The following is a 288,358-nucleotide window of genomic DNA, read 5'->3' as shown; positions in this document are numbered from 1 at the left end:
TTCCCAGTATATGTTCCAATATATATTTCTTGATGTACACTTTTAGTTGTGTTTATTCATAAATTTTTTTCACTACTATTTTTGGTGGGTTAATATTATCACTCATCTTCACACCACAGGCTAATCATGTGTGTGTGTGGTTTGTGTAGTTGTGGATTGTGTGTGTGTGTGTGTTAAATGCATGTGCATATGGTGAATGTGTATATTCATGAATATATATGTATGTTGTGTTCTGGGGAGAGTAAAATGGGTGTGATTACGGTATGTGTATGTGTGTGTATTTGAGGTTGTGTGTGTGTGTGTAGTGTGTATGTGATTGTGTCTGGTGGTACACGTGTGCATTGAAGTATGTGTATTTGTGCATGGGATATGTGTGGCTTATACCTGGAGGACTATGTGTGTATATGGAATGTGGATGGGTATACATAATGGGTGTGGGGTGTGGCATACATGGAATTCGCATGTGTTAGTGTGTATCTATGTATGTTGTGTTTGGGAGAGTGTAGGGTGTGTATGTGAAAATTGTGTGTATACGCACTTGTGGGTACACACTGAATTTCTAGACCATTTTCTGATCTAATAAAGAGATAGTTTAGGAATGTAAGAGGACACTGCTCTATTCCCTTTTTAAAAATCTGTGTTTGAAGTAGACATTGAATATTTGTTTTCATACACAAAGCAGTTATTCTAGTTTATAGCCAAAGGCAGCCATCTTGGACTTTTGGGAAAATGCCCAAAATAATACTTCCTAAAAGCAATTTAAAATTGGAATGGACATGCCATTTTTAGGTGTCCAAAGGGATGACAGAAGATAGTTGATGGTATGTTATTTGAGAGAGAAAAAAACTATTAAAATGTTTCTGACTGTAGCAACAATAAAATACTAATGAACCAGAGGAACAGATGGAAACTGAAAAGCATGTGCAGTGTCAGAACCCAAAATACAGCGATTTGTTAAATTACAGGGTTTGTTCCCCCATGAGAGGAGCTGCAGTTTGCTGATAACTTGACGACACCCAGGATTCTTACTGTAACACAACAACGCCATTTTCCGCCTGAAACCCGCAGAAACTAATTAATTACATAGATTTGGTTACCAGGTTAGAACCAAGCACTTCTGTCCAATTTCCAAAGACTGAACTTTCTAAATTATCAGAAGAACAGCATTTTCCTAATTGTCCGCTGACTATTGTAGATAGTTACAAAGACTGCTATTAATTGCCGTTAAGGAAAATGCCTCGCGATAAATTCTATTTGCTTTTTTGACCATTTGGAAAGACTTTTCCTACAGCTTTGAAAATTCTTGAGTCACCCAGACTTCTTCAGTGGACTGAAATTTGTCGTATTGAGTTGTACCTCGAGATGTAATGTGAGAAGCAGGAGGGTGAGTGGATCCTGAGAAGGGTTTTACAATAGTGCTGGCTGGGTGTAGGAGGCTAGGTAGGTGATGGGGAAAAAATATTGTTCTCCCTGCTCTAAACAAAAGACCCCACGCTACTTCTTTTTTTTTTTTTGCCGTACGTGGGCTTCTCACTGTTGTGGCCTCTCCCATTGCGGAGCACAGGCTCCGGACACGCAGGCTCAGTGGCCATGGCTCACGGGCCCAGCCGCTCTGCTGCATGTGGGATCTTCCCGGACTGGGGCACGAACCCGTGTCCCCTGCATCAGCAGGCGGACCCTCAACCACTGCGTCACCAGGGAAGCCTGCCCACGCTACTTCTTAATAAAGAAGTGAGATTTTAGAAGCTTCCTGAGCACAGACAAATGGGAAATAATGTTCTGTCCTTTTTTGGTTTGTTTGTAAGAAAAACAATTTCGTTGTATTACTTTTTCCCTAGAATTGGAAACCAAAACGCATGCTGGAGGCCCAATGGGAATTATAAAGGAACAGACACTTGCCTTGAGTCTCCGGTGGTTCTTGGGGCTTTTCCTCTCCCTTGTCACTTCCCCCAGCACTTGCTACATTCCTGCTGCCAGGGAAACAAGCCCTCTCATGGCCAGCGGGAACGTGAATGGATAGAGCCACACTGGAGAGCAGCTTGCCAGAATCTACTAAAGTTGTGACCGTACACACTCTGTACCCAGTAAGTGTACTTCTCAATATCTTGCCTAGAGAAACACTCATCCACAAACACCAGGAGGGTGGTACTAGGTTGGCCAATGCAGCATTGTTCGTAATAATGGAGAATTGGAAGGGAACTTCGTGTTTACCAATAGTGGAAGGGCTCGGTAATAGGCAGTGTACTTAGGTTATTGAATTATTGGCAACACTTTATATAAGATGGGTTTGTATTAGTTGACACCACAAGACTTCTAACATATAGCACTGAGCTAAATAAAAGCAAGCAGCGGAACAACAAAAAAAGAGCAGGTCCTCATTACTCATGAATACCATATATGCAAATTCACCTATTCACTAAAATGTATTTGTAATTCTAAAATCAATACTAATGGAAAATTCACAGACCTGCACAGAGTGGTGAAAAATTTAAGCTGCCTGACATGCACATTTCCAACTTAGGCTGAGCAAGGTAACTCTGCTTTCTTCTCTCAGTTCTCATCCTGTAAACAAATGTCTTGTCTACAGTCTATTTAGTGTCGTGGGTTTTTTTCACATTTTTGTGCTTTTTGTTGATCATTTTGCTGTTAAAATGCCCTCCAACATAGCGCTGAAGCACTGTCAAGTGTTCCTAAGTGCAAGATGCCTGTGATGAGCCCTGCAGGGAGAATACACGCTTTAGCTAAGCTTCATTCAGGTATGAATCATGGTGCTGTTGGCTGTGAGTTCAGTGTCAATCAATCAACAGCCTGGTCCATCCAGAAAAAAAGGAGAGGAAATTCACCAATCTGTACATGAGGCCACTCCAGAAGGTTTTAAAGCTAACATTTATGGTGCTATGGAAAAAGATGGAAAAGTAACTATATAGATTTGTGGATTCATGTGCTGATGACCGATAAAAAATGTCGAGTGGACAGCATTGTTGTGAGGCTGAGACCCAAAGGAATTAATGGTCCTGTCACCCAGGGTCAGGAAAATGTCAAGCCCTTCTCAGCTAGTGCTGGAGGCTTGTGCATTTCAAAAAGCAACGCCACATGAAAAGTGTTACATTTGCAGAGGCTGTGAAAGAATTTTTTTTTTTTTTTTTTTTTTTTTGCTAGGTGTTATACAGGGAAAGGGGTAAGTGGCAGAGTAGGTTTTCAATGATGATGAGACTGGCTTGTTTTACAAGGATACTGGCAAACGAACCTGTATAACACGAATGGCCGTCTGGTTGACTGTAATGTTGTGGCCAGAGGCATGAAGGAATGTCCCCCCAGCTTTCCTCTAGGAGCAAAGAGTTCAATATCTGCTAATTCAGTGTCCGTGGCACCATACAAAATACAACTACTGCAAATAATGAGAATACACTGTGAATCTTTGTCTGTGTGTGTATGTGTGGAAATACCTAGTAGCAACTGAAAATGATTCCCTAATCAGTGAGGTTCCATTTAATTTCCCCCAGTTTCTCCAATCACAAATTTAATATTTCCAGGTCAGTCAATACTTCCATTGCACATGTTAGCCATGTGATATTTTTATAAGTTTTTTGTTTGTTTAGTTTTAAATCTGTTAATCCTTTAACATTATTATTATTATTATTATTGGTTGTTTTTTTTTTTTTTGCGGTACGCGGGACTGTCACTGTTGTGGCCTCTCCCGCTGCAGAGCACAGGCTCTGGACGCGCAGGCTCAGCGGCCATGGCTCACGGGCCCAGCCACTCCGCGGCATGTGGGATCTTCCCGGACAAGGGCGCAAACCCGTGTCCCCTGCATCGGCAGGTGGACTCTCAACCACTGCGCCACCAGGGAAGCCCATCCTTTAACATTTTGAAATGAGTTTTGAACATCAGCTGACATGGGAATTGTGGCTGGTATTCTTTTTTCTAATTGCTTTAGCTATTTTTTGAGGTTTTGGAGGGTTTGTTTTTAGACGTTGGCTTTTTGATAAAAATGGAAGGTAATTTGGCACTGACTGTATCCCTCTATGAATTATCGTAATTGGGGGATATACACTCAAGTCTCACCGGATGGCTAAGAATTCGTTATTTCCTAAATGAGAAATTGGATTTTTCTTCCTTCAGCAAAAATCTCATAGGGCTCCTTGTCAAAGGGACCATTTACAAGCTTTGGGGGCACTGCAGTGTGTGTGTGTAATTAAGGCAAAATCTGAAAAATAAGAAGGTCTCTTCTTATCTACACAGATCCTATACTCTTCTAAGAATCTAAGAATTATTTTTTAAAATCACCTTGGAATATAAATTGAAAACTGAAGAGTAATAAGAAAATAAAAATTTCTACTTCACCTCCGCACAGATTCCCCGTCTCCAAGAAACTCTGACTGTGGTTTAGAGGATGGGGCAGAAATCTAATTGTTCTACTTGATTGCAAGTCATGGGATATGCAAGGAGAAGATGCATCTGCCTAGGCAAATGTATTATTAAAATCTTTTAAATATGCTTGCACAGGGTGATGGCAACGTTATTGCACATAATTTTAAGATAATTGAATTCTGCATCCATATGACTTCCTCTGTGTTCCTCTCTGTGGCTCTCTGGCCCATCAGCCTTGCTGTGCTTGTCCTGGACTCTATTCCCACCTCTGCAGATACATGCACAAGGGCCTTGAACCAGACACTGTGTTTACAGCATGGACGTGGTAGATGGATTTATCTTTCATTCTATCCTCACCATGACAATTTTCAGATGAGGTCAATGTGACTCAGAAGTTCAGTAACTTGGCCTAGATCGTACACTGAGAAGTGAGAGAAGTGAGGATATGTGACTCCAGTATAACGCTTCACTCACAGAGTGCCTGGGAGAAAAGAAGTGTGTGTGTGTGTGTGTGTGTGTGTGTGTGTGTGTGCGTGTTCTCCTCCCCACCTCCACTCCTACTCCCAAATCCAGGGACCAGCCCTCCATTTCCCTTACCCATCCCTGACCCCAGGCACCACTGCCTGATGCAATGAGACCAACCTCAAATCAGCGGTCCTGACTCTGTCCTTCTCGTCCATCAAAATGCCCTTCCTTGGGGTCCCAGCCTCTGGAGCCTATGACCTGCCACCAAAGGGACAATGGGTTCTCCCAATGTAACAATAGGGGGGCTTGTGTGATTAATGGCTGGACTTACCCTCAGAGGATGAGGCCTTACTGCAGAGAGGCAGCTGGGGTGGGAATTTCGGTCATTGAGAAGGCATAGGAGAATTGGGTTTCCTCTGGGGATTTGTGGTGTGAGTGATTTGCCCTAAGGAACCAAGACTGCTGGCCCACAATGAAGACCAGCATGCCCTCAGTGTGCTTGGGGACACATCTGGGGCCCCTGCCACGATGTTTGGGATTCAGTGTGCCCCCTCCCCTTTTAGTATCAATACAGTCACAGCCCCGCCTGTGGATTCCGCAGACAGACATGCTAACCAGACACTACAGGCCAGTTGTCTCCTTAGAGAATTTCCATCCTTCCTGGAAAGAAATGCAGAGTAGGACGATGGGAGCTATTTCCAGAAGAGGGTGCATGTTTTCAGGTTAAGAGCAAGGAGTTTGAGTCAGACTGCTGTGTGCTACAAATTAGGCCCTGTCCTGAACTACCGATGGGACAATGGGCTTGTGTGTCAAACTCTCTGACCATCAAGCCCCATGTGTATGTGAGAATAACTCTCACCACTTCACAGGCTGCCATGAGGATTAAGTGTTATGATACCTGCAGAGGTTTCTTGCACACCGTGCATGATCAGTCGAAGTCATTTTTCTTTTCTTGCTATCAAAGCAAGTCCCCACTATCACTCTAGTACAGAAAAAAATATTTTGAGATCAGGGTTCTCTCTCTCTCAATCTATCTTTCTGGCTTACATATTTTTCAAAAGTATTGTATGAGACAACTGTACAAACCTTCCTCGGCAGAGTCAGCTGGTAACAGCAATGTGTTTTATCAAGGACAGAGAATGCCCCCGTTCCCCACCTTGTCCACACATTGGTCTTAACCATTGCTCATTTTTGTGCTGTATCTACCCATTCGCGATCTGCCAGACTCCACTGCAAAATCTGCCTTTGTTCCTGCCCCAAGAGATAATTTTCTCTTTCCTTGCTCCCTACGGACTCTCCTTTTCTTCCCTGATGTCAATTGAAAACTTACCTTTTCCTCCCCAATCAATTCATCTTAAATTCCATCTCCCACTGCTATGATTTTCCTTCAGCATCTGAGTTGTTTAACTTACTGCATGCCACGGGGGATACAGATGCGCAGCAGATGCCAGGCTAAGTGGAAGGAGCACTGTGTCAAATGGAAAATGTATTCAGGTTGTCATGGGGATGGAGTATTATTTTCCTGAAGACCTCTGACCCTGAAACTTGGTTGAAAGTTAAGATTTTTTTTAACATCTTACTGAAGCATAACACCTGAGAAGAAGAAAAAAAAAAAATGGACACATCAGGATTGCATGGCTGGATGAATTTCACAAACTGAACACACCTGGGTAACCAGTACCCAGATCAAGTAAGAGAACATTGCCAGAACTCCACTTACCTGCCCATCGTCACGCTCACAAGGGTTACCGCTATCCTGACTTCTAGCAGCATAAATTAGTTTTTGAATTTTGTATGGATGAAACCACACATTGCTGTACTCTGTTCTGTCTGCCTTCATTCCTTAAATATTGTTTATGAGATTTTTTCATATCTGCTTTATGTCATAGTATTTCATGTTTTCTCATTGCTGGGTAGTGTTCCATTGTATAAATATGACACGATTCTTTATCTATTCTATTGTCAATGAGCATTTGGGGAAGTCTCCAAAGTAAGGCTCTTATGAGAAGTTACGCTATGAAGATTATGGTTCATGTCTTTTGGTGCACATATGTGTTCCTTTGGGTACACATCTAGCAGTGGAATTGCTGGGTCCTAGGTATCCATACATGCAACTGCAGCAGACTACCAGCAAAGTGGTTGGATCATTTTATGCTCTCATCATAACGGTATAAGGGTTCCAGTTACTGTACATACTCACTAACACTTGGTATCATCTGTGATGTTTTCTGTTTTCCTTTTGCTTGTTTTTTTGGCATTCTGGTGGATGTGTAGTTGTACCTCACTATGGCTTTAATTTGCTTTTTCCAAATGACAAATGAAGTCGAGCACCTTTTCACATATTTATTGGCCACTTGGGTATTCTCGTTTGTGAAATGTCTATTCAAATCTCTTACATATTTTAAAAATGTTGTTACTGTCTTTTTCTTACTGATTCAAATATTTAAGGTTTTACATGAGACTAAAGTTAGAGAGTTGGTCACACTTTTATGAGCTTTTCTAGCACTCATCTTGACTTTACAATAACTATAGATGTCTCCAGTCATCTCTAATGGTGTCTCTAATTGTCAGAAATTTCTCTAAGCAATATAATTTTATTCAAAAAAGGCACCCTATAGCACTCTGAGAAACAATGTATGGAGAATCAGAAACCTGGTTTGGTTATTTCACTGGATAGCTCTGTGACGATAGGCAAATCTTTGTATCCTCATCTGAAAAATAAAAATTTTGGATCTGAGATCTGCCAGTTCTAAGAATCTAATAAAATACCAATAAGGTTTATAGTTTGCAGGGGTGAAGAACAGAGAAAAAGGAGACTAGAAACTTACACAATTTCCACAAAATTCGTAAGTTCTGCTTTAAAATTAAAAGGACATCAAACATTCTAACCTTAATTTCATCATTTCTTCCATGCTCTTGCATGTTTTAAATTTTCCTGAATTGTGAGTTTTCCATGTTAAAGGAAGAGAAATTTTATATCAACAGGCTCTCTTCCTCCTTCTCCTCTTTTCTTTTATGGAAAATAGTACCTAGATCAGAATTGACTAAAAACAACAAAAAAGATAAAAAACCAAAATTTCTTGGTTTTTTTGAGTGTGTGTGTGTGTGTGTGTGTGTGTGAAATGGAGCTAAGAGAAAACACTTGTTATCTCCTGTGACCCAACCGTACGCCTTCTCTCAAGACCAGGCTGTTGAATCTGCCTTCCTTTCTCTGCAATTTTACTTCCATTAACAGACCCTCCTAAGCATCTAAGGTAAAGCAGGTACCACAAGCCTGAAACCTACATCTCATTCCTTCCCTTTCTCACTAGCAGCTTAGCTCCAGCTGCCAGATGATAAGCTCTGTTTTGGCCTCATTCTAACTTCCAGCATATAGAAACTAATATAAAAAATGCTTTCACAACCTCAGAGAAAAGAAAGATTTCACACAATAAGATGCAAAACCCCCTAAGCATAGAAGAAATTATTAATAAATTAGATGTTAAAATTTAGGTTCATCCAAAGACATGATTAAGAGAATGAAAATGCAAGGCACAGTGTGGGAAAAGATATCTGATACATGTATAACAAATGAAGTTCTTGTATCCAGATTATATTAAGAAGAAAACTTATAAATCAATGTCTTTTGACAGTTACCCAATGAAAAGTGGGCAATAGCTTTGAACAAACACTGACAAAAAGAGGATAAATTCATAAACAGATACAACTTCATTAGTAATCAGAAAAGTGCTTATTAACGTTTCAAAGAGATACGGCATGCACACCAGACTAGTGAGTATTTAAACATATCACAGTATTGAATGTTGATGAAGGTATAGAACAATATAAAAATCTCATACCTAGCTAGTGGAAGTGTAAATCAGAACATCCAGTAAAAAACAAACAAATAAAACAGCTTGGGAGTATCTACTATGGTTAAAGATCAAAGATACATAAAATCTGTGACTCAGAAATTGTACTCAAAAAAACAACCTACAGAAATGCATACATATGTGCACCAAAACCTGTGTACTTGTTAATAGGTGCATTATTCTCTGAAACAAAATGTTAGACACAACTTAAATGCCTGTGAATAGTACAAGATAAACTATTCAATATTATGTATTCATACAGAGAGTACTATACAGTAATGAAAATGAATGGCTAAAGTTATATGGAAGAAGATGGATGAATCTTTAAAATATGAGGCTGGCTAAAGAAACCAAATGTGAAAGAATACATGTTATTTGATTCCACTGACATAAAATCCAAAAACATGCAAAACTGGACTATTTTATTTACGGATTATTAAAATGTAAAGAAAAGCATAGAAGTGACAGCCTAAACACTAGAATAGTGGCGACCTCTAGCGGGAGGAAGAGGTATGCAATGCAGTTTCTGGATTTCTGGCAATGTTCTCATTCTTGACCTGGTGGTAACCTTCACAATGAATTCTCACGCTGTGTAACAGTGTTTTAGGGACTTTTCTATATATATTTTATTCCACAATATAAAAATTAAAATAACGTGTGTCGTGTTTGGCACTTAGTAACTGCTCAATAAATACCAATTATTATTATCATAAACACATGATAATGCTAACTTTATTTTTATCCTCCTTTGTACTTTACAAAGTGTTTTTCACAAAAATCACCGCATTTTAACCCAGGCATTGTTATTATTGCTATTTCACACATGAGAAAACTAAAGTTTAATCTTCACACACACACACACACACACACACACACACACACTCAACCAGGTTAGAACACAGCTGGAACCACAACTCTGGTCTTCTGGTTTCAAATCCCAATCCTGTTTTCTAGACTTTTATCTGCCATGTTGATTAATGGAAGGAAAATGAGCAGAAAGCTTGACAATCTAAAATTCCACCCATAGCTAGTACTGCTTGACTGTGTGACCTGAGTCAAACTCCCTGATGTTTGTATGCCTTGGTTTTCCCATCTGTTAAAGGGACATGAAGACTTCCTATTCTGCAAAGAACTTCATGAGGATGAAGACAGATGACAGAAATGCACTCATGTTGAAATGTGTGTGAAAATGCTACACAAATGTAATGGGTGCTATTTTGATGTACTTTGACCTATGCTTTGAGCCTGAGCTGAATTAACTGTCAATGCTAAATCAGCATTGATGTGAGTACCTCTCTCTCCTCCTCTCAAGGCTTCCACCCATCCACCCACCAAAATAAATAAATAATAGAGAGATTAATCTAATTGGAAAGCTTGCACATTGGAGCCAATTATAACCAAGCTGCCTATGCCCAACCCAGCCAAATGTAGCTGGAAGCAGCAGAAAGCATACATCTTTCCTTTACTGAAAGTTGATACAAAACATTTTCTCAATGCATCATCCTGAGAGAGGTTAAAGTACACAGTCTGGGAAATTAAGCTTATTCTCAGCCTGCTTTCATGGAAAACAATCTCTAGGACTTTCTCTTTTGTCTGCTGACAGAGGGGCATCAGTTGGGAAGATTACGTCTGTTATCAAGGAAAGCAATGAACTTTCCATTTACACTGGACTTTTATAATCTGATGAGAGAAAAGGTGCATTTATCTAGTCTTTTAACGTGGAAAAGGAAACCCTACAATTCGTCCATTATACCTGCCGAGAATCTAAAGTGAAGTCAAGACAAAAGCAGATTACTTTTGATAATAAGAGTTTATTGCAAGGCCTGCAAGCCAGATCTCCCTTTGTGGGTTTCTGGATGGCTCTGGGAGCTGGGCTATTCTTAGAGTAATGAGAAAGAGCCTTATCTCACACCATAGGAAATTCAAAGATTCCTATGGCTTCAAAAATCTTATTGATGCACTTTAGTAGACCTAAAAGCCAGAGTGGTTACTCATCACAAATACCTGTCCAATTATGGGAGGTAAAGGACAAATTTTAAGAAACACAGACATGCAGTTTCCAAGATGGCATATTAACACCATTGAAAAAGACCCTCATCTAACTGTTTCCATGACTAAATCATGTTCTAAGGCAGTACTAGCAGTATAAGTATTAGTGAGTTAGAGTTATTCATTACAGGTATCAGACACTGACTCTGACCTAAGTAACGGGGAATATATTTGAAAAATATTGGCGGCTCAAAGAATGAGTGAGTGGTTGGGTTTTGAAGGATGTAGGAGCCCAGCACAGGAAGCAGGAAGCAAGAGGCACACCAATAGTTTCCTGTCTGGAAAACCCTAGCCAAGATACCACCTTATCATGTACGATCTGCCATCACTGTGTTCTCGGGTCACTGCCTCAAGATTTACTCCCAGAAGAGACCACCTGGTTGCTTAAGTTTGAGTCATAGGTAATCTCCCTCCCTCCTAAATAAACTTACATAGGAGACAAAAGAATATGGCCCTACTCAGCTTAAAAAATAGACACTGTGTACTTGAACTTCCTCTCCCACCAAGACTATAAATGGGCTCTTAGGGAAAGAAATGGATGCTGTATGGGTCAGTTTTTTAATTCAGTTATGCCAAGTAACAAGCATTCCAAACTCCAGTGGCTTACAGCAACCATCACTTATGTTTCATGCTCATGGGTCTGTGAGTAGACTAGGATGGCTTTGCTTCAGGTGACAGATTGACTGGGGCTGCCTCCAAACCACAGAGCATATCCAGATCTGCTCCACACCTTTCCATGTCCTCCTTGGACCAATGGCTACTCCAAGCATGTTATTTTCTCAAGGAAAATCACAACAGCACAGGAGGGTAAATTGCTGCTTGCTTAATCTCTGCTCACATTCCTTTGGTCAAAGCCCATCACATGCTCAAACCCAAATTCAGTAAGGCAGCCAAGTCTACTCCATCCCAAGAGAGAGCAGGAGGAAAGTGAATAATATTGGTAACAATAATGCAATCTCACACGGATGCTAAGCAAGCATCCTCTACACATACACCTTAGTCACCTCACTGTTAACTCCCCAAATCCTCCATTTTGTGTCTGATCCAAATCCTTAGATAAAAATTCATGAAAAATATCTCGGTCACTGTTGCTGGAGGATACACACTAATTGTCCTTACATGTGTCCTACAGATCTCAGTCCCACTTTCTTGGCTAATTATAAATGTGCTTTATTTTCACTTTTAGATAATGAATGCCTTTAGGGCAAAGCATGTATTTTTGTGAGGATTCTTGCAGATGCTTGGCTTGTAGTTGTTTTCCTTGAATTGCTGGTGAATGAAACAGTGGGTCTTATGGGATTTTTGCCAGTCACTGCTCTCATAGGGCTCCCCAGCCTGAGAAGAAGGTGGGCGTCTATGGCCTAGGGCAAAATCAGTGGTTTGGGTCAAAGTTTGTTTAAACGTAACACCTAGTTTTCATGAAGCCCAGCATGAAGGAAAGACAAGTCATTTACCTCCTCAAATCTCATGTCTGGCCCCTTATCCCCCCAACTCCTGACTCCATCCACTGCCAGTCAAGGTCGAAGGCACTCCATAAATGAAGGGAATGTCTACACCATGTTTAAGAAGTTCCTTCAAGTTTCGTCTTCTTTGTACTTCTGTCTCAACATCATTGTTGTTTTCACTATATGGCTTTTTCCTTCTCGAAGGCACGTAGTATGCTCTCAATTAATGTTTGTCATAAATAATATTCTGTGCCACGTACTAATTTTAACACGAATTACCATATTTAGTCCTCACAACTTCTACATAAGGCAAGAACCATTACCATTTGTCACCACTTTGCTTGGCAGCTCAGCCTGGACTTTGCTTGTTCTGCACTATTTGCCTTGTTGGAGAGGTATAAAAGTGTGAGTGTTGAAAGTGCAAATTCAGGAACCAGACAGCTTGGGTTCAAGTCCTACTCTCAACCTGTACTATCTGTGTGACCTTAAACAAGATACTTAACTTCTGAGTGCCTCAGTTTCCTTTTCTACATGGATGTTGTAATATTACTTAACTTTAAGCAGTGTTGTCAGTATTGGGTGGGCAAAAGCACCCAGAACAATGCCTGAAACATTACAAGCATTTGATAAATGTTTGGAAAGGCCCTTGACCCTCCATCCATCTGCTTGGCTCGTTACCTCATGGCCCAGTCTCCCCACATCGAGGACTGACTCCCACGGCTGAGACTGAGACATAATTCTGGTCCATGGAGACTGGAACGGGTCTGTACAGACGGGTCTGTACCATCTCATCAAGAAGGTCCATACTCACTCCCACCTTGACAAAAAGAACAAAATCCCTCAGGCTCTTCTGTACATTTTTCTCTCTCACACTGGAGCATTTTTGTTCATTCTCCTTCATCAACACCTGTCTAGAGGATAGCTAGTTTTTGATTATGGATTTTGGTGGCTTAAGCCAATTTGTTTATTTTTTTTATTATGAATTTGACAGCTTAGAATTGTTGTTCTTAATTTTGGACATTTATATCTCATTTTCTGTATGAGAAAATCTAGGAGTTATAGTATTAACGTCATAGTAAGTAATATTAAAATAAATGGCAAGCTCTGAATTCAGGAATTAAAACACCTAATAATTGGATTGGAGAAATGTAAAAATGCTGGATTCAGTGAACCAGCACCAGTCTAATTTAAATGCCTAATTAAAAGTTATTTGAAGGCACCGCATACACAAACTGCATTGCAGTCTTCTAGGGCTGGGAAGGAAGCTTGGTAACCAGAAGAAAAATCAGAATTGCATGAGGAAATGGGAATGGACTGTAATCTTTAAGAAGAGTGCTCCATTTTAATCAAGGCATGTCCAACTCTACATCCCATTACCACTTCATTAAAACACGCTGTCCGTAGTGCTGAAACTGCTGTTTGTTGTTTAACAGCAGAGTAACCATGCTTCAAGCCAGGAAAGGAGGTAGCAATACCCAGCTGCAGGCAGGAGCTTTCGTTAGCTGAAGCACTATCTATCCAAAGTTGTCTGAGAGTTACAGAAGAAGAAAAAGAAGAAGGTTTGTGATTAGGCGAGTTTAGATGGGAACTGATTTGACAAGAACAAGCCCGCCAGTCTGCAAGCTGATTCACAAAGTGGTCTATTCATAGCAGAAGGCTATTTAGCACGTTGTCAAGTATGGCATTCTAAAAATGCAGCATGATCACTCGTACAAATAACTAATGAACAGTGACATATTTAGATTGCCTGGGTGGCAAAAGTGTCTGGGTGTGTGTGCAGTTAGGCAAAAAAAAGCTCCATCACCATATGGGGGGGGATAAAAAGGAAGGGAAAAAACCTGAAAATGTCCGAAGTAAAATTCTAAAATTGGATTTGTTTTCAGAGGTTACCAATTCTGGCACTGTCAATTTGTCATTGTCACCTTTGTCTCTCAGTTTTCTCATCTGTAATATATCATAGGATAATAGTTGCACCTAATTTGCCACCTTCTGAGAATTAAATTAAGATTAAAGAGTAAGCTCTCAATAGGTTGTTATCATTATTAATATTATTATTGACAGATTTTTTTCTCACCTAAGGAAGTGTGAGGTATAATCATTTGTATAGGTATCACTAAACTGAACCTAAATGCTAAGCTGACACCATTTACAGTGTTAGTTATATGGTCCTTCTGTTTCTGAAGGAGATAATTCCTTTCTCTAAAGACTTTTCCTGTGTTTAAGAGGTCAAAAAATAGGCTGCATTCTTTCAAACACCTCTTACTTTTCCCTTTCCCCCCATTTTCTTAATGTCATCAGTTCATTCATTCATGCATGCATTTTTAAAAGCTCTTTTAATGTATCAAGCTCCTTTAATGAACCAGGCATTGTGATAGACTAGGTTGCCTAGAGATGTCAATAAAGAACTTTAAAGATTTTCTGTCATGAATGAAAAGAACTACCATAAATACAACAATCTCCAGTATATCACACACTAATAAGCACACACACATGTTAAATAGTTTTTGTTATTATCTCCATGTTACATATGAGGAAACTGAGGCTGAGAGGAGGGAATACCTGCCTCAGGCACTCTGCCTTCAGGACTCAGGGAAGGTACTGTGATGTCCAATCTGTACTCACACCTCATTCAAGGGGTTGCTGACCTTCTCTTCCCTTTCTCAGGACTCTACAAAGGAAACAGTTCAGGGAAATGGGGTGACTTTGGGACTAATAGTTCCCAGTAAAGGATAAAGTCCCAGCTCCTCTCCCTTCCCTATGAGACACTGTCAACAAAAAGAAAAATCACTGTAGTCAAAATGGGGTGTACACAGCAGATGAATTATCCCTTATCTTTAGTTCCGCTTCTCTTCCTAATGAATAAATGAGTAAATCAATAGATCCTTAGGTCTTAGGCACCCCTTTTTACTCCAAGCAAGTGTTGTTTTTGTTTTTTGGGTTTTTTTTTTATTTTTAAGCTAAGCAACCTAAACAACCAGAGGCCATTTTCACAGTTTACCATCTAACAAAACACAGCAGTGGTAATTAAAACAATCTGGGGGTAGGGAAAGAAGGAAGGGAAATCTGTCACTGCTGAGACTATCAAGTAGAGAATACAGGGTGCTGGGAAATGAAGCAGAAACACCGACAATTTGTGAGATCTAACCGCAGGCTGACACACAATAAAAAGATGAGGCAGAGATTGTTGCTGGGAAATGTCAGCTTTACATGAGCTGCCTGTGGAAAAACTCTGAAAAGGCACCCATAATTTTCGTCTTCTGCCAAAGCCAGGAAGGAACTGAATTCCCTTTGCACAAATGGGAATTAGTACTCTGTAGTCATTGGCATAAATTAGTTTTGGAGAGAAATGACCATGTCCCTATGTCAGCTTAAAATCAAGGGTTAAAAAAAAAGTCAACCCATATCTTAACTTTAAAGTATTGCAAGTTTTACTAGATTTTAAGAGTACTGCAAGCCTTTCAGGGGCATAGTCTCCTTTTCCCTGTTCTAAGATATTTCACCAAGCCCCCATCCCATTGGCTGAATCCTTTTAGCCCTCTAACTGGGATGAAATTGCTCAGTAGCTTCCCACCCCCAACTTGAACCCCATCGGGTAAAACCAGCAAGAACTACCCTGCAAGACCCCCTACTGCTCTTGATCTATTGCAGGAAAGATTTTCCCAGTCAGATATAAACCATGAAATCCAATCAATAATTTTTTGTCTTCTGTATCTCACATAGTTGTAGTCTTTGGGAACAATATCATTAAAGATTTGAGAATTCTTACATGATAGGAGAAATAATCATTGAATTTGGAGCAATTCTGCTAACCTCATTTCTCTTGTCATGCTGGTTGGCTAAAGGACATAGATTGGACAAATAACAACAATAGCAACAAAAATAATGATAGCTACCACTGTGAGAAAAGCTCTGCTCTTTATTGTAAATGTTGTCATTATTTTACTTCAAAGCAATCCTGTGAAGTGGAGACATTTATTATCCCCACTTCACAAACCAGGAAATTCCCACATTGGTTTAAAATGGTGGGTGGCATTCAATGCTCAAAAAAACTAAAATTAAAACTTTGAATCATTTGGTTTACCATAACAAAAATATAAGAATAATATGGAATGTGGGCTACTTGCATAGCCAGAGAGAGTTTTCCAGTATTTAGAAATTCAATGGGTTTAAGTCAGATAAAAGTAGAACAGTTAATTACCTTTGTCTAGTTCCATTTTGAATTGTCTTTGAAGAACAACAATTCTAGTCACAAGAAAACCTTCTCAACAGCATCATTAGATGCAGAAGTTGGAGAACAGAAAATATTAAGGAATGGGGCTAGAAGAATATGCATCCAAGAGGTAAAAGTGGCAACCTTAGAGGAGTGGGAGGTGGAATTACATATGTTTCTTTGCCCACGCATTTTCTAAATTTTTGTTTAAATAAAAGACTAAAAAAAATGCAAGTGGCTATAAACTTTTCCAAAGAATTGTGTCTATTCCTGAATGAGCAGTCTATGCTTTTAAATTCAAGAGTCTAGAGTAAGTGCCTACCAAGATGCACTTCTTAGATCTCTGCTTTCTCTCCTCAACTGTTCCTGCTGGCAATTTAGAAATGACCTGTTGTTATTATTGGCACTACCCGACCTCCAGCCAACCAGTCCAGAGTCAAGATGGAGCGATATCTTGAGAGAACACAAGGCAGTTCTGGGCAGAACAACCCTGGATGTTCATTTCAGAGAGAGAGGCCCCAGCCTGAGAGAGTGAGAACAATCCAAGGAGGAAGAAATAAGTCATGACAAAGAGAGAAAGCAAGTCAAGACAAAGAGAGATAAGGTTCAAAGTAGGGCAGAGGCAAGGAGGCACAAAGCTGTGGAACAAAAGTAATTCAGAAGCAAATCTTGCAATTATCAGAGTCTAGTCACTAAGTCTGGTGTATACCCAGTTGGCCTTAGGTCTACTTGAACATATCATAGTCCTTGACCAGAGAGGCCAAGGGCTCTAACATCTTTACCATCACCCTCATTTCCCAAAGGGTATCATTTTGACCTCTTCATTGATTGCTATTTCAGTAAGCCATGTTCTGTACTGGAAGTCACTGAAGACATTTTGTGCTCAGAGAGAGAGTGACAAGGACAGTATTTGTAAGTATAAACAGTGCTGGTAATAATAATAATAGTTTCAAAAGCAGTAAAAGTAGTAATAGTAGTTGTAATAGTCATTTAATGAGAGCTTACTTTGTGCTTTCACTGTGTTGCATTTGCTTATCCTAGAATAACTCATTAAATCCTCACAACTCTGCTTCACCCATTTTGCAGAAGAGGAAAGTGAGTCACAGAGTTAAGTTACTGGTCTAAAGATCTACAATTAGCAAAGGCTGGAGCAAGATTAGAATCAAAGTCAGTCTGAATATGGGGCCTCTAAAACATAAATGAGGACTTTCACTTGCAGGAAGAAGGATTAGACATACTGTGGCTCATTTCTTCTGCTAGATACAACTAAAATCCCTAGATATTAAAATAATTTTAAAAAATAAGAGGACTCTGAAATGCAGAGAGAATAAGGCAGATAAACAAGGGAACAGTTCCCTGGATATTCTTTTTGCCTCATATATTCCAAACTTGGAGCTGAAGAAGGTGGCAAAATAGAAATCTCAATGGGCACAGACCGATAAAGTCCCCCAATAAAAGCCTGCTCTTCTAGTCAAAGGACCAGGAAAAGAGAAGCCTAGCAAGACAGTAACCACATTTCTGCAGCTACAAAACCCAGAAAAAAAAAAAAAAAAAACCCTGTAAACCCACCAATGGCAGTAAGTACATTAAATGTAAATAGTCCAACTACATTAATTATAAGACATAGACTGGCAGAGTGGATTAAAAGTATCATCCAACTATAGGCTGCTGCGTACAAAAAAAAAAAAGTCAAATACAGCACTATAGACAGGTTGAAAGTAAAAGGATGGAAAAACATATATCATGCAAATATTAATTAAAAGAGGACACAAATTACCAGTATCAGGAATGGCACAGGAGATATGAATACAACCCAATTCTTTGAAAAACATAAACTACAACAAATTACTAAATATTAAACAGGTAGTTGGAGTAGTCCTATAAATATTAAGTTCTTTCACTATATCATTTTAAAATTTCCAAAAAGAGAAATCTCTAGGCTCAGATGGTTTCACTGGAGAAATCTACCAAATGATTAAAGAAGAATTAATATCAAATTTATATAATGTCTTCTAGAAAAACTTATAAGTGAGTTCAGCAAGGTCACAGAATAAAAGATAAATATACAAAAATAATTATATTTCTATATGCTACTGTAAGGTATGTGTACACTGAAATTATATATGCAATACCATTTTCAAGTGCTCAAAAATGAAATATTTAGATATAAATCTAACAAAACATATATAGGACTCATTTGCTGAAAACTACAAAACACTGATGAAATAAAGAAGAGATTAAAAAGTGGAGATACCGGGCTTCCCTGGTGGCGCAGTTGTTGAGAGTCCACCTGCCGATGCAAGGGACACGGGTTCGTGCCCTGGTCTGGAAAGATCCCATATGCCGCGGAGCGGCTGGGCCCGTGAGCCATGGCCGCTGGGCCTGCGCGTCCGGAGCCTGTGCTCCGCAATGGGAGAGGCCACAACAGTGAGAGGCCCACGTATCGGGAAAAAAAAAAAAAAAGTGGAGATACCTACCATGTTCATGTATTGGAAGACTCATCATGGTAAAAATGTTAGTTCTCCTCAAACTGATATACAGCTTTAACACAATTACTGTCAAAATATAAACAACAACTTTTGTAGCTATAAAGATAATTCTAATATTCACACGGAAAGACAAAAGCGGAAATAGCTAAAAAAAAAAAATCCTGAAACATAATAATATAGTGTTAGGAATCTGTTTTCCTGATTACAAGACTTATTATACATCCACAGTAGTCGAGCCTGTGTAGTACTGACAGAGGGATAGACACATAAACCAATGAATGAAAACAGAGAACCCAGAAATAAAACCACACAAATATGTCCAAGTGATTTTTGACAAAGGTACAAAAACAATTCAATGGATAAAAAGCAGCCTTTTCAACAAATGGTAGTGGAATAAATGGCATTCATAAACCAAAAAAAAAACAAAAAACTAGACATAAGTCTCACACTTGGTACAAAATAATTAACTCAAAATGTGTCAAGGAGGACTTCCCTGGTAGTCCAGTGGTAAAGAATCTGCTTTACAATGCAGAGGATGTGGGTTCAATCCCTGGTCAGGGAACTAAGATCCTGCATGCTGCAGGGCAAGTAAGCCTGCGTGCCACAACTACTAAGATCACACGCCTCAACGAGAGAGCTCAGGTGCTGCAAACTACAGAGCCCACGCGCTCTGGAGCCCACACACCACAGCTACGGAGCCCACATGCCCTGGAGCCCACGAGCCACAACTGGAGAAGATAAAACCTGCACACCACAACTAGAGAGAAGCCGATGCACTGCAAAGAAAAATCCCATAGGCCTCAGCGAAGATCCTGCGTGCTGCAACTAAGACCCAAAGAAGCCAAAAATAAATAAATAATAAATAAATCTTTAAAAAAAAATGTGTCACAGACTTAAATATATAACATAAAGCTATAAAACTTTTAAAACAATAATAAAAAGATAAAATCTTCCAAGTTTAGGGATAGGCAAAGAGTTAAAATTGACAACAAAAGCATAATCAGTAAAAGAAAAAATTGATAAATTATACCACATCAAAATTAAAATTTTTCACTTTGTAAAGGACTGTCAAGAAGATAAAAAGACAAGCTATGGACCGACAAAATATTTGCAGGTCACATATCTGACAAAGGACTTTAGCTAGAATATATAAGGAGCTCATAAAAATCAACACAAAAAATCCAATTAGAAAATGCAAAAAAGACATATCTCTGAAGAAGATAAGTAGATGACAAATAAGCACATGTAAAAATGCTCAATATCATTAGCCTTTAGGGAAATGCAAATTAAATCCACAATGAGATACTACCACCCACTTAGCAGAATAGCTTAAAAAAAGTGACAATACATGCTGGTAAGAATGTTGATATATTGGATCTCTCATACACTGCTGGTGGGAATAGAAAATGATACAGCCACACTCAACAACAACTGTCCATTTCTTTAAAAAGTAAACATGCAACTACCACACAACTCAGAAATTGGTCTCCTGGGCATTTATCACACAGAGATGAAAACATGTTCACACAAACACCTGTACATGAATATTTATAGCAGTTTTATTCACACTAGCCAAAAAGTGAAGACAACTCAGGTATCCTTCAGTGGGTGAATGGTTAAACAAACTGTGGTACATCTATACAATAATTACAGCTTACTAATAAAGGGGAACAAACTATTGATACACTCAACAATCTAAATCAATGCCCAGAGAATTATGCTGATTGAAAAAAAACTGATCCCAAAAGCTTACATACTGTATGATTCCATTTATATGACCTCCTTGAAATGACAAAATTATAGAAATGGAGCACATGATAATGATTGTCAGGTCTTAAGGAATGGTTGGCGACTGGAGGGAAGTAGATGGGTCTATAAAAGGTAAAATGAGGCATCCTTTGGTGTTGGAAATATTCTGTATCTTGACTGTATCAAAATCAACATCTTGGTTGTGATATTTTACTATAGTTTTTCAAGACATTGCCATTAAGGAAAACTGAGTAAAGGGTATATTATTATACCCTTTATAATACCCTGTGTATTATTTCTGTGTATTATTATTATTATATGCACAAGTACACATGCATCTTATCTCAAAATTAAAAGTTTAATTTTAAAAAACTCAACATAGACTTGTTAGTCAGAGTCCTGCAGCTGGTCTTCAAAATGTACATGCTCAGTTCTACCATAAGCTGTCAGGGGAAGCTGCGCCTCCGCAAGTTCGATTGGCACGTGAAGCAGATCTTCTGCCCATCTGTACAGACACCATCCTCCAGGCTGCCCATACTCTGGTCTTCCTTCCAGACCCAGAAATTCCAAAAATCTCTGACTCACCACTTCATTTTGATCTTTCACTGATCCTAAATATACATACAAATTCTAAGTCATGTATATATACTTATAAATGCAAAGTCATCACAATTCCTATTTCCCACTCAAATAAAGTTTTAAATCATAATTATGGCACTGCCAAACATTGAGTAGCTACAGCAGCACATATGCCATAACAGATGGCTCACAAGTCATGGTTTTTGTTCCCAAAGTTCTGCCTAGTAAACCTAGCAGTAAGCATGTTGCACATAAGTATTGTGTGGAACGGGGAGGAAAAGACAGCAAGTTTGCTTGCGTAATGGAATCTCAGAAAATGGAGAAATTCCAAAAAGTTCCAACTGAGAGTTAGTTTTATAGCATCCATTATATGGATCAAGAAACTTTAGGGGGCTTCCCTGGTGGCACAGTGGTTGAGAGTCCGCCTGCCGATGCAGGGGACACGGGTTCGTGCCCAGGTCCGGGAAGATCCCACATGCCGCAGAATGGCTGGGCCCGTGAGCCATGGCCGCTGAGCCTGCGCATCTGGAGCCTGTGCTCTGCAATGGGAGAGGCCACAACAGTGAGAGGCCTGCGTATCAGAAAAAAAAAAAAAAAAAAAGAAACTTTAGGTTTTGTTTTATTGTGTTTGTTTGTTGTTCTTGTTCTTATTGTTTATGTGAAGGGAGTGAAAATGTCTCAAACACTATTAAGAATAGAATAAAAGTTTTGGGCCCTGTACCCCATCCAAATACACACATACAATTTTGTCAACTGATCAAAAAAGTAATTAATGCTGGAACCATTTTCTCTCACCTGACTGTTTTAGAGAATGCTCAAACATTTAATATATGATATTGTCCAGATGGCAAATGTGAAATGCATCTCTGAATTCCTTGACCCTGTGATTACCAGATTTAATGTCAGGATCTTTAGAGACACTTGTTAACTATAAACATCTCCACTTTACTGTATTGTTTTATTCCCATATTCAAACTGCTAATCTTCCTTACCTATTTAGGTTCATTTAATATGTAGCAGACTTAGTAAATGTCTTTTCCGTGAATCACATGTAAGTCAGCTACTGCCATTGCCACAATAATGATATATAACCAACTATCTCAAAACTGTATGGCTTATAATGACTAGCGTTTATTCTCATGCTCAGATGTCTACAGATTCACATCTGGGCTGACCTTGGCTGGGCTCAGCCAGGCAGTTCTGCTTTAGGTCGCACATCATCTGGGCTTGGCTTGGCTTAGCTTTGGGTCTGATCCAAGTGTTTCTTGCATCCTTGGACCAAAAGACTTTCAGGAATGGGTCTAATGGCAAATGACTGAAGAGTAAAAGGTAAGCCCAACCACCCAAGTCCAGTTAAAGCCCCTACTTGCATCACATCTGCTAACATTCCATTGGCCAATGCAAGTCACATGACTTATTCCAGCATCAATGATGTGGCCACAAATGCCCACATTGCTGGGGGTGGGGTGGCATACTACATATTTTCTGAGCACTAATCCAATATTTCATACACCACAAACTTCTTACTGATATTTCCTTAAGGCAACAAAAATGTTCTAGAGATATTTTATCATATTCAAATGCCTAAACCGACCAGTCAAAAATATTGTTACAACTGAGACCAATTTTTCTGACCTATGGCTTAGAGAATGATTTCTCAGCCTTGGCACTATTGATATTTTAGACTGGATAATTCTTTTGGGAAGTGGGCTGTTTTGTGCATTGTAGGGTAATTAGCCACAATCCTGGCCTCTACTCACTAGATGCCAATAGCACCTCCAAGTCATAAAAATCAAAAACGTCTCCAAACATTACCAAATGTTCCCTTGGGGTCAAAATTGCCAGCATTTAGAACCACTATTTTAGAGAAATAGTCAAACATTCAAAGCATGGTAAACACTATAATATGGCCAAATAGAAAACGTCAGTATTATAATATTTTCTATATAAACATAAATAAATTTGCACTCAAATAAACTTGCTTGCATCCTTTTATACAGTAGACATTAGCTAATCACCCTCTAATTCTTAGAACTACTCTGCCAGGTGGGTATCATAATTTCATGCAAAGTGATGTTGAAATTGTTCTGCAGTTAAGTGAATTGTTCAAAGGCTCAAAGATAAAAAGATACAAATTGATTTTTTTTAGTTAGCTGGATCTTTATTATAAGCATTCCACTGCATGGTGCTTTGAAAATAGCAGCTGAAAATCTCATTGCCTTGTGTTTTATTTTGTTTCGTTTTTTGTTTTGGGATACACCCTTGAAACCATCAAAACAATCTATGCCATATACATGTCCATCACCTCCAAGTTTCCTACTGCCCTTTTTATTTATTATTATTTTTCTTTCTAGCGATCTCCTGTACAGTATAGTGTCCATAGTAAACAACACTGTACTGTATACTTAAAATTTTGCTAAGAAGGCATATCTTATGTTAAAAGAGAGATTTGTACCAAGATTCTCCAACTTAAAGTCAACTTTGAGTAGTTATAGCATCTATAAGTATTCCTGCTTATTGCAATCATTCCCACTCTGCTTTTTAGGTGTTCATTTTACATATAAATTTGTGAAAACCAGACAAGATAGAAAATAAGCCAACATTTATGTAATATTTTAATTGAGGAGCCTTTATTATTCACATCACAAACACTAAAAATAAATTATTTAGAAAGTCTTCAACCACTAAGAAAAGTAGTAGGATTATATGTACATTTTTAAAAGTATTTTTTCTTTCTTTCTTTCTTCTTTCTTTCTTTCTTTCTTTCCTTTCTTTCTTTCTTTCTTCTTTAAATTTTAAATTTTTTTATTGAAGTATAGTTGGTTTACAATATTGTGTTAGTTTCAGGTGTACAGCAAAGTGACTCAGTTATACATACAAATATATCTATTTTTTTCAGATTATTTTCCATTATAGCTTATTACACAATATTAAGTATAGTTCCCTGTGCTATACAGTAGGTTCTTGTTGGTTATCTATTTCATATAAAAAGTACTTTTGATCTTGTAAACTACATCCTTAACCACCACCATCATCAAAAGCATAATTTTCAAGTGAAAATAGTGCCACTTTACCTTTTTCAGTTAATTTACAGAAACCATCTCAAATCAAAACTCCCACCTGAATGATTCGTATTGTTTGGAATATGGCCCTTGGAGAGCTGCAGAGCTTTGCTTGATTTCTCTACTGAGTCCTACTGAATCACCCATCCCAGAAGAGCCTTGGTCAGACAACTTCTTACTGCTTCCACCATCACGGTCTTGGGTCAGGATACAGTCTTCTGTCTCCTAGACAATGACAGTAGACCTAATGGATCTCCTTCTCCACCTTTGCTCCCTACAGACTATTCTCTACGTAGCAGCCAGAGTGAGCCTTTGAAAATGCTAATCAGTAAATATTCATCACACTCGTACTTAGAGCCTTCCAACAGATTCCCTCCACATTTAGGATAAAACGCAGAGTCCTTTCCGAGATTTACACTGGCTCGGAGCCACATCTCTGCTCTCACAGCTTCCCCCTCCCCTGACTCAGTGGCCAAGAGCCACCCTGGTCTGCCTGCTGTTCTTCAGACACATCAAGCAAACTCCCTACCCAGGACCTTAGTTCTGGCTATTTCACTGGCTATGCCCCTAGAACGTTCTCCCTCAGATCTTTTTTCAGGTTCTGCTCAAATGCTACTCCCTCTGAGGAGACTTTCCTGACCATCCTATGTGAAAAAGCATCTCCTAAGTCTTGACTTATTTCCCTTGCTTTATTATATGTAGCACCTCATAATAACTGACATCATATTGCATCTGTTTTCTGCTCTTTTGTTTATTAACTGCCTTTCCCACTAAGCTGTAAGCTCTACACAGGCAGGGACTATGGCATGTTCATTACTCTAGTTCCAGGATCTAAAAGAGTTTATTGTAGGTCTTCAATAAATATTTGGTGAGTAAATGAATGAAGGAAACCTAAGTATTAATGGGGGACTCAAAGTCTTTTGAGATTTAGGTAAGGTTTTCTTGAATACCCCTACTACCACAGCACAACCTACACATATTCTATAAATTGCAGAACTCTCCCCAAGACTTCTGAGAATTTCTAAAGCCTTTTGTTTTCAGGGCACTTCTAGTTTTGACTGCTTGCTTTCTCAGTTTGTGAATCATCTTGCCATCTTATGTGTGCCATGTTTGCCCCACGAAAAACCTTCTCACATAAGCCAACTTGGGTGTTTACTGAAGTTTTATGGACAGGAAAAGGCAAGGTTTTTACAGATACTTTGTAAGGAAAAACTTCCAAGTACACATTAAACATTCTTCTTAAAAAGCCTTCAGTCACTATCCCACAGGAGTTTTTGATAAACGCGCTACCTTATAAGTTTTCCTAACCCCACACTAACCTCCCTGTCCCCGCTCTACTCCATCGCTCCCTCATGCCACCCTCTCCAGAGTGAAAACAAACTCCTCTCTTCATTTCACATAGAACAATTCAGTCGTCTCCTTTCTTGCTTTTCATCTTTCTGGCTTCATGCTTTAGGGTCTCTCCTTCCATCCCCAAAAGCTCTTAAAGGCATTGTCCTAAACAAAGCTTCTTCTCTCTAAAAGAATGTCTGATGCCAGCTGTTAAGATGATACATCTATTGCTTCTAAAGCTATGAGAGGCTGTATTATTCCACATGGACACCAAATATTGCCACCTGAATAAATATATCTCATCCTTACATATGCTAACATTTTTCATACATATATACACATATATATACAAGCATACATATATACATATATGTACATATATATTATGTATATGTATATCACTGTGTTTCAGTGATATAATAAAGAAACATTATCAGAAAGAACTAAATTCACATGAACTCATAGAAACTATTTGTCATTGGGTATTTTGTCAATCCATCAGTTCTAAAAGATCAACTTTAATCAGGCAGATGTCTGTAAGCCTTTCTGATGTTTAAAGCAGTTTCCTCATACTTGAAAAGACTGAGAGTTTACTGCCTGTCCAATATCTATTTTTCATGTGGAAACTGAAAATTAAGAATGGGAAGGGGCAAAGGCAGCCATCCTTAGATTCCCTGCATGCTTGTCAAGTATTTTTATCAGAAATTGCCACAGGGATGGAGAAAACACAAGGACTGTTTATTCATCTAAATTACATGGACATATTGTTAAATGAAAAAAAAGCAAATTTGGTTTGTCATCTAAAAATAAGAATATGTTTGTATTATCATCTTATTGTGAGACACAATGTCTCACATACCTGAAAGAAAAAGCTCATTGCCCGGTAGGATGAGAATACCTGCAACCTCAGGTAGCTGTAGAGATGCTGGTGGTGAAAAGACTGGTGCCCCCCACTTGTTATACCTAAATCCCTCTGGCAGGATTGTCATCCAGACCACCCTGCATTCTTGATTGCATTTCCAACAGTTGGAGGCCTCTAATCTGTTATGCTGTCATAGCTGCCATACTGTGCTGGGCCTTTAGAAGAGCTGGTAGCCATTACTATGTCCCCTAAAATACTGCTTTCTGTACCCCCAGTATCCTGGCATATTCTACTGAATACCATCACCCAGTACTTACCAGTGAAGCTAATTGTCTAATATGAATCCTAGATCCTAAGGCCAAGCATGCTATGCTAGTAGAATCTTCCCCTATTCTAAGATAACATCATCTCCGTAGTTAGTACAAGAGGCTTGAGATCCATTCTGCAGGCCTGGATTAGATATTCTTGGCCCATGAACTGCAGCCACAGAGACCAATTTTGGCCAGTTCCACACACTGCTTATATCCACCAATGGGAAGAAGGGCTACTGACTGTTTGACCCCAATGACTGTATATGACACTTTCCTCACTGGGTAATTCACTCCCCTGGGCTGTTATTCCTGAGTGGATCAACAGACTTCCCCTTACTGCCTCAGTCGAACATAATCTGAGTCTAGTATGCAGGTGATCATCTAGCCTTCTGGCCCAAGTGTGAAGAAACAATATTCCCAGAGTATGTTTGTCAGTTCAGGACTACAAGGAAGCAGACACCAAGACAGAGTTAGAAGTACAAGAGATTTATTGAGGTTTACATCTGTAAAATGTGAAGGTGTGGAGAAAAGCCTTCAGACCATGATGCAGATCTGACACCAGTGAATGGAGAAAAGAAAGAAAGATTATGCAGGAAGTTGCAGAGACTATAGTGCAACTCTGAGAAAGCCTCAGCTATCCAAGGGGGAATTCCAGTGCAAACAATGGCCATTGCGGAGTCCAACATGGAGCAGAAAATCTCAGGCCCTAATAATACTCCCAAGATGATCAGGCACTGGCTGGGAGCAGCCCAGGAACTGTGTGGCTCAACTCAGATGCCACAGCAGATCTCAGCTGGCCACTGGTCGCAGATGATCTGCATTTCTCGCTGCAGCTTCTTTCTTGAAGAGAGATCTGAGCTGTACGGATCTATGGTTACCCCAAGAGGAGTCATAGCACACTCCAACCTTGATTGTTCCTGGGTAGGGGATAACTATGCTGATGACAAAAATATAGACAAAATTGATTACGATCATTTTGGGAATTTTTTGGAAGTATTTATTAAGGCCAAACACACACCTACTCTATAACCCCTAGACCGGTACCCAAAAGAAATGAGTGCTTATTTCCCCAAAAGACAGGAACAAAAATGTTCATAGCACCATTACTTACAATAACCCAAAACTGGAAATGACACAGATGCCTATCAAGAGTAAAATCAATATATGTGTACATAGTGGTCTGTTCATACAACAGTATATTACACTGTAACAATGACGAAATAACTCCATCAAACGTCTAGGTTACGTAAACAACAAGATTCCTCATGATTCAAAGACTCAGCAAATGAGCCTAAATTGTAATGTCATCTTAGGCCACAGAATCACTAAATTATTTGTTAGCCAGTTAGGGAGCATCTTAACCTGGACCAATACACCACCCCTATATGAACCAACATTAATGGGGAGTCAGTGTTCCATACATGGAAGAGAAAGAAGGGTTGTCTAGAGCTCTCAGCAACCTGAACGCTATCCTCTGGACTGGATCTGGGCTCCCTGAGCATCTGTGTTAGGGGAAAGCTTCAAATATTATTTATGGCTTTCCTTTTCCTATTCAAGTCATCATCATCCTCCAGTGTCTCCAACGGCAATACCAGAGACTAACCTCTTGAGTTTATAGATTGAAATGGTATGGTTTCCTGACTGAGTGTGTAATGACACACAGCATCCAACCCTTGGGATAATGTAAGGGGTGAGCTGAAAAGTGAAGTTTAGCTTTTTTGATTCCCTGTAGGCTGGTCCCTAGGAGAAGGTGACGGTCTCCTTTAAGGCAGCACAAAAACCGTTAGCTTAAGGCAACTGATTCTGGAGAAGACTGAGGTAGAATATTTGGTCCTGAGGCCACTGAAGGATTGTCACATAGCTGCAGCCAAAAAATTAAACCCCAGCCCTCTAATCATGCCAGGGAGGGGAGTCATGCAGCCTACACCCAAGGGCTGGAGACCTTTCCCCAAGTCTGACCACCAGCCTTTCCAGACCCCTGTCTGCCACCTCAGAGAGTGATAAGTAATGAAGGACCACACGTCTGTTAAATGCTATGTCTCTGTGAGTTTCTTTCCCAATAAATGCTTTTCTAGATGGCCTGCTTTGCATGCTCTCTGGTCATTAGCCCTTGTTTGCCAAGCAGCTTCCCTCGGTTTATAAATAAACCATGGAAATGTACATAAGAAATAAATAAAAGTGGTTAAACCAGAGAGATTAAGAATATTGGCTAGATATGGACAGGCATAGAAGAGAGACTTCTCAATGTACGTACTTGATGTTTGAACACAATAGATGTATTACCTATATTTTTTAAAAAAGCACAACTAAAAGGAGAAAAGGTTAAATCAATAATTGCTGGGAAATAAATAAGTATAGAAATACATACATTAAATTAATGCCACACAGTTTCCCTCTCTGCTCCAAATTTTTTTACATGGACTTGAAAGAGACGTCGTCAGCCACAAAAATGAAAGCACATTGTGTACAACAGAGAAAATATCCCAAAAGTAAAATAACATCATGATGGCAAACGAGTGGTGCATAGATTTTCTCAAAGAACACAATATGATTCAATTTTAGTTAAACCTAAAGAAATGTTTAAAATCCAGAGAGGAAAGCTAACTAAAAGTAAGAAAAATTTCTACTGTTTGAGAGTGGTAGATGCTAAACATGACACAGATGGTTCCCCCATTGAGGGTTAGGAAGGTGTAAATGACATCCTTTTTCTTAGCTCTTCACAGCCTCGCTGTGAAGAAAATTTTCTTAAACAGAGCCAAAAAACAGTGACCGTAGGGGGAAACAACTAATACATTGGATGACATTAAAAATTCCTTCCGTTCATCAGAAGACAAAATTAAAAGGTGAGAAGGTGAGTCACACGGTGGGGAAAGATACTTTTACCACGTGTAACTGACAAGCCACTTCTACAAATCAATAAGAATAAGAAAGACACTCAAATAAGTGAGCAAGAGACTTCAACTAACGTTCACAAAAGAGGACACCTACATGACAAATTAAACCTATGAAGTACCAAAAGAAAATTCTAACCACAATAAGATACCACTATACAACCATCAGAATAGCTAACCACTGACGGTGTCTATTCTGGGCAATGATGGGCAACCTACATACACTGAGAGAGAGGGAAAATTGGTCAAGATTATTTTCGAAATTTTTTGGAAGTATCTATTAAGGCCAAACATACACCTACTGTATAACTCCCAGTCCAGTACCCAAGAGAAATGAGTGATTATTTACCCGAAAGACAGGAACAGAAATGTTCATAGCAACATTACTTGCAATCACCAAAACCCGGAAACAACACAAATGCCTATCGGCAGTAAAATCAATATACGTATAAATAGTGGTCTATTCATACAACGGTATACTACACTGTAATGATGATAAAATCACGACAGCTGTACACAAAGGCACAGAAAAATATCACAGGCATATCATTGAGAAGAATACGAGACACAAGAAATCAGACATAAAATTCTATGTACTGCGATTCTATTTAAATAAGTTCTAGAATAGGCAAAACGAGGTGAAGCATGACGTTCCAAAGAATAACCATCAACTTTCACTCAGAGGTTCCCAAGCACAGAATGCAGTCCTGTATCACTATCTAGCTGGAAAAGACCCTAAATATTATTGAGGCTTGTCCCTTCGTTTTACAAAGAAAGCATCTGAGGATTGAGAGACTGAGAAACTGAGCCAGGGTCACGCAGCTGTTAAGGGACTGTGCTGCGAATAGACCTTGGGGCCTCTTGCATCCCTGTGTGTCCATGTTTCTTCCACCTTTGCCTCATGCCTTATATTCACTGACCCCATAAATATCTACTGTTATGTGTGATTAAGGTATCATTCTACCTTCCACGGGAATGAGTTAACAACATTCGTCCTCATTTTGATCAAATAAATCAACTAGTCTTTACCAAACACTTGGTTATCCACCAGGAATTTAAAATCCCTGAGAATTGTCTGCTTATTCATGTCCTTCCTCTTCAAAAATGACACTTCTGAGCATCTTTTCCATAACACACATCTGCATTTTCTGGTATAGCTGCTCTTGGCAAACTATCTCTACTGGCACCTCCCATACTCAAAAGCACACCAGGCCAGCTCCTTTTTCCTCTTTGGAAACAGTGATAGTTTCCAGCAGGCTGTATGAGGCCGTGATGTTTTAGATTGTATTATCACCAAAGTAATCTTTTGTCTTCAGCGCTCCTGGTTGCCCCCATTTATGCAGCCATGTTTCAGTTCTGGGGCCATCCTGCTGTGTCCTACCTATAAGGCAGACAAGAAGGAGGACACATGGTCACAAGGAAGACCCGAGGGGCCATGATAAGCTTGACCATCCCAATATGTCACAGTTACTGAATTCCATCATTAAATAGTCTATGAAATCTTGTGATTAGATCATTAAATACACCTTTATTTTTGTTAAGCGCTACCGTCTCCTTTTAAACACAAATACCTTTGAAAGGATTAGTACAACAAATTCCTAATTTAGAGGATCAGATTGTGTTTCTCCTCTACAGGAGGGAGAGATGAAGTAGGACTGAGCATCCAAGGCAGCAGGGAAGTAATCACCATGGGGACCTCAGATGAATCCAGTCCTGTGAAGGGGGATGAGAAGCTGGGCCGCAGCCATTCTGTGCAGGCAAAGTGGCTCTGTGCAGCCTTTGCTGGGATGATAGTAACCGTAACCGTCATCATAATCATTAAAGCAGCTGATATTTATTGCAGACTTATGTTCCAGACGTTTAGCTGAAGGCATGATACTGTGGGGGCCACAGACAGGTTCCTCTGAGAATCTTAAACCTTCACTCCTGACCCCTGCCAGGCTGCCGAAGTATCATGAACAGATCTTAGTATATATCTCTTGCTTTCACCTCCAGACAAATGACTGAATCTCCCGCTGTGGAATTGCCAAAATAAAATATATTACAGGTGACCCTTGAACAATGTGGGTTTGAACTGCACGGGTCCACTTACATAGAGATATTTTCAATAGTAAATACTACGGTGTTACACGGTCTGTGGAGAAATCACAGATACAGAGGACTGACAATAAATTTTATGCCGATTAACCCCTGAGTTGTTCAAGGGTCAACCTTAATTGCAATCATGGTTACTTATTTAGTTGGTATAAATTTACACCTGCAAACTCAGGTATCCATACAGGAAATATCACTTTCTTTGACAACCACAACTCAAGCATGGATCCTAGAGCTAAAGTGTCTAGGTTTGAATCCTGGTTGTGTGGCCTCAGTTTCCTCCTCTGTAAAATGGGTTGTAAATTGTCACCTCAAAGGGTTTTTGTGACGATTAAATGAGTTAATATTTGTAAAGTAATTAGAACTGTGGCTAGCACACAGTACCTGCAATCTAAGACTCTAAGAGCTAGCTTTATTTGATATATATATATCATATATATGATATATGTATAATGACATGGTTATCATTATTCCAAAAATATTGGCTGACTACATCTATGTCGAGCCCTGACATGGCGAAGGGTAGGGAAGAGATGGGGTCTTTGCGCTCAGGTTAATGCAGAGAAGGTCTTCCCCTTGGTCAATGAGGCTCTTCAGGTCAAGGGCCCACTGTCTACAAGCCGCACCAGGGATCCATGAACCCTGAGCCTGTCTCCTAAATGTATACGAGGTCACTTTCTCTCCAGGGCTTTGCCACCTTCCGAAAGTATCCTTGGAAGGCTATTGCAGACTCTACCCACTATTTTTCCTCTCTCTCACTCCAGAACCAAGGAAATTACTTTCTACTCTGAAGATGGGAACAAAGCTCTAGTCCTCTTTCTTTACGTTACCTGCAAATCTTCAACTTCCCTAAGAGGATAGGGTTTTAAAACACAAAACCTGGGAGATCTGTAGGTGATTTCTGGTTTCCTGGCCTCGCCTTAGACATCCCTCCTCTGAGGCAACAATCACTTGTTTGACCGGAGGGGAAGGGGGAAATCCAGTGAAAGAAGAAAAATTTTGTTAAAAAGGTGAATATCTCCATATATCAGCCTGCCCTACCTAAACAAGAGAGCTGTTCTTAACACGCAGTTGAGAATGTCAGGAGCTCAACAACAGAAGGCCAGGTTCCCACTGCTTGTTTGCTCCTGAGAACTGGAGACACCACCCTCCTGCCATACATAGCTGGGCTTTCTTCCTGCCCCCCAGCATTGGGCCCTGGGCGGGCCTCCAGGCAGGGTAAGCAGAGACTGGTGCTGAGGGGAGGAAAGCCCCTGGTTTCCAGCCCTGGCAGATGCCAATGCTGGGTTTCTGCAGAACTGGGGTCTAGCTTCCCAAAGTGGCCCGTGACACTCATTCCCTCCTGTCACCACCAGAAAACAAGAAGGGGCAGTGACACCAGCTATTGACTGGACGTCGGGCAGGTTGAGGTGCCTCTAACTTGGGTAGAAATACTACAAGTCAAGAGATCATTCCTTGCTTAGGTGATGAAATGGAGCTCAAGTGAACTGAAGGCCTTGCTCTTCATTTCCTGCTGAGATACCTCCCCTCTCGGGGAGGGTGTGTGTGTGTGTTTTACAGGTCTGAGTCTGACGCTGGAGGTTGAAGTGCATAGGACATCAGGCGCTGTGAAGGGAAGATGGCTATGAGCTGGGGAAGAGCAGGAACAAGACGGAGCCCACGGGCATGACCTGGAGGCCGTGAGCACTGACTGAAATCTTCTTGTTGCCTCTGACCTTGGAAGTCTGGTGTCCCACAGAAGCCAAAGCCCTTTGTCATGTTGCTAAACACACACGCCCAGCCCCTGAGTCAGGGGAGTAGCTGCAGGCCTGGCCGCCGCCTCTACCTGTGAGCTGAGTGAGCATCTCAGAGATGGGGGTGTGGACCACAGCATGTCTGCCACCTCCCTCCACAGCCCACTTCTCACCTGGGAGTCTCTGGTGTGGCTTATCCTCACCAGAACCACATGGGAAAAGGAATTCTGGGTTGTAGTTCAGCCTGGTCTACTACACTGCTAAACCACTGTAGTACCTGTCCCCTCAGTCTGCATTCCCTGGATACAAGAATGCTCTCACTGGGGCTAAAGCCAAGGTAGATTTGGAAAGAAAACACTAAGTCTGTGTGTGCATGTGTGTGTACATGAATGTGTGTGTGCTGTGTACACAGATAAGGCTACGGCAGGGAAATGGGTCTTGAAATGGTGTATTTTATAGCCATCACCTCTACTCTTCCCCAGAATCGTATATGCGTGGGGTAGGATTACACACATATGTCTATAAAGTAACAGTCTCCAAGGTGGCGAGCATCTATAACTAACAAAACTACACATCTCTCTCATTCTATAGTCAAGATTGTATCTATACTGCCACCTGCCCTTTGATATCTTCTTCCTGCCTCAATCCCAGTGAGAATCACCAATGGGTGATTTTAAAACAAAAGACTGTAAATCCAGACATGAGCGCCCCAGAGGTCCTGGCCTCTGGACTCTCCGTGTGAGGCCAGGACCTTCTACTGTTTTATAAGCCCTCAACCTGTTCTTAAGTTTACTGCCACTTGGAAGCCACAGTTCAGCCAATTTCCTGGTGGGTATGACGGCTACATCACCTGGCAGGACACAGGTGGATCCTTAAGGTAGGAACAGGGGAGGTTTAATAGAAGGACTACTTACAGAGGTGGCAGTAGGTTTCAGGAAGCCAGTCGTGATTGGTGAAACACCCAAAGATTAGAAGCTGAGACCATGTAAAGAGACCGCCATGAGAAGGAGCATGGCCAGAACACTGAGCAGAGCTGCAGCTGGGGAGAAAGGCCACCACATCCTCGCTGGAGTTGAGGTTCCAGGCTCTCCTTTCCCACCCAGTGATCTCCTGCCAGTGCCTCTCTCTAGTGGACCCAGCAGGAAACCAGAGAGTGAGGTTGTCCAGGGGAAGTAATCTGTGGAATTCAGCTTCCTGGAGCAAAGGGCAGGAGAGGGAAGGGATCTGGGGGGACAAAGCGAACCCACTGGCTTCCCAGTTGTTAGTTCTTTTTAAGAATCATCAGAATCCTCCGACTTCGATGACTGAGGGTACATGGTGGCTGAAGCAGCAGAACCACAGAGATACCTGAGGCAGTCAGGTCACAGCAGCACAGAGCAGGGTATGAGGACAGGGGACCATGTGACATAATACCCCTCCCAGCAGTTATGAAATACACCTTACAATGCTGAAAACAGAGGCCAGGCCATCTCTAAGGTTTAAACAGCAACTCAGGATCTGTGTCCCCTGCACACTCATATCAACTTGATTTTTCTTTTGCTCTAAGGCTATAGAAGCCCTCGGGGAAATTGCAGAATAAGAAAAGTTTTAGGCTCTTGAGTCGCTTGCCAATCTCCTGGCAGATACCTTTGCATTTCCAGGTTGCTGCAAAGAGGTAGCGTTATTTTTATCCTCATATAGATAGACAGGCATAAAAATACAGAAACATAAAAATAGTACTGTAGTCGACTAGCAATGCAGCTCATCTGCAGGGCTAGGCCACCCATACCTGCGTTGGTGGCCCTCAGCCAGAACATCTCAAAACAAGGCTGGGCAGGGCAGCCTGAGGTCTTTAGCCTTGACACAAGAGCTGGGACCTGCCCAGGGAATAAACCACTTCCTCCATGTAAATTATGTGCTGTGGGAGAGAAAATGATGCTTATAGACCTATGAAGGCAAATGGGGATAAGAGAGAAAAAAACAGAAAAGCACATAGATACTAATAAAATAATTATATATATTATTCTTTTATTTATCTATGAAGTAAGGAAAATATATATTATAAGGATATATACATAAAGAGAGAGATATATAAGGATATATATGATATATATTCTTATATGATATATTTTCCTTATTTCATATATATATATATATATATATATATATACATACATACATACAGAGAGAGAGAGAATTAACATGCAGCCCGATAAATGCTAAGAAGTGGGGGAGCACAGGGTCCTAGCGACCCCTAACTCCGCCTTGGAGACATATGTATATATAGGGGATGAAACATAACACACTATAAATGAATCATTTCTGACTTGTCCGTCGTTGTTGTCACATAAACTAAGTATAAAATAAATACTAAACTCAAAATGCTCAGGTGTCGGAGTCACTGAGGGGGAAGAGCCCATTGCCTGCGCTCGTTGGGCGGGGATCCAGATGGGAGTGACCTGGTAAGTATGGCCAGCACGTCCCCAGAGACAATCACAGAAACAAACGGGTGGCTTGTCCCTGACAACGTCGCCAGGTGAGAGGGCTGGACAGGTGCGTGGCCCATGTCACAAGATCAGGGCTCTGTCCTGCTAAAATGTCCCGTCTCTGTTCCCACAAGAATACTAAAGGGTTTACCAATTTGACTGCATCCTTGATACTGATCAATCTGAATTCTGGATGCTCAATGTTTCGTCAGAGCTGCATGTCACTTTCCTTACTCATTTATTTTTTTCTGTCTGCCGGGCAAACCCCTTTTTTTCTGTGAAAATCAGAACCGGATTGAGAGAATAAGGGAAGACTTGACTTTTCATTCTATACTTACTACTTTTCTTAAGGGATTGTTTTTTCCAGTTTTTCCTGTGTGTTTTATGACCTTTCAATTAAAAAGTAAGTTAAAAAGACCAAATATCTGCATGCTGCCTGCCACCATCTTCCTGCCATTATTAGCAGGCACTAGCTTTGCAGGAGCAAGACTGACAGCAGGAGAGGAAGATCCGCTCTGATCCCAGCCTTTGACTCCATCCCCTTTTTCTGCTGCAAGTAGGGCAGTGAGATACAGCAGCAAGATTGGTCTCCTTTGCTCGGTTTGTTCCAGTGCTGCAAAACTGTGAGCTCCTTGAACTGGAGAAGGACCAGTGTGCAGGACACAGCTCCGTGTGGCCTCCCTGCTGAGTGATTCTCTGACCCTCTGTCCGAGGTTGGCTATGAGGGACAGATGTGAAAAGCTAAACTTCATTTTGGCCTATGCTACTCGCACCTGTGTCATAAACCTCTTTCCCGAAATGTTGAGTAGAAAGAAGCCAAATGGTATCAGATAGTAAATTATGTAATGGTGACCCATTCTTTCATCTGATCCAGAAGTTTCATCTCTGCTAACAGTCACAGGACTTCACATTCTTCCACAATTCCTTCCCATGTGTTTGCTCACTGACTTGGCATCTGGCTACGTCCCCTCAGGTGTCTAAGTGCACCTTCCCTGTTCCTAGTTCACGATCTCTCTGCTCACTTTCCTCCCCCAAAGCAGTCACGAATCCAACTCCTTTCTCTCCCTGGATGTTCAACTGCAACCCCCGCATTAAGAACAAGCATGGAGTCAAAGGAAGCTCGTGGATGGTTCAGGATTGGTCACAAGAAGCCAGATGAGAAAATGGAGGAAAAGAAAAGCAGAGGGAAGTGAGGCAAATGCTCTCTCCAGTTGGCAAAGGTATTCTACGTTAGATGGTGTGAAGGCAGGTCTTGCCTTTTGCTATAAATACAAGTCCATCTTCTGAGAGTCATATCAGTTGAAGTTGGTCCCTCTTGAAATTAAGACCTTGTGCAAGCTCATTTTTATATAAATATATATATATATGTATATATATACATTTTTTTTTTTTTTTTTTTTTTGGTACGCGGGCCTCTCACTGTTGTGGCCTCTCCCGTTGTGGAGCACAGGCTCCGGACGCGCAGGCTCAGCGGCCATGGCTCATGGGCCCAGCCGCTCCGCGGCATGTGGGATCTTCCCAGACCGGGGCACGAATCCGTGTCCCCTGCATCGGCAGGCGGACTCTCAACCACTGCGCCACCAGGGAAGCCCTATATAAATATTTTTAATTAATCGCTGCTTCATCAAACAGGAGAAGAATTAAGCATTAACACTCACCAGAGACCCTGAAATTAGATTGATTATCTGCATCTTAATTTACTTTTTTGACACCACTAATTTATTTTTAATAGGTCTGTAATTTAGCTTTATCTATTTCTTATTCTGCTTGGCAGACTCAAATGCCTGCAGCTCACCAGTCAGCCTCTACAACCTTTAGGCACTGCTGTCTGCACAGTGTATTAAGTTTTAAGTTATCCAACCCAGTATGGGGAAGAACTTAAATTAATTTCCATATAGGAACCAAACTAACATCCCATCCTCCCCCAGAAATAGTGAAATTTGAATGAAAGAGAAGGCCAGTCATAGGGAGAATCTAGATAAAAACAGTAAATTCTCACTCTTATATTACAGAATCTGCTGCCCTTGAATATTTTCCATTTGAATTCCTGGCATTGATATCATTATTGCGGTGAAAATAAGTGCTCCTCTTTTGACACCTGTTATTAGCCAGATTGACTTATGAAATATTGGTGAACAGAGGGCTGGGACCTTTCAAAGGACCTCTTCAATTTCTCCCCATTTTTGATGATATGCACACTTTATTATTGTGAGAAATTCACCAGAATTTCTCTGAAGCAGGAAGCTGTCTTTGTTTTGGAAAACCCCTTGGTAACCTCACGGGGTCAGAAACAAGATCAAAAGTAGAAACCCAAGCAACAGAGAAAAATGGTTGTGTCTCTGCCTGCGAAAAAATAAAAAGTTTAAACACAGAGATATTTTGTTTTCTTTTTTGCCTGATATGGAAGTGGGGGGGGATGTAAGAAAAAGAGTGCCATTGGAGGGACTTGTGTAGGGTGAAAATAACACTGTGATATTTTCATGCTATTCACTGCTGGATGGGAGCAGGGAGGGCAGCTGCATTAATCCAGATGAAGGTCGTGACAAAAGGCATGCTGAGGGAGATGGCAAGAAATGGTCAGATTCAAGACATTTATTAAAAAAGTCCACTAGGATCACTGATGATCATATGCAGGGAGGGGACAATTCATGGGTGAACCCCTAGACTTCTGGCTTGAGCATCTGGGTGGCTGGTCGTTAGAACCAATACTGAAAACAAAAACAACAGGGGTGAGTTGGAGTAGAAATCCAACATTCCATTTTACACCAGTATGTCTCAGATGCCTGAGAGATATCCAAATGCAAGTAGCACATAGACAAAAGTGGAAAAGTAAGACTAAAGCCCAAAGGAAAGATCTGGCTTAGAGAGATGTTAACTGGGCACTGTCATTGTAAGATAGCATTTATATTATGAAAATGGATTGGATCATCTAGGGAAAGGGAGAGAAGAGAGAAAGCATGCCCAGTTCTTAGTCTCTAGGAATCTCAAAATTGGATTGAGTAAAAGAAAGGGACCCTCCAATGGGGAGGAAGGAAAGGCAGCCCTCAGAGGGAGGAGCGTTCGGGAGGGGAAATGTCACTGCTGCTAAGAGAACGGAGACTGTCGCTCCCAGGAAGAGTGCTAACTGTGTCCAGTGTTACTGAAGAACCGAATAACACAGGAACAAACAGTCAATTTTACCTCCATCAATCTGTTAAATATTTTTAATCCTTTTGAAGGCACGAGGAGATTGAATTTTGAACTTTGAGGATAGGACTGGGCCTTTCATAGCACAGCAATAAGAGGAATATATATACGCCAGATAGAGATTCCCGAGGGTCCGCAGAGAATAGCACCCCCGTGGGCAGCGGGTCTCTGAGCTGGGAAGCAGCTAATGATCTCACCTGCCCACACTTCAAACACCTGCAGTCCCCTTAGCTCTGAACCCCAGTGACACTACAGCAGCATGCTTCTCAGAGCAGCAATTTGTGGATTTGTCTAAAAGAACGTAAATTCCTTTGGGGGATAAACAATGCCTTATTCAGCTCTGCATTCTGTGCGGCGTCCAACACAGTATCTAGCTCAGAGTAAGTCCTCAATTTGTGCTTTTCAATTGTGGTCAAAGATTTAAAAAAAAAAACACTTCTGAAAAGTCCTTAGCATTATCAGTATATTATAAAATTTGGAAGAACCTGGCCCACAAATTAGTAACATCACAAATGAATTAATCTATAAACATATTACTTTTCTAATTTAAGGGAAGGTCCTCACACAGCCTAAAAAATAAAAGGGGTTAATTACACAAGAGACAGGGCTGTCTGATAATATATTAGTAGTTGGGTAAGAGAAAAGCTCAAAGCCAAGCTCAGTATTTCTTCCGAACTTAAGAGTGTAAGTGGAGCAGGCCATGAACCAGAACCCACAGTGTCTGCAGAAAATGTACTTTAAAATAATTTACCCCAGGGCTCTAACTGGTAATGCTTTCTCACGACACAAGGATCTGGAGATTGAGAGAGGGCTGTCTCTAGACGATGTTGCTTTTATGTCTCACACAGAGTAACTAACCAGGGCCTTTCATTCTGAGCATACCAGTTTATGCTTAAGAGTGGTAAAGTAGTCTTGAGATGTATACGAGAGGTTTATGTAAAATAAATGAGACCAGAGGTAAGAGGAAGTATTAGAGAGAAGGCTGGACAAGACTAAGAAAAGGTGGAGATGAGACAAGAAAGGCAAAGCTATCTTAAGTCTCCAATCAAGTAGAAGGATGTGGCACCCTGTGCAACTAGGAAAGGGAGTTAGGGACACCTGAGAAGTGACCAAGACGCAGCTTCAGCTGCTGACCACAAGTCCCACACCTCGTGTTTTCTGAGCAAAGTAACGTGCAGTCCCTTCACCCCTCGCTTTTCAAAAGCCCATAACCTGAGTCCTCACTTTCTCCGGGCATAACAAGACAAACTTCCTTTACTGTGGTTCCCCCAGCTCCTAACAGTGGAGGTTCCAGATGGCACTTTGGGCTCCCCCATGTGCTGGGGACCTTGTGGACTTGCTCTACCAGGTGGGTTGACAGACTCCGTGGAACTCTGAAAGTCATCTCACCTATTCTTCTGGGAAGAGACTACAAGAGAGAGAACACAAGAGAATCTACAGAAAATACTTGGAATATTAGAGTCCAGAGCCTTCCTCCCAGAATCCACAAGAACCCTAGTCCAACTCACTCACTGGACAAAGGAGAAAAATGAGCCAGAGATACCTGGTGAGTTGAAACAGGTCACACAGCTAGTTAGTTGCATAACCAAGACAACAACTGCAAACACAGCATGAGGTCATGGATGAAGTTTCTCACCTTTGTCTCAATTTGTTTATCTGTAAGTAAGGATGATCATGGTCACCTTGATGGGTGGACGTGGGCATAAAATCATGGATGTGTGTAAAATACCTGACACAGTGATTGGTATGATTGGCACAGGGCCCATATATGGTAAATTATCCTCTCCACATTCACCCTTTCTTGCTACCCACAACATGATGCTGTACCTAATGCTGTCGGAAACAATAGATTAAAGAAAACCCAAACCCTTTTCCACTTTTAAGGATACCTAGGAAAGGGAATTTTCACACACCCCCGCTTCCTATTTCAAATGAAGCATGTTTCTCTACGTTCCATTCACAGAGTGTTAAATAGCTTTATGTTGCTTCTTAATTACTGCTTTAAAAACTCACCTTTCCCTGCACTTTTGCTCATAGCTGTGATACCCTTAGCTTGGTTAGGAGGCCCTGGGCAAGAGCTTGTGGCTCTAAGGCTCTCAACAGCATCCTCAATACAACCCATTCTTCACAGACTAAGAGGGGAGAGATTGCTTCTCTCCAGATGAGAACTGAATTCACTTCTTTCTGCAGCTCCCCAGGGTCCAGAATAAAATGAATTTCAGAGATGCTTGGTAGCCATAGGGACCCCCTAGTTGTTTGGATATTTCTATGTGGTCAGTTGGAACAGCAACAACATGAGAAATATGCTTTATGTCTATAAATTTTGGCTGACAAAAATGAAGAAAAGAGGTGCAATGTGCAGAGACTGGGGAAAGTACAGATCCTGGAATCCACAAAAGGTGCAGAGAGTTGAGTTTCATCCCTCTTGACCTGATGATTACTTCTCTTATATCTTGAATATGTAATTCCCAAAATCTTGGTCATCACATTGGCTTCCCTCTAAATCCTGCTCATCACCTTTCTCTTTTTTCTTAATCCTGAAAAATATAAAGGCTAGTCAATATGCTAAAGAATGGAATATTAATAAATGCTTGTGGAGCGTAGTTCAATTCAAAAGTGTTTCCTATGAGGAATCCTAAAAGTTACATTGCAGGGATCCAAGCACAGAAAATCCCCCAAAGACAAAAGTTAAAATAACTTACTCTCAGCTTAGTTGTAAATCAAGAGAAGAAAAAGGAGAATGCTTTACCAAGGTTATTTAAGCTTCATGGAAGGCATGTTGGCTTCAGGTACGTCTGGTTTTCATCTAACTTGAAAAAGGCTTAGATTTCAAAAATGAGACTATGCAAATGATTGATCAGTCATTTTGTGTAAATGCTTTAGACCTTAGATGTTACTGTGGGAAATAAAGGAAAATAAAAGAGCTTTAGCACAGCCCCAGTAAGCTTAGTCCATGGACAGCACATTGAATCCTGAATTACATACTCCACCAAACACTTCCTAATGAGCCATCCAAGTCTCTGAGGTATATAATATGCCTTTTTAAAAATGCATGAATACGTATTCCATCCACAGATTTGGATGGTTCCTTTGCGTTATTTAAGTTTCAAAGAAGTTCATCAGTCTCCTAGGTATAACGTTCTGTGAATGCCTTAAAAATGAACATTCAGAAATTAGAAGCTCAAAATACCTTGAAGGGGAACAGTATATCAGCTCCCACACCAGGCTATTCAAAGGCAAGTTTGATGAGGCATTCGCCTCCCTGAGTTTCCCACCTTTTGTCAGTTTGGGTCACAACCCTTAAAACAGCTGTAACTCTGTTCCTTCCAACCTCATTATACAACTCCTGCTTGTTTTAGTTATAATTAGAATCCAATGACCTCCTCTGATTCCTGTCTGTGCTGCTGTTACATGGCTGTTCTTAGATGCTGGGATGTGACTGTCCTGAGCAGGCAGAGACAATGTGCAAAGCCCCAGGATGGGGTCCCCATGGGAGGCACTGCAAAGAATGTGAAGGTTGGGGCTTCCCAGCCTAAGGAAGTTGGTGAATCCAAAAAGGAAATACTTGTGGGTAGAAAAGAGAGAACAAATCACAAAAGGGGCTTACAGAGAAGAAGCTAATATAATCCTTTTTCTGGGGAAGCACAAGAAAAAACCAATGCACAACTTAGCAAGCAAAGGGAACCAGGTGAAAGGGGGGAGAGGGAATGGTAGAGAAATAAGGTGCAAGGCAGGGAAGAAAGCAGCTTTACTTGAGAAACTTCTTTGTGCCAGACATTCTCATTAATCCATTTAGCCCCCACTGCACCTTGACATGGAAATGGAATGACCTCCATTCTACAGAGAAAGGAACTGAAGTTCAGAGAGGTTCAGAAACATACCAGAAATCACACAGCTAAAAGTGGAGTCAGAATTCACACCCAGGACTGGATGACCCCAAAGTCTTTGATCCTCTGCTTGGCTAAAGAAGGATGCAGTGAAACTGAATTCCAGGCATTGTGGAGATGGGAGGGTGTGTCCGGAGGAACCCGGAGGCACGATCCAACGCAGCCTGACTGAGCATGTGCAGCATGTTTCCTCAACTGAAAAAGACGAAACTCACTCTACAGGGTCGTTGTGAGAAATAAAAGAGTTAATATATGTTCAGCACAGGGCACGTGTGCCTGGCATATTGAAAGCCTTACACGAGTGGAAGCTAATTGATGTTATGTTGCTTGGATAATGACTCATTTCCCTAATCTGCTTGTGGAGGTTAATATTATGGGCCCATAGCTATATATACATGAGAGCAAGTGTTTGATGGTGTCTCAAGTTTCTATACACATCACTCATATTTTTTCCAACAGTATAGAAATCATAAATTAAGATGCTCTGGGTATGATTTGAGCAAGACACGCTGGTTAGAAGATTTCAGATCATGACGCATGTTTGAAAAAGTAATACCCAGGAAGCCGGTTTATTCCAAAGGTTGAAGTCTAACACAGAAATGCATTTGTCCTCCCCACATAATTTAGATCTATAAAGAGCTGATGTAAAGTAAATCTCAACACTGATGAAGGAGCAAGGGGAGAATGAGCTCATCTAATCTCTGCCCTCATTTGACATGAGTGGCCTGGCAGCTCAGAAGAGTCCAGTGTGTCATAGCCAAGTCTGGACATCCCTTTCCAGGGTATGGACAGAGCTAGTTCCACCCCACCAGTGTCCCAGTGGTGCTAATGTCACCCTGAAGCACATTGCGGAATCACACACTGTCCTTGAAGTCAGCAGTCAGAAAGTACAAGTTTCATGGCATTAGGTGGTGGACCAGATGACATCAGTGAAAACAGACATCCTTGACCTCCAAGATCATCCTTTCCAAGATTACTCAGATACAGAGTGGCAAAGGAGCAGGCCACTTCTACCCCGGCCTGGCAGACCACAGGCACGGCCCCCAGGAGTACAGGAGGAAACCTGCAAGGGGGCGGTTCTGTCTCCACGTGCTGTGAGGTGACTCCCATCTGGGCATAACCCTGTCGGGAGGGGCCGGTAGAGAGCGTCCACGTGTCCTCTGTCAGCTGAAGTGCTGCTTCTCCAGTGGATGCAAACCCCTTCAGAGCACCTGTCAGTCTGTGAACTCTCCCCTTTACCCTCTCCTCAAGTTTTCCCCACTCTTTCCATGACTCTTCTCCTCTCCCTAACGCAGATTTCCCAATGAGATATAAAGATGAGAAGGAAAGCAAAATGGAAGAGCCTTCTTTTCATTTGTTTGTTTGTTTGTTTTTCCAAACCCTAAGTCCTGGACACAGGCTACGTACCATTTCTTCAAGTCGCCCTCACCATCTTGAATTTCGCCTTAGCCAAACTGGAAGCCACAAGCCATTCCCTGCATCCCAGCACTGTGTGATCATCAGGCCACCGTATGCCTTGCTTGCACCATCCTGGCTCTGCAGTGGGCATTATGGGTAACCAGAGAAGCCCAAGACATCGCCACAGCTGGGTCGGGAGACAAGGAAAAGCAGCTCTGAAGATTTTCCTTGTCAGGCTGATCTGATGTAACTGCAACATTCTGACATGTAGAAGCCCAGGCTATAAGTCTTATGCTTAAAAATGAGAAAAAGGGAAATGCTTTCCTTAAATTGACTTCACTAGTGTCAGTGAGACTAACTGAAATTCATGCTAACTGCAGATGTCAGTCTGCCCTCTTACAAGATGTACTCTTCTCTTGGACTCACATCACTGCTGGTCCTGCCTTGCCCTTCTGGGCTGTAAGACCCCTCAGGATCCTCTTGGTAACAGCCCACCCCTGGGATGATTTCCTGGGTTCTGAGAAGTTCACTGACATCTAGACAAAAACCTGTCCCTTCTGTTCCCTGGTGCTTGAAATCCTTCTATCAAAAAGATGGAGGAACTTTATGCACAAATGCCCCCAGGAGCAAAGTCCAATGGCTACAATTCATAAGGCAGGAATGACAGAAGAAAAGATCCCTGCAGACACAGAATTTCTAGGGGGATCAGAGAATGCGGTGGAGATGGGAAGTGAGGGAGAAGGAGAGGCCAGGACCATTCAGAGACACTTCATCTAATGGCTCATGTGACCTGACCATCAACTGGTCTCAGAGCACTGACTAGTTCTCCCCTCTGCTTGTCTACCCAGAGTCCTGCCCTGGGAGAGACTGCCTTAACCATTTCCTCAGATCCTATTATCCCAGCAGCACTCCTGGCACCAAGCCCACTTCCGCAATGGCAAGTTCTTGAGAAAAAAGGGAAAGAAACTGAGCTGTCAGTCAATCTTCTTGGCATCGTTTGTCTGTTTTTTGTTCTCAGCTTAGTTTGGAATGAGTTTTATTTTCTCTTTTCTTTTTGGGCATAAGTCTCTCTCTCACCCAAAATGAAATGTTCTGAAGCTCAGCCCAGCCTATTCTGAACTATAAAAGATTGATTAATTAACCTTTCATCCGCTGATTACTTTCAACCTTTTTGTTGGCACATTGGGGAAATGTATTAGTGGTTACTAATTAAAGGTATTGAATATACCTTTACACTTCTTCACATTCTTAGACTTCTGGAACTAAATTGATTAAGAAGAAAAGGGGGAAGTTTCTGTTGAATTTATCCTTGAAAATGGCTAAGAGAGACTATAAATAAAGCCAGAAAAAGGGAAGCTGTGACCTTATTCTATAACCTATATTTGTAATTGAGTTTTGGGAGTTGAGGTCATTTTGTAAGTACAAAAACAGCTAAGATTTACTGTGTGCTTTTCATGTGCAAGAAATTTAAAACAGCTTTACATGTACCATCCTATTTAACTCTCACAATTCTATGAGATAGGTTTGGATTCCAATCCCATATTAAAGACAAGAAAATTAAAGTTTAGAAGTCAGGCAAATTGCTCAGGATCACAAAGTTAGTACAAGCCAGAGGAGGGACTTAATGTGGAGGATCTGTCCCCAAAGACAACACATTTAACCCCAACAATGCTGACCTAACTGCATCACAGTGCAATCATCATTTTTGGAGTTGAAAGGACATAAAAAGTCCACTTGCAATTCTAGAATGCATCCTTTTTTTTCTCATGATTCTTTTCTGCACTGGTTGTTTATTGATGAATAACAAATTATCCCAAACATTCATTATCTCAACCCAGGAGCAGCTAAGCTGAGTGGTCTGGCTCTGGGTCCTCCACAAGGTTCTGGTCAAGCTGGTGGCTGGCTCTTGAGACAGGCTGGGACCTGGGACCTGGGACCCTTTGCTGCAGTGTTCGCACCTGGACAAAACACAAAGCAGCAAAACACAAAGAAACTATATGGGACTAAAAATAACGGCATGTAAGCGCAGCTGGGGCAAATTATGGACAACAAGGTACAAAAGGACCAAAAACCCAACTGCCACTTCTGAAGAGCCAGAAGCAAAGCAGGGTACTGCGCATGCCCCCTGCACACAGCACCACCTAAGGGGCGGGCAGACCACCTAAGCCACTCCTCCGGCCCAACCCCTGGACACACCCCTACCCTCACCACCACATAAGGAACAAGCTCACCCCCTCTTTGGGGAGTGAGCAAGCAAGGGAACCTGTTACTTATTTTCGCTCCCTCCTGATGCAGCAGGGGCCCCAGTAAAGCCTTGCCTGAATTTCTTCTCTGGCCTCTTATCAATTTCTGTTGATTGGGGAAGGCCAAGAACCTTGGTCAGTAATAGACTGAAGGCTGGCTAGGGCTAGGGAACTTGCTTCTAAGCTCATTCACGTGGTTGTTAAGAGCTCCTTGCTGACTGATGGCCAGAGACCTCAGTTCCTCACCACATGGCCCCTCCATGAGTAGCTTGAGCGTCCTCATGATATGGCAGCTGCACACGACCCACGATGGAAGCTCAAATCTTTTATAGCCAAATCTCAGGAGAAACATACCATCAACTCTGTCGTATCCTCTGGGTCACACCGATCAGTCCTGGTACAATGTGGGAGGAGGGACGACACAAAAGTGTGAGTACAAGGAAGTGGGGATCCCTAGGGGTCGTCTTGGAAGTTGTCTACCATCCTTGCCTTTCTCCACTGTTCTCTCAGCACAGAATGCCCTTATCCATCTTGTCGGCCTGCCTTACTTCTACTCATCCTTAAAGATTGATTAAAATGTAATTTTTTCTGTAAAGAATCCCCTGGTTTTCATCATCCTGATGATTATGAACACACTGACCACATTATACTGTGAATACTTGTTTACAGGGTATCTTTGGGATCTCCCAAAAAGCAGAGACCAGGCTTGCCCTCAGGGAATTTAATTTGGAAAGTGATCCCAAGGAACAAGAGTGGGAACTGGGAAGAATGAGAGGAGGCAAAGGCAATCCATGAGGTAATCTGTTGAGCTGATCAACACCGTAGACATCTGGGTTCCATCCACTAGGACTGTTACAGACCTGGGTTCTTGAACTCTTTCATCAATAGAAATTTACAAGAGGCCAAATGAGAAATTCAGGCAAGGCTTTACTGGGACTCAAGCTGCAGCACGAGGGAGCGAAAACAAATAACAGGTTCCCTTGCTCGCTCCCTGAGAGCTGGTACCTTAAATGGGTTGAGGGTGAGTTCGGGCCAGAGGGGTGGCTTAGGTGGAGTGCCCACCCCCTTGGGGGTGCTGTGTGCAGGGATCATGCGCGGTACCCTGCTTCTGCTCCTGACTCCTCAGAAGTGGCAGCTGGGTTTTTGATCTTTTTGTATCTTATTGTTCATAATTTACCCCAACTGTGCATGCATGCAGTTATTTTTAGTCCCTTATAGTTTCTTTGTATTCTGTCACTGGAGGAGACATTTGTCCAGGTGCAAGCTCTGCAGCAAAGGGTCCCAGGCACCGGGTCCCAGCCTGTGTCAGGAACCTCTGAGGGACTGTGTAAAGAATAGTCTGCGTAAAAAAAAAAAAGAGTAGTTACACTCCAAGTCCTGTCCCCACAATGATCAAGGGTGAATTCAGAGAGATTTGGCAATGATGCAAAAAGCAAGAGATATGGGGCATGGCAAGTGCCCTTGGGGAACACTGGTATGCAACAGGTGTCCACAGCAGTGGCCAAAACAAAATGATGGGATGGGAGGAGGTAGCTGTCCGACATACATTAATTGGATCCCAATTAAGGCCAGGGGCAGTGCATCATTTCTCTTTGAATCCTAGTGCATAGAACAGGGCCTAGCAGCTGGAAAACCTGTGCCAAATGATGCAATCATTCTGGAGACCCTTAATTTATTTAACAAATACGTACTGAGCATATACCAAGAGGTAGACAGCCTGCAAAATACTGATAATCCTGTTGAAGCGACTGACAAAATAATAACTAGTAATGCACAGGTACTGACCAGCCAAAATGAACCCTAACCCTTCACAAGCAGTTGAGTTATCCTAGAATTCACTTTCTTTCAAACTTGGAACCAATTGAATAATCAGGCATAAACCAAAAATATTTACACCCATATCCAAATGATGGGCCTTTTGGGATTTGGGGAGTGGAGTATGGAGGAAACAGATGTCTTAGGGTGCCTTCAAGAGGGGAAAAAGGAGATTGGTCATTGAATACACACATGGAAGGAAAAGGCATTTCCAGGTGAGAGGGAGGGTGGGAAGAAATAATGCATACGAAAGCACAGATCGACCATTTCAAAATGAATGGAGCATTCCTTTATGCAGCTGAGAATGGGTCAGAAATACAAACAATAAAAAGTCTCAAGAATTATCAAACATCAAGATAGAGAAGTGCAAAGTACAAATAGCATGTAAAAATGGGATGTCATATTAAAGATGTAAAACTTTATCCTAAGGAGTGAGTAAAAGGAAAGTTTTTTGCCGCTTTATCATTTGTGTGCCGAGCTTCTGGAAGGGCTGCTCAGAAAGGTTTATTGGTCAAATAAATGGATGGAGTTTAAACTTCTCATTTTTAAATGAACAAACTAATGTATAGCTGATTCACTTTGTTATACAGCAGAAACTAACACACCACTGTAAAGCAATTATACTCCAATAAAGATGTTAAAAAAAACATGTGAAAACAAAAAAAATAAAATAAAATAAATAAAATAAAATGAACAAACTAAATCTTGGACTTCTATTTCAGATTAAGAAAATTGCAAGACACTGTCGCTCCCACCCTATCTAAGAAGGCAAAAATAAAAAGCTCTAAAATCATTTTTGTCAAACTCATTGGAGAGTTGAGGACACAAAGAAGCCTAAATGAGCTAAGATGTCGAAAGTAACCATCTTCCTGGGAGAGGAGAGAGTCAAGGCTGTTCATCCCCAGCAGAGGGCGGAGGAGGAGGGGGCCTCTTTATTTAGCACAGAACTTGCACTGCAAGAAAAGCTCAGAACAGTTGTATAGACAAAGGAAAATATCAGATGGAAACTCAGATCACTGGTAAGCAAGGACGAATACCAGAAAGGTAAACATAAAACATTTTTTTAAATTATCATATTATAATAAATTTCTTTAGAAGTATATTGATTGGGCTTCCATGGTGGCACAGTGGTTGAGGGTCCGCCTGCCGATGCAGGGGACACGGGTTCGTGCCCCGGTCCGGGAGGATCCCACATGCCACGGAGCGGCTGGGCCCGTGAGCCATGGCTGCTGAGCCTGCGCAGCTGGAGCCTGTGCTCCGCAACGGGAGAGGCCACAACAGTGAGAGCCCCGTGTACCACAAAAAAAAAAAAAAAAAAGTATATTGATTAAGACAAAATAAAAGTATTCTGTAGGGCTTATAAGCATATCATGGTAAGAATAAATGACTAGAGCATAGAGGGCAGGAGGGGAGTAAATTTAACTCTAATTCTTACAAAGACAGATGGAAAGATGTGGCAACAGAAAATAAAAATATCAAACGATAGACATAAACCCACCACAACAATAATTATATTTAATTGAAATATGCAACAACAATGAAACAGGAATTGAAAGACAGTATCTGAGAGAACAAAAAGGAAGACCCAACTATTTACTGTCTAAAGAGATGCCTTTAAAAATAAAAACACAAATTGGTTGAAAGTAAGAGGAGGGAAAAGGATCTAACATACAAACAGTAAGCAAACAAAAGCTGGAGTGGCTGTATTAATATCAGACAAGGTAAACGTCAAGACAGAAACTATTCTAAGAGCTAAAGAAGGACATTTTATAATCATAAAAGGAGAAATTTATCTAGAACACAGAAACAATCCTAAATAAGGGAAACATTGAATCACAGAACTTCAAAACACGTGAAGCAAAAACTAACATAACATAAGGAAGAAACAGACAAAACGACAGTAATAGAGAGGTCAATGCTAGCTCAGTTATTGATAGAACCATCTAGGGGCAAATATTTGCAATGCACGTAACTGATAAAGGACTTGTATCCAGAAGATATAAAGAACTCTTACAACTCAATAAGACCAAAAAAAAAAAAAATTCAGTGTAAAAAAGGGTCAAAAGACTTAAGCAGACACATGAAAGAAGATACAGTAATGGGCAATGAGAACAAGAAAAGACAATCACTCCCATTACTCACCAGGGAAATGAAAATTAAAACCGTGGTGAGATGCCATTTCACATCCACTGGAAGACCCAAAACTAAAAAGATTGGAAATGCCATGTCACCAAGCGCATGAAGGCACTGCAACTGTAACACAATACATTGTTAACCAAATGTAAGAAGTTTTAACCAATTTGGAAAACAATTTGCCCTATAACCCAGGAATTCCACTGCCAACTATTTAATAGGAGAAATGAAAACCAATGTTCACACAAAGTAGCTTTATTCACAATAGCCCAAATCTGGAATCAACCCAAATGTCTATCACCAGACAAATGGAGAAACAACTTGTAGTACATTGCAGTATATTCATACAATGAGATACTAGTCAGTAGTCAAAAGAACAAACTACATATGCTTACAACATGGATGAATCTTTAAGACCTTATGTAGATCAAAAGAAGCCAGAGAGACTATACTATATGGAGCCCAAGAACAAACAAAACTAAACTGTAGGGCTAGAACTCAGAAAATGGTTGCCTCTTGACTGGGGAGGTGAATTTCTGGAAAGGGACATGAGGGGACTTGCTGGAGGGCTAGAAAATGCTCAGTAGCTTATTTGGGGTGGAAATGACATTAGTTCACCATGTCCCTGATACATGAGTGTCAGAGTTCATTAAATACAATAAGAATAGTAAGATCTGTTCATTATATTGTGCACAAATCATACCTCAGACACCTCCCCCCCGAAAAAACCCTAAATCCAAGCAAAATTAAGGTCTTTACATTAACCAGTTGTTGCTGCAATAATGCCCCGTACCAAACAACCCCAAGGCTCAGTGGCTTGCAACAGCAAACACTTGCTTCTTGCTCACAAACATGCAGGCTGGCTGGTCATCCTGTGGGACCTGTCTTATCTGGAGGTTCTAGCAGCCACCCAGAGCAAGTTCTTCTCATTGCTGACAAAAGCAGAAGGGCAGTGGGCAGTGAAAGCCCTTAGACCCTCAGCATATAACTAGCATCCTGTCATGTCCACCTTCCATTGGCCAAAGCCAGTCACCTGGCCAAGTCCAAAGCCAATAGGACAGGAAGGATACTCCACCTCCATGACCCATGACAAGGGTGGAGAGGGGAGGAGAGAAGGGTGGACACATAGTACAATCTTGCTGTCTTCAGGTATTATAAGAGGGGTGACAAAAGCCAGGTCTCCCGACAAGTAGCCCAGCACTTCTGCATCAGCCCACACTGTCTCCGCGTGGTCTGGAAGCCAAGAGACCACAGCTGTGTTCCAGAGGAAAGTTCCAGCACATCTTCACACTGACTGCCGGCGAAGAGGGATGAAACCGGAACCACAGTGCTGCATGCAGATCTGATAGAAGGCTCCAGTCTGGTTTCCCTGGTATTTGGAAATGTGCCTCCCCCCAGGGAGCCACAGAGCTCTCCATCTGCACCAGGAGAAGAAACCTCTGTTAATGGAAAGAAATGCAATACAGCCATCTAATGGATCCTGACTGTTACTGGCCGGCTTCTGCTTCCCTGGGACCATCTGAAGTGGATGACAGCACAAAGCTTGAGCAGAAGTGTCGGCAGGCAGATGGGCACCTGCAGAGGTGGAGGTGGCAGGGGGATAGGAGCTGTCACTGGTGTTTTGATTTGCATCAGCTGCTCTTTGACTCTTTGGGGAGCAGTATTAACTGACTTGAGCCCGCCCCAGCATAAAGACTCACAAAGGAGATTAGACAAAACTCTGTTTCGGGAAAAGGAAAGAAACTAGGCCAGTTTTCACCCACTTACATCTGGTGGAGATCAGGCCTGGGGTGGCCGTTTCTGCCGCATGTAGTTAGATAAAGCCAACTGGAAAGAAACTTCAGCCTCCTTGTTCTTTCCAGGCAAGTTAAACCATTTTCTCCCTGAGCACCCGTGGACACAGAGTCAGCACAGCAAGAGTCTCTGAGTTGAGTTCCTTTCCACAAAACGGTGGTCTGACCCAGGCCAGTGATCTGAGCTTCCCCACACCCTCCTGACTACAGCCATTTGTCCACACTCCAGTCAACTGAAGAAGTCATTCGATCCCGTCCACTCATCCAGCCAACGATGACTGCTCACCTGCTATGTGTTAGGAACTCTGCTCAGCCCTGGGGATAAAGCTGTGAATGAGAAAAACATGGTCCCTTCCTGCTCAGAGCTTATAAACAATAGACAAGATAGACATTGACGAAGCGGGTTAAGTGTGATGAGAGGTAAGAAGCAGAATTGCAAGGGGGTCTTTAGAGCCTCAAGAACTGCAGGAAGGACTCCCATGTTATTCTAAGTGTGGTCAGATCCATTAAGGGGGCAGTGTTGCAGGACCATGTGTTTTGGCTGCAGTGTTTCTCCTTTAGCTGCAGTGCTTTTCCTAAATGCTTCGAATTCCACATCCTTCTGCGAGCTCTCTCCTGCTCTGTAGGGTTTCAAGCTGAAGAGCATTTGAATGCACTTACATTTTTACAGACCTAAGTGGGAAAGTTTATCTCTGGCCACACCCCATGCAGAACAGAAACAGCTTTGGGGATCTTAGGGGCACGTGGCTGAGGCAACAATGACCCCAGAGACCACATGCAGGCCCCTCTTACACTCTCACTTCTTTCGAGACAGAGCAGGATGTTCAGCAAGTTTCCAGTTGGCCATCTGTATGTCTTCTTTGGAGAAATGTCTACTGAGGTCTTCTGCTCATTTTTTTTGTTGGGTTTTTTGTTTTTTTGATATTAAACTGCATGAGCTGTTTTTATATTTTGGAAATATATCCTTGTCCGCATGCTCAATATCGTTAATTATTAGAGAAATCAAGACTACAATGAGGGATCACCTCACACCAGTCAGAATGGCCATCATCAAAAAGTCTATAAATAATAAATGCTGGAGAGGATGTGGAGAAAAATGAACACTATAGGGGGAAATGTAAATTGGTGCAGCCACTATGGAGAACAGTATGGAAGTTCCTTTAAAAATTTAAAATAGAGTTACCATACAATCCTGCAATCCCACTCCTGGGCATATATATGGAGAAAACTCTAATTCTCTCATTTGAAAAGATACATGCACCCCAATGTTCACAGCAGCACTATTAACAATAGCCAGGACATGGAAGCAACCTAAGCGTCCATCAACAGATGAATGAATTAAGAAAATGTGGTAGATATACACAATGGAATACTACTCAGCCATAAAAACGAATGAAATAATGCCATTTGCAGCAACATGGTTGGACCTAGGGATTATCATACTAAGTGAAGTAAGCTGGACAGAGAAAGACAAATACCATATGATATCACTTATATGTTGAATCCTGAAAAATGATACAAATGAACTTATTGACAAAACAAAAATAGACTCACAGACAGAAAACAAACTTATGGTTACCAAAGAGGAAAGGGGGGGAGATAAATTAGGAGTTTGGGATTAACATACACACACTACTATATATAAAATACATAAATAACAAGGACCTACTGTATAGCACAGGGAACCATATTCAATATCTTGTAATAGCGTATAATAGAAAAGGATCTGAAAAATAATATATATGTGTGTGTGTGTATATACACATGTATAAATAACTGAATCATTTTGCTGTCCACCTGAAACTAACACAACATTATAAGCTAACTATATTTCAATTAAATAAAATAAGTTTATAAAAAAAGAAAGACTGGGGAGGGAATGTCCTTGCATTGTGATAAAGCACCTCTTCCGCACGGCCATTCATTAGCCATGCATTTCCAAGGCGTTTCTGAAAACCACCAGGGGAGATGGCGTGGGGACTCCTGGGTAACACTCAGGCTCTGCACCCAGCCGCTGCGTGGAGTTAGAAAAGGGACTCAAACCCTCATCTCCTTTTTCGTTTTACATCAGTCGAATGAATAGGGCAAACCTAAAAGTCCAGGTCTAGCTGACGTTCATAAGGTATCATGGGGGCCCAAGCAATGAGAAAAATAAAATTAAAATGTAATTCCTATAGAAAATGTAACTGGAAAAATACCTTCTAGTTTCAATCATTTATTCCTCAGAAGGCTTTTCCATGTAATAGCTTAGAGCCAGGACCTCAAAAAAGGTCAGCAGTGTTGTTTGTTATTATTTATTTTGGAGGGGGAGATGGGGTTTTTTTTCTCCCACCCAGAATGTTATATTTAGAAGAAACTGTCATTAGCAAAAATTTGGCATTTGGGCAGCACAGCTTTCTGTTGATAAACAAACACACAGCTTAGGTATGTTTTTAGTTCCCTAAATACAAATAAAATTGTCGCAACCAGGTCTGGAGAGTGGTATATGGTGCCGTGTGCAGAAGGAGAGGGATGGGACATGTGGTATGGGAGACTCGAAGGGGTTTAGGAGCCTGACACAGGAGCTAATGGAATGGATTTCCTTTCCTTTCATTTCATTCCTTCCATTCATCTCCTTTCATTTCTTCTGACTGTGTGGGAACTCCCGCAAGAGAGGGCATTCTTATAATTGGTTCCCAAAGTAGCCCAGAATGAGAGCATTGCCCTGCAGCTGAAACTCAGCCACTCTGGAAACACCAGGCCTTGGGGAGACCCATCATATCACCAAGACGGTGTCAGCATTTTCCTCGGGCCAGAGGCGGAAGCTGCACGAAAGTGCAGGACAGACAGATCAGGGGCTGGGGGTCCCCGGCTCCCCTGCCTGCCCTCAGCACTCTGCATGTCAGCAGCGTGGAAGAAGCATAAGAGGAGATGATGACTGCCAAGGGTTGACTCGAAACTAATCACAGTCCCCTTCGCTTGGACTTAGATTTCAGGCCAGCCTCACCTCTTGGTTTATATTAGGGTTCACTCTGATGTCAGAGAAGGTAAATGTGAGCACACACACAAGGCTATGCACACACACACACACACACACGTGAACACACACGAGTTTCCACCATTAACTACATTCTTCTCCTCCCCTCTTTTTTCCAGCAAATATTTGGGGAACTCCTGTTGTATGCCAGGCACTTGATCTGAGAGTCAAGTTGTTAATTTGGAGCTGGTGGTTGAAGTGGGCGCAGACAGGCTCTCAGCGGGAAGCGACTTGGACCCATGTGGGAACCAGTGGGAGAGTCCTATGAGCTCTTTACTAGGTCTCATCATTCCAAAGCTCTGGGATCAAAGGCTCAGAGCCTTTTATTTTCCCTCTTCTGACTTTATTTTTAAACCAAGTAGAGAGAGCAGGGAGGACAATTTATTCTATTTAAAAAGGAGAAAATGTTTTCTGTAGAAGATAGTTGTCCTTTCATGGCGGGTCATTGTCCACGTTCCCTTCCCTAAGAGTCCCTCCCTGCCCTCGGAAAAAGGCTGGCTGGTCTGAGATCTTATCCTGTGCAGTAAGATAATGGTCCCTCAAAGATGCCTGCATCCTAATCCCTTGAACCTGCGAATACGTTACCTTCCATAGGTGGATAGAGACTCTGCAGATGTGATGAAGGTAAAGACCTTGAGATGGAAGATTCTCCTGGATTATCCTGGTGGGACCAACGTGTTGACAAAAAAATGCACAGCGAGAGACTTGTGAGTTAAGTTTTATTGGGGGCAAAATGAGGACTGCAGCCCGGGAGACAGCGTTTCAGATAACTCTGAAAAGCTGCTCGGAAGAGGCGAGGGGAGGACCCAGGATACACAGGAGTTTTGCAACAAAGGGCAGGTAGTCGGGAACATCAAAAGATTATTGTTAATTAAAGAAAACCAGACATCTCCAGTTAAGGATTTAGCGCATGGGAAGATGCAAGAGTCTGGGCTCACTGAAATCATTCCTTTGATATGCACCTCAGCTATCTGGGGCCTGTATCCTGCATTTTCACATCCTGTGTTTCTTCAGGGCTCACAGCAGGGAGTGGCTGCAGTCTGACAGCTGCTAGATGGCAGGTATTCTTTTCAGCCCTGAGTTTGCTCAGCGCTCACCGGCTCCCGTTGGAGGGCTGCTGCGTCGTTGATGACTGTGACATCTTTTGTTTATTGATATGGCAGGAAATATTCCATTTATAAATATTCCATTTATCAAACGTAATCTCTAGGGTCCTTATATGAGGGAAGCAAGAGTGTCGGAGTCAGAATAACAGAAGACCATGTGACAAATGAAGTAGAGGGATGCAGAGTCAGAGGGAGATGATGTTACTCTGCAGGCTTTGAAGGTGGAGAAAGGGGCCTCGAGTCAAGGAATTTAAGCATCCTTTAGAAGCTGGAGAAGGCACGGACATAGATTCTTCCCTGAAGCCTCCAAAAGGAATGCAGCCCATCATCACCTTGATTTTAGACTTCTGATCTCCAGTATATAGATTTGTATTTTTGGCCACTAAGTTTGTGTTAATCTGGAAATTCATAGGAAATTAATACACCATGTTAGTGCAAGACTGCTTGGCTTGCAGCTGTCAAATTCTGCTTTCATTTCCCGAGAGCACTCCACCCGTCCCTGTGGCATTCCAGAAGTGCCTAGGGATGGACTCCCACCACCTCCCTCCACAGCTATCAAACAATCACTGAAGAGAGCCGGTGGACATCAATCCCAGCCCCCTTGCCCTTAGGTGGGATGCTCTGCGGTACCGGTTCCACATATGATCGAGAGTTCCCCTGTGGGATGAAGCCCCAAGTGCCCGGTATGTTAGCAGGCTTATTCAGGCACCTGGCTGCCTTCCCTTCCCTGTCCCACTTTCTTACTGCCCCCTAGGTGCCTCCTGGGATCACCTCCCAAATATACTACTTGCACTTGGATCCTTGCCTCATGGTCTGCTTTCCAAGGAATTCAAACCAAGATGAAGTGTGATGACAGCCCTGCTTTTCTGAGCTAGAATCCCTCCCTTGAGTCAGGTGACTCAAGCCAGATCTACCAGGCAGTTGCAGCCTGGAGCATGAACCTTAAACAGAGAGACAAAGGGCCTTAAACCAAGGAGTACTTGATTCTGAGCAGCCTGGTGACCCCACTGCTCCTGCCTTGGGTTCCGTGAGCCCCTGAGAGACTTCCAAAGAATCACTTCCTCTTAAATTAGCCAAAGTTGGTTACATCAAAGAAGCTTGACAGATAGAGAGTCAGAGAGGAGTGAAGGGAGTAGGTGCATTCTTTGAAACAGAGGAAGGAACGATGCCCTGAAAGTAAAACAGCAAAGAAGCAGACTTGACACCTGGGAGCCTTAGTTAAACATGGGCTTTCCATGATTTTCAAATAGAAGACTCCAGGGAATCCATTTTCTTCTTTCTCTTCCAGTTTCAGCCCCTCGCTCAGGACAGGCAGCTTCTATGTGTGGCCATAGGATTATGCTAAGAGGGTTAACTAAACTGGAATTTGGCCATTTTGAACCTGGGAGAATTCTTTCATGAGTAGAAAAGCAGGACACCAGGAGACCTGCACTTGGAGGTAATGCTTGGAGGTGCCAGGGACACCTCTGCTGTTGCTCTGGGTAGACACATGATGAGCTGAGTCCAGCATACAGAGAGCTTGATCCCTGACATCAGAAAAATAGTAAGAGAGAGAAGCACAGCCAAGAGGTTTGTAGTCAACTCGTTCAGTGGTTTAAGGACAATAGAATATGTTGATATAGTGAGAATGACACTTAGATTCCATAAATCGGTGACTAGTTCTAACTCTGCCACTAACTGTGCAACCGTGGGCAAGAAACTTCACTTCCTTGGGTCTGCATTTCCTTCAATTATTAAATGAGAGAATTGGACAATGTGATCACACTCTGGCCTCATAGCTATAAAGGAGCATCATTCTCGGATGATCTGGTACCAGCCAACTTATCATGGCCAGCTGTCATGGCCATGAAGTTGAGTAGATGTATTTCCCCCTGGCCCACATGGCTGTCTCATCATAGACAGCCTCCAGCAACCTAGGAGTTTGAACATGGGAATCCAGATTGTTTTCTTTTAACGTAAAATAGAGGCCAGAAGAATAAGGATACGGCTCTAAGCTTAATTTCACGTCCTAGTAACAGGTAGACCAGTGTTGCAGGTGACTGCATTGGCTTTAAAAGGGAAAAAAGTCAAAAGAACATCTAATTCCTCTTAAGGCACAAAATAAAAATATCTCTGTTCCCTTCAGAATGCAGGGGCATCTAATTCCTTAAAGCTGCTTTAAAAGAAATATGTTCATTTTGGGGATACTTAGGCTTACAGCTTTACATAAAACTGCTACTTCTAAGGACTCTAGCTAAAACCGCTAATCTGTTGAACCAATTCATTTAGCAAATATTTTGAGCACTTGTTATACACCAGACACAGTTCAGCAATGGAAGTACAAAGCCATATAACACGTATTCCCTTTTATGTAAAAACTCACCTTTATTCATTTAGTCCACAACTGTTCTGGGCACCTATTCTGTGCTAGAAACCATCACTGGAGAAACAAGAGTGAACCAGACAGTCTCAGCTTTCATGCAGCCCCCAGGCCAGTTGTGGAGAAGGTCAACAAAAATGGGCTACTCTGATACTGTGCAGAGATATATTTATATACGGAGGGAATTGACCATAAGGAGTGGCTGATGCCAGGAGGGGTCGGGAAAGACTCCAGAGGTGCTGAATCTTCAACAAAGGAACCCGGCAGATGGGGAGCTGGTTGGTGGAAGACTGGTGAGGAGAATTCTAGGTAAGGAATGTGAAAAGGAAATCTGTTTCCTTGTTAAGGTTTACAAAGACCAAACTTGTCAGAAACATGAAAAAAGGAAGACTCTGTCGGCCTAAAATGTCTCACTTTCCTTTCTCCCGTGGAGGTAAAAAACATTCAAACAGCCCCCAAGGGGATGAGAAAACTCAATTTACAAACATGAAATGTTGGGTGGTCAGCTCTCTTCTACACTAAGAAGGAGGCAAGAACTATACTCTGGGACTTTGGACTCTCTGGGGTCTGGGTTTAAACTCAGCTCAGCCACTCTCTAGTTCCAGGACTTTGGGCCAACTACTTAAACTCATCTGTAAAGTGAGGTAAATAAGAAAATTCTCGTGATGAATTGGGAGATTGGGATTGACATATATACACTAATATGTATAAAATGGATAACTAATAAGAAACTGCTGTATAAAAAAATAAATACAATAAAATTCAAAAATTAAAAAAGAAAATTCTCCCAATATTGCTGGGAAAATTAAATGAGAAAATGACTATAAAAACACTACTAATTAATCAATAAATACTACAATTCTTTAAAATTTTCTTTTGATCTCTCATAATGAATAACTCCTTGGCCCCAGAGACAAATCTTTGTAGTTATTAAATGTGTTGAGCAACAATGTATGTATTGCACTGGGTTGTTCTTTACACCAGCATGTTGAATATGGAGCCAGATTTATTTATTCAAAATATGTAAACATCCCTTTGTAAAACAGATGCTAGTCTAAGTTCTTGGGTAACTTTATTTTTATTTAAAGTGTCCCCAAATGAGGAATACTGATGTCAATTTCTCCTCTCCAAGTGGTAGTACTTGTAAGCAGACATTCTTGTTTACAAATCCCACTTTTCTTATGAAGTCTTGGCATGGTTCAAAAGATGATTCTGTATGACTGTGTGTGATTTTAGACTTGATGGAGTAATACATGTACTTGATTTTTTAACTCCTCATATATCACTTGCTAGCTGTGTGACATCAAGCAAGTTACCTCACCTCTCTGTGCTTCCTTTTACACGTATTTTAACATTGAGATTATAGGGTTGCTTTGACAATTAAATAAGATTATTCATGCAATGCATGAATTAAGACAGTGCCTGAAACATACCAAGTTCACGATAAAAGTTAGATAATATTATTATCACAAAAATTTTTATATACTCAATCAAAATGGGTTGTAAAATAATGGTAAAGACCATGTTTATTGACAGTGAAACTTTCTATATTGGGTATTGATTGTTACATAACTTGCTGCCCTAAATCAAAACAAAAATAATCATTGATTATTATTGCTATTAATCCTCCCTAATTTATGGCAAAGATCGCACACCCAAATTATTTGGGGAAAGCTCTTTTTTAGGATTTGTTTTCATGGACAAAATCACTTAGGGGTCGTCCAAAATGCTAGATTTGTTCAAGTAATAGATATTTGATTGGGGCACATTTTTGAATTGACAAATGAATATGAATATGTTGTATGCTGAGAATTCATACCTTGGAGGGAAAAATAATTGAAACTCAACTGTGAAAAGGTCATGAGGTGCAGGCTGCCCTACTCCCTTCAACTGATCCATGACTAGAAACAAATTGCTTTTTCTCAGCACTTCTCTACTTGAGTGGCTTCCAAACTCACACAAGCAGTGGAATCCTTTTTTCAAATAAAAGTTGACATGGAGCTCCAAATACCAAAAAGGCTCAAGCAGGGTGGCCCTTGGGAAGCAGGTAAGGACAGACGAGCCTGCAGGTACCTCCAACTCTTTCCCTGCTATGACGCCCCTGGGAGTCCCTCAGATGTGTCCTGAGTGTGTCATGGGACACAGTTTGAGTGTCTGCACAAACACACAAATGTAGGCTGTGTGGAGGGAAATATTTTAAGGAGTTTGCTTTACACTTCTTTTCTCAAACCTATTTTTGTAAAAATAACAATACATCTTTCCCAAGATAAAAAACATTAGTGGCTGATAGGAAGAAAAAGAGTCTTTGAATTTTAAAAGTAAATGTGAATTTTACAGGGAATCAGACTTTGCTAATATCCTCAAAAACCAACATCTTTGGTCAAAGCAAAACCCATGTTGATAAGTATATTTGCATATCCATAATGTCCTTTCAAGACAGATGTAGTAATCATCCTCTCTATTGTGGACACTAACCCGTGTTAAGCCTTTATGCCTTAGGCAAGTGAGTTGTTGGGCAAATCTGTAGTCATTGAAATTTGAAAGAGAAGTCTTAAAGCTGCAACTTCACTTTTGCATTAGGTTAAGAAGATGAAAGTGAAGGAGATCAGGGATGAGTCAAAGATAGACACTAGTTAGAGTTACTAGAAGACACTGATCAAATGAGACCCACAGAGTAACTAATTCAGACCCCTCTTGACTCTGAGCCCCCAACGTGGAGACTGAGCCATGCTCATTCTTGAATCCCTAGGAATTGGCACAGGGTGGATGACTTTCTTGTGAGATCAGCATTCCTAACTTTCTTCATTCAGGACTCACATGAGAATGACCCTGACACTAGGCAGCTGAAGCTTCCTCTCATGGTGTCACAGTGTGGCAATCACTTTGTTCATATTTTTAATGAATTATGTGAATGCAGAATGCTTCACTTTTGGTAGAAGAAAGAGGTATCAATATTGTCATCTGTAAATAATTCATCAACCTGGAGGACAATTCTTAGTCTACTGACCAACTATCATGTGTGAACTTAAAGGAAAGATTTAACATACTGGGCAAGGGGAGCGCTAGTGTCAGAGTCCTGGGGAGCGGGGCTCAAATTTCAGCTCTGTCACTCATCTGTGTCCCACCATAGACCCCAGCAAGACACCTAAATGGCTCTGAGTCTGTTTCCTCACCTGTAGAATTTAAGGCTGAGAAATTATCTATCTCATTGATTTATTAAGAACAAAATTAAACATACATAAACTCTTGCACAGAGCCCAGAACATATTAGGAGTTCAAAAAATTGTACCTATCATGACAAATAAGAACAACATTTTTTTCCTGTAACCAGCAGTGGGAAGAAATCGCTAAGAGTGAGAGACAGGACAAAGACAGGCCAAGTAAAACAGGGCAGAAGGCTGAGATCCTTTAGAGGAGATTCCTCCTTATCCAAGATATCCCTCAGAATATGGTCCTACATGATTCCATGGCCATGGTGGATGTAAGCCACGTGTGTGGCTACACAGAACATTTTGAGTAGACTTTCTGTGTTTAGAGAATTTCCCACACTATAAGTCTGCCTCCCTCAGGTAGAAGCCAGAACTCATGTATTTACTCTTCCAGACTCCCTTATAACTAAGACACAGACACGTGACCTCAACTCCACCAATCACATATTCCCAACTTGGATTTGGAAGAGAAAGTAGGTGCCATGTGGAATCCATTTTCTGTTGAGGGTGACTGAGTATAGCAGAGACAACTCCTCTTTCAGATGGAGCAGTGCCTGAGGTCATGGGAATAGCACCTGGCCCAGAGCACCTGTGGTGAAACCTACAGAGCTGGTGCCTGATGGTGGCAGCACCTGGGTCTCCCCTAGAGTGTTCAGTGGTACCATTTAGGCATCATTCCTGCTGCATAGTCTCCGTACCTAATTCTCTTGCCCTCTATCATTCTATGAGCTAGCTAATAAATTGGAAGAAGTTTATTACTTAACTAGGAGAGTGGATTCTGCTATTTGCAACCAAGAATACTGCCATGTTGTTTGCCCTCAAGACCAACATGGTATCACAGACTGAAAATGTGCACTCAGTAAATACTTGTGAGGTAAAAGAACGCTCATGAAAACAAATCAACAAAAGAAAAAGAGTTCCATGTGTTCAGAAAATTGGGGCTTAAAACTTATGACACATAAAAAGTTTTCCATTTTAGAAAATGGTTAATGCAAAATTTTAGGAAGGAAAAGAATAAATGCCAGTCGTGACAGACCTGCTGCTTTGCATTTAACCTACGTTATCTCATCAAACTGACTTCAGTACGTGGAATTTTATGAATCAGGTACCACCTAATCATTGATCTCAGTCATGGCACACACATTAGGTGCCACCTTCCTAAACTGGAAGGCATCAGCAACCATCTGGAGCCTCACTCTAATTCACAAGATAATTGTGGGGGGGCGTAGGGGGTGGAAAGACCTTTGCATTTTCCATAAGCACAAGAGAACAAAATAATTAATTGACTGTTTTCCATTAATTACTGTTGTTTAAAAACACCCATTCATTCACTTATCCACTATTTTTATTCAACAAATATTTATTTATTCAGGGACAACCATGTACCTGATACTATACTAAGTGCCAGAAATAATTGACAGTTAATAGTATATCATTTCCCGTTGGTTTGATTAAATATAACTATTCAAATGTTCTCTCTGAAACTGCTTAATGGACATCAACCTCGGTGTCAACTAAAACTTTCTAGCTCCTTAAGATCTCAATAACATTGACTCAAACAAGAGGCAGGGAGCCACCCCAACTCCCAGGGCAAGGGGGAGCCTGCTTGTGTCTGTCTCTTGTGGTTTTTTCCTCTTTTTTCTTTTCTTTCTTTTGCCACATTGGCAGAAATGTGTCCTACCCTGTCCTGTATGTTTGAGTTGTTTTACTAGCAGTTGAGGCTGGTTGGACAGCTTTGAGTCAAGTTGTACTTGGCTCCATTGTTAATTGAAAAGCTGTTTCAATAAAATATTCTTTTCTACAAAAAAAAAAAAGTATGGAGTTTTGTATGCTCTGGAAAGTTCCAAATCCCCTCCTCCTAAAAATTTGTAGACGTCTGAGGTTATGTTTTTCTAGTTCCTTCTGGCCATTACTTCTAGCCTCCCATGAATTAGATACCATCCGTTATACACCTTGTGACTTTTTTAAAAAAGCCAAGTATAAATTCATTTTCTTTCTCTGATCCCCAACTCTACTACCAAAGAATCCCATTTACACCAGACCTTTATGTGTATAGCAGACTTGGAGGGACAGATGTTAATATCACAGCAATGCAAACAACTTCAAAATGAGTATGTGCCATCTGAGCTCAGAAGTCCTTCTGCTCCCTTTAAGCGTGGCTCAGCCAACGCATCATCTCTACTTCTATACTTGTTCTTTTTGTCTCTGCATCCCCTAATTCATGTGTATTCCTTTGTATATATAACAAAATAGTTAAGAAATGCAGCTCTGGAGCCAGGCCTCTGGTGTGTGGACCCAACCCTACACTGTACAATCCATGTGATCTTGGCCAAGTTACGTCAACTCTGTGGACCACAATTTACTCATCCATAAAATGAGGATCACCCAGTTCTCGCAGCATTGTTGTAAGAGTTAATGAGTTAATATACATAGGTAGCCCCTAGCAATTACCCTTTCTATTTGTCCCATCACCTGGACTAACCCATGTCTCATATTCTGGCCTGAGGAATGTTTGAAACAAATTTTTCTTCCCTATGAGGAATTCTATTTCCATTTGTTAGGATAATATTTGTTACTGGCCTGAGAGTAAAGGTTGACTTAGCAATACAGCATGAGGGTTAATTAAGCACCTGGTTTTGAAGACAGATGGTCTGGATGGGAGCTGGTACCACTTCTTATAATCTTTTCTTTTAAGAGAAAATTTATTTATTTATTTATAATTAATTAATTTTTATTGGAGTATAATTGCTTTACAATGTTGTTAGTTTCTACTGTACAGCAAAGTGAATCAGCTTCACGTATACATATATCCTCTCTTTTTAGGATTTCCTTCTCATTTAGGTCACCACAGAGCACTGAGTAGAGTTCCCTGAGCTATACAGTAGCTTCTCATTAGTTATCTATTTTATACACAGTTATCAATAATGTATATATGTCAATCCCAATCTCCCAATTCATCCCACCCCCCACCCTGTTTCCCCCCTTGGTCGATACATTTGTTCTCTACATCTGTGTCTCTATTTCTGTTTTGCAAATAAGATCATCTTTACCACTTTTCTAGATCCACGTATATGTGTTAATATAAGATGCTCAACATCACTAATTATTAGAGAAATGCAAATCAAAACTACAATGAGGTATCACCTTACACTAGTCAGAATGGCCATCATTAAAAAATCTACAAACAATAAATGCTGGAAACAGTGTGGAGAAAACGGAACCCTCCTACACTGTTGGTGGGAATGTAAACTGATACAGCCACTATGGAGAACAGTATGGATGTTCCTTAAAATACTAAAAATAAAACTGGCATATGACCCAGCAATCCCACTATTGGGCGTATACCCAGAGAAAACCATAATTCAAAAAGACATATGCATCCCAGTATTCATTGCAGCACTATTTACCATAGCCAGGACATGGAAGCAACCTAAATGTCCATCAACAGAGGAATGGATAGAGAAGATGTGGTATATATATACAATAGGTTATTACTCAGCCATAAAAAGGAATGAAATTGGATCATTTGTAGAGATGTGGATGGACCTAGAGATTGTCATACAGAGTGAAGTAAGTCAGAAAGAGAAAAACATATATTGTATCTTATGATCTTTTTTCCTCCTCTTGTGCACCTTATCACTCCCAGGGCCTCAGTTCCTTCATCTATAAAATGGGCTAATAATACTACCTACTTCATAGGGATGTTGTGAGGATTAAATAAGTTAACATTTTGAGAAAGTAATAATTAGCTTGGACTAAGAAAGAAAAAAAATCTGCCTGGGCTTTCATCAGGCTTAAAAAACAGACAAGAGAAAACCAGCTGCAAAGTTCATAGCAAACAATATCCCTCCCAAGGACACACTACAGTAGTAAAGTGTCATAAAATACTCCTCGTTGGGTGACAACTGCTTTCTCACTTACTGAGAAACTTTGTTCTCTAAAATCATAGACTATTAGAAACACTGTTGTTTGAATCAGACGGTATGAATTAGACATCCTACTTTCTGTGTTTGTTTGGTTTGGTTTTTGTGCTTTTTAAAAAAAAAAAAAAACACATTTCTGAAGGTCAGAAGCCCAGATAGGCTCACCTGGTTCCTTTGCTAAGGGTCTTACAGCACTGAAATCAAAGTGTTGGCAGGGCTGAGCCCCCTACCAAGGCTCTGGGGAAGAGTGTCTCCAAGCTCATCCAGGTTACTAGCTGAATTTGGCTCCTTGAGGTTGCAGGACTAAGGTTTCCTTGCTGGCAGTCAGCCAGTCTGGTCTCTGCTCTGGAGGCTTCCCACAAAAGCATTCTACCTCTTACCTAGAGAATCTTCATCACTTTGATACAGGAAAACAGCCTGGAATTAGAGTTCATGTGTGAGCCTTCAAATAAAGGGGCTTCTGGCCATCACACCTGCCTTACCTTTACTGTTTCAAAGTGAAAGGACACTGGGTCTGTTTGGTGTGCAAACCTAATGCTGACCCCTCACGCATAGCCTGCTTTGCTTTAAGCCCATCAAGATGCTGCTTCAGTTATGTCTAAACTCCACTCTTCTCCAAAATCCTATAGTATCTGCACGTTTTCCTTCCTTTCACACCACACTTCCTCCAGCATGTGCTCCTTCTTGCTGCAATGAAATGATAACCTGACTTAATAGAACTAGAGGCTCATCCCGGGTGGTTTTCGACTGAATGGGCTAGAACAGCTTAAAGTGCTTAAAAGAGAGCCTGGCACATGACAACACTTGATTTAATCTTGTCTGTAATAATAAAAATAATAATCATGATAATTATTATATCATAAACTCTGTGGGTAAATGCAAATAAAAGGGCAATGATGCAGTGCCAAAGATAGAAGCTGTGAAGAAGCCGATTGGAAAACAAACAAACAAACCACCATGCACTGTGTCTGCAGAAGTCTCTGTGACTGCAGGGATTTTCCAAAGGCAAATTTCCACTTCAGAAACCTCACTTGCTGTCATGTGGCAGCACCCTTGGTGCTGGCAGAATCTGTTCAATCATCTGAAATACTTCTTCAACATTCAGCCTGGCCCCAAGTTTACTCCTCTGGGACTATGAGTTAGGACAATTAGGCCACAACATGTTAAGACTTTAAAATTGTTTTGAAATCAGCCCTATGACTGATGCTAAGTGGAAAAGTAAGTTGATCTTGGAAGTATTGCTCACTTTTTCCTACTAAAAATGTAAAATGCTTATATTTTTAATAATAATCATGGTAATCCTGGCATAATGTGAAAGGTTTGAGGGGATCTTTTCGAAACATGCCAGGCACCAATTTGAGGTTCAAGTAGGACCTACTGAGGATAAAGAATGTCAAGTATCAGAAAGAGATCCTGAGAGCATCTCCATCTTTTAGCTCACCTAGGCACCATCTCTCATTTGAGTAATTAATATTCATAAAAATAGATTCAAAAGACCTCCATCAAACACTCAATTTGAAAGAGTTGAGTCAGTATCTAGCAACGTTTGGCACGTAATAGACTCTCAACAGATATCTGTTGAATAAACACATGGGCTCTGATGTGAGCTTCAGACAGAATACAACCCTCTAGAAATGTAAACAGGAGAGAAAATGCTGACATGGGCATGATAAAGGGCATACAGACAGTAGCGTAAAAATAGTTCAGATATAAATAGACAAAGCCTGCCCTAGGGCCACAGGAACAAAAAAGTTTGTACAGTTCAGGATAGACAGAGCAATTCAGCTCACTGATTGGCAAAGTTCATCTGCCTTCTTTAAGTCTATGAGTGTTCACTCTGTCCTCTGGAGACAAGAACTTCCAGTGTATGGTTTCCTTCCAATCTCAGCAGAGACTCAAGCTCTATCCAGACTTCTTCGTATGAACACACCTGATATTCAATTCACAATGTCTTACTAGGTTAAGAAACAACTATTATTCACAGAAAATAGATAAATGCTTGGCTCATTAATTATATTATTTGTTCCTTTCTGTTGCTATTTGTTAATTTATTGGGGGAGGGGAGTAATATTTAGGATACATCAAAAGACATAAAGAACAATACAGGGAACACCCAGTGTAAGAAATAAAACAACCATCCAATCGAAATTTCATCTCTGATTACAGAGCCCTCTCTCCCCATCAGAGGAATCAACAATCCTGAATTTGGTGATTTTTATTGCCAAATCTTCCTTAAGCATTTTAAAGATTTGCAATTATCCCTGACAAAGGATATACAGTATTGCTTGCATATTGTAGCCTGAATATAACTGCTATCATACTTTATTTTTCTGCAGTTTTAAATAATCGATGATATTGTTGTGGCACAGTGCAGGCCACCCCTAAAGTTAGTTAAGAAATGGCCAATGCAAAAGGGGCGCTCTGAATCTCCTGTTTCCCTGAAAACAGGGAATAAATCTCCCATGTGAAAGGTGCCCTTTCTGTACCAGGAGGTAGAAAGACATCCTTACCCCCAGAGATGGGGAATTCAGGGCTGAGAAGCCTATAGGAACAAACTTTGTTACTTCTTTACTAATTTACCACCCAAGCCCAAACTTTTAAGTTCCTTACTAATTAAACACTCAAGTCTAAGTTTCTTTGTCCTGTCACTTTCTCTCAAATTTATTCTTTGTCTAAAATATATGAAAGCTGCCTGCTTTGGCCACTTCCTATGTCCAATTCATATGAGATCTCTGTGTGCAGGAATTAAACTTTTTTCTCCTGTTAATCTGTTTTGTATCAATTTTATTATTAGTCTACCTACAAGAACACAAGAGGAGTAGAGGGGGAAATTCCTCCTCTGACAATGTATTTCTGAGATTCATCCCTGTTGATCCAAGTACTGTCTATATAGTATCCCATTATGCGAATACACCACAATTAACGTATCCATTACTTTTTTGATGAATAGGCTGTTTCAAAAGTTGTTGCTATTGTAAACAATGATGTTCTGGGTCTCTTTGGGGATATGTACAAGTTTTCTATGAGGCAGAGTTAACTAGAATAATAGAGATACTATTATCATTACTATAACTATTACTATTAATGATATTAAGAGCTAAATTTTATTAGTTTGTTTTTATAGTTACTAATTCATTAACTGCTAAGAATTCTGTGAAGGAGATACGTTATTAACTCCATTCACCAATTAAGAAGACATTGGAGGGGAATCAATGAGTTATAGAATGCAAATTTTCTACCTTATAAAATATTACCAAATTGTAAAAAAAAATTTACCAAATTATAAAAATTTATATTGCTATTAGGCATATATAAAAGTTCCTGTTCCTCCACATTGTCATCAAAACTTGGCACTGTCAGATTTAAAATTTGTCTTCAAATATGTATATAAAGATTGGTAAGTAAAGACTATACTCATTGAAATATAGACTGTTTGAAATATAGATCAAGAAAGATTGAGAGATAGAGACAGAGAGAAATCAGAGTAAAGATGAATCTATTTAAGGAACCAGGGAAGGCAGTCAAATAAGTTAGAGGTTGAAAACTCAGTAAAAACACCCTAACTGAAGCATTAAGCCTAATTGATAGTCTTGCACACACCCTTCCAAGCAATAGAGTCATCATGTGCTAATTCTTCTTTTACCCAGTACTCATTTGGCTGTAAAAGACTATAGGGGGAGATCTGAATTAGAGATCAGAGAATGGAAAATTCCTTTATCTCTAACTCTCAAGTCTTCCCTACTTTTTTTTTTAATTAATTAATTAATTTGTTTGTTTGTTTATTTGTTTGTTTATTTGGGGCTGTGTTGGGTCTTTGTTTCTGTGTGAGGGCTTTCTCGAGTTGTGGCAAACGGGAGCCACTCTTCATCGCAGTGCGCGGGCCTCTCACTATCGCGGCCTCTCTTGTTGCGGAGCACAGGCTCCAGACGCGCAGGCTCAGTAGTTGTGGCTCAGGGGCCTAGTTGCTCCGCGGCATGTGGGATCTTCTCAGACCAGGGCTCGAACCCGTGTCCCCTGCATTGGCAGGCAGATTCTCAACCACTGCACCACCAGGGAAGCCCAAGTCTTCCTTACTTTTAGCATTATGACTTTTTAATAAATGTTGTATCCCTAAGCACCTCTGCTTTCTCCTTCTTGTTATGAATAATTTATACAGCACAGAGCAAATCAATAACATCCTTTTTAACGTAAAGTTATCACTTTTCAGCATTCATTCATTTTCTTTTGTCTCCTCTAGGAGGAAGAAATGTTTATTATGTATGCTTGATCGATGGGAAAACATACCCAAACTATGAACACAAGATTAAAAGTCTTTAGTGCAAATCAGACCTCCCTCTACCCACAAAGCCCTCCCCCCAAAAAAACCACAACTTTACTAGACCACAGGAGACACCAATTTTCACTAGTTCATTAGCATTAACCCTTTAAGTCCACAGAGACATGAAAGTGGTACCAACTGGAAAATTTCCATAGTGTGGAAAGTGGGCTTTTCACCACAGCTATTACAAATGTCTTCCTCATAAAAGCACCCTCTGTGTTGTGCATATTGCAGAAATTTGAGCATTTTTGCAAGAGAGCTATGAAAACATGCTTGACTGGATAAAAGGATTTGCCTTGTTTTACTAAAAAAAAATGCAGGCCATAAAACGTGAAGACAGGCTCTAACAACAAAATAAATTATAGTTTAGTTACACATCCTATGTCTTTATGGCAAACTCCTTTTTCCACAGAAAAACTTCAAGGCACGATCACTGCCATAAAACGACACACTCTAATTCTCAAAGGGAGAATTGCAGAACGCTGAAAATCCCAAATCCCTATTAAATTTGATTTAAGAATTTTTACTGGCTATGAACCATCTCCTCTGATCTTGCAGCTCCAGTAAACACATCAACAGTAACCGAAATATCTCCCCTTTTTGTCTCTCAGTCCCATCCATTTTGAAACAACCTGAGTTTTTAAAATACCAACCTGAATTACCTAATGGGAAATACTGAGAGAAATCATTACCTCTCCCTGGCATTTCAGTTTCAAAGAGAAGCCCAGGCTTGGTGTCACTGACAAAACCACTTAGGCTCGGTGATGGAAAGAATGCCTTATCCCTGCCCCCCTCTTTTTCCTGAAGCAAAGTACATATTTCACAGATTGTTGGTTATTGAAAAGATTTTCAAGCCATTTAACTGTTATAAGCTAGGCTTTATTCTTGCATGAAACCTCTTAAAGGTAGATGGCATCTGCCATGATTTATAAACAAACAAAAAAAAGAGTTCTTGTACATTTTCAAAGATATTTCTCTTCATCCGACTCTTGATCAAGTCCAGTTTTATCTATTCCCCGTTAGGAAATTTATGCCTGAAGCCACTTAAATTACTCAAGACTTACAGCTATAACTCATGACTCTAAGTACACCCAAGTTTCTAAATAATATTATAACTACCAATACTTGAACTCTTTTCTCCAAATAATTTAGCAAAAGGTAAAAATATAGGAGGTATGTTGTTATGTAGAAATGTGTTAGCCCTGAGGCAGTGTCTGGAGGTGTTATCTGAAGTTTGGCTTCCTTATTTATTTATTTATTTGGGTTTTTTTGGAGTGTAGTTAATTTACAATGTTGTGTTAGTTTCAAGTGTACAGCAAAGTTGTTCAGTTTTATATATATATAAATCTATTCTTTTTCAGATCCTTTTCCAGTATACGTTATTACAAGATATTGAGGATAGATCCCTGTGCTATACAGTAGGTCCTTCTTGGTTATCTATTTTATATATAGTAGTGTGAATCTGTTAATCCCAAACTCCTAATTTATCCCTCCCTGCAATGTTTCCTCTTTGGTAACCATAAGTTTGTTTGTGAGTCTCTTTCTGTTTTGTAAATACGTTCATTTGTATCTTTTTTTTTTAGATTCCACATGTAAGTGATATCATACGATATTTGTCTTTCTCTGTGTGACTTACTTCACTTAGTATTTTAAGGTGTCTGCAGGGGGTGGGAGAGGTCCAGAAAAGACCACCTGCAGGGAAGGAATGGAAAGTGATAAAGGAGGGGAAGGAACAATGGAGAGAGCTGAACAAACACTTGCTGTATTTCATCTCTTATAAAATCACAGTTCTCCCTGATAAATGAAGATGGTAAGAAGTCTGATCATTTTCCTTAAGGAACAGACAGTTTTTCTTTCTTTAACCTATTTTAGTTTTATGTCTTTGGGGCTACACTAAACTCCAGGCTATCAGTATGGATATATCAATATGCAGAATATCAGTAAGGAAAAAGCTGCCCCTCAAATGCTGAAGAAATATTTAATTTTGAAAAATAAACAGGCTGTGCATACACACACACACCAAAATAAACCAAGACCCCACTTCCTTCTCAGCTTTCTTGTGTGGCCGCTTGTGAAGACAGAGGCTAGATCTCAGGGACAATAGAAATGAGAGTCATTTATCAAGAGGACCTTATCTAGAGCCAGTAATGGAAACTAACATTATTTGTCATTGTTTTAGTGCAGGTTTCCCCAGAAACAGACCCTGAGTCAAGAATTTATGGGCATTTATTTGGGTGATAAACACCAGGAAGGAATGGGGACAGCAGACAGGGAGGAAGTTTATCACCAGTAAGGAATTTATTGTCAAGCCAGGTGTCACCAGGGTGACTCCAGGAAGTCTGGGACCAGTACCGAACATAGCACCTCTGAAATAACCCACCTGAGCAGGTGAGGGAGCTGGGTAATGTACACACCAAGTCTTGTAAGTCATTGGTTGAGGCTGCTGGGGTGAGGAGTGTGGTGTTAGTTCCCAGCACCTCCTGGGAGCAAAACAGGCTTCAGTGGCCACAGAAAGCCCTTAGACAAAGAAATGCGGGTACCAGCAGGTGAAGGCCAGTGAACTGAGGCTGTCAGGACAAGAAGATATGATGGGCACCAACACCATCTGCTTACCGTCAGGCAGGACCTCAACAGTGCTGAGTCTGAGAAAAGGATTATCTGGCCCTCGCATTCCACAGAGCAGCCCACTGAGACACAAAGATCCTCTCCTTCAAAGGCAGGCTATTGAGGGACCGCAGCTGGGGGACAATTCAGTTGTATGTGGCCAACTCGGCTTCCTTTTGACATTCTAGCAAGATGCCCAAACAGAATATGAGGAAGCTGCACTCAGGTTACAGAGCTGTGTCTTTTCGTTCCTCTAGATGGATCTATAATCAGGAAAAGGTGTTCTCTGTTTTGCAATTCCTCATCACATAGATATCCTCACATCAACACCATGGGGACAAACAGCTTGTTATTTGATCAAGAATTTGCCTGGTTTTTGCCCCTGGTTTCTGGGAAGGAGCCGCTAAACCCTTGGAAGTTCCCAAGTAATAGGAATGTCTTTGTTGTTTATGGTGGGGAGGCTTGGGCCATACCTGACTTTATGCTATTGAGGTAACTCACAGTAGAACCCTAGTTTCAGGATGGGGGTCCTCCATGCTGGAAAGACCAACCATGTTATTTGAAGGTCACATGATATCAGCATAACCTCTTTGGAGGGAGGGGAGCTTGATTGAATTCAATCATGTGGCCAATGATTCAATCAATCAGGCCAACATCATGAAATCCCTGTAAAAAATCTGGACACTCGAATCTCAAGCGAGCTTTGCTGGATGGTGATCATACGTCAATGTGTCAGGAAGGTGACCAGTCCTGAGGGCATTCAAGTTTCACATTTGGGATCCTCCCAGACATCACTTTGTGCATCTGTTCATTTAGTTGTTCCTCATGTGTAACCTTTTTGATAAAAACTAATTAATCATAAGTATAGCCCCTTCCTGAGTCCTGAGGGAATTCTAGCAAATTTTAGGACCTTAGGGGACACTGGGAACCCCTAAATTTGTATCCAGTTGGTTGGAAGTACAGATGGCCTAGGAACCCCTGAGCCTGTGTCTGGTATCTGAAATGAGGGCAGTCTTATAGGGGATTTTGCCCTTAACCTGCAAAATCTGACCTAACTTCAGGGACTTAGGGTCAGAATTACATAGCACATCCCAAGAAGTTATGCGATCCACCTAAGGTCCTTCGAACTCCAGTACAGACCCTGCTTGTTCTAATTACAGGGCTTTCCACTACACCCTCCTGAATTTTAGCCTATGTTGGGGAAGGTTCAGTTTAGGATTAAGGAAGATTCTAGTTAAAGCTGGCTTAAGACGTCTAAGAATATTATAAAGTATGTGATGCTTCCAAAGATATAGAAAAATAACAAAAAATATATATGAAATTTGTTTCAACAAGCAATCTATCTAAAAAGGCATCTAGGGCTTCCCTGGTGGTGCAGTGGTTGAGAGTCCGCCTGCCGATGCAGGGGACACGCGTTCGTGCCCCGGTCCGGGAAGATCCCACATGCCGCGGAGCGGCTGGGCCCGTGAGCCATGGCCGCTGAGCCTGCGCGTCCGGAGCCCGCGCTCCGCAATGGGAGAGGCCGCAGCAGTGAGAGGCCCGCGTACCGTAAAAAAAAAGGCATCTAGTTGCAACAATGCCTAAATCTGTCCTTAAACTGCTGTAGCCTGGAATTTAATCTAGAGAACTTTGGCTGATACTGCTCTAAAATTAAATATCCAGGCAGTTTGATTTTTTTCCATATGGTATCACAGCCACTGTATTTGGGGAGTTTTCCAAGTTCACTGATTTGTGTTCCTCTTTAGTAAAAGCACACTTTTGTTCACACTAATCTTAACTGTGCAGGAAAAAATAATGCATTTTAAAATTCCTCTGTGATGGACTTTATGCTTCTTACAACCTGATTGTGTGTGTGTGTGTGTGTTATTTCATTTTGTGGGATAGAGTGCAGATGATCTGTACAGATTTTTAAAGTCATTTTCTTCGGAAGTATAACGTACATACAGAAATATGTACAAATCATAAGTGCACAGCTGGGTGAACTTTCTCAAACTTCTCCATAACCTGAACCCAGATCCAGAGACAGAACATGCCCAGCACCCTGCAGTGACTCTTAACGTGATTCTGGATCATGTGGTCGCTTTGCAGCCCTCCAGGACAGAACCTCTTTGCTCCACCATAGTGGCATCCTCTGGTGGGGCCTTCTCCCATTCTGCCAACTATTTTTCTTTCCCCTCTTTGGGGAGGAGAGTAAGGGGGATGGGAACATTCAGGTCCCATCCATGCCATCCCCAACTCAAACTCTCCCTCTGTCTGCCTTAAAAGACTGCACCAGGAAAATGTCATAGATGGGACTGCGCCAGGCTGGGGTAAGGGCATGCTGAGAGCAGCTGCTAGTCTAAGAAGGAAGGTCTGATACATGTGTCTCTACCAACTCCCCCTTCTGCTCCTGCTGTCAGCACCATGGTGTAACGTCACATTGAAACAGAGCAGGACCCTATGGTCCTTGCCCCCGTGTCCTCTGCCTGCCTTTTGTCTGTGGAAAAACCTTAGCCAAAGAGTAGGTATAATCAGAGAAGTGAGAAAATGCAGAAACAAAGGAAAACAGTCCAACAAGACTAAATAATAATAGTTTAATCACTAAGCATAGTTAAGGACTTTTAGTTCCTCCTCAAGGGCTGTAGATAATATTCTGAGCCACATCCTGTGAGCTGTCCTGTACATACTGAAACCCCTGCCAGGTGGAAAAAGTTAACTACATGATGGCCAGATTGTAACCATGACATAAGCTGCCACAATTCCAAGAACTGGCCTCAAGAATATTGGAACAAACTGGCCCCGGAACTGAAGAGTAATTGCACTGAAAACAATCAAGATGACGCTGATCAGATTGCTGCATGACCAATTTCAAGACGACTGTCAGAGCTGACTGTGCTGTTTCTGCATGTAGCTCCCTCCCTCTGTCTATAAAAGCTCTTGCCCACTGGTTGTCAGTTGTGGGGAGTCAGCCTTTGGACAGGTGTCCACACTCCCCTCCCCCGGTTGCCGTTATCCAAAATAAAGCAAACTTTCCTTTCCAGCAAGCTTGCTCTATATTGGCTCTTGAGCGGCAAGTAGCTGGACCCCACTTTCAGTAACAACATTGGCAGTGGCCATATGCAGAAACAGGGGTTCCATGTAGTGTGCCCTCGCAGGCTTGCCCAGCCCTAGTGTTCCTGGGATGCTGCACACCCAGCTGAATGAGGTTAATGAAAACTTGTCCCACAAGTAGATCCAACTTCAGCTTAGGAAGCAATCTCCGGCACCTAACCTATTACTGCCCCTCCATCTCCCTTCAAATTTTCCTGTCTTCCTCATCATATCCTTCTCCTCTAGGGCATTAACTCTTCTAGATGATCTTTTCTTTCCTTCACTGTGGATTATCTACATCCTATCTCAGTGGTTATAACAGAAGGGGTATCTTCTCCACCATGGAAGAAAAGCAGAGTCCTTCAAAGTTAGAAAATACTTTCTGGCCTTCAAAATCCTGATTTTCAAGATTCTTGCCTTGTGGGAAGGGTGAGGGGGACCCTGTATTTCATGTCAGGAGCTGAAGATTTTTTTCTCTTTAAATACTGGCTATAATGACCTAATCCTATTCTGTTTTCCTTACTCCCTCTTCCCCGGACTCTATTCATTCCCCTGCTTTGAAGCAAAAAAAAAAAAAAAGCAAATCTCCTTTAGAGGAGGAAGAGGTCATACACACAGAAACATAGACTCAAAAAACATGCTCATATATTTCAAAATACTAACCTCAAGAGACACAAAGTGCATAAATACAAAATACACAAAAAGCAATTGCGGCACATTTTCCAATATGCCTGCATGTAAGAGAACCACACTTGGTAACTAATGAACTCTAATTCATCAACTTCAGATGCATTGGGTCAAGTAATTCTGAAGACAAAAAAGAGACATTAGTAGCTTGCATTTACTTAGTGTTTTATAGTTTGCAAGATGCTTTTGAATACTTACCTTATTTTAACCTTACAGCACCTTTGGGGGCTATGTTTTGCTGTCTTCACTTGGAGGCCGAGAGCAGTTCATCTATTTGCTACCAACCAATATAGAGCTAGAATTTGAAAACAAAACAAAACACATTTTAAGTGTGTCTTTCTTGTGGATTTAAAGGTAGAAATGAAATGCGTATTGGGGGCAAACGACTGCTTTTTGGAGAAGACATTTTAGGCAAGTCGTTTAGGTGGTAACCAAACACTCCAGCGCCCTGGAGAAACACTCAACAAGTGAAGAAATGGAAATGAGATGCGCTTCTGGGAAAGAAGTGCCCTGTTTAGAAACAAGAAGCCACCATCCTCCCAGAACAGAGCTCCCCTTAGACATTATTATGATATGAATTGATATGCTGTTTCCTGGGCAGGGATCAGAGGTGGAGGCTGTAGGTTTGCACTCTGGAGAATCCTGAAAACTTGAACTCTTGAAATGGGAAGCAGGGAGGGTCCCAGAGCAGAAGTAAATTGATGAATTCTAGGCAAGGGGTATATGGTATTGTAAGTTTCCCTTTTCTGCACTGTGACTTCCTTATATTATCTTCAAGCATCAGTAAGGTCTGTTGAACTTAAAAAGCACATGTGAATTGTTCTTTGAGGAATCATCCCTGTCCACATTCTTTGTCAAAATGGACCAGAGAGATGTCAACCCCAAATAATAACAATGATAATGATGCAGGAGGCTGCAAATAAGAAAAGAGTTTATTTGGGTGTCTTAAGAATTGCAATTTGGGAGACCAAGATTCAGGTAAAACCCAAAGAGTGCTGCAAGGAAGTGAGAGAGTCGAGGCTTATAAAGACTAAAAGAACAAGGTTGTAAAAGTTGCCTGATGAGGATCGTGATTGATTCTGATTCCAGTCAGAAAATGTTTGTCCTTAAGGAAGCATGAGTTACTTTAGGGAAAAGGTCTGATAAGTAGATAGGCTGTCAGATGTTCTGGATGATGTCTTCAGGTCAAACCCATCCAGGCTGAGACTTGCATCCTTCATGGTCTCAGGGCTCTATTTTAGAGCAATACTGACTCCATCTTAATTTCCCTTTCACAGAGGATAACTACATACAAAGAGGAAAAGGGGGCCACAGACCTGGAAGAGCAGAAAGCGGTGTGGGGATGAGCATTCGTATGGAATATGAGCTGCTGTGGGCACAAGTGGACCCATGAAACATTCCCTTGCTCTCCAGTATTCTCAGAAATACCTGCTCACATCCAAAGGGGGCTCCAACTTGGGACCACTGGATGATAAAAGAAAGAGGGCCTCCCATAGCACAGGACACCTGGGTACAAATGCTACCCAGATGTGCAGCAAACCCAAACACTGAGGTTTGCAGTGAAGAGAGAGTTTATTCGCAAGGCATCCAGAGAGAAGATGGGAGAACCAATCTCAGATCCGCCTCCCTGAAGGCAAGGGGCTCAGGTATTTATGGGATAAAGAATAAAGAAGCACAGTGGTCTGAGGCATGGGGAGCACAGGGAAAGTTGATTGGAAAAAGGTACAGTCATCATTGTGCCTAAGGATGGGGAATGGTTGACAGGAGGACCAATCATGATTAGAGGGTTGTAACTTTCAGTCCCACCCCCTGATTTCCAGGGAGGGGAGAAGGGCTAGAGATTGAGTTTAATCACCAATGGTCAATGATTTAATCAACAGTGCCTTTGGAATGAGATCTCCATAAAAATCCGAAAGACAGGGTTCAGAGAGCCTCCAGGTAAGTGAACATGTAATAATTTGTGGAGTGTCAGGCACAGAAGTTCTGTGACTTTCTCCCCATATTTTGCCCTAATGCATCTCTTTCTCTGGCTGTTGATTTATATCTTTTAATTTGTAATAAACTAGTAATCTAGTGAGTACATTGCTTGCCTGAGTTCTGTGAGCTGCTCTAGCAAATTAATTGAACCCAAGGAAGGGAGGGGGTTGTGGGACTCTGTTGATCAGAAGAGCAGGTGACAACCTGAACTTACAATTGGCATCTGAAGTGGGGGGGCAATCTTTTGGGACTGAGCCCTTCACCTTGGGAATCTGATGCTGTTTCCAGGTAGATATTGTCAGAACTGAGTTGTAAGACACCCAGGTGGTGTCAAAGAATTGCTTAGTGTGGAGGAAAACCCACCACATTGGAATTAGGTGCAGAATCTTACCAGCCCTTAATAGATGTGCCATGAATGTCATTCTATGCTGAAAACAAATATTGTATATATACCAGCTAACTGGCCACTGGTTTTCAAAGTTATTTTAGGAAAAATGGAAACTACAAGTTAATGGAAAATAAAATGTTCTGGTCCCTTGTATTTTGGCATTATAAAGACATTGTTTTTCAAAATGATAGGGAAAAAAAAAAAAAACCTTCTGCTTGCTTTAGGGTCAGCTTCCAGCTCCTCACAGGTGGCATTTGCGTTGGTCTGGTGGTAAATCTGTCCAGGATGCTGAGTAAACAAGAGATTGCCTCCAGCTGGATTTTCAATTATACCAGATATGTCATCTGATGTCTGGAAGCCCTACGCTGCCAAAGACAAAACTGTCTTTGCAAGGTTATTTTTAAAGGAGATCTTTGTTACATGCCCCCAAACGTCCTCACCTCGTATATTTCTTGCAGCCTGACATGCTCCTTTTAAATCCCAAAGGCTTGGGCTTCCCTGGTGGCGCAGTGGTTGAGAGTCTGCCTGCCGATGCAGGGGACACAGGTTCGTGCCCTGGTCCAGGAAGATCCCACATGCGGCGGAGCGGCTGGGCCTGCGCGTCCGTGAGCCTGTGCTCCGCAACGGGAGAGGCCACAACAGTGAGAGGCCCGCGTACCGCAAAAAAAAAAAACTCTTAAATTCCAAAGGCTTTCTGTGTTCAGAAGCTCCCTATCTATTATAATACAAACGTCCCTGGGAAAAAAGTAATTCTTTATCAACCCATATTTCAAGGAGGACCAGAGCATCAAAGGCTAAGAACAATTTCTTGCAGCCCAGAGATGGAGAGCTGTACAGAAGTTAAGGAGGAAGGCCTGAGGAGAAGGGCAACTGAGGATGGGTGATCTCTAAATGGGGAGGCCTGAGAAGGACAGGCTCTGGGAACAGATAGGACAAGGTTCAGATCCCCACAAAACCAGCGTCCATGGCCCTCAGTTTCTGCTTCCTCATTTGTAAAAGAGCGTGACAATGTGTATCTTACAGGGTGGTCTCAAACATTAAATGAGACAAGTGGGGTCCTTGCTTATCACCCTACCCATTAGAAGGAAGTCAAGCCATAGGCTCCACTCTGGGCTCTGGAGTCTGCGGGATCTGGGTTCAAGGTCTCCTCCGCCACTTGCTGGCCGTGTGACCTCAGGAATCGCTTGACGTCCATCAAGGTAAAATGTGGACACATCCTACCCATAAAGAAGATTATGTATGAGGCATATATATATTTTTAACTTCTCGTTAGAAAACAACACGAATCACTCAAGCTTATTTCACTGTGTTGACCATTTAAAGGAAAGAGTCATCAATTGATATTAGGTGAATGGTTTATTCATCTGAAGCAGAATTAGTCATAATAATTATTAGCCAGAAATAAGTTTGCCTGTAGTCGTTATAGTTTAAATAGTATCTTTCTTATAGCTATCCTGAAAAAGCCTCTTGAAGAACTATGACATCTAATAAAAAAGGGAAATGAAGAAAAAGTGTGGGTGAAATTTTAAAACTTCAAGCTTCTTGTTCTCAGACCTCACGCCTTCCCTCCTCCCCGCACAGATGCCCCAACTACTCCACTAATTTCTTAGTGAAACGCCTTTTTCCAGCGCAGCCACAAGGTGTCAGCCTAAGCTTAGCCATTGTCTGCATTTTTCGGAGACTGAACCGACTTCTTCCTTCTCTTCCTTTCCTCTTCGTTTTTCTCCTTGACTCAGAGCAGATGAAGCATCTCTGGATCACGGGCACCAAGTAAACCGCCGTCGTTCCCTTGAACTCTGCGCACTTCAAAGGGCCTCCGCTCTCCGCAGTTTGCAGCCTCCGGAGGAGCAGCCCTTCCTTCCCGCCCCCGGCGCCCCGAGCCCGGAGGCCACTGGGCTGGGCAAGCGCATCGGCCCCGCTTCCTGCGCAGGAACGGGACCCGCTGTCCTGACACGCGGGGAGGACGCCGCGCACCTGCCTCCCAACAGGTGCGCGGAGGCGACTCCCTGCCGGGCTCAGCATCTCCGCGATGCGCTCGCAGATGAAAAAGGCTTTCCCTCTTGTAGCCCATCTTCCCCAAAGTGTCAGCAGAACCTTCCCTGTGTGTGCAAGATGGCTGCGGGAGCTCCTAGAATCACGTTCTTGCCACACCACAGAGAAGGCAAAAACAAGCAAACAAAAAAGCAGCGTTTCTTTGCCCTGAGTATGAGGAGTGTCTACCTTCCTTGAACACAATGCTTGTGGCAGAGATCAATAATTTGGGCTGAATTCTAGGGCCTGGGGTGATGAATCTGAACTTAGGACACTGGCCTGTCTGCCAGGGGCTGGGTGAAAAAGCGGTCCCCTTGATACCAAAATCTACAGATGCTCAAGTCCCTTGTATAATATGGTGTAGTACTTGCATATAACCTTCATACATCCTCCTATATACTTTAAATTCTCTCTAGATTATTTATAATACCTAATACAATGTAAATGCTTGTACATTTGACCCCTGAAAAACGCAGAGGTTAGGAGCACCAATCCCCCCACACACAGTAGAAAATCTGAGTATAATTTTTACAGTTGGCTCTCCATATCTGTGAATCCCTGTAGGTATTTATCAAAACTGTGCTGTTCAAAGGTATTTAAATACAATGTAAATGCTATGTAAATAGCTGTCAGCATGCAGCAAATTCAAGTTTTGCTTTTTAAAATCTCCTGGAATTTTTTTTCAAATATCTTTAACCCATAGTTGGTTGAATCCACAGATACGAAACCCATGACTACAGAGGGCTGACTGTAAACTAAAATAAGCAGTTCAATCAGTGGGAGGTCACAACTTGACCTTGTGACTTGAAGTTATCTTCTTTGGTGGTAATTTCAATTTTTGTTTAAGCCACAGTCCTTGGAAGTGTGTCTCTAACCAGGTTTCCAGGGATGTACCCCTAGAAGGGCTCTTCGTTCTACATTGTCAGTGCTCTCCAGCCAGTGGGCACCAGGAACAGACCTGTGGTTGAACAAGTTGATTTATTGCTCATTAAAACAAGGGAAACGCCATGGAGAAGTTTAAGGTCTCTCATTAAAAGCAAGATAAGTTTTCAAGTTTCTATACTATAGGATCTGGGCTTGAGTTGGGTGGTCTAGGGAGAGGTTCAAGGAATTGAATCTTTGCTCTGCAGTGGATGCTGTCAGGAAGTAGAGTCGATTCTATGATTGCGTGGCTTGAAGAAATCTTATTTAAAATTTGGAAGGCTTTTCTTCCCCAGGCTCTACTGTTGAGTTGGTGCCAGGCAGGGAGGAGCCACAGAGACCTGCCAGCGGAAGCCGGCCCGGGCTCCCGCGCATTGAGTCCCCCATCACATGGAGAAGAGGAGCCGCAGCCATGGACAGATTTTGGAAGACTTCTGAGAAATTGTCAGCAGTGTCAAGTGTTGAAGAAACCTTTTCTGCCCCTTTGATAGAGTGAAGTGAGCAAATAGAGCCCAGCAGCAGGCTATTGAAGAGAGCAATCACAGGCTGTAAGAAGACACTCAATGAAATCTGTTGTGATTCACTGCTTATCACCTTGAGCTCTTGCCACTCAATGCCAGGAAGGCGTTGAATCTTGTACAGTGAGAGAATAAAATAAAAACCATGCAGCTCAAAACAGAAGCCTAAGAGGTAGCTAAGATGGTGGAGTAGGAAGACCTTGAGCCCACTTCCTCCCACGAGTGCACCAAAAATATAGCTACTTACAGAACACCTATCAATGAGAACAATCTGAAGACTAGCAGGAAATATCTTCTACAACTGAAGATATAACGAAGGAACCACAATGAGATGGGGAGGAGGGACAGAGATGCAGCCTAGTCACAGGCTATTTTACTTGCCTGGGGTATGTCGGTGCAGCAAGAAGTGTTTGCTATAGTGCTACTGAAGAGAAAATTCAGATATTGTGATTCTTCATGTCAACTCTGGCCAATAAATTTAAACTGGTTTGCTGGGCTTCCAAAGAAGAAATGGTGTCATCCACAACATCTGCTAGGGTCAGAAATGAGTCTTGAACTTAATGCAACTTTTCCAGTTGCATTATCCCTACCATGGGAGTCGCCATTCCCAATGTATGTGTGTTACCCCATTGTATGTGTCTGTTATCCCTCTTGGAGTTCTCCCAAATAGTCTCTGTTTGCCTCTTTCTGGAGGTTTCTGGATAATTTTTGTTCAGGAAAACATGGTCTCCTGGAGGGGTAGTAATTTTAAATGTCTGAAAGTCCCTTAACAATTATCCTGAATATGCAGGATGAGTATGAGACAGACAATACACACTAAGCTATACTCGTATTCAGGATCATCCTGATGGCCACGGAAGCAGCAGATACTAATGGGGCATGAACTGTATTGGGAGTATTGGGTATTAATTTGCAATAGTATTGACCCAATATTTTATCCCTCAAGGAATTAAGCAGTTCCTGTAGAGCAGACTGGAGTGTATCTGACTATTGAACCAGAGTCTAACATTAGTCCCCACTGGGGTAGGCTTTTTTGAGAGGGCTGTAATAGCTTTTAGCAGAAGCATTGTGTTGACATGGGTCAAGGTTCAATTCTTATAAGACTGAATTTGGGATCAGTTATGTGAGAGAAACATGTACCAGAAAGATCTGTAGAAGGAAATTTACCTTAACTCTTTACAAAACAGTTGTTAAATTTTTGTCCAGAAGAGAAAAATATACCACAGTGGTTTGTTTTTTCCTAAGTAGCAGAAGATCATGGCATGGGGAAGAGTGGTCAAAAGTGACAGGATGAATTGGGAGATTGGGATTGACATATATACACTACTGTATATAAAATAGATGACAAATAAGGACCTATGTATACACAGGGAACTCTACTCAATACTCCGTAATGACCTATATGGGAAAAGAATCTAAAAAGAGTGGACATATGTATATGTATAACTGATTCACTTTGCTGTACAGTAGAAATTAACACAACACTGTAAATCAACTATACTCCAATACAATTTTTTTTTAAGTGACAGGATGAAGATGAGGAAGATCATATTAAGATGTTGTCAGAGGACAACCCCAGGCGTGATTTGATTTGAAGGAGAGGAGAGAAAGGGAAAGGTTGCTGAAGGTCAGAAAATATATCCTATTCTGACACCTTGGGTGAAAGCTATCCACTTCTGCACTCGGCAACATCTGGAGAATTCCTAAGAACCCTCAGTTTCAGGTCTCCTGAGGGAGTGACATCCAGTAGAAAGGAGGAAGTGACATGTCTTTTAAGTTGGGAAACAAGCCTAGAGACCATTGCCTTGAACTCTGTCAGTAATTTACAGTACAGGACCCTCTTCTCCTCAAGGGTCAAGGGCCATTTTTCTCTGATGCTTTTTCAAAGGACCAGATATCCAGGTCTCAGATCACCCAGTGACTGCTTCAGTGGTTGAGAAATTGTTTGTACCTGCTGGTGATAAAGTCAGAGGTATTGTATGAGACTCCTGCAGTTATTACTCATGTCCACTTATAGTAGAGTAGAATCTAGAACTGGAAGTAATTCTCAAACTCATAAGGCAGCTTGTTATTAAAGCAGAAGGAGATAGCTCACACGACTGTTGAACACTAAAGGGAAAGTCTGAACTAAAAATCAGAGCGTAGAAAGTTTTGTCTCTAACTTTCAATTCTTTTTCAGCCTGGACATTACAACTTTATGATGAGTAATGAATCCTAAACACCTCAACCTTCTCTTTTTAGTTGTGAATGATTTGAATAACATGAAGAAAATCAGTACCTATTTTTAAACCAAAAATGTTTCCTTTTTTACAGAATTGATTCACTTTTCTTACATCCCCTACAAAAGAAAAGAATGTTTGTTATGTATGTTGGATTGATAGAGAGCTCTACTCAAATTATGAACACAAGGAGATTAAGGAGCTTTAAAACTGTGGTCAAAGTAGATAAAAATAAAACTTTCCAGTTCATGGAGGTTGTGGGAAATGCCGTCTTCAACAAACACACTTATATTAACACTTCAAGAACCCAGGGACCTTCAAGTCCCACCGAATGGAAAATTCCCACAGTGTGGGAAGTGGGCTTCTCACCACAGGGACTGCCAAGTCCCTCTTCAGCAAAAGGCCCCTCTGTGTTCAGCAGATTTTAGAAACCCTAGCATTTTTGTCAGGGACCTATGCAAACACACTCGACTGAGGAAAGTGTAAGACTTGTTTTGCAAAGGAACAAAATTCAGGCCACAAAAATTTAGGAGATGCTCACAGCAGCAAAACACACTATATTTTAGTCACATATCCTATGATTTTATGGTCAACTCCTTTCCCTACAGAAAAATTAGTGGTGCTACCACCTCTGTAAAACCTTAGCCCCTAATCCTCAGAGAGCATTTCAGAACTCTGAGAATTCTGATTCCCTATTGAATTGTACAGAAGAAGATTTATGGAGCCATGAACCACCCCTCCTCTTTCTGCTGTTCCAGAGAAAACATTTACAGTAACAACAGAAGCTTCTTCCTTTTGTTTCTCAGTTCCACCCTTTCAGAAAAGGTCTCTGAGTTCTTCAAACATCACCCTGGATTATCTAGAAGAAACAAATGAGAGAAAAAATTATCTTTCTGGCATTTCAGTTATAAAGAGAAGCCCAGGTTTAGTGTCACTGCTATTGACCAAATCCCTGGCCTCAGGGATAGAATGTCTTTTCCTCTTGCCTAGAACAAAGAAAAAACATTTCATGGTAGACTCTTGGTGATGGAGGGTTCAGTTTCCAGGTGATGTAGTGATTATAAGCCAGTCCTTATTCTCACATAAAACTACTTGATAGCAGACATTAAAATTCAAGATTAAAAGAAAAATGTTCATTTTTTTAAAATACTACTCTTCATCTCTGTCTTGATTAAACCATAGTGTGTCTGCTGTCCATAAGATCTGTGTCTGAGCTCTCTTAAGGTATCTGAGATGTCAAATTGTAACATGTGACTCCTGGAGAGCCCGTCCCACTAAAGAATATTCTAATTAGCAAGACTTCAGCTCATGATGCACTTAGAAACCAATGTTTTTGTTTTTTGTTTTTTAATTTAACTTAGTACTTAAAAAAATAGACTGCAAGACTTGTCATCCAAGAGTGAGTATGTTTGTTCTGTGACAGGTTTCAGAATGGAAGAGTCATCTGATCTTTGTTTTATTTTTTTAATTAATTTTTATTGGAGTATAGTTGATTTACAATGTTGTGTTAGTTTCTACTGTACGGCAAAGTGAATCAGTTATACATATATATATATATATATATATATCTCCACTCTTTTTTAGAGTCTATTCCCATGTAGGTCATTACAGCACATTGAGTAGAGTTCCCTATGCTATATAGTAGGTTCTTATTAGTTATCTATTTTATATATAGTAGTGTGTATATATCAATCCCAATCTCCCAATTTATCCCTCCCCCCCTTTTCCCCTGGTAACCATAAATTTGTTTTCTACATCTGTTACTCTATTTCTATTTTATAAATAAGTTCATTTGTACCAGTTTTTTAGATTCCACATATAAGCGATATCATATATTTGTCTTTCTCCGTCTGACTTACTTCACTCAGTATGACAATCTCTAGTCCATTCATGTCACTGCAAATGGCATTATTTCATTCTTTTCTATGACTGAGTAATATTCCATTGTATATATGTACCACATCTTCTTTATCCATTCCTCCCTCGATGGGCATTTAGGTTGTTTCCATGTCCTGGATATTGTAAATAGTGCAGCAATGAACATTGGGGTACATGTATATTTTTGAATTACGGTTTCCTCTGGGTATATGCCCAGTAGTGGGAATGCTGGACCATATGGTAGCTCTATTTTTGGTGTTTTTAAGGAACCTCCATACTGTTCTCCATAGTGGCTGTATCAATTTACATTCCCACCAACAGTGTAGGAGGGTTCCCTTTTCTCCACACCCTCTCCAGCATTTGTTGTTTGTAGAGTTTTTGATGATGGCCATTCTGACCAGTGTGAGGTGATACCTCACTGTAGTTTTGATTTGCATTTCTCTAATAATTAGTGATGTTGAGCATCTTTTCATGTGCCTCTTATCCATCTCTCTGATACTTTTTTTATAGTGGGGTGGGAAGTTGGGGTCCAAGGGAAAACAAAAGATTAGGGAAAGAATGTGGAGGAATAAAAGGAAGGGAAAGAAAGGGGGAAAGGTTGAATAGGAGAGACAGAAGAATTGCACAGTAGAATGAATCCCACTGTTAAGTGATCTCATCCTTCCCTGATAGATCAGCACATTCAGGAATCTATTTACCTCAACAAAAGGTGCATCTTTGTTACCTTTTACACATTCTAGTTGTTTCTTTGGGGTTATGGTGAGCTCCAAAAAAGTCATCATTTTGGGGAGGAGAAGCAATCTAAATAGTATTAAACAATAATGATGAATTTTAGAAAGTATGCTAGTGAATACATACATATATCTACAAAACTAAAGCAATACCTCATTCTCAGCTCAGTCACACAATCTTTGATCCTTGGTCTGGAGTCTGTACAGTAGGGGAAAAAAATGAGTCAATAATTCAAGAGACAAAAATTGGAGCCAACATTATTTGTCATTGTCTTGGTTTGGGATCTTCCAGAGGTGGACAATAAGACAGGAATTTGAAGCAATTAGTGCATCTGCGATGTGAAGGAAACATGGGTAGGACAGTAGGGAAGTGAGACAGAGAAGGGAAGTAACCCCATAATGATATCAGGCCAGTTATCGCTGGAGTAACTGCCGTTCAGTCCGGTTGCAGAGCTCTGGAAGGCAGTGTAGAACATATGCTTCAGCATTTTCTCTCTCCAAGGGCAAGGGAGCTGGGACACTGATGACTGAGTGCTGCTTCCAGCACCTTCCATGGGCAGGCAGAGCCAGCCTCAATGACTAGAGAAAGCCCCCTTGTACAGTGACACAAGAGCTGGGAGTTGGAATCTGTGGTGGGAGAGAGGGAATTGTATGGGCACCAACACTGTCAGGGCTGAATGGAAAGAAAGCATTGTCCATCGTACTCCCACTTTGTATCAGACCCAGCAGTTGACTTCCACATAACACAAGCTGTTTTACAGATACATCGCTTTGAGTGACAGATCATTAATCAGGGGCCAACTGAGTGTTAACGTTGCCAGTGCTGCTTCCTTTAGACCTTCTAGCGAGGTACCAAAGCACCAGAAATATGAGATTATCGTGGAGGTTCTGTCTTTCTTGTCTCGAGACAGATCTGTAATCACCCAGAGGTGTCCCGTGAGTGCAGTTTCCATGCCCTTTATTCTCATGAGGCTCTGAGAATAAGGATTATCTCACTGGTGAGGAAGCAGCCTTACGACTGCTGAGAGCTACGGACTCGACCCACTCTCTTCCTTCTCTTTTCTCTTTTCCACTAGACCTTGCTGTACTATAAGACTAATGCCAGTTGGGGGAAGATTTTAGTTAAAGTTCATTTAAGATCACCAAGGGCATTGGAAAGTATGTGATAGTTCCAAAAATATATCAAAATAACAATGAAATATAAGAAATGTGTTTCAACTACTAACACATATGATAGAACAGGCATCATATGTGGGCTTCACAGATACTGCATTTTATACAAATCGAAGGTTTACTGCAACCCTGCATCAAGCAAGTCTGTCAGCACCATTTTTCCAACAGCATTTGCTCATTTCATGTCTCTGGGTCACATTTAGGTTAATCTCGCAATATTTCAAACTCTTTTCATTATAATTATTATATTTGTTTCAGTGATCTATGATGAGTGATCTTTGATGTTACTATCGCAAAGAGATAAAGACTTGCTCAAGGGTCAGATAACGGTTAGCATTTTTTAGCATAAAGTACTTTTAATTAAGGTACGTACATTGTTTTTTAGGCATTATGCGATTTCACACTTACTAGATGACAGTATAGTGTAAACATAACTTTTATATGCGCGAGAAACCAAAAAACTGATGTGACTCACTTTCTTGCAGTGGTCTGGAATCGAACCTGCATTATCTCTGAGGTATATTTGTATGCAGATATAATGATGACTAAATCTCTTTTTCAATTTCTGTCACCTGAAATTGATCCTATTTAATTTACTACTCTGGAGAGTATTAAATGTAGAACTAGCCTGAGTTTTTCCTTACAGCCACTATTTGGGGAATCTTCCAGGTTCGTGTATTTTGACCCACTTTCATTAGCAAAAGGACATGAAATGAATTCACACATTTACTTGCAGTGTGTTCAAATGTATGGGGAAACATGGCATCTTTATTTCTCTAAAATTGACTTATTGTTTCTCACAAGTGCCACCTGCTGGGCTGTATGTGCACTTGTGATTGTGCATGGAAGTTCAGAGGCACTAGAATTTTCAAGCAAACTTCTTTGTTGAAGAATAACGTACATCAAAAAATATGCAACTATTTTAAGTGTACAGCTGCATAGATTTTCACAGAGTAAACACACTTATGGAGTGAACACCCAGATCAAGAAATAGAACGTTACCAGGACCCCAAAACCACCCGCCTCATGCCACCTCCCTGTTACTAAACCTGGGGGTGGGGGGTGGGGTAATTGATATAATTCAATCTGGTAACCCCAATCTGTTAAAATTCAATTAGGATTCAACTCAATCTCTTAAAATTCAATATTTTAAGCTGTGCATAAAATTGTCCATTATGTAAAATGCTCAATCTGTCACATTGCACCCCTTTCTCCCTTCTCTGTGCTCAGCAAGAGAGCGTCTAAAGGAGGCTGTGGGACAGAAGTGTCCTTGTGATTTGAAGGCAGGAGGGTCTCAGATCTGCATTCCACACTGGTTCTGGGACAAGAGTCAACACTCACCCTGCTGTCACCGGCTGCTGACATCTGTCACTCAGGTAATGCTTAGCTGAGCAGCACCTGGTTGCTGCCTCTGCTAACTGGGCCCCATCAGCACATCAGCTCTGGATGGCGCTGTGAACCCCTTCCGGTACATGGTCATGATCTTGGCCCAAATGGTTCCAACATCGTGCTTCTTTCTCCACCACAGTGACCTTCAGGCAAGAGCCTTGACCTTGCGCCCAGTTTTCTCTATTTCCCCTCTGAAGGGGGTTGTCGGAGCTTCTCAGCCCCATCTATACTGCATAGGAACTGAGGACAGCTTAGGGGTACCCAGTTTCAAGCCCTTTCCTAGTGCGTAAGTACATTTCACTGCCTTCAACACGGTGAAGTTATCTTCTCCAGGATCATAAATGGGAACTTGGTCTTGAAAGCTCTATCAAACTCACGTCTGATCCCCTGTCTCACCACCGTGTCAGTCTTTGGCCCCTGCAGGAGCACAATTGCCCACTGCCAGGTTGGAAGTGGCCACATGCAGTGCTTTTCTTAGAGGCCTGCAGATTCTACCCAGTGTGCCCAGGGAAGCAGGCCACAGCCGCAACATTCTTGGGCTACCCCAGACCTATCCATAGGCCTGAACTTTAAAAAAGCCAGCCACATTACTAGGAATGAGAACTTCAACATCTGATATGTTCCCTGCATCTCCTTTCCTCCCTCTCTTTAAAGCAAACTTTGAGTATTTAAAGCAACAATCTTTAGGCTTTTCTTTCTTCGATATTACATCCCACCCAGGGCAGTAACCTTCCCACTGGGCTTTTCTTTCCTCTACTGTCTACCCATTCACCCCTTCCTAGTGGTCACAGATGGAAGGGGTACAGAAGAAACTCTATGATCCAAGCCTCCAGGTCCAAATCTTGATCTGCTCAGTGGGACTTAGCAGGAGTTTTAGAAGATTCTTTCTCCATAATAAAGACTGATTCTCTAGACTCCTATTTAAAAACAACAGCAACAATCATTTTACGTATCAGATTATCTTCTGTTCTCTTTCAATTTCTGCTATAACAATTCTCATCTCTCCCCATCCTCCCAAACCCTCACTTTACCCATCTGCCCAAGGTGACAGGGTACTTCAGGTGACTACGGAGAAGGCCATATATACAGAATCATAAAATAGAAAAGCACATTCATATATTTCAAAACGTTTATTCTAACATACTGAAATGAATTAATGTAAAATACATGAAGAGTAATTTTAGCATTTCTTCCAGTAGCCTTGCACTAACACAGAATCATACACTGTAACTAAAGAACTCTAATTTATCAGCTTCAGAAGTATTGAGTTAACGAGATTTGAAAATAAAACGTAATGCATATCTGTGTTTATATAACCCTTTATTGTTCACAAGACGCTTTCACATAAATTATCTCATTTTATCCTTACTCAATGAAGGATGCATTACTGTCCTCATTTGGAGGCCTAGGGAAGTAAAACTCTGCCATCAGCATATAGTGAGATTAAAAGAAAAAAAACTTCTATATTAAAATACATGCAGCTCTGAAGGTAACAGTTTAAATTAGGGACCAGGATAGACTCACTTGGTTTTGAGAAGAACCATCTTTCTGAACCACTTTTGTCATGAAATGTGTAACAAACAGGGGCCCATTATTCTTTGGGAAACTGAACATTGGTAATGTAATCAAAGTGCTTCAAAATGAGATGGTAGGTGCCCTGTTTAAATATGTGATCAGCAGGGCTGTGGGCGGGTACATGACTGCAGAGCTCAGTGTGATGTGGTTTCCTGCTTTGCTTGGTCAGACGAGGACCAGAGGCAGTGCTTGGGCTCTTCCGTTCTGGAGGACACTAAACATTTGTGCTTTTCTTGGGACAAAGCACAAGGACATAGCATCAGGCCAGGAGATATGGCCAGTAGAGCAATCAAAGGGAACCTGCGGCTAATGAATTCTAGGAAAATATATAGAATTTTAAATTTTCCCTTTGGGCATGGTATTTCCTATATGTTATCCTGAAGTGTCAGGAGAGTCTGTCTCATTCACAGCCCTGTTTTTTGTGTTTTTTTTCGCGGTACGCGGGCCTCTTACTGCTGCGGCCTCTCCCACCGTGGAGCACAGGCTCCGGACGCGCAGGCCCAGCGGCCATGGCCCACGGGCTCAGCCGCTCCGTGGCATGTGGGATCCTCCCGGACCGGGGCACGAACCCATGTCCCCTGCATCGGCAGGCGGACTCCCAACCACTGCGCCACCAGGGAAGCCCCACAGCCCTTTTTAACTTATGATTGGAAGGATCATCCTTGTCCACATTCTTTGACAGAACAGACTTGAGAGAATAACTATATCATGGAAAGGGGATCAGAGACCCGCAGGAGGAGACGGAGGGAACTGAGCCTGGAGCCTGAGGTGTGAGGGGCACAGGTGGGCTTGAAGAACTTTCTAGCACTCCTCTGGGGTTCTCAGAAATACCTTCCAGCACTCACAGGGGGCTCAGGTCAGGGACCACTGAACAGTAAAGGAGGACCTCCCATGTACTGGAAATGAATTGGATGCAGAATTAGTCATATTTGGAGGTAACTTTAGCCTGTGCCATTTGGATTAGCCAAAAATCAATTATAGTTAAATATTATATTAGCTTTCTCCTGGATATCCTTTAAATCCTATTAAAGAATAGCGTCACACAATCCGAAAAAATTAAATGGCCTTTATTATTTTCCATTCTCAGGGCACCTCTGTTCCCACCCGTTCGCCAGTCTGCGGGAGGCTTTCTTAGTGACGCGCCTGTTTCCTGGTCAACCACCAGGTGTCAGTCCAAGCTCAGCCCTCTCGACATTTTCCTGGCCCACAGAATGAAGCTTCTTGTTTTTTCTTTCTGTCCAGGAGGAACTTAGAGATCCTCAAGACCCTCAGGGTAAGGTACAGCGACCACAGAGGCCACTGGACGCTCTTCCTGGGTGAGACCCATGGCCTTCGTGGCTCTGAGCAGATGAAGCATCTCTGGATCGGGGCACTAAGTAAACCACCACCGTTCCCTTGAACTCTGAGCACTTCAAAGGGCCTCCGCTCTCCGCAGTTTGCAGCCTCCGGAGGAGCCGCCCTTCCTTCCCGCCACCCCCAACCCCGGGTCCCGAGCCCTGAGGCCACTGGGCTGGGCGAGCGCATCCCCCCGCTTCCTGCGCAGGAACGGGACCCGCTGTTCTGACCCGCGGGGAGGACGCCGCGCACCTGCCTCCCAACAGGTGCGCGGAGGCGACTCAGCATCTCCGCGATGCGCGCGCAGATGAAAATGGCTTTCCCTCTTGTAGCACATCCTCCCACAGGTGTCCACAGGACTTTCCCTGTGGGTGCGAGATGCCTGCGGGAGCTCCTAGAATCAGGTTCTTGCCACATCACAGAGAAGGCAAAAAAGGGGGCGGGGGGCTGCTTTTTTTTGTTTTTTTCCCCCTTGTGGATTTTTGTGAGGGCGGAAATAACCTCTTCCTGACTTGTCCCAGCTAATATAGGCTTTCAACTAGCTCCTGGGTCAGCCTATCCCTGGAAAGGTCACCAGTCAGAGGAACTGGGACACCATGAAGGTTATAGATGGGTTAGACCCATTTCCCAGAGCAGGACACTGCCCCAGACTCCCAAACGGGGCTCTGTAACCAAGGCTGTTGTGGAGGCAGTTAGCAGAATCTGCTTCACCAGGTAAAAAACTGATCCAAAACAAACAAAAAGACCTACCGAAAATTCACAGGAGAATACAGTCTCTTCTCAGTAAATAATTTAAAAGTGTGTATACTGTGTGGGTAACTTACAGTGAAACATTTTAAAAATTCTGTGTACCTCTATTGACTACTCGCAAGGTTGATTTGTGAGAATTTCATTATTTGGAATGCATTTTTTGTCCAGTTCATTAAATCTCAACTTGGGGGGGGGTAAAAACAAGAAAAGGTGTTTTTCTATTTCCCACACTATTATTTTGCTTGGAACTCTGCTGGATCTCTTTGTCTAGTCCCTTAGGTACATCTTGGGCAGATCCCATGACTCTCTAGTCACTTTCAATTACCAAGATTATATTCATTTAAAATTTTAATCTAAATATCTAATTATGTTGTATGAATAATACCACAGTGGAATAATACCCAGCCATAAAAAGAGTGAAATCATGCCATTTGAAGCAACATGGATGGAACTAGAGATTACTGAGTGAAGTAAGTCAGAGAAAGACAAATATATTTTTTAGATTCCATGTATAAGTATCACTTATATGTGGATCTAAAAAATAATACAAATGAATTTATTTACAAAACAGAAACAGACTCAGACATAGAAAAAAAAAAAACGCATGTTTACCAAAAGTGAAAGGGGGGGAGGTATGAATTGGGAGTATGGGATTAATAGATACACACCACTATATATATAAAATAAACAACAAGGATTTACTATACAGTGCAGGGAACTATATTCAATATCCTGTAATAACCTATAATGGAAAAGAATCTGAAAAAAATATATATATATATATACTTTGCTGTACACCAGAAAATAACACAACATTGTAAGTCAACTATACTTCAATTAAAATATATAAATGTATACATAAAATATCTATATCTGTATCTATATCTATATCTATCCTCTCTCCCCTTCTCCAAGCAAAGACCCCAAATTCAGAATGAATGAGACCGTGGTCCTCTCTTTCCTTTCTTCTACTCCTGCACCTTGCAGTTGGTAATGGGAAGACACAGTTGACCTCTGGGGTCGCCCTTGGTCCTCTTCTAACCTCAAGCTACTCTGGTGTTGGGTGAGGAAGAAGGGATCAGGGAAAATAGTAAAAGCCTTTTTCCCGGGTACGTTTGTCATTGTTTCTCTGTGGTGGCTGCTGCGTGTGAGCTACCACTGACTGGCCACCAGACACTCCAAGAGAAAGGGGCTTTCAAACGCTGGCCCTCTCACAGATTTCATGCATGACATTTTTCAAAGGCCTTATTGGAGTCTCCTTACTACACTATTTGCTGATGTGTACCTCACTTCAACTCCTTTCCACTTTCCCTTATTTTGCTTTCCTGGTGGAAAATCCTGCACACTTGCTCCTGGTAGGCAGACTTTGCTTTATTTTATTTTATTTTATTTTATTTTATTGGAGTATAGTCGATTTACAATGTTGTGTTAGTTTCAGGTGTATAGCAAAGTGAATCAGTTATACATATATCCACCCTTTTTTAGATCTTTTTCCCATATAGGCCATTACAGAGTATTGAGTAGAGTTCCCTGGGATATACAGTAGGCCCTTATTAGTTAGCTATTTTATATATAGTACTGTGTATATGTCAATCCCAATCTCCCAATTTATCCCTCCCCTCTCCTTACTCCCTGGTAATCATAAGCTTGTTTTCTACATCTGTAACTCTACTTCTGTTTTGTAGGTAAGTTCATTTGTATCCCTTTTTTTTAGATTCCACAAATAAGCAATATCATATGAACAGCCACCTTCAGTGGAGAATTAATCAGATGACACAAAACTGGCTCTTCTCTGTGATGCCACCATAGGCAACTCTGCGTTCCAACTGTGGGTGTGCAAACATCTCCACCACCAGTCCTTGCTCTCTCTCCTGCCCCCTTGCCTCTTCTCTCCATCTTCAGTTAGGCTGGGACTGATGGGCAAGCCTGCTTGCCTGGGGAGATGTCCATCTGGGGAAGAGATCCAGCCTTTCCCCTCTGCAGGCATCCGCCCTCCTTATGAGCAATTTTCTTAGAAATCCCATCACTTGGCTTTGGAGATCAGAAAGCATCACTGTCATGAACAAGTGCTTCACCAGACTGACACCCACACTTCTTATGAATCCCCCACTTCTCCCAGTGCTTCTTTAGTGGGCTAGGAAGGGGTACTGGCTGACTTTGATTGATAGTAGGGATGATGCGTCTCCTCGTGGGAAACCTGGAGCAGGGCTTGGTCCCAGCGGTTTTTAAGAAGGTGGGTGTGTAATACCTCACTTAGTCCTTAGGTATGCTGTATTAAAGAAAAGACGATAACTCTAACATGTTTTGTGTACTTACTTCATTTCATCTAATTGTCACAAGAAGACAATAAAGTAATATGATTCTCACTTGATAAATGAGGAAAATTTAAGCTCTAAATATTCAGTGACTTTCTCACAGTCTTACAGCTGGTAAATGGGATAGAAACACAGGTCTGTCTGATCCCAAAGCCCATACTTTTGTCACTTCTGCTGTTTTTTATACAAATAGTATCTGATAAGTGGGTCTGATAACCTCTCTGAATAACTAGTTTTAAATAAGCTGACATCAAAATAAAATTAAATTAAAAGGGAATGTTCACCAGTGTTCATAAACAGCAGTCACCATTTTCATTACAACTCACTCAGCTTACTCATTCCTTCATTTAAGGTGAATGGATAAAGAAGATGTGGTATGTATATAAAAATAATGGAATACTGTTCAGCCATAAAAAATGATTGAAATTTTGCTATTTGCTGCAACAAGAATGGACTTGGAGGGCATTATGCTAAGTGAAATAAGTAAGACAGAGAAAGACAAATATGTATATCACTTATATGTGGAAATCTAAAAAGATACAATAAACTAGTGAATATAACAAAAAGAAGCCGACTCAAAGACATTACAGAACAAACTAATGGTAACCAGTGGGGAGAGAGAAGTAGGGATTGGCAATATAGGAGTGGGGGATTAAGAAGTACAAACTATTAGGTATGAAATAAGCTACAAGAATATATTGTAGAGCACAAGGAATGTAGTAAATATTTTATAATAACTATAAATGGAGTATAACCTTTAAAAACTAGAATCACTATATGGTACACCTGTAAATTATATAATATTATACATCAACTATATTTCAATTTAAATGTCAAAAATTTTTAAAAGAGTAATTGAGGGCTTACTGTGAGAAGAAATGGAATGTAGTATGTTCTCACCTTCAAACTAGCTTGCAACTAGTAAAGGACTTAAAGACATAGAGAAAATGACTTAATAAAAGTTGAAAGATCCTAGAACAAAAGTAAACATCAAATTCTAATGGGATTCTGAAGTTCAATTTCACGTTTGGGGGAGTGGATGTCTTAGAAAGTTACAATCTGAGTTGAGTCCTAGGGAATGGACAGACTGTGGAGATAAGAGATGTCAGGGAAAACTTGAGCATGGAGAACAGACAGCATGAAAAAAGCAGAGAGGCAAGATATCTTTCAGCAGGTTTAGAGACAGCTGGTTTGGCCAGAATGTAAGCTGTGTACAATTTATGTATTCGAGATTGGGAGATAAAATCAGAAACTTAAGTAAGGGTCAGATCACAGAGAACCTTCACTTGTCAGGCTGAGGTTGTGACTAGGATACTATTCAAAGAATTTGAGCTGAGTATTATTTCACTGGAGTTGAGCCTGAGGGGAGTGAGCCTTGGAGAAGCATGTGGGATCCATTAGAGTGAGAGAAACTGAAAAAGTAAAAATAAAAGGTAGAACAACCAGGAAACCATTACAATTATCATGGAATGCATTATAAGAGGAAGTATTGACAAGGATGTGCAGCACCTGGAATCTTCGTACACTGTTGGTTGGAGTATAAAGTGGAACAATCATTTTTCAGAGTTGTTTGTCAAATTTCTTATAAAGTTTAATTCTACCTTATGGCCCAGCAAGTTCACTCTTAGATACTTACCCAAGAGAAATGAAAACATATGTCCACTTATATAAGAATATTTCCAGCAGCCTTACTCAAAATATTGTCCATCAACAAAAAATTAGGTGAACAAATTGCAGTGTATTCATATAATGGAATGCTATTTAACAACTGAAAGGAATGAACTACTGACATACACAATAACATGGTTGAATCGCAGAAGTTTAATATTAAGGAAGCCAGATAAGAGTCTGGGCCATGTGATTCCATTTACGTGAAATCCAAAGTCAGGGAAAGTTAATCTATGGAAATAGAAATTAAAAAATAGTGGATGTTAAGGAAGGAAAAGAAAGGAAGGGATGGAGAATGGGATGGAAAGGTACATGAGGGAACTTCTCGGATGGTGTAAATGTTCTGCATCTTATTTTTGGTGGTGGTTACACATATTATACAACTGTCCAAAACTCATCATCTGAACATGTGACAATTCTGCACTTTATGTTAATTACATCTCGGTTAAAAACATTAGGGCATTGATAATGTAGCCTCCACTCAACCTCCCTGAGAAAAATACCTAACAAATCAAAACAATCAAATACTTTATCTGAGGAATGAATCAAAATAAAATGGCAGAAATAATGGTTGAAAAAGACCTAAGAGTGAGCAATGAAACTAATAAAAACCTACAGTAAAGATAAAATAATATGCTCATATTTTTAAAATTAATGTAATTATTTTTGTAAGAGATAGTGAATGTTATAAAATTAATACTTTAGCAATAGCCTATATATCAAATGCTAAATTGTGGCCCAAAACTCTGAAGTCAGTGGGAAAAGATAAAGCAGTGGTTTGTTTAAAGAAATCTCTAATTAAAAGGACTAGAGTCCTGCTGTAGAAAAAGCCAGTATTATGCTCAAATGTCATATTTTCAAAAGTATTCATTGTAAACTCTTTATAAAGAATTAAGTTCATGGTTCATAAAAGTTGCTTTAGGACAAAACTGATTTGTTCTCACACTGAGAAGTAATATAGTGTTTACAGAAATGTGTCCTTCTATCTGTAGGGCAGATAGAGCTCATGTAAAAAAAGATGTCATTATAGCTTTATGTAATTAGCTTAAGAAGCAAAATTAGATTACGATTCATTATCTTTCGCCCAGATAAGCTCTAAGAAGGGTATACTTAAGGTTACCTGTTTTGGAAGTCAAAAATTATATTTACTGTTCAAAAGCAAGATAGAAATCTGTAGAATCTGTTATTCTTGTGACTTGCTTAGGGAGTAAAAGTGAGTTAAGGGCAATACAAAATCCGTTTGAGAAGGAAAATATAGCCTTGTACTGTGTATAACTCATGTACCTCTTTTTAGGAGGAAAGCTAATCTGTTACCTGGAAGTGTATTTTCCAGTGGTAAGCAGATAATACTTCTGTATAGGAATACCAAAATTCTGTGCAGATACCATGTAGAAAGGTGAGAGTGTGTGAGAGTGAAACAGAATGCAAACTCTTGAAATATACCAGGATAATCTGGGTCTCCCCAGGTCCCCACTCTGAATACTTGTTAATTCTATTGGCTTCTGCTACTCTAAGAGACTAGCACATGGTTACTGGAAATAAATGGAATGACTCAATGGGAAAGTGGTTGAATAAATCGTGGTAAATATCTACAAGGAAATATTACCGCTAATAGGTGGAGTTAATTAGATCCGTTTTGACATTGTGTACTTTTTGTATGTTAAATGAGAAAAAGAAAATTTTAGAATAATGTGTATTGTGAGTATTCATATTGGTAAAAACAATTCAAAAGGGAAAAACTCCTTATATGGTATGAAAACATACCAGCAAATACCATACTAGAAGAGTTAATATTGTTCACGTTTAAGGGGGAAAACTTGACAGATCTGTTTAAAATGCATATGTCAACTGCTATAAGGAGATGGCTTAGGAAATATGTGGGCTGTAATGGAAAATTCAGGAAAGATGGGTTAACATGGATGGATGGATGAGTGGATGGACTGGTGGATGGAGAAAGGAGAGAAGAAAAGAAAAGAAAGGGAGGAAGGAAAATTATTTTTCTTCAGACATATGAAGGCCTTGTTCCATTATTGTTCTAGTATCTGATGTTTCCCATGATAATTCTATTGCCAAAATATATTTTGCTCTTTTTATCCTTATTCTGATATTTTGTAATCAGGATCTAAATGTGAGTCTTTTCTGTTTAAAGAATTTGGTTCCCTTTCAGCTCAGAAAAAATCCTCATGTTGCTTCTTAGACCATTTAGACCCCTCTATTCCCTCTGTTCTATCTTTCTGGCACTACAACTTGCTGGCCATTCGACCTCTTTTACTATTTCTCTAAAATATTCCATATTCTCTTCTTGTTGCTCCACATTTTGATATTTTTTTCATTTTTCCCCTTTTTTAAATTTAAAGGATTCTTTTATACACTTTTATCCTTTTTGCAGCATCCTGTTCTTGTTTTATAGATACATCTTCTTAAATTTGTATGTTTCTCAAAGTCCTCCTCTGTGCCGTAAATTATCTCTGTATCCTCCAGGGTCAATTTTTGTGTATGTGTGTGATTGTACTATCCTAAAACAATGAAAAGAAAAGGGAGTGAGATTATAAAGGGCAAGAGATATCCATAGATTCCTCAATGATAGAGAACATATTAAGGATTATTGATGACTGAGAAAGAGGTGAGGAGGGAAATACGCTTCTTAGAATTCATACTGAGGAATGGAGTGGAAGAAGAAGCCATTGACCTGGTGGAAATGGGTTGCAATTCTAGCACTGTCACTTATCTCCTAGATGATCCTAGGTATTTTACTTAATTCACAAATTTCACTATTATTTAATAGATCTTTACCAAATAGACCAGCATGTCCCAACAGAATGCTCTGTGATAATGGAAATATTCCATATCTCCACTGGTCAATATGGAAGCCACTTGCCACATGTGTTTTTTGGGCACATGAAATGCTATTCATGTGATTAAAGGAGTGAATTTTTATTTTCATTTCCTTTTAATTGTTTCAAATTTAAATAGCCACTTGTGGCTAGTGGCTACAAGAAGAGAAACAGAACAGAAGAGAAATAGACCTTTATTCATCCATACAAAAGTGCTTTTATGAGGTATAACTATTAGAATCATATATAAATCAGGAGATAGAATTCTTGGCTACATGATTCAGAATGCCATAGCCAAAGGAAAAGAAATAATATAAAAGAAGTTTAAAAGAGAGCCACTCTTCTTCTTCCTGAAAGTACTAAGCTTCTGACATCATTTTCTTTTCTTTTCTTTCTTTTTCTTTCTTTCTTTCTTTCTTTGTTTCTTTCTTTGTTTCTTTCTTTCTTTCTTTCTCTCTCTTTTCTTTTATTTTCTGGATGTGTGGTATCCACCTGTCTACATCACAGCAAAGGAAGTAGCATAGTTTGTAGGGTTGCACAAGTCAAAAAACATAAACAGTACAGTAAATGGCATGAGGCACTTCCCAGAAGGTTTCATTAGGATAAATTTTATCTCACCTGCAATGGCCTTGCCCACCAGCCCTAATGAGTGACTTTGACTCTCACTGGCTCTTGAATTCCTGCCAAAGCCAGCACATATTCACAGCTGAGTTCTCACAGAGCAGCCTCTTGTTTTTGTTATTTGTGGCACTGGACCTCTCTTTGAACATCAGGGAAGCATCCATTTAGCAGGAGACCCATCCACAGAGTGACTTCTCCCAAAGTTATTGTCACTAGATACACAAAATTTATATTTCCTTTTAAGAATATGGATGGCTATATAAACCATTCCTCTTTTAGATTTATATTCTGCATAGGATAGGCATAATCTTGTGAAAAGAGCTCTGGACTTAGGGTCAGAGGAAACGGGCTTTAACCCCAGTTCTGCCATTAGCCAGTTGTGTTCTTCCTGTGCAGGTCACTCAACTGTTCTAGGCCCCAGTTCCGCCAACTGCAAAAGGGGGGCAATTCTACGACATCAACATTAGCATCCCTCACTGCAGTCTAACTGGAAAGGTTGCCTCACCCAGAACTGACCCATGTAAATAGGTAGGAGATGGGACAGGTGGATGGTTCTGTTCCTATGCTGCTGGATGCTCATAATAGGTCATCCCAGTAAAAGGAAAACCAACCTGCTAACTCGTAACTTGATGATGTTAGGGACTTTGAGGATACAGTTCTGTGTCCAGATGATGCCATTTCTCACTGTCTATCAGGAGACTCCTCAATCACATGTGGATAAAGGCAGCACAAGCCTGGTAGCCCCATGGAGATTCCACAGGCAAAGAGCTCCATCCCTGCTACATCGGGAGCTTCTCAGCCTGGCCGTGGTCGATGGTAGTTTTGAGCTCTCAGTGTCACTATAAGCATCTTGCTTCCACACCCATCATTATTAACCATAATTACCTTTAGTCCTTTTCACTTTATCCTCAATAACCTGTTGTCTACTTTACGGAAGATTAAATGCTTGTAGTTCCTGAGAATGTTTCTGGGTCAATTTGGGGGGTTTGTGCCCTCTCTGTAAGGACAGTATTTTACTTCCCATTACTATGCATTTCACTTCCATAAACAGAAATCCCTTGCAACTATAGGATACTTAAAAAGGTAGAAACCATAGAATAAACATATTTAAAAAAGCATGCCAGTTTCTTTTTCAAATAATAAGCACTGCATTTAAAACAATGTGTCTAATAGTTAGTTGGAACAAATATAATAAATATACCACGGAGTGTCCAAAAGTCTGGAAGCATAGGAGAAATAGTATATTTATTGTACATTATACAGATGGGGAAATTGAGTCTCTGAATGGCTGAGAGCTCAGAGTTGGGTAAGGAGTAGATCAGATCCAGAATCGAAGCCCATATTGGTCTATGTATCTTGTCCCACATTAGGTATAAGCATTTCAAATTAGAACCAGCTTCCTAACACATCTGTATATTTTTTTCTCATCGAAAGCTTATAAATACCAAGACAGCAACCAACTCACCTTGAAAGTGATTCAAGACTTTTAAAAAACTGGGTCATTTGTAGAGACGTGGATGGATCTAGAGGCTGTCATACGGAGTGAAGTAAGTCAGAAAGAGAAAAACAAATATCATATATTAACGCATATATGTGGAACCTAGAAAAATGGTACAGATGAACCGGTTTGCAGGGCAGAAATTGAGATACAGATGTAGAGAACAAACATATGGACACCAAGGGTGGAAAATGGAGGGGGCAGATGGGGTGGTGGGATGAATTGGGAGATTGGGATTGACATGTATACACTAACATGTATAAAATGGATAACTAATGAGAACCCGCTGTATAAGAAAAAAAAAAGGACATATCAATATTAATGCCACATACTTGAATAAATCTCCATCAGTCTTCTCTACCACTTTTTGTTTTTAACCATATGGGAAAACATAGTAAATATTGAGTTAAAATAAAGAAACTGCTTTATTTTCTCTAAAAAAAAAGGGACTTTTAAAAAATTCATTATCTTTTCATTAATTTACTTAAAGAATGTTCTGAAAATATTTGTATACTTTTAAAAAGAAAACTTTTTATCCTGAAGCCCATTTTGTGTATAATGAATGTGTCTTCATTCTGTGACATTAACTATATGTGCGTATCAATGTTCCTGCTTAAAGTAGAAAGCTAATTGCAGGGTGTGTCATGTCTAACCTGTTTATACCACGTATGGCCCAGTATCCTAGGCAGCTACAATAATAACGACTTAAAGAATCTTCAAATGTTTGGGCTAAACAAGAGCCTATAAGAGGTCTACACCAACCTCCTCACTTCACAGATGAATAAACTGAGGCTCATTCATTCAGTGAGCACAATTTTGTTGGATATCTGTTGTGTGCCTTCCCTAGGTTTCAGTTCAGTAGGTCAGAAAAAAATGAATCAGCCCAGAGAAGTCAAATGATTGCCCAAGAACACTCACAGCTGCATGCCACACCTAGGATAAAGACAGTTGGGGCAATGGCAATCAGAACACCTAGGACTGAAATGAGCTGGCACGTGTCTGACATTATTTAGGAAGGTGCTAGTGGTAAGAGGCCCAATGGATACAAACTCAGTGAGTATGAAGGGAAGAAAGTGTGGGGAATGTTTTTAAATATTAAGATCTGAGAACTTCACAATACTCTGTAATGGCCTATATGGGAAAAGAAGCTAAAAAAAAAAGTGGATATATGTATAACTGATTTACTTTGCTGCACACCCGAAACTTACACAACATTGTAAATCAATTATACTCAAATAAAAATTTAAAAAAAAAGATTTGAGAACTTCAAAGAAATATTTCCAAGCTTATCTAGCAATGCCACTTGGGATAAGAGACAAAACCTGATGGAACAGTTGAGCATTTAACAGAGGACTCTTCAGAAAAAGCCAGGCTTTGGGGTGGTATGATATTCAAAAGGTACAAGGTGAACCCCATTAGGCTCTTCAGCCTCTAGACATCAAAAAGTCATTTCTGCCCCGGGTGGGAGCAGATGCTCCAGACTCACATCTTTCTCTCATCCACTTTACTCTGTAAGTGAAATCTAAGGGCATTCCTGCCAAAACAGATACCAAACTACAAATGAAATCAAGCCTCCTTGGGCAAACCAGGAGGTTAAGGGGAAAAAAATAAAAGCAAATCCATTTCTATATCACCTCCCTGCCAAGGCAGCAAATCTATAATAAGAACATAGGACACTGAAGGTTATGATGATAACCTCCCACGCTTGTTCTAGAAAGGACTAGAAGAGGCATTCCAGGCCACTGTGGACCCCAAGCCATCACTGATTCCTCCACCAGATGCTTGGCCTCTGGGCAGACCCAGTTTACCCTTCAATAAGAATGAGATCATGAAAAGACTAATTCACCATTGTTTATGCCTCCAAAGCCTACTCACTATTAATTTGGGGGGATAGGGCTTCCACCTGGGAAACTTTTCCTTTAGATTATTTATGGCCTCAAGAAGGTTGCCTTTGGAACTGGAATGCTTCCAATGACTCAGAATCTAGTTCATGTAGAAAAGGCCCAATCTGAGTTTAAACTACATATATTCTAAGGACTTCAGTGTATCTGGACACGTGCGGAGGGCTTTTTAGATGGGATCACAAAGATAAATTCTAATGGAAATCTGAGAAGGTCTAAACCACGTCTTTGGTTCAAGATTAATGGAGCAGTATCACAGTATCACACAGAAGCTGTATGGTGGTGGCATTTCAGTATAACCTCTGAGTATGCTGGAGGCCCAACGTAGATAGAGACTCTCAAGGAAGAATGAGTGAAAAGATAAAGTCAGTTCAGTGTTTTCTCCATGAGATTGAGAGAACAATTACCCAACAGTATCGGAGTCTATAGGACCAAGAACTGGCGCCCTCAGCATAAATGTTGGCATCCTTGATGGCACAGATCAGCTGCCTCTATAAGGACATAACCAGGCACTGGACAATGGCAATGCCCAGGACACGTGGGGATTGATTAGCATGAGGAGTCAGGGCATTGGGGGAGGAAATGGGGATCTCTGTCCTCACACACCTCCTTCTTCAAAACAAGAAGATTTATTAGCAGAATGCATGTGAGAAACCTGGAAGGATATTCAGAAAAGATTCAGGAGGAATTTGAAAGAAGTTGTTATTCTTGTAGGGACACTGGGAGGCGGAGCCAGAAAAATGCTGTTTAATGACTATTGTCATGAACACTACTTAGTCCTGTGCTGCTGCAGCCTCTAAAATGCAGGTTAAGCAAGAAAAATCTGTGCTCTTTCCTTCTTTAATAAACTGTATTTAAGGAATTCTCTAGTTTGATAAATTATAAAATATCATTTCCATGCTTCTAGTCTGCTTGTGGCTCCTCCTGCATCTTCTCTGTGTATTGCCATGTGAATTTCCTCAAAAACAGAGCCAGGGGCTTCCCTGGTGGCGCAGTGGTTGAGAGTCCACCTGCTGATGCAGGGGACGCAGGTTCGTGCCCCGGTCCAGGAAGGTCCCACATGCCGCGGAGCGGCTAGGCCCGTGAGCCATGGCCGCTGAGCCTGCGCGTCGGGAGCCTGTGCTCCGCAACGGGAGAGGCCACAACAGTGACAGTCCCGCGTACCGCAAAAAACAAAACAAAACAAAACAAAAAAACAAAAAACAGAGCCAGTATAAATGAGAACAATACTTTCTTTGAATAGAGCAATGTCAATGGGTTCCAGAAAGAAGGTACAGAATTTCTGCTGCATTGAGCCATCACCAAAAAACCTGCATAATTTATTCTCTCTGTGACTATCAAGACTGTCCTTTAAACATTCCACTTAAAAATTGCCTTCACAACTGCCCTATTAGTATCAGCTTTTATGTGACTGTAAGTGTATATATGTTTGAGTGAAGAAATGTCACATAGATATTCCCATTTATATTTTTTCCTTTGGTGAGTGTGTTTATTCTGGCAGTTTCCAACACAAACGACACTACAAACAACCAATACGTTTGAACATGAAATGGGGCAGGGCGGGGGGGGGGCGGGGGGAGGGTTGGTGTAGAATGACACACTTTCTTGCTCCAATTCAAGACACTGATGGAGTTACTAAACTGTGAGATTCTGGGTCTCAGGTAGAGAGAATTAACAACTGATTAGCGTTCAGAAGTGTCATACCTTTCCCCATATGCTATTGAATGGGGGAGACTTTCTCATATTTCAGATAAAACTGTGTGCATACATCATTCACACGGTGTGGTCTTGGGCAATTAGCTCAACCTCTCTGGATGAAATCTTGCAATTCATAAAACAAAAATAAAATAGCTGCCTTTAGCTCCCTCATAGGATTGTTGTAAGATATTATCACATAAAGTAGAAAATCATGATACAGATATATTTCTATTTCATTACAATGAGCCTCATTTAAAATAAAAGAAACTGTCATTTAAAAGTTCAATGGTCCCTGGAAACATCTACATGACTGACATCTGTAAGAAGGCAGAAGAGTCCCAGGCCTTGATTCCTCATAGACACAGATTTCACAATGTTATATGGACCAAAGTACCTTTATGAAAGGTCTAGATTACAGTAAGAGGCTACAGTACTCAACATGAGCACACGTCTTAGAATGGCCATCATCAAAAAAGGAATAATACTAAGTGTTGGCAAGGATATGGGTAAATTGAAATCTTTATACATAATCTCAATTCTTGGAATTTAACCAAAAGAACTAAAATCAGGATCTTGAAGAGGTTTATGCATCACCCTGTTTGTTGTGGCATTATTTACAAGATCTGAGATGTGAAAACAACCCAAATGTCCATCAATGGATGAATGGATAAAGAAAATGAGTAATATACATACAGTGGAGTATTATTCATCCAGAAAAAGGATACCCTGCCATAAGCAACAACACAGATGAATCTTGAGAACAGGATGCTAGGTGAAATAAGCCAATCTCAGAAGAACAAATACTGCATGATTCCACTTATATGAGGAATCTAAGGTGGTAAAGAAACAGAAAATGGAATGATGGTTGTCAAGGGTGGGGAGAGGTAGGAAATGGGGGAGATGCTGTTAAAAGGGTATAAAGTTTCAGTCATGCAAGGTGAGTAAGTTCTAGAGACCTGTTGTACAACATTGTGTTTATGGTTAACACCACTGTACTGTGCACTTAAAAATGTGTTAAAAGAGTAGATCTCGTGTTATCTGTTCTTACCATAATTTAAAAATAATAAGAATTAAGTAAGGTCCCTTTTAGGGTGACTCCATCTCACAGCCTAAAATACTGTAATGCTGAATTCCAAAGTAGTTGACAAAATTTGGGAACAAAGCCTGTATGGAATATTTGGTGGGACAGGAGGAAGAGGTTTAGGTCAAATGTTCCCTGAGATTCAAGGCAATCACTCCTCTTTTGCTGTAATTGGGGCATTTCATAACTCAGTGTAATGTACAACTGAGTTTGTACCCTATCGTTTGGAAGAGAAAGAGGCAGAAATCACATGTCAGTTTTTCACCTGAATAGTAAACATTGGAAAAGAAATGTAGGTTAAGAAAAAATTAACCAAGTTTGTGCCCATAGGTAACAATGTCTCTGGTGCCTCAACAATGCTCTGTCAGTGCCTTTGGCTAATGGCATGAGGCCCGTGGTCAGACAATCTTTCGGCAAGAGGAACATGTGACTCTTAGGACATTGCCTGTGATAGACCCTGGGAGCCAGACACCCAATTGTAATGCATCCAAGAAGTGTTTCCTCTGTTCTCTTTAGGGCTCCAACACTGTGCTTACTGAAGAATGAAGAGCTTTTATCCCACCTGTTACCATGAAGCAGGTGGTTGCTGGGGACAAAGCTGGTGGGAAGGAGTCCTGCCTCTCCAGTTAAGCCAGTTTGGAGAATGTAAACAGGGTTGGGAAGTGGAGAATGCCAGTGGCCACATCTGGATGCTGGTTCAAGTTTCTGCCCCATCCCATTCTAAGGAAACAAAGGAGGGAGGGACAGCATTTTCCAGCTGAAAGTGAGGCTCAGATATTGGGAGATGTCAGAAATCAAGAAAGGCTTCTCACTCTCCCTTTATCCCACGCTGTTGCTCTTGAACAATATTTAGGAAAATATTTAATGAAAATGTTAAGGATGCTATAAGTTCATTTAAAAAAATCAAACAAAACATAGTCCTTATAAGCACCAAAAATGAGCTTTGTATAAAATGAATATTCATAATTAGCTTTACATTTGCTCTAGAAGTGTTTGGATTCTTCATGAAACTGCACAAGAGGAATCATTTGTAGCTTCTTAGATGCCATTTGGTATTAGATGGAATAGCCTCATTAGTAATAATTGTATACTTAACAGTTTGTTATGTCAGAGAAATTCTTGATCAGTATTCAAGTATAAGTGCTTTGGGAAAATCATTGATTTAAAAATGTTTTCTAATAAATTTCTTTTCAGAAATTACCCAATAACACCTACTCAGTAACCTAGTTACTCATTGATGATACATTAAGAAAAAGTTAATATTCATCCCATTTTCCCAGGTAAACCAGAGAATAATTTTGTATATTTCTCTATGCCCCACAAGTGTGTATGGTATTTTGTAATGTTTTTACAAATCCAGTATTATTCATATTAGTCTTCAATCCCTTTTTCTCACTTAGCAATCATTCATGAGTGTTGCTCCAAGTTAGTCTTAGAGATCTAAGTCCTTCCTTATCATAGCTGCAAAATTGTTCATTCTATGGATGTATCACAATTTACCCAATCATTGCACAGCTAATGGGCATTCAGGTTGTGTCCTGGGTTTTTTTGTTTGTTTGTGGCTGTTTGGTTTTCTATTACAAACAATGCTGTGAACAACTTGATACATGTGATACATATGTCTTTGAGTCCTGGTACTTTTATTTACAAAGGATAGATTTCTACAAGCAAAATTTGGGATCAAATTGCACAAGCATTTTTATTTTGCCAGTTAACGCTGGTTTATTTTCCAAAGGTAGCAGCAATTTTACACTCAGCATCAATGTATGAAAGTACCTATTTGCTTGAATCATTGCCAACGTTGGAGGTCGCTGTACTTTAGCATTTTTGTCATTCTCACAGCTGTCAGTGGACTTTTAGACTTAAAAAGATAGATTTGTAACTTCTTGTTCCTTTATACTTTAAAAGTCCTGATGTATTATTATAAAATGTTCCTTTTAAATAGAAAAGCTTACATGTTCTTATTTACCCCATCAGACTTTTATTACAATAACAATTTTACAACATAACAGATATAGAAAGCAACCAACATCTCTCCATAAATGTTGTCCAGTTCTTGTCCATATGCATTTCAGTTTTACAAAGATATGGTTCTAGCATAGTGTAATTTTGCACTTTCAATTTTTTACTATACATTACAAGATAAATACTTTCCCTGTCTTCCCTTTTAACAGCTGCTTAATGTTTCATGGTTTGTATCTGTGAACTCATTAATGATTCACCCATTGTTGAATGTCTGAGCTACTTTTCTGGTTTCATAATTACAGATAACTGTGAAGTGAAAATATTCATAAATATGAAGTCATCCTTTTTTAAGCAGATTTTCCTTGGATAAATTTCCAAGAATGGAATAGAATAAATGTGTTAAGGGATCTTGAGACACTGTACCAAACTGTTTTCCAAAAGGGTAGTACCTATTCATCCAGGCACAAGCAAAGGATTAGATTTCTTTTAAAAAAATAAAAATCTTTATTGAAGTATAATTGCTTTACAATGGTGTGTTAGTTTCCGCTTTATAACAAAGTGAACCAGTTATACATATACATATGTCTAAATTTCTGAATGACATGTCAAGATCTCTAAATTAGGACCTGGCAATCTCTATTTTTCATCAGGGTTTTTTTTTTTTGACATTTTAAAACCGCTCTATGCCATTAGAAACAGTGGCTATCATTGGGCGAGGAAATGACTGGAATAGGAAGAAAGTAAGGTTCTGTGGCCCTGCTTATGTTCTATTTCTTGATTTGGAAACCAATTAGTCAGAAGTGTTCAGTTTGTGAAGACTAGGAGAGCAGGACCCTTCAGATTGCAGCACCTTTCTCTGTGCACATCATACATCAATAACTGTCCAAGAAACATGCTGCAGGAATTTCATGAGAACGTCTGTCACATTGCAGAAAGACACATGAACGCTCTAGAATATTTTACCAGGCACCTCTTTGGATTGGATTTGAATTATCTATATATGTCATATGTTTTGCTACATACCATCAAGGATGTTCCAAAGCACCAAGTCCTGCAGGTGTTAGGAAATTGCCCCAAGTCCCAGATGATCAAACATTCTTTGTTTCCTAAACTTTGGCAGCAGTCTGATGGAGGCACCATTAGGAAAACCAGATCTGTCAATCTGGAGCTTACTGTTTCTCAAATTAAACTTTGGGGAACTTACCTGGTGAGAAGGCCCAGGAAGGTTAGATAACTGTTCTGAGACCTGCAGCTAACTAATGGTAGAGCTAGAACTAAACCCAGGCCTCCAGTTTCCAAGAACGGGGTTTTTTCCCAACCTTCTCCCCAGCCTGAGGCCAGTGTCAGACAAAATTTGTTGATTGAAGTCCTTCAGTGAACTCCAGCGGGGCCTGGTTTAAGCTCTCCAGGTGTATTTTTAGTCCTTCCCCAAGATATTCTCAACCTTACTTCTTTGTTAATTTGGAACCTATACTCTCCTGCTGGGAGAACCATGGACTTTTATGCTTTGCACCTGTTGCCTCCTTCACCTAGAGGATCCTCCTGTGTTCAGTTCTTCGAATATCTTACCTTATTTAAAATACTCGAAACCAAGATGGCAGAGTAGAAGGACGTGTTCTCACTCCCTCTTGTGAGAACACCAGAATCACAACTAGCTGCTGGACTATCATCGAAGGAGGACACTGGAACTCACCAAAAAATATACCCCACATCCAAAGACAAACGAGAAGCCACAGTGAGATGGTAGGAGGGGTGCAATCACAGTAAAATCAAATCCCATAACTGCTGGGTGGATGACTCACAGACTGGAGAACACTTATACCACAGAAGTCCACCCACTGGAGTGACAGTTCTGAGCCCCACGTCAGGCTCCCCAACCTGGGGGTCGAGCAATGGGAGGAGGAATTCCTAGAGAATCAGACTTTGAAAGCTAGTGGGATTTGATTGCAGGACTTCGACAGGACTGGGGGAAACAGAGACTCCACTCTTGGAGGGCACACACAAAGTAGTGTGCACATCGGAACCCAGGGGAAGGAGCAGTGACCCCGTAGGAGACTGAAGCAGACCTACCTGCTAGTGTTGGAGGGTCTCCTGCAGAGGTGGGGGGTGGCTGTGGCTCACCGTGTGGACAAGGAAACTGACAGCAGAAGTTACAGGAAGTACTCCTTGGTGCGATCCCTCCCAGAGTCCGCCATTACCCCACCAAAGAGCCCAGGTAGGCTCCTGTGTTGGGTTGCATAGGGATAAACTAGCAGGGAAGGAACCCAGCCCCACCCATCAGCAGCCAAGTGTATTAAAGTTTTACTGAGCTCTGCCCACCAGAGCAACACTCAGCTCTACCCACCACCACCTATGATCAGAAAACTTGCACAAGCCTCTTAGATAGCTGCATCTACCAGAGGGCAAACAGCAGAAGCAAGAAGAACTACAATCCTGCAGCTTGTGGAACAAAAACCACATTCACAGAAAGATAGACAAGATGAAAAAGCAAAGGGCTAGAAAGGGACCTACAAAAACAAACCCAAAACAATTAAGAAAATGGTCATAAGAACATACATATCAATAATTACCTTAAACATGAATGGATTAAATGCTTCAACCAAAAGACACAGGCCTGCTGAATGGATACAAAAACAAGACCCATATATATGCTGTCTACAAAAGACCCACTTTAGACCTAGGGACTCATACAGACTGAAAGTGAGGGGATGGAAAAAGATATTCCATGCAAATGGAAACCAAAGCTGGAGTAGCAATTCTCATATCAGATAAAATAGACTTTAAAATAAAGAATGTTAAAAGAGACAAGGAAGGACACTACATAATGATCAAGGGATCAATCCAAGAAGAAGATATAACAATTATAAACATATATGCACCCAACATAGGAACACATCAATACATAAGGCAACTGCTAACAGCTATAAAAGAGGAAATTGACAGTAACACAATCCTAGTGGGGGACTTTAACGCCTCACTTACACCAATGGAAAGATCATCCAAAATGGAAATAAATAAGGGAACAGAAGTTTTAAATGACACAATAGACCTGAGAGATTTAATTGATATTTATAAGACATTCCACCCCAAAACAGCAGATTACACTTTCTCCTCAAGTGCACATGGAACATTCTCCAGGATAGATCACATATTTGGTCACAAATCAAGCCTCAGTAAATTTAAGAAAATTGAAATGATATCAAGTATCTTTTCTGACCACAACGCTATGAGATTAGAAATGAGTTACAGGGAAAAAAAATGTAAAAATCACAAACACATAGAGGCTAAACAATATGTTACTAAATAACCAAGAGATCACTGAAGAAATCAAAGAGGAAATCAAAAATTACCTAGAGGAAAATGACAAGGAAAACACAATGATCCAAAACCTATGAGATGCAGCAAAAGCAGTTCTAAGAGGGAAGTTTATAGCTATACAAGCCCACCTAAAGAAACAAGAAAAATCTCAAATAAAAAATCTAACCTTACACCTAAAGGAACTACAGAAAGAAGAACAAACAAAACTCAAAGTTAGCAGAAGGAAATAAATCAAAGAGAGCAGAGCAAAAATAAATGAAATAGAAACAAAGAAAACAATAGCAACGTTCAATAAAACTAAAAGCTGGTTCTTTGAGAAGATAAACAAAATTGAAAATTCATTAGCCAGACTCATCAAGAAAAAGAGGGAGAGAACTCAAATCAATAAAATTAGAAATGAAAAAGAAGTTACAACAGACAATGCAGAAATACAAAGCATCCTAAGAGACTACTACAAGCAACTCTATGCCAATAAAATGGACAATCTGGAAGAAATGAACAAATTCTTAGAGAGGTATAACCTTCCAAGACAAAACCAGGAAGAAACAGAAAATATGAACAGACCAATCACAAGTAATGAAATTGAAGCTGTGATTAAAAATCTTCCAACAAACAAAAGTCCAGGACCAGATGGCTTCACAGGTGAATTCTATCAAACATTTAGAGAAGAGCTAACACCCAACCTTCCCAAACTCTTCCAAAAATTTGTGGAGAAAGGAACACTCCCAAACTCATTCTATGAGGCCACCATCACGCTGATAACAAAACTAGACAAAGATACTACAAAAAAAGTAAAAAAACTAGACAAAGATACTACAAAATATCATTGATGAATATAGATGCAAAAATCCTAAACAAAATACTAGCAAACAGAATCCAACAACACATTAAAAGGATCATGCACCATGACCAAACGGGATTTATCCCAGGGATGCAAGGATTCTTCAATATACGCAAGTCAATCAATGTGATACACCATATTAACAAATTGAAGATGAAAAAATATATGACCATCTCAATAGGTGCAGAAAAAGCTTTTGACAAAATTCAACACCCTTTTATGATAAAAACTCTCCAGAAAGTGGGCATAGAGAGAACCTACCTCAACATAATAAACGCCATATACGACAAACCCACAGCAAACATAATTCTCAATGGTGAAAAACTGAAAGCATTTCCTCTAAGATCAGGAACAAGACAAGGATTCCACTGTCGCCACTATTATTCAACATAGTTTTGGAAGTCCTAGCCACGGCAGTCAGAGAAGAAAAAGAAATAAAAGACATACAAATTGGAAAAGAAGAAGTAAAGCTGTCCCTGTTTGCAGATGACATGATACTATAGATAGAGAATCCTAAAGATGCCACCAGAAAACTACTAAGGCTAAGCAATGAATTTGGTAGTTGCAGGATACAAAATTAATGCACAGAAATCTCTTGCATTCCTATACACTAATGATGAAAAATCTGAAAGAGAAATTAAGGAAACACTACCATTTACCATTGCAACAAAAAGAATAAAATACCTAGGAATAAACTTACCTAGGGAGACAAAAGACCCATATGCAGAAAACTATAAGACACTGATGAAACAAATTAAAGATGATACAAACAGATGGAGAAATGTACCATGTTCTTGGATTGGAAGAATCAATAGTGTGAAAATGACTATACTACCCAAAGCAATTTACAGATTCAATGCAATCCCTATCAAATTACCAATGGTATTTTTTACAGATCTAGAACAAAAAAATCTTAAAATTTGTATGGAGACACAAAAGACCCCGAATAGCCAAAGCAGTCTTGTGGGAAAAAAACGGAGCTGGAGGAATCAGACTCCCTGACTTCAGACTATACTAAAAAGCTACAGTAATCAAGACAATATGGTACTGGCACAAAAACAGTAGATCAATGGAACAAGATAGAAAGCCCAGAGTTAAACCCACACACCTATGGTCAACTAATCTCTGATAAAAGAGTCAAGGGTATACAATGGAGAAAAGACAATCTCTTCAATAAGTGGTGCTGGGAAAACTGGACAGCTACATGTAAAACAATGAAATTAGAACAATGCCTAATACCATACACAAAAATAAACTCAAAATGGATTAGAGACCTAAATGTATGACCAGACACTATAAAACTCTTAGAGAAAAATATAGGAAGAACACTCTTTGACATAAATCACAGCAAGATCTTTTTTGATCCACCTCCTAGAGTAATGGAAATAAAAACAAAAATAAACAAATGGGACCTAATGAACCTTCAAGGCTTTTGCACAGAAAAGGAAACCATAAACAAGACAAAAAGACAACCCTCAGAATGGGAGAAAATATTTGCAAATGAATCAATGGACAAAGGATTAATCTCCAAAATATATAAAGAGTTCATGCAGCTAAATATTAAAAAAAACAAACAACCCAATCCTACAATGGGTCGAAGACCTAAATAGACATTTCTCCACAGAAGACACACAGATGGCCAAGAAGCACATGAAAAGCTGCTCAGCATCACTAATTATTAGCGAAATGCAAATCAAAACTACAATGAGGTACCACCTCACACCAGTTAGAATGGGCATCATCAGAAAATCTATAAACAACAAATGCTGGAGAGGGTGTAGAGAAAAGGGAACCCTCTTGCACTGTTGGTGGGAATGTAAACTGATGCAGCCGCTATGCAGAAGAGTATGGAGGTTCTTTAAAAAACTAAAAATAAAATTACCATATGGGGCTTCCCTGGTGGCACAGTGGATGAGAGTCCGCCTGCCGATGCAGGGGACACGGGTTCGTGCCCTGGTCCGGGAAGATCCCACATGCTGCGGAGCAGCTGCTGGGCCCATGAGCCATGGCTGCTGAGCCTGCGCGCCCGGAACCTGTGCTCCACAATGGGAGAGGCCACAACAGTGAGAGGCCCGCGTACCGAAAAAAAAAAAAAAAAAAAAAATTACCATATGATCCAGCAATTCCACTACTGGGCATATACCCAGAGAAAACCATAATTCAAAAAGATACATACACCCCAATGTGCATTGCAGCACTATTTACAATAGCCACGTCATGAAAGCAACCTAAATGCCCATCGACAGACGAATGGATAAAGAAGATGTGGTATATATATACAATGGAATATTACTCAGCCATAAAAAGGAACGAAATTGGGTCATTTGTTGAGACATGGATGGATCTAGAGACTGTCATACAGAGTGAATTATGTCAGAAAGAGAAAAACAAATATCGTATATTAACGCATATATGTGGAAACTAGAAAAATGGTACAGATGATCCGGTTTGCAGGGTAGAAATTGAGACACAGATGTAGAGAACAAACGTATGGACACCAAGAGGGGAAAGCAGTGGGGGAGTGGGGGTGGTGGTGTGATGAATTGGGCGATTGGGATTGAAATGTATACACTGATGTGTATAAAATTGATGACTAATAAGAACGTGCTGTATAAAAAAAATAAAATTCAAAAAAAGAAACAAAAACTCCACACAGCAATCTAATAAAGTAATTTTTACAAATAACAACTTGTCCCACTGCACACAGATACTAAATTTTCACCCAATTCTGTTTAATTCCAGACCCCATGTCTGAACCCCTCCCCCTGCTGCCTCTGTTCCCACTCTGTTCCCATAGCGACTATGGGTCTTGTTAATTACATGCACACTTGCATGGGCAAAGTCTCCTTTGCCCTTCCTTACAACCCTCTGAACTAAGCATTATTATTGTCCCCACTCATAGATGAATAAACTGAAGCTCAGAAAGGTGAACGGGCTTGCCCAAGGTCACACTATGATTACAATCCATACGACATAATTTAGTCTCTGATTCTATAACATCTTTTAGTTCATTGTCTACACATTTACTTAGTACTTATTCAAAGTGCATTAAACTGGATACTCTGGGAATTAGAAAGATTGTTTCTAAATTTCTTCCTGCGTGTTAGATTAAGTCTTTTCCACTTACTTTGTAAGATACTAAGTAGAACAGAGCTCATCCTGTTTGTCATCCTCCCCCAGTGCTTAGCCCAGCCTGGGGCCCAGAATAAGTAAATACATAATACCAGGATCTTCTCATCTTGGCCACCAAGAAAACCAGATGCCAATAGGCAACCAAACATTCTTTTCCTGAGTTTGATTCCAGGGTCATTCATTTCCTGGTGATTCTTATTTTTCTTATTAGAAAAAAAAAATTCCATTGCATTTTTAAAACAATTTTTTAATTCAAACCAGCCCTAAGCAAAAGTGGGAATTCCAAACTCCCAAAAACATATAGAAAATCACTGATTGGTTTGCCATTAGAAATTCTTCCCTGAAATTATAGTAAACATATCAAGTTTCAGGAAAAAAATACAATGAATTTTTAAGTATTATCAATTCAAAAATGCTTTGAAATCTTAAGAATAAAGTTCAATGGCACCAAAATCACAAGTGAAAAAGAAAAACGGGTAAATTTGACTTCATCAAAATTTAAAACTTTTGTGCTTCAAAGAATACCCTCAAGAAAGTAAAAAAGACAACCTACAGAATGGGAGGAAATATTTGCAAATCAAATATATGACAGAACACTTGTAACTAAAATACATAAAGAATTCTTACAAATTAATAAAAAGACAAATAACCCAATTTAAAGGTAGACAGAGGATTTGAATAGACTCCTTCCTCCAAAGAAGTTATGCACATAATCAATAAGCTCATGAAGAGATTCTCAATATCATTATCAATCAGGGAAATGACTAGTGAGATACCACTTCATACCTACTAGAATATCTGTAATAAAAAAAAAACCAGATAATTACAACTGTTAGTGTGGATGTGGAGAAATTAGAACCCTCATCCACTGCTGGGTGCAATGTAAAACGGTGCAGCCACATTGGAAAGCAGTCTGGCAGTTCCTCAAATGTTAAACATAGAGTTAACATATGGCCCAGAAATTCCACTCCTACGTGTATACTCAAGAGAAATAAAAACTTGTACACAAATGTTCATAGCAGCATTATTCATAATAACCAAAAGGTGGAAACAATCCAAATATCCATCAACTGGTGAGTGGATAAACAAAATGTGGTATATCTATACAGTGGAATATTATTAAACCTTAAAAAGGAATAAAGTAATGAAAGAAGCCATTCCCAGAAGAACACACGTGTGATTCCATTGATATGAAATGTCCAGAAAAGGTAAAACTACAGAGACAAAAAGTAGATGAATGGTTGTCTAGCTAGGGGGAAATGGTGGGGAGGTAGGTGGAGGGAGAAACTGAGGAGAAATGAAGAGTGACTGCTAATGGGTGTGGAGTTTCCTTTTAGAGTAATGAAGATGTTCTAACATTGATTTGGTGATGATTGCACAACTCTGAGTGGAGTGAAAACCATTGAATTGTATCTTTTAAATGAGTGAATTGTGTGATATTCAATTTCAAAACATTAGAAGAAAATATCTGATGACCTACCTCTGCATTCAAAAGAAGCTGAGGTATAATTGATGCCCATGTTACTTGTGGTATGTTTCTGCGAATTTTTTCACATTTCATTATGTACGCGTGATTTCTTCATACTCATCATCATGCTGATATGGCAAGCACTAGACATTAACTAGCTGGGAATGGAGTGAGGGAAAGTTGTCAGGTTCCCAGACCTGGAAAAACAGATTGAGTATAGTTTTGGTATGTTGCCAGCTTAAGTTTCCTGCACTAGCTCACTCACAGGAGAAAAAAAAAAAAAAAGTAACCATTTGGAAGAGAAGATGATGTGATTAAATGTGTCAACCAATATCTTCTGGATATTTAACCAATCATGGTTACTGGGCAACTAACACCCTATTCAAAGGTCAAAACCCAGTTAATATACAACCCTACCTTCCCCATTTCTGTTCAGAGTAGAGTGAATTCATCACAATGTGTCTGTGTATGTGCATACATGACAGAGGACAAATCTTGCGGAAAAGGAAACTTACTGTGATAATAGCGGTAACAATTTTAAGATTCTATAAAATGAATGTTATCCAGCAATAAGAATGAATAAATTACCATTACACACAACTATATGGAAAAATCTCACAATCATAATGTTGAGTTAAAGAAAGGAGACAGACACAAAAGAGTACATTTTGCATGGCTGCATTAATATGAAGTCAAAAAGAAGGCAAGATAATCTGTGCTGGTACAAGTCAGGATAAAGACTACCCTTAGGAAAGTTATGACTGGATGGGGCACAGGGCTGAATGATTGTCCTTAGGTCTAGTCATTCCACATATTTTCTCTATCTGGAAGTTCAAGAAGAAGTGCAGCTCTGCAAAATGTCATGAACCAAGAGATCAGGGCAGGAAAAAAAGCAATGAACACAAGCCAGTCTGAAGAAAGCAAAAATTCTTATATATATTATAGGAAGTACATCATTACTGGTACCATTCGACTTTGAATTACACCTTCCTTGTGGTTTGGAGTAGTGAGAAAAAGGCAAATAATCAGGATTCACTGACCGATTTTGAATCTGAACAGCAAGCTGATATAAAGCGTTATCTTTTGCACTTTTCTCTTTCCACCAAGGAGAAGAATTCATTCGATCACCAATTACTAATTAACTGTGAAGTCATCTATTCCTTTTCTGAAAAATGTTGCTTAGGTCTTTTCATCTAAAGGGATATATTCTATTGGTATTTTACATGTACATTCCTTGCCTTCACAGCTGGATTCTTGATTGCTAGCCACTTAAATATTATATATTTCTTGATGCAACTGACATACATTACCCAGCGTCCTACAGGTCACTCTCTATAAAGTAGAGATGCAAAAATTATTGGCTTATCAGTCTTGATTTCTTACCAAATGTCGCTTTGAATTTAAACCTCCAAAGTTAACAGTTTGCTTTTTCTTGAAAAGGCTTAAAATGAGGACCATAAGGTCTTCCATTACTTTTAACTTTACAGGAGGATTGCATAATCCTGAGTATTTTTGACTTTAAAATGGTTCAGTGTAAGAAGGGTAAAGAAGTTTGAAGCATGCTCGATAATTAGTGAAAACACAGTTGTCTTACAGAGGACTTTTTAACTACCTGAGACCTACAATTAAACAAATCATGCTCTGAGCCTCAGTTTTTAATGTGTAAAATGGAAATTTTATTGCCTATTATTGCAAAGATTATTTTGAAGACTAAATGAAATGTGGAAGAACCCTGAGAAACTGTTTGGAATATTGCTGATGGAGCAAAGAGAGGATGAGAATGTCCATTTAGATACCAAAGAAACAACTTATATGACAAATAGCTACTGTATAATTTTCAAAAGTAAAAACTTAACTTTCAAACAAATATAAAATGAACACATCAAGGATTTTATTCAACTTATTCATTAATAATCAACAGTATTATGTTAACTGGATCAAAGAAGAATTTGAAGAACAAATATTGGTATAGATAGGTACATACAGAAATGAATTTTCTAATAAATATAAAACTGAATAGTGTCCTCTAAGGCAATGCAATATAATGTTTGGGGTTATCTTTTCAAATTTGCAGAAATTGATGTATCTCTACCAGTCAATGTTCATTTGCAGTGCTAGCCACAAGAATCATCATTACCATTGCTATCAGTTTTCTACACGTTAACTTCCATCCCTACAGAATTGTAAAATAGGCAACAGAAAATCAATCAAAAGACTTACAGAATCAGATGATCTCCTCAGAGTTCTCTAGACTGTATCTTACACTCCACTGAAAGGACACTGCATAATTTTTCTCGCTCATTTCCAAGTCATGATCATTTTTTCTTACAAATATATTTACAGTATACCTCAGTGTATGTATGTATGTAGCTGAATGGAAACAATGTGAAATGCCTAAGCTCACACATATCTATTTCAGATACTATAGTGGCAAATTATGTTCACCTGCATTCTTTGTATGTATGTGTTTCTATGTGGTAAGGTAGGTAGGTGAATTATTGTTGTAGAGTATTATTCTACTATATATTATTCTAATATATATGGGTTATTATTAGAATAATGTATTGACTAATGGTCATCATCACTGTCCTTCTCATCCTAGCTGTTAAGATGCTTTATTCTCATTGAAGTAGGAGAGAGAGCTTACAGAACAGAATGCAGAGGAATGAAAAAATAATAATAATAACCTGTTTTGGAATTCTGTGTTCCAAAAGTGAAGTCTTTGGGGGAACACAAAAGACTCATATGAATGACAGTAGCAGGTTTGAGGAGAGAGGGATGTTCTGAGGGACTAGAAGAAAGATGCTTCCAGGTTGGGAAGAAGGTGATAAGAAGGGAAGTAAGGAGAGAGGAAGCACAGGTGGGTGGTCATGAGAGGCGCTTGCCCTGCCCCCCAGGCAGTGCCCCTTAAAGGAAGAGACTCCCTTGAGAGAGAACAACTGAAGAGGATGGGGCCCTGGGCAAACTTGTAAGGATCCTTGATCCCCAGCCTGGCAGAGAAGGAGCAGAATAACTCCTTTGCCTTCCCATGTGGCACAGGGAAAGCAGAGATAAATCTGCCAGAGCTGAAAGGGGCAGAGGGCAGAATGAGAAGATACTCAGGTGCGTATGTCAAGGACCAAGGACACTGACATTCTCCAAGCCTGCTGTCTCCATAGCAACCTGATTTCATGAAAGCTCCTCATAACTAGATCAATGGACTGAGATTATCTCAACCACCTGATGGAATGGGGGAAGGTCCTCAAAATTAACATTAAGTTGTAAGAAAAATTTATATTTTGGGCACAACTGAGTCATGCGCTGTGAGTTACGTGTGCTATCTATACGATAGCTGTGCCTAGAGACATTTAGCCACCCAACAGTCCCAATGCATGTCATCTCCGAGGATCCACGATCCTGAACCTATTACCAGCATGAGAAAGGCTCAGCCACAAGCCCCTTGGAAGCTTAGAAAATGTCTCCATCCCAAGGCACAGAATCACCTTGGGATATACCTCCAGGGTCAGGCCACCTGAGGATGGATTTATCCTTCAAGTGTCTGGAACCAGGTGGGGTTTTTAGACCAGATCATGCCCAGTAGGGGTGTAAACTGATCCAGTCACACTTAGGAGTCCAAATACACTGCCTAGCAAAGTGAGAGACTGGCGACGTAAATGTCTCCCACTGAGTCTTTGCATTCAAGGGATCTAGAAATAGGTTTTAAGCAACAAGATAAACATTTCTGAGAGCTTCTCATCTTTACCTGCTTTTGCTGCCACAGCAATGTGGCAAAGACTATATTGCCATGATGGTGAGAAAGGTTACCCTGGGTCAGGCTATGGACCATCTGTGGTGAGATGGCTAAATGGTCATCAAAATCTACATTCTCCTCTTCTTCCCAGACACACAGCTAGATGGCATTTTCCAGCCTCCCTTGCCATTACATGTGGCCAGGTGACCGAGTTGCAGCTAGTGGAATTAGGAAAACATGATATGTGCCAATTCCAGGCCTGGCCTATAAAACGCTCCCAGGGACACTCTTCTACGCCTTTTCTTCTTTGGCCAAGGAAAGGGAGCTGACCACGGTCAGCCTTGGAGGTCACGGTGTGACATGGCCTGGGTCACTTCAGTATGGACCTCACACTTGAACTGGGTAATGTGGTCCCTGTCAATGCCCGACCCCTTCCTGGTTTCTTGGGTAGAAGTGATGAGAGGATGAGGATTATTTGGAGTCACAGTCACTCTGTGGAGCCTTCTTGATGGATGACTTTATATCATCAGTCAAACTTAGCTTGTGGTCTTTGAACCTCTTTTTCTTAACTCTATGAATGTCATTATATCATCGCTAACAGTATCCGTGGGTAAAGGAGGAAGAGAGACTCAAAACTTTTGTACCTTATGCTTTCCAATGTTCTCTCACATAATCCTTATAACAGCCCTCGAGGTTGTTATCATCTTTTATAGATGGAAACAAACAAGATTCAGAGAAATCAATTTGTCCAACTCCAGCAAAGCCAGTTACCTACACCACCCAGTCTCCACAAGACGCACATTACTGAAATAAAAATTGAGGCTGTTTCATTGGACAGAGAACATCCAGGTTACTGTCTATTCACAAGCCAACTACTTTTTCTACCTTCTTTACTTGCAGGCAAATTAAAGATACATGGCACATTTGCTGTAGTGTGAATCATCAAGAATTTTTGTGCCAGGGGCAGGGAGGAGAACGTATTTTAACAATGACATAAATACCTGGTGGTATGTGACTCATACAGGAATGCAACAAGAGCCAAAAAAAGAAAGAAAGAGACTATTTTGAAGTCTGAATGCTCTTGAGTTCATTCTTATCACATACTTGTGGTTTGGCATCATCAACAAGAGCTTGGACCCAAATAGGCAAACTTTCATGATGCCAGGCTGCTATGTAATGTTTCTGAGGCTCTGCCTTTCCTTTCCTTGGACATGTTCCCTCAGGTCAGTAGGTAAATGACCTATGAAATGAGTAACCTGTACTGACTCAGTCAGTCCAGTGGTCCACAGACTCGATTGGATGCCTGCTTGTGCCTCCTTATTATGCCTGGCTCTTGAAGTAGTGGGTTAAGATCATGAAGTAAACACAGTTTTCCCTCTTCAACCACAAGAGATTTAATTATCCCAAAACACTCTTGATAGAAAAATGCACAAACAAAGTAGAATCTTAAAGTTCAAACAAGTTTAGAGTTTGATAAAATTCGTTGAATTGTACCCTTAAGATTTGTGCATTTCACTATCTGTAAATTCTACCTTAAAAAAAAAGAAAACAACAACAAACAAACAAATCATAATGAGATACCGCATACACTCATCCAAATGGTTAACATATTTAAAAGACAGAAAATAACAAGTGTTGGTGAGAGTGTAGAACCACTGGAATGCTCATGGCACAAACACCTGGAACACTTGTCAATATCTTCCAAAGATGAGCACATGCACACTTTGGGTTTGTTAGGTACATACCCAACATTAATGTACATATATGGTTACCGAAAGATATACTGGAAAATTCACAATAGCAACAATTGTAAGAGTTAAAAACTAGAAACAACCCATATGTCCACCATAGAATGGATAAATAAATGATGATATGTTCATAAAATGGAAACTCTATACCAGTGACAGTGAACAACTTATTGGTACAACACAGAAAACTCTCAGGACAATATTTGAGTGAAAGAAGCCAGACACAAAAGAATATAGTCTGTATAATTCTGTTTGTATCAGATTAAGAGGCAGAACTAATCTGTGGTGATATAAATCAAGATACTGTTTTTTGGGGGGGAGAAGGGAACAGTGAGTGGGGCAGAGCATGAGAAGTGTTCTGTATGCTAGACGTGTCCTATTTCTTGATCTGATTGTAGCTCCTAGGTAAGTTCACTTTTTGAAAATTTATTGAGCTGTCACTTAGTGTTCTTTTGTTTATGAATATTAGATTGCAATTTAAAAATTCTTTTAAAAGGTTTGGGATGGTCAATTTGAGAATGAACCTATGAAAGCCTGTAAAAATATGCGTTTACAATATTTCTTTAAAAAATAAAAGCAATAAACAAAGGCTACCATCTGTGATTGTTTTATATATTTTAAGTTAGTAGTAATAGGTACTGTGGTAGGCAACATAATGGCCCACCCAAAGATGTCCATACCCTCATCCCTGGAACTTGTGACTATGTTATCGTACATGGCAAAAGGGACTTTGCGCATGCGATTGACATTATTCTGACGTTATTTTGGATTATCCAGATCACCACAATCTAATCACATGATTTCTTGAAAGCAGAGAACCTTCCCAGCTGTAGTCAGTCAAAGATGTACAACTGAATAAAAGTTGGAAAGATGCAACATTGCTGACTTTGAAGATGGAGGAAGGGGACCGTAATCCAAGGAATGCAGGTGGTCTCTAGAAGGTGGAAAAGCCAAAGAAACAGATTCTTCCATAGAACCTCCAGAAAGGAATGCAACCCTGCTGTTACTTTGATTTTAGCCCAGTGAGACCCATGTCAGACTCCTGACTTATAGAACTGTAAGATGATGAATCTATGCTGTTCCAGCTGAGTTTATGATAATTTGTTACCGCAGCAATAGAAAACTAATAAATACTGAACATATAATTTCCATTTATCATCCCTTTCCAGCTAAAAACAGGATTTCTGTCCATCAAATCTTTAAAGAATGGATAAGTTCAGTTTACTTTTTCTGCAGATAAAACACATGCTAAATGAATTTGTGGAGCTTGTTCCTCATTCAGCGCTTTTATGATATTATAACTCAAAATGCATGACTTTACTTCCCATAACTAGAGTGTAAGAGACCCTCTTCTCACAAATATCCCATAAACCTTTCCTATGGGAGGCACAAGAGCACAGCTTTCCTGTCTCTCTCCTAAATTTATTGATGTTTTTTATTCAATGAACGTATTGAGTTCTTTTCATGTACTATCTCTTATTGATAATTCAAAAGAGCTAACTGGATCTCCAATCAGTAGATCTGATAGACTAACTGGGACTTGTTTGTCTTTGTTTAGGTTTCCCCCAAATAGACTCTGAGAAAAGGGTTTGGGTGCAAGCAGTTTATTTGGCGGTGTTTTCAAGAAGAGTGATAAGTAAAACAAGGAAAGGAGGAAAGCTAACAAGAGATGCTTTCACGTGATGGTTACTGCCGAGGGAACAGGGAGCATTCCCACTGGGGACTCTGGGGAGACTGTGCACACACCTCAGAATTGTCCCATAGAGAAGAAAAAGTATGGGGCATTTATACACCAACTTCTTTCCTTCGTTGTTTGAGGATTGCTCCTAGGGACGTGACTCCCCAGCACATCTGACCTCACTGCACAGAGAGCACACCCCATGGTCAGAGAACCTGCACAGGCACAGGGAGATGCAGGAGGCAGCTGGCAAGTCAGGGAACTGTCATTCGGGGACCCCGGGGTCCAAAGTTGTGAATGAGGCACTGACTGCATCTGCTATGGTGGGGACCTCGTTCAAGCAAAGGTAGGTGGTGGTAAAGATGTGTTATTTCTCACTTTCTCAATCACAATAGTGCACAAAACCCAGAGATGTAAAAACTAAACTTAACTTCACCTTGGTTAAAAGTAACAATTTCCATCTGAGAGCAGAGAAATTGATGTGGTCGCTGTCTGGATTTTCTCCAAGAATTTCAATGACTTCTTGGTCAATTCAGGCTTCTGGTTTGGTCACATGTAGCATGTTTTCCCCTTGTCTCTCTCTTTCTCCATTCTGGGGTTGTTCACACAAAAGCCCACTCTGGAGGGAGTAGAAAGTGAGCAATCTTATCTCTGCTCTGGCAGATTTCCACAAGCCTGGGACTTGAGAAAGACAAATACCACATGATATCATTTATATGTGGAATCTAAAATGTGACACAAATGAACTTATCTATGAAACAGAAACAGACTCACAGACATAGAGGACAGAATTGTGGTTGCCAAGGGGGTGAGAGGGTGGGGGAGGGAAGGATTGGGAGTTTGGGATTAGCAGATGCAAACTGTTCTATATAAGATGGATAAACAACAAGGTGCTACTATAGAGCACAGGGAACTATAGTCAACACCCTGTGATGAACCAAAATGGGAAAGAATATGAAAAAGAATATATACATATGTATAACAGAAACACTTGGCTGTTCAGTAGAAATTAACACATTATAAATCAACTGTACTTCAATAATTTTTTTTTTTTTTAAAAAGAGGGCTGTGAGGTTTCCTTCCACCACCTGCCTTCATCCCTTCCTCATGCTCTCCCAGCTCCGCATCCCCTCTGCCATTCACAGAGGACTCCAGACTTACTCCATCACTTGGAGAAAGTTGATCTGTCTCTCCTCACTCTCACAAGGTCTCTTTTCTCACATATTTTCTCATATATGCCTCACATTTTGCATTCGTGCCACTCCCTCTACCTGAAACATTCTTTCCCCATCTTGTCTCCTGACCCTCTTCTATTCATGTTCCAAGCCTTATTCAAATCCTGCCTCCAATGTGTGGTTTACCACGACTTGGAAAAATTAGGTGCTGCCTTACCTATGCTCCCTGGTTTTCTCACCCCACTCACATTGGACTAGAGCTCTTGACGTGTCTCTCTTGCCCACAGTTATTTGAAAGTACCGACTGTGTCAGATTCATCTCTATTTCCTAAGAGCTAAGAACAGCAATTGGCCCATTTAGGCAATCATTAATTTGTGAGGAATCTGATTGAGCTGCATCTAATAGACACATCTAAAGAGTTTCTTTATTACTAGAAATCTGCTTCTTTACAGGATAAATGGTTTCACATATATATTATCCGTCTTATTTCAATCATTAAAGAGATAACAAATTAAAACTTTATCAAGACACCATGTCAACACTGTCCAGTAATTTGGTTATGGCTTTTTACTTTTAAATTAAAAAGTAAATATAAATAAAATAAGTTTATCTCAGGGATTTTTTTTTTTTTTTTTTGCAGTACACAGGCCTCTCACTGCTGTGGCCTTTCCTGTTGTGGAGCACAGGCTCCAGACGCGCAGGCTCAGCGGCCATGGCTCACAGGCCCAGCCGCTCCGCAGCATGTGAGATCTTCCTGGACCGGGACACGAACCCGTGTCTCCTGCATCAGCAGGCGGATTCTCAACCACTGCGACACCAGGGAAGCCCAGGGATTTAATTTTTAAAAATCCATATTTTGACATCAATTTGATATCTATCCAGTTCCTTATGCCCACATAAGCCTGATAATGAGAATTGAGACTGTAAAATATCTAAAGGACTTATAGATGATTTGATTATCACATTCTGCTTTATTAAATACACTGATCTTATATTGTATGAGCTAATGAAGGAACTTGATGTCTGTGGTACAGCAATACATGAAACCAGAAGGACTGAAATCATCTTGGGAACAACCAAAGATCTAGGCCTGAACACACAACGGAACAACTGTGTGAAAAGAAGCAGGATCCATGAAGATGCTGTAAAATGACTTTAGATATTTTAAATGAGAAGAATGTGAAAACATTGCAAGAAACAGCGTGACAATAAATAGATGAGTGGTGGAGGATTACAGAATATGTTCTTCCTAAATAAACAGCCAGGAGCAGATTACTGGGCAGTGTGAACTCAGAGCTCCCAGTTGACATGATGGCAAATATGGGGCCAGCCAATCACTGGGGCTCTGGGTCAGCCTTCGTGAATTCCAAGCCCCTTGGAGCCCTCACACCTGTGTCAATTCTCTTTCCCCTTAGGAACGATATCAGGAACCTCAACTTTGCCGAGAGGGTATACTTGTTCCTTAAAGTCGGGTGACTGCATTTTCAATCCTGGAAATATGGATGTGAATAGGACATGATAAAGAAAATCAAACCCATAGTATTAATACTTGCTTATTAAGTTTAGGAATAAAGTATGTGTGTGAATGAGCCAAAGAATCTATAATATTTAAGTTAGTATTTGTAACAGAACATTAACTAGTTTATAATATTAACTAGTTTATAGACAGTATCCCAATATTGAGGAGAATTTGATTACCATATAAATTTATTTAAATATATTAAAATTATATGATTCATGTTTGTACTTGGCAAGGTTTTGCTTGCTCAGGATAAAAGTTTCCCCAATAGCCATTTGAAGTACTTAAAAGAAAATAAAATACATTCAACTGTTTTTATGTTTTAAATTTTAAAGCCATTTAATTAAGTTTTAAATGTTTGAAGGCAGTGCATTAACTAAGTTTATAAGTGGCACTGTTCCTTTAAGAATTTAACCTACTCAACATATGTCAATCGCATATTATTCAATTAACAATCACGTAATTGCTCTTATTTCACACAGAAGTTATAAGGTTTATAGATTGAACTTTACTAGGGTCTCAATTTGTAATTTAATATGCCAAATATTAATTTAAAACCTAGTTATGGAAATCTGGAATGAAGAATCTGTGAGGCTGGTTTTTGAGGAGAAGGACATTAGCACACCCTCACCCCTGACCCCTTCTGGGTTGGGAGGACCATCCCAGGAGATAAACATTGGTTCAAGGTGTCGGACCAGAAGGACGTGCACTCACTCCCTCTTGTGAGAGGACCAGGATCACAAATAACAGCTGAACAATCATCAAAGGAAGACACTGGAACTCACCAAAAAATATACCCCACATCCAAAGACAAAGGAGAAGCTGCAATGAGATGGTAGGAGGGGTGCAATCACAATAAAATCAAATCCCATAACACTGGGTGGGTAACTTACAAACTGGAGAACAATTATACCACAAAAGTCCACCACTGGAGTGAAGGTCCTGAGCTCCATGTCAGGCTTCCCAACCTGGGGGTCCAGCAACAGGAGGAGGAATTCCCAGAGAATCAGACTTTGAAGGCTAGTGGGATTTGATTGCAGGACTTTGACAGGTCTGGGTGAAACAAAGACTCCACTCTTGGAGGGCACACACAAAGCAGTGTGCACATCAGGACCCAGTGGGAAGAAGCAATGACCCCATAGGAGACTGAACCAGACCTACCTGCTAGTGTTGGAGGGTCTCCTGCAGAGGCGTGGGTGGCTGTGGCTCACCGCAGGGACAAGGACACTGGCAGCAAAAGTTCTGGGAAGTACTCCTTTGTGTGAGCCCTCCTGGAGTCCACCATTAGCCCCACAAAAAGGCCTGAAGGAGCCAGTGCTGGGTCACCTCAGGACAAATAACCAACAGAGGGGGAACTCAGCCCCACCCATCAACAGACAAGTGGATTAAAGTTTTACTGAGTTCTGCCCAACAGAGCAGCACCCAGCTCTACCCATCACCAGTCCCTCCCATCAGGAAGCTTGCACAGGCCTCTTAGATAGCCTCATCCACCAGAGGGCAGACAGCAGAAGCAAGAAGAACTGCAATCCTGCAACCTGTGGAACGAAAACCACACTCACAGAAAGATAGACAAAATGAAAAGGCAGAGGACTATGTACCACATGAAGAAACAAGAGAAAACCCCAGAAAATCAACTAAACGAAGTGGAGATAGGCAACCTTCCAGAAAAAGAATTCAGAATGATGATAGTGAAGATGATCCAGGACCTCGGAAAAAGAATAGAGGCAAAGATCAAGAAGAGGCAAGAAATGTTTAACAAAGAGCTAGAAACATTAAAGAACAAACACCTAGAATAATTAAAGAACAAACAGAGATGAACAATACAATAACTGAAATGAAAACTACATTAGAAGGAATCAATAGCAGAATAACTGAGGCAGAAGAATGGATAAGTGACCTGGTAGACAGAATGGTGAAATTCACTGCCATGGAACAGAATAAAGAAAAAAGAATGAAAAGAAATGAAGACAGCCTAAGAGACCTCTGAGACAACATTAAACACACCATCACTTGCACTATAGGGGTCCCAGAAGGAGAAGAGAGAGAGAAGGGACCCGAGAAAATATTTGGAGAAATTATAGTCAAAAATTTCCCTAACCTGCGAAAGGAAATAGCCAGCCAAGTCCTGGAAGCACAGAGGTCCCAGGCAGGATAAACCCAAGGAGAAACAGGCCAATACACATAGTAATCAAATTGACAAAAATTAAAGACAAAGAAAAAATATTAAAAGCAACAGGGAAAAATGAAAAATAACATACAAGGAAACTCCCATAAGGTTAACAGCTGATTTCTCAGCAGAAACTCAACAAGCCAGAAGGGAGTGGCATGATACATGTAAAGTGATGAAAGGAAAGAACCTGCAACCAAGATTACTCTACCCAGCAAGGATGCAATTCAGATTTGATGGAGAAATAAAAAGCTTTACAGACAAGCAGAGCAAGAGAATTCAGCACCTCCAAACCAGCTCTAAAACAAATGCTAAAGGAACTTCTCTAAGCGGGAAACATGAGAAGAAAAGGACCTACAAAAACATACCCAAAAAAATTAAGAAAATGGTAATATGAACATGCATATTGATAATTACCTTAAATGTGAATGGATTAAATGCTCCAACCAAAAGACACAGGCCCACTGAAAGTACACAAAAACAAGACCCATATATATGCTGTCTACAAGAGACCCACTTCAGACCTAGGGACACATACAGACTGAAAGTGAGGGGATGGAAAAAGATATTCCATGTAATCTGATTTTCATGATGTAATTTGATTTTCATCAAATCAAATCAAAAGAAAGCTGGAGGAGCAACTCATATCAGATAAAATAGACTTTAAAATAAAGAATGTTACAAGAGACAAGGAACGACACTACATAATGATCAAGGGATCAATCCAAGAAGAAGATATAACAATTATAAATATAGATACACCCAACATAGGAGCACCTCAATACATAAAGCAAATGCTAACAGCTATAAAAGAGGAAATTGGCAGTAACAAAATAATAGTAGGGGAGTTTAACACCTCACTTACATCAGTGGACAGATCATCCAGACAGAAAATTAATAAGGAAACACAGCTTTAAATGACACAATAGACCAGATAGACTTAATTGATATTTATAGGACATTCCATCTGAAAACAGCAGATTACACTTTCTTCTCAAGTGCACACGGAACATTCTCCAGGATAGATCACATCTTGGGTCACAAATCAAACCTTGGTAAATTTAAGAAAATTGAAATAATATCAAGTATCTTCTCCGACCAAAACGCTATGAGATTAGAAGTCAATTACAGTGAAAAAAATGTAAAAAATACAAACACATGGAGGCTAAACAATACATTACTAAATAACCAAGAGATCACTGAAGAAATCAAACAGAAAATCAAAAATTACTTAGAGACAAATGACAATGAACACATGATGATCCAAAATCTATGGGATGCAGCAAAAGCAGTTCTAAGAGGGAAGTTTATAGCAATACAATCCTACTTCAAGAAACAAGAAAAAACTCAGATAAACAATCTAAATTTACACCTAAAGGAACTAGGGAAAGAAGAAGAAAGAAAACTCAAAGTTAGTACAAGGAAAGAAATCATAAAGATCAGAGCAGAAATAAATGAAATAGAAACAAAGAAAACAGTAACAAAGGTCAATAAAACTAAAAGCTGGTTCTTTGAGAAGATAAACAAAATTGGTAAACCTTTAGCCAGACTCATGAAGGAAAGGAGGGAGAGGACTGAAATCAATAAAATTAGAAATGAAAAAGGAGAAGTTACAACAGACACTGGAACCAGGAAGAAATAGAAAATATGAACAGGTCAATCACAAGTAATGAAATTGAAGCTGTGATTTAAAATATTCCAACAAACAAAAGTCCAGGGCCAGATGTCTTCACAGGTGACTTCTATCAAACATTTAGAGAAGAGCTAACACCCATCCTTCTCAAACTCTTCCAAAAAATTGCAGAGAAAGGAACACTCCCAAACTCATTCTATGAGGCCACCATCACCCTGATACCAAATCTAAAGATACTACAAAAAAAGAAAATTACAGACCAATATCACTGATGAATATAGACGTAAAAATCCTCAACAAAATACTAGCAAACAGAATCCAACAACACACTGAAAGGATCATACACCATGATCAAGGGGGATTTATCCTAAGGATGCAAGGATTCTTCAATATACACAAATCAATCAGTGTGATATTCCATATTAACAAATTGAAGAGTAAAAGCCATATGATCATCTCAATAGATGCAGAAAAAGCTTCTGACAGAATTTAAGACCCATTTATGATAAAAAAAAAAAACTCTCCAGAAAGTGAGCATAGAGGGAACCTACCTCAACAAAATAAAGGCCATATACGACAAACCCACAGCAAAAATCATTCTCAATGGTGAAAACCCAAAAGTATTTCCTCTAAGATCAGGAACAAAACAAGGATGTCCACTCTCACCACTCTTATTCAACATAGTATTGGAAGTTTTAGCCACAACAATCAGAGAAGAAAAAGAAATAAAAGGAATACAAGTTGGAAAAGGAGAAGTAAAGCTGTCATTGTTTGCGGATGACATGATAATCCTAAAGATGACACCAGAAAATTACTACAGCTAATCAATGAATTTTGTAAAGTTGCAGGATACAAAATTAATGCACAGAAATCTCATGCATTCCTATACACTAACAATGAAAGTTCAGAAAGAGATATTATGGACACAATCCCCAATACCTAGGAATAAACCTACCTAAGGAGGTAAAAGACCTGTACTCAGAAAACTATAAGACACTGATGAAAGAAATCAAAGATGACACAAACTGATGGAGAGATATACCATGTTCTTGGATTGGAAGAATCAATATTGTGAAAATGACTATACTAACCAAAGCAATCTAGAGATTCAATGCAATCCCTATCAAATTACCAATGGCATTTTTTACAGATCTAGAACAAAAACTCTTAAAATTTGTATTGTGGCACAAAAGACCCCGAATAGCCAAAGCAGTCTTGAGGGAAAAATACGGAGCTGGAGGAATCAGACTCCCTGACTTCAGACTATACTACAAAGCTACAGTAATCAAGACAATGTGATACTGGCACAAAAACAGAAATATAGATCAATGGAACAGGATAGAAAGCCCAGAGATAAACCCATCCACCTATGGTCAACTAATCTATGACACAGGAGGCAAGGATATACCATGGAGAAAAGACAGTCTCTTCCATAAGTGGTGCTGGGAAAACTGGACAGCTACATGTAAAAGAATGAAATTAGAACACTCCCTAACACCATACACAAAAATAAACTCAAAATGGATTAAAGACCTAAATGTAAAACCAGACACTATAAAACTCTTAGAGGAAAACATAGGAAGAACACTCTTTGACATAAATCACAGCAAGATCTTTTCTGACGCATCTCCTAGAGTAATGGAAATAAAACCAAAAATAAACAAATGGGACCTAATGAAACTTAAAAGCTTTTGCACAGCAAAGGAAGCTATACAAGATGAAAAGGCAACCCTCAGAATGGGAGAAAATATTTACAAATGAATCAACGGACAAAGGATTAATCTCCAAGATATATAAACAGCTCATGCAGCTAAATATTAAATAAACAAACAACCCAATCAAAAAATGAGCAGAAGATCTAAATAGACATTTCTCCAAAGAAGACATACAGATGGCCAAGAAGCACATGAAAATCTGCTCAACATCACTAATTATTAGAGAAATGCAAATCAAAACTACAATGAGGTATCACCTCACACCAGTTAGAATGGGCATCATCAGAAAATCTACAAACAACAAATGCTGGAGAGGGTGTGGAGAAAAGGGAACCCTCTTGCACTGTTGGTGGGAATGTAAATTGATGTAACCACTATGGAGAACAGTATGGAGGTTCCTTAAAAAACTAAAAATAGAATTACCATATGACCCAGCAATCCCACTACTGGGCCTATACCCAGAGGAAACCATAATTCAAAAAGGCATATGCACCCCAATATTCATTGCAGCACTATTTACAATAGCCAGGTCATGGAAGCAACCTAAATGCCCATCGACAGACAAATGGATAAAGAAGATGTGGTACATATATACAATGGAATATTACTCAGCCATAAAAAGGTGTGAAATTGGCAGGGTTTCCCTGGTGGTGCAGTGGTTGAGAATCCGCCTGCTGATGCAGGGGACACGGGTTCGTGCCCCGGTCCGGGAAGATCCCACATGCCACAGAGTGGCTGGGCCCGTGAGCCACGGCCGCTGAGCCTGCGCGTCTGGAGTCTGTGCTCTGCAATGGGAGTGGCCACGGCAGTGAGAGGCCCGCATATCACAAAAAAAATTTTTTAAAAGTGTGAAATTGGGTCATTTGTAGAGATGTGGGTGGGCCTAGAGACTGTCATATAGAGTGAAGTAAGTCAGAAAGAGGAAAAGAAGTATCATATATTAATGCATATATGTGGAATCTAGTAAAATGGTACAGATGATCAGGTTCTAAAGGCAGAAATAGAGACACAGATGTAGAAAAACAAATGTATGGACACCAATGAGGGAAAGGGGGGTTGGGGGGTGGGATGAATTGTTAGATTGGGATTGACATATATACACTAATATGTATAAAATAGATAACTAATAAGAACTGCTGTATAAAAATAAATAAATAAAATTCAAAGAAAAAAAGAAAACCTAGTAGGTAAGTCCTCATTGCCTTTATACAAAGAATCCCCTATGGAAAAAAAGAAAACCATGTTGACAGAAATAAAAATGCTTGAGGGGTTAACAAAATTGGGTAGCTGTCCCCCGCCTCCAAAATACAGTGACTTTGAGAAGCTCATCCCCAAGTATCTAGAATTATAATATTGGCTTTCAAGTACTTCTTAGAAGTACCAAGTCTATGTTTTGAGAGAGTCTGAGCCCTGAAGGTTTTCGGGTTTCTTTAATAGATGTTTGGTTTCATAAGCAAGGAGTTGGGACATCCACTGGTAGGAGAAGCTGCCTGTTCTTTGATAAGGGACATTCTGAAGGCAATTGCTACTATAAGGGCTTGGGTGACACTTGTCCCTGGAGAATTATTCCATGAAGAAAAGCAGAATTATCCCACTGTTGCAGACATTGGGGTAGTAATCAATAACTGGTTTGTGTTTTTTTCTAACTTAAAATAACATTGCCATCCTATTAGCGAATGTCTTGATAGAAAAAAAAAAAGACTAATATCTGACATCTGTAATGTTGGTATCTAGCCTCCTTCTGTCATGGTGTTTACAAACTATGGATAAGAAAAGCTTTGCAACTGAATTTTCTCTACACTGGTAATTTTTCCAGACTGAATTCTTTGAGAAATGTACTTCCTTGTAGAGGAATCCCAGAGTATCAAATTCCAGTAGATATTGTGATGTCATTACATCTTTTTAATAAATCACAGGATTTTACTGGATCAGGAACGCAAAATAAAATATTTTTTATTATTTGGCCAATTCAATGAAATTTCCCAAATCATAACAGTTTCTGTTTTTCTTTTCTTCTTGGTGGTTGATGATTTTCAAGATAACAGCTGAAAGAGAGATATCATATCTAGGACTTGCTCTGGACCCAGAAATTCTAGATTCAAAACATACTTCTGTCACATAATCATGTGGCTTTGGAAAAGTCACCTAACTTGTTGGAACTTTAGTTTTTGCATCAGCATCACCCTCTATTATATGAGTAAAGATTGAATCACTGAGAATTAATGGATTACTATACATTGTATAATTCTGACCATTTGCTTTGTTTGTTCCCTCCATTTTCTGCTAACTTTCCATCTCTAAGTTGTTCCCAGAGCTTTTTCAGAACATATTATCAAGCCTCTGAGCACCCCTTTCTTGTCTACCCCTAGAAGCTGGTATCTAGGCAAGAAAAAACATCCCTTCAGGAAATACCACAAGGTCATCATTAACTAATTAGATCTTTGCCTCTAATACACTAATGGGCAGGTTTATTTATTTATTTTTGACATCTTCATTGGCGTATACTTGCTTTACGATGTTGTGTTAGTTTCTGCTGTATAACAAAGTGAATCAGCTATATGTATACGTATATCCCCATATCCCCTCCCTCTTGAGCCTCCCTCCTACCCTCCCTATTCCACACCTCTAGGTGGTCACATAGCACCAAGCTGATCTCCCTGTGCAGTGCAGCTGCTTCCCACTAGCTATCTATTTTACATTTGGTAGTATATATATATGTCAATGCTACTCTCTCACTTCGTCCCAGCTTACCCTTCCTCCTCCCTGTGCCCTCAAGTCCACTCTCTACATCTGCACCTTTATTCCTGTCCTGCCCCCTAGGTTCTTCAGAAACTTTTTTTTTTTTTTTTTAGATTCCATATATATGTGTTAGCATACAGTATTTGTTTTTCTCTTTCTGACTTACTTCACTCTGTATGACAGACTCTAGGTCCATCCACCTCTCTACAAATAACTCAATTTCATTTTTTTTATGGCTGAGTAATATTCCATTGTATATATGTGGCACATCTTCTTTATCCATTCATCTGTTGATGGACACTTAGGTTGCTTCCATGTCCTGGCTATTGCAAATAGTGCTGCTTCAATTAAGACATCTCTTAAGTAGAAGATATGCAGGTGCTGCTGTTGGTCCTGTGAGGGTGGAGGTTGCAACAGTCTTTTTCATTGTTGTGTAAAAGGGCTGAGCAGACAGCCTAATATATAGTAGTTATTCAAACGTCTGTTGAGTTTACTGGTTGATCTGAAATACATTTAGTTATTCAGAGACACAGAATCATACTTGATATTTAGTTTGTGTTTTAGTGTTGATTGTGTTCTTAGCCTACTCGGGCTGCTGTAACAAAATACCATGAACTAAGTAGCTGTTAAACAACAGAAATTTATTTCTCACGGTTCTGGAGGCTGAGAAGTCCGAGATCAAGGCACTAGAAAATTTGGTGAGGGTTTGCATCCTAAGCAGCCACCTTTCCGAGGTAACCCCAGATGGCTGAAGGACCAAAGGAGCTTCTTGGGCCTCTTATAAGGGGCCTCCCAAAAGCCTCAGCACCTAATAGCTTTACCTTTGTGAGTCAGGATTTCAACATGTGAATGTTGGGGGGATACAAACATTCAGACCAATAGCAATTGATATCTTAAAACTGAAAGCCACCACTCACTCAAACAGACCTCCACACTTATTTTGACTGGAGGTGATATGAAACAACAGGCACACTGATTGTACACATCCACGGTACCTGATAGCCGATGGTTGGAGTGTTAGGGTGATCCTGTGCACACAGAAATTCACATATTCCAATATGGCAAGCAGACAAGTTTCAAAAGTGAGAACATGTAGTAGATACTCCCTGAAGGTTAACGTATGGTTACCTAAATTTGGCAATTGAGATTAGGAATGGAAAAAAAAGAAGAAGATTTCAGCATTTTGACATGCTTTCATTCCTTTCTTAAAAAAAATTTATCAAAATACAGTTGATTTACAATGTTGTGTTAGTTTTAGGTGTACAGCAAAGTCATTCAGTTATACATGTATATATAAATATACATATTCTTTTTTACATTACCTTCCATTATAGGTAATTGCAAGATATTGACTATAGTTCCCTGTGCTATAGAGTAGGTCCTTGTTGGTTAACTATTTTGTATATAGTAGTGTGTATATTTTAATCCCAAACTCCTAATTTATCCATCTCCCCTCCCCTTGACATGTTTTCTTTATTTGTGGTTTTTGCCCCCTTGTAAAAAAAAAAAAAGATAAAGAATAATGAGAAGAATAAGATGAAGAGGAGTAAGAAGGATGAAAGGAAATTCAAAAGAGGATAGTGATGAGGGAAGAAGAGGGGGAAAAAAGGAGAAGGGGAGGAAGCATATAAGGTTCATAAGTTTTATCTCAAAATCCTTATTCAAAAAATAACTTTGTACGGGTCAGTAGAGCTCAGTCAAAATAACACCATGTCTTCAGTGTGTCTTTCTAAATGGAGGCAGTCACGCCGGCAGTTATCAGTGCCCCCTCTTCCCGTTTCTTCTCTTTTTTGTGTTAAGTCTAGAAGGAAATAAGCCAACACAGGTTCAACTCCCAAATCCTACTGTAATGGCCACTGAAGAGACAAGTTCTGCTCTGATGACAAAGGTTGGGAGAAATACAATAAAGATTCTCATCTTGAGACATGAAAGGGAGGGCACACTTGGTATTTATTCCATCATTTGGTCCAAGACCTTATTTTATTCCTCTAGGTCTCTGTGGGATGGGGGAAAAGGACACCTTCACAGGCTAATCATGCTTGGGAGAGGCATTATGATCACTTCCTCTGTTTGCCACATCTTCCTAGAGGGGAAACAAACCCTGCCCAAGAGAACCAAGAACCAGGAAATGAGGCTCTGACAACAGGACTATGTCTGTCTTTTTGTTGTGTTTCTTGTTTGTTTGTGCCTACTGACCCAATAAATGGGTTTCTTTTCTGAGTGTCTGATGTTAAAGAAGCCTACATTCAGGAGAACCATGAGGGCAAGGATTCAACAGGCTGTAAATGATTGACACTGTCCAACCAACCATGTCACCACAATGCCTTTAGATGGTGAGAGGAAAAAACAGACCTCTCTGGTGACTGGTGCATTGAGAGAATAGGAGTTGATGAGTAAACCAGAGGTGTCAGGACTGGGATGCTACCTCACAACACCTATGTCTGTAACAAACTACTTCATCAGACGTTAGCCCACAAAAAATGTTTTATCTCATCTTATAGCTGGAGAAACTGAGGCAAAAAGAGAGAAAAATTGCTTTCCCAAGGTCACATGATCAAGGTGATGCAGCTATAATGAGAAACCAAATATCCTGTCTCCCAGACTTCTGTCTTACCGGAATTCTGGATGAATCAGTACCTCTCATTGATGTCACTGGGGTTTTTTGTTTTGTTTTGTTTTTTCATTTTCACCAAGAACTTTTTTTTAATTAGTTAATTTATTTTATTTTTGGCTGCGTTGGGTCTTTGTTGCAGTACACGGGCTTCTTATTGCGGTGGCTTCTCTTGTTGCAGAGCACGGGCTCTAGGCACGCGGGCTTCAGTAGTTATGGTACACGGGCTTAGTTGCTCCACGGCATGTGGGATCTTCCCAGACCGAGGCTCAAACCCGTGTCCCCTGCACTGGCAAGTGGATTCCTAACCACTGAGCCACGAGGGAAGTCCTGATGTCACTGGTTTTAACATAAGGTGGGTTCTGAATTGTCTTTTTGCCATTTTTGTATTATGGTAAAATATACATTACATAAAATTTACCATTTTAACCATTTTGAAGTGTATAGTTCAGTGGCATTCACATGGCAATCATCACTACCATCCATCGCCCCAACTTTTCCCATCTTCTCCAACAGAAACTTGTACCCATTAAACAGTAGCTTCCTATCTCTCCTCCCTGTGGCCCCTGGCAACCACTTCTGAATGTTATTTTACCACAAAAAGAAATGTTGACTTTGACCTTGGTTTACAAACAAAAATGTAATTAGATGCAGGAGGGAGGTGAGAAGGGGATAGACGTCTATTTGGCACTCACTGTCCTCCGTAGGAGACACCTGGGGAGTGTACAGTGGCGTGTGTGTGTGTGTGTGTGTGTGTGTGTGTGTGTGTCTTTAAAAGATTCTCCACCTCCCTGCTGGCCTCCTCACAGTTTGCCACTGGCTTTGCAGCCTCCTGGTTGCCTCAGTCCAGGCAAGGAGCTGGCAATCTCCTTTGTAGTTTCAGGAGCAGTTCTGTTACCATGGAGGCCACATTCTGATTTCAAGAGTGTAAAGGTAATCATTTGTTTTTAGCTTCAAAGATCTTCCCAAAAGATAGGCTGTTGCTCTTCTTCTGGAAAAGCCTGATTGGTAGGATTCCTTCAAGCACTCAGTCTGAAGTGCTTTACCCCATTCCCTCACCAGCTTCAAAAGTCAAGCTTGCCAAGAGCCTCTGAAGGAAAATCTGCCACTTCCATCAATTTCACACAAATGGTTGATCCTGGAGGTGGTGCTATTTGCAATGGAACACTTCACAATCAGAGTGACCACTGTCACAGAAAAAACTGCACAAAGAACGGGATGGTGAAAGAAGCCCAGGTAAGCGGCAATCCTCCCCCTTACTCTGAATGACCTGAACATTTCAATATTTGTTGTAAAGCTGTTTGAAGCTGTCCTAGCTGAAAGTTCTTGGCAGGAAGTGTTTTCTGTGTTTTGACTCCTTGCTTCAGCTAATTTCATATGCTTGGCTACTAAAAAGTTTGGACATGGGTTAAGGAGGGAATTTCTTCTCTGTACAAGAGAGGACACACGTAGATCCAAGAGCCTTAAACCCTTAACATAAAAACGTCCCTGCTAGACTTTTGTTTTCTCTCAAGCATTTTGGAGAAAACAGTTGTGAAGGCTAAAACTCTCCAGCTAAATTTCAGTCTATCAAGAAATCACAGCAGACTGCGTGCATCAAACTTCATAGGGGCAAAAAAGAGGAAGTGAAAGTAAACGCTGCTGAGATTACGTGGAGTAGGTTTTCCCCTGGTACGTGAGGAGTGCCTCTCGGATTAAAAGGGGACTTCTTTTTGGTGTTTGGTGGGGCCTTGTCTTAGCTTACAGCTTGATTCGGGGCCAAAGTCTTTCTTTGAAACTTGACATCACAAGCATTCCTTTTTAAGACACTTCAGAAAGTGCAGCTTATTGTTACAGGCTGCACACAGGAACCAAACAGACTTTGAATTGTTTTCCCATGTGATACTTTTTGTAAAATTTTTGGCTCCTGCTCTGACAGAATGTTTGAGGGGAATGTACTGAGGAAGGGGAAGAACCCAAGAAATGTTGTCAGCTCATTCAAAGAGGGAGCCGGGTCTGCAAGCTGCTTACGAACAGGCAGGCCATTGCCAGCTTCCCATTGGATGCCCAGGTCCTCTGTTCTGAGCAGCAGGGGTGAGTTCACCTGCTTGGGAGCAGGTTAGCATAGCCAAACAGGCAGCTTCACCGTTGCAAAATGAGAAGCTGGGCAAGGAACCTGTGCGGGAGAACCGGGGTCGGGGGTGGGGAGGTTGGGCAGTGAGGTTGTTCTAAGATCACAGGACAGGTGGGGCTGGCTGGGGGCCAGCCCACCATTCAGTGAAGGAAATTTGTGTGTCCAGTGGAATGAAAGAGGTGTGGGGGGAGGGCACTCTGGAGCCCGGGTTGTGTGTGAACAGGCTGTGGTCCCCCAAATAGGTTCCCCTCTTAACAAAAGGCATTGCCCTAGCCTTGGAATTGTCTACCTAAAACCTCAGGTCTGGCCTCTCCTAGATGAGTATAATGTGAAGAGAAAATACTCAACTCTCATTCTTTGCACGAGGGCAATCATACTAATACCCACCATCTATTCGTCGCTGTATCGAATCAGACCACTACCACTCAAGACACTCTTTGCCCCTAAAATGGCTGTAACACTGGCCACTGGCCTTCTCACCCTCTGGACCATTCTGACCCTGAAGGCTCTCATTTGGATAGAGATGCCCTCAAAGCCATTCTCTCTCTCTCTCTCTCTCTCTCTCTCTCTCTCTCTCTCTCTACTTTATCTTGGTTTTGTAACCACCTTCTAGTGTCTGAGGTTAGAGACTTAGCTAAATGGTTACAACCATTCCTAAGGACGAGAGCCAGGATCCTAAAGGTTCATTACTAAGTGCTCCTACAAGACTGTGAATGTCTTTGGACACTGAAGCTTCCCTAAGAGCAGCAGGAAATATCAGGGAGGCTACTGCCTTTTCCAACAGCTCTTTCTGAAGGAAGGACCATCCAGAACCTATTTGCTCAGATATATTTAGGTGTTACTTAGTTGAAATTGGTTCCCACTGAGAGCCTCAATTATGGCTTAAAAAGTATGTTCCAGAAAGAAGAAACCCTGCTGAGTTCTTAGTGCCGTAGGGCAGACAAAGGCCTGTTTTCCCCTCTGTGATATAGATGAAGTTGTCTTTACTATCATGATCCTTAATCACTGGTTTTAGTCCATTTTGCTTTGAGGACCTTAAACAAACTGAGTCTTTACCAAAAACCTTGAAGTTTGAACCCAGTCCTCGTAGAACACTCACTCTTGGAACCCAGCCACCACATTTGAAGGAAGCCCAAGCAGCTCAAGAGAAGCCCAAATAGAGAGAAACCAAGTATCCTTGCTGTGCGCCTAGGCAAGATGCAGCACCAGCTTGTAAACTGTGTGAGTCAGCTCTCTTAGAAGGGGGATCCTCCATCCCTGGAGTCTATCTGTTCCAATTATACTTCATGGAGTATACATGACTTGTCCCCACTGGGCTCTGCCCAAATTACAGATCCTTAAGCAAACAAATGATTGTTTGTTTTTTTTTTTAAGCTGGGTTTGCTTATCAGACTTTTTATTTTTAATATCTTTATTTATTTATGGCTGCGTTGGGTCTTCATTGCGGTGTGCGGGCTTTCCCTAGCTGTGGCGGAGTGGGAACTACACTTCGCTGTGGTGCGTGGGCCTCTCATTGAGGTGGCTTCTCTTTGCTGTGGAGCATGGGCTCTAGGCACGTGGGCTTCAGTAGTTGTGGCATGCAGGCTCAGTAGTTGTGGCTCATGGGCTCTAGAACGCAGGCTCAGTAGTTGTGGTGCTCAGGCTTTGTTGCTCCGCGGCATGTGGGATCTTCCCAGACCAGGGCTTGAACCTGTGTCCCCTGCATTGGCAGGTGGATTCTTAACCACTGTGCCACCAGGGAAGTCCCAAGCAAACAAATGATTGTTGTTTTAAGTATGGTGGTTGTTTGCTAAGCAACAATAAACATGTAAACACATGTATATTCTATTTCTTTAAAATGCCTAGAAAAATCATTGTACAGTCTCATTACAACCATTTTCAGTGCTTTCATTTTGAGGAAAGAGTTTGTTTTGGCCATCAATCTTTGGCAAAGATGCCTTTCCCTGAGCTTTACACTTTTGTTGTGTTTTATTTTGTGTTTTGCATAAGGCCTGTATGCTTAAGATGAGCGTCCGGCTGGTAAAACCAAATACAATGAACTCAAATATCAACTATACAAAAGCACAATCACTTGGATGCTGTCAAATCTGAAGTGTAACTATTCAGTCTGAGGAGGTCTGTAACTTGTTGCCTTATCTATGAAGAAAGAGCAGGCAAAGAAGCATGTATGTGTTCTGGTTCAGATGTTTTGTTAATTAAATGAATACGTGTTTTAAAGTATATTTAATATCTGCCAATTATAAATTAATTTTATCTATTGGTTAAAGTTTCCTAGAAAATGATTCTCTTTAGAAACACAAGTAGAGGTAGATTGACGTTAACCTAATTACTCTTAAGAAATCCACTACATTTATTTTGAAATACACTTGATTTAATCTTTCTACTAAGTATTGTCACCTTGTCTCATTTGGCCTGAACTAATGTAGTTTTACTGGAATTCTAAAGCATATCAACCTGTAAATTCATGTGAGAAGAAGTTGTTGCCACCATATTAGAAAGAAAGTCATTGGCCCAGTAATTCACAATTTAGATTAAACCTTTGGAAACAAACAAACACTATGAACATAGTTCAGAGAAGTATTCAGAATTGTTCTCCACAATGTACTTCATCCATCACAGTTCCCTCTAAATCCTGCTTCAACCAAAAGTTTTGCCACATTGAAGATCATTTGATTACAGCAGAGGTTAAGATTACAAATGCCCAGCAGGCTGGTAAGGCCTGGTGTGGACAACAGGAAGTGGTAAGCATGGGTTTACCTGAACCAAGCTCATTGTCACCATGAGAGAAAGCAGGTCCTATGTTGACAGATCTTATGATTTTCAAAAGAAACTGGAAATCCAGATGGAGTGGGAGGGAGAGGGAATATCCTGATTTTTAAGTATTGGCATCTAATACTTCAAATGTCCAATAGTGTAGAGTTCAATGAGACATTGCTACCAGTCACAAATCTGTAATCTCTGAACTATAGGCAAATAGGATGAGAAAAATAAGAGGTCATAAATAGAGTGATTCAGGGAATTTGGATCTTCTTAATTTAGACTTACTTTATATTTTTTAAAAGCAATAGATGTATCTTACATCTTAATTTTCCTGAGTTGTTACATTAATACTTGATCCTGGAGTATGCAAGTTTTAGGAACAATTATGACCCAACCAGTTGTACTAGATTTCTCTGACTAACCCTGATTTCAAATATTAGATGACAAAATGTCATAGAACTGATACCATTTCACTGCTCAAACTTCATCTCTCAGACTTTGTAGGAAGTGACACACAAACCTTTTGTTAGACAATGCACTCATATAGCTTGGTCACCATTATTATTCTCTAGACGTGGTATAACTGGGCCTTCAAAAGTTGCCCAGGAAAAGGCTATGTGTAAATTATGATTATCCAGTCAACTACAACTTATACCTGACTGTTCTTTCTCTGCCATGTGGAGCTTATCCTTTTGGAAGTCAAAAATCCTTTGAGAAGCTGATAGGCACTTTCTGTATTACAGAATTTTCCATGTAGAGGATTCATGTGTTTCCTGACTTTCTCAGATCCCCAGGTTAAGAACCTCAGCTCTCACACCCTGCTCAGAAAAACCAACAAATCAGGCTTTCCAGAGAAGACAGGGTAAAGGGATTCATAAATTGATCTACCAAGGAGAGAAAACCAAGCATAAGCCAAAGTGACTCAGACCACAAGCCCACATGTGGTATTAATTTACTTAAAAATGTATATTAGAATTTTGTACCCCACTTTATAATACTATTTTAATAATATTTATTTTACTATAAAACTACTTGTATATCCTCCTTGAAAACCTTGAGTATAAATGAACTCCCCAGGAAGATATTTCTTTCCTGGTGGCTTTTCATATCCCAGCACCCCTCAGGATTTCCCAGGGAACCACTTAAGGAAGAATGATAGCAGGAAGACAAGCTTTGACATCAGCAGAAATGGGTATGAGTACTAGCTTTGCTCCCTACTAGCTGTGCCACATTGGGGAAGTAGCATCACGGCTCTGATCCATACCTCACAAGGCGATGGTGAAGATTAGATAAGAGAGTGTATGTAAGACTCCCAGTAACTATCACATGTGTAGTAGATACTTGATAAATAGTGACTATTATCTATTAAAGTCTGCCTGCAGCTCTTACCCCTCTACTGATATTGTAAGAGTGTTCAGTACAATGCCTGGCATGTAATAGGTGCTCAATAAATGATAGTCTTAAATCCTTAAATTCCCTCATCCAATGGTGGCTTCATTTTACTCGGTCTGTCAGCAGCACTTGACACAAGTAATTACTCCTCCTCCTTCAAGCCCTTTTCTCTCTTGGCTTCCAAGTTATGACCCTCCTATATCACCAGCTGTTCCTTTACAGTGTCTATTCCTGGTTTTCCTCAACTCCTTGATCTTTGAACAATAGAGTGACCCAAGGCTCAGTCCTTGTACCCGTTCTCTTTTCTAACTGCAGATTTCTCCTGATGATCTGACCTTGTCTCATTACTATATGTACATGTATATATGTGCAGCTGTGTGTATGTGTGTGGGTGTGTGTGTGTGTATATATATATATATATATATATGTATATATGTCATTTCCAACTGCTTCCTTGATCTTTTGCTTGGATGACCAAAGGCATCTCCAGCTTAACATGTCCAAAACTGAGCCCCCAATACTCCCTCCCTCTGTCCCTAACGTGTTTCCTTTATAGTCTTTCCCATCTCAGTAAATGACAACTCTATCCTTCCAGTGGCTCAAACCAAAAACCTGGGTATCGTTCATGACTTTTTCCTTCTGTATTCAATGAGTCAGCAAATTCATGATCCTACCTTCTCAGGATATCCAGAATCTGACCACTCCTCACCTCCCCACAGCAACCACTCTGGTCTCAGCCACCACTGTCTCTCACCTTGATTGTTACGGGAGCCTCATGCCTTTTCCCTGTGTCCCAGTTATTCATTACAGAATGACAACCCATCCCAAAACAGAATGACATTAAACAACAACTATTTTGTTATGCTCATGGATTCTACTGGGTAGGAATTCAGAAAAGACTCAGTGGAGACAGCTCTTCCCTGTTCCAGGATATCCGGGGCCTCAATTGGCTGGACCTAGAACAGCTGAGCCAGGAGGATTCGCCTGCAAGATGGTGTCCTCACTACCATGTCCAAGCTGGGCCAGCTGAAAAAAAGGACCAGCCAGGACTGTGGGCAGGATTGCCTCAGACAGCTGCTACAGCAGGGAGGGCTCTAGAGAGTTTTCCAGTAAGTGAAAACGTCTCATGGCCTTTTGTATCCTAGCCTCGAGTAAAAGCTGAAAGTCTTACAGTGACCACAAGGAGCCATGGCTTGATCCTCACTGACTCACCTCCTTTTTCCCAGGGCTCAGTGTGTTCCAGCCACACTAGAGCCAGCAGCCCTGCATCCTCCCGCCTCAGGACATTCCCACATCCTCCCCCATTTGCACTTCCCAGAAATCCAGGTGCCTGCACCTCCCTTCTTTCAAGTCAAATATTACTCACAATCCTATAAAAATTGCGACATACTTTCTTCCTGACTCCCTTTCCTGATCTTGCTTGGTTCTTTAATACTTAACACCATCTACACACACACACACACACACACACACACACGAATTTATTTCCTATCTATTGTCTGCCTCTGGCTCTAGAATGGGAACTCCACCCAGGCAGAGATTTCTATCTCACTGCCAAATCCCCAGAACATATACCGGAGCCTGTACACAATAGGTGCTCAAAAATAGTTGTGCAATGATTAAAGACCACCTGTTTTTACTAATCTAGTGTTTGTTAAAACTCGGATTTCAGTTTGTTTTGTTTATTTCAATTGCCATTTGCTGTCCACAGGCCTGGTTCTTTAAAAGACTGAAAAGCCCCACTCATATGATACACAAGCGTCTTGCAGATTTCAAGGTGTATAACCTCTTATTAATTAATACACTAATTAATTACTAATTTATTAGTAATTTACCTAATATTAATTAAAGGTTTCCCACCCTTTGTTGGAGAACATGACTACTATTCACTGCCTTCTTTTTAAAAATCACTAAATCACTAGATTTTTGTGTGACCAGGTAACTACGTGCTTTTATATCGATATCCAGATATTATGTATACTCTAAGTTTGGGGTCAGGGAATATGCTTTAAGGAGGTGGAACTTTTTGAAGGAGATGAAAATAGAAATTAAATATTATTGATTTATCCTGATGATTCTACTACCTCTTAATAGGAGATGAAATATGCCTGGATTAGAAGGAAAATGATTAATACCTCAAGTTATATAGACCTGTCATCTGGTTTTAATAAAATTCTGCATTCTCGGGGTTGAATGTCCAAGAAAAATCAGAATAACCTGCTTCCCCATTCATGACCCTGTATATGAAATGATTTTTAAAATTTCATTTAACAAATTTTCCATCACACTATATGCTAGGAACTTTCTAAATACAAACTTATTTGATTCCCACAACCTTGTGACTTTAATACTATTACTATCCCTATTTTTTATATGAGGCAACTGGTCATAGAAAAGTTAAGTAAGTTTGTCTAAGATTAAACCTCTAGTTAGTGCAGACTGACCCCAGGGTCTATGTCTTTATCACTAGAAGAAAAAAAAAAAGCCTTTTCCTCAAACATTTTATTGTAAACATTTGCAAACTTACAGAAAAATTAAAGAGTTCTACACTGAATACTCATATACCTACCACTTAGAAACTGCAGTTAACATTTTACTATATTTGTTTCATCACACGTTTGTCTGTCTGTCAGTCCCTCTATTCATCCATCAAACCATATGTTTGGTGCATTTCAAAGAAAGTTGGAGAATCAATAGACTTCACCCCTAAACCCTTCCACATGCAAATTATTAACCAGATTTCAATATTTGTCCATCGTTCTTTCTTTTTTCTTCTTTTGAGACAAAATGTGCAGATAATTCCATTCAATGAATTTTGACCTACACTACCTTTCGATTTTTCTTGCTGGGAAAGGTTTCATTATGTAGTTTTGACTGTGCAAAGATTTTATAAAACCGTGAGCTGAATCAAGTGTAAATTCATCTATGAGATGAAAGACTCAGCAGGAGGCTACCTCACTCGAGAAACTCCCCTGTTGTACACCTAAAATTCTGATGGGTTCAAGAGCCATTTTCCCTTTTTGTCTGGAGTATAATCCAGCTGGCAGGAAGGGAACTCACTGTAGAAATTCTTAAAATTCCATACCATGCCCTGTCTTCTTACACATGGAGGAATGAGGCTCAACAAAACGAAGTGACTGTCTCAGAGGTCACACCAGTGTGAGGCACCCTCCCCCACTCTTGTCTCTTGATACCCAGACCAAGGCCCTTTCTGGAAAGGTGCATTTGTTTCTGAAACCTCCAACCTGTGAAAGCAAACAGCCAGGGACTACAGTATTTGATGGCTCAGAGTGGTATCTGCTATTGCAAATTCTTTAGCTTCAATTTCAAAATTGATGATGCAAAGTTGCATTTGTCTCATGGAAGATGTAAAGACCTCTCCTATTTCCCAAAATAAGAGCCACGTGGAGAAAGCCTCCTTCTTTGCCTATCTTAGAAAAGCACGTCAGAGAAATCAGTATTAATTACAGTTAATGATTGCTGCCACACACAAGGTCCCTCCACGTATTTACGCTTTTTGAAGTATTGTTAATTCTCACCTATTGTTTTCAAATTTCACGTATAAGGACCCAAGTTTCAAAGAGGTCAGATAATCACCCACACGGGTGGCAAGTAATAGGAGGATTTTCTGACCCCTAATATCACATAAATTGTTGCCATCTCCTGCCCTACTGTCCTAGTAAACTGAACCATCATATAGAGGTTGGGAGCAGGGCCCCCCCTTCGCACTGCCTGGGCTTGAATTTCAGCTTCACATCGGTCGCTCTGTGACCTTGGACAAGCAGCTTAATCTCTGTGCCTCAGTTTCCTTATCTGGAAGATGAGGATAATAGTAGTGCCTGACCAATAGAGTCGTTGTAAGAAGTAAATATGGTGGCGCATGCATGGCTTAGAATGATTTCTTTAAAAAGCAACCAATGTTTTGCCCCTTTAACCTTCAGCATCAACTATAATGATCCTTATATCCAACGTGTCGCTGGACTCTCACAGCAATGCTGTGAAGTATTGAGTGCTACTGACCCATTTTGGGATGAACAAAACAGAGCTAAGAAAGATAATGAGACCAAAGACACAAGGATGATGGGGACAGAGCTGGACAAGAATCCCAGACATTTTTAACTCTAAGTTCAGGAATGTCTCAAAGGACTGGATATGTAGGTATTTTTCAAGCCCTTACTCAGTGCATACAGCTCTGTCAACTGTTCCTTTACAAGAACAGATAGGAAGTAAAAAAAAAAAAAAAAATCAGCACCTCTATTCCTCAGCAGATTAATTCACAGCAAGAGAAAAAGTGCTATTTTGGTTATTACACTTACTCAGAAGAGCAGATTTGGGAGTCAGTTTTAGTAATTTTTAGAAATCTGTAAGATTCTAAAAGTCTCGTAAAATGTTCGTTTCTACCTTAGATTTCCATAGCCAGGCAGCAAAGTGATTTTACACGGCACACCAGACAGCACAACTTCCTATAAATCTTTCTTTAAAAATCACTGACCTTTGTCTTTACATCCTCAGGGCATGTAGCATGTGTACTCCCCAGAATTACCTTCTTCTGAGCCCTTGTACAGCCTCAACTTCATTTTCAAACACAGGCCATCCTGAAAGCTTGCTTCCAGACCCAGCAGGGGAGCACAAGTCAATTAATTTCTTGGTTCCTTTGCTGAGTCTCCCGGAGGCAATGACATTGATGATGCGTTAAGGATTCTTAGGTCTTGCAACATGGCATGTTTCCCAGTCACCTACTCTGATAGTCTGAAGGAAACTAGGCTCCAGATCATCTCAAATACTGGAATAATCATGGCAGAAATGATCTCAGATCTCAGAGAAGCATGTTATCTCATTTTCTAGATCTTAGTGGCACATTTCTCACTTAATAGAATAGAGAACAGAACTGAGGCACACTTGCCCATATCTCAAAATGGCCAATCCAGGGCAAGACACACACCTGTCCACTGCCAGTTTCTAGAGCCTCTACACAATACTGCTTTTCATTGTACAGAATCCAAAACAAACCCCGAAGGAGCCCTTGGCAATAACAGCTTTTGCCAAACCATGCAAATAACTTAGGGGTACTTGGGAAAATCTCACAACCGATGTTAAGATTTGACGGATTGGTTTGTAAGTTTATGCAAAAGGGGCTGGCATTAGATGGCTTCCCATCTGACTGATGGCTTCCCATCGGTCAGTTCTTTGCAAAACCACTGAATCAGGTGTCTACAGACTAAGATACAGAAGTTCTCCACATAGTGACCTGGGAAAATGATACAATGGCTGAAATAAATAGGTCACGAATGTCAGTTTTCTCTTTTTAAGTGTAATATCAATCTTTATACCAATCAGATGACCCATGCCTTGCACCCAGCCATTACTTAAGGCTCATAAATTATGATGGCTAAAAAAAAATGCCTGGAATTTTTAAATGGTTGATTCAGGAGTACAGGTAAAAATTAGTCAAGGCTAGCACTGCTCTGGGAGAAGTTACTTTTTTTTTCAACATTATATGCCACGTAAGAAAAGTTAATCAGATAATTATAGCTGTGACCATGGATGTTATCAGATGTTTTGGAAGCAAAGAAACAAATTGTTATGTTGTCATACTCTTGGGCAATTGGTTGTTTGGAGACATTATGCTTACTTTCCCAAGAAGCAAAACGTTTTCATGGAAAATCAAATATGCTCTGCCTTCCATGAACACCAAAGATTCCAGCCAAAAAAACTGTATACATTCAACTAAGCATCATCTCTTTAAGGACACATTCTGTCTTCAAAGGCAAGCAAAAGATGAGTCAGGTTATAGGTTGAAGATGAACCTAGGCTGCTCTTGATGTGCATAAATTGTGAGTGGTTTTATAGGGTGATAGGCAGAGGAGGGAAGGAGGCAAGGAGAATAGGTCTGTACAGCCATGAGCCAAATCCTGATAAACACACAGGGAAGGAAGAACAATGGAATCCTCGGCAACTTTCTCTCTTTCTGGGTAGGTGGATTTTCTGCTCCTTCAGGTTGTTGAACGGCAGGCACTCTTTGGTCCATGTTCAGGGGATGAGAAGTTTTGGTTGGGGTCCAGAGATGGTAGTTCAGCATCATCAAGGTGCAAGAAGAAATTGTTTCAATTTGATTCAAAGAGAAAAACCATTGTTTCTAATCCAAGTTTAGTCCCCTGAGCTCAGCCAGCCACGTTTTGTGTGCTTCCAGAGCCCCACCCTTTTTTAACTCACCTATGAGTCACCAGCTGCCTGGCGCGGGAAGGAGATGCTACGGTACACACCTCACTTCCATGGCAGAGCACGTCTCTGGTGTTGCTTCGTTCTCATGCAGCTCAAGAAACGCTTTCCTTTTGATTTTTGGTCATAGGTTCAAAAGTTCAGGATCAATGGAACGAGTATGTTTCATCAAACATTCTTCTGCAAGGGATACAAGAGAAACTTTATTTTATTTTATATTGGATTATAGTTGATTAACAATGGTATGTTAGTTTCAGGTGTACAGCAAAGTGATTCAGTTATACATATACTTGTATCTATTCTTTTTCAAATTCTATTCCCACTTAGGTTATTACAGAATATTGAGCAGAGTTCCCTGTGCTATACAGTAGGTCCTTGTTGGTTATCTATTTTAAATATAGCAGTGTGTATATGTCAATCCCAAACTCCCAATCTATCCCTCCACCCCCTACCCTTTTTCCCCCGGTAACCATAAGTTCATTCTCTAAGTCTGTGAGCTCTGTTTTGCAAATAAGTTCATTTGTATAATCTTTTTTAAGATTCTGCATATAAGAGATATCATATGATATTTATCTTTCTCAAAATTACCGACCATACAGCCATGAATCACTGTGAATCATTGGTATGTCAAGGCTCCCTGAAGACCCATTCACATGCATGGCTTTGCAGGGGGCCTTTTGAAAACACATATCAGATCAGGTTTTTAGACTGGCATTTGCTTACAGCTCGTCAATGGCTTCCCTTGTCAGGATCAAGGCTGTGGTCCTAAGCTCAGTTTACGAGCTCTGCACAACCTCCCCGCTGATTCATCCGTTGATTCATCACAGATTTATTGGATACCTACTTCGTATCAGATGCCCTTCTAAGCCCTGGAGTACTAATGATGGACAAAGTGGATGGAGTTCCCCTTTTAGAACTGACCTACAGCCATGCCTGCCCCCTCACTACCCCTGCCAGCCCACCACCCTACCCGCTTCCCTCCCCACAGTTCTTTGGGTTCTTCCTCCTGCTGGGAATACTGCACCTCATCAACTCCTACTGACTATTCAGATCTTATTTTAAGCATCATCTTCTTTAGGGAGGCCTTTCTCTTTTCCTGGACTAGGCCAGATCCCATCCTGTCCGCTCCATAGGTCCCTGACTTATCCTTCATTTCCCTTTTTGTAAGTATTTGCTCTGGTCTGTATTTTCATCTAGACCAGGGGCTGGCACACTTTCTCTGTAATGGGCCAGACAGTAAATATTTTCAGTTCTTTGGAACACGAAGTCCCTGTCTCAGTTACTCAACTCTGCCTTTGCAGTGTGAAAGCAGCCATGGACAACAATAAACCAACGGGTGTCACTGTGTTCCAATAAAACTTTATTTTGAAAGAAAATAGCAAAAGCAAGGGGTAGGCCAGATATGGCTTGTGGGCCATAATTTGCAGACCTCGGAACAACGGAACCTGCTGTGATGATGGAAATACTGTGTGACTGTCCCACCCAGTAATGTAGCCACCAGCCACGTGTGGTTGTCCAACATTTGAAATGTGGCTCATGCAACTGATAACCTAAATCTCTAAATGTATTTAACTTGAATGATTTAAGTTTGAATGTAAGTAGCCACATGTGGCTAATGATTATTGTATTGGACGGTTCACATATAGACTATGAGTGTCATGAGGTCAGGGGTTCTGTCCTTCCTGGTCACCACTGTGTCACCTGGACAGAGCGCAGCAGCTAGCACAGGGTACGTACTCAATATGTATTTGTTGGATGAATGAATGAACAAATATGCCTAGAGATGATCATACTAAGTGAAGTAGGACAGAGAAAGACAAATATCATATGATATCGCTTATATGTGATATCTAAAAAAAGGATACAAATGAACTTATTTACAAAACAGAAATAGACTCACAGATATAAAAGACAAACATGGTCACCAAAGGGGAAACGTGGGGGGGGGGATAAATTAGGAGTTTGGAATTAACAGATATACACTACTATATATAAAATAGATAACCAACAAGGACCTACTGTATGGCACAGGGAACTATATTCAATATCTTGTAATAACCTAAAATGGAAAAGAATGTGAAAAAGAATAGATATAATGTGTGTGTGTGTGTGTGTAACTGAAGCACTTTGCTGAAATTAACACAACACTGTAAATCAACTATACTGCAATTAAAAACGTAAATAAATAAAGGAAGGAAAAAAATGAACAAATGTATAAATATGGAATGACATTAGACTTCTGGGATGTTGCCACTGGAGACTTCTTGCTCGCTAATCCTGAAGAGTTGTATTTCTGTACACACGTTTTATCCCCACCTTAGTCCATGAGTTCCATGGGGATGGAAGCCATAAGAGAAACTACCTGAATGACCCAGTGCCTAGCACAGGTACATGCACATGGTAGTCAGCCGTCCCATGAGTGTTGACAGCTGCCAGTACCCACCTGGAAAGGACAAGGAGTCAGCCCCATGGCTATTTCTGAAACATGTTCCAATCTGTCACATCTCAAAGATCTAACTTAGAGCTTCTTTCTGATTCAACCCTGGTGCTGTGCACTTGAGAAATTCAACTTCATCCTGACTTTGCCTGCTTTATAACCTTGGGGAAATTGCCTAATGCCCTGTGACTATCTTATTAAGTGAAGGTAATTCTAATTCTATCACAGCTATCCACAACCTACCTCTTAGGAATACCATGTAAGTAAATAAAATCATGGCCACAAAAGCTTTGAGCACCTCAGAGATAAGCTCTGTTCTCACCTGGACTGAGAACATCATAACTGAACAAGAAGATAGCAGGTAGTAGTTAATTTCAATGATATTAAAGCAACAATGCATTGTTTTCTCTGGTTTATCAGGATAACTTCAGAAAAGCTCTGTGCCTCTCAAGTGATCCAGCTGGTTGTGAGTAAAATTAGAAGATTGCAGTCATTGCAGGGTGGCGAAGGACAGCCACTTTGTTCCAAAGTTCAATTATGTCCAACTGACTTTAGGGCCTCCACCCCCGCTGTCATCCCAGGTAGGATCCTACAAACCTTTCTTCCCTGCATTTCTTTTTCACTTCTCTTTGAAACAGAAAGTCTGGCTTATCCTGCAGAGAAGGCCTGTTCAATTTCAGCAGGCACTACACACCACATCTCCAAGCAGGCAACACATGAGGTCCAGCCAGAAGTCCTTGCATGGTCCCGTTCCTCTCGTTTCTACTCACTAACAAGTGCCCATGCTGGTTCTCCTGTCCTGGAAGGCCCTCACCTCCTTCCTCAACATTTTCCAGCCTTGGCTCTCTTTTTCTCTCCCATTCACTCAGTCCTACAGCAGATTTTCATGGGGCACACTGCTAGGGACTCCATTTAGTCCTCTCCAAGCCATCCTGCCTTTTCTGTGAATCCCTGACTTCCCAATCTGGAAGTGTGGAAGGTGGGACCCTTCACGGGCTTCCCTGACCTCTTTGCTAACTTCTCTGGTGGTGGATGGGAAAACCATGGGAAAACAACTGAGCCTCTCAACGACTGAACTTGGGCATCACTACAAAGAAAGGTTGGAATAGTTAATACATAAAGAACTTGTCCCCTCAAAAAGTTCCATGTTTATAATCTGTCTGTCTCTCTCGCTGACTTCTGTATTTCTTTCTGTCATGCACCACCTAACACTCAGAGATGCTCAATAACTCAACAATTGAATCTTTGACAACTTCACCAGATTTATTGATTGACTGATTGATGATCCCATTCTATCTTTTTTTAAATTAAAGTACAGTTGATTTACAATGCTATACTAGTTTCAGGTGTACAACATAATGATTTGATATTTTTATAAATTATACTTCATTTAAAGTTATTATAAAATATCAGTTATATTCCCTGTGCTGTACATTACATCCTTGTATCTTATTTAGTTCATACATAGTAGTTTATACATCTTAATCACCTTCCCCTATCTTGCCCCTCCCCACTGCACTGGTAACCACTAGTTTGTTCTCTGTATCTATTAGTCTATTTCTGTTTTGTTATATTCATTTGTTTTATTTTGTTAGATTCCACATATAAATGAGAATATACAGTATTTGTTTTTCTCTGTCTGACTTACTTCACTAAGTGTAATATCCTCCAGGTCTACCCATGTTGTTGCAAATGGCAAAATTTCATTATGTTTTTATAGCTGAGTAATATTCTGTTTATATATATATATATAGAGAGAGAGAGAGAGAGACACTCATACATTGGGGTACATATATCTTTTCAAATCAGTGTTTTCATTTTCTTTGGATAATTACCCAGGAGTGGGACTGCTGGATCATATTGTTGTTCTATTTTTAGTTTTTTGAGGAACCTTCATACTGTTTTCCATAGTAGCTGCACCAGTTTACATTCCCCAGATTTAAATTTGAATGTTGGCCAGTGCAGACAGGTCCTGATGCACCCTTTTGCTTGGGGAGGTAACTCAGTTCTCAGACTTCTTCCAAACGCTTCTAAACAAGATTTAGACATGAAAGAATTTTAACATAATTCTTATAGTATCTATTCATTAAGGTAATACTAGATGACATAAAAAATGAGCCACCACATCTCAGTGGCATAACCCAATAGAAGTTTATTTCTCACTCATATTAAGTCTTATGGGCAGTGGCAGGAAGCTGGAGGGGGAGGAGGTGAAGACTCCGCTCCACACGGTAATTCAGGGCACCTGGCTGACAAAGCTCTGCAGACGACACTGTGTGGCTTCCAAGGTCACCTTGGCCATCAGAATTCAGATGACAATAGGGAAAAGAGAGAAAGAGATGGATCGTGAGAGAAGCTCTTGTGGGCCAGGCACAGAAATGGCACATTTCACTTCTACCGACTTCACACTGGCCAGTCGTACACGTGTCTGCAAGGGACGTGGGGCATGTAGCCTGGCCATGAGAAAGAGGAGAGGGAAATGGTCTGATGCACAGCCAGTCTCCACCACAATGGACAATAGTGTGAAAATATTTGAAATATTCAAAAGGCCTGAGTGAGAGATAATAAAAGCTATTATTTTTTGCAAGTGATCCTTTATTTTCTGTCCTTTTATTAAATAATTTGTCTTCCTAAAAATAGTATTGTAATACAATGTTGTGAGTGTTATAATGGTATTATGTAGTGATAACACCTAGCCTGGATCTTTCTAAGAAGTGAAGCCAGGAGCTTCCCTGGTGGCGCAGTGGTTGAGAGTCCACCTGCCGATGCAGGGAACACGGGTTCGTGCCCCGGTCCGGGAAGATCCCACATGCCGCAGAGAGGCTGGGCCCGTGAGCCATGGCCACTGAGCCTGCGCATCCGGAGCCTGTGCTCCGCAAAGGGAGAGGCCACAGCAGTGAGAGGCCCACGTACCGAAAAAAAAAAAGAAGTGAAGCCAGAACTGGGTCTTAAACAGTGGATATTAGGCAAGCCAAGGTGTCTATGTGTGTGGGGTGGTGGTGAGGGGGGGGGGCAGCAGAAGACAGTTAGGAAAAGGACAGTTACCTGGCTACAGGGCCAGGTAAGGAAAAGAGGAAAACCCACTGATCCTCACAGGATGGCGTTGAATGTCCTGGAAGTTTCTCTTTTTATATGTGCCTATGTGACTTAGCCATCCTCTAAGTCAGCCCAAGGGGTTCATTTGTGAGCACATTAAATCTAGGTTCTGAAGTCACCCACACTGGATGCCCTTCACTCACCTTTCTTCATCTACGGTGCCCTTAAAATCAGGGGGTCCCAAATTTTGGTCCCAAGCTTCCTGCTCTTCTTTTTATTTTGTGCTTTATCACATTTGCCTTTAACCGTGGCTCACGCTGGGCCTCAGAGTAGTTGATAGATCGTATACTTCAGCTAGGCCTTTCTCTTTTCCTGCATCTCTAACTGCCCCCAAATACCCCCACTTACGCAAGCAGACACCGCCCCAACTCAGCAGGCCCCGTGCACACTCATTGTCTTCCGCCACAAGCAGTCCTTCTTCTAATCTCCGCTTTCTTCTTATCCACATTCCTATAACACTCCTCGCAGATACTGTCATGACCTCTTCCTTGACCTCATACCGAACCAGTCACAAAAGTTCATCAAACATTTTTCATGAGGCTCTCAGCCCCTTTTGCTAGAGCCTGGACAACTCCAGGAAGGAAGGAAGCCCCTTGGGTATCCCCATGATGTGGAAAGAACCAGAAGGTGGATCTTAACTGGGCCAGGAAGTCACCAGGCATGCTAGAGATGGATGCAGTTCAAAGGTCACAGACAGAACAGAACCCAGGAAGGGAGCCAAAAGTTCACACTAGACTAGGAAGACTGGCCATCCATCAGACCTACGACTGGTATGAGGGCGTAAAGGGAGGTCAAGGACTCAGGAGCAGGGACGGGGTCTGTCATCTTGGAATTCCCAGAACCTAGCATGTTGATGGTTCATGCAAGACATCCAGTTAGTGCCCTATGTTCCCAAATACAAGGTATTTGTTATATTCTTTCCTTCACCTTCCATTCAAGACCTCATATTATGCAATGCTCTCTCACTTTAATTATTTTAAACCACCCGGTAGTATTTGGGGAAGATATTAGACAAAAGCAGCGTCCATTAATGTTAGCTTGGTTTGTCTGGAGAAGATACTGTTGCCAAAACTCGGCCTCTGTACTCTGGTGCTGAATAGAAACGTGGAGACAGAATTTTGGGTAAAGTAGAAAATAATTGCTTTGCCAGGCAAAGGGGGTCACGGCGGGCTAATGCCTGCCAAACTGTGTGTCCCACCCTGGAAGGGGTAGTGAGAAGTCTTACAGTGTTCAAAAAGCAGGGCATGGTCAGCTCATGGTCGTTCTTCTGACTGGTCGGTGGTGAGGTAATGAGGAATCAGCATCATCGACCTCCTGGTTCCAACTGGTCTGGGGTCTACGTGCTTGTGGGCAGCATACAGCTAACTTCTCCCACCTGCTGGGGGCTTCAGTATCTGCAAAACAGCTCAAAGGACATGGCTCAGAATATTATCTATAGTCCTTGAGGAAGAACTAAAGGTCCTTGAGTTTGTTTAATGACTAAAGCATTATTATTTTGTCTTGCTTGACTGTTTTCCTTTCTGCATTTTCTCACTTCTCTGATTAAATTTATTCTTTGACTAAAGTTTTCCTACAGAAAAACAGCAGGTGGATGACATGGGGTGGGTCTATTCTGGGAAGGCCGCATAGGGCCCTGCTCAGTTACAACACTGATATAATGGATAATAAGGAGTTAAGGAATTTTAATAAGATTTAATAATATTTTGTGGGCTTTTGACTGAGCAATTCAAGTGTAAAATCTCATTATAAAAGGGCTTTTTAAAAGTTACTTTAAAAACAAGTAATATAAATAAAAAATATTCATCTATCAGATAGATTGTTTTTTTGATTGTCACATATTTTGTGGCTTGGGATAAAACTTCCAGAGACTGTCACACAGATTCCAAAAATACTGCATCTCAAATAGAATAGAGGAAATAAAGGCAATATAGTCTAGAAAACTGTGTTTGTGGAATCTAATAGTGCTTATAGTATGAGAGTAGCAAAAACATTATTTCTAATTAACATAATTTTTATATAATACATCATTTTAAATATATATGTGTAAGCTAAATTAATAAATTATTAGTAGACAAATGACACTGTAAATCACTAAAAATGGTGAAAACACTTCTTATGGATCATCTCATTGGGAAATAGGGAATCCAAGGATTGTATTATATTTGTTAAATAAAAATATGAATAAATGTATAAATATTTATTAAAGACAAAAACTTAATTAGTAGTGTTAAGAATAATTTATTCACTAATGCATTGAGCAAACATTGAGCTACCATGTGAAAATCAATTAAGCAGGATTAAGAATGGTTTGATATTAAAAGTCTACTTTCCACCGGCATGGTGACACCTAAAATAAATGAGAGAAATATTTACTTTGACTTTTTATTATGAAAATTTTCAAACATGCAGAAAAATGAAAAAATAATATAAGAATCGCCCACCTGTATAACCTCCATCTAGATTCAACATTTTCCCAAAATTGCTTTATGTATGTGTTTAATTTTTGATGAACCATTTGAAAGAAAATTAGAGCTGTTATAACACTTCACCTCCCTTAATCCTTCAGCATGCATTGACAAAGATTAAAGCATCCTCCCACATAACTATACTACTACTCTCACTCTTAAGAAAATTAACTCCTCAATAATACATATTTCCAGTACACATTTGGATTTCCACAGTTGTTCAAAATATGCTTTTTTAACCAGTTTTTTTTACAAAAAACAGAAAAAGAGGATCTAATGAAAGAATACACAGTGCACTTGGGTGTCTCTTAAGTTCCCTCCCCCACTCTTTACTCTTTTTTTTTCCAGCTTGATTGAGGTATAGTTAATAACTAATAATTGTATGTACTTGAGGTGTACGTGACTTGATATATGTATACGTTATGAAATTATTACCGCAATCAAGCTAATTAACACATCTATCACCTCACCTACCTACCTGTGTGTGTGTGTGTGTGTGTGTGTGTGTGTCTGGAGAACACTTTAGAGCTACTGTTTTAGCAAATTTCAAGTATACTATACAATATTACTACCTATAGGTACCATGCTGTACATTAGCTCCCCGGAACTTCTTCATCTTATAACTGAAGGCTTGTACCCTTTGACCAACACCTCCCTGTTTTCCCCACCCACTGTCTGGTAATCACCAGTCTACTCTCTGTTTCTGTGAGTTCAGCTTTTTTAGATTTCACATATAAGTGAGATAAGGCAGTATTTGGCTTCTTGAGTCTGGCTTGTTTCACTTAGCATAACATACTCTAGGTTCATCTATGTTTTACAAATGACTGAATTTTCTTTTGTGTGTGTGGCTGAATAATATTCATGTGTGTGTGTACAAAACCCACATTTTCTTTATCCATTCATCCGTCAGTACACACTTAGATCATTTCTGTATCTTAGCTGCTGTGAATAATACTGCAGTGAACATGGAAGTGCAAATATCTCTTCAAGATACTGATTTCATTTCCTATGAATATATGCCCAAAAGTGGGATTGCTGGGTCATATGGTAATTGTTTTAATTTTTGCAGGAAACTTCATACAGTTTTCCATAATGATTGTACCAGTTTACATTCCCACTAGCAGTCCACAAGGGCTCCCTTTTCTCCATATCCTCACCAACATTTGTTATCTCTCTTTTTTTTGGTAATAGCCGGGCTAGCAGGTGTCAGGTGATATCTAATTGTGATTTTAATTTGCATTCCCTGATGATTAGCGATGTTGAGCACCTTTTCATATAACTGTTAGCCACTTGGATGTCTTCTTTGGGAAAATGTCTATTCAGGTTCTCCTCCCATTTTTAATTGGATTATTTGGTTTTTACTTGTATGAGTTCCTTATATATTTTGGGTATTAACCTATTATCAGATATATGGTTTGCAAATATTTTTTCTCATTCTGTAGGTTGCATTTTCATTTCATTGATCATTTCTTTTGCTGTGCAAAAGCTTTTTGTTTTGATGTAGTCCCACTTGTTTATGTTTTGCTTTTAAAGACCAAGCCAATTGTCATATAAAAAGTCCCACATTGTGGATTATCTGTTTCCTCATGAAGTCATTTACCTGATATTTCTTGTAAAATGGAAGTCAGATATTAGAGCTTGACTAAATTCAGGTTAAATATGTCATCAGTGTATTAAATATTACAACACGACAAGAGCATAGAATGGTGAGTTGTTCTAACATCTGTGATGTAATTTGATCACCTGGCTGAGGTGTAACCCCAAGTTTGTGTTTGGGGAGTAACTAATAGGGTTATACTTTGGCATCTTGCAAAAGCCCTATTGCTTATTAATTTTTCACTTAATGGATTTAGAATCTGTTGAGAATTTTTTCCTGAATTAATTATTTCATTAGGATTTGTGAAATAAAATGTACATTGCTGATTACCCTCTTCAATGATCAGTTTCCAATTTTCTCCAAGCAGTTTTTCAAATCTTAAATATGTTCTTTGAAATGCAAAAGGTCGAAAGTCCAAAATTTTTAATATCATAGTTTATTGTAATGGAAGAGTAGTAATTTTCCACTTTCTTTTGTCTTTTCAGCAAAATGGAAATTCAAATTTTTATAAGCCAATGGTTGAATCCTTTGAGGAAGCACCTCTACATGTTATGGTTTTCACTTACTTGGGATATGGAATTGGAACGCTGTTTGGCTATCTCAGAGATTTTTTGAGAAACTGGGGAATAGAAAAATGCAATGCAGCCATAGAGAGAGAAAAGCAAAAAGTACGTATGAACACCTCCCTGGGTCTTTGTCAATGCCAATTCTTCTGTAAAGTGTTCTCACAAGTGGTGATGTGTGTACAGATCCTAAAAAGAGTGATACACTCAGGAACTATCCAGGGTAAATTCTATTCCCCTGCACCCCATAAACCCCCAAACATTCCCTGTGTATTCACGCACTTGTTTTTTACAAACATTTATTGAGCAACTACTATTTGCCAGACTGAACTAAAGGTTTTCTTGTACATTATCATATTTAATTTTTATAACAATCCCATGATATAGATATTAAAATAGCATTTTAAAGGTGAAAAATCAAAATATAAGAGTGACAACACGTGAGTGGAGCTTTATTCTGGTCTTCTAGGTGTCAGTTGAGTATTATTTATGTTCTATCCTGGAAGAGGAAAGAGTGTTTGAGTGAAATGTGGGACTTTTATTTCATCTAGGTCAGAGTTTCTCAACTTTGGCACTGCTGACATTTCAGACTGGATAATTCTTTGATATGGGAGGCTGCCCTGTGCATTGTAGAAATTTTAACAGCATCCCTGACCTTTACCCACTAGATGTAATTAGCACTCTCCCACATACTTGTGACAATGAAAAATGCCTCCAGACATTGCCAAATTCCTCACAGAGTGCAAAGTCACCCTGTGTAGAACCACTGATCTAGATACTTTCAATAATTAACCTGTAAAAATCTACATCACCCCCTTTTCACATAGAGCTAACAGGACAACCTGGAAAATATTAAGAGACCTGTGAGCAGCCTGCATCCTTTTAACATGTTTTCCAAAATTGGTTCAAATGATTTATGATGCCATGAATCTCTTTTTCCTAAAACTTGCTTTGGAATATATGATTATGGCCATAGATTATTCCACATGATGGAGCCTTGAACACATCTGAGCAAAGAACATAGGTAAGGCATGAACTTCAATGTAATGAGAGAACTTCAAATCTTGTAACTTAGTGACTAGTACCCATGGTAAGCTAAACTCTTGTTACAGTAACATAACCATGAACAAATCATGTAGAACACTTATTTTGCAATTACCTTAAGTCAAGCATATCACCTTCAGAAGAAAATCAGGCCCAGCTTTATTATTGTACTCTCTCCTACCTTTAGCAAGTATTTGAGTATATGCTCTCTACCAAGTAATGGGGGCTAATAGAGAAGAAACTATAGGTCCTTCCATGAGAGAATTTGAAGTCTGGTGTGCAAAACAGACTCACCAGCAAAACAAATGATAAAAAGTGATGATGGGGCAGAAGGTGACAAAGGAAACAGGGATCTGTGCCCTGTGATTCTCTTAAGGAGTCAGGAAGGCATGATATTGGGGCTTGCACGGTGAGCAGGAGTTTGCCTAGTGAGCAAGGGTGAGAAGGAAGACACTCTCTGAAGAGGGCACTGCTTGTGTCAAAGCATTCATTAACTCACTAATCAAGTCAGGTTTGTTTGGAGCATGTATCTTGTGCCAGGCACTGTATTACAGTCTTGGAATATAGGAATAACTAAGGCAGATAATGGTTCCTGCTTTCAGAGAGCTAACCATAAAAAAAAAAAAAGCGGTTCCAATGGAATTTGATAAGAGGTACCATAGAGGTAAGTAGATGACATCAAGGAAGCAAAGAAGAGAAACATTTAACCTGAACTTGGTGTTCAGGGAAGACTTCTGGGAGGAAGAGAAAGTTAAATTGACATCTAAGGGCTAAAGAGTAAGTAGTAAGGCAAAGGGTGAGGCAAGATGAGCTGGAAGGAGTCTTCAGGGAGAGGAAATGTGATGCAAAGTGGCCCAGAGGTCAGAGAAAGCATTGTACATTTAAGGAACCAGTGAATTCTAATCACCAGAGTGTTACCAGTGAGAGTGGGAGCATGTGGGGAGAAAGATTGCTTGAGAGGCAAGCAGGGACCATACTATAAGCCATGGGCATTTATTAGAACAATGGGAAGGCATTGAAGGATTTCAGGCAGAGGAATGCAGATTTGCAGATTAGAAAGATCATGTTCCCTGCCCTATAAAAAATGGATTTACAGGACAATATAGGGGCCAAAAAAACCAGTTAAGAGGCTGAGGCAGAAGTCCAGTTTGAAAAAAAATCTAGATGAGCCCTTGGGCTGGGACCAGGGTAGTGATAATAGGGATGGTGATAATAGGCGAGGCCAAGAGAGGTTTAAGAGATGGAGTTAGGATTACTCAGCTATAAGAAAGAAGGAAACCATGCCATTTGCAGCAGCATGGATGGACCTAGAGATTGTCACACTAAGTGAAGTAAGTCAGACAGAGAAAGACAAATATCATACAATATCAGTTATATGTGGCATCTAAACAAATGATACAAATGAACTTATTTACAAAATAGAAATAGACTCACAGACATAGAAACAGACTTATGGTTATCAAAGGGGAAAGAGCCGGTGAGGGATAAATTAGGAGGCTGGGATTAACAGATACACACTACTATATACAAAATAGATAAATAATAAGGACCTACTATAGCACAGGGAACTATATTCAATATCTTGTAATAACCTATAATCTGAGAAGAATATATATATATATATATATATATATATATGTATAACTGAATCACTTTGCTGTAATCCTGAAACTAGTACAACTTTATTTATTTTTTTAATGGTGTGTTAGTTTCTGCTTTATAACAAAGTGAATCAGTTATACATATACGTATGTTCCCATATCTCTTCCTTCTTGCATCTCCCTCCCATCCTCCCTATCCCACCCCTCTAGGTGGTCACAAAGCACCGAGCTGATCTCCCTGTGCTATGCGACTGCTTCCCACTAGCTATCTATTTTACATTTGGTAGTGTATATATGTCCATGCTACTCTCTCACTTTGTCACAGCTTACCCTTCCCCCTCCCCTTTTTCTCCTTGTCCCTGTTAGGTAGTTATATATAATATATCCCTCACTGGTTTTTTAATGGTCCTCTTAGAATATTTAACACATATATTTACAATTTAGTTACCATTATTTAGTAACTAGAGTCTTCCCCTGACCAGGAGAAGAATTTAATAAAGTTGCACTTTCTTTCTCCCACATACCCATTCTCCATGTTGTCGTTTATTTGTGAATTTTTAGTTTCTGTTTCTTTATACTACAAATATAACACTACTTGGGCTAAACCATCTTCCATCAGTTTCTTCACTCACTATTTTTTCTGGCATCTGTCTTCCTCCATAGTTATTTCATTGTATTATTGAGGTACATGCTCAGTTATTATAGAAAAGGGAATTAAACTCAAGGCTTCTTACATATATTGGAAAGTTTTTACCTGGATTTTCACATTTGTTTGCTGGTTTGGCTGATTATAGGATTTTAAGTTCAAAGTAATGTTCCCTCATACTCTTTTCCACCATTGTCACCTAAGAAAAGTCCGAAGCAGTCTGATTCATATTCCCTTGTCTATAAACTGCCTTTCTCCCTTCTCTGAAGCCTTTTGAGATTCTTCCCTTTGACTTCTGAAATTTAACCAGGATGTAGCTTGGCGTGGGTTTTTCCTTATTTGCTCTATTCAGGACCTGATAGACTATTTACGTCTTAGGACTCAAAACTTCCTTCGTCTCTGGAACTTGCCCCTCCTCCTCCTCCTTTTTTTTAACTTCCTTTTCCTCCTCTTTCACCTCATCTCCTCCTTCTCCTCCTTCCTTCAATCTTGCAAATCCTTCTCGGGAGATATTGGACCTTCTGAATCTGCCCTTCATATCTCTTGACTTTTCCTTCATATTTTCTTTTCTCTGTCCTGGAATGATTAGTCAACTGACTATGCTAGTTTATTAATTTACTTCTCAGCTGTGTTCATTGTACTTTTGAACGTTTAATTCTTTAAAAGGATCCATTGTTTCATTGTGTCTTTCTAAACACGTTACTTACATATTTTTAAATTCTTTTTCTGTTTGCTCTATGAAGTCTTTTCACTAAATGTCAGTTCTGCTTATTGAATTTGGTGCCGCTTATTGTGCTAGTTTTCCTGTAATAGTGATGACGTTTTGTTTTATGCTCATTTTTTAATTTAGGAATCCTTATTTGCTTACACATTCACCTGTCTTGAGTGATTGTAGAAAGAAAATGGAATGTGTTGCCTGGACCAGGGGCTTGTGTTCTTGCCGTGTGGTCTCCCCACCTCTCTACAGTGGGGCCTTGTTCTTCCAGTCAGTTCTTGCTGCCCATCGCAGTGCTTTGTGCTGTGGACAATGCAACTGCTTCTTACTTATTAACCCAATAAAAGAAGAACAAAGAGACATTGCTTCATTAATCACCCAGGGTATCAACTTCTTGTACTTATCGACTCTTGGCTTTAAGGATCCCTACAGTTAGTGTATGTCCATACCAGTCTTCTCTGCAAATGTTTTAGGGCTACGGTTTCCTGTGGTCTTATTTCTGCATTGAGCAGATCTTATTTATGTTCTATCTTTTGTGATCCTTCAATATTTCTGATTCATTGATGATTTATAAATTTATTTTGGTTTTTAAGTATCTACTTTTTGTCATTTCACAGAGCTTTTAGATGATTGGTAGAATACATACAAGCACTGAATCTGCTATCTTTATTCAACCTTCCTCTAATTTCTTAATAAGAAAAATTAAATTTAGCCATCCTTACTTTGTGTTTCTCATACTTCAAAGAACTGTCTATACTACAGTTACCCTTCCCAACAAAAGGGAAAACACAAACATATTTTATTATTATTCTGAGCTCAACCCTGGTAGGAGAAACAGCTGTTTCTCAAGAGGAAATAATGATAAAAAAGAAATATTAGGTGAGAACAGAAGCGTCAATGTAGGCACAAATGAAAAACTACGATTGATAATGATTCTTTCTCTCTCTACAAATCCATGATTCTATTTGCTACTGAATGGGCAAGTAGTTAAACCAAAAAAAGAAGGGACAAATTTGGTAGTATTTTTCCTAATTTTGTAGTATTTTTCACAATGTGCCATGGATATGTTCTCTTCAATCCCTTTTGAATACCTATCCCTGCAGCATGATTTATTCAAAAGAGCATTGGTTATAGAACTGGGTACAAATCCCAATCTGTCCACTCAAAGTTTCTGACTTTCTGTTGAATTGTCTATAAAAGTAGGATTGCTATATCTATAACACTTGGAAAATGATAAGGTACCCTACAAGCTTAACAGTGGAAAAAGAAAGAGTGTCATATTGTAGGAGAAACAAAGGCATTTTTGTGGCTGCATTATTAGGTTTTGTTCAACCCTCCTATATCCTGCTCCCAAAAATGATTGTGTCCTTGTGGCCTGGGGTTCACTTTCACACTTAGCCTTTTGTGTCAGGAAGAAAAATATAGTGAGTTGGTCATGTGACGAGTTAAATCTACAGCTAGATAAGGATATACCCCATTGCAGTGCTTCTGTTTTTGCAATATCTAGTCCAGTTTCATTTTTTGGTATAGTTACAAAACTGTGGGAGGCTTACCTGAGACTAGAAGACAGTGACCTTTGGAAGGCATTGACTGCTCCTGAAGAAACCTCACTGGTGCTCAAAGGAATGGGTTGGGGTGAAAATACACCCACACAGAGGCAGGAAGCTCACCTGTGCAGAGGAATAGGAGAACTGTACCCTCAAAGCAGGCCTTCTTCTCTGGACCAGATCTTTTTTTTTTTATTTCATACTGGAGTATGGTTGATTAACAATGTAGTGTTAGTTTTGGGTATACAGCAAAGTGATTCAGTTTTATACATATACATATATCTGTTGTTTTTCAAATTCTTTTCCCACTTAGCTTATTACAGAGTATTGAGCAGAGTTCCCTGTGCAGTACAGTTGGTCCTTGTTGGTTATCTATTTTAAATATAGCAGAGAGTACATGTCACTCCCAAACTCCCAATCTATCCCTCTCCCCAACCCTTCCCCCCGGTAACTGTAAGTTAGTTCTCTAAGTCTGTGAGTCTGTTTCTGTTTTGTAAATACGTTCATTTGTGTCTTTTTTTTTTTTAGATTCAGCATATAAGGAATATCATGTGATATTTGTCTTTCTCTGTCTGCCTTACTTCACTTAGTATGATCATCTCCAGGTCCATCCCCGTTGTGGGAAATGGCATTATTCTTGAATTCTAAGAAGGTTCCCAAGCTCAATTCTCCCTCTCGGGAACACTGGGATTCGTTGTCTCCAGCACTCATTTGGGGACTTGTATTTTGCTGTCATTTTTGTTACTTTTATTTGCCACAGGTTTTACCTCCCCCACTAAAATGTAAGTTCTTTGGAGGTGGAGGACTCATAGAGTTATTTGTGGACCCCACCCAACCCCTTACCCAACAACCTTACTCAAAATATTTGCAGATGATTTTCATGGTTCCTCCGTGTCTTTTAGTGCTCAATTGCAAATGAACTACAAAAAGCGAGAGACCAAAGGTAAACTTCTGCCTCTGTTATTACAGGATTTTGTGCCGCTGTATCAAAGCTTTGAGAGTTTTTATACACGGAACCTTTACATGAGAATCAGAGACAACTGGAACCGGCCCATCTGCAGTGCCCCGGGGCCCTTGTTTGATGTGATGGAGAGGGTGTCAGATGACTACAACTGGACGTTTAGGTGAGGCGGCCACCTGGAGGGGCTTGGTTGAAAGAAATGCTTTCAAGGAAATTCTAGCATGGGCACCAGATCACAGATCTGAAAAAAAACACAAAGCAATAGAACAGCTGCTCTTCCATCATTCAGCCCTTTGCAAGCCCTCATGATGCCAATGGGAGAAGTCACAATAATTAAGTTGCCAAGGGCAGCTTACTTGTATTGAGATTAAAGAGGAATCAGTGGCAGAAGGTGCAGGATACACAGAGGCAGCCGGGAAGAGTCCTTTTCAGCTTTATTGACAAATTGTACCCTCCTACTTCCTGCTGAGGGAGCCAGTGATGACCATGGCTCTTTCTGATTTAGAAAGTCCTTGCTGAAATTTAAACCAGAGCACAGGTGTCACGAAAGCAAGCACCCAAGACAAATCAGGGCTGAATAATACTCCCTGGCCTGGAAACCTTTTCCCAATGCTCTGCCCAGGTTCATTATGAGGTGACTCTCCTCTAAGGACAAATCATTTTGTGGTGACAACAAGGCAAATCAAAAAGAAAAGATGTGACTTGGGCCAAACCCAAGGTCTCTTTGTGAGAGTCTTTTCTGGAGCACTAGGATGATATTAAATGAGAAAACCCTTTGTGTTCACCTGCCCTTCTCTCTGCAGGTTTACTGGAAGAATCATCAAAAATGTCATCAATATGGGTTCCTATAACTTCCTTGGCCTGGCAGCCAAGTACGATGAATCTATGAAAACAGTAAAGGATGTTTTAGAGACATATGGCCTGGGCGTGGGCAGCACCAGACATGAAATGGGTACGTACATTCACTATTTTGAAATTTTTTTCCAGTTGGGTCTCAGATTCCTTGTGGCTACTTCTCAAATCTAGATCATATCTAGACGGTGTGCCTCAAAATGCTGTTATAAAACACAAAAAGGAAAAGGTATATAACGGTCTTTTTGGAAATTTCAAACATTATGCTCTTACTAGGCAGTTTTTAAAGATTTTAATTCTCCAGAGTAAAAAAAAATTGTTCTTTCCTGACCATGTTATCTAAAAAAGCAGCTATAATGCCTCTTCCATCTGGTCCTTTTCTGGGTCTTTTCTTTTCCACTTTTCTTTTCTTTTTAACAGCTTTTTTGAGTTACAATTGCTATTCAAAGAAAACCATTGTACTTATTTAGTATATATAATTTAATGAGTTTGGACATATGCATATACCTGTGAAACCATCACCACAATCAAGGTGATAAACATATCCATTACCTCAGAAAGTGTCATATCGCCCTCCTTTTTATGGTAAGAATGCTTAAATGAGGTTGATCCTTTTTTCTATTTTTTCCCCTAAATAAAATTTTATTTTATTTTTACTTATTGAAGTAAAGTTGACTTATAATATTATATTAGTTTCAGGGGAAACCCTAGTAATTCTGTATTTAGAGATCTACCCTTTTAACAAATGTTCAAGGGCACAGTACAGAATTGTTCCAGGAACTGTGTGAAAGGGCAGGTCTCTAGAACTTACTTGTCCTGTATCACAGAAGCTTCGTACCCATTGAACAACAACTTCTCCTTTGGATTTGGCTCTTTCTCCCACTTTTCTTAATGATGCCTATCACTTATCTTGCTTTTGTACTTGTATATTGCCTGTCTTTGCTCCTGCAACATAAGCTCCATGAAGGGAGGAATGGGTCTTATTGACTTGTGTTGAATGAATGAATGAATGAATGATGAATGAATGAATGGTAAAGATGAAACAGACTGCCTATTTATTTCTTTTTTAGCTGAAACATTTTTCTCTTAGAGGAGTAAGATCTTTGAGAAGGAAACTTCTGCTCCCCTCACTTCCAGGAGGATGAGCAGAGCAAGCTTGTTCCTGTGGCCTGCTTCGCTCTTCCTGGCCCACTCTCTCCTCCTATATTATCTCATGTGTTCCTCACAAAGCCCCATGCTGTGCGGGGCAGGACAGGTGGTGTTATTCCCATCTTCCAGAGGAGGAAACTGAGGACCACAGTGACTCAGTGATGTGCCTATAGTGGCCGATGACCCATCCTAACTCCCGGGGTTGCTCAGCTTTCCTACTAAGCAGTTTCCCAACCAGGATAATACAGGCAGAGCTCACTAGGTCAGTTTCAGGCCTAAGAATCAGAGGTAAATCTGCTAAAAATGGATTTACCATTCATGAAAAATGAGCCACATGCCTCTCTCAGATAACCCCTTGGCAGAAGGCCTTTAAAAGCATGTAATTATTCAGACCTGTGCAATAAACAGCCATTCAGATTGAACAAAATCACCTTCTTATCCACATAGCCAGTAAATACTTAACTAAAACTCCAGAGTGTATAAGTAGTTGCCCAGATTTCTTAGGAAAGACACGGTATCTTTATTTTGACTCATGAGGGCTGGAGAAATAAGCAGGGAGTGGAAGAAAGGTTCTACTCCTTTAGAAGAGCTGGGTCACACACAGGACCCTACTTGGAGGTGGGACCGAGACTGGAAGGACACACCGTCAAAAGAGACACGGAGGCAGCAACCTTTGGGGATGTTGCCTCTGGTGCTGGTGACACCAAATACAAGGGTTATTCATCAGGAAACACACTCCTGAAGATGAGGACCCCCAACTCACTGAGACAGAACAGTCCCCAGTCACAGCACCAGAAACTAAAGAGAGGCAGCCTGACACAGGCGATGGTTTGCTCCCAGTAAAGACAGATATGGAATAAGGGTCTCGATTCTGCAGACCCAACAAACCCAGAGAAACCAGGCAGAGACGAAGATCCCTGTTTAGACTGCCTACAGCCTACATGCTTTCTCCACCTACTCATCCTTCTGAATCACTGGGCTTTTAATATTTACTTGCTTCATTGTGAGCTCTCCAGCTCAAGCTCTAGGAAGATTTTAACAGCTTCCAAGGAAACAGTGAGACAGCAAGGTAGAAACCACCCACAGTAATTTTAGGCAAATAGAAGAACTGAAAACAAGAATATAAGCAGTCCAAAAATAAATGAATAAACAGGGTACATCTGAAAGTCTTCTGCAAGATAAATTGTAACCTGAACATAGCAGTCAAGAATTGGTAATATAGTTGTTTCTTTTTTAACATCTTTATTGGGGTATAATTGCTTTACAATGGTGTGTTAGTTTCTGCTGTATAGTTTTGAATGCCATTTACTTTAAGATATACAAGTAACTTTTGGAAAATGTATACTACATAGCCTTAAGAAAATATTTAACAGGGCCAATGGACTAACAGTGAAACTTTGGTAATATAGAGGCTTAAGATTTTTAGTAACCAAAATAGCTTCTTGAGGAACCCAAAGTAAATGTTTAGGGACGTTTAATCACTTAAAATACTTCCTAGAGCTTTCAAAAGTAGTTTCCAATGTTCCAGGGGGAAAAGAACACAGAAATCATATTCCAAAATAGGAAAATTCAATGAAAAAGAAATCAAGAGGAAACACATAAAATACAGTAAAAGGGACTTCCCTGACGGTCCAGTGGTTAAGACCCTGCCCTTCCGATGCAGGGTGGGTGAGGGTTCGATCCCTGATCAGAGAACTAAGATCCCACATGCTGCACAGCATGGCCACAAACAAAAAGTAACAAGTAAAAAATAAATAAATAAAAATAAGATATAGTAAAAGGATAAAAGATCACATATTTTATTTTTACCAAAAATATATAACTAGAACATATTTGCCTACTAGAAGCAAAGGACTGAGACTTGGCCAAAAACTAAACTCAATTATGTGCTGTAATCAAAAATAAATACAACTAAATTAAAGTTATTCCAAAGGATGAAAAGCAGAAAGATAGGTCCCAGCCAGGCACCTGGCTCCACCTCCCCATTGTAACCAACAACAAAACACCCTCAGTGCCCAAGAGGGAGGTCAATTCAGTGGAAGGAGCAGCAAAAAGTGCCCTAGAATAAGGTTGTTTGCCAAATCTACACCTGCAAATGTTAAAACTAGGCCCAAAATAGAACTGGAAATGACACATTTCCAGACAGATATGTACAGAATTTTAAGTGATATTTTAAGATGTAAAATGATGTGCTACTGTTTACTTTTCTGTACAACTAAAAGATAGCAGAATATGGAATTAGAGGAGGCTTTGACCCTCTTGTGGGTGGATTTAACATTTCACATGCTGATATGGGTGAGATGATTGTGCTTTTCATACATCCTAAATATGAGACAGAGTGAAATGGCAAATCGGAGTCATCATCAAGCATTTAAATATCTGACACATTTTAAATTCCTATCTTCTATACTCATGTTGGTTTTTGTTAGAATGCTCCCTGATCCAGGCTGTCTCCCTGAAACTGCATGCCTTATGTGACATCTTTGGTAATTACAACCTAGTTTTGTTTTGTTTTGTTTTGTTTTAATAATGTTGTTAATGTGTTGTGAAAGATTAGAAATTTTTGAGTTTAGGTGTGTGTGACATTACATTGTGAATTAGGGACCTCTGGAGTGAACAGCCTATCAAGTGTTGAAATTGGTACTCTTTAAGCTGGCTTGCCTTCAAATTTTTAGCTGCAAAGTCTGTAGATTAACTGTCTTAGCTGAAAAACGCTAGAATAACTACTATAATTTGTTCAGAAACAGATTCTAAAACTACATGGATGTTTAGATTTTTAGCACTAAGATTGAGAGTTGTGTAAAAATTGTTCATAATGTCTGAATAGTAACATCAAACAATCAGTAGTATCTTCAGGAATTCCCTGGTGGTCCAGTGGTTAGGACTCAGCGCTTTCACTGCCAAGACCCGAGTCTGATCCCTGGTCAGGGAACTAAGATCCCACAAGCTGCTTAGCCTGGCCTAAATAAATAAGTAAATAAAATGAAAAAAACAATCAGTAAAACTTCATTATGCAAGATATTCCTATAGATGATCTTTGAGTTTCGTTACTGGAAAGAACTATTTAATTTTGCTGTATGTGGAAGGTGTTTGTTTGAATATATTGATTTAACAGTGGAAGACGTTCATGCAGCCACCCCTAACGCAAAGTCAATGCAGAATTGCTTGTTCTTCCTTCATATGAATTAAGCTTTAAGTGAAGAATAAACTGAAACTTTAAAGATAAATAAACAAACAACCTAAAGGTGTGGTGCAAATGCAAACAGAAAGGAAAGCAGAAGTTAAGCTTAGTGTATGAATTATTAAACATAAGGAGAGATTCACCTTATAAACATTATGTGGAGAGCCCATAATGAAGATTGATGCAACTCCTATCGCCTCTGTGCATTAAGTAACACAGCAGAGACATATATGGCTCTTTATTTTTCTATACAAACTGGAAATTAGTAGGACAATGAATTATGGGAGGCTTCAAAAATCATATGGGTCAACTTAACATACTTGTTTAAAAACAAAAGTGAGAAAAATAAAAAGTGAGATAGTGATAGGAAACCCTAAAGTTCCTCCCAGTCCTTGAAAAATGAAGAAGACAAAAAAATAAGCAAATAAAGACACAGAAGACATTAACAATGTAATTGTTGAGTTTAGTTTAATATTTATATATTGAATGCTGAACTTTAAAACATATTACCAGTAGACAATATCTTTTTAAATATTTATTGAATTTTCATATAAATTTACTATATATTATGCACAAAGAAAACCTCATTGAATTCCAAAAAGTGAAATCTACATAGGTCACGTTCTTGGACCACTGTGAAATAAAGCTAAAAATTAATACCAAAATTAGAAATGAACCCTTTTTAAAAATCACTTGAAACTTTTAAAGCTCTCTCATAAGTAACTCTTGAATCAACAGGGAAATGAAGTTACAGTTGCATCATGTTTAGAAACTAACAATTATGAGAACACCATAGGATCCAACTAGTTGTGTACTCAGAGGAAAATGTGTATTCTTACTTTACTAAAGAAGTAAGATCAAAGCTAGTAAACTAACAACCAATGGAGTAAGGAATAAAAGGAAAGCAAAAGTATTACACTATTAAAGATATAAACAGGAACTTATAAATTAGAGAAGAGTAATTTCTATTGGGCTGAGGCACCTAAATTTTAATAAGTCACTAGAGGTGATTCTGATGACCAGCCAGAGTTGACAACCACTAAGCTAGCATAACCCTGATCCCAAAATTTGACAAATGAGCATTTAATAAAAGGAAAATTATAAGACAATATTACTTGGGAAGAAAATTATACAAGAAATTGACATTGCAAATTCAGCAGCATAGTCAAGTAACATGATACCATGATCAAGTAGTTCTATGCAGGGACTATAAGGATAGTGAGTTCAATAAGAAAATTTGTAACCTTGAAAGATCCAAGAAGGAAAACATATGATTATCTTGATAGATGTCACTAAAACATTTATAAAATTCAATATCCATTCCTTATAAAACTTTTAATAGAATAAAAATAAGAGATTCTTGAATGGAATAAAAAATATCTACTTCAAACAATGAGACTTGTACTACACTTTGTGATGAAACTTCTAGTTACTAGAAGCTTTCACTTTGAGTCAGGGAAAAGATGAAGATGTGTTTTTACCACCATTTTAATAACCTTTGGAAGTACTAAGCAATATAATTATTCATTTATATTTTACTCCTTACATCAATAAATATTTATTGAATAACTACCATGTGACAAAATAAGAAATATATGTGCAGTAAAAGAAGAGGTGATCTAACCATTATTTGTAGATGATCTGGTTGTTCCTTTCTCTATTTTTTAAACCATGATCTGTGAGTAGTGAAGTGATCCTCAGAAGGGGCTGCTCTTGAGGCCACTGTAGAGATGAGGGGCTGCTGAGCAGGAGGGACAGAGTTTTAGTCCATTTTCTTCCATTTTACATATTAAACTATCAAGAATTTATTAGAAATAATAAACATTTAATAAAGAATTCAATAAAGAGCTACATTCAAAAACCACTAATTTTTAAAATTCAGAAAGTCTATAATCAACAATCAATAAGAGGATATACTGGGGAAAATAATATTATTAGTAAATATGAGGGAAAATGGCACAGACTTAGGGAATAAGCTTATTTTGAAAATGTTGGGTTTTGGTTTTTGTTTTTGTTTTTACATCTTTACTGGAGTATAATTGCTTTACAATGGTGTGTTAGTTTCTGCTTTATAACAAAGTGAATCAGTTATACATATACATATGTTCCCATATCTCTTCCCTCTTGTGTCTCCCTCCCTCCCACCCTCCCTATCCCACCCCTCTAGGTGGTCACAAAGCACCGAGCTGATCTCCCTGTGCTATGTGGCTGCTTCCCACTAGCTATCTATTTTATGTTTGGTAGTGTATATATGTCCATGCCACTCTCTCACTTTGTCACAGCTTACGCTTCCCCCTCCCCATATCCTCAAGTCCATTCTCTATAGATCTGTGTCTTTATTCCTGTCTTACCCCTAGGTTCTTCATGACATATTTTTTCTTAAATTCCATATATATGTGTTAGCATATGGTATTTGTCTTTCTCTTTCTGACTTACTTCACTCTGTATGACAGACTCTAGGTCCATCCACCTCATTACAAAATGTTTAGAGCCTATTTGAAGAAAACTAAGATTTTATAAAAGACCTAAAATAATACTTGAAAGAAACAGAGAGACACCAATATCCTAGAAGGGAATGGCTCAGTATTACAATTCGATCAAATCTTCCTTAAAATGAATACGTAAATTGAACACAATCCAGTGACATTAATAGACAAGATGGGTGGTGGGAGGTCTCAACCGAAAGTCTAGAGACAGTTTGTTCCACTCATCTGTATATAAAAAGAACAACATTTCAAATCAGCTAGAAGAGGATCAATTATATCACAATTAGTTTTGTGATAACTGGCTGATCACATAAGGAAATAAGCCAGATTCCTATCTCACGCATTGTATCTAGGTAAGTTACACTTAGGTAAATTGCAAATGCATTTGCAATTGCAATGCAAAAACAAAAGCAATCACCGCCAGAAATAACTATATAAATAAAATTGAAACTGAGTGAATGACTAAATGAATGAATGAATGAACAAATGAACAGAATAAAACTACTCAAACAATTCAAATACAAGATGCACTTGTGTGTGTTCCTTGGTAAAGGCCCTCCTAGAAATATCAGACTACATCTCCCTTTATGTGAGCAATGCTTGTGTCTTAGTCCATTTGGGCTGATATAAGAAAATACCACAGACTGAGTGGCTTATAAACAACAGAAGTGTATTCCTCACCTTACTGGAGGCTGAAAGTCCAAGATCAGGGAGCTAGCATGGTCAAGAGGGGCCTCTTCTGTGTTACAGACTTCTCCTTGTATGTGTCCTCCCATGGCAGAAGGGGTGGGCTAGCTCTTTGGGCCTCTTTTGTAAGGGCACTAATCCTATTTATGAAGGCTCCATCCTCAAGACCTAATCACCTCCCCAAAACCCCACCTCCAAATGCCATCATTTAAGACATTAGGTTTTCAATATATGAATTTTGGGGGGACACAAACATTCAGACCACAGCAGCCTCTTCTCTAGCTTGTCACTTCTGATCACCCCTCCATTCTACAATCCATAATGACCTCCAGTCTTTCCAGCAAGACTCACCTCACCTGGCAAGATGCCCTCTTACATGGCAGGGATGCATTTTAAATGATGCTCAGGCTCACTCCTTGCAACATAGGCCACTCAGGTCCATGGAAAACAGACACTCTCCCTGTTAGGAGAGACAGCTTGCTCCCAACCCAACCAGTAACCACAGCTGTTTGCCCTTCAGATTTCACAAGCCTGATTCAGACAGTAGTCTACTGTGTACTCACACTCCAGGGAACCAGAGAAAGCTCTCCCAGAAACATGGAGGGAAAAAATCCAACAAAATGAAAAATTTAAACTGCTGTACAAAACAAAACAAACAAACAAACAAAAACCAACAACGTCAACAAAGTTAAAAGTCAAAGAACAAAATTAGAAAAACTTATTCACATATATTTAACAAAATGTTAATATTCTTAACGTGTAAAGACGCTTACAAATCAAAAGGAAAAGAACATCCCAGTTTAAGAAGTGGGCCAAGATTTTGACAAAGTTCAAAACGGGCAAAACTACAGAGTAGGATAGTGTGATGCCCCTCAACCTTTTTTTTTTCATTATCACTTCCTCTCATGATACTTGAATACCACAGATACACTATATATTTGTTTATGTAGTACATGGATATCTCTGCTTTACACATAAATAGAGTAAGATATTTCCCCTCCAAAAACCAATTTTCACCTCTTTGAAAGCAATATCACCCCTGTTTAGAATGCGTACGTTACCTTTGGGGGAGGTGGATGGTGACCAAAGAGGGCAAAGCTGTTCATATTGGTTTTTTTTTTAACCTTGATACAGTTACGTGAGTTCACTGTATGAAACTTCATAGAGTTCCATATGTACAATTTGTTTCCCATTTTCTATGTATGTTCTAGTTTAAATGAAAGTTTTACTTTTAAAAGTAGATCCAGTACATAAATGGACAATTAAGAAAAATAAATAAATATAAATGGGCAATGAGCTTGTGGAAAATATTCTGCCCCTTAAATAATCAAAAAATTATTAAGACACAGAGTTACTATTTTCACCTAATTGGCAAAAGACAGAAAATAATATCCCAAAGTTTCAAAGGAGTGAAGAAAAGGGCACCCTTATATACTATTGACAGAGTAAATTGCAGGGCAATTTGAAAATGTATCAACTGCAAGCCATTTAACTCAGCAATTCCATTTTGAGAAATTTTGCTTTGAAAATTTTGAGTAAGTATTCAATGATGTATGATCGAGAATAATCATTGCATTGTATTTGATAATAGAAAAATTGGGGAAATGAGGCATTTCCAGCAAGGAAAGTGATTGAATATACTTGGTAGATCTGTTTAACATAATATTATTTAGCCATACAAAGTTATAATGTAGCTGCTCAGCACCATGATTTAGAGCAAAGGCTCTGGGATGAGGCTGCTGGGATTCAAATCCTAGTCCTTACTTTTAACTAGCTAGGGCCTGAGATAAACTATTATATACGCCTTCCTAGTCTTCAATTTTCTCTTCTGTAAAATGGAAAATACATTGTTAATGAACTTATATACGAAACAAAAACAGACTCACAGACATAGAGAACAGACTTGTGGTTGCCAAGGGGGAGGGGAGGTGGGGGAGGGAAGAAGCAGGAGTTTGGGATTAGCAGATGCAAACTATTATATATAGAATGGATAAACAATAGGGTCTTACTGTATAGCACAGGGAACTATATTCAATAGCCTGTGATAAACCATAATGGAAAAGAATATGAAAAAGAATGTATATATATATGTATAACTGAATCATTTTGCTGTACAGCAGAAATTAACACAACATTGTAAATCAACTATACTTCAATAAAAAAAGAAAATACATTGTTAAGAGACTAAAACAAGAGCAGTATGTATATTATGAGTCCACTTTTTAAAATATATTTTACATGAATATCTGTATTGATAAAGATGGTTATATTTTATTGTGTAGTATTTTCTATTTTTTCCACAATGACCTCACATTTTTTGGTTTAATTATTTCCCTAAAAGTCACCAGGAGCCTAAGATGAGGGCACAGTCTTATGAAAATAGTTATAGTACTTCTAAGACATTACCACTGAATCAGACTGACCAGATTTTTTCAGTGTACTGGGGGGTTTCTGCTGCAGGTTATGTGGATTTTTTACCTTCAACCAGTGGTTTTCAAACTTTAGCTCACATTAGAATCACCTGCAGGGCTTGGAAAAACACAGATTGTTGGGCCCACCTACAGAGTTCCTGATGCAGTCAGTCTGGAATAGGACCCGAGATTTTGCACTTCTAACAAATTCCAAGGTGATATTGATGCTGCTGCTCTGGGGATCACACTTTGGGAACCACGGGAAACTATCTAGCATGGCTGACTTTCTTGACCAAATTTTCAAAGATTTTCCAAAATGCAATGGTCTTTCACCTTGTGTGGAATGAATACCACATATACCTGGGGGATGGAGCTTATAAATAAAAACTGGAAAGTAGGTAAGATACACCCAGAAATCAGTGAAGCAATTTGATTTTTATCTGAGTCTATTCTGACACACATTGCTGGTCCAGATTTCCATATTTAGGAAAGGATAAACTCAGGCAAACTAGAGAGAAGCTTTTGTTTCTGTTTGTTGATGGAAAGAATCAATAAACAATCTAATAGCAGGAATAGAAAAGAGTTCTTTTCCAGCCAAACTGAGGACTATAGCCAGCCTGGGAGACACAAATTCAAGAAGCACTAGAATTGTATCCCTCCAGACTATGAAATGCGGGAGGCTTATAAAGGCAAAAACTGCAAGGTTCCAGTTAGTTACATGAGTTTTTATCAAGAATTATAACTAGAACTGGCAAGAGGTAAGGGTGTTTTTAAGTAAGGATTGATTGAGGTCTGAAATGGTTGCATAGTTACAAGGGCAGACCGTGAGACCATAAGTTTGCAGCTGGCCGCTCTTAGCTGATATTGTTTTGAGGATGGTTGGTGGTGTCCTTGAGTTTGATAAAGTTTAGAAAATTCAAGTCTCAGTGACGCGGGAACGTGTCTGAAACCACATCCACAATAGCTGCCTGGCTCCATTTTAGATGCCTGAACCACAGTTGCTCCATTTTTTTTTTAATGCATTCTTTTTCTACATGGTTAAATCAGATGTACAATGCATGTTTGACAGGCCAGAGACAGATTGTTCTAGTTAGCATAAAGTTTGTTAAATCATGTATAAGCCAGAATGATTTCTCTATACCTCAATATGTAGAAATTTCTTCCTTCACTTTCTGCCCTCTTCTCTGCTTTTGGTCTACAAGGAAGTGTAGCTTCTTGGTCTTTCTTTCCCTAAGCACTGGATGGTTAAAAGTGGATGTCTAGTAACAGTACATTATCTAAATCTATATGCTCTGTAAGTGCTGCCACAGTTTCACCTAGAAACTCTTAGTCAGAAGTTCACTTCTAAGAAAACAAGCTCATGGGATGCCAGAAGACTAATTCTGTGCCAATGAAAGATCACTTCTACGTGGAGACATTTTTCCTTTGAGAAGGAAAGCCTTGTGCTTGATTCATCACATCAGGAAAACCTGATTAGTACGTCTACCTAAAAACTGCCTAGTTGAGAACCTTCTTTCAAATTATAGTTGCAATTTCAAGAAGTAGGCTTGAAATATTTTCATCTTAAAAACGTCAGAAAGAACACACTTAGGAACACTTAGGAATCAATGAAACTGGATATAATAGGATATTATTTTCCATTCTCAGGTTTCGGATGTGATTTTCATGTTAGTTATGTACAAATTTCCTGAAATTGCTATTTCTCAGTTGGAGAACATTGTTCTTAGCCGTCGTTAGACAGTGTGTCTCCCTCTTTCTCTACCTGACAAGTTCTCTGCTACTGTTTCATTCAGAGTACTTAGACTCTTCTTGGGTTTCTTTCTCAAACCTTTGTACCTAGATTCCAGGAATGTGCAACCTTGCTGACCTAAATATTGAAGAAGGGGCCAGCCTCAATTTGCAAAATGTGTATCTTAAAACATATTTCAAATAAATACCAGCTTCAAATTCCTATGGAAATCGCGGTTTCTAAGAAATTGCTACCAAGTAGAGATCTTGCTTCCTTTTTTTAAAAAAGCAATTTTAATTAACAGGATTTTATGCAAATCAATGCTATAAATATGCTTTAAAGCAGTGGATTCAGTTAAATAGGCTATAAAGGTCTCCACCTCAATTAGTATTACCTTCTTAATTTACACAGCAAAACCTTTATTCATAGACAGTGCCAGCTCCTTTCAGACTAAATTGTTGTAAATTCTGATCAATGAGATTTCATTGCATTTCTCTCAAGCCTTTTTATTTTCCTTTAAGAATATTTGTAAAGGAAGGTGGACCCTCAGGGGAATAGTTTGGGAGGAGGAAAATGAAAGTGTATCTTGGTTTCTGAAAGCCTTTTGGCAATTTCCTGATACCTGTTATAATTTTGACAAAGTAATTGCCCTTCTCTTGAGAGTGATAGAAATTACAGCACAGCCAAATTTCAACTAGCAGAGATATTTCTGCAAGTGAAGAATGTGGCCCTGTAGGTTCAACAAAGCCAAGCAAACATAACAACTTAACAAGATATGCCAGTGATTTTACATAAGTATAATACTTGCCAGCAGGGTAACACCTGGGATGATTGAAAAACGTTGAAACTCACAGACTTCCAGAATACGTAGATCATCTACCACTTCCCTTCACCTAGAAAAAAACCATAAGATACATGAAGACTAGAGATTTTTTTTTTTTTTTTTTTTGCGGTACGCGGGCCTCTCGCTGTTGTGGCCTCTCCCTTTGCGGAGCACAGGCTCCGGACGCACAGGCTCAGCGGCCATGGCTCACGGGTCCAGTCGCTCCGCGGCATGTGGGATCCTCCCGGACCGGGGCACGAACCCGTGTCCCCTGCATCGGCAGGCGGACTCTCAACCACTGCAACACGGGAAGCCCTCCTTTACTTCATTTAGACTAAAAATCCTGTTACATCCAAATATACTAAGGATATAGATTAACTTTCATAGACATCAGTACCTGTGTATATTCTTTAACCACTGGTAATATCAAACAATAATTAGTTTCAAGGCTGCCAAGAACAAAGAGCTTTATTTTGTGCCTTAAGAGTTGTAATTCAGAAAACGCAGATTCGGGTAAAACCGAAAGAGTGGGGAACTTCCTTCGTGGCGCAGTGGTTAAGAATCTGCCTGCCAACGCAGGAGACACAGGTTCGATCCCTGGTCAGGGAAGATACCACATGCCGTGGAGCAACAAAGCCCGTGCGCCGCAACTACTGAGTCTGCGCTCTAGAGCCCACAAGCCACAACTACTGAGCCAGCGCGGCCCAATAACTGAGACCCATGCACCCTAGAGCTCGCGCTCCGCAGCAAGAGAAGCCACCGCAATGAGAAGCCTCCGCACCACAACAAAGAGTAGCCCCAGCTCGCCGCAACTACAGAAGCATGCAGCAATGAAGACCCAACGCAGCCAAAATAAAAACCAACCCAGAAGAGTGTTCTGAGGAAAGGAAAGAGTCATCTCTCTAGAGTCACACATGCTGAATCTGAACCTTGGCTCTAGACTTACTAACTCCATGACCTTGGGCAAGTGAACTAAACTCTCAGGCTTTGGTGTCCTTATCTATAAAAGGAGATAACAGCAGTACCAACTTCAAAAATTTGTATGACAATTAATTGAAATAAAGCTTGGAATGTTTCAGCAGGGTAGCTTGTCACATTGTTAAGTAGGTGGCCTGCACTTATTAGCTCTATCTCCTTTGGGTAAGTGGCTTCACTTCTACATCTATTTTATTTCCTCACTGATAAGGACCAGGATGCCTATATTATAGAGTGTGTGGAGGTGTAATGATTAAATAACCATATACATAAGTGGACCCTCATTATAAGTTGCTTCATTCCCCCTCCTTCTTCTATCTTTGTTTCCAGAGGTGGGTTTTTTGTACTTGAACATTTGTTACTTTTTTTTTTTTTTTTTGGCTGTATTGGGTCTTCATTTCTGTGCGAGGGCTTTCTCTAGTTGTGGCAAGCAGGGGCCACTCTTCATCGCAGTGCGCAGTCCTCTCACTATTGCAGCCTCCCTTGCTGCGGAGCACAGGCTCCAGACACGCAGGCTCAGTAGTTGTGGCTCACAGGCCTGGTTGCTCCGCGGCATGTGGGATCTTCCCAGACCAGGGCTCGAACCCGTGTCCCCTGCATTAGCAGGCAGATTCTCAACCACTGTGCCACCAGGGAAGCCCCAGAGGTGGGTTTTTAAAGTGAGAGAATCAAACGTGAATTAGCTCTGTACAGTAGATAATAGTATTATATCAATGATAATAGTACTGGTGTTACATAAGAGAGTGCCCTGTTTCTAGGAAATACAGAGTGAAATATTTAAGAGAAGAGGGGGCATCACGATCGCAATTTATTAAATAGTTCAGCAAAAAATTTCATATAATTGTATATATTATATATAATTATATACACACACACACATATATATATATATATATATACACACACATAGAGAGAGAGAGAATGATATTTAATGAAATGTACTAAAATGATAACATATGGGGAATCTGGATGAAAAGTATTTGGGGATTCTTGGTACTATTATTGAAACTTTTTAGTAGGTCAAAAATTACATCAAAACAAAATGTTAAAGAAAAAAAAGAAGGGTGAAACATGACTCTATTGAGTATGTGGTCAGAGATGAGGTAGAGGATATCATTTGGTCCACTTCAAAATTCTTCTCTTATCAAGATGATTTGTGACAGGAAAGCTTATCATAATTACATATCCACGCCTCAAAGTTTTTGTTTGCATCGGATTCTAATTATCTATTAACGTTTTAACCTGCCAAGAGATGGCAAGTGGTTTGCTAAAAATAAAGGCCAGGGAAGTTGGGCAGATAAAAATTGTTTCTGCTGTTTTACTGAACTTCATCAGGATGGGTGGTCTCTTGACCCAGCAGTGGTGGCCTCTCCTCAGTGTGACAGTGTGTTCTAGACCCATTTCAGACAACCCATCTGGCTTCAAGACTTTTCTCTGAATGTTTCACAGGAAAACAAAGGTACTCAAGAGGCTTAGTAGCTCTGTAACCCCTACCAGACTGTACACAAGCGGAATAAGCAGAAGAACAGGGTATTCTAAGTGCTTTGGGGTGAAGAGCTGAAAGGTGGACTCCTTTAGGCAGAAGGGTTGATGCTGATTTTAATGCAGGAATCACCAGTTCAAGCAAAGTGGCTCAGAAGTGGGCTGAGAGCCATAGCACAGTAGGAACAGCCAGATGAGATGGCTGGCATGTTGCCACAATAAACGACCACCTACTCCTAGGTCACATCTCAGGAACAATCAACAAACAGGATATTCTGGACGAAAAGAGACTACTGTCACAGTTTGGAAATTAGTCTTCACATGTGCTACACAGGAAGAATAGGTGGTTGTGAAACAGGCTTGTTAATAACACCTACATCCTTTACTATTAATCAGTGTCAATATGAAGGCCGATATCATTAAAAAGTCAGCTGAAATGTAGAGTTCATAAACATAATATTGCTACTTTTTCCTGAGTCTGATTTTTATTGATTTGACTGATGGTGGCATACCCTGTGCTTGGCATGTGAAAATACTGCTGAGAGATCTGGCAAGAGGATACACCCAGCTTGTATTTATTCTTTTATTCACAAAGCAGATTTTCAGTACCCACTGGATAAATAAACCTTCAGGATAAGAACAAGTGTCAATATATGCACAACACTGAAATTTGGAGATCCATTCTCACCAGCCTATATGTGACTTTCAGAGACTAAAGAAAAAAACAAAAGTCACAGAGAAATAAAGATTATTGTGGATATATTTGTACCTTCAGTTAGAACTATAGCTCTGCTTTCTTGAGATTTAAAAAAAAGGCCCACAGTTATATGTCAGCAACAAAATGTTGAATATGATTTCTAGAATTCCTCAAGTACTCAGACCACCAAGGGCAAACTTGACAGGACTCAGGCATCTCCATTCAATCAGGGTATGGCTTGAATGTTGGTGGAAACAAGCTAGTTAAGTTTCTAGTGACAGTTTTGTTTCCCCAAGGTCCTCCTACATTTTCATTTCCTTTTTCTTCCTTTTTAATATTTTTTATTGAAGTATAGTTGATTTACAATGTTGTGTTAATTCCTACATTTTTATTTCTTGAATTTGAGGAACAGGAGGCAGAAAGCAGCAGTCCATTAATATGAAAGAGACATATTATCTATTCTTCCTTAAAAACCCCACCCCATCCCAGACCAGCCCAGTCTAACGTTGCAAGACATGGCTTCTTAGAGTAGAAAATGTCCAGCCATCCTGGGAATCTCTCAGATCTGTTGATGAAATCTGAGCTATGAACACTAAACAGAGAAACTCCATGATCATGGGGTTTGGAAGTGGGAACTATTCTTTTTTACAAATTGAAGGTAAGCCCCTAGATGCAAAACCACTGATAACTCGTAACCCAGCTGTGAGACATCCATTTGTAGAAACTGATATATTTGAAAATTACTTTACTAACCACCTGACCACTGGAAATCCAGAAGAAGGCTGGTTTCTGGAGACCTAATCTGGTCACCTGCCTTCCCCCCCCCCCCCCCCCCCCCCCGCCTTCTCCCTCTCCTTAAGTCAAGATAATGAAAAAGACCTCATAGAGGGGATTCCTCAGGCTGTTCTTAGACACACCCATGTCTAATTAGTTGGTTGGCTGTTTAATCATTTACAAGACATCCTGTATTATCCTGAGGACTTTTAGTGATGTAACTGTTATAGATAAGGCCTTGGAATGGCAGATTTGGGGAAGATGTTGGTGGAGGAAGACATCACTCAGATTCATCGTGAACGTCTACTCATGCACTTCTGGGTGACTGGGCCAGGACAGAGTTGTCCCCTGATCTGAGCAGGAAAGGCTCAGGGGGAAAGTTACCAAGTTAACAAAGTTTGGGCGCCCTCCATCCTTGCTGGAGACCTTCTTCAAGTATCCGTGTTTCCAAGCTGGTGCTCACTGCCTGGTCACCTTGTTGCTCTGGCATCACATGACTTCCTGACCTTTTGCCCTGTGCCATCCCCTCCTCTAGCCTCAGTCTTGGCCTCCTTCTCCATCAAAAGACAGAATGCAACTCAGCCAGCACCTACTACGTGTCAGTACGGCAATAGGAGTGCCAGTGTCTGCACTCCAAGGGCTCTTTCTGTAATAAAGAAGATGGCCCCATGAACATCCCCAGTGAAACTTCCTAAGTGCTGTAATCATTACGTGATGGGGCTCATCTGACCTCAGAGGAGAAAATGACCAAGTTTGCCTGGGGAAGCTGAGACTGCATCCGAGAAAAGAGGCCATGTTAGGTGGATCTCAAAGAGTGACTAGGAGCGGCCAGAAGACCATTCTAGGTGGAGGAAAGACCACTCGCAAGGTCAAAGATGCCTAAAACAGCACCTCTCCCAATCTCTCCAGAAACTGCCGGGAGGGGCAGCCAGAGGCCACCCAGCTGTTTAGTGGAAGAGCTGGGGTCAGAACCAGCTCTCCTCACGGCCAGGCCGGTGGACTTTTCACTACCTGTTCTTGGAGGTGTTCTCTTTGGAATGCAGTCTCTACTGGGTAAAAACAAATCTGACAAAAGATTATGTGCCCACGTTTTATCTTTAAATTTCAGTTTCTCTTTTCACACTATAGTGTATCTTGGATAATAAAGTTTTAAACTACAATTTAAATTTCTAACTATTCCCCACCCCCAAATCTTGAGTACAATTGACTCTGCTAGAATGTTTGTTTTACTATGTTTTCTGACAGTTTGGAGCATAAATGAATTCTGATTTGAGAAAAAGGCCACCAGCCAGCAGCGTGAGAAGAGGGGAAGGGCAAAGATGGGCCATCTCATGTTCTCTTTTATGTTAAATGCCAAATAAAACTTCAATCACCATGCAATGCCTTCTAAAGTTCAACTCCTCACCATTTTAGCTCAATAAGCAAGCTAATTTACCAATTTAAATAAAATTCTGATATCCCGCTTTGTAGTAATATATGTTAATCTTTAGATTAATAGAAGCTTGTTTATAATAGTCCTGAATATGCTAACAACATTCCTCTAACTTAAATCTGAGTTAAATCTGCATATGGATGGATGCAAATTCCTGTCCACCGGTACATTTTTTCTATTCTGTTAAGTGTATCATCTAGACCAATAAAAATATAATGCAAGACACGTGTAATTTAAAATGTTCTAGTAGCCACATTTTAAAAAGTTTTAAAAAATCAGGTAAACAATTTCATAATACATTTTATGTGATCCAATATATCCCAAGTATTGTCATTTAAACATGTAATCAATAAGTGAAATATTAATGAACTATACTATATTATTTTTATTGTTTTTGTTCTCTCTTCAAAAAATGGTGGGTATTTTACCCTTACAGTACATGTCAATTCAGACACCAAATTTTCACTGGTTAAAGTGAAATAAGTGGGAAATAATCCTACCAAAACAGTAAAGTTGTGTTTAGTGGAAAAAAATAACTAAAATTAAATAAAATTTAAAACTCAGTTCCTCCATTGCACTAACCATATGTAGTTGGTGCCTACCATATTGGACAGTATAGATCTAGAAGTTAGAGTGATGGCAAACAAGACTATGGGAAGCATTAGTATTTACTCTCAGTAAGGCATGAGGGATTATTTATAAGAAGGGGTCAGAGAGTAAGCATTTAAAGGTAGTAGAGTCTTAAAAATATCAACTTTGGGGTTAGACTTGAGTATCTCTGTTGCTTTTTATCTGTGACTTCTTCCCACTTCAGTTTTCTTATCTGTAAAGTAATAATACCTGCATTATTGGGCCCTTAAAATTAAATGAGATAACCTAAATAGTGGGCTTTGAAATCTAGCACATTCCAAAGGTTCAATAAGCATTATAGCTCAATGCACGTATGGAAGTCATGAGCTCTGTTTGCATTTGAGTGTCGGGAACCCTCTGAGGGAGTTCGAATTTAATTAATTATTCGTGGGATGTAAGGTGGAAAGAAAGAGGAACTGTGGTATTTTTTATAAATTTTATTGCATTATAAATTATATATATAGAAAAGTGCACCAATCATAAGTATAAAATGGATTTTCACAAAGCAAACATACCCACATAACCAGCACCCAGATCTAGAAACAAAACAGAGCATCTCAAAGTTCTCTCCACGCTCTCAACAAAAGAAACCACTTTCCTGACTTCTAACACTACAGGTTAGTTTTGTCTGTTTGTAAATTTCATATAAATGGATTCATACAGTATGAGTGTATACATGTCTGACTTTTTTCTCTCGACCACATATTTGTGAGATTTTCCATGTTGTTGTGTGGGACATTAGTTTGTTTTTTCTCACTGATGTGTTGAATTCTACTGTATATGTATTGATCCATTCTACAGTGTGTGGTTTTTTGGGTTGTTTCTAGATTCGGCCTATGGCAAATAGACCTGCTATGTGCACTCCTGTATGTGTCTTTTGGTAATGGGTAAGCACTGGAATTTGAGTTTTCAATCTTGGACTTGTTGAGAACAGGAGATTCACCCATCCTATCATTTCATGAGCAGGAACCTTGGATAAACATAAAGAGTTGGAGGACCTTGTAGCTAAGTTCCTGAATGTAGAAGCTGCTATGGTCTTTGGGATGGGATTTGCAACGAACTCAATGAATATCCCTGCACTCGTTGGAAAGGTGAGAATTTGTTAACATAATTGTCTTCTGCTGTGTTATTCCTAAGACAACTCTGAGCAGGTCCTTTGTTAGACGTATGACTGAGAAGTTTCTTTTCTTAGGCTTGGATCTTCAGCTTTTTGAATACATGTACTGTTACCGACCAGGATGCCTGGCCTCCTTAATTGATAGAAATTGATAAGAGGCCAGACAAGAGATTCAGGCAAGGCTTTATTGGGGCCCCTGCTGCAGCAGCGGGGGAGCTCACCCCCAAGGAGGGGGGCGAGCTAGTTCCTCATATGGGGTGAGGGTAGGGGCAGGTCCCAGCGTAAGGCCAGAGGGGTGGCTTAGGAGGTTTGCCCACCGCTTTGGTGGTGTTGTGAGCAAGAGGCATATGCGGTACCCTGCTTTTGCTTCCGGCTCTTCAGAAGTGGCAGTTGGGTTTTTTGGTCTTTTTGAATCTTGTTGTCCATAATTTGCCCCAACTGCACAAGCACACAGTTAATTTTAGTCCCATATAGTTTATTTATATTTTGTTGCACAAGGAGATGAAGAGGTTTGTCCAGGTGCAAGCATTGCAGCAAAGGGTCCCGGGTCCCAGGTCCCAGCCTGTCTAAGTACCAGCTGAGTCCAGCAAATCTCTTCATCATGATATCTGGTTATAGAATTGCAGCCCTAGATGGGAGTCAAGCTTCCCCTTCAGTGACAGTTTTACAAAATCAATTAAATTTTTAGGCCCCCGAGTCACCATGTTCAGCATAACAAATGCTTATTAAGCATTTATTTTAACAAAACGTTTTTCTTGTGTTATTTGTCCCTTTATTCATTCAGTAAGTCACTTATTGAGAATCTACTGTGTTCTCATATAGGCAAGTTGCAGAGTATACAGAGATGAACAAGACCTTTGCCCTGTAAATTCATGTAGTTTCTAATGGCAGTAATAACACACCAAGTAACAGAATAAATACCACAGAAAAGGGGTGCCCATAAATGAGGAAGGACAAAAGAGTTGTCCCCTAACTCTTCTCGAGAAAGGCTGAGATGCTTGTGCAAAGTAGGTGACATGAGAACAGAATCTGTTACTTATCTGTTTAGATAAGTAAGTTATTTTCTTAAGACAAGGAAGAGTGAGCAGCATGTGTGAAGCACTGAGGTTTGGAAGAATTAGAACATAGGAGAGTGGATGAAGAAGAGACCAGAGGTGAAGGCAGTTACCAAATTGTAAAGAGCCTTATAGTGTAAATCGTGCTAGAGTGTTGGGAATTCTCCTGGAGAAAAATGAAGAGTTGGTTTTTTCATTTTAAGTAAGCAAGTGCCATAATCAGATTTATGTTTTTAAAAATCTGACTCATGACAACTAATATAATGCAGTATATGATCTTTGATTGGATTCTGTATTGAAAAAAATAGGAAAGGAAACATCTGTAAAAGGCATCAAGACATTTTTAGGACAGTTGGAAAAATTTGAATTTGAACTGTATATTAGATGATAGCATTGTATTAATGTTTATTTCAAAGGTGTGATAATTGCATTGTGGTCGTGTAGGAGAATGTCCTTTTTCCTAGTAGACACGTGCTAAAGAATTTCAGGGTGAGGTATCATGAGGTTTACAAGTAACTCTCAAATGTCCACCAAAAAAAATTATAAATACACACACAATGTCTGGGGTATGGAGATGTGAGAATTTTGCTGGCTTTGGCCTCAAAAACTTAAAAGTGTATCATGTGTGAGATTTCTAAAATATAAGATTCTGGGTGGCCATAAAATAAAGGTCTTTATTTTTAATTTTTTTGCGTGTCTCTGCATTTTGAGTCTACTTGAGCAATTTCATAATTTAGAAATCTTTAAATTAATAAAGAAAAATAATTTTACAAACAGTAACTTATATAAGCAGTAAATTAGAGTGACCTTCTTTCCTTGCCTCAGACTGAATTGCCATCCATACTTTTCCAGATGCAAAGTTTTTAACTGTAAAGCAGTGATGCCTCTGTCTACATGGATGTTAATATAGTAGGGAATGAGAATCAGAAAACAAGAGCTTGAAATGTTTTGCAGAAATTATCCCTGCCTTCCAGTAAGAGTACCCCGAAACCATTCCAAATAATCCAGCATGGGATTGAAAAGCCTCAGCAAATCCACAACCCACCCAAAATCATGTTAGTTTTCCTGCCAACCATCAATCCTTTAGACTCTACCCGGTGCTTAACCAAGATCTTGGATGACCTCCTCTGCTGAAAACTATCTGCAAATGTTTCAAAAAGGTGCTAACCCTTAACAGATCCCCAGCTCCATCAGCAAATTGCTCTAGAGGATTTTATCCACGAAGACACCAGTTTAAACTCTTGGACTTTTAAAATTAAAGAGGGTTTTGGAGAATCTGTGTTATAGATCTTAAAGTGAGTTCCTGTTCCCACATGTTGTTTTCCCTTCATTTTATTTATTGGCCTATGTTTCATGTGCTTGTTTTCTACCAGGGATGCCTCATTTTAAGCGATGAGTTAAACCATGCATCTCTTGTGCTTGGGGCCCGACTCTCGGGTGCAACCATAAGGATCTTCAAACACAACAGTGAGTATCAGTGTTTTTATCCAATAGATACCTCTTGCTTCTAGACAAAAGTAAAGATTATTGATGGGGCTTAGTCCTTGCTCTTCGACCTGGGAGCTTAGCTAATGAAACACAGTCATGTTTATACTCACTACTGGCTTGTTAACCTCTGGTGACCTGGAACAAATGGTTGAACTGCATTAAACACCCAGATTGCTAAGTGTAACCCAAACACATTAGTGTCTCTGTCATTAGTGATCTTCCAGCGCGGCCTCTGAAGCCATGACTGAGCTCTTAGACTGCACGTAATTATCAGAAGTGTGATAATGCCTCCTCTTTTGTAACTCTGCCTTGAGAAAGTTTAAAGAATTAAGGTTTTTTTTAATTTATTTTTTCATTGAAGCACAGTTGATTTACAGTGTTGTGACAATTTCTGCTGTACAGCAAAGTAACTCATTTATATATGAATTCTTTTTTACATTCTTTTCCATTATGGTTTATCTCTGGATGTTGAATGTAGTTCTCTGTGCTGTACAGTAGGACCTTGTTGTTTATCCATTCTATACATAATAGTTTGCATCTACTAACCCCAAACTCCCAGTCCACCCCTCCCCCACTCCTCCTCCCCCTTGGAGAGCCACAAGTCTGTTCTCTATGTCTGTGAGTCTGTCTCTGTTTTGTAGATAGGTTCATCTGTGTCATATTTTAGATTCCACATATAAATGATATTATACGGTATTTCTCTTTCTCTGTTTGACTTACGTCACTTAGTATGATAATCTCTAGTTGCATCCATATTGCTGCAAATGGTATTATTTCATTCTTTTTTATGGCTGAGTTGTATTCCATTGTGTATATGCACCATATCTTCTTTTTTTTTTAATGCTTTTATTGGAGTATAATTGCTTTACAATGGTGTGTTAGTTTCTGCTTTATAACAAAGTGAATCAGTTATACATACACATATATCCCCATATCTCTTCCCTCTTGCATCTCCCACCCTCCCACCCGTCAAGCTGGTCACAGAGCATGGAGCTGATCTCCCTGTGCTATGCGACTGCTTCCCACTAGCTATCTATTTTACATTTGGTACTGTTTATATGTCCATATATACACTACCACTCTCTCACTTGGTCCCAGCTTACCCTTCCCCCTCTCAGTGTCCTCAAGTCCATTCTCTAGTAGGTCTGCATCTTTATTCCCGTCTTGCCCCTAGGTTCTTCATGACTTTTTTTTTTTTTTAGATTCCATATATATGTGTTAGCACACAGTATTAGTTTTTCTCTTTCTGACTTACTTCACTCTGTAGGACAGACTCTAGGTCCATCCACCACACTACAAATAACTCAATTTTGTTTCTTTTTATGGCTGAGTAATATTCCATTGTATATATGTGCCACATCTTCTTTAGCTATTCAACTGTTAATGGACACTTAGGTTGCTTCCATGTCCTGGCTACTGTAAATAGAGCTGCAATGATCTTTGTGGAACATGACTCTTTTTGAATTATGGTTTTCTCAGGGTATATGCCCAGTAGTGGGATTGCTGGGTCGTATGGTAGTTCTATTTTTAGTTTTTTAAGGAACCTCCATCCTGTTCTCCATAGTGGCTGTATCAATTTACATTCCTACCAACAGTGTATGAGGGTTCCCTTTTCTCCACAGCCCTGTCCAGCATTTATTGTTTGTAGATTTTTTGGTGATGGCTATTCTGACCAGTGTGAGATGGTATCGCATTGTAGTTTTGAATTGCATTTCTCTAATGATTAATGATGTTGAACATTCTTTCATGCGTTTGTTGGAAATCTGTATATCTTCTTAGGAGAAATGTATATTTAGGTCTTCTGCCCATTTTTGGATTGGGTTGTTTGTTTTTTTGATATTGAGCTGCATGAGCTGCTTGTAAATTTTGGAGATCAATCCTTTGTCAGTTGCTTCATTTGCAAATATTTTCTCCCATTCTGAGGGTTGTCTTTTCATCTTGCTTATGTCTTCCTTTGCTGTGCAAAAGCTTTTAAGTTTCATTAGGTTCCATTTGTGTATTTTTGTTTTTATTTCCATTTCTCTAGGAAGTGGTTCAAAAAGGATCTTGCTGTGATTTATGTCATAGAGTGTTCTGCCTATGTTTTCCTCTAAGAGTTTGATAGTGTCTGGCCTTACATTTAGGTCTGTAAACCATTTTAAGTTTATTTGTGTGTATGGTGTTAGGGAGTGTTCTAATTTCATTCTTATATATGTAGCTGTCCAGTTTTCCCAACACCACTTATTGAAGAGACTGTCTTTCCTCCACTATATATTCTTGCCTCCTTTATCAAAGATAAGGTGACCACATGTGGGTGGGTTTATCTCTGGGCTTTCTATCCTGTTCCATTGATCTATATTTCTGTTTTCGTGCCAGTATCATACTGTTTTGATTACTGTAGCTTTGTAGTATAGTCTGAAGTCAGGGAGCCTGATTCTTCCAGCTCCATTTTTCTTTCTCAAGATTGCATTGGCTATTCAGGGTCTTTTGTATTTCCATATAAATTGTGAAATGTTTTGTTCTAGTTCTGTGAAAACTGCCAGTGGTAGTTTGATAGGGATTGCATTGAATCTGTAGATTGCTTTGGGTTGTATAGTGATTTTCACAATGTTGACTCTTCCAGTCCAAGAACATGGTTTCCATCTATTTGTATCATCTTTAATTTCTTTCATCACTGTCTTATAATTTTCTGCATACAGGTCTTTCATCTCCTTAGGTAGGTTTATTCCTAGGTATTTTATTCTCTATGTTGCAATGGTAAATGGGAGTGTTTTCTTAATTTCACTTTCAGATTCTTCATCATTAGTGTATAGGAATGCAAGAGATTTCTGTGCATTAATTTTGTATCCTGCTACTTTACCAAATACATTGATTAGTCCTAGTAGTTTTCTGGTGGCATCTTTAGGATTCTCTACGTATAGTATCATGTCATCTGCAAACAGTGACAGCTTTACTTCTTCTTTTCTGGTTTGGATTCCTTTTATTTCTTTTTCTTCTCTGATTGCTGTGGTTAAAACTTCCAAAACTATGTTGAATAATAGTAGTGAGAGTGGGCAACCTTGTCTTGTTCCGGATCTTAATGGAAAAGGTTTCAGTTTTTCACAATTGAGGACGATGTTGGCTGTGGGATTGTTATATATGGCCTTTATTATGTTGAGGTAAGTTCCCTCTATGCCTACTTTCTGGAGAGTTTTTATCATAAATGGGTGTTGAATTTTGTCCAATGCTTTCTCTGCATCTATTGAGATGATCATATGGTTTTCTCCTTCAATTTGTTAATATGGTGTATCACATTGATTGATTTGTGTATATCAAAGAATCCTTGCATTCCTGGGATAAACCTCACTTGGTCATGGTGTATGATCTTTTTAATGTGCTGTTGGATTCTGTTTGCTAGTATTTTGTTGAGGATTTTTGCATCTATGTTCATCAGTGATATTGGTCTGTAGTTTTCTTTGTTTGTGACATCTTTGTCTGGTTTTGGTATCAGTGCGATGGTGGCCTCGTAGAATGAGTTTGGGAGTGTTCCTCCCTCTGCTATATTTTGGAAGAGTTTGAGAAGGATAGGTGTTAGCTCTTCTCTAAATGTTTGACAGAATTCTCATGTGAAGCCATCTGGTCCTGGGCTTTTGTTTGTTGGAAGATTTTTAGTCACAGTTTCAATTTCAGTGCTTGTGATTGGTCTGTTCATATTTTCTCTTTCTTCCTGGTTCAGTCTTGGAAGGTTAAACCTTTATAAGGATTGTCCAGTTCTTCCAGGCTGTCCATTTTATTGGCATATAGTTGCTTCTAGTAATCTCTCATGATCCTTTGTGTTTCTGCAGTGTCAGTTGTTACTTCCCCTTTTTCATTTCTAATTCTATTGACTTGAGTCTTCTCCCTTTTTTTTCTTGATGAGTCTGGTAATGGTTTATCAATTTTGGTTATCTTCTCAAAGAACCAGCTTTTAGTTTTATTTATCTTTGCTATTGTTTCCTTCATTTCTTTTTCATTTATTTCTGATCTGATCTTTATGATTTCTTTCCTTCGCTAACTTTGGGGTTTTTTTGTTCTTCTTTCTCTAATTGCTTTAGGTGTAAGGTTAGGTTGCTTATTTGAGATGTTTCTTGTTTCTTAAGGTAGGATTGTATTGCTATAAACTTACCTCTTAGAACTGCTTTACTGCATCCCATAGGTTTTGAGTTGTTGTGTTTTCATTGTCATTTGTTTCCAGGTATTTTTTGATTTCCTCTTTGATCTCTTCAGTCATCTCTTGGCTATTAAGTAGTGTATTGTTTAGCCTCCATGTGTTTGTATTTTTTACAGATTTTTTTCCTGTCATTGATATCTAGTCTCATAGCATTGTGGTCAGAAAAGATACTTGATACAATTTCAACTTCTTAAATTTACCAAGGCTTGATTTGTGACCCAAGATATGATCTATCCTGGAGAATGTTCCATGAGGACTTGAGAAGAAAGTGTATTCTGTTGTTTTTGGATGGAATGTCCTATAAATATCAATTAAGTCCACCTTGTTTAATGTATCATTTAAAGCTTGTGTTTCCTTATTTATTTCCATTTTGGATGATCTGTCCATTGGTGAAAGTGGGGTGTTAAAGTCCCCTACTATGATTTTGTTACTGTCAATTTCCCCTTTTATGGCTGTTAGCATTTGCCTTATGTATTGAGGTGCTCCTATGTTGGGTGCATAAATATTTACAATTGTTATATCTTCTTCTTGGATTGATCCCTTGATAACTATGTAGTGTCCTTCTTTGTCTCTTGTAATAGTCTTTATTTTAAAGTCTATTTTGTCTGATATGAGAATTGCTACTCCAGCTTTCTTTTGGTTTCCATTTGCATGTAATATGTTTTTCCATCCCCTCACTTTCCGTCTGTATGTGTCTCTAGGTCTGAAGTGTGTCTCTTGTAGACATCATATATATGGGTCTTGTTTTTTATCCATTCAGCCAATCTATGTCCTTTGGTTGGAGCCTTTACTCCATTTACTTTTAAGGTAATTGTCGATATGTATGTTCCTATTACCACTTTCTTAATTGTTTTGGGTTTCTTATTGTAGGTCTTTTCCTTCTCTTGTGTTTCCTGCCTAGAGAAGTTCCTTTAGCATTTGTTGTAAAGCTGGCTTGGTGATGCTGAGTTCTCTTAGCTTCTGCTTGTCTGTAAAGGTTTTAATTTCTCCGTCAAATCTGAATGAGATCCTTGCTGGATAGAGTAATCTTGGTTGTAGTTTTTTCCCTTTCATCACTTTAAATATGTCCTGCCACTCCCTTCTGGCTTGCAGAGTTTCTGCTGAAAGATCAGCTGTTAACTTTATGGGGATTCCCTTGTATGTTATTTGTTGTTTTTCTCTTGCTGCTTTTAATATTTTTTCTTTGTATTTAACTTTTGATAGCTTGATTAACATGTGTCTTGGCATGTTTCTCCTTGAATTTATCCTATATGGGACTCTCTGTGCTTCCTGGACTTGATTAATTATTTCCTTACCCATATTAGGGAAGTTTTCAACTCTAATCTCTTCAAATATTTTCTCAGTCCATTTCTTTTTCTCTTCTTCTTCTGGGACCCCTATAATTCGAATGTTGGTGCATTTAATGTTGTCCCAGAGGTCTCTGAGACTGTCCTCAATTCTTTTCATTCTTTTTTCTTTATTCTGCTCTGCAGTAGTTATTTCCACTATTTTATCTTCCAGGTTACTTATCCATTCTTCTGCTTCTGTTATTCTGCTATTGATTCCTTCTAGAGAATTTTTAATTTCATTTATTGTGTTTTTCATGATTGTTTGTTTGCTCTTTAGTTCTTCTAGCTCCTTGTTAACCATTTCTTGTATTTTCTCCATTCTATTTCCAAGATTTTGGATCATGTTTACTATCATTATTCTGAATTTTTTTTCAGGTAGACTGCCTATTTCCTCTTCATTTGTTTGGTCTGGTGGGCTTTTACCTTGCTCCTTCATCTGCTGTGTGTTTCTTTGTCTTCTCATTTTGCTTAACTTATGGTATTTGGGGTCTCCTCCTCACAGACTGAAGATTCGTAGTTCCCGTTGTTTTTGGTGTCTGCCCCCAGTGGCTAAGGTTGGTTCAGTGTGTCCTGTAGGCTTCCTGGTTGAGGGGACTAGTGCCTGTGTTCTGGTGGATGAGGCTGGATGTTGTCTTTCTGGTAGGCAGGTCCACGTCTGGTGGTGTGTTTTGGTGTGTCTGTGACCTTATTATGATTTTAGGCAGCCTCTCTGCTAATGGGTGTGGTTGTGTTCCTGTCTTGCTAGTTGTTTGGCATAGTGTGTCCAGCACTGTAGCTTGCTGGTCATTGAGTGGAGCTGGTCTCGGCGTTGAGATGGCGATCTCTGGGTGATTTTCGCCGTTCAATATTACATGGAGCTGGGAGGTCTCTGGTGGACCAATGTCCTGAACTTGGCTCTCCCACCTCAGAGGCACAGCCCTGAAGCCTAGCTGGAGCACCAAGAGCCTGTCATCTGCACAGCTGCTGGTGTTGGAGAGTCCCCCGAAGAGGTGGAGTTCCCTGGGGACCAGGCACCAGCGGCAGCTGCGTTTGGGAACTCTTTCTATGCAGAAGACACTGGTAGCCGCACCATATCTTCTTTATCCATTCATCTGTCAATGGACATTTAGGTTGTTTCCATGTGAAGACTTAAGTTTTAAGTTATAGTCAGGTAAAAAGTGATCTTGTTCCTTAGCCTAAATGCCTCCTTTCACTATCCCAACCCCCCCCCACACACACACACAAACCACCTAGTCAGTGTCATTGCAGTGCCCTTTCAGGCTCCTGGGTGTGAGGTTTTGTGATGAGGTCAAGGCAGCATGGGAAGTATTAGGAAATACTTAGAAGGAGGTGGTGGTGAACACCTGAGTTCTCTCGTCCAGCTCTGCCCCTGACTTTTTGCATCACCTTGTGTAGATCCTTTCCTCTTTCTTGTACTCAGTTTTCCAACTGCAAAATGAAGGTGTTCAAAAATATGATGTGTAAGGATCCTCCTAGTTCAAAGTTCCTGATCCTAATTCTTTATTACTGTCATCAGAACTCTCCTTTCTTTCTGTGTGCATGCATGTGTCCACACACACACACACACACACACACACTTGTTTTCTCTCTCTTCTTTCTCACCGCTATTCTCTCCTGCTTTCCCTCCCCCTCTACTTTTCCCTGTTCCTCTTCCTTGGCACTCTCCCTTCATTCTCCAAGGAAGTAACAAAGATTGAAGTGAGAAGAAGAAAACAAAGAAGTGAGGAAGAATTGTTCCAGTTCTGTTATGCCCACCTCACAGAAACCTCAAACCGTAAAACAATTATCCCCCAAGAGAGGAAAGCCAATGCATGGGAGCATTCCAAAGTGACCCCCCTTTTCCAACTTGTAGAGTTATTCTGATGAAAAATTTCCTCTCACTGAGTGGGGTGAGTTCTGGTTATGCCTTTACTGAACCCCCTTCAGTGGCTGTGTGAGAAGAACACTCTGGAGTGAAGTTCAGGGCCAGTAACTCTGCAAGAACCAGACTTGAGGCCCCTCAGACCTACAGCTCATCTCTGACCATTAGCTCAATGCTAATTCAAAATATGTTGACTCCATTTCTTAATGTTGCATCAACCACTCAGTCTTTGCTTTCATCTCTGATAAGCCAAGTTTAGTTCCTCCAGTTCTGTTTCTTTTTCTTCATTTATCATCAATTGTCACATCCAGATTCAAATTATCTTCACAGTGCTGGGAATTAATATTTGGAGTAGACATCTTTCAGGGGTTCAAAAAATGAATTTATTAGGAGATGAAGGAAAATGCTTTTGACATTAGCACAGTATGCTATGCTTTTTGATTCTTTGGCAAGGCAGGTAATTGGTGATCAAAAATTCTGTCTTCTTGAGGAAGGATAAAGGAAATAGTGGATAATTATTCAACTGTAGCTGCATCCATGGATATGATTAAACGTGATGATCTCACTCTTGGAGAGAAACATCTATCAATGGCAGCCACTCATTTCTTCACTCAGTTCTACTGAGGGCAATGGAATGTCACAGTCCTAGTTGCACAATAGAAACATCTAAGAATATCTATGAAAGGTCAATGACTCGGTCCACCTACAGACCAAGTGAATTCAAATATTCAGGTTGGGACCAAGGCAGCTGCATTTCTTCAGAGTTCCCCACGTGATTCTGATGCATAGTGAGGGATATAAGCCCTAATATAAGGTTATTTTCTAACCTCATTTAGTCTAAGCTGACCCTGGATCTTGCCAGTATACCTGGAGATATATCACCAGACACACATTGTCACATTAACTATCCTCAGGCTTCCTCTCACCATGATGAGCACTCTTTTATACTCCTGGTCTAAAGTTGGTAAAGGGAGTCACAAAATGCAGGAAAAGTGTTCTAAGCCAAAACTCGCTAAGCATTTATCGAACAACTTTTCTGATTCAGGCACTATGTTAGGGCTTTGGAGAACTATAAAAATGATAAGGTAATAACTTAGATAACTGAGAGCTTACAATCTAGTACGAGGAGCAGATATATACAAAAGTAATTATCATGGGTTGAAGCGAAAAAGGGCCATGTGGTATCGTGCAGTGGTTAAGAGTAAAGGCTTTGACAAATGTACATTTTCACATCCACTGGAATAGTTAAAATCCAAAAGACGACAACATCAAATGTTATCAGAGGTGTGGAGCAATTAGAACACTCACCCATCCCATAACTGGAGTGTAAGTGGCACAACTCGTTTAGAAAACCCTTTGGCAAATCTTGTAAAGCTAAACACATCCCTATGCTATGACCCAGAAATCCCACAGCTCAGAATTCCCAGGAAAATGAAAGCATATGTCCACTAAAAGTTTTGTGCAAGACTGTTTCATAGGAACTTTATTCATAAAAGTTCAAAACTGGAAACAACCCAAATATCTATCAATAGGAGAATAGAAAAAAAAGAAGCCTTATTCATATAATAGAATACAATTCTACAAAAAAAAAGGAATAAACTACTGATACAAAGTGGATGACTCTCAAGAAACATCATTTTTAATTAAATAAACCACATACAAAAGAGTACACACAGTATGAATTTGCTTATAGAAAACTCAAACCAGATAAAACAACTCTGTGGTGATATAAATCACAACAATACTAGCCTCTCCTTGTAGGGGAGGAAAATTGGTAAGAAGAGGCATGAAAAACTTTCTGGGGTGATAGAAATGTTGTTATTTTGAGTGGGGTTATGCTCACGTTCTTATTAAAATTCATTGCATTGTGTACTTAAGATCTATACATTTCCTTGTAAATAAATTTTCCTAACTTGTTAATTATCATGCAGCATATATAAATTTAAAACCATCAATTTGGTATTTTTTCTAAAAAGTATAGGCCTCGATCCAAACGTTAGTGTCCTTGTTCTATAGCCTATTATCATGTGGTCCTAGGAAAATTACTTAGCCTTCTTGGATCTCTATTTACTAATTCCAAAAATAATCTCTATTATGATGCCTGATTCATGGTATGCTGGAGAAGGAATATAAAGTGCTTAGCCCAATACCTGGTAATAGAAACTACTGAATTGTTTGTACCTGCTGTGTTATTATGATTATTATTATCCTCGTCATTGTCATCACCAGCGCCACTAAGGGATAGTAGAGAACATTATGGTGACCCAGAAGAATGCAGAGATCATCTCATTAAGGGGATTGCATGAAATGCATAGCATTTGCCATAGACTTTGAAGGATTAGGAGAATTCTAATCAGGGGTGAGGGAAAGGACGTTTCAAACAGAAGGCTAATCTGCAGTGTGCAAAGACAGCAAGACCCCCAAGCGTGTCCTGAGTGTGGGGCTGAACTACTGGAGAAGAGCCTTAAAATTAAGGCCTTCCTTGGCCAGTTAATGTAGAGCCACAAAGACATGTATATAAGCCAAGATGTATGTACCTCAAGAAGCAAGGAAAAGTGCCTGTTCTGCTGTGTGCCATGCTGTCCCTTGGAGGGATTAGCTTTGCTCGCAGCATTTAGTAGCCCTCCCAGGTGTCCAGGGGAGATGAAAACAGAGATACAAGCAACTTTGAGTTAAAACTTTGAACAGCATCAGATGGAAAAGATGTGTCTTTATGGATTGTAAAGATCAGCTCTCCTCAAAGCAGTTCTCTTATCCCTTTAATGATTCAGGAACCAATTCCAATGTGTGTGGGGTTCTCTACACCACCAAGAAATTCTGCAACACCCGCTGGGCGTCCAACAATTCAACTTAATTCTGATACTATCTACCTGGTGACGGCATCAGACTCCACAGGTCTGTCCCCATTTCAGATGCCAATCTCACGTCCAGGTTGTCACCTGTGCTTCTGAGTGACCAGCTAAAAATCAGAAGTTCCCATCACCCTCTCCTTTAGGTTCAACTAATTTGCTAGAGCAGCTCACAAAACTCAGGAAACCAGTTTACTTACTAGATTATCAGCTAACTATAAAAGGTTATAACTCAGTAACAGCCAGATGGAAGACATGCACAGGGCAAGGTGGGTGGGAAAGCATGCAGGAGCTTCCACAACCTCTCCCTGAATCTCCAGGTTTGTTTCATCAACCCAGAAGCTCTCTGAACCCCATCCTTCTGAGGGCTTATGGAGGTCTCATTGGCACAATTGATTAAATCATTGGCCATTGGCCACTGGTGATTTAACTCAATCTCCAGCCCCTAACCCTCCCCAGAGATTGGAAGGAAAGGCTGAAAATTCCAACCCTCTAATCACTGTTCAGTTCCCCTGGCAACCAACCCCCATCCTTAGGTGCTTTCCAAAAGTCACCTCATTAACATAACAAAAGACACCAATATAGCTTTCGGCACTTAGGAAATTCTAAGTGTTTTAGGAGCTATGTGCCAGGAACAGTGTAGTGGATGAAGACCAAATACATCATTTCTTATTACAAATCGCAATATCTCACCTTCTCTATCTGGATTTAGCATTTGGAATTCAGCCCAAATTGTACCATTCACCAGTCTTCCCTTGGAAATTCTATAGAGATGATGATGATAGATAGATAGATAGATGATAGATAGTAGGTAGATAGGTAGATAGATAGATAATAGATAGATGATAGAATGATAAAGTAAATGGGATCCAGTGTTAATAGATGAATCTGAGTAAAATGTATCTGGGGTTCTTTGTAGTATTCTTATTCTTGCAAATATTTTTGTTAAGTTTGAAATTATTTTCAGACAAAATTGTAATTCCTTAATCCTTTGCCGAAATTATAATTCAAGGATTACATTTTATCTTCCAATTTTACACATCTCTTAAGACATTCAGTAACTTAATCCTCATGCTCTCTCTTTATACTCCCAGATAATAGATAACAGTTTTTATCTATATCTTTACAATACATGTTTGCTGTGGTTATTTTATACCAGCAAATAGCACTTATTGAGAATTTACTCTGTGCCAGATGCTGAGCTAATAACCTTCTCTTGTGTATTTATTTAACCCTGTGGACTGTCCTCATTTACAGGTGAGGAGATTCAGGCCTAAATAGGTTGTTGAATACCTGTCCAAGATCATAGAGCCCCTCAGTGGTGAAGCCTGGCACTGTCTGTACAAATCCTGCTTTTCCCAGTTAAGAATAGCATGCGGTGAGGGTCAGAGTCCATCATTTAATCCATGACATTCTGCTATGTATGAACTGCTGTGGCTCTTTAGTTCTCTGTGGGAGGTAGAATAATGGTCCCCCAACATGCCTGTGTCTTAATCCCCAGAGCCTGTGACCATATTATATTTTGTGATAAAGGGGAATGAAGGATCCAGATGGAATTCAGGTTGCTACTCAGATAATCTTAAAATAAAGAGATTGCACGGGGTCCAGGGTAATCACAGGGTCCTTAAATGTGGAAAAGGGAAACAGAAGAGTGAGTGTCAGAGTGATGCCACGTGAGAAAAACTTTAAGCCATTGCTGGCTTTGGAGATCAAAGAAACCACAGCCAATGAATGCCAGAAGCCTCTAGAAGCTGCAAAAAGCAAGGAAATGGGCCCCCCCCCCGACCCAGCTTCCAGAAAAGAAAGCACCTCGACTTGGTTTTAGCCCAGTAAGACACATTTCACAGTTTTGGCCTCCAGAGCTGTAAGATAATTTGTGTTTCGTAAAGCCCTACGTTTGTGTTAATTTTTTCCAGCAGCTGTAAGAAACTAATACACTTTCATTCTCAGGTACACAGATCCCTTGTTCTCACTCACTAATGTGCTCAACAGGACTTTTACCCATGACCAACTCTCCCTGCTGTTGTATTTACACCACAGAAACCGCCACCTTTGAGAGCAAGCCTACCTCCAGGGTCCTTGAAACGACTTCTCACTTGAGAGGTCCTGGAGGTGAGATGGCATGTGGAGGGGAAGATAATTAAATGGAGTCCTAATAGCTAAGGCATCAGTTGTTGCTGGCGCTCTTTCTTGCTTTACTATTCCCAGGATAATACTAAACACCTCAGTAAACAATGATGCTTTAATCCTTAATACATATCCATGCAGATTGAAATGATAACGTGGAGATTTTTTGAAGGATCTGCAGAAAATGAGAGTTACCTTCCTATGTGTGCAGGAGGCATGCAACCGGCCCAGATAGGAGCTAATATCTTATGAGATGGAGTTTAAGAATGGCCTCCTAAACTGGAATGTTCTTAAACATCAGGATTATGGGATTTCATACAACCACACTTGCTCTGCTTTCCTGGACTTTGCTCCACCTGTGTCCTCTGCTTATATCTTAAGGATACTCTTCTGACTTTGGGGGTAGAAGAGGTCCTATTTTTACGTAGATCAATACTAGAGGATACCCACTTGTTATTTAGAGCCATAGTAAATAAATCAGAATTCTGGGCCCTTGAATTTTTGCATTCTGTATGCGAAAAATATACCCGAAGTGTAGTCAAACCATTGCAGACCATCATAATAAACTTTGAATCTTATGTGACCTGGATTGACCAACAACTTCAAGCTATTCATCATATCTTTATTTCCCACAAAATCAGAATGGGGAACTGAACAAAATCAGAACACACAAAAGGTATACTCTCTAAGGAAAAGTAGACAACTCAGAAGTGCAGTTTTAGCAGAATTTATCACCAGGGATTATTTCTTCCTGGATTGCAAATGTTACAATTACAGTCAGCCCTCCATTTCTGCATGTTCCACATCCACCAGATTCAACCAACTACAGATGGAAAATATTTGGGAAAAGAATTCCAGAAAGTTACAAAAAGCAAAACTTTATCGCATGCTGGCAGCTACTTATACAGCATTTACATTGTATCAGGTGTTATAAATAGCCTAGAGATGATTTAAAGTATATGGGAGGTTGTGCGTAGGTTATACGCAAACACTATGCCATTTTATATAAAGGACTTGAGCAACTGCAGATTCGTGTGTCCACAGGGGCTCCTGAAACCAATCCCCCCTGGATACCAAGGGACGACTGTACTGAGATCCAAACTCTCATTTATTCAACATTCGCTGCTGCCAAGCGCTACATTAAGCCCTTTATAGAATCAACCGTTTAAATTTAACAAAAATCCAGATTCCTGTTTCTCTTCATTATTCCTACTTATTAAGAGAAAACAATGCTCAAAGTGATTGAATGACCTGCCCAAGGACACACGCATGACATATGGTGGTGAGAGTCAAAATTCAAACCCAAGTCTGTTGCTCTTGTCTTGGTTCATTTCCCCTAGGAGCAGACCTGAGACATGGATGTGAAGGCAAGTCATTTATTTAGGAAGTGATCCCAGGACGCAGGCAGAGAAACAGGGGATGAAGACAGAGCAGGGGAGGCGGCCAATAAAGGGCGTGTTGTCAAGCATGTTAGCACAGTAAACACCTGGAGCTCAAGCTTACTAGGAAACTCTGGGTGCCAGTATAGACATGCCTCAGTGTTTTCCCACCTGAGGGGTGGGAACTGGGGTATTTATGCACCAGTGCCCGCTGGTGGTTGGTTGAGGGCTGTCCTGACTCAGGGTGAGTATGCTCCCACAGCCAGAAAAATATGTCTTGGACAAAGAATTGCCTGTGTCTGCAATAAGGAGCTGGGCTGAGAGGATACAGGTACATGGACAGCTCTAGATGGCACTCTTACCCACTCGCTAAGTCCAGCTACTGCCAGACCACATGTAGAACACAGAGAGCTGTGGGTTCTTGTGTGAAAATCAATCTAGCATGATGCCTTATCCTGTTAGTAACATGAATCTTAACTCAGAAGCTGAAGTTTGGCCTCTGAATGCCTCTGGCTACGTGCTGAGAATATCTCCTTGCACTTTCTACTTTGGGCAGCTTCAGGGAAATAGCCAACCCTTAGTTTGCCTTTGTGACTCATTGGTACCACAAGACAGACTCTCCAGCCATTTTACAGCACAAGCCGAGGCATCAACTCCAACCAGGGACCCACAGGCTTGGTCTCCTTCATGATTCTGGTGCATTGAGGAAATGGGTCCAAGCACCGTGGGGTACCCGGAGGCCTTTGGTAAACATGTCCTCTGGGCTGAGTATATTAGCACCCTGAGAATTCCAGGACCTCAAACCCTGGGTAAATTTTAACTCTCTGGAAAGGTCAACCACTTCTTTCAGAGATTTGGGGAAATCAGAACTGAGTTATTTTTTTTCCTGTAACTGCTCACTTTACTGGTAAATGCATACGATGTAGATCCTAGAACAATGTTTCCCAGTCTTTAAGGTACAAGGAGTCACCGTGAGGGTTCTTGTTGAAATGCAGACTTGGATTTGGTGGTTCTGGGCGGGGGCCTGAGCACCTGCATTTCTGACAAACCCCCAGGCGATACTGATGCGGCTGGTACAAGACTGTACTTGGAGCAGCAAGGCTGTAGGTAATCTCTGGACTCAAGTGAGTCACAAAGGGCTTCTTGAGCTGGTCTTGAAGAGGAGAAGCAATCTTTTGAGCTAGGAGAGTTGCCATAAGGTCAGAGGAATGAGCACGCCAAGAATGTGGAGTGGTTTGGGGGAAAAAAAGTGGAGAGGAAGAACCAGGATTCTATCTAGAGGCATTTAAAGGCCAAGAGGAAGAAGAACAAAGGATGCAGTGTTTGTGGGAAAACTCTGAGCCCTACCTCTTCTGCGGAGTGAGGGCTCATGAGTGTCATTTGAGTGGAAGGTCAAACCTATAAACATCACTTAGATTACTTTACAAGCCACGACATTTTCAATCTCAAGACTCCTGAACTAGGTTGTTTAACAAATGAAGCAATTACCCCTATATCTTTTAACAGTAAGAGTGTTCAACCCTTGTTGTAATGAAACTTTCACATGCACTCACTCCTTTTAGCTCCAACTTCACAACAAGTCACCTACCGACTCTCCCCTTTTTACAGATGAAGAAAGGGGCACAAAGTGGTGAGGTGACTTGTTTAGAGACAGCTGGAAAGAGGCAGAGCTGGGATTTAGATAGAGGAGGTCTGACTTCAGAGTTCCAATTTCTAAACACAATGAACTTTGACCTCCTTTCCATTCCCTGCCTCCCCCAGATGGTAGAGTGATGCCTCCATCTCCCATGCAACTGTCCCGGGTCAGGGCAGTTGGGTTAGGCGGACGCAGCCAGCATTCACTGGGCACCCTTGACTGCACCCTGACCTGAGACACAGGATCCAGGTGCTGACCCCTGGGCTCCCACAGTGCTCCCTGAATCAAGGCTCACCTTCCTTCACTGACCCCACTCCCCAGGGATCCTATTCAGCATTCTGTCTAGTCCCACAGGCCCTTCTCTAAGGATCAGAGCCCTCCATGCTTCATCAGGCCCAGAGTCTGAGTTCATGGGACACTCTGTCCTCGTGCATTAGGCTCTACCCATTCTTCACCTCATGTGCCCAAGGCCAGAAGTTTCTGGGATGACCCTCTCCCCTGGGTAAGTAGGCCCTGCCCCTAGCACCTACCTCATCCTCTGCCCATCCCAGCTCCTCTGCTCCCAGCTGCCTTTTGCCTACTTCCAGGAAGCTCACCTTGCTTCTTTGACCTACAAAAGGCCACGTGACACCTGCAAACATATTTGCAGACCCATTCAGAAGACCTGAACCAAAGTATGTATCCAAACTGCCTTGCAAAACTGAAGGCACCCATTTTTCTTTCTTTTTTAAAACTTTTTTTAATATTTATTTATTTATTTGGTTGTGCCGGGTCTTAGTTGTATCAGGCGGGCTCCTTAGTTGTGGCATGCAAACTCTTAGTTGCGGCATGCATGTGGGATTTAGTTCCCTGAACAGGGATCAAACCCATGCCCCCTGTATTGGGAGTGCAGTCTTGTCCACTGCGCCACCAGGGAAGTCCCGCACCCATTTTTCAATGCATCAGAAATGCCCTCATTGATCTCATGGAGGAGACTCTATAAATGTCACTTTGAGAGAAATATTTGCTTTGCTGGCCAGAACTGGACATTATGATTATGCTTTCCCCCAAAGGCTACACAAGGGGGCAGTTCCCCACAAACCATCTTAAAAATAAGAATAGTTTATCATCATTCACAGTTGTTTAAGTACCTACTGCTTAATGGTTCACATTTGGGCTCAATATTGAAGGATGAAACTGATTATCCCTGAAGGAACACGAAGAACAGGAAAAAGATGCAGGGAGGGCAAGGAATTAGAGTAACAAGTAGTATTTCTTCATCATCCAAACATCTTTTCACTTAAGAAATAGCTGTTGAGTGTCTATCCTGTGTAGGCATGAAAAGATTTTGGCAAGAAGCCCACAGAGCAGGGAACAAGAGGACATATCTAAATGCAGGTGGAGGCAGGTTTCCTGGAGCTTTGAGCAATGAGGGTGAACCAGCAAGCACACTGGGCAGCACAAGGAAAGTGGAGGCTGCCCTTCAGCCCTGAACACGGGCCCTAGATGGAGAGCAGGGCAGGGCACGGAGGGATGGCCAAGTTCTCATGTCTCAACAAAAGCTCAGTTGCACAAGAGATGAGGCAAGAGGCAGCCGAGGCAGGAGAAACAGTGTTTTTGCTGTACAGGAAAGTAAGAAAGAAGCCAGAGACCTAGTTCTTATCTCTAGGAAAACACTTTTTGAACTACACCAACCTCCCTTCTGAGAAGGTTACGGCTTCTTTGTTGACTTGGGCTCTCTTCTCACAGGACTGTATGTGTAGTTTCCACAGATCCCGGAGGCTTGCTGATATTATGAGGGTTTTGAATTTAAGGACAGGTGCAGGAACAGGCTCGCAGAGCGTCATTGTCACCTAAGCCTGATTGGAGCTTTGGGCACATAGCTGGACTCTCCCTGGGATTTAGTAATTCCCTAACCCGTGACAAACCAGGGCTGCTTTGCACCAGAACGTGGACCCCAGGCCATGTCTCATCACCCACCATGCCGGCTCCCTCCTCTCAGCCCGTCACAAACCAAAGGACCCCGCCTCGATGAGCCAGACTTGGTGGTGAATAATGTCTAAGGCGTTGCTGGTACTCAAATTTGTGGTGATTACAAATCCACAGTGTGTCATTATAACTTTGTAACATGATGGTACAGTTAGCACTGTGTAAGTGCATCTTGATGGCGTCAACTGTATTCTTTTAATTTCTGTATCTCAGGATTTTCTGTATACTCCAGCAAGAAGCTGGTTTGTTTGGGCTTAGGGTCTTTTTTTTTTTTTTTTTTGGTTGTTATTGGTTTTACAAACCTTCTGGCATGAGTTTGCTTATCTGAAAAAAAGAACCAAAACCTAATCGTTCAGAGGTGTCATGAGGATTAACATAATGCGGGTATAAGTGCTTTAATAAGCATCATTATTTGAAAATCCCTTGCAGATGTTAGCATGTGATTTGCTGAAACTGTAGAACCTCATAAGGCCTGCAAGAACATAAACCACAATCCCCTGAATCCTATAGGTCTGTGACCCACACACTGTAGAATTATAGAGCAAGGACCTAAAAATCAGAAACTACCAGATGTTAACATGGGTCCAGAATCTCACAGTGAGTGAAGTCATATCTTTCTCTGTCTAGCTTCTGTGATTCTAAGAGGCTAGTGAGTTTGTCTCCCATGGCAGAACAATGGCTGATTGATCTTCCCTTTGCTCAAGGATCCCAGTGTGTGGACACTGAGGGTTTTCTGAAGTTCCGCTAAAAGCTTCTCCTCATCGAACTCTCCATTCATGACAAACACGATGAGTTCCTGCCATCTGCAAAATACAAAAAACACATCAAGGTCTTTTGCAGGTTTGTTTTCTGTCCTGCCTGATATTAAAAGAATGGAGAGAAATTTATCTCTTTAGTGGGGTTCATTTAAACTCCCAAACTCAGGCTCTAACATGTATGTGACGCTCTTGATTGCATAAACAGTACAATAATCTCTGCGTGTATAGATTTTCGAAAACCTTAGAATAGTCACTTTTAAGTGACTGCTAATTTAGTTCACTGGATTTGCTTTTGAGTTTATTTTTGTGTATGGTGTTAGGGAGTGTTCTAATTTCATTCTTTTACATGTAGCTGTCCAGTTTTCCCAGCACCAATTATTGAAGAGACTGCCTTTTCTCCATTGTATATCCTTGCCTCCTTTGTCATAGATTAGTTGACCATAGGTACGTGGGTTTATCTCTGGGCTTCCTGTTCCATTGATCTATATTTCTGTTTTTGTGCCAGTACCATATTGTCTTGATAACTGTAGCTTTGTAGTATAGTCTGAAGTCAGGGAGGCTGATTCCTCCAGCTCTGTTTTTTTGTTTGTTTTTTTTGTTTTTTCTGTTTTTGTGTGGTACGCGGGCCTCTCACCATTGTGGCCTCTCCCATTGTGGAGCACAGGCTCCGGACACACAGGCTCAGCAGCCATGGCTCACGGGCCTAGCTGCTCTGTGGCATGTGGGATCTTCCCAGACCGGGGCACGAACCTGTGTCCCCTGCATTGGTAGGTGGACTCTCAACCACTGCACCACCAGGGAAGCCCTCCAGCTCCGTTTTTTTCCCTCAAGATTGCTTTGGCTATTCGAGGTCTTTTGTGTTTCCATACAAATTTTAAGATTTTTTGTTCTAGTTCTGTAAAAAATGCCATTGGTAATTTGATAGGGATTGCATTGAATCTGTAGATTGCTTTGGGTAGTATAGTCATTTTCACAATACCAATTCTTCCAATCCAAGAACATGGTATATCTCTCCATCTGTTTGTGTCATCTTTGATTTCTTTCATCAGTGTCTTATAGTTTTCTGAATACAGGTCTTTTGTCTCCTTAGGTAGGTTTATTCCTAGGTATTGTATTCTTTTTGTTGCAATGGTAAATGGTAGTGTTTCCTTAATTTCTCTTTCAGATTTTTCACCATTAGTGTATAGGAATGCAAGAGATTTCTGTGCATTGATTTTGTATCCTGCAACTTTACCACATTCATTGCTTAGCTCTAGTAGTTTTCTGGTGGCATCTTTAGGATTCTCTATGTATAGTATCATGTCATCTGCAAACAGCGACAATTTTACTTCTTCTTTTCCAATTTGTATTCCTTTTATTTCTTTTTCTTCTCTGATTGCCATGGCTAGGACTTCCAAAACTATGTTGAATAATAGTGGTGAGTGTGGACATCCTTGTCTTGTTCCTGATCTTAGAGGAAATGCTTTCAGTGTTTCACCATTGAGAACGATGTTGGCTGCTGTGGCTTTGTCGTATGCAGCCTTTGTTATGTGGAGGTCGGCTCCCTCTGTGCCCACTCTCTGGAGTCTGGGTTTGCTTTTATTACTATGGCATCGGAGTCACACTCACCATGTGCCATTTCTGTATAAAAACTTGTAAATTCCAAGTCCCAGAAGGAAAAACTGTAAACAGGTATACTTATATTCATCAGCTCTTTATTTCCTTCAGAGACTAACAGGTCTGTGGTGGATTATAGAAAAGGGAGCTGCTTCCCCCAATCACATGGGTTACTTCAACATTTTAGGAACCCAGCCGAAAGCAAAAGGTCTAAAGATGAACGTTTGTTATCCCTGAAATTCTCAAAATAAGAAAGCTGCTTTCTGTTTCCTTGGCTGCCATCTAGTGGTCAGTGATGTAGTGACAGTAAAACAACACTACATCTTACGTGAAGACTCAGAAGATTTATCTGCCTGTCTTTAACCTAGAGGGATGGGATAGGGAGTGTGGGAGGAAGACGCAAGAGGGAGGAGATATGGGGATATATGTATATGTATAGCTGATTCACTTTGTTATACAGCAGAAACTAACACACCTTTGTAAAGCAATTATACTCCAATAAAGATGTTAAAAAAAAAAGCTAAAAACACAGTTAATTAAAGAAATATTACTGCAGGCATGAGGCAATTATCCTTTCTCATAATTCCTATTTAGATCCCAAAGTGTCATTCCCTTTCCTGTTTCCTGGTCTACAATCTTTTCCATGAAAAGACAAGCGATTCAACTATCGTATATCACTTTAGCTCTAGCACTGTGCATTAGGACTAGGGCTAAAAGGATGAATAAGATAAGGTCCCTGCCTTCCCTGGAGAAGAGACATGAACTCAAATAATGAGCAGTGTGATGAGTGCTTAAATCCAGAATAGATGAGTCATCAAGGGCACAAAGAAGAAAGAAAATCTGTTCTATTGGCCAAAAGAGTTTGAGTGGAGGCTTGCGTGGTGGGTGGAGGTTCTCCAGACAGACAAGAGCGGGGAAGCATGTAAGAGAGATGGGAGGCTGTGTGCTGGGGAATGTTGAGAAACCATATGAGGAAGATAGCCGGGGACTAGAGCAGGAACGGCCTTTGGAGACTGCATTCTTTAGCTAGTCCCATAACAAACAACCTCGAAACCCCAGTAGCATCCAACAAATATCACTTATTTCTTGCTCATGACTGCAAGTGGGCTGGGCTAACTGTGCCCTACTTGTCTCTCAGCCTCTCCTGGGACCCTCCCAGGACCTGTGGACTAGCCTGGGAGTGTTCTTTTCATGTTACTGGTAGAAGCACAAGAGGAAAAGCAGAAACGTGTAAGGCCTCTTAAGGCTGAGGCGCGGAACCAACCTGCTCTCTCTTCCCTGGATTCTATTAGCCAAAGCATGTCACTTGGCTGAACCCAAGCCAGAGGCAGGGAAACATCTTCCATTCCTTTAGTGGGAGGGCTCTGAGGTCGCATGTCAAAGGACTCGAATTAGGGGAGTGTAGGAATTGGGGCCAATGATGCCATCTGCCACAAGTTCTATCTTGGAAATGCTTATTTTGAGGTACCCATGGTTTTGTCTAAAATGTGGTTGGAAAACAGTTATGTAGCTCAAAATATAGGTCTGGCTTTGAGTGATGGAGCCAGGGGTGCCAAGACCCCAAACATGAACCCTTGTGGACCCCATCCCACACGAACTGGTCCAGAATCTCTAGGAGTGAGACAAGGAATCTACATTTTTACTGGTTCCCCAAATGATGATTCCCCAAATGATGATTCTTTCAAAAGTTTCTTAAAGTTTTGAAAGAAACCAGGACTGCTTTGTACCAGAACAGGGCCTCCACACCACATCCATTTACCCACCTCCCAAAACTTAGGCAGTGAGACCCCTGCCAGCCCAAAATGCTGCCGTTCTGTGCAAAACCAGCTAAACTCTACCATGCTGGTGGCTAAACCAGCGACTGGTGAGTGTTAGTTAATGATATCCCTCAGGGCTAATTTTCACCTGGCAACAAAGCTTAAGTTTAAGAAATGCACTTAATATAAAGCTGCAATCTCTGCTAAGGCAGGTGAGGACAGCCTCTGAAGAGCCTGTGAAACTATGTTCTCCCACTAGAGGTTTATTCTGCTGGCTTTACAAACCTGACTACTCAGCTTGTCGGAGTTAACTTTTACTAAAAAGTAGACTTGTCTGTCCCCCAGGATGTTCTCTGACTTCGACTTTGCTCTCTGAAAGTTTGCGCCAGAGCCTGAGCCTAAAATATCTGCTTCCTTCTCCAAAAAGAAAACGAAGGAGGAAAAGAAAAGCCCTCCCATGACTCAATTTTTTTGTGTGTATTATTTAAAGACATGCAAAGCCTAGAGAAGCTCCTGAGAGATGCTGTAATCTACGGCCAGCCTCGAACCCGCAGAGCCTGGAAAAAGATTCTCATCCTAGTGGAGGGCATCTACAGGTATGTAAATAACCGGAGACCTATTCACACACTGAGGCCCACAGCGAGCTGACAGATGGGGCAAGGCTGACCTCTCCTAGTTAAATGGAAAAATGAGTTAGATATAGGTGTTATGAAGGGACCTGAGTCAGAGCTATCAATGTGAACCATCAGGTCTTGGGTCACCTGTCTTTTCAATAACCATACGTATGGCGGAGCACCCTGGAGGCTGGCGTACTTAAGAAGGTGTCTTCAGAAACGTCCTGACAGAGCATTGCTAACTTGTATTGATTCCACTACTTTTGGCTGCCCCACAGTTTCAAAGGCTTTTAGGGGATGGGTTATTCAACCTCAGAACACTCTTTGCCTTTATGACAAGGGCAAGAAAGTAGATACTGCTGGTGGGCACCCAGCTGCCCCTAATTCAATAGTGCACCCAGAGTCCAGGCTTGCTGAACTTGGCCAATTGTTAGCATCAGGCTACAAAAAGCTTGCACATTTTCTTCAAGGTAAGGCTAACCTGGAGTACAATTCTTGATGCAGAGCTGGGAAGAGGGGGAGACGGTCTTAGCATCTGAAGGCATGCTCAGTCTTCCCACAGCTTGTAGGCTGAGCAGACAAAACATCCCCTAAGCCAGTCAGAGCTGCACTTTCATATTGCTGGTTGTGATTGAATTTGCTTCATTCTATGTCTGAATTGATGATCGTTACTAAGGTAGAAACTGCTCCCAAGTTTGTCTTCTGTTGGATGCCCTAGTCCATGAGTCAAGGAAACATTACTTCAGAGTTACTCACTCCTAAATCAATTCTCAATCTTAATGTTAGAAGAAGCAAGAGCAATGTTTCCTATGGGTTAATTATGGGAAAGTGAACAAGATTAAAAGGAAGGGAATGGGGCTTCCCTGGTGGCGCAGTGATTGAGAGTCCGCCTGCCGATGCAGGGGACACGGGTTCGTGCCCCAGTCCGGGAAGATCTCACATGCCGCGGAGCGGCTAGGCCCGTGAGCCATGGCCTCTGGGCCTGCGCGTCCGGAGCCTGTGCTCCGCAGCGGGAGAGGCCACAACAGTGAGAGGCCCGCGTACAGCCAAAAAAAAAAAAAGGAAGGGAGTGAGGGCTTAAATTCCCAACAAGGGGAAGCGTGGCTGCAAAGGAGGCTTGAGATAAAGAGCAGCCTTTTTTTCTGCAGCTAAAGGAATCCATCCCTGGGGGCACCACACAAGCACATCTGGCAATTTTCAGTTGTCACAACTGCAGTAAAGTACTGCTGGCATCCTGGCATCTGGTGGGCAGAGGCCAGGGATGCTGCTAAGCCTCCTAAAATGCACAGGATAGTCCCCTGCAACGGAGAATTATCTGGCTCAAAATGTCAACAGTGCTGAGTTTGGGAAACCCTGCTGTAGAATAATGGAACCACTCACTGGCCCTGAACTTGCTACTTTTAGGAAATAATCTCATCTTGACTCTGGGCTGTCATAGCCTCAAGCACGGGTCTTTCTCCCTGTGTGATTTGTGCCAGATGCCAGCCTGGGAGGGGAGAACTTATCTAAACACCTGTCAATCAAGCCTGGACTGGTGGGAGCACAGATCAGCGGAGGGAGAGCAGACGGGCATCTCCTTTAACCAGAGTAAACAGAACCCAACTGCAAATAAACAGAACTTGGCTTCACTAAAGAGAAGTTGTGTTCTAAGTACTTTGATCATGGCTGAAATTAAGTGGACCACCAGCGTTTCACTGTCAAATATTCCCATCAGTTACACAAAGAAACCCCTCTGCTAATGGCTGTGTTGGGCCTGGGTCCTACCATGATATCAGGAGGATAGGCGAGCCAGGTGTGGACTTCGGCTCCAAAACAGGGTGGCAACAAACCACAGCTTAGGGTTCACTAGCAATGGTGACTGCCCAGTGACCTACTGCTGTGAAACGAGCCACCTCAAAGCACCGTGGCTTACACAGCAATGAGTTATTATTTCCCACGCTACTGTGGGTTGTCTGGACCAACTGGGCAGTTCTGCTCCATGTGACATTGGTTGGGGCCATTCATGTGGCTGCTTTCTATGGGGTGTTTGGCTGGGTCTGGAACATCCAAAATGACCCCACTCACACGTGTGGGCTCTTGGTACTGGCTGTTGACTGAGGTGCCTTATGCTCTCCTCTTCTCTGGGGTGCTCTCTCTATATGTAGGTTTTGCTCGTTCAGCAGTCTAGCTAGAGCTTCCTTACAACATGGTGGCTGGCTTCCAAGAGAATGAAAGCGGAAGTTGCCAGCCTGTTAAGGGCTGGGCCCAGAACTGGTACAACATCACTATGCCATATTCTATTGGTCAAAGCATGACACCAGTCCAGCCCGGATTCAAGGGGAGGAGAAACAGACCCCACCTCTTGATGGGAGGATTGGCTTGTGTATACAGGGAGGGGAAGACTTACAGGCAACCATCTTTGGAGGCAATCTACCACAGCAGCTCCATCAACCCGACATGTATACAGGGAGAAGTCTCCACTGTCCATGGACTTGCCTTCTCAGAGATGTTCCTTTTTTCTCACCTGCGCAGGAATCTTGTCTTTAAATGAGACTGTGACCTAAAGGCACTCATTCATATATAGGAAACAGGACCCTTCTTAAACAGGCCTCAGTACCTCCTGGGACCTCAGTTTCCTTGTCCGTAAAATAAGACTAGCCTAGAGTAGAGTTCTGGAACATATGGATGTTCTCGTTTGCTGCTCTCACCAGAAAATGAAATTATTTCCCACAAGATTTTCCAAAGGGCCAGGGTTACGCATGTGAAACCAGCCGTTCACAAATGTACTTTTACTTTCCAGAGGCGTATTATGGATGTATACCTTGTTAGAATTCACACAAAACCTCCTTAGAGCGTCACTCCCAGATCTTTCTTATCTCTGGCTGTGGTTTGCCCCCATGGGCAAAGTCTCCCTACCACAGACAGCTCCCCTAAATCAATTTCTTCAAAACTCCAAAAAAGAGCAGTCAGCCAAATCAGACAGTTTCAGGTAGGTATCAAGGTAGAAAAGGCTAGGTACCAAATCCAAGAAGTCAGTAAACTCCACAAAAGCAGTTATGATAATAATAATAATGGTAGCAATAATAATATCATCATCCATAGATCATGTATGTATTAATATTTATATACAGACTATAGGGGAGTCAGGATTTGGAGGGAGGCCTGGGACATGGGTGTAGATCCTGTGTTGCTGCCTATAACTATGTGCCCTTCATAGGGTTCTTTTGTAAGAATTAAATGAGATCACATAAGCTAGTGCTTCGAGAAGCCCAGCGCATAGTAAACCCACAACCAAGGGTAGCTGTCTTCATCACTAAATTTATTTTCAGTTGAGGAAGTTGCAACTCAGAAAGCAATAGGCCATCTGCATGCCGAAGCTGTTTGACTCCTGAAGGATGGGTGTCAGAGGACAGGGTTCACATTTATCATGTGTTATTGCTAAACATTTCACATGTGCTATCTTGAGTAAGCGCCTCCAGTACTCCTAAGTTTATTGTGAGGATGAAGAAACTCGGGTTCCAAGACCTAGATAACTTGCCCCTGGGCAGATAACTGAGATAAATCAGAGCTGGGATTCAAACCAGGTGGCCCTGCTGGGACAGAGGCCCAATGCAAACAGAAGAATCAGCCCATGTGTCCACATTCAATGAAGTAAATGTGGAAAATGCAAGGTCATCCATTTGACTTTCAGCATCAACCTGTCTAGGGCTCGGTTTCTTCATCGGTAAAATCGGGAGATTGAAACTTGAAGTGTAGAGTTCCATGATTCCATAATTTGGGGGTTAGAAGTACAATAGTATTATTTTAGTGTTTCCACCTGCATTTTCTTTTAAGTATTGTTTTAAAGTCACAGTCTTCTAGTTTTGTGTCTCTGAGAAGCCTAGTGGTTGATTCATGGTGGTCAAAAAAAATCTCAAAATTATTCAAAAATACACCAGAGATGGGCAGAGAGGTCCCAAATAACTGGGGGTATGAACTAGCATAGCTGGAGCCCAAACTTTCAAAATAAAATTAATCACGAAATACTATCCAACCTTTTCCAAAAATACACATATAAACAAATGTTGAAATCTCAGAATGCCCTTTCCTCTAAGAATGTAAGCCATTCTCCTGCCCAAAATAATGTAAGTTTAAGGACTGAGATCTTCAGTGGTAAACTCGCACCTATACCTCTGTGGTTTAAACAAAGACAAAGAAAAAGAAAACAGTAGTTACTTTATTTTTCATTAAGCTTAGTTCCTTTTTTCCCCTTTCTTTCCACCTTCCTTTCTCCCCTTGGATTGTACTCAGGGCCCACCAAGGAGATTTTTCCACCATGTAAGTTGGCAAGCCAGTGGTTTAAATCCCAATCCTGCCAGTGGGTAATATGGTTTATAGGTGGAGCAGAAGGTGGTGAGAGGGAGATTTCAAAAAGTAGTCTTGTTACTTAGCTAATACATTATGTAATAGAAAAGATATAAAGAAATTATTCACTGACTTGCTGGTTTAAGAATCATTCAAGTCCCTGCACAGAACTTCACATTAACTGGTGGAATTATCTTTACCTACAGTTGTATTTTAGTTTTTTTTTTTTTTTTCTATTCAAGTCAAAAGAAAACACAACCTTCCACTCAGGAGGAAAGAATAAAACACTGTTCTTAGGTTTGTTTGGGTTTTTTAAAAATCGTTTCTGGCAGTGTTCTTTGACAGCAATTTGCAGCAATAACATAGATAGCCTTTTCATGTAAACACCAAACCCAATATCTCACTACAGGGAAAGGTTCAATTCAAATTTGGTCACATTGAGAGAAAGAAAACTTAGTGTGGGTAAATATAGCTCTTTATGAAAACTGAATTCCCTCTAGGACTCATGTGTGCCCTACATTAACTCCTGAAATCAGCAGTATTGTGGAGTCATTAATCTTCGAGGAAGAAATATAAACCAGGTGAGCAGGCTCCTAACATCAGCTAGATCGGCCCAAGCAAAGATGGCTAATTAGCTGCCCAGAGTGTCTGCAAACTGTTCAACATTAACTCCGGTTCCTGCCAAACTCAGTTCCAGAACAAAGAATGGCTATTTGTGACATGTCAGGCTTTTAGCATGTTTGTGTTACCAATTTAGAACATTTTAAAAGATGAGAAGATTCTAGAATTTTGAGGGCATACAGCCATTTATTATGTATGACACCCATATGCTTTCTTCCTGGAAAATTCAACACAGAGCATTGTCAAGGGCTCCCAATTTCTCAAATTAGGCCTCGTTGCTACCATTTCCTCCTAAGCTCCACCTGAGAACAAGAACAACCCAATGGGTGCTCGTTATACGTCAGAACTTTACAAATATTATTTCTAGTCATTCTGATAAGGGCCTTATGAGCAGTGTGCCATCATCATGCTTATTTTATATCCGAGGAAACTGAGGCAGTGAATAGCAAATAAGTTGCCCAAGTCCTCAGTTAGTAAGTGGTGTGGCTACCATCTCAGCTTAGGCAGTCAGCCGGCTGGACCTCCTCCCCGTCAATGGAAACAACTTTAACAAGCAATTACTCTAAGAAAATACTGGAATTAACTTGCAAACTTCTGTAAGAGAAGATGACTCTATTTGGTCTTCATGTCATTAAAACCTGAAAACAGCCTTTCAGAATGACCTTGTGAAAAGCACAAGTGTAATAAGCTGGACTTCATTAAAATTAAGAACTTTTTCTCTGCAAGACAATGCCAAGAGCATTAGAAAGACATGCCACAGACTGGGAGAAAATATTTGCAAAAGATACATTTGATAAAGCATCATTATCTAAAAGATACAAAAAACTCTTAGAGCTCAACAATAAGAAAACAAACAACCGGGTTCAAAAATGGGCCAAGGACCTTAACAGATACCTCACCAAAGATTTACAGATGGAAATAAGCATGTGAAAAGATGCTCCGCATCATATGCCATCAGGGAAAATACAAATTAAAACAATGAGATACCACTACACACTTGTTAGAAGTTCACAATCTGGGACACTGACAACAGTAAACGCTGGCAAGAATGTGCAGTAACACAGAGCTCTCATTCACTGCTGGTGGGAATGCAAAATGGTCCAGCCACTTTTGATGATGGATTGGTGGTTTCTTACAAGCATGCTCTGACCATACAATCCAGCAACCATGCTCCTTGGTATTTACCCAAAGGAGCTGAAAACTTGTGTCCACTCAAAACCCTGCACACAGATGTTTGTAGCATCTTTATTTATAATTGCCCAAACTTGGAAGCCACCAAAATGTCCTTCAGTTGGCAAATGGCTAAATAAACTGTGGTCCATCCAGCCAATGGAATTTTATTCAGCACTAAAAGGAAATGATCTGTGGAGCCAATGAAAAGATGTGGAGGAAACTTAAATGCATATTATTGAGTGAAAGAAGCCAATCTGAAAACGTTACATAGCGTATGATTCTAGCTACATAATGTTCTGGGAAAGGCATTACTATAGAAACAGCAAAAAGATCCCTGGTTGCCGTGGGTTGGGTGTGGAGAGGGATAAGTAGGTAAGCACAGTGGATTTTTAGGGCAGTGAAAGTAGTTTGTGTGATGTTATAATGGTGGATACGTGTCATTATGCATTCGTCCAAACCCATAGAATGTATGATGCCAAAACTCAGCCTCTGTGCACCAATACCAAATCAAATCTTGGAGACAAAGTTTTGGGTGAAGTAGAAAAGAATAACATTATTGCTTTGCCAGACAAAGGGGGACACAGGGGCTAATGCTCTCAAAACTGTGTGTCCCAACCTGGGGGGATTTGGTGAGGAGTTTTATAACAGTGGTTCAAGGATGGAGCTGCTGATAAGGCTCAGGGTGTATGCAGGGCCTGCATTCCTTTAATCTGGCCTTTGGTGGTCTTTTGATGAGCTTCTGTGGTTCTGGAGGTTATCAAACTGACCTCTCTTGAATGAAGAGCACTTCATCAAGTAGTTAACATCTTCCATTTGTTGGGGGTTTTAGTTCTGCCAAAACTTGGAAGCAACCAAAATGTCCTTCAGTTGGCAAATGGGTAAATATGAGAAGAGCTCGAAGATATTGTTATGTGTATCCCTTGAGGCAGAACCAGGACCCTGACCCAAGGCCGCACTATTGTTTCTTGACTGCTCTTCCCTTGTCTCTGCATCCCCTCTCTTCCCTGATTAGCAACTGTTTGAACCTGCCCTCTGGAACTCAGGGTAGGTCATGAAAGCTGAAACCTATTTCCTACAAATAAGAAACAGGGGACAGAAGGCTTTTGTGCCCAGGAGCCCCACAGGGTCCTGCTTGGTTTCACATACAAGGCCAAGGGTGAACCCTAATATAAACTATGGGCTTTAGATGGTGATGCACCAATGTAGGTTAATCAGTTGAAACAAATGTATCACTTGGGTGGGTGATGTTGATAGTGGGGGAGGGTATGCATATGTCAGGTGGGGGTATATGGGAAATCTCTGTACCCTCTACTCAATTTTGCTGTGAACCTAAAACTGCTCTGAAAAATAAAGTCCTTTAAAAAAAAGAAAAAGCATCCAACACCTGTTGGTCTGGGTAACTATGTAACAGCTGGACTGTTTTGACTGGATCGACCTAACACTTAAATTATTTTTTAATACATTAAATAAATACATAAACTAATTAAGAAGAAGGGAGAAGGTCAACTCTGTTTGTGTCAATTGACTAGTTCTTGAACTAAATTGATGGGTTGCTTAAACTGTTTGACAAGCTCCTTCATGGGGGTGAGGGTGTGAGTCTGTGTGTTTTCATAGAACTCGCCTGTCAGTGCAGTGAAAACTGTGTGAGCTGTGGACACAGCTTAAGAAGTGTTCTGAGAACTGATTAAAGACAAGAGTTCTTCTAAATCCATTGGGTTCCAAGAGGTGCCATGTAAATATCAATGTTCATTTCACTTGCTTATTTACTTCCTGTCTTTCCCTTTGCTGGAGGACTAGAAGTGTTTTTGCAATTTAAAATACCATGTAAATTTACCAAATTACAATAATACCATGAAAAATTAAGCACTTAGGCAACAAAAGTTGATCTATAGCAGTGGTTCTCAGAGTGCTGTTGCCAGCTAGCAGTAGGAGAATCTCCCAGGAGCTTGGTGGAAATGCAAATTCGAAGCCCATCCCAGACCTATTAAATCAGAAACCCTGTGGGTGGGACCCAGCAATCTGTGTTGTAACAAACCATTCAAGGGACTCTGATGCTCACTCAAGATTGAGAACCATTGCCCTAAAGGAAAAGAAGGGACACCACCAGAAGCCTCGAATAAGCCTTTGAGTTCAGTGAGGACTGAACAGGAGACCCTAAGGACTTTCTCCCATGCTTTAACAAATTTATGATGTCTTAAAGTTCTTTTGTGTGTTTTTAATTCCTTCTTTTAATCTTTGGCAATTCAAGCACTGAGTTTAGGTCAGAGAGAACTGACCAAGTAGACAGTAGCAGGCTGATGAAGATACATCAACATAGAGCAATTTAATTAAAACTAGCAAAATACCTAGAATCCAACATGGTCAGTCTAGTTATGCTAGTCGGCTTTACTAATATTGATAAATTGATCAACAATGCAGTGAGCTGTTTACTTGGGAACTAGCTATAACAACTCAAAGCACTTAAATCCACTGAATGTAAATTATTTTTTTTCCCCAAGTGAAATAATGCCAGAGCAGCCTTACAAGATTGAGAGGTTTGTCTCCACCAAATAAAATATGCCTTCAGAAGAAAGGAATGGCATGTCCCTGCCATCCCCATCTGGTGTCAGGGCAGACTGTCTGAGAAGTACTGAAAGGGAGAGTGACACAGAGTTTCCCTGGAGGGTACACACGGGTGATGAGCATTTCTCCTTATGCCCTAGCATGGAAGGTTCCATCGCGCGTCTATCCCAGATCGTGGCTCTAAAGAAGAAATACAAGGCTTACCTCTACGTAGATGAAGCTCACAGTATTGGGTCCGTGGGCCCGACCGGCCGCGGTGTGATGGAGTACTTTGCAATGGACCCCAGAGATATTGATGTATTTATGGGCACATTCACCAAAAGCTTTGGCGCCTCGGGAGGTTACATAGCTGGAAGGAAGGTAAGAGACAGGTCCCTTGTGTCTGTTTAAAACCTGAATGCCCTCGGAAGGTAGTCTGCGGGGTCTTCCGATTTCCCTGAGAGCTTCAGTTCAGTTCAACACACTTGACTGCTGAGGGCAGCCTTGCCACTGTGTGTTCACAGCCATGGCAGGCCCAGAAGGTCAAGGAGCTCATTCTGTGATAGCGCAGAGGAGCATGTGATGAGCAATCACATGACCATAAAAAGACAACACCGGCTGTGCACACAGGCAAAGACAGTACAAAGGAAAGGGCAGTACCTAAGAAGTCTTAGAATGAATGTCAGTCTTGTAGACAAAGGATGGGGCAGCGGGGTTTATATTTCAGAAAGAGGGAATGATGGCTAACAAGCCACAGAAGTGATGCTGCAGAACGGTAAGTCGTTTGGGTTTTGTGGCGTGAAAAATGCAAGATGGGTGGTAGAAACAGTGAGCAGAGGTCAGATGCTCAGGACACTGACCCTGTGCTACAAGTTGTGGGTTTTCAGAGTTTTAATCAAAATAGTAGCAAGATCGACAATGTCTTTTTTAGAGATTTTCTCTGCAAACTAATTGTCTTCCACAATTTTGGATAAGCCATGGGTCAAATCTTGTCATCCTCTGATACCTTATCTAGGTGACTTAAGATTCTGATCTGAAGGAATCAGACTGTTAAGTGTTATCCCTGTCATTCTACTGCCAATGTCACCAAGGGGGTTGCTAAAATAAAACAAATGCTTCAAAGGATTTTAAAAGAAGACGGAAGGGGTGGAGAGAAAGAAAATGAAATATTAAAACCTGGGTTTCAGGGCTTCCCTGGTGGCGCAGTGGTTGAGAGTCCGCCTGCCGATGCAGGGGACCCGGGTTCGTGACCCGATCCGGGAAGATCCCACATGCCGCGGAGCGGCTGGGCCCGTGAGCCATGGCCGCTCAGCCTGCGCGCGACGGAGCCCGTGCTCCGCAACGGGAGAGGCCACAACAGTGAGAGGCCCACACACCGCAAAAACAAAAACAAAAACAAAAAAAAACCCTGGGTTTCAGGGCTCAGAGAGCCAGTTAATCTGCTCCTTTATAGGACAGTCTAATCCAAATCCTGATAGCTGTCTCCCCCAGGCCTACACCTGTCCCAGAGAGACTGTGATAGTGTAGCTGGCTCCAGCCAGGAGGGCAAAGAAGGCTCAAAAGCAGTGCATGCCGGTGGCTCGATGGCTTCTCTAAAATTCCTGATTCTTCACTCATTTTCCCCAGCAGGAACAGGAGTTCAGACTCCTGGTAAACCAGTTAGACAAAACCAGAGAGTACGGCAAAAACAGTCTGGTTGTGGAAAGCCCATGATTTAAAACAACAGATTTTATTACGGCCACTGACCCTGCCATGAGATGCGCAAATGCTTAAAACGTCCAGAGCTTTTAGTGGTCTTTACCCTTCAAGAAGCATCACTTGCTTCCGAGCTCAAAGCATTGTTGTTCAGCATCCTTCCACTGGTCTGTGGGAATTCGCTGGGTGATGCTAAAAACGTAGGAAATGCCCAGGATCTTACAAAAGTCAGCTAAATCTGGTGAGAGGTTAAACTTTCCGTTTCTCGACTGTCAAAGCAATGGGATCAGAGGGTCTCAAAGTAGGCATGCCCCCGACTCAGGCTACTTGGCTTTGTGATTACTTTAGCAGAAGTTCTGAGCTACAAAATTTTTAACCAAGCGTAACTCTGTTTCCTGAACCAAAGGCACCTGAATAAACTGAAGCGAGTGGATCCTTGAAATGTTGTCAAACTTGGTAGCTGTCATCATGTCCCCCTTAGAGTTCCTTCAAGTGATACCCGCTTTAAACAAAGGCTCCTGACGGCCCCTTTAGGACCAGCTCAGTATGGTTCTCTCACATACTCTCCATCCTAAGGTCAGGTGGACTAGTTTAAAAGTGCATTTGCTCTTGTCTATGTAACTTCTATTGATTTGGGGTAGATACTGAGCAATTGTGAAAATTATTTAGTATTTACATTAATCAAGAGGGAGATAAAAGTATGTAGATCATTTTTTGCTCTTTAAAAAAACTCATTTTGTTCATACTTAGACCCAGAGGGCTTCATCATTTCCCCCTTTCCCCTCTCCCCCTCCCCGCCCTCCCCTTCACCTTCCCCTCTCGCTCTCCCTCCCCTTCCCCCTACTCCCTCCACAAATCCTCTGCAGTCTCTGAATTTACCACTAGGTGGCAGCAAGAATTAGAGAGTGTTTGGCTGACCCATGCAGAGACCTACTGTCCTGAAACAGCAAGATGCAAAACCTAGAAAACACAGGGTAGTAGTTTTCAAGATGTGGAGGGTGAGCAGGAGATAGGAGGTCACTTGAGAAAGTGTCTGCATGGGCCGTTCCCTGATGATTTAAAACTCAGTCAGGTAAACACCTGTCTGGAATCGTTTCGGTGAGACTGTGATAAACCCAGATAAACTGTGGTTTCCTTCTAGCCTAATGAGCCCATGAGTTAATGGAACTTATGCATCTGCTCCTCTGTGCATTTAATTTGTTAAATTAAGTTAATTTTATATTATGTATAGTTTCCATTTAAATCATAGTTTTTACGCCCCTGGACTTTGAAGAATTTTCACTTTCAGTTTGTTTTAAACTATGCTTTTTAATTGATAGGACATAGGGTTGGGCAAATGCTACAGATTTGTTTGAAAAAATAACCTTTCTAGTATCTGTTTAAATAATTTGAGTTCAGAGTTTCATCATACATATTTTTTCTGGATATTTTAAAGTATATCCAGCATTCTAGATACTAAATACTACAAAAGCAACAAAATTAACCATAAAAAAATGTTAAAGTGCACACACTAGGACTTTATATTTTTCTGAAATCTTGATAATTTCAAGTTCACTCTGCTCATGGGCTTCCTAGTAAATCTTGAGATTTAAAAATAATTACTTGAGTCCAAAAATCTAGAAAACTATAAAACTGTCTAGCTCTTAACTCTCTTTTTAAATGTCAAGGTCAGTGTTAGTGGCACAGGAACTATATTCCCAGTAATAGTTTCTAGGAGGCTCTAGAAATCTTTAGGGAGCAGGTGAAGGCAGATGCGTCACGTAAGAAAAAATATTCGGAAACACACAAAAGAAAAATTGGTTTGGTGCTAAGATACGACTACAGAGAGTAGAGATTTTTTTTGTCCTCACTTCAGCCTTCTGGTAACAAAATGTCCGACAAATTCATCTCCACTCTTGGAGTTTACTGCCTTGGCCTGACCTACTCTCCCAACCTCAGGGAAACTGCTAAAACAGTCTCTCAAGAGCCAGCAAGGTTTTACTGTTTTGCCCACTGTGAGTTCGGAGCTGCTGTAGCTGATCCATGAACAACCCACAGTGAATCTTTCTCTCCTTTCAAGACCTTCAGGTGAAATGTCAGGTACTTACTCCTCTCCACCTATCAGAGCTCCATGCCATGAACGGCTTCTTGGAAGAAAGCCTGAGCTGATGGGGCTAGTTTCCTTATTTTTATTTTTTAATTTGCATTAATTCAGTTGCTGAGGAGATGGGGTCAACACTGCAGACGCCAGCTTCTAGGATCCCGGTTTTGCTCAGGCAAGGATCCTGAGTCCTCTTGCATGCCTGGGGTTGAGCACTGGCTTTCACAGCCTCCACTGGCTGACCAGAGATTTGCAAATGAATGAAGCGAAAGTGACCCTGCGGACTGATAGGTTGCAGGGCTGAGATTCTGGAGGAGGGGACTGGGCAGCCAAGCTTGGCGTGAGTGTTAGCCCAGAAGCCTGGGCGCCGGACGAAGGCAGAAGCCAGCTCTGCCCTGCGTGATCAGCCCTGGCTGTATTTAACAGTCCTTTGAAGTAAATGGAGGTCATGGAATGAATGCCAAGATGTTTACCCTAAGAGCCTCCTGTCTAACTTTCTCAGAAAAGCCACCCTTGTCCTTGAACTCCAGGCTCAGAGTTTTGCATTTACTAATGGCCTTGGAAACCTCGGTCTGAAGAGACCTCTAACCCAGCCTGAAGGAAAACACAACATGGTCTCTCCTTAAGACCAAAGCTAACTCGTAATTCATGGTTCATGGCATCCAGTGGGCAAGTGATAGGAGGAAATCGGAAAACCAGGAACCAAGGCTTCCTTGATGTCCTGCTGAGGGGACTCCAAGAGTCCCACTTTCTGAACCACACAGGTAAATTACCTCCCATCCACACACTCAGATTCTGAGAGAAATTGGACTCAGTCTGAAAGAAATAAGATTATGGGCAAGACAGTCTTACTGCTTAAAGGAAGTGATACTGTGCCGGTGAGGCATCTATTCAAACTAAGGATGCGTGTGACCTTGGCTTTGTGAAATTTCTCAATTTGATAGGAAAATTGGGGGTTGGGGACACAAAGACCCCTTTAGGGATCAAAGGCAGCTTTGTTTTGTTTCTTTGATCTTTGTCAGCAATGCCCCAAGGCTACGAGAATATTGCTACACCTGTTCCTAAGAATGTAGCTTAAGACCTCCCTCTATACTTCAGGGACCCTCACCATCCTTCCTTAGCCCCTAAACCCTTCTGCTTTCCATTAGACCATCAGTATTTACCAGAGCCCCACTAAGTACCCACCACTATGGATTATAAGAGAGTGTATAATAAAGTATATAACTCAGTTCCCTACTCTCAAGGAGGTTCCAGTTTCTTTGGAGAAATAAATGTAATAGACAGGAAGTATTTTGAGACTGATACAATTCAATCTGTGGTTTAGAACTATGAACACTTGAGTACATTAGGAATTCTCCTCTTCCCCTCCTCCTCCAGAGGTGCAATCTCTGTGGATTAGGGCAAGCACCACAGGGATAAGTAGCAGTGAAGGTGGTCCTCTCTGTGCTCCTTGGGCCATCCCCCACCCTGTGCCAAGCCCGCTCCTCTAGTCTGAAGAAGTAATACAGTGCAGAGCTAAGGGGGGTGCAAGGGGGGCGGTAATCTCAGGACAGACTGTTTGGGTCCAAATCCTTGTTATCCAGCCACTTTTTGCACTTTTTGGTTGGATAATTTTCTGATCTGTTCCACGACTCAGTGATCCCACCTGTAAAATGGAGATAAAAATAATACTTATCTCATAGCGTTACTGTGAAGCTGAGTTAATACATGCAAATATACATGTAAAATACACATAAAATTCTCAAAATGGAGCTTCAAGCAGCCAGTGAATATCAGCTCTGGGTATATCAATGAACTGTCAGCTCTACCATCTTTGCAGTCATGCAATCTGCCATCAGGCCTGGGTTCTCCTTTCTTTAGAATGCCTCTCTTTTCCTTTCTTTTCACTCCTACTGTTAACCACCCAATAAGGATGGAGGAAGTGCTGGGCTGAAAATCTTTGGTTTGATGCCCGGATCTACCAACATGCAGTTATGTAACCTTATAGCATTACAAGCGAGCTGGAATAAAGACACTGTAAGAAGTTTTTACATTTTGGTCCCCTCCTCCCAACCCATGCTCCCAGTGTTAAGAATCTCTGAGATGGCAATGCATTAACAATAATTGCCAACAGCATCAGGTATTCACTAGGTACCAGATGCTTCTTAAGCACCGTGTATGTATTAACTCATTTAATCCTCACAAGGACCCTGAGTTAAGTATTACCCTTATCTCATTTTTCAGAGGAGACTAAGGCACAGAGAGGCTTAGTAACTTGGCCATGGTCACATATCACTAAGTGGCAGAGCCAGGATTTGAACCCAAGTGATCTAGTCTCCACAGCCTGTCTTGTAACTCTGCGGTCAGAACTCCCTTCAAGGGAACAACCCCTCATCACCTTTTCTTGGAGGCAGTAGCTTCTCCCTCTGCCCCCATTTGACTCCTCCATCCTGTGCTGATTAGGATGCCATCTTTATTACTAATTTTAGCACATGTCCATGCCTCTCCCGTCCTCTATCCAAATCTACCCATCCTTCAAGGTCAGATCATCTCCTCAAAACAGATCTTTCCTGACCACATGAGCCCCATGATCCCATTTCCTGCATCCCACCCGTTCCCTCTTCACTGGCTTCCCCAGCATCCTGCTGGAAGGCACCAGCTCTCAGCAGAGAAAGAAAACACCTGCTGCTGCTCATGGAGGATTGTGAAGAGCAGCTTGGCTGCGGCTACTCTGGAAAATGACCGCCTCTCTCTCCCTGACCCTCCCGCCACATCCTCCATCGTCAAAGTGAACTTCCTGGATACCATGTGGCCAGTGCCTTCATTCAGGCCAACATCGCACACATCCTCTTCAGATACAGTGAAAACACTGTTTTTATGAGATTTACTAAACAAAATAATGGACAGAAACTTAATTTTGATTTTAATGTAAGTGGAGAATGGCTGCCAGGGACTAGGCTTTCTATCTTCCGCCTCTTCTTGGGCTCCGGCATTCAGAACATAGCCCAGCGCACATCCTTGTACAAACTTGCTGAATGGAAAGATGGAAGGAGGGAAGAGGCGAGGGGTGGGGAGAGAAGGAGGGGAAGGGAAGGAAGGAAGGAAGGGGGAAGGGAAGGAAGGAAGGGAGGAGGAAGGAAGGGAGGAAGGGAGGGAAGAAAGGAGAGAGAAAGAAAGGAAAGAAATACTTAGAAATGGAAAGAAAAAGGATTTGAATGGAGAATTTAAAATTAAAATAACTAAAGAGAGGGAACTAAAGATGCAGACCTACTAGAGAATGGGCTTAAGGACACGGGGAGGGGGAAGGGTAAGCTGGGACAAAGTGAGAGAGTGGCATGGACATATATACACTACCAAACGTAAAATAGCTAGCTAGTGGGAAGCAGCTGCATAGCACAGGGAGATCAGCTCGGTGCTTTGTGACCACCTAGAGGGGTGGGGTAGGGAGGGTGGGGGGGAGACACAAGAGGGAGGAGATATGGGGATATATGTATATGTATAGCTGATTCACTTTGTTATAAAGCAGAAACTAACACACCATTGTAAAGCAGTTATACTCCAATAAAGATGTTAAAAAAGAGAGAGAGAGAGAGGGAACCAGAGTAGAAATGATGGGGATGGAAAAGAAGAAACAAACCAACAAAAAGGAATGAAGAGTGTGAAATGAAGGAGAAAGGAAGTCGGGGAAGCAGGAGCTTGGGAGGGGGGATTAAGGATGAAGGACATATTGAAGGAAGCAGGAAGGACAGGATGGAGTTACCTGTTCCCCCTGTGGGCCAGGTAGAGGCATCATGTCACCAACCACCTGTAAGGCAGGCCACTCACTTTACTATGAATGTTTAGGAAAGTTCATAGTAACTTTAGGTACTCTCTACTTACTTACCTATTAACTTTAGTTACTAGTTCATAGGAAGATAAACTATGTACATTTAAAATGCTTGGGTAACGACCCACGGTTGGGAGCAAACACGACACCCATAACCCGAGGGAGAAAAGTGACAGGTGGGCACAGTCCCAGGTGCGGAGGTGGGAGTGGATGTGGCCGGTGAAGGGGAGTTAGGACGAGATGGGCCTGCTCAAAGCAGAGCTCTCCCCAGTTCATCTTCCAGGGAATGATCAGAGTAGGTCCTAAGTGGGATCCTAAGCTGTGTCGTTATCCTGGGAGAGAAGGTGGCTGATGCTTTACAGACCCCACTGCTAACGCAGAGCCACTATGGGCCCACTAGCTTTTCTGCAGGACAACCCCGAGGGTCCTGGGCTGTGAGTCAGGAAAGGTGGGCCAATGGATGGTCTGCCTGGCCAGGGCTGAGTGCCTCCAGGTACCAGCTCGGAGTCCCTCACCATCGCTGTAGAATGAGGTGATTGGAGCTTCTTCAGGCTCTCAGCATGCTTACCTGGGACCTCAGGTTTGGCCTCAAGGGTCAGACATGCAGGTGGAGAATCATTCCTACCACTGTGCGGGCCAGCATCCTGCAGTGGGTCAGCGCTCCAAATAGGGTTACACAAAAATCCCAACAGTTGTCTCCTGCTCAAGGCACAACTAGAGTTTATCTGGTCCTCACCTCCACACTGGTTTAATTTCTCTCCTCTCCCTCCTGCTGCTCCCTTCCCCTGAAAGTTTTCTTTTTATCTTTGTCTGTCTTCTTTCTTCAAGACAATTCTACTTGCTCACTGGAGCCTCCCTTATCTACTCCCGCTGGTAATATCCCCTCTCCTTCCTTGGCCATCTGGTAGCCCCGCTGCATAAACTAGTCTGCATGTCTTGTTATTTTTCCAGCCATTACTCCTCCATGGGCACAAGCTAATGTAATATGCTCAAGGGCAAAAAACACATCCCGGATTTTTCTTTGGACTCTCCTGAATACTAAACCAGTGCTTGTGTGGGCTAGGTACCCAAACAAATGTCTAGGAAACCGCTTTTCCTTTACACATCTGGTTTTGCCTTACAGAACTCCACTCCAAATTTGCAGCATCCCATTGTTGTATACCTTCTAGGTTGTTTAGGGAGAGACTAAGAAGAAAGGATACAAAAAATAAAGAGTTTGGTGATGCCCATTGAAAATCAGACCACATTCGAGAATCAAATGTCTTGTGCGATGATGGGTGGGGATGGGGCCACTAACACTGAGATTTATTTGCCTTCTTTTTGGATTTTCCTCCTGTATTAAAGGACCTTGTGGATTATTTACGGGCTCACTCACATAGCGCTGCTTATGCCACCTCCATGAGCCCCCCGATAGCAGAGCAAGTCATCAGAGCAATGAAACTCATCATGGGACTAGATGGGACCACACAAGGTAAGAGGGTCTGCAGCAAGCACATCTCCCGTGAATTCCTTTCCTAGACCTCTCCCTGTCTCCCTTCTGCCCCATCAACCTCCCCCCTTTTCAAATATACATTTCTGTCTTTTTTTTTTTCTTTTTTTTGGCCGCATCGCGTGCCATGTGGGATCTCAGTTCCCGGACCAGGGATTGAACCCACTGCCCCTGCAGTGGAAGTGCAGAGTCTTAACCACTGGATCTCCAGGGAAGTCCCTATACACCCTTGTCTTAACCAATTTGTAAATCAAGCCATATGCACATCAATAGTACATAATACATAAGAGTACACAGTACATAAATGTACTAGAACTGCCGTCAGCACACAAAAAAGCGGAGGATCCTCTTTTAAAGCAATGAAAACTTTCTAATTCACCTCTTAATGTGATCAGCAAATGTGGATAATTTTGTTTATGAAGCCAAACTTGGTGTGTGTTTGCCTGTGCTTTCTTGGAACTGTCACTTGTGTTTCCCTGGGAACAAACTAGTCAATTTAATATTCGTTTTTTTCATCCACCCACCCATCTATCTCATCATTCATTCATTCATTCATTCATTACCAGCCAGGAGCTGGGGAGAAGAAAGTCACCACTGCCCATTTAAGAATATATGGACAAAACACTCACAACGATAACCTACCAGCCATTTCTTTGATGTTGGATCACCACAGCCAAGGTGTGCTACTTTGTTCAACTCAAATGAGCTTAACCTTTTTTTTTGAAAAATGGTTTCATCAAAGGCTCTTGGAACTCTCCATCTTTCATATACAGTTTATAGAGCTTCTACTATTTATCACAATGGGGAACAGTGATGGCTAGGGCAGTTCTTGCTGTCAGGCAGTCTAGTGAGTGTGTTTGTAGAAGCAGCAAATTACCCTGGCCTCAGACCTGCTCGCTGGACTATACAATCCGTGTGCCCTGACCCACCTCTCAGCTGATGTGAAACCCTATACTGTCTAGTGCAATGTTCCAAGCCTACTATTTCAGTAGAAATATGGAGAGATCCATCATTTTTCAATTTTATTAAAACAGCAGAATACTTTATTCACATACACATTTTACCCAGAAGCCTACTATATATAAAACAGATTAAAACAGGGCTGGTGCGGATGACGTAGTGTCTCTATGTACCTCCAAACCAATGGTCCCTGAAGCCATTCCACTGAGCCCCCGTGCTCCTCAGTCACTCGGTTGAAAAGGATAGACTTTTCTTTTTCACTAAAGCAAGAAAAAGGCTTGGAGGGTGACTTTGTTCCTCTATGTAAAATGCAATGATTGACTGACCTTCAGGTCATTTCCAGCCATGTCTTTTGGGTTTTATGATTCTGTGTCTTATTGAATAGTCCGTGTGAAAAAGAAATTCGTCGCAAAGCACTGAGCTGATCTCCCTGTGCTATGCGGCTGCTTCCCACTAGCTATCTATTTTACATTTGGCAGTGTATATATGTCCATGCTACCCTCACTTCGCCTCACTTCCCCCTCCCCTTCCCTGTGTCCTTAAGTCCATTCTCTATGTCTACATCTTTATTCCTGCCCTGCCACTAGGTTCATCAGTACCATATATATATATATTTTTTAGATTCCATATATATGCATTAGCATGTGGTATTTGTTTTTCTCTTTTGCTTTGCTACGACCTAGAGGGGTGGGATAGGGAGGGTGGGAGGGAGGCTCAAGAGGGAGGGAATATGGGGATATATGTATGCATATGGTTGATTCACTTTTGTACAACAGAAGCTAACACAGTATTGTGAAGCAATTATACTCCAATAAAGATCTATTAAAAAACAAACAAACAAAAAAAAAGGAAATGCGAATCCAGTCCATCCATGGTGCAATGCTTAAGGGCATAAACTGAAAGCAGATGCCTGGACTTGACTCCTGGGATACTACTTAACTTGCTGTGGTCTTAGGCAAGTGATTTCACTGATCTGCTCAACCCTGAGCAAGTTACCTGTCTGTGCTTCAGTTCTTCCAGCTGTAAAATAAGGAAAGGGATATTGATGAACTAAGGTTTTTGTGAGAATTAGGTAAAATAAGACATATAAAATGCTTCATTATGACTGAAAACAATTCCATCTATAGTAAGCATTGTATAATTGCTTGCTGCATTACTTGGTATTATTCCTGAGGTGTTCAAGAAGTATTTGGGCTATGTCTTGGAGAAGCTGTAGGAAGGATTCTTGTGATGCAGGTGAGGTAAAGCTAGATTTCCTTCAAGGTCCTGGATTAGTCAGGATAAGCTAAATTATGCCAGTGTACCTTGAGAATCTCAAAGACTTACCTGAATCAAAGTTTATTTCTTGCTCGCAGATCTAATACCAGATCTAATACAAATCGGACATCTCCCTGCACACTTCTTCTCCATAGGAAGTGACTCAGGCTTCTGCGAGCTTGAGGCTTGGCCATCTCAGCAACTGGCCTCCACAGTCGCCATGGTAGAAAGAAAGATCAGCCTGGAAGTGACACATCACCTTGCTTACCATGCATTGGCCAAAACTAGTCGCATGGCCCACCTGAATTTGGGGAAATGGTGGTGGTAAACTAAGAGATATGGATATAGATATGAATAAGCAGATATCTTTAAACCTTCTAAAGCTGAAACTCGAAATAGACCTGTCTCCATTCCCACATGAACTGTCCAGTTGTGTGAAAAAACTGGTCCGGAACCACTGGAACTCTCTCAAAGTCATCTTAATGATCTTGACTATGTGCATTTCTTAATGGAAAACAATTATTTGAGACTAAAGCTAAAACGCCAGTTAAATGAATTGTCCTATGATGACCAGAATTATCCATTGGTCATATTTTCAAGATGAATAACTAGAAACAAGTTACCCTGAAAATTAGCCTACGTCTTAATAAAGATCACTAATTTCTTAAGCCCTGTAGTGTATATATTATCAGCATCCGTTGATTAACATGTCCCCAACTTGACAATTTTTTCCTTCCCACCTCTGGATGGCTTTACCACTTCATCACAGACAGAACTCACTCTGTTTATCTGACCAAAAAGATCTGCAGAAAAGTTACATTTAAAGACATGATCATAAGAACTTTGATAGCTATCTATCGTCAGTTTTTCTTCCTCTGAGGGGAGAGATATTTCCCTTGGTTCTCTCTCTTACCTGGTCATTATTTTTAACCTCCCAGTTAAAGGGTCTCACTTCACCCTTCTTAAGAGAAAAAGGAAAGAAATGAGAGAAGGATACATGTTCAGTCTGTGTTCTCAGAGTCAAGTGAAGGGGAATCAGGGAGAAAGATCGGACAGTTTCTTTTCAAAGGGACTAACAAAAGAAAGTGATAAAAAAGAAACCTGACTGAATCATCAGCCAAGTTTCAGATGGTTCAGCCTGACACGGCTTTTGAAGAATTCAAAAGCACACAGTGAACCATCACGCTGGCCTCATTGACAACAATGCCTGCTTTAAATAAGATAAACAAGTCTGGTTGGGAACGTTGCAGTAACTCACCCCTTTCTGCAAAGACAGAGCACCTCTCAGGGTAAAGTTGCCCGAAGCTCAAAGGGCTGCACTTCATGGAGCCAGAGCTGCCTTACGGGATCTGAGAAAGCACCCTGCTCCGAGCCTTGATCTCCGGCTGCTCCCCTGCCGCTGTGATTGGAGCCTTTCAAGGCTTTGTTTTGGGTTGAGTTTGGGGAGCGGTTGGCCAGATCTGCTGCTTGATGGATGTCTTCACTTTAGTCTGCAAGGCAAAGCCATACGCTTCAAAGAAAGGCAGACTACAGGAATAAGGCCAGTGTTCTTTGAAGCCGAGGTTCAAAGATGAAATAGCAGTCCCAGTGAAATGACAATGTTTATGAACGAACAGCCACCTTGACTCTGCAGCCAGGCTGCTCTTGGAGTTAATGCACCGCAAGCTGAGGGACTGCAAGCCACCCAGGCCTTCCACAGGCACCGAGGCCCTTCTCGTCTCCTGGCCTGTCACTTCGTGCAGCACAATGAACCCAAAGTGGAGATTTGGTTTCTCCATCCTAGTGGATGTTGGGTGGTCCCCCAGCCAAACCAATGCTGTAAGCCCTTCAAGGGCAAGAGCTGTGTCATGAATGAATTTGGTGTCCCTCTGAGTGCCAAGCCCCAGTACTCAGCTTAATAAATATGCCATGACTCAAATTCCATCTTGCAGACCCACTGGATTTCAGGTCAGCGTTTATGCTAAACAAGGAGCCTTGAAAGGCTCCAAGATGGAGGGAACGTTTATCTCATAGGACTGGGGGCTGGGAGTCAGTCCCACACCAGTTGTGGCAGCTGAAGGGATGACTCAGTGATGGGGATATCTCGGTGATGAACACCACTTTTGAAGAGGTCCAGAAAGATGGCTCTGTCATTTTCTTCATCGAGACGTGGCCCAGGCAGGAGGGTGAGGCCCAAGCGACACCAACCACTCCCCTAAAGAAAGCATCATCAACAATTGTCTTATTATTTATTTAAATCTTTGATGCATATTTTTCAATTAATAAGTCAACATTCTTTTTGAACCCCCAGTTTGGGGTCTCTGTCCCCCAACTCTGGGTAACCTTTTACTTCTCAGAGAAAATAGAAGTTGTATCGCGTGGAGGGGTTAGGGCGCGTGCTTTGCAGCCAGACTGCATGGGGCCCGGTCCTCGACCCACCACTTGCTCCATGAATGGCAAGTTGCTTACCCTCTGTTAGCTTCAGTTCCTTCATTGTAAACTGGGGTTGTAGGGAGGATTAAGTGATGTAATGTAGATAATGAACTTAGCATGATGCTTGATGCATAGTAAGCACCCAATGAAGGTGAAAATTACTATTATTTTTAACTCATCTGCTTTCCTTCTCTAATTTTTCCAATAGTTTTTATGCACCCTGGAATCTTCCTGTCTCTCAGGCCTTACACCTACTCCATCAGCAAATCCTGCAGCACTTCCTTTGACATATCCCAGGAATCAGGTCCCTTCTGACCCTCTCCACCATCGCCTCCATCATCTCTCACCTGGATCACTGGAATGATCTCCACTCCCCACTCTTGCCATTTTATGACTTGTTCTCCACACAGAAGCCAAAATTATCTTTTAAAAAAATGTAACCCAGACTATATCACCCCTTCACTCAGAACTTTTCATTGTTTTCCATCTTTCCCAGTGTAAAGTCCAGACTTTGGGCTTCCGGGCTTCTCCTGATGTGGCCTCTTCCATATTTCCCACCACTCTTTCCCTTGCTTGGTCCACTCCAAGTAGCTGGCATACTTGTTTTTCCTAGAACGCAGGGAACAGCTCCCACAAAGGGTCTTTGCACTTGCTGGCCTTTCTAGAACATCATGTCAAGCCAACACATGCATAGCCCACTCCCTCACTTTCCTCACGTCTTTGCTCAAAATCAGCCTTATGAGAGGAGCAGCTGTATCCTTAATTTCACACCCCTTCTTGTCCCTCTAATTCTCCTCACCTTGCTTCAGTCTTAGTAGCATTTATGAGCACCTGATAAATTATACACGTATCTGCTTATTTTCTGGTTTCCCACTAGGATGTAAACTCCAGAACAAGCATTTTGTCTGTCTTGTTCCTGACACCGAGAACAGTGCCTGGCAATGACAAGTTCTCAACAAATATTTGTTGAATCCTTCTCTCTTTCCCTCTTAGCTCAGCAAATAAAGGACCCTTATCTCTTCCACATCTCTGTGCTTGATTCTCTCCCTTCCCACCTTCTAAAGGCACCGGCCTCTTTTCTCAACCAGGAACCTGTTCCTCTCCTTCATCGTAAAAATCCTCCCCTCACCCCTTCTGTTTCAATAGCTGTCAAGTCGCACACCTTCCATTGCTGCAAATCTTCTCAGAAGAATGGCCATCTGCCTGCCCCCCCCTACTGCTAGCTCTCAGCCATCAACCTTCATCCTCTGCCCATTTCCATGGACTCTGTTCCCTCAGAGGTCGTCGCTGCCCTCTGACCCTGTTAGTCCTCCTCCAGCTGAACTTGACTGACCTTTCCACCTCATCCTCTCTCCTTGAGAACAGTCTTCCCTTAGTTGTGGAAGATGCTGTTCTTTCCTGGTTCTCTTTTATTTATTTGTCTGTTCTTCCTCCCCTTCTCTGCTAGTTCTTCTTCCCATTTGCATTTGCCAGAATTCCATCCTCTGCTCTCTTTACATTCCCCTCTGCACATGTATGCCCCCCTTTTTCTTTTCTGTGATGTAGGAACGTGCTTCTCAAACTTGAGCCTGTATCAGTGTCTCATGGAAAGGTGATGAAAATTTCTCCACTTCAGAACAGACAATAGATCACTCCATTGGCTAAGGCATTACTTATCTGACCAAAATGGCTCTAGGAAAAAGAATCTCTGTGATTTCATCAACTTTTCCTACTGTTACTTCAGTGATAGGCTGATGGGATAATCACCAACGCTGTGAATCACAAAACCGTTTTTTGCTATCATATACATGGAAATATTTGATTTGTTTATAATTGAGTGGTCAGTAGTGTTTCCCTAGAGAGGAAAAGAGTAGTGGAAATTTACTTACAAGTGAAAATAAATACAGAGTTCCAATTCCTAACATATAATATCCAACTTCAGTAGAATACACCTTCATCTTTGCTAATAAAATCTCCTATGCTTAAACAATAAAGTTAAGAAAAATAGAATTTTCTATTTTTCTTCAAAGTCACACTTGTCCCTCTTTGCCTGTAAACAGAAGGAGTTTCTGGGTGACAGGGTGGGGGACGTGTCTGGATGTTGTATAGGTAGAGAAAAACTAAAGGTAAAATCAAGATGGAATAATGAATTGTGTTCTTCCTGGAAATAAAGGAATTAGCTATACAGGATCCTCAAAAAATATAGGAATTTGACAGGATGGAATGCAATAGGCTGTTTTTCCTTTTTAATTTAATATATTTTCTGAATATAGTATTCTGGGATTATTGCTACAAAAAGATGACACAAATAGTATTACCATCATCCTTCCTCAATCCTATTAGATATTATCCAAATAATTTCCTCAATTCTCTGCTTTCAATATGGAGACACAGGCTTTGGTGAACTATAGCAGGAAGACCAATAAGAGAAGGATGGGGAAACTGACTAGAAAATTAGAGCTAAGTACCCCAGCCATTGTGCCAGTACAGGAATTTTGCCTCAAGCTGAGCTTCCTTTGCCCTTTAGAAAATCAGAATTGTGATGAGCCCAAGATCTGAGGAGGAAGTATTAAATAGACATGCTCCCCAACAGAGGGCCTCCTCACACTAACTTTGTGAGGTTTTTTTTTTTTCTTGCATGACTTGAGAAGTATTCAAAACATTCCATCTGTGAAGAAGCTGTTACTTTGGCCCTAGAATTCTGCTTGCACATCTCATGCTGCCTTTGGCGAGACTGAGGAGTGAAGACCCTCAGCTAATGGGATCATTCTTTTTTCTTCTGAGTATCGGCCTCTGGGGTAGCGAGGCTCTCCATTCCTGAACTGGGGAGGTGATGTCTTTTAAATGTGCATTTGGTTATATAACGGTGTCACTACTTTATGGTGACATTGCCCATTCTAAAATTAAAACTGAGTATTCTGTCCCTTCACAGAAAAATCCCTGGTTCTAGTCCCTGAGAATATCTGAGGGGTTAAAGATCACTGTGGTTTCTGTGCAAAAAGGAACAGCAGTGGAAAAGGGGGGATGCATTCCGTTAGTGGATGAAATTCAGATCATGTTCAAAAACACAGATAAGTCAAAATCAAAGAAAACAATTGGAGTCCTCTCTGATTTCCAGCAGCTTCCACCTTCCCTCATTTTTCACCCCTTGACCACCACCCAGAACTTCTTTGTTCCTGACCCTGGACACAGATGCCCTTGTAGTTTCTGCTACTCCAGCTCACCTCTCAGAACCGGCTCAGACCCAAACTTGGAGACCAGATGAAATCTGGACTCAGGACAGCTTGGAATGGGGGTTCATGCTGGAGTGACCCTTCTAGCACCTGCCACCAACCCAGAGAGACCATCCCTAACCACCCTTTCCAAAATACCACCCCCTCCCTTGTGGGTGACTCTATCTACTCCCTTATTCTGCACCATTTTCCTTCATAGCACTTACCACCACCCGGAATTATGTACTTGTTTCCTTGGTTATTTTCTGTCTCCCCAGGAGAATACAAGTGACATGAGGGCAGGGACACTGTCTCCAACTTCAAACAGTATATGTTGGCTGCATGAATGATCCCATTCAGTGTAAGGTTTGGCCATATCCCAGCAACGATTCATAAGGCATTGGTACCACCAATTGGTATTCCCTCTATCTAGAAGATTCTCATCTCTCCCCACAAACCCACTACACCCATTCTTTATCTCCTGAATCTCTGTTCAGCCTTCTAAGTCCTCTCACAGTGGCCACAGTCAAGAAATAATCCTTCCTTCCTCTGTCTCATGAAATCTTTGGCTCTTATGTTAGTCACACATACCCTAATCCAGTCCTCCAAATGGGTAGTGATTAATTAATTAATTGTGCCTTAAGCATCAAATATGTGAATGAATGAAAACTAAATGACCGAATTTGGGGCTAAGCAGATTTCCTGGACAAGGCTTGAATTCTAATCACTCTCTATAAACAACTACAATATCATTTCTTTAGAGGTTACTTATGGAATTATTTTGGTTCAAATACTGGAGTTATAATCACTTCCTTGGTAGATATATGCATAAGCCAAAATGTAGAGTTCCTTTCCTGTTCTTTTGAGAAATGAATGGTTTTACATTATTACATGTGCTAAGGCTTTGTGTAGACGCCATCTAATACAGAGGTGAGTAAGGCAGATAATTCAAGCCATTACTACCGAATAGCAGAAGCAAAAATGGAGTTTTTCCTTTAATTATCCAAGCAGTTAGCTGAATCCCTCACTTAAGGTTTCCTAGGGAGACACCATCCAAATCTCATAAATGCATTTGACTCACACAGTAGTCAGCAAAGACTGGGCACCAGCTAATCCTCTCTGTCCGAGTTGAAGTACATTTCCAAAACAGAGGTGAGCAGGTATTCTTAAGCATCCAAAAATGGCATTTTCCACTGAGTATGTTGGAGGGACCTCCTCCCCTCCTCTTTTCCATCTTCATGATGATTTGCACTTAGGGTCTTTTTCAATCAAGAGACTTCATGTTTTCATGACATTATTTGGTGACTAGTAATGAGAGGTTGAAAAAATAAAATTAACACTGAAAAATTAGAGTTTCCCTTTATCAGGGCACCATTTAGCCAATGAAAAGTAAAAGGGCATTAGGATTTTGAATCCTTGAAAATTTTTCATGGTATCTTTCTTACAAGGTCAGTATTAGTTAAGGTTAATTAGTTGTTGTAACAAACTCCAACATATAACACAATAGACATTGTTTTTGTTGCTCATATAGTGCCCAAAATGGGTGTAAACACAGCCTCTTTTCCATCTTGTGGCTCCTCCAACTTATGGCTTCCAAGGTTGCCATCAAAGGGGATCGTGTGTATGAAGTTTTCAGGGGCCATAACTGGAATGGTATGTTTCATTTCTGCCTACATCCTATTGCTGGGACTCAGTTACAGGAACTTGCCTAACCACAAAGCATCCTGGGAAATGAAGTTAACCGCCTGCCTAGGAGGGGGAAATGGGATTGGTCTTTGCCACAGTCTTTGCCACAGGACTTAACCTCAGCCCAGGACATTCTTTCCCCAGTCTTTCTGATGGACGTATACTGTGGGAAGACATTGTATATTTTAGACAGTTTCCCAATCTTTCTCTATTGACTTAAAAAAATAAACTCTTGACCTGGAGTGGAATAAAAGTAGCTCAAGGAAAAAGAAAAACAAAGTCCAAAAGACTGAAGACAAATCTCTTCCTTTTATAGGGACTCTGGGGGCTTCTAGTCTGGCTTTTACATAACCACTTCGGCTTCTTTCTCGTAGAACATAGTCCCAGGCCATGGCAGGTATTGAGATCATTGTCATTATGATGGTGCTCAATTCCCCAATGCTGTGTACTTTTTGGAGGCAGAAAATGGACCCTGGGCATAATGCTTCCCCCGAAGAAGCTAAAAAGACATGAAATTGGAACAGCTCTGGAAGTCAGACCAGAACAGGAGAGAATGTATATTTTGGAAGTAGTAACACACTCTCAGAAAATCAGGCCATTTTTCTGAAAGAGAGGATGTGATGAGACAGAAAATTATAAATTGCATCAGTATCAGAAAATTATAAATTGCAATTGAAAACATACAATTTAAACACATGGACATTTCGGTTCATTATCTGAATCAGATGGCTTTATTTTGAGTCACCCCAACTCTCTTATTCAGCCACACTTTGGTTCTTTTGAGACCATGGACTAAAAGGAGGCTAAGAGGCTTTAAAAAGTATCAAACTTCTGATGTTCATCACATCAGCACCCAGCATGTGACTAATCAAGGTAAACTAGTCACAAGGGAAAACTGAATTCTAAGCGCAGGTAGAAAAATAAAACTAGCAACTTCATATCGAGATTGAATTTATATGAAAATATGATTCTACTCAACATTGCCTTAAGTATTCCATCTACTTTAGGAAGCACTAAACGCTGTGTGCTTCTGTTACATACATGTGGGCAAATGCACTCCACATAATTCATTCTGTACCATATCTGGGATTTTATAAAAATGTTTTCCAAAGACTTAAATTTCTGTTCTGTATTCAGTTCTTAGGAGAAGGAATTGAATAAAATGGCAAGGTCTTTCAAATAGCTTCATTAATTTATGAACCTCAATCATTTTTCTTTTCTTTACCCTCTGGAGAGGAAACTGAAGATAAAAGAAAAAAGAGTGAGACTTAAAATATAATGCATTCGCACTGGAAAATACAACCATGCCTCATTTTTAGATTATTTTGTCTGGATTATTTCATTCATCCTGATCATTTGTGATATTTTATCATGAGATTGGCAGGTGAGGTACTGACCCTGCTTCTAACCCAACATGGACTTGGAGAAAGTGGCCCCCGCGCCTTCCAGCTGTGACCTTGGACCTTTGCTCTGGTCCCTGGAACAGGGCACACATATTTTTACACTTGAGTTTGATAGGTTTAAAAAACGGGAGTGACTAACTGGGAAGATTTAATGCTTTGAAGGGGGAAGGAAAGGAGTACACTGGGTGACAGCAATTCACTCTCCAGAGTGGAATTTTCTCACTTTCCTACTGTTTATATTTGACACGAGATCCATTCACAAACAGCTCTTGTAAGATGTTGCTTCTCGGCAGGGCAAGCTCTTTGTGGGCTGCAAACTACACTTATCCATCCAACTATCAAGCTTATCTCGTGGCTGTTCTTACTGACTTACTCTTTACCGAGAATCTCTGTGAGGAAGAGACAGTGAGAACCAGAAAGGACTGTGATTAGGGAGATGATACTGTGATAATTAGACACAGAGTTTTCAAAGGTCATCTCAGCATCTACCTTGGCACAGAGTTCGGCGAATACAAACCTGACTTCCTCCAAGTTCTTTTCTCCCCCTAAACCCAGCCACACATCATTGGTTCTGTCCCTCTGAAGTTCCTCCATGAATGCAGAGGAGCCCATAGAGAATCCCACCCATAATGGGCCGTCTGAGGCCCCTGGCATCCAAGGCCCATGGCATTGTTGAGGGAGGACCCAGCCGCTGCTTCCTAAATATATTTGCCACTTGGTTACCAGCTGGAGATGCAAAGAGAGGCAGAGAAAGAGACAGAAGGCACGGAGGGCTGCGTTTTCTAAATGGTTTCAAGCCACTGGCCTTTCAACAACAGCTAACGCAGAACAGATGGCTGTGCTACGCTCGGATGGCTTTCAACTGAGGGGCTGCCTCTGTCCATGATTAATCACCTGTGCTGGGGGTTAAGAAAGTTCTACCTGGTTTTTGTGGGGGGGGGAACCTAAGGTTGGGGTCAGCAAGCAAAGTGACAGGTGTTGCCTCTCTGCCCTATTGCTGCTTACGTGCTTGTAGGACCACGCTGCGGGGAAGCGGGTGGGCATCCAATAAACACAGAATTAGCCAACCTGTGGAGCCCCAGCTAGGAGGGGACGTTTGTCTGGTTGTGCAGAAATGGCTTGAAAAACGTTCCACAACGTTCTGTCCCTTCATTTACTTCGCCTTAAGAGTTAGCCAAGCGTAGAATTTTATGGCAGTTCAGTAAATTCTGCACTTGCTTTGAGGCCTTAAAAGATTTCCCCAGCAAGAGTGTAAAGAGAATCTGTTTGTCTTTTAGATGGCACTGGGGCAAAAGGATAACATGGCCACTTCCTTCCTCCCGTCCTACAAACAAGATATCCTTTTACACCATGAGTCCTACAGAAGTTACCTCTTCACTCTTGTTTCCTCTGTGTGGATGGAGCCTGAGATGGGGGAGTTGTGATGTAGCACACATGGAATTCTCTGCTAGTTCAGTCCAACTGGAGAAGAACATGATTCCAGCTGCAGGATCTTTGAGGGTGAAGGGGAGTTACTCTTCCACATTGATCTTTGTTTTCTCCATCACGGGTTCATTTTCAGCTCAGCAGCAAAAACCCCAAAAGCGGGGGAGTGCCGTACCCCAGCCCAACTCTTGTCTGGAGAAGTTTGGGGAGAAAATCAGGTCAGCCACAGCCAGAGAGGATTAAGCAGGTGGATTTGTGGCTGGAGAAGGCCAGCCTGTGCTCTAGGCTAGACAGAATGTATTAGTTCTCTATTTCTACGTCACAGATGACGACAAACTTCGGGCTTCAAATGACATCCGTTTATTATCTCACAGTCTCCTGGGGTCGGGAGTCTGGGAAGTTTCTTCTCTGCTCAGGCCCTGGCAAGGCAGAAATCAAGGTGTCAGCAGCTTTTTTCTGCAGTTCACACCCCTCTCCCAGGCTCACATGTGGTGGTGGCAGAACTCAGTTTCTGGGGGTTGCAGGACTGAAGTCCCGGTTTGCTCGTCAGCTGTCAGCTGGGGCCCCTCTCAGCCCCTGGAGACTTGAATTTCTTACCATGTGACCCCCTCCATCTTCAAAGCCAGCAGTGGAGAATCTCTTTCTTCAGAAAGAGCCCAGTCCTTTCTAAGAGCTCACGTGATTACGTCTTAAGTACTGGTTAATGTCGCTAAAAGGTATTTTGTTTTTGTAAATTAGGACTTTATGTAGTTAGATTTCCAGTTGTCATATGCTTCAACTTGAATACTGAGAATGAACATTATTCTGGTGAATATTTAACTCTGGGGGTTAAGAAAATATCCAAAGGCATGTCCTGGGCACCAAAACAAAAAAACAAAAGAAACTGAGGAGGGTACAGGAACAACCAGATTGGCTGTAGACACCACAGGTCACTTCTATTGATCACAGAGGCCCAGCCTTAGAGGGCAAATCCAAGCAAGTCAGTTCAGTCTTTGGTGAAGACTGGAAACTAATAGTTTTCAATATTTTTTTGAACCACAGAATTTTTTTTTCAAATGAAATGTACGTGGAAGTCCATTTTATACAAATTTTTAAAATTTTACAACACTCTTATAGGACTTATTGTGTGCCAGACACTGTCCAAAGTGCTTAAAATCAAATCCTCATAACAGTATGAAATGGGCATCCTTCTCATTATTATCGTCATTGTCATTATTCACATTTTACAGGTGAAGAACCTGAGCTGCAGAAAGATGAAATGCCTTGCCCAAGATGGCAGAGAGGATTTTTAACCCAGGAAAATTAGGCTCACGGTCCTTGAGCACTCGGCAGAGTTGTTGTTGTCATGGAGACAGCTTGGAGGGTGGAGTGGTCCGATCTCCTAGCCGCTGAGCCCCTCCCTCAGTTTTTCCCTGCACCCCCTCCCTGAGGCTTCCTCAGTGCACACCCTGCCCAGCAGACACTTTGAAAACCAGAGGTTTGAATCATGCGCACGCTGCCTCGATGGGGCCTCCTAGAGGCTACTTTCGTTTGCACTGTTTCTCAGAGCGCTTTCAGGGGACCCCCATTAACCCAATTCCTCAGCCAGGACCTCTCCTTTGACTTCTTGCCACAATCTTTGCTGAAGCACATCTCACCCACTTCTGCTGCCACTCTGGCCTCCTTACATGTCTGGCCACCTCTGGTTTTCCCCTTATCCTACTCCACGTACTATACACTATGACTTCCTCTTCCTAAACCCCCTCAGAACATGGCATATCCTGTTCGTGATGCTGCCCTGGCTCCCTAGTGCCCACCACCTCTTAGGTTGGCATCTGCAGCCCTCTGGGTCTGATTCCACTGATCTTTCTCATGACTGTAAACCAAACGTTCTAGGCAAGTGAGATAACCATCCCTCCTGGCATACAAGGTGTTCACTTACCACTTCTAGGTCTTTGCTCCAAACTCCCAGAGCATTTCTTCCATGGGGCGTTCAATTTTCTACCGTCTGTGATTATTACATACTTTTTCTAGGCTATAAGCTCCTTGGAAATAATAGACATATTCATCTTTTAATTCTTTTAATTCTCCCCAACAGCCACTCACACGGAAAAGTACGAGACAACATTCTCCCCAAAGTCCTGGGAAATAGATTGTTATCATCCCCATTTAACAGATCAGTAAATTAAGGATCAGATACGAGTGACTTCCTCATCTCCATAGAAAAAAGAAAAGGGCAGATGGGAGCTGACACATGGACCTGTTGATGGAGGGGAAAAAATGCAAAAATACTTGGAGACAAATTGCTCTCTGGAGGCTTCAGTTAGAATCAGCCTTATTATCTTCATAGAATCAACAACCACAACAGTTTATGACTACGAGTGATGGTTCAGAACTGGGGTGCACACCGCAGTTACCCAAGGGTAGGTTTTGTAAAAGGTCCACACCAGTCCTTCTGGAGCAGAATCTCTGCAGAAGAGGCTTACCTGTGAGTATTCCAGAAAAAAAAAAAATTATGCCCTGAAGACTCTGGTGTGTTCCCCTGTTTAAGAACCACCAATTTGCAAGGCTCCCAAAGGCCCCAGCCTCCCAAATTACCCCATTCGATGTGTAAAACTCCATCATTAGAGACTTGCTAAGATACTGCTCTCTACTTAAATGCAAGTTAACGTTAAATCTTATCACTCATTCTGTAAGGATTCAAGAAGCACTACTATGTTACAGGCCGGCTGACTCTGTCTATATCCATCTTATGGCCCTTCTCATGTGTATATTATCTGATATGTGCTCTCTCTACTGTTAGGTTATTTCTTGCCAAATAGCCCCAGAATTTTTTCATCTTCTCCTCCATCTTAGCAGCTGGCTCTTGTACATAGTGAGTGCTTTTCGTTTGTGAAATGTATGAATCCATGAATCATGGGACTCACACCTCATCAGGAATGAGTTTACAAGCTTCTTTCAAGGAGCAGACTTTGACAGACTCTTAGGCACCACCAATTTCCAGGTCAGCTGTGCAATGCATGAACAGTCTCCCAGCCTTGGTTTCCCCATCTGTGAAGGGGGCCCAAAAGCACAGCTCCTGGCTCATAGTAGGTGCACAAGACATGTCCATTGTCACCTCTCCTTGTGGATTAAGCCCCTGACGGTGTATCTGAGCAGTGGGTGGGGAGGTGGAAACAGGAGCATGAAATCCTGTCGTGTAGACAGCCGTCCACCCTGACGCCCGGCCTGCCCACTCCGCTCCTGTGTGCATTCCACAGGGGCAGGACTGAGCGTCCTGGACCGTCCTTGGCACACGAGTATGTGACTATAAAGCATGCTGTAACCTTGGAATCCAGACATCAAAAGGGAGAGCTTCAGTGCCTGATAAAAATATGTGTTCCTCTCAGCAAACCACTCCAAACGCTGTCTTCTCCATCCCACTGGGAAGCTTGTCACCGCTAATGCGATTCTTATGATTCTCGCTGCTCGGTAGCCTCTTGATCTTTCCTGAGATCTCTCTGCCCCGAGTGTGTAGGAAACAAAATGTCCTGTCTGCTGTCCAGAGCTTAAAATAACAGCTGGGTTCCTGCTGCCACATTGAAACTTTACTCCAAGGTCTCTCCCCAGCACCCCTGCTCCCGCCCCCTCCCCATGCCCGGAGCAGAAGCCTAGTGTGAGCACCAGACAAAGAAGGGAAAGGAGGCAAGGGGGCAGGGGTGGGGGGAGGGAGGCCTTCTCAGACCACCGCGGGCACTCTTGAGGATCAAACTGGTTGTTCAGAAAGATCCACTTCTTAAGTTGTGAGACATGTTTTAGGGAAAGATTCTTCCTATCTCTAAAGAAGAGAACCGCATTTCCCAAGCGTCACTGCCTAGGAGCATGTTCGAGGTTGCCCAGCCTGTATTCCGCACTGGTGAAAGGAGGGCGGTGTGTATTTCTGCATGTGCCTTTTTCTGCCTGGGAAATAATAAAATAAGTCCCCCCCGTGCCACCTGGGTCTATGCGCGTTTCCTCTGTTAGAGAGCAAGCTTGCAAAGTCTGCAGAAAATAGAGTGTCGTTAGTATTGTCTTGCAAACTCATCAAATCCGCCTCTTTCACTCAGTCTTACAGGGGGAAATGCCTTTGTCCTCTTTTGCCAGCAGGTGATGTTTCGATGTTTCGACAGAGAAAATATTTTCCTTCTTTAGCTTTTGACAGGTCATTCTGGGAGTGTCTACTGTCCACAATTCCTTCTGGCCCTCTGGAGATTGAGTTGATCTGAGCATATTTTTGGAAATGCCACAGATGATTGTTTTTATTTGGGGATGGCATGGCTTTGTAGTGGTGACACTTTGGGTTTTATTTGTTTTCCTTCCCCTGCCCCAGCTGTTTTTGTTTTAATAACATTGGAGAGAAGGTTAAACCTAGTCCATCTCTCAAGTTGGCAGAGCTAGAAATCCAAGTGGGTAGAATGGCAACCTACAGGTCATCTGCCCAGCTGGGTCCATCCCTGATTTTATCCAGCCTCATGAGAGGGGCGAGGTTGACAGTGAGGTTGGTCTCAAGTCGAGTGAGCACTTTGGAGCCGATAACTGTCAGGGGAGCAAGTGACCCCACAAACATACCATTGGAGACCTCGAGCACTCAGTAAATGCTGGGATGTCATCTTGCCAAACAAGAGGCTAGGATATATGCCCAACTTTTACTTTCCATGTCCAACCAAGGAGCATGACTCAGCCAAGACACAGTCAGGCACCTAACACAGCCATGCATGGCCTTGGGGGTGAACTGGTAATGGCCATTGTTTCTGAGACATCTGAGTCTCCTTGGCTGCACCTGGTGAAATCCGAAACTCATGCTTGATCTCATTACCAGAGATGCTGATTTCATTGGTCTGGGGTACAGTCTGGGCATGGGATTTTGCCAAGCTCTCCAAATGATTTCAAGGTGCCACTGAGGCTACCCAGAACTATTGCTAACAGAAAAATGTAACTAACCTTTCAAGTACCTTTTTCCCAGACACAGTACTAAGCATGTTCCTGCATTAACCCTTTATTTCTCCCAATCTTCCTGTGAGATAAGCTTACGTATCGCTACGTGAAACTGAGGTTTCAAAGCCTTACGTTGTCCAGGTGGAGTTTGGTTCCTAGTCCATTTAACTCCAAAGCTTATTCCTTTTCCAGAGGACCCAGAATACAGCAAAGTAAGATACTCGTATAAACTCTCCAGCACTCTACATAAGAGATCCGATCCTTCACTTATGTATCTGTGCGGAGCCTTCCCTGACTTCTATGTATTATAATAGGTGGAAGGAGAATCAGAAACTAATTAGGGACTTTGTGTATTGCAAAGAGAAGGTCACTGCCTTGCCCGGTCCCCATGCCATGCGTGGCCATCCCCGTACGAAAGGACAAGTGCTAAAAATTCCTTCTACTTTTATAAAGCGCTCTTCAAACAAGGATCTCAAAGCACAACATAATTAATAAAATCACCCACATCCTGTAGGTGAGTAGCGTTTTATATGTACAAATTTCTCTCTGCCCCCAGGCCCTCCAAGAGGAGGAGAATGTTTCCAATTTTCCAGAGTGAGCAATAGAGTAATTGAAAGGAGCTGTGTCTTGGCCAACTCAAAAGACCTCAAGGCATTTATAGTGACCCTATGTGAGAAAACATGGTGACCACGAAGTGTGTCATAATGGCTTGTCAGCCATGCTGTGCTAAATGGTTCAAAGAGGAAGAAAACAGGGCAAGAATTAAACATTCAGTTCTCAAGAGTCAGCTGCCCCTGCGATCGATATTCTGATCTGTTTGGTCAGCTCTCCAAAGGATCTAGAAGCAGTAAAATGATGACATTAGCTAGTGATCCAGTTACTTGGGTTAATCAAGGCAGAGAGGACAGACGGGGCCAATTAAGTAGCTGGGCAGCCCAATGATGGATGAGTCATTATGGGCAAGTGCAAAGATAATGCCATTGGGAAAAGCAATTTAAGTCATTCATGCACTTCCAGGCCAGGAAATCCTTCTAGTCTGTGAGGGGGATCATTTAGGAATCATCAGACTCAGCCTGATGAACTCATCTATTCATTGTGCAACTAACAATCAACAGAAGAGCTGAACACACAGGGGACAAGCCATATGGAATACATTTTGGTAGCTGGGATGTATATCTGTGCCTTCATTTGAATCACCTTCTTTACTTTTGTTTGTTTGTTTTTAATTTTATCGGAGTATAGTTGATTTACAATGTTGTGCTAGTTTCAGGTGTACAGCAAAGTAATTCAGTTATACATATATTCATTCTTTTTAGATTTTGTTCTCATATAGGTTCTCACAGAATATTGAGTAGAGTTTCCTGTGCTATCCAGTAGGTCCTTGTTGGTTATTTTGCTTCTATATAGTGGTGTGTGCATGTTCATCCCAAGCTCCTGGCTTATTCTTCCCCCCATTTCCTCTTTGGTAACCATAAGTCTGTTTTCAATATCTGTAAGTCTGTTTCTGTTTTGTAAATACATTCATTTGTATCTGAATCGCCTTCTTTAAAACAGGTCATACTCTAGCCCCTCTTCTGTTGGTTTTTTTTTTTTTTAATTGGAGTATAATTGCTTTGCAATGCTGTGTTAGTTTCTGCCGCACAGCGAAGTGAATCAGCCTTATGCATACACACATCCCCTCTTTTCTTTTCCTTCTCCGGTCCCCAATCTCTCCCTACTCCTTACGTTCTCATCTTCCTAAACACACACAGTTTCAAAGTGTATGGATGATAGTTTTATTTTTAAGTAATGACAAATATTTTCCTTCCTCACTGCTAGTTCTGTCCTTCAAATAGGTTGCTCTCTGTACACATACAAGTTTCCAAGGGACACTTCAGCATGTTACAAAACTGTTCTTTTTTTTTTTTTTTAAGCACAAAAGAGGCTTGTGTCTATGCAACAAACTTTATGCAAATGGGAGGTTGGGGGGTGGGATGAACTGGGAGACTGGGATTGACATATATTCACTAATATGTATAAAATAGATAACTAACAAGAACATGCTGTATAGCACAGGGAACTCTATTTCACTTTGCTGTACAGTAGAAAGTAACACAACATTGTAAAACAACTCTACCTCAATTTAAAAAAAAATTTACGCAAATGGTCTACACTTCTCCAAATCCTTTACTTGTATTCATGTTGCAAATCTGGAATTTTAGGGGAGAGGACTTATCTTATTTTTAAGGAGGTGGGTAGGAAACTAAAAGCCCATATGAATTAAAGTAAACCATACTTGCAACTACCTGTTTCTTTAAAACGAAAGTCCTAATCAGGAACCCCCAGAAAAAGGTTATCCATGACTGCCATGTTGATAACTCTAATGAACGCTAGTTCTTCTCCTGACTTACCTTCTCCCTCTCTGATTTCTCCTGTTTGTCTCCCTTTTAAGCTCATTCTCTCTTACCAACCATTCAGTGTTGGATTCTCTAAACACTGTATTCCTGGTTTTTTTCGACAGTTGACTCATTGTTCCATTCTCGTCTTGCCCTATACTCAACCACATCTTGCTGGTTCCCAGCCACTCTGTTTTCTACAAACTACAGTAGCATTGCGTCTGTTTCCTGTGCCAGGAATTCTCTCCTCTGGTTCTTTATCTTGTTAACATTTGTCCATCCTTCAGATCTCAGCTCACTCATCATATATTGCCTTCCTCACGCTTGGTCCAATCTCTCTACTATGGACTCTCATAACACCACATAGCATTCTTTACCACACTCATCAGAGTTGCAACTTTATATTCATTTGTGTGATTTATTTGATTAATGTCTGTCTCCCCCATTAGCCTATAATCTCTTCCCTGTTTCTGTTTCTTCTCTTCCTGTTGCTATTGACCAACCTTGCACTGCCCACTTCTCTTCTTCACGGGCTACCATAGCTTCTACTGACCAATGGCTTCCTCTATCTCATAGATTCTGATAATACGCTTTTCTCTCAGTGCCCCTCAATTTCTAGTCTTCCTCCAATTGTTGGTTGTCTCTAAATTTTTTTACATTCTCACTCTACCAGCAAAACAATCTTATTGGTTTGATTCATATGTACGATCTCTTCGGCAAACTTCTCATGACAGACCAACTCATGGTTCCCTGGGCAACACTCGAATGGACTTCCCTAGGGTCAAGCATGTCCTGCATCCATGGGCTGTAGCCAACATAGTGGACGGGTCAGCTTTCCTGAGAGAGTACGATAAATCAGATACTTTCTCCATCACAGTCTGCTTGCTGAGAACTGGCAGAGCTGGGGAGGGATATTCCTGGAGAACCAGGATTGGGGAAAGAGTAAAGAGTAGAAACAGAAAACAAGCAGGGACAATTGAGGCATTCAACAACCTCCTCCTTGGTTGGTGTTCCACTCAACGAAACCACCATTCCTTGGCATACATTGTTAACAAATTTAAGATGTCACAGGAGTCAAGTCCATTTATATCTGATGAGCAAAGTAAAACTCTCAACGGAAGATCTGAAGTGTTTGGGGAGTGATAGAACCCAGTGAAAAATGTCAGATGATTAGATTTTAAAAGCACCTTGGAAGGGTAAAGGCCTGTCTACTTCTGGTTCATAGCTACTCCTTGGGAGCAGCCCTTCAGGCCCCAAAGTGAAGGGGTTCACCGGTCCTCCCTTGTGGCAGGCCCTGGACTCTAGTCTTTGATGCTGTACCCCATGCCCTTACAGCATGAGGCTGCCAAAATCTTGTTCAGCCCTCAATCTCTCAACTGGCTCTACTAGAAAAAATTGGTATAACTATGATCATAACAGCTGTTAGAAATGAGTTTTACTGAGCTTGAGGAGAAGCGATGGCCACCATCCTTTATCTGGGTGGACGTCATCAATTGCTTCTCTTGGACAGAGCAACATAATGTAGGGTTAACAGCACAGACTCCAGAACCAACTGCCTGGGTTCAAATTCTGGCCCTGCTTCCTACCAATTATGTGAACTTGGGTAAGTTACTTGTCTCCTCCTCATGTATGACAAGAGATTATAGCATCTACCTCAATATAGTTGTTGTGAGGACTAAATAAATCATTAAATGCCAAATGCTTATAACAAAGTTGACATTACATATCTGTGAGCTATAATAATTATTGCTGTTGATATTACTATTGTCCTTAAGAAGTCACCTCATCCAATTATTGGCCACCTGTATTACTCAGGACATATCAGCTCATATTCTACTGACATATCAGTAGAAATTCAGCTCAACGTAGCTTCAGTAAGAAAAATAAATGTAATGGTTCACACAGAAGGGTAAGTCCAAAGGATGGACTCACTTAGGCACCGCCAGACCCAAGAGTTCCAATGATGCCATCAAGACTCTTGCTGTCTTGTGCCTTGGCTTTCTTCTGAATCAGCATCATTCTCAAGGAGGTTTCCTCCATGGTGGCAAGGATGTAGCTTGAAGATGACCTTGTTTTTACACTTCTTCCTCAGTGGATTTGAAAGATTGGTAGGCCCTGGTTGTGTTCCATCAATGACCCAATTATCAGGGGGGTGGAGTATTCCAATAGGCCAGGTCTGGGTCACACAATACCCCTGTAGCCAAGAGGAAAGGTGGAGCCAACTCTACCTGAACATCATGATCCCCTGGAGGAAGGATGCTGAGCAGGAGATACCCACTGCTCAACCCTTTGTCAAGGCACGGTCTGGGGCCATGTCTCCAAGAAGAAACTAGAAAACTGTGATGACATGTTTATTGAAATTTTTATCCATTTTCCATCTAAAGAGTTACAAACACACTCAGGAGTGATGTTCAAAATATTGAATAACTGGTAGAGTAAGAGTTGATCAGTTTGAATGGATGCCTGACCAATAAGAATGGAGGTCAGCTGTATCAGCAAATTCCTGCTAAATGGCAGCGCTGCATCAAATGCAAACATTGGACTGATTTCTCAGGGACTTAAATATCCAATCCTATTCAATCTTCCTTATTGAGCAAACACTCTCTAGCTTTGGCTAGTTTACTCACTTACCTGATTAGAGGCAGAACTGAGTAGACAGATATCTCCAGAACTCTTTCTACTCTTCAGTTCCCTTTGGTCATCTCATAATGTGTGTGACCTTCCCACTGGGATACGCACTTAAGACAGAAGATAAGCTTTTGAGCTGAAGTACCGATAACCTTGAAATGGGCACATGTACCTTGCTTGACCTTCTGTTGGGGGCCAACCTTGTCATTTTTTCTGTCTGGAGAAAGCAGAGGGCCCCCTCTTCCCTTTCCTCTATTACTCTATCACCACTGAGTGCCTCACAAAATAGTCCCAGTCTCCAATGGATCTATCTGTCCAAGGATATGCTACCCCTTCAAATTCAGATTGGATGAAGTGTTCTTTGATTAGAGACCTAGATGAAGGGTTACTTAAAGGGCCAGCTCAGCTTGGCTAAAAGGCCACAACCAACAACTGGTATGGGGTGGAGTGTGTGTGTGTGTGTGTGTATGTGTATATGTGACTTCTTGTCACACTCTCTTCCCTTGAACTAATGTGCCTATAGTACTTAGCAGAATCCACACACAATAGGTGTCTAGTAAATGATAGTTCATCTCCTTCCTTCTTGCTAGACACCCTTCCTGCTCCCCTACTGCCCTGCAGCCTAGCCTGGCTTTGGTTGCCAGCAGTACCCAGCAGCACCATTCCCCCGGATCCTGCCTTCTAGACTCAGGGCAGATCCCAGGCATCAGTGCCCACACCTGCTCACCAGGAGATATTTCCCTACCCTACTTTGACCCCCTTCCAACTCTTAATGCAGGACTGCAGAAAGACTTAGGAACACTTGCCAAGACAGTCTGACCTTTGCTTCCCTCTTCCGGGTGGGAATTGATGGATTTCATGCCTGTTTCCTTTCAGGGTTGCAGAGAGTACAGCAACTTGCAGAAAACACAAGATACTTCAGACAGAGACTGAGTGAAATGGGATTCATTATCTATGGCAATGAGGAATCTCCCGTTGTTCCCCTGCTCCTTTACATGCCTGCTAAAGTAGCGTGAGTATCCAGTGGACTCCCAGAATAACACCTAAGCTCCAAGGTGATCTGACAGAGATGGTGCTTTTGACACCACGGGGCTCTTTCAGCATAGGTATTGCTTTGCACTTTGAGCGGGACACCGAGTTCAGAATTCACTTGTCCAGCTTCTCAGAAGCTACCTGCCTGCCCATCAGCAAGACCTTTTCACAGATCTTGTGGGAAGGGAGCCAGGTACTGCGGCCCATCATTTCCAAGCTCTGTGAATTGGGTGGAGTCACTTATCTCAGGCCTCAGCTGTAAATTGATGATGATCCTGCACTTCTTCCTGCCCCCAAGATCTTTCTCAGGGAGAACCTCAAAACACCATCTCTCCCAACATTCAAAAGCAACATTACCAGGCTCTATGCTTTCTCCCATTGCACTCTCACGGCCATCCTCAAAAGAAGGCACCCTCATGTGTGGGAAAACTGAGGCTGAGGGCTGTTAAATAGCTTCCCAAAGCCATACCGGTCAAGCAGTAGTAAAACCAAGAGGCAAACCCAAACCTAGGCTTACTCCAAAGCTCTTGCTCTTAACAAAAAATGTTAACACCACTCCTGTACGCTTATTTGGGGTTGTTTTCCATCGATTGCAACTCTGAGGTTGAGCATTAGTAAAAACTGCATAAAGAGGAAAAATGACTTTTCTCAGTATGGCACAGATGAATTTATACGTGAGCCATCTCCAATCTGCTAGAGAATAATTAACTCTGTTGTTAAAAGGAAGTTAATTAAACTCCTTTCTAGTATAAAATGTTTGCGTATCTGATGAAGCACATGGTAAAAAGCAATTCTCAACAAATGTTTATCAGATTCTAGACATCCTGACACTCCTTTAACACAACCCCATTGTTGGAACTTTCCATTTGATTCTCTTAACAGTCGAAGTAGATTGGCAGAGTATTAGACGTAGTATAGAAAAGAGGTTCTGGAGCTATTAGCTGGAAACTCATGATGGATAGGACTGAGTTATATGTTCCTAAAAGATGGATTTTTTGGAGTACACTTTTGGGTCATTTCACCACAGCAAAATAATAAGCAGTTAAAACACACACATGAGTTGCCCCATGCACCACAGCCGTCCACCACTCAGCCCTTTGTTCATAGATCTGGATCAGGAAATCAATGCGTGGAGTAGCCAAGAAGACAGTGTGCTTCAGAAATGTCATAGGATACTGCTCTGTGCTAATGGCAGGAAGGAGTGACAATGGTGATTCCTACTGGCAGATAACCCCAAACCCTTTACCATCTGATCTTGGATGACAGGAAAGGAAACCCACGTTTACTCAGAGTGGTTGGGGAAACGGTATGTTCTGACCCTACATGTAGTCCATGCCTATCTAATATTTTATGATTAGCTCAAATGAAGACACCAAAAGTAAACTTGTTTCATTTTAGAGAGTGTCAACACCAGAGGGTGGCGGTAGGTAGTGTGCTGGATACTTCTGACTTTGATGATGGAAGCTGGAATTAGAACCTCAACAGGCTGGGAACATGAATCCATCCAATGAGAAGAGTCCATGAAGAATAAAAACAAATGCATTTCAATGCAAGAATTCAAGTGCACGATGACAGAACAAAAGAGAGAGTTCCCCTCCTCCTTTATATGCCAGGAGTCCTAACTAGACAAAGCTAATGTGAAAAAGGAAAATTAAACTGAGAGGGAGTTTCCTGGAAAACTTATGTTCTAAGGTATAATGAGATGTTTGGAATGAAAAAGAAATTTGACTCTGCCTCTTCCTAGCTGGGGGATCTAGGACAAGTTAACCAACCTTCTGAAGCCCCACTTTTCTCATATTGAAAATGGGATAGAATAGGACCTATTTCCTAAGATCATTTGAAGATTAAACAAGATGAAGTCTATCAGCATTTGGCATGTCATGTCTTAACATAGGAGCTACTCAGTGTTGGCTGTTATTATTAATAGTATTAATAATGTATATAAAGCACTTCAAATAGTAATTGACTAAGCACTCAATCAGTGGTAGACATCATTATTACTACTACTACTACAGCTACAATGATGATAATTGTTCGTTTCAACAGAGTATAAGATTGAGTCATCGTGGTTGCATGGCTAAGGAGGCGCTAACATTGCTGGATGTTACTTATATGCTAAGGAAGGCTCTTAAACCCAGTTGTCACCCATTGAAGGTGGGATGCTTAGCCCTGGTTTACAAATGAAGACACCTAGACACCCCAAAGTCAACCTACTTTCTCAGGGTCACTCACATTGTAGGCACTAGAGGCCAGAATTCAAACCAGTTGCATTTGCCTCCTAAACCAGTGCTCTCTTCAACGCACAACACAGCCCATAGGGGAAAAGTACACATCTCTTTAAAGCAATGCAGAGTATAATTTAACCCTCTTTAATGTCATCACTGGTGAATCAAAAGGCATCCATTATGACAATGGGAAAAAAATCTAATTATTTGGGTTGTTAAGAAAACATAGAACAGGTTAGTTACAAAAGGTAATATTATCTAATGTTGGCAGGAGTTACTGCTGCCCAATCTTGTTTCCTGCACTGATATTTCTTCAATGGAAAGTTGAAGGCAGAGAACCTTTTGAAATGGAGTTAATTGGCTAAGCCAGTGTATGAGCACTTGTTTCAATTTGCTCATTTAAAAACTTTTGATTTTTCTCAAAGAACTGTGATTACTCCATATTTCCACCTACCACAGAATGGAGACATTATCTCCAGCCAGGTATCCTTTTGGATAAAGTCCTGTTTGCAATTCTACCACTGGAATCTTCTATGGAGTTTAGTATAATGCGATTTCACCCATAAAACATTCACTTAAATAATCAAGAATATATTGTATTTACTATTTGGTACAGGGTTGACATTTTCCATCCTCAGGCCTCATCATACACTCGGAGGATGGTGGTGCAGAAAATGCAGTGATGCTGCGTGCAATGCAATGCTAATGTTGTATTATTATTATTCTTATTCACATAGTTTAGCGTCTTTCAGCCTATGCCAGCTCTAATTTGCTTTGGGGAATACAAACCCAGAGGCAATCGCATACATTAGCTGAAGGAGGCTAGGTTTAGTAGTGTAAGTTTTAAACTTAGAACTGCCCCGGGGAGGCCTCAGGTTAGCCTAATGAATCAACAGTCATATATTTCGTTCTACATTCTTTGGCAAAACTTACTTCCTCTGGTACAAAGAGAAGAGTGCAGACAGTGAAAATGGTCTTTGGGGAGTTCCGAAAACCGGCCCGATCATGGGTCAGGTGGTTTGGACTCTAGCAATAAAAGCACTTGACTTGTTTCTCAGACAATTACGAGCTCTCACCCTGTGCAGTTCCGTGGGCAGCCTTCCATAGGGTGATCAAGAAAAAGAAAGAATGGCTGTTTTCAAGCTTCCTCAGTTAGAAAGCTCCATCTCCTTGTAAACTTCGCAATCCAAATCAAAGGCTATATCTTGCCATGGCCAAGCCAGGGGGCCAGAGAGGCTGTGTGTTTGGTAGTTCTTGCAATCTCCATTGCTTTCTTTGATAACCTGCGTTCTGCACGAGGAAACCAAAAGGCAGACAGCTAAACGGGAGGAGAATGAAAGACCCCTGCGTCGCGGATTCTTCCTGAGTTACGACTCAAGGTTTCTGTGGTGCTGTCAGCTTCCAGCCTAAAATAAGACACCAGCAACCTCTTAATGCTAAGAACAGATCTGAGACATTTATCCTACTTGAGGGCAAAGCATATTAGTGATTAAGGATTCCTGCGGGGAGCGACGGAGCACAAAGGGGAAAAGGCTCACTGGGGTGCACATGCCTGGGTCTGACATTGGATCTTAGAGCAAGAAGTTTACAGACTTTGAGAGCTGGGTATTCTAGAATCGTTACTGAGATTAGCTCTGAAATAAAAAGAGGCTAGAAGCAGTTAAGGGGAAGGAATCATAGCTTAAAAAGGTTTTACTCAGTATCAAAGAGCTTTGTAATTCTATGACCTACAGTTTCCAGGTTGCTTCTACCGACCAGCCTCTGTGTGTGTGCATTTCTCTCCCTCCCTCCTTCCCCATCCCTCCTTAATCCAGTCAATGGGTTTATTATCCCTGAACATACACATAACAAATGAGGAGACCCTTGCTATTTCCTGTCTTTGGCTTGATGGAAAATAAAATCTTTGTCTCTGGAAAGATAACATGGCTTGGGATTGGCTCCTGCAGACCCTCTGACCCTGATCCTGAAATTATAGCGACGAAGTAGAGGCTTCTTAAAATTTCCACACCGTATTATCAGTATTAAGTTTTTAAAGCATATAGGTATGCATCTAACATATTCTTTCTTCAGGTAATTGCATTGAGTAATGGTTTTTATTCCTTAGGAACCCTGCAGACAAAAGATTTTACATATGTGCAGACTTGTTAAACCAGGGTCACGTGCACCAGTATTTTCTGCTCAATGTCAAAGACTCTGTGCACGTAACTGTCTAATGAGTGCGCCATACCCCACAGTACACACACTCAGTTATGGGTACCATCAAGTGACTGGCTTCCACATTTCCTTATCGGTTGTATCTGAGAGAAGTTTCATTTCTTCAGTCATCTTCTACTTACTTTAAAAAAGTAGGGACGGGCTTCCCTGGTGGCGCGGTGGTTGAGAGTCCGCCTGCCGATGCAGGGGACGCAGGTTCGTGCCCCGGTCCAGGAAGATACCACATGCCGCGGAGCGGCTGGGCCCGTGAGCCATGGCCGCTGAGCCTGCATGTCCGGAGCCTGTGCTCCGCAACGGGAGAGGCCACAACAGTGAGAGGCCCGCGTACCGCAAAAAAAAAAAAAAAGTAGGGACTTCCCTGTTGGTCCAGTGGGTAAGACTCTGTGCTCCCAATGCAGGGGGCCCGGGTTCAGCCCTGGTCGAGGAATTATTGGGTTGGCAAAAAAATTCGTTCACGTTTCTCCGTTACATCTTATGGAAAAAACCCTAAAGAACTCTTTGGCCAACCCAATAGATTCCGCATGTCACAACTAAGACCCAGTGCAGCCAAAATAAATATAAATTTAAAAAAAAAAAGTCAATTAGCCACATTCCTTTTTTTTTCTTTTTGCAGTGTAATTTTGTCATCTCTCAGTTAACCTCCTTTTTAACATTTCCCTTAGGGCTTTTGCAAGGCATCTATTAAAGAGAAAAATCGGCGTGGTGGTCGTTGGATTTCCAGCTACTCCCCTTGCAGAAGCCCGGGCTCGGTTCTGTGTTTCAGCAGCACATACGCGGGAGATGTTAGACGCAGTAAGTACTCTGCAGCCCAGCAGAAGCGACAGGATGGGGTCCTCGGATTCCGAGCACGTTCTTTTACTGAGCTTGCTTGGGTTTCCCTGGGTTTCTCTTGGATGGTTTAAGAAAACAACACTAATAACACTCACTGCTAAAAAATAAAAATAAAAAATAAGGGTATCCTGACAATGCCCAACAATGTGATCAACTCAGCAGATAGAAAAGGAAGTCAGCTCAGTGAAGACTTGAGTCAAGTCGGTGTTTTGGTTTCATAGCAAAGACCCACTGAGTAGCCAGACATCCTGCTCTTTGCTTGTTCTTAAAGGCAGACGCTGATCTCATGTGCTATTTCAGCAGTGACTGCCTGCATCCTGGCACTGCTCACAGCCACCACGTCCATCACAAGAAAATATGACCCAAATAAGCCACATGTTGGAAAACCAACAACAAAGACAGATCTGTCATATAAGCTCATCCTACATGAGGTGTAAAGGATTTCAAAACCACATTTCATTGTCCTTGGATTTCTATCTCTGTGTGAATGAATAATATCAGAGAACCAAGCCAGGTCAGTCAGTTTAGGGTTGATGAAACTGTCTTATAAAATCAATGCAGTTTAGCAAACACTATCAGGTGTCTGCTCTATGCAAAACCCTGGGGCAAAAAGTCTAAGAGAACATACTATAAAGAAGCACTTCATAATAATATCAGACAGAATAAATTCATCTCGAAAAAGAAATATAGACAACTGCATGAAGGTGGAGTGGGTTATTATGGAGCTATTTGAACAAAACAAGAGACGACAAGGTCAAGGGCAACGGAAACAAAAGAAATGGATCTAGGAATAGACGTTATGCATGCATGAAGCTGCCAAGACTTGACAAATATTGGATGCAGGGCACATATGGGGTGAGGGAATCACAAATAATCCGAGGTCTCTAGCCCTCTAGCAAATAAAGAACGGCAAAACTAAGCACGTATATGAGATAAGGTATATGGCAAGGAACAGCATAACACCAACAGGACTGGGGGAATAAAACGAGCTCACTTCTAGACATGTTGGGATTACAAATCTATGGGCCAGCTGTGAAAAAGCAAACTATTATATATAGGATGGATAAGCATCAAGGTCCTATTGTATAGCACAGGGAACTATATTCGATATCCTGTGACAAACCATAATGGAAAAGAATATGAAAAAGAATGTGTGTGTGTGTGGGGGAGGTGTAACTGAGTCATTTATACTTCAATAAAATTTAAAGAAAATAAAATCCAATTCTGGAGCTTAGGAGAGTATGCAAGGCTGGAGCTGCTGTAATCTGAGGAACTAAGGGATCATTAAAGTCAATGGTAGAAAATATAATTGTCCAAATATAAGAGAACGGGCCAAGCGCAGACTCCCCCTACATCCCTGGTTAGATATAGGAATCACAGACGAGGAACTGGGCTTAGATGGAGCTATATCAATTGGAAAAGTCATAAGCCAGTGTAGTGCTCAACACAGTAAAAAGGAAAAAGCTTCAAGGACGGGGAGGATCAAATGTCCCTGCGATTTTTTTAGATTCTACGTGTAAGCGATATCATATGATATTTGTCTTTCTTGTCTGACTTACTTCACTCAGTATGACAATCTCTAGGTCCATCCACGTCACTGCAGATGGCATTATTTTGTTCTTTTTTATGGCTAAGTAATATTCTATTGATGAACCTATTTACAAAACAGAAATAGAGTCACAGATGTAGAAAACAAAGTTATGGTTACCAAAGGGGAAAGTGGGGGGAGGGATAAATTGGGATATTGGGATAGACATATACACACTACTATGTATAAAATATATAACTAATAAGAACCTACTGTATAGGACAGGGAACTTTATTCAATACTCTGTACGACCTATATGAGAATAGAATCTAAAAAAGAGTGGATATATGTACATGTATAACTGATTCACTTTGCTGTACACCTGAAACAAACATAACATTGTAAATCAACTATACTCCAATAAAGATTAATTTTTAAAAATGTCTCTACAAAACAGCAGAATATCCAAGTGGGGTGAGAGATGAGAAGAAACCATTGGCTTAGCAGTTAGTAGGACCTTGCTGTTGCTCAGAAAAGAGAGGTTTAGGGGAGTGCAGGGAACAGAAACAAGAATACAAAGAATTAAAAAATTGAAGGAATACTTTGAGCTCGAATTACACACAGACACTCACACGGGTCCATATCTTTCTGCATCACCATTATATTCTAGGACTTAAACCAATGTATAGAACATAGTAGGTACACAATAACAATTTATTAGATAACATGTTAATAACTGAGCTAACTCTAGATTTTGAGATGATGGGAGAACTTTGCTGTTTTTGTTCTATATATTGTCCAGATTCTCTAAAATGAGTATATTTCAGAGAATATTAATTTTAACAAATTGTTTCTTCTAAATGTAATGAGTGGGTTGTAAGAAATGGTAGGCAAGTCTTTTGAGAAGTGTGTAAAGGCAAAAAGAATAGGTTTAGAAAAAGCCCTTGAAAGTGGGGGAAGACTTGAGCATGTTTACACATCAAGGGAAAAGGGAGCGAAGAGAGGGGCACTGCAGGCATGGGGAGAAGAGGATGTGCTCAGAAGCACGCTCCAGAGACGGCAGGAGGGGATGCACAGCTTGGGTCAATTTGCATCTTTTTTCTGATCCAAACGACATGGAGGCACTCACGAATACCCAGTTCAATAGATATCAGACCTTGTGATTGTTTTCATGAGTTAATTCCTGCGGAATACTTGGTTTGGAAGGAGCACGGAAAACTCATCTAGACAAATGCCTCTAAACTTTTGAGATCGTCAAATCAATACAAAATTTTGAGCAAGTTTCCTACTCTAAGAGAAGTGAAAAATGACCCCTTGAACAGTCAGGGCATTAAGGTAGCAACTGAACATAAATGACAGTCGCAGAAAATATACAATATTAGAGAAGTCTATTCAGTGACCATGTTTGGAACAAGACAGAAAGGAGGACACTTTACAAACAGAAAATGACTTAAAAGGTCCCTCTTCTAACATGAGTGGCAGCTGCTCCGTTACCAAGGACAGCTCTAGCCTTGCTATAATCCTCCCGCCTTCTAGATAAGTCTATGTATAAACAACACTGAGCTGCTCCAGCTTCTCGACAGCATCCAAGCCAGAACTGGCCCCTGCTTCCTTAGAATCATCTCGTGCACAAGTCCAGATGTGATACGTAGCCCTTCCCAACTCCCTGTTACGAAGATGGTCCTTCTGGAGTGCATATTCCCTGCTGCAGCAAGCTGAATAAAGCCGACTTTGTTTGAGTACTGGTGTGTTTCAGGTAGTTGATTAGCGGGCCTCAACATAAATCCATTTAGAAATAATACATGCATTACCAATATATTATGTACATTTTATAACAGACACAAAAAAAGAAGTTAAAAAGGTTGAGATACCACCTCACCCCTGTCAGAATGGCTATCATCAAAAAGAACACAAATTACAAATGTTGGCAAGGATGTGGAGAAAAGGGAACCCTCATACACTGTGGGTGGGAATGTATATTGGTGCAGCCACTGTGGAAAACAGTATGGAGGTTTCTCAAAAAACTAAAAATAGAACTGCCATATGATCCAGCAATTCCATTCCTGGGTATATATATGAAAAAACCAAAAACACTAGTTCAAAAAGATACATGCACCCCAATGTTCATAGCAGTGTTACTTACAATAGCCAAGATATGGAAGCAACTTAAGTGTCCATCAATAGATGAATGGGTAAAGAAGATGTGGTATGTATTTTCAATGGAATATAACTCAACCATAAAAAAGAATGAAATTTTGCCATTTGCAGCAACATGGATGGACTTGGAGGGCATTATGCCAAGTAAAATAAGTCAGACAGAGAAAGACAAGTACTGTATGACATTGCTTATGTGTAGAATATAAAAAATACAACAAACTAGTTAATATAATAAAAACGAAGCAGACACAGACATAGAGAGCAAACTACTTGTTACCAGTGGGGAGAGTGGGAGGGGTAACATAAGGGTTGGGCAGCAAGAGGCACAAACTATTGGGTATAAGATAGGCTCAAGGATGTATTGTACACAACACAGGGAATATAGCTGATACATTGTAATAACTGTAAATGGAAAGTAACCTTTAAAATTGTATTAAAATTTTTTTTTAAATTTTTTAAAAGGTTGAGATTAAAATGAATCAAAATCCTATGTTTTCCTCCCACATCCTTCATGAATTGTGGTACTTCTCCCCCAGGTGTGTGGGTCCTTCACTTTCAAAGCCACAGGGCTACTCCATCCCCCACCTTCAGGAAAAGCAACAGAAACTACCCCAGATTGATGCCACTTAAAATGTAAAGCCTGATACTTTTTCCTAGGGCTTATATTTGGTATAAAAATTAAGAAAATAAATTGAAGTAAAAAGAAAATTTTAATTACCCATAATCCTACCACCCAGAAATAAACTATTCTTTACATCTTGGTAGGGATCTTAACTAATGTCAGTTTGAAAGATTTCCCAACGGAGAAAATCCATAAGCCCCATGAGTCATTCATTCTGATGGTAACGATTCTCACTTTACCTTTTTCAAAACATTGGACTCTAATATCATTTCCCTTTTCTTTTGACTGGTTGAGAAAAACAGGCCCAAAAGGTTAAAAAGGCATGGCCAATTCAGTAGGATTAGTGATAGACTGGAAGGAAAACCTTACATTTTGTATATTCTGGATCTCAGTTGTTTCATTTGTAAACTTGGGGATACATTTACCTGCCTGGATTGAGAGAATTGAAACAGATGAGCTCTTGGTGTCTTGTGGTTTTAAATTCTATTATTCTATGGAGCATAGAGATGAGTATTTAAAAGTTGAGGGTGGGAGGAGGGGGGCAGCAGAAGAATGGGAGAGAGAGGAGGAACCTAATTAGCTCCCATAATGTTCCGTTTTCTTCCTGGCCAGGTTGCTTTGCTGTGTCATGAAGAATTAACACAAATGTAATCTGCGAAGTTTTCTTTTTCTTCCACAAGTTTATATATGTCATTAAACTTTAAAATAAATCCTTCAAGGGTAAGCATGGATCAGATGATTTTATTCCTCTTCTCTCACCCCCAAAATAAACTAAAGATTCGTAATGTGGAGTTAGACTATTAAAGAATATGAAAATAAAATGCATTAGCCTCTAACATTCCTCTAGGGCTGACTTATGAACCACAGCTTAATGATTTGGATCTTTCTCCTTTTCTTTAAAATCGAATAAGCTGGCAAAAGAAGAGTGTGGTTCTCTGTGAGCCCCCCAGAGAGCAAGGCCACTTGGTGGTTTAAAGAGAACTGATGGAAGGAATCTCTTTGCAGGTTTTGGAAGCCCTGGATGAGATGGGTGACCTCCTGCATGTGAAATATTCCCGGAACAGGAAGTCAGCACGCCCTGAACTCTACGACGAGACGAGCTTTGAACTTGAGGATTGAGTTTCCTGGACCTGAATGGAGCCTAAAGACTTTGCCAGAAAGACCTCCCTCCTTGCCTCCAAAGAAATATGAATAGATTTCTTCTCCTTTCTAAGGACAGTTTTGGTTTCCAAACCAATTTCATTGAGCCAAGGGAGACACGATTGTTGTGCTTTTAATGTCTCTGCAGAGACAAAACTATCGTTCCAGAGTTTAGTTTTCTCTTCCCCTAAGTATCCTGCTGCAAATACACACACACACTTCTGAGAATAGTTTTAACAGCAAAGAGCCTGTATTTTAGTTGCTATTGTGCAGCCTCTTTGGTCCAGACCCTTTCAGGAGTTCCAACCAAATAAGAGGGTTTTGATTTTTTAGTTCAGTAGATCTTATTATGTGTTTGCTAATTTCATCTGCAGATGGGGGCAAGGGTAGTGGGCTGTAGGTGGACTCCTTGTTACCCATGAAACACCAGCTAGAACTCATCCGTATCACGGGGAGTTCCAGGCAGGAGGGTAAAGAAATGTTGCCTCTACCATTTGCCACATTTGGACTTTTTCCAAGGACAAGTGTCAAAAGCCATAGTTAATGTTTCAAGGGAGAGTGCAGGCCTGGCCAGCGGCGACCAAACATCTTTAAAGGAAATTTTCTTTTTCCGCTTGCTGGTCTCCTACAGTTTTACAGCTGAGTTTTGAGGTTTGGAAAATTCGAGACTTTTGTTTCATCAGGAGGAGGGCAGAAAGCAAGCAAGCCAATGATAGGCCTAGACTAAAACTGTAAAGTTATAACAACTTGAATGTTGTTGGTGCCATGCAGACTGAATGTTTAGCATCGCTTTTACTACTTTAATGACTGAGTGGTCATTTTCCTATTAAATTTGGAGTACATGGGGGAAATTCAAGTTCCTTTAGAGTTGCCTCTCAAGACTACACTTGAAGAACATATTGATTCAAAAATGACATTTAAAAGTAAATGCTATTCCACTTTTCAATTCTGACCCCCTTCCCCATTCAGGCTTATTAAATACTACTGTCCTCTGGCATAAGCACTCCAATTTGGTGCTAAGTGGGCTTGCACACTATTGGGCAACTAACTGGAATTTATTTGAGTTGTCTCTGTCTCTCTTTATCTCTCTGTCTGTCTCTGTATGTCTGCCTGTCTGTCTCTCTCTCTCCTAACGTGAACACAAATTTCTCTGCAAAAGTAACACTTTGCTAATTGGATCTAGTTGGTATGGAAGAAGCCAGGGGAAAACCTTATCTTTATCAAGCTTCCAGATGGTGCCCAGATTGGGAAACACTAAAAAGCAGTGGTGACCTTTTAGCAAAGCTTCTGTAATAGTTCGAATGAGTTACAGAACATTCCACTCCATCAAATGACACTATAAACAAATCACTTCAAGAGAGGTTTGACTTTGCATGACACAGATGGACCAAGGCTTTCATGCTGTGAGCTGGGATAGAAACTCCACCCACAGCTCCCGTGTTGGATGGAGAAGCATGGAGATTGGTTCAAGATGGTGGAGCAGAAGGACGTGCACTCACTCCCTCTTGTGAGAGCACTGGAATCACAACTAACTGCTGAACAATCATCAACAGGAAGACACTGGAACTCACCAAAAAAGATACCTCACATCCAAAGACAAAGGAGAAGCTGCAATGAGATGGTAGGAGGGGAGCAATCACAATAAAATCAAATCCCATAACTGCTGGGTGGGTAACACACAAACTGGAGAACAATTATACCACAAAAGTCCACCACTGAAGGTTCTGAGCCCCATGTCAGGCTTCCCAACCCTGGGGTCTGGCAACAGGAGGAGCAATTCCCAGAGAATCAGACTTTGAAGGCTAGCGGTATTTGATTGCAGGACTTTGACAGGACTGGGGGAAACAGAAACTCCACTCTTGGAGGGCACACACAAAGTAGTGTGCGTAATGGGACCCAGGAGAAGGAGCAGTGACCCTAGGGGAGCCTGAATCAAACCTAGTGCTAGAGGGTCTCCTGCAGAGGTGGGGGGTGGCTGTGGCTCACCGTGGGGACAAGGACACTGGCAGCAGAAGTTCTGGGAAGTACTCCTTGGCGTGAGCCCTCCCAGAGTCCACCATTAGCCCCAACAAAGAGCCCAGTAGGCTTCAGTGTTGGGTTGCCTCAGGCCAAATAACCAAAACCCAGCCCCACCCATCAGCGGTCAAGAGGATCAAAGTTTTACTGAGCTCCGCCCACCAGAGCAACAGTCAGCTCTACCCACCACCAGTCCCTCCCATCAGAAAACTTGCAGAAGCCTCTTAGATAGCCTCATCCACCAGAAGGCAGACAGCAGAAGCAAGAAGAACTACAATTGTGCAGGCTGTGGAACGAAAACCACATTCACAGAAAGATAGACAAAATGAAAAGGCAGAGGACTATGTACCACATGAAGGAACAAGATAAAACCCCAGAAAAACAACTAAATGAAGTGGAGATAGGCAACCTTCCAGAAAAAGAATTGAGAATAATGATAGTGAAGATGATCCAGAACCTCAGAAAGAGAATGGAGGCAAAGATCAAGAAGAAGGAAGAAATGTTTAACAAAGACCTAGAAGAATGAAAGAAAAAACACCTAGAAGAATTCAAGAACAGACGAAAAGAAATGAACAATACAATAATTGAAATGAAAAATATAATAGAAGGAATCAATAGCAGAATAACTGAGGCAGAAGAACAGATAAGTGACCTGGAAGACAGAATGGTGGAATTTACTGCCACAGAACAGAATAAAGAAAAAAGAATGAAAAGAAATGAAGACCGCCTAAGAGACCTCTGGGACAACATTAGATGCACAAACATTTGCATTATAGGGGTTCCAGAAGGAGAATAGAGAGAGAAAGAAACCGAGAAAATATTTGAAGAGATTATAGTCAAAAACTTCCCTAACATGGGAAAGGAAATAGCCACACAAGTCCAGGAAGCACAGAGTCTCAGGCAGGATAAACCCAAGGAGAAATATGCTGAGACACATAGTAATCAATTTGACAAAAAATAAAGACAAAGAAAAATTATTAAAAGCAACAAGGGAAAAATTTCAAGTAACATACAAGGGAACTCCCATAAGGTTAACAGCAGAAACTCTACAAACCAGAAGGGAGTGGCACAATATATTTAAAGAGATAAAAGGGAAGAAGCTACAACGAAGATTACTCTACCCAGCAAGGATCTCATTCAGATTCAATGGAGAAATCAAAACCTTTACAGACAAGCCAAAGCTAACCACCACCAAACCAGCTCTACAACAAATGTTAAAGGAACTGCTCTAAGTGGAAAACACAAGAGAAGAAAAGGACGTACAAAAACATACACAAAACAGTTAAGAAAATGGTAATAGGAACATACATATTGATAATTACCTTAAATGTGAATGGATTAAATGCTCCAACCAAAAGACATAGACTCACTGCATGGATACAAAAACAAGACCCATATATATGCTGTCTACAAGAGACCCACTTCAGACCTACGGACACATACAGACTGAAAGTGAGGGGATGGAAAAAGATATTCCATGCAAATGGAAATCAAAAGAAAGCTGGAGGAGCAATACTCATATCTGATCAAATAAACTTTAAAATAAAGAATGTTCCAAGAGACAAGGAAGGACACTACACAGTGGTCAAGGGATCAATCCAAGAAGATGTTAAAACAATTATTAATATATATGCACCCAACATAGGAGCACCTCAATACATAAGGCAACTGCTAACAGCTATAAAAGAGGAAATCAACAGTAACACAATCATAGTGGGGGGCTTCAACACCTTACTTACACCAATGGACAGATCATCCAGACAGAAAATTAATAAGGAAACTCAAGCTTTAAAAGACACAACAGGCAAGATAGACTTAATTGATATTTATAGGACATTCCATCTGAAAACAGCAGATTACACTTTCTACTCAAGTGCACATGGAAAATTCTCCAGGATAGATCACATCATGGGTCACAAATCAAGCCTCAGTAAATTTAAGAAAATTGAAATCATATCAAGCATCCTTTCCAATCAAAATGATATGAGATTAGAAGTCAATTACAGGGGAAGAAAACATAAAAAGCAAAGACACATGAAGGCTAAACAATATGTTACTAAATAACCAAGAGAAATCAAAGAGGAAATAAAAAAATACCTAGAGACAAGTGACAATGAAAACACGATGATCCAAAACCTATGGGATGCAGCAAAAGCAGTTCTAAGAGAGAAGTTTATAGCAATACAATCCTACCTCAAGAAATAAGAAAATTCTCAAATAAACAATCAAACCTTACACCTACAGGAACTAGAGAAAGAAGAACAAACAAAACCCAAAGTTAGTAGAAGGAAAGAAATCATAAAGATCAGAGCAGAAATAAATGAAATAGAAACAAAGAAAACAATTGCAAAGATCAATAAAATTCAAAACTGGGTTCTTTGAGAAGATAAACAAAATTGATAAACCTTTAGCCAGACTCATCAAGGAAAAGAGGGAGAGGACTCAAATCAATAAAATTACAAATGAAAAAGGAGAAGTTACAACAGACACCGCAGAAATACAAAGCATCATAAGAGACTACTACAAGCAATTCTATGCCAATAAAATGGACAGCCTGGAAGAACTGAACAATTCTTATAAAGGTTTAACCTTCCAGGACTGAACCAGGAAGAAATAGAAAATATGAACAGACCAATCACAAGTAATGAAATTGAAACTGTGATTTAAAATCTTCCAACAAACAAAAGCCCAGGACCCGATCACTTCACAGGTGAATTCTATCAAACATATAGAGATGAGCTAACACCCATCCTTCTCAAACTCTTCCAAAAAATTACAGAGGAAGGAACACTCCCAAACTCATTCTATTAGGCCACCATCACCCTGATACCAAAACCAGACAAAGATACTACAGAAAAAGAAAATTACAGACCAATATCACTGATGAATATAGATGCAAAAATCCTCAAAAAATACTAGCAAACAGAAGCCAACAACACATTAAAAGGATCATGCACCATGATCAAGTGGGATTTATCCCAGGGATGCAAAGATTCTTTAAAAATATGCAAATCACTCAATGTGATACACCATATTAACAAATTGAAGAATAAAAACCATATGATCATCTCAATAGATGCACAGAAAGCTTTTGTCAAAATTCAACACCCATTTATGATAAAAACTCTCCAGAAAGTGGGCATTGAGGGAACCTACCTCAACATAATAAAGGCCATATATGACAAACCCACAGCAAACATCATTCTCAAATGTGAAAAAGTGAAAGCATTTCCTTTAAGATCAGAAACAAGACAAGGATGTCCACTCTCACCACTATTATTCAACATAGTTTTGGAAGTCTTAGCCACAGCAATCAGAGAAGAAAAAGAAATAAAAGGAATACAAATTGGAAAAGAAGAAGTAAAACTATCACTGTTTGCAGATGACATGATACTATACATTGATAATCCTAAAGATGCCACCAGAAAACTACTAGAGATAGTGAATGAATTTGGTAAAGTTGCAGGATACAAAATTAATGCACAGAAGTCTCTTGCATTCCTATAATGCAAGATCAATGAAAGATTAGAAAGAGAAATTAAGGAAAAATTCCCCAATACCTAGGAATAAATCTACCTGAGGAGGTAAAAGACCTGTACTCAGAACTATAAAACACTGATGAAAGAAATCAAAGATGACACAAACAGATGGAGAGATATATCATGTTCTTGGATTGGAAGAATCAATAGTGTGATAATGACTATACTACCCAAAGCAATGTACAGATTCAAGGCAATCCCTATAAAATTACCAATGGCATTTTTTACACAACTAGAACAAAAAAATCTTAAAATTTTTATGTAGAGACAAAAGACCCCGAATAGCCAAAGTGACCCTGAGGGGAAAAAAAATGGAGTTGGAGGAATCAGCCTCCCTGACTTCAGACTATACTACAAAGCTACAGTAATCAAGACAATATGGTACTGGCACAAAATCAGAAATATAGATCAATGGAACAGGATAGAAAGCTCAGAGATAAACCCATGCACCTATGGTCAACTAATCTGTGACAAAAGAGGCAAGGATATACAATGGAGAAAAGACAGTCACTTCAATAACTGGTGCTGGGAAAACTGGGCAGCTACACATAAAAGAATGAAATTAGAACACTCCCTAATACCATACACAAAAATAAACTCAAAATGGATTAAAGACCTAAATGTAAGACCGGACACTATAAAACTCTTAGAGGAAAACATAGGAATAACACTCTTTGACATAAATCACAGCAAGGTCTTTTTTGACCCACCTCCTAGAGTAATGGAAATAAAAAAATAAATAAACAAATGGGACCTAGTGAAAATTGAAAGCTTTTGCACAGCAAAGGAAACTACAAACAAGACAAAAAGATAACCCTCAGAATGGGAGAAAATATTTGCAAACAAATCAACGGACAAAGGATTAATCTCCAAAATATATAAGCAGCTCATGCAGCTCAATATTAAAAAAACAACCCAGTCAAAATGTGGGCAGAAAACCTAAATAGACATTTCACTAAAGAAGATATACAGATGGCCAAGAGGCACATGAAAAGCTGCTCAACATCACTAATTATTAGAGAAATGCAAATCAAAACTACAATGAGATATCACCTCACACCAGTTAGAATAGGAATCATCAGAAAATCTACAAACAACAAATGATGGAGAGGGTGTGGAGAAAAGGAAACCCTCTTGCCCTGTTGGCGGGAATGTAAATTGATACAGCCACTATGGAGAACACTATGGAGGTTCCTTAAAAAACTAAAAATAGAATTACCATATGACCCAGCAATCCCACTACTGGGCATATACCCAGAGAAAACCATAATTCAAAAAGATACGTGTACCTCAATGTTCATTGCAGCACTATTTACAATAGCTAGGTCATGGAAGCAACCTAAATGCCCATCGACAGACGAATGGATAAAGAAGGTGTGATAGATACATACAATGGAATATTAGCTATAAAAAGGAAAGAAATTGGGTCATTTGTGGATGTAATTATAGACTGTCATACAGAGTGAAGTAAGTCAGAAAGAGAAAAACAAATATAGTATATTAACACATATATGTGGAATCTAAGAAAATGGTACAGATGAACCAGTTTGCAAGGCAGAAATAGAGACACAGATGTAGAGAACAAACGTATGGACACCAAGGGGGGAAAGCGGGGGGCAGGGAGATGGTGGTGGTGGTGGGATGAGTTGAGAGATTAGGATTGACACATATACATTAATATGTATAAAATAGATAACTAATAAGAACCTGCTGTATTAAAAATTAATTAATTAAATTAAATTTAAAAAAAGAAAAATATAGAAGCAAATGTTACACTCCTATACTATTCATTTCAAGCTGAGATAATAAGACTAAGGAGTTCAATAAAAGTATTTTTAAAACAACACAGATATAACTGGGCTAAAGTTTAAAATAATATTAACTATAAAATAATAATCACAATAGATAGCACATATTGCATGTTTACCATGTATAATGTACTATGCTAGAATCTTTAGATAAATTAACTTCTTTAATCTTCAAAATAACTCTGTAATTTTGTTTTATTTTTATCCCCACAGTAGAGATGAGGGCACTGAGGTCTCCTCTGAGATTGAGAATAGGCTGTGTCCTCCTAATCACTATGTCTTCATCACTTGTCAACTTGGGAGAGAAGAAATACAAACATCACCAAGAGGCATCAGGGGCACTTGCAGGAAATTCACGTGCCTCAAACATTTATATATATCCTGTCTAGGTGGGGTTCCTCCTGGTTCTAAATCACTACAGTAAAGAGCTACTAATTGGAAAATGTTCTGTCCCTCAGGTGTGTCTGTTAAGGAAAAAAGTTTAAATCATTTTTTCAAAGAAGACATACAGATGGCCAACAGACACATGCAAAGATGCTCAAAATCACTAATCATTAGGGAAATTCCAATCAAAACCACAATGAGATATCACCTCACACCTGTCAGAATGGCTATTGTCAAAAAGACAAGAAATAACAAATATTGGCAAGGACATGGAGAAAAGGTAACCCCTATGCACTGCTGGTGGGAAAGTAAATTGGTGCAGCCACGATGGAAAACAGTATGGAGGTACCTCAAAAAATTAAAAATAGAACTAACATATGCTCCATCAATTCCAATCCTGGGTATTTATCCAAAGAAAACAAAAATACTAATTCAAAAAGACATCTGCACCCCTATGTTCATTGCAGCATTATTTACAATAGCCAAAATATGGAAGCAACCCAAGTGTGCATCAATAGATAAATGGATAAAGAAGATGTGGTATATATATATATACAATTGAATATTACTCAGCCATAAAAATAATGAAATCTTGCCATTTATGACAACATGGATGAACCTAGAGGTTTTATGCTAAGTGAAATAAGTTAGAGAAAGACAAATACCGTATGATTGCACTTATATGTAGAATCTAAAAAACAAAACAAATGAACAAATAACAAAACAGGAACAGAGTCATAGATACAGAGAACAAACAGGTAGTTGCCAGAGGGGAGGGAGATGGGGGAGGAGAGAAATAGGTGAGGGAGGGTAAGAGGTACAAACTTCCAGTTGCAAAATATATGAGTCACTGGTATGAAATGCAGAATGCGGAGAGTATAGTCAATTATTATATAATATCTTTGGTGACAGATGGTAACTAGACTTTTGGTGGTCATTTTGAAATGTATAGAAATATTGGATCACTATGCTGTATACTAGGAACGAGCAAACAAACAACCTCACAGAAAAAGAGATCACATTTGTAGTTACCAGAGGTGGGGGTGGAGGTGGGGAAATTGGATGAAGGCAGTTAAAGGTATCAACTTCCAGTTATAAGATAAATAAGTACTAGGGATGTCACGTACAACATGATAAATAAATGAACACTGTTGAATGTTACATATAAAAGTTGTTAAGAGAGGAAACACTAAGGGTTCTCACAACAAGGAAAAAAATTTTTTTCTATTCCTTTAAATCTGTATCTGTATGAGATGATGGATGTTCACTAAACTTATTGTGATAATCATTTCATGGTGTATGTAAGTCAAATTATTATGCTGTACACCTTAAACTTATGCAGTGCTGTATGTCAATTATATCTCAATAAAGCTGGAAAAATATATATATATATATAAAAAGGTGATCAGCTTTTGGAAAGCTTTTTATGGGGAGATTATAACCCTCCAGTAGGTACATCAGTTTAAAAGTGGATCACATGGTAAAGCTCCTCCTGGACATTTGCAAGGAGTCCTATAAGCAGAAGAGGAGAGGAAGGGGGTCCTGAAAATGCAGTTGCCCAATCCAATGACGGATTTTGATAACTAAATTCCAACAGAGGCTAAATTCCCACTCTTCTCAGTGAACTGCAGCTTTCCTTGTGCAAAGAAAATGTATGCTGTATAAATGTGCCAAGAAAAGCAAGACACATAGATCTTTTCTCTTGAAAATGTACATTTAAATGAAATTGATCTCAGTTAATTGTCCAAAATGCATCTTCATCAAGATCCCGGAGTCCTGGGAAATTGATTACATTCTCCAATACAAGATCAAGGACATACCTCTGTCAGAAAGTCTGTGTTGAATATACACTTAGGAGAACAACTTTAATCCAAGTGGAATGTTTCCTGAGCATATTAGAGGGGCTCAGGTCCCAAAGGGCTGGTAATATAAGAATGTATGTCATAATAGGGTAAGGTTGGTCAAGAGGGTGCTTGTGAGAATTTTTTATAAGAAAAAATCTACTGCTAGGTAAGTAAAACCATCATCTCAATTCAATAGGGATTATTGGGTCTCAAAAACGATACCAGAGACAAAAATGTCCCATTGGTTGGTTCTGTTTGGAAAGGTAATTTTCTAACAGAACATAATGTTATGCACCCCCAACCCTCCCAGTTGTGGTGTGCACGCACGTGCACGCATGCACACACACACACATACACACACACACACACACACACACACTTTTCCCTTCCTTTACAGATCAAGCAAGAGTATAAAGATACAGAGATGAGAATTTGGTTGGCTGATAGATAGATGGAAGATGCTGTCTCTGAAAATGACCTTCAGGGAAGCAGAAGATGAAAGATCCAGACTGATATTTGTAAGGAGGATACATTTGCAAAATAGCAAAATAGTGTAGACACCTTCCTAATCTTATGGAATGCAATATCCTGGGTGTTTGGCTATCTTCCCTTTCAGCATGTTTTTGTTTGGCAGAGGCCATGGACTTCAGAACATACTAGTAAGCTTGTTAAAATGCAGATCCCTGGGCCCCAGACCAGACCTCCACTGAATCAGAATGGCTACAGTGCCCAGGAATCTTTCATTTCAGCCAGCCTTCCCAGGGGATTCTCATCCAGGTCATAGTTTGAGAACCACTATTGGAACTTTTGTTTTGGTAGATTGGTCAGTGCTAGTAACATACCAGGAACTTTGTTCTGATTCTCTGTTGATGGTTAAGAGTGCTTATTTTACTAAAATAAAATGAATTATTTCAAACTTTTCACCTCAACGGGACGTTTGTTTCCATTTCCAGGTACCTTCTGTTTCTACAAAGAAGGACCCAATATTGAAGAATAATCTGCCATTCATTTGAGCAAAATTATCTCTTCTCTAGTTCTCCCTCTGTGTCATTTCCTACAAGATGTTCCCTTTCCTTTTCATGCCCTTGTTCCGTTGAATGTGATACCTTGTTTCTTTTTTTTGTTCCTACCCCTTAAAAAAAATCTTCAACCTCTGATTATTTATTTATTCCAATAATAGCTCTTGAGTTGGGTGAAAGTCTTAACAGTTCTTCAAACATGCAATGCTCCTCTGTATTTTTCATCAGAGGTAACAAATATTATAAATGGGTTGCTCTGACTTCAAAGTTCCGATGAGAAAACCTTAGCTCTCTTAAATATACCCTCTGATTTATGGCAATAATAACAATTGTAATTTGAACTTATCTGATACTTTCTTGGCAACTTTTCCTGGTCTCAGTAAGAACAACATATTTGAAGTCTGTTTTCTCAGAATGCCATACGCAGCTGTGTAATGTTTAGGAAATTAAAAGGAGACTGTATTTTAAACGTTTCTAAGCAGTTATTGTGGGACGTTGTCTTATGGTGTTGTGGTAATGTTGTGTGTGTGTGTTTCACTGAAAGATATGAGGTGACCAACTTCATTTCAATCTGCCTGCAATGTGTTAATTTCTCTAATAAACAAATGACCAAAATTGGCAATATAAAAAATAATTGATGGTTTTTGTGTTGATTTAGTTTGGGTTGCCCTAAAAAAAGACTGAGGTGGAGATTTGCTTTCAAGAATTTCATTGAGAAAAATTGGCACAGGGTGGAGAGCCCTGGTTTGCACTGTGTCACAAGAACCAATTGTGCTCATCTCTTCCCAATTCTGTTTTCACTGACATCACATTGGTGGCTTGAAATTGGCCATATTGGGAGTATTTACATCACAGAAACTGGCAAACACTGCAAATCAGTGATCTGGAGAGCTGGCGGTTAGACATTTACCAGCACACCACTGAGACCACATACAATGGTGCAATATCTAGGTTGGAGTGAGGGAACAGGATTGGAAACAGGAGAAGTTGCACTGTGATGTCATCATAAGGAAGGCTTCAGTAAGCCCCAGGGAAGCTATGCAACTGAGATGGGCCTCTAGAGTTATCTCCAAAGGAGGAATGAGAGCCAGGTCTTTTCTCCCCATCGACTATTCACGGGATGCAAGCTACCAGGGTAGAGGTGTCAGGGAGAGTGTTACGTTGGGCAAGACAATTCTGTTCAGTTGAAGGCAATTCAGTTCTTGGGGAGGGACTCAGATTTGAGCTGACAGCAGTCCATCCTCTTAAAAAATTTATTTCTAATCTACACACTTAAAAAAATTTATAATGGAAAAACCTAAACATATGATAAAATAGAAGAGTATAATGAACCCACATGTGCCTATCACCTAGCTTCAAACATTATCAATTCATGGCCAATCTTTTTCATCTATTTCCCTTCTCCCCACTTCACTCCCCTCCCACCAGATTGCTTTGAGGCGAGCCCCGGAAGTCTTATGATTTCATCAGTATATATTTCACTGAGTCTCTCTAAAAGGTAGAGATGTCTTAATTTGTTTCAACCTCATTAAAAGGTAAGTCTTCAGGATCACGAAGGCACCAAAATGAGTCAAATTTTCTTTCTCAGTCTCATACCATGCACTCTTATATCCTGGAGTAAGAGTAGGAATTATTTCTGAAGTAGGTATATGGTGTCTTGAACGATAATAAATCAATCCTTTTGGGACATTTATCATGTGCCAGACACTGTACCAAGAACTCTGACATACATTATCTTCAGGGGACTCCCGTGGACACGAATTATGGACTCATCTTGGACAGCAGCAGTGTTGAAGATGTCAGGGGGTTAGCAGTGACTAAAGAGGACTTCCAAGACTCTGATGGGGCATTGCTTTTTTTCTGAGGATGCCCTCTTCCTTATTGAATCAAGTTTCTTAAAAATTTATTTCAGCTAAATTTTATATATCAGCAGGGGTGATTCAAGCAGGAATAAGAACTAGTGAGACCAGCTTACCCATCTGAAAAAGGGTGATGCCTGTGAGGGTTTAAGGTAGAACCTGTCACACTCATTCTTGTTGTACCCCTTTGTCCAGATGAGAGGCTTAAATCTGATGGTTGCAAGTCAACTGCTCAGAAAAGTTATCACTGATACAAATCAATGAAATATCGAACATGAGGAGCCAGAGTAGAAGAAAGAGATGTTTTTTTTTCCCCCTCTGGCATGAAACAGTGCTCTCTTTTATTCAGCCCAGATGCTAATTTCTATATCAAAAACATTGATTGAAGGGGCTAGTGATTTTGGCTCGCACCCAAGTTTATTCAGGATCTTTCTTAATTAGGTTTGGGTGCACTGCCCGTGGCCAGGGTTAGGTCTGGCTCCAATCACCACATGCTCTCCACTTCATCACCGGCCAAGGAAAAAGGCAAGGAAATTGCTGCTTCTTTGTTTCTCCAGCCCATGAGTCTGTTTTTTTTCCAGATTTGAAGCTTGCATGGACCAAATGTGCAAGGAAGACCAAAAGAAGTGTAATGGCTTCAGTGAGGTGAGATCAATCTAGCCTACTTAACTAGTGATCCCCACCATGAATAAGGCTCTGTGTGTGAAAAATGAACGGGTAGCCATGTGAGATCGTGGAAAAAGATCTTGGCATCTGGTGTTTCACCAGGTTGATGCAGCCAATCAGACTACGAGTTTTTTTAAAGGGAAAAATAATTTCTTTTGCCAACAATACATGATTTCCTCATAATTCATCTAGTTTGTACATAATTGTAGTTGTCATGCAACTATTTTAATAATGTTCATATCAATTTCATATACTTTATACTAGTCTTTTAAAAGCATCTCTGCACACATAAAACATCAATAAATCTCGGTAACAAATTATAGACACTTATGACAAAAGGGGTTTTTCTTTATACATAAAGTAGTGTGTTGATATTAAAAAATATAATCCAGGTCCCCTAAAACATTTTCAACTAAATATCTAAGAGTTTTTAACTCAAAAAAATCTTAGATAAAACTTCAAAGTATATATTTGTAAGATTTTATATTAATGAGACAACTCATTAAGTTGGATCAACTAAATATGATGAACCAAATGTTAAAGATTTCCTACATAGACACTTCTATAAGTCCTATGGATAGTTAATGTTACAGGAACATTATACAGAAAAATTAAAATATTTTATTAAAGTGGGTCTATTTCTAATAAAATGAACACTAACTCTTTTGAAAATTGCATTTTTTACTATGTATTTCTTACTTGTAGCCAAGTAGAGAAGAAACATGCCAGCTATTCAAACTGTTAACATGTACCTCGACTGTGAATATAGATGGAAGATAGGGATTACCAGGTATTTGAAGAAACCCAACAACACCAAAATGAGTAGCAAAGATGAAAACAGAGAAAAACTTTCACCGACAGCAACAATCATAGAAAAGGGAACTTTTAAAATATTCTAATTATCATCCTTGTGGGTCAAGCTGATTATTTGAAGATATCACACCCACAGAACAAAACTGGGTTGATATGAAAAGGAACCAGAGTTCATGAAAATTAAAAATACTATTTAAATGTTTGGTGAAAATAAATCAATAGAAAGAAAATAATAAAAAAATTTTAAATCTCTCTCAGAATATAAAGCAAAGGACAAAAGAGATAGAAAACATGAGAGAAAATTTTAAAGATATAGCAGAGTCATACAGGAGGACCAATAACCATCTAACAAAAAGTTGAGAAAGAAAGAATAAGGAAAACTGAAGGCAAGAAAAATAATCTAAGAAATAACATAAAAGAACTAGTTCCCTGAGGCTGAAACAAAACAGAAGGTAGGAAAGGCCCAGTAAGTACTGAGTTGATGAATAAAAATAGATTTTCACCTAAAAGCATCTTCATGAAACTTTGCTACACCAAGGATAAAGAAAACTAAAAACTTTCCAACTAGAAAAACAAAACAATCTCACCTACAAAAGTAAAAGTACCAGATTTTATTTCTGAATATTACAAACGTGTCCTCCAAAAATTTCGTTCCAATTTTCACACCCATCAAGCAGTGTATAAAAATATTCATTTCCCCCATCTGTGCCAATGCCGAATATTACCATTTTTATAATATTTGTCAACCTGATGGAGAAGAAAATGGGTTCTTATTAACGTACGAGTGATACAATTTTTTCATGTGTGTATGACTGTATGTATTGGTCCTTTGGGCATTTTTTTGTTTGTATCCCCTGCTGCTTTTTCTATCATGAATGTCTCATTAGCATTTCTGGATGCTAGAAGACAATGAAGCAATGCCTTCGAATTCAGAGGGAAAATAGTTTTGAGTCTAAAATCCTATATCCAGAAAAACATGTCTAATCAAGGGAGGGACAAATAGGGACTTTTTTTAACGTAAAAGGTTCACAAGGTTTACTTCCTCAGTACTCTTTCTTTAAAAAATTCCTTACCCAATACTCCAATAAACACATCCAAGGAAAAGAAAGACATGTTATCCAGAAAAGAGCAGAATTAACCCAGGAATAATTTTAAAAATCCCAAAATGGTAAAAAAAAAAAAAAAAATCCCCAAATAGTAATTTATTAGTTAAAGTAGATTAAACATTTGTAAGAAAAGGCGATGGGTGGCAAGCACCCTCCTCCACATGGTACTTCAAGGACCCAGGCTATTCTCAGCCACCCACCTATGGCTCCACCAAGCCCTAGGACCTTGTCATGTCATGTGTGGTTGAGGCTCAAGATTTCAACCTGTGAGAAAGGAAAGGTGAGCATGGAGAAGGCCCACCTCTTAGCCCTGTCTGTTGCTAGACTTAACTCTGACCCTTTGGACACCTTCCAAGGAGGATGACAGGCCCTGATTCCACAATCCCAAAAGGAGCATCCAGAGATCTCTAAGAAGCAGAATTGCTGCAGATAGCACCCTGATTTCTCAGTTCCTAGAGATCCAGCCCTCCCCCCGCAACCCTGCTCCAACACTAACCCCCTTTACTTCTGCCTGATAGATGAGACCTTATAAGCTCTATCCATACTCTGGTCCTAGAGTCCAGAGCCATGTCCCCACAGCCCCTGGTGAGAAGGTCAGCCAGTCCCTTATCCCATGTCTCATTTCCATCATTTCGTCTCGTGTGGACACATTCACCTCACTCCTCAGAAAAAAATATGTGCAACAGTCTCAGCTAAGGCATCTTTGAAATGGCTGGGCTGGGCCACACTGGAGGAGGGGACGTCGCAGCGGTGGGTGTCCATCTACACGAAGCTCTCAGGCAGTGGGAACTTTGTCCTGGCCACCAGAACTTTGAGCGTGCTAAGTCTGGCCCATATGCTCCTCAGGATATGAAAAGAGAGGTGGTAGGTTTCTCACCTCTGTGATCTTCACTCTGCCTCTCAAATTGTCACACCTCACTTAGGGACCCTCCTGGGTTTCATTAGTGATGGGGAAAGCCAGCCAACTGGGGATTAGTATAGGTTTGTTTGGGGATGGTTCTTTTAAAATTCCACTTTCACAGGGGAATAGCCTGGGGTCAGCTCTTCAGTGAAATGCTGGAAACGAGAAAATATGGTGCACTTTATGGCTTGTTTATCCAACTGCATCTTCCCTGGTGCACGTTCCTGGGGTCTCTTCCCTCCTGGGTTATGACCTTTCAGGGTTTTGCAGCTTGTTAAAAGCTATTCTTCAGTGACAGTTTAAGGACGATGAGAGGTAGCCACTAAAAATAACAGCATGCACAGCAATTCATTCCTGCCCCCATCTCTATGCGGTATCCTCCTCCATGTTCACCATTCAGCCTTAAATATGAATATATGTGAGTGATGTGAAAATGGAATTTATATATGGTAGGTCCTCACCTTGCAGAAGTAAGGGTGGGGTGACAGACTTTCAGAAAACACTTGTTCATCAGAATTCCAAGAGCATTCATGTTCAGTTCTTTTAAATTTATACTTCCAAAGTTCATGATGAGACAGATGTTCTACGAAAAGGGGAAGGTACTAGAAACAAAAATCTAACAGTGAGCTTCACGTTTTGAAACTTGTTTTTTTTGCCTCTGGGAAAAAAATTAAAGTTTTAATAAAAAGATGCTTAAAAGGAGAGACAGGCGAGTTGAACAGAGATTCAGTAAACCAAAGAGCTAAGAAATTATTTAAAAGCTATCCTGTGTTCATTATTGTGTTCTTGAATTATAAGATATCCCAGTGAGGACAAACTTTAGTCCTGGCAACATTATGGTCTAAGTAAACAGGCACACTGACAGCTTTCTATTACAAGCACCTGCATCTTTCTGTCTAAGGGTTTTCTGTGGACCCAGGAGTCCCCACCTATAGGAAGCGAGAGTTGATACCCCAAGAGCAACCCTCCTCAGTGAGTGATGGGAGTTGGCAGATGAGAACCTTGAGCTCTTCTCCATCTGGGGGCGTAATTTGAAGACATGTTCTACACAGTCTCTCAGACTGTCCTCAACAGGCTAGAACTCCAGCTGCCCACAGTGGTAACCTGCTGATCAACGAACCCATTATTCGCTGTCTTCTTTTCCACATCTCCCTTCCCCACTCTCTCACCATATTTCTGGAGTCATCTCCCAAATAAACTAGCACCCAAATCCTTGTCCCTGTGTCTGCTCTCGGATGAACCCAAGCAAGACACCTCTTCCCTTTGACCCACCAACACCTAATCTTGAGGTCTATGGTCTTATTGGAGTCACAAGAACTTGCGCAGTTGAGGATGACATTGTTACAACCTTCCCCAAGAAACCAAACATTGGCCTTTCCAGAGGACCATCTTTCCAGAGATGCCACCAACTACATCTGCCCAGGCTAAGTCAGCTGTATCTCAGCTCATCCCCAGACAGATGAATGAGAAATAAATGCTTAAGCCACTGAGTTGTCACACCATCAGCTGGAAAGACCTATACATTTTAAATAACTGAATGGTAAGAACTAAATTTTTTTAATTGAGGAAGATTTTTTTTCCCTCAAATAGTAATATTATCACAAAGAACCAATATATAAAAGATATGAGATAATAATTTCACATAAATAAATAAAGTACTGAATTTGGACAGCAATAAAAAGAAATATAAAATAAATTCATAAGAAGGCACCATTTCCAGTTTCTACCTATTAAATATGAGGATGATAGAAATTGAGTTTTGAAGATACTAGTCCACTGCTCTTAAAACAGAGTCCAAGCACTCCACAGCGATCACAGGTCCTCCTCTCTGACCACCTCTGTCCTCTTCCAGCTCCACTGCCATATTTCTTTTCTTTTTTTTTTTTTTTGCGGTACGCGGACCCCTTACTGTTGTGGCCCCTCCCGTTGAGGAGCACAGGCTCCGGACGCGCAGGCTTAGGGGCCATGGTTCATGGGCCCAATCGCTTCGTGGCCGATCCCGGGGCACGAACCCGTGTGCGCTGCATCGGCAGGCGGACTCTCAACCACTGCGCCACCAGGGAAGCTCCTCACCACCATATTTCTTAAATGTTCTTAACGTCTTCCTGTCTCAGGCAGCCACACCCCACCCCCCGCCTCAGTACATTGTTCCTTCTGCCTGGAAATTTTCCTTCCTCTTCCTCCTCATTCCTACTCCCCCCTCTTCACTGCTCCTTTCTTCTAATTGACACAAGTGTACTATGTATGATTGACAGACGGAATTGACCACATTGTTTAAATTATTTTCTCTCTACTTGTTAATTTTTGTTTTGAGCATGTCTAGTGGATTTCATGTAATATTAAGTGTATGCATGGTTCAACTCCACTTTGTTTCTTTATGACATTGGAATCGTCTCTAAAATTTAAGTATGGAATGCCACTTTATTGATCATCTCCTCTGGGTGCTCCATTACTTTCTTGTAGATTATTGTCTCATAAGATCATGGCAATAACATTGCAAGGTAGCCATAAATGTACTCATATTTGGGCTTCCCAGGTGGCGCAGTGGTTGAGAGTCCGCCTGCCGATGCAGGGGACACGGGTTCGTGCCCCGGTCCGGGAAGATCCCGCATGCCGCGGAGCGGCTGGGCCCGTGAGCCATGGCCGCTGAGCCTGCGCGCGACGGAGCCTGTGCTCCGCAACGGGAAAGGCCACACAGTGAGAGGCACGTGTACCGCAAAAAAAAAAAAAAAAATGTACTCATTCTTATAGATGAAGAAAGTGAGATTCAAAGAATAGATAGGAGGACTTCTGGTTTGGCTCAGACATGTAAAGATCTTGGAAGTTGTCACTCCCACCCTTGCAACAGGAGATAGCTAAACAGATAGTAAATTACTTGGTTTTTTTGGACCCATCAGAGAACTGAGGTGGCAGGGCAAAGAGCCAGTCTGAAATCTGGAGACAAGGGCATCCAGAAAGTCAGGGTCAAATCTGCTTACCTGAATCACAAGCTGCTGGAGCCATAAAGCAGTAGGAACATTCAAATGGTAATTTTGATGAATTGCTGGAGGCTGAGTGTGGACTAACAAGGGAATGAGAAACTTCTGAGGTCCCCAATATTGCAGGGGGCAACTTTCATGGCTTTTTACCCCCATGAATTCCACCAAAATCCTCACAATGAAGATCTGAGAAGGATCTCCTCCTGGCTCTGGCCAGGGAGAGAAAGAGGAATCCTTGTGAAAATATGTCCAGAACATTTCCCACCACAAAGATGAACCCTCCATGGGAAAAAATATTGCAAGAGCCTTGTCCCATCTGGGGAAGGGGCATGTCTGCCAATCCAGTCCCCTCTAGCCTTCCTGTTCTATCTAATGTGGGGGAGAGGCAAGGTCAACAGAGGTCAGGGCTCTGAAGAAATAGATTGGGAATGCTACAGCCAGGGAAGGAAGTAGAGGGCAGAGGAAATAGTAGCTGTACCACTAGTAACTCACTTGTGAAGGTCACAGCCCAAAGACACAGGATGACTAAAACATTGAGATGTAATTGCAAGATTATAAAACATTCCCCCTTCTCAACACATTATCAGCATACCAATAAGACTCCCGTATAACAACAGTGGGTTACAGCTGAAAGTGCAGACCCAGAATTTCTCTGAGAAGGAACACTTAGGGAAACCCAAAGTCAAGACAATAACAAGGACACCAGAGGAATTTAAAACCTCTTGAACCTATAGGTACAGCAAGCCTTAAACAAATTCAAACTCCAAACCAGAAAAATGTAAATCCTCACGGTAAAGGCTTATTTACCTCAGGTCCTATAATCCAATAAAACATACCAAAAAAACACAAACAAACAAACAATAAAACAAAAAAAACCCCACAGTCTGAAGAAACAAAGCAATCGTCAGAACCAGACCCAGATATAACATAGATATTTGAATTATAGGACAGGGAACTTAAAATAACTATGATTAATATATTAAAGGTTCTAATGGAAAAAGTAGAAAATAGGCAAGAAAAGATGGGTAATATAAGCAGAGAGATGAAAACTCTAAGAAAGCATCAAAAGGAAATGTTAGGGAAAAAATTGTAACACAAATAAAGAACAACTTTGATGGGCTCATCAGTAGATTTGACATGACTGAGGAAAGAATGAGTAAGCTTGAAGAGAGAAACTTCCCAGAGCAGAACATCCAAAAACTGCAGGGCAATTTTGAAAGGGTGACATACAAGTAATTAGAGTACCAGAAGTAGAAAGAAATGATGAAGCACAAGAAATATTTGAAATAAGAGTGGCTGACAACTTTCAAAAACTAATGACAAACAGTAAAACACCACAGATCCAGGAAGCTCACAGGTAAAGAATATATACAAACAAACAAATTAAAACCTTATGTATGTCATATTTAAATTGCAGAAAAAGACAAAGTCTTGAAGAAGCCAGAGAAAAAAAAAACACCTTTCCTAGAGAAGAACTAGCAAAAGTATTACAGTGGACTTCTCATCAGAAACTGTGCAAACAAAAGGAGAGTGATATGAAATATTTGAAGTGTTGAAAGAAAACATACCACCAACTTAGAATTCTGTCCAGTGAAATTATCCTTCAAAAATGAAAGAGAAATAAAGACTTTCTCTGACAAACAAAAATTGAGGGAATTCATCACCAGTGGACCTGCTCTGAAAGAAATGTTAAAAGTTCTTCAGACAGAAGGAAATTAATACAGGTAGGAAACTTGGATCTGCATAAAAACAGAAGAGTGTTACAGAAGGAATAAGTAGAGGTAAAATAAAATATTTTATTCTTATTATCCTGAAACCAGTTTGAATGACAACTTTTTAAAAGTAATAATAGTAACAATGTATTGCAGTGAGTATAGCATATGGATAAGTGAAATTAATAACAGCAATGTCACAAGGAATAGGAGAGGTGAATTGGGAACATTCTGCTAAAAGGTACTTAGACTTCATGTGAAGTGTTATAGAGTTATTTGAAGATGGATTTAGATTAGCTCTTTTTTAAAAGGTGTATTTTACACTACAGGGAAACCACAAAAAATGTTTTAAGTATAACTGATATGCTAAGAAAGAAGATAAAATAGGATTAATCATGTAAAATGCTCAGTTAAAACAGAGAAGGAAGAAAAAGAGAAGGGGAAAGAGGCAAAAAACAATACAATGAAAAGAAAACAAACATGGTAGATGTTAATCCAATTATACCAATAATCACTTTAAATGTGAATGCCCTAATACATCAATTAAAAGACAGAGATTGTCACAGTATTTGAAAGATCAAAGAGGTGGTAAGTGGAAGAGCTCAGATATGCTCCCAAGACTGAATCCACAATAGAGGTTCTTTCTGCTTTACCAGAGCCGGTGTTTCTTTTATAAAAAGAAAAAAAAAAAAATTTCGGCACTGACACATTTGATACACAAATATCTCCTGAGTTAAGTTACGTCCACCAAAACATTAAAAAAAAAAAAAAGAATAGAAATCTGAAATAAACCTAGATATTCAAAAAGTTGTTAAAGTGACTGCATGTACTAGTTAGGAATGCATTAGGCTGAAAGTAAAAAAAATACCCAATAAATACTGGCTTAAACAAATAGGGTTTAGATTTCTCACCTAAAAGAAAGTCCAGAGACAGGCAGTTTCTAGCATACTCAACAGTGCCATCTGGGAGCCAGATTATTCCTGTCTTTTCAACCCACTTCCCTTGGCTTTTGTCCTCATGTCTGTTACCTAATTAACACAAAATGGCAACCATAGTTCTGGATTTCACATCATCATTCAAGGCAGGGAACAGAGGAAAGGGGCATGCTGGTAGTCTATGGCCCATTTTAAAAGGAAAGAAAATGCTTTCCCTGAAATTCTCTCGGGAGAACCTGCTTACAACTTTTTGGCTGGAACTGTATCACATAACCACCTGTTGCTGCAAGAGGTAAGAAAATGAGAATTTTGTTTTTCCAAGGTATATAAGTGAGGTAGGTGAGGGAAAAGAAGGTAAACAAACTCCCTTATAGTGGCTACCATTGCATATCCAAATAAAAAAGAGAAAATCTGATTTTCTAGCTATCATTAGGTTTACTTTTCCTTCTTTTGTTTTCTTTAACTTATGATTTCTTGAAAAAAAATGGTTGCATTGAATATTTGCCATATGAGTCACAACTTCACTTAAAACTAAAACATCTTTCTTTTTCATCTGTTTAACTCTTTTGCCCTTCATTCTCTGACATAGAGCTGGTCTCCAAGCTATAACCTGGACTGTATTAATGCTTCCATGGGTTATGATATACATTTCAAGTGAAAAGATATAATTTAGGTGAACATGTTGTGCAAATGGTAAGTAAAATGTCTCTAGGTTCTGAATACATGAGGTTTAACTTATTTCATCCTAAGATGACATGGGGCATTTGGTGTGGAGAACCGAACCAGGTGCTCTCAGAATATTCTCAACTGTAAGTGTTTGAAAATCCAACTCAGACGGCTTTCTTAAAAAATAGATGGAGTTTCTCAGCTTCAGGAATTTTATTCACTGAATCAAGAATGTCACCATGGACGCTGTTTTTGTTTTTCACTTTGGGGTTTTGTTTTGTTTTTTTAATCTGTCTTTTCTACAATTGATTCCATTGGCTTTACCCTCAGGCTGAGTTGCCTCATGCTCACATAATGGCTGCCAAGAACTACAGGGCAACATATTTTCTGATACATATGTAAAATATAAAAAATATAGAGTTAAAGATATGTTTCTCTTATCCTGGCCATTTAGTTTGCTACAGTCCTTCACTTTGCTCTGACTGAAACTGAACCAGTCACTGTATTGATTAAGAACACAAAGATCTGGTTGGCTTCAGCCAATCAAGGCTCATCCCCACAGCTGGGGATGGGGTCAATCCCACACAAAGTGCAAAGTGCATAGTTGCACAGTGGGAGAGAGAGAAGAGAGAAGAGGGGTGGAGCCAACTTGTGGTTGCTGAGGAGGAACCACAAGTTCCACTAGAGACAGATCCCTGCACTGCTTCCTTACCATCTGTGAACATGGGTCTTCACGAACCTTAGATCCCTCCTCTATAATATATGATGAGTAAAACCTGCTCACCAGCTCAACCCATCCCTCAGGGTCCTTGTAAGGATTGAATAAGATAAGATAAATGAAGGTTTTTGTAAGCAGTGAAGTATTCAATGCTACAACATACACAAATTATTAAGTACTAAAGGTAAGCTTCTGGATGAATTTCCATTATGCACGTTGAGCAGCTACTGTAACTGACCTGCTTCTTTTGGCCCTTCCCATTCCTGTTCACACTATCCACCTTCCGACTGGCCACACCTTTGCCTGAGGTTTTTCTCTGGGCACCAGAACCCTCTCTGTCCATAATGGTTGTCAGGTCACAAGCGCTGGGGAACTAACATCCTTTTCTTCAGCCCAGAAGCAGCCCAGCCTGTGACTGACGAAGTTGGGGAATAAATTCCTTGATCCTGGGGAGGGAATCTTCTGGGGCGTGTTCTGCACAAATCCCAGAGTGGTGTCTCCGGTTGTCTGCTCTTGTAACTGGCTTGCTAATGCACCTTGTGTTGCGTTTCTTCTCTCCCTATCTCATTCCTCCCACGAACCCCTGCTTCCTGGGATCACCTCCCAAATAAACTCCATGCACTCATATCCTTTTCTCAGAGATGCCTTCTAGAGGAATCCAAATGAAGACATACATCAAATTCGTATCACGCAAATACGAGAATGCTTATTTGCCATGAGAAGTATATTCCAGACATTGTATTTTAAAATACATTCAATGATTCTTTTAAAGTGATTTCTGTGTGAGTTTTCATTTTCTATGTAGAGTGTACCCTTGTTGCTAATGAATTCATTATGTT

General features: G+C 40.6%; 1 protein-coding gene across 12 annotated transcripts; it reads left to right on the top strand.

The window, feature by feature from the left end:
* Positions 1-139,441: 139,441 nt before the first annotated feature.
* SPTLC3 (serine palmitoyltransferase long chain base subunit 3) lies at positions 139,442-270,461 on the top strand. Of its 12 annotated transcripts, none has more exons than XM_089896561.1 (14): positions 139,442-139,578; positions 139,708-139,881; positions 161,210-161,392; positions 167,810-167,964; positions 168,605-168,753; positions 188,076-188,200; positions 190,655-190,748; positions 203,016-203,087; positions 212,687-212,792; positions 221,630-221,849; positions 230,393-230,519; positions 253,683-253,818; positions 258,940-259,069; positions 264,421-270,461. In XM_089896561.1, the coding sequence occupies exons 2-14, from the start codon at positions 139,774-139,776 to the stop codon at positions 264,532-264,534; spliced, it is 1,719 nt and encodes a 572-aa protein (XP_089752687.1). In that variant the 5' UTR covers positions 139,442-139,578; positions 139,708-139,773; the 3' UTR covers positions 264,535-270,461. The 12 variants fall into 12 exon arrangements, with proteins under 12 accessions (XP_089752687.1, XP_089752686.1, XP_089752696.1 ...); XM_089896560.1 differs by having other exon boundaries at positions 202,968-203,087; XM_089896570.1 differs by adding an exon at positions 153,987-154,147 and having other exon boundaries at positions 139,442-139,881; positions 202,968-203,087.
* The last annotated feature ends 17,897 nt before the right edge of the window (positions 270,462-288,358 follow it).

The sequence above is a fragment of the Delphinapterus leucas genome, chromosome 15 (assembly GCF_059928025.1).
Source record: "Delphinapterus leucas isolate spDelLeu-1000000601 "Yukka" chromosome 15, BTC_Dleu_Yukka2, whole genome shotgun sequence".
NCBI lineage: Eukaryota > Metazoa > Chordata > Mammalia > Artiodactyla > Monodontidae > Delphinapterus > Delphinapterus leucas.
The sequence above is the reverse complement of the archived record's forward strand: the minus strand, read 5'-3'. Positions and strand labels throughout refer to the sequence as shown.

Bases quoted from the DNA above. Each gene is read 5' to 3' on its own strand.
- SPTLC3 (XM_089896560.1), top strand. From the start codon at position 139,774: ATGGTTGATCCTGGAGGTGGTGCTATTTGCAATGGAACACTTCACAAT. The intron at 139,882-161,209 runs GTAAGCGGCAAT...TTGTCTTTTCAG, and splicing joins GGATGGTGAAAGAAGCCCAG to CAAAATGGAAATTCAAATTT. The intron at 203,088-212,686 runs GTGAGATGGCAT...TATTATTTAAAG, and splicing joins TCACTTGAGAGGTCCTGGAG to ACATGCAAAGCCTAGAGAAG.